General features: G+C 42.4%; 2 protein-coding genes and 1 pseudogene across 2 annotated transcripts; 2 read left to right on the top strand and 1 right to left on the bottom strand.

The window, feature by feature from the left end:
- Positions 1-13,761: 13,761 nt before the first annotated feature.
- On the bottom strand, positions 13,762-14,667 carry LRRC30 (leucine rich repeat containing 30). Its single transcript, XM_028123920.2, has one exon. It carries the CDS (start codon positions 14,665-14,667, stop codon positions 13,762-13,764), a length of 906 nt encoding a protein of 301 aa, XP_027979721.1.
- Positions 14,668-112,198: 97,531 nt separating this feature from the next.
- Positions 112,199-257,288, top strand: LAMA1 (laminin subunit alpha 1). Its single transcript, XM_088019397.1, has 64 exons — positions 112,199-112,348; positions 118,206-118,458; positions 132,076-132,246; positions 132,440-132,552; positions 157,239-157,481; positions 158,685-158,864; positions 161,278-161,367; positions 164,527-164,644; positions 165,757-165,935; positions 166,623-166,728; positions 168,710-168,870; positions 169,811-169,951; positions 171,133-171,306; positions 172,999-173,100; positions 174,295-174,506; positions 175,295-175,406; positions 178,069-178,179; positions 184,196-184,323; positions 185,750-185,836; positions 186,544-186,755; positions 191,813-191,919; positions 192,232-192,412; positions 193,031-193,167; positions 193,820-194,056; positions 195,401-195,544; positions 196,073-196,252; positions 197,657-197,842; positions 198,333-198,460; positions 199,116-199,236; positions 201,583-201,720; positions 206,056-206,177; positions 208,190-208,276; positions 208,572-208,765; positions 209,264-209,406; positions 211,267-211,356; positions 213,028-213,139; positions 214,609-214,771; positions 219,573-219,783; positions 219,983-220,099; positions 220,203-220,366; positions 222,224-222,359; positions 223,085-223,178; positions 224,785-224,901; positions 226,613-226,795; positions 227,441-227,595; positions 229,068-229,211; positions 230,128-230,261; positions 231,111-231,261; positions 232,012-232,136; positions 237,099-237,249; positions 237,874-238,016; positions 238,736-238,879; positions 241,606-241,720; positions 241,919-242,089; positions 244,071-244,234; positions 244,958-245,140; positions 246,560-246,695; positions 247,829-247,941; positions 251,111-251,300; positions 251,702-251,860; positions 252,402-252,555; positions 253,776-253,909; positions 256,277-256,499; positions 257,075-257,288. Exons 1-64 carry the CDS (start codon positions 112,199-112,201, stop codon positions 257,233-257,235), a joined length of 9,585 nt encoding a protein of 3,194 aa, XP_087875523.1. The 3' UTR covers positions 257,236-257,288.
- Positions 257,289-268,125: 10,837 nt separating this feature from the next.
- Positions 268,126-274,321, top strand: LOC114224714 (NADH dehydrogenase [ubiquinone] 1 alpha subcomplex subunit 13 pseudogene; annotated as a pseudogene).
- Positions 274,322-288,358: the final 14,037 nt, after the last annotated feature.

Genomic DNA, 288,358 nt, shown 5'->3' with positions numbered 1-288,358 from the left:
ACTCATACCCACCACTGTGCTGAGGCGATGCTGTGATGTCAGCCCTGGAGGCTATGGACACCCCCTGGGTGATGTCCCAGTACAGTAGAGGGATTAGCCTTGTCTAAAAATATGGATTAATATGGTGGAGGACAGGTGGCTCTACCTCATGACTCTTAAAATTAGAAGCACAGCAAGAGGTTAAGTGACACTAGTCCCCTTCAACCACTAACAAGGAATTACAGAACAGCATTTCAAATGTGCAGTGTGTGGGGCTATATCATCCTAGACCTATGGGTACAGCTCAGAAAGGGGTAAGAGGGATCCCATGGAGCATCCTGGGATCAGAGAAGCCAGTGGCTTACTTGGACCTCAACAAAAAAGGCATCCAGCAGAGTGAAGTAAGAAGAACCTGAATGGAAAGCAGAGGCAGATAGGAACTGGAAGAGCCTGCAGTGGGCAGAGAAGTGAAGCCCTAACACATGGAGACCTTTAGGAAACATGAGGAGCCCGAGCTCTGGGGGAAAGTGCCTTGGGCTTTAGGAGGCAGGAAGGGGCTGAGAGTTGGGGTGGGCTCATGGGATTCCCAGCAGTTCATGCCCTCCCCAGGGGCCCTGGCAAAGCCCTTGACCTCTTTCTTGTTCACTGTTGCTCTCTCTCAGAGAGGGGCAAACTGTGGAATAGCATGCCTGGATTTGCACCTCTCACAAGAATATCTCGGGCCATGGAAGTTCCCATGGGATGACACTAAACCGTGCCCTACATTTTTTTTTTCTTTTGACTTAGAACACATAGTGCAAAAAGCATGCTCTCTGTCAGCAGCCAAAGCAACTCATCTGGGACGTGCAAGCGTCATCCATCATATTCGGCATTTTGATCCAGTGTTCTGTCTGAGGCTTGAAATGACAGAGCTGCCACCATATGTGAAATCTGCCTTCGCTCTGTTTACTGTTTCATTTCATCCTTGATTTGCTGTCACTTTTAGAGGTATTGAAGGCATTATTGAAGGGCTGAGTTGATGTCTAAAACACTCCTTAAACTGTCTTCGATTTTCACAAATATTTTAAGAGTTGCTACAACTGAGACCAGAGTGTAAAAATATTTGTATTCATTTATCAGAAAAAGTCATCAGTAAAATACTTTCTATAATGTTTGAAGATATGTTTGAATTGGAAATGATAGACTTAGTATATCAAGACAGATGGGCGTGTTTGGAGCTCTGGAGTTGGGGATGCAGTTAACCACACTGTCCAGCCTGGAGTGTGGTCTGGAAGCATGTCAGGGATGGCATTCAGCCCAGAGTCACCTGGAAAGTGCCTGTTGGGGGGGGAAGGGGACAAGGAGAGGACAGGCTGCCTGGACAATGACAGCATGCATCCCATGGGAGAATCTCCTTCCCAGCAAATACCGAGGAAGTCTGAGAATGTGCCCACAAGAGTCGTGGTGCACTGGAGCCTGGAGTGGAAGACACACGTCAGAATCACCCTGACTTCCGCGTGGTACCAGTGTGGGCATCAACCGCTAGAACTCAAAGATCATCGCTGGGAGAAATGTGACCGTGGGGGACGCGCTCCATACAGCTAACGCGCGAAGTCCATCTGCGGAGGACTTAACAGCTGGCCATGATGGCTCAAATGCGCACTGGTTTTGTTACAGCCTGGGGCTGCTCTAACAGGGACAGCAGATGAGAAGGGAAGAAGCAGAATGTCAGAGGAGGAGGACTTCCCAGAAGCAGGACCGAGACTGCCCCACAGGCTCCTGGCTTCGCAACTGGGGGAACAAGAACGGACAGCGGTCAGCCCACCTGCCCCAGCTCCTTAGAGACCCTTATCCCCCCACACCCCCCGCAGCACCTGTTCTGGAAGCTTGTGAAATCCAGCCTGAGTCTGGTTTTCTCTGCTCCCCCCACCCCTCCCTTCTCTTATTTTCTCTAGCTTCAACTTGTACTGACTTCCAATTCTCCCCACAAGGATCCCTGCCTCAATGGCCTTAAATGACGCCTCCTGACATTTCCCTGTGCTATCGTTCACGAGCCATAGCCCAGGCTAGGTGAGGCATCAGCTTCCTCCAGGTTTGCTGCCCCTGAAGACATGACTGTGGGCACGCACGGCACCCCACTTTCCTCATTTATGGAAAATAACCCATTAACAGGATTGTTATGGAAATTATTTAGGGGAGATGCATCACTACATAGTGACTCAACGTAGATTAGTTTCTGGATGAGGATTCCCTGGTACCCATATTGGGGGAATTGGTAGTAATACCAAAAACTGTCATGGACACGCTAGAATATTAATGAAATCTTTCTTAAATACGTACTCAGGTAACAAAATAAATGTAATCGTGAGTAAACTGCAGAGCTCCCTTGAATATCCCTTTTCTTATCAAGGTGTGAGTTAACTCTTTTGTGTGCTAGTAAGGGGAGATATCCAAGCACAAAGGAAGGGGGTCCCCTGCCGGCACGATCCTGATGCTCTGTGGGCAGATCAGGGGCAACATAGCTGGGAGACAGCACAGTACAATAGTTTTGAGCAAGGAGACTGGCGTCAGACACACCTGGAGTCAATGCCCCACTCCTTTGATGACTAGACAGACGAGCAAATTATGCTTCCCAAGTCTCGGTCCCCCAACCTGTAAAATGGGGTAATGAGAGTACCTACATAATAGAGAGACATCTTTTCAGAATTAAAGAGACCTGACTTGTGGCAAGTACTCCATAAACGTTACTTATGCTGTTATGATCATATTTAATCTTTATTATTTTTCATTCCATGTACCACCAAGAAACCTATGTAGCTAAACCGTAGCAACTGGATAATGTCCTCTGTCAAACAAACAGTGAAAGAGATGATACTGCCGATGGTGGCCATTCTGTCCCCAAGCTCATCATTTATTTATTTAACTCATGACTGAGAGTTTAATTATGCATGCACTGTTCATGTTAAAGTTAACCTAAATAAGTGATAAGCACTTCGTATATTTATTTTTTACTCCCCAAGTACAGTGTTTTTTAATATTTTATATGAAAAGGCACTTCTTAATCAGGGATGCACATACGTCCTTTGGTTGATTAACAAATTTCAACTAAGACACAATTTCTAAATTAATGATTTCTAATAATTAGGTGTGAATATATTCTGGACAATGTACTAAGTGCTTAAGGTGGGCCAGGAAGAAAGTTATAGGTGGGGTAATTCATCAGTGAAATAAGGCAGATCTGCTGCCCACTGTCCCGGGGTGGGAGATATAATATATATCACGCATCAGTGCATGTATATGTGTAATTACATATACACGTTACTTGTGCACACAATCACACACGCACTTGCATATCTTTTTGATTGTGGTGAGGACTATGAAGAACAAGTGATGAAGGAAAGTGTCAGGGAAAGCTTTGCTGAGAAAGTATATGTGAGCTAAAATCTGAAGGGTGAGCAGCCGGGCAAGACCATTCCCAGGGGAAAGAACAATATGTTTGAAAACTCTAAGATAGGGCGGTGTTTGGCCTCTTTGAGAACTAAAGAAGGCCAGCATGGGTGCACATTTGTGAGAGAACAGAGGGGTAGGCCATGAGTCTGAAGAAATAGCTGGAGTTAGAGTTTGCAGGGCCTTGTAGATCATATTGAAGCATTTGGATTTTATTGCAAATACATACTGAAGGACTTCAAGCAGCAGCCTATCATGATCTTGTTTATATTTTTAAATATCCCTCTTAGTGCTTGAGTGGAGGATGCATGAAAAGGAGGCCGAGAGAAGGAAAAAGGGAGATCAGAATGAGGCACGATGATGGCATGGACAGAAGGACAGCAGCAGAGACTGGGCGAAGGGTTTGGGGTGAACTCTCAGGACTGGGAGGTAGATTAGTTAAGAGGATTAAGAGAGTCAGATGCTGGCAGATGGAGGCACCATTCACTGGGATGGAGAACAAGGCACGAGGATCATATTTAAGAGAAAAATATCAAGAAATCAATAGACTGGACTGTTTACATATGGGTGAGCCCCCAGTTCCTAGATGTGTTTGAGCACAAATGTTTCTTAAAAAGATGTGTGGGAAAGAAGTTCAGATTAGATGAATTTTAAGTTTTGTTTGTTCTACATCTAGAGTTTGCAACTACTGGATAGATGTCAGCCTGGGAAGATTAAGACGAGAATATAGACGAAGGTTTGGCCATCCCTTGAACTATGGAATTGGATACAATGTACAATTTCTATTGCCTTTGATATCAAACTAACTGACACTTCTCTGCATTGTACGATATTGTTACATTATATGAAAATGTGAATTTTAAAGATTTGAAATAATGTGGTAACATTCTTAAGAAAGGCTTACTTTTGTACAAAAGTCAAAATAATGTCAATCCTTTAAGTTAAAAAAATCAAGAACTACGATTTCAAAGGTGACAAATCCTGTGAATTTTGAAGTGTGTTTATGTTGCTTTCCTATGGCTGGTAAACAGAAACACTGATCCTTCTTTTCTAGAATTAGTGATGAACTATGAAGTTTTGAATTAAGATACAGAGGAAAGCAACTTCACCTGCAGTTAGACTTTCTATGTAGCAGAATTACAGGATTTTAGCTTAGAGATGATCTTCCCTACAGCCCACATAGATGCAGTTTTATACAATACTATGCATTCAGTAGAATTAGTGAACCATCTTTCCTTCCAAATATTTCACACGTATTCTCAAATGTATTCTTTTAAAAAGGGTCTTTCTTCTCTTCCCCTTTGTTTCTCATTTTCCCAGAGTATAGATTTAAAGTAGGTTGTTAGCAAGTTTGTAGACAGTGTTTAAACCTCGGTGATACGTGGGGAGAACAGCAAGTATCAAATCAGAAGTTATTCCTTACATTTCTATTCCCCCGAGGAAGAGGAACTGCGAGATGGAAAAAGGCCTGTCATCTTCAAAACACATTGGAGAAAATAATTTCCCAGTGAGAAGATAAAATTCTGTGGGCTGTCTCTGCAGTTTGAGCTAGGAGGGTAGGATCTGTTCAAAAGACCTTGTATTAGCAAGATATAAATGACAATCAGATTATTTAACCAACATGTGGGGAAAATCGCGCATCCATGCCAGGAGAACTTCTTCTTTGTTTTTCAAAATTGTTCAGCCACTTTATTTTCTTTTAATATCCTGGTGATATACCTAATATCTTGTCAAAAGATTGAGGAGTAAGCATGTTTAAAAATTACATGGGGTGGGGGGTACGCCTGGGTGGCTCAGTCAATAAAGCATCAGGCTCTTGATTTTGGCTCAGGTCACGATCTCAGCGTCGTGGGATCGAGACCCACACCCTCTGCGCTGAGCATGGAGTCTGCTTGGGATTTTCTCTCTCTCCCTCTGCCCCTCCCCCACTTGTTCTCTCTCCAAAAAAAAAAAAAAAAAAAAAAATGTGGAAGCTCCCCCTGGCTGGCCTGGATAGTGAGTTAGTGGGACGAGGGCTCCACCTTTTTTCCAGCAAAGGAAATGGTACTCTAGATTGTCTTCTCTGGGACCAGTAAGGTCCATCCTTGTGGCAAATCCACGATGGCCAAGGATTTCTGGTGCTCTGTTGCTGGTTTTCTTAGACAACTCCTAGCATCGAAACCAGAGAGACAGGACCAAAGGGTCTGATTATTGTGCTCAAGATTTCCCTATAAAAAGGGAGAACAATTAGGGAGGTGAGTTCTCTCCCAGAAAGGCATACCAGCCACAGGTGGCCGGCATGCAGGTGGCATCTGAGGGCCTGTGGCTTCTCTTCTCTTGCTTTCCTCATAAAAATCTGCTCTCTAACCCTTGCTTTGTGGGCATCCCCAAGACCGCCTTCAGGTTCAACGATTTGCTAGAAGGACTGACAAACTTCAAAAAATCTGTTATGTTCATGGCTATGGTTTATTAGAGCAGAGACACAAGTCAAAATCGGCAAAGATTAGAGAGCATATGGCAGAACCCAGGAGAGACCGACCCAAGGTCCCCACTGTCCTCTCCGATTGCAGTAGTGTGACAGTGCTGAATTCTCCCAGCAAAAATGTGTGACGCATCCAGAGTATCTGCAACCTGGGGAGCTCACCTGAGCCTTGGGGATTGGCTGATTTTTAGTGGCAGTTTTCCTGTAGGCACGGAGCTCCCATGTAGCTGACTTAGCTCCTCTGTCTCTGGCCTCTCCAGAGGTCACAGTGACACTGTGTTGCCAAGGGCCACACCATAAATCACCCTGTGAGCATAGACTATCTGGTGTGGCCCAGGTATATATACAAAGACACTGGTCAGACAGGGTCCTCCGAGGGTTTAGAGGTTATTTCCCAGGAATTGGTCAAAGGCCAGGCTTTTCTTTGAAATGTGCAGAGTTTGGCCACTCTAGCCCTGCTGAGTGGACACTTTACTGCACACATGCCAGGTGCCTTTGTCGAATTCATCCTTGGCCTTTGCACAATGGGTGACGACCATGAAGCAACTGGCCTCACAGGGCATAAAACAATGCATCTGTTCATCTTGACCTATCAGACACAGAGTGGGTCTCCTCCTTCAGCCATAGGAGAGAGTCCACTAAAATGCTCTTTGTAGTAGTGAATTAATAATAAGAGCCTGCCAAGTTCATTTACAAACCAGGTGATTAAACTCAAATTTTCTAGAGCCAACATCCTACCTGGTCAGATGAACAACGGAAGTTTTCTGTAACAAACATGTTATATACATTTCTGGGAGGTTAAACAGATTTCTAGATTATTTACAATAGGCATTTAAATCATGATAATAAGAAAATATAAAATATGAAAACATAAAGAAGACTTGTATCCTCCTTGGCTAGATTCTTTGTTTAGACTACTTCTGTGATTTCCAGAATGAAAACATTCCCTAACCTTGTCCTCTGTATCTCGGCCTGGGAGGTTAAAACCAAAACTGCCCTTTGAATTCTCTAAGTACCTGATGACAACAAAATTATTCAAGAATTCTTACCGGGGGGTGCCTGGGCGGCTCAGAGGGATAGCATCTGACTCTGGCTCAGGGCGTGATCCTGGGATCGACTCCCTCATTGGGCTCCCTGCTCAGTGGGGAGCCTACTTCTCCCTCTCCACTTCCCCCTGCCTGTGCTCTCTCTCGCTCTCTCTCTGTCAAATAAATAAATAAAATCTTAAAAGAAAAATTCTTATCGAACACAACCATAACTTACCCTCTTATAAGGAAGGTTATTCAAAAACAAATTCAGGTTGTTAATTTCCAGTTTCCACAGTGTAGATGTTATCCATATTTGATTTTGACTAAAGCAGTGGAGGCAGAGAGAGGACTACTATGAAGAATCAGAGAAACTAAGGGGAGAGCTATTTTACAGCCTTATGTGGGTTCATTTGCAGAAGTCGCTTTTGAAAATTTATAACAAAATTCAAGTTTGACTCATCTGCGTATGTGGACAGAGAAGTGCTGTGGAGGAGGCATGAATTTTATCATAAGAGTTCAATTCACACTTTGGAACACATAATGCTTTTTTTTTAAAGAGGAAAGATTTCCACTCTGAAGTGCCCAAATCATGTTATTGAACCAAATCCAATGAGCTTTTTGTTTTTCATGGAAAACAGATAATTATGAATCTTTTATCTTCCAGAAAAACAGGAGGGGTTTTGAATCAACCAATCAACAAAGCCAAGCAGGACTATCTCTTTTGAGCCTCCAATCCAATAAAAAGTTAGAGGTGGATTCCAGACAATTTGGAGGTCTGCAAACTTGCTTCAAAATTAAATGATATTTTCTATGGTGCCGCAAGGAGATATTAAAACACTCATACTGATCTTGACCAAGCTCCTCAATGTTTTTTTGCTTTTCTTGAGTAATCACAATGATTATAAGCTCAGCTGTCTATTCACTGAGACATTTGATAAGGGGAAGACAAAGCAAAAAAACAAACAAAATACAATCAGAATTTTAAAACTGAAGGAAGCTTGAAGTGAGTTCATGTCAAAATAAGTTTAATTACCTCACTTCATAGAAAACTGAGGCCTGGAGAGGGTAAATCATCTGTGTGTATGTGTTCACTTCCTTATTTGCTATTCATTCATTCAATACATTATCATTGCGTATCTTCTGTATCTTGGGTGCAAAGGTAAGAATCAGCAAAGAATTCAAAGTCTGATGGCCCAACCAGTCAGCAAAATCAGGAGCACCTAGGTCGTAGCTGAGGCTGGAATACAGGGTCTTTCTCATTTTCCAGTGGGACACATTCTGCTAGCCCACGTCTTCTCCAGTCTGCCATGTGATAGGAATCATGTGGAGTGCTTGTCAAACCTACCCATGCCAAGCCCTGCCCCGGACCTCCTGAATCTAAAGGTGCACCAACTGGACCTGGGATTCTAGATGTTGAACAAGTGCCCAGATGAACCCCATCACAATGCACCAACAGGGTTTCCCTGTGCCAACCAAGGTCAAGGATCTCTCACCTCTTACTGCCCTATCTCAGTGGGTAGCTTCCACCATTGGCTTAACAGTCCCACATCACACCGTTCAGGGAAGAGCCTACATCAGCATTGCTCAGCATAGAGTCAGTCACACAATTACTGACTGAGCTTTAAAAAAAAAAAACAAAAACAAAAAAAACAAACCTAAAAATAAGAAGCCCTGGCCCCACTGAATCCGGCTGTATCAGAATCTCTGAAATTGAGGGTTTCTTTTTTCAAGTTCCTCAGGGGATTCTGATGAGCAGTCAGTGTTGAGGACCACTGCCAACCTGGGTCCTTTCAGAACCCTCCTCGCCTGTAATGAGGTGAGGGAGAGGCTTGGGAGTATCTCTGGAACCCATGGTGCATGGTGCCGCTATTATCACGCTATGCCCTCTCTCCGGCCATGTGCACACCCTACATCTTAGATTCAGGTAGAAAAAAAATGCCACAAAGGTGTTACAAAGCAGACTGCTCTGAGACAGTGAGATTCACAAATTTTCCAAAAGACAAAGCAAAACAAAGCTCAACAACTGTCATGTCAGATTTTATGTACCTCATACTGTTGTAATCACATCACATTTCTACCCCTCCTATAATCTCACCAGCATGCCTTTGTATTCACTTACACATCTACTAAGGCAGTTTTCCTCCCATTTAGCTGTTTAGCCGAGCCTCATCTTCTTGGCTCCGGATATGGGAGTCCCTGGAGGGTGGTGATCTTGTTCCTTTGTCATGTCCCCAACACCTGCATAGTCTTCGGACAGAGCAATGCTCAGTTAGTGCCATGCAACTGACATGTCTGGCTGTCAGCGCAGAGCTCTCCCTACCTCCTGCAGCGTCTCTCCCCCTGTGCATGCACAAGAGTGATCGGCGTGACATTCAGGAGACAGAAGAACACAGGCTTCTCCTAAGTGGCATGTCCTGGCACACTGGCTTCTGGGGAACTCCAGAAACCAAAGAACATGGGTGATGATGCAATGTTCCATTGGCAGCCACTAGTCCTGTAGCTTTCACAATGTATGTTTCTCTCCAGAGCATCAGGAAATACTTTGACACTTTGGGGATGGATGCCAGTTCATCTTTTATTTTCTATCTTGTGCTGAGATAAGGAGTGAGTCTAGAAGCAGCAGAAAATAAGCCCTCTCCTTGCAAGTAGATTCCCCTGACACTACTTTAAAAATCTGCATAGCAAGCTTCATGCTAATCGCTTTCAGTGATGTTTGCCTAATGACGCCCAAGCTCTTACAAATTCATTATGAGCCCTCTCTGCTTCCCTTTTATTACTATGCTGTCCTTTTCTCTTTAATTAGTAATGCTCTGGAGTCAACGCATAACTTGACAGGTAACTTAAAAGGAACATTTGTAAAAAGTTCTTTTTCTGCAAGGTCAAGATTGTTCCCGTTATTGTTTATAGTAGCTTTCGTGTTCTCTGAATTTTATTATGTTTCCTTAAAATATTTGAAGGTGTTGTATTTTGGTGTTCTTGGATGAATTATAATTATTGGGTACTGGTATTTAGTTGCACATTTCATCCAGGCCGGGTATTTTGTGTTTCTCAAGTATATCTCACACAGTACTGAAAATAATTCCTGGGTGGAGTAATAAGATAGAGCACACATAGGTACTTAAATAGTTATCGATGGAACAATTGAGTAGGACCTTCACTTTAGCTAAATCTAACAGGTTGAATTTCTGCCTTTTTTGGTTTTTTACAACATTTTCTGAACTCCTATCTTTCATCATTTGTAACAGCACTTCAGTGACTCTGTCCAGACTCTCCCTAGCCCATCTGTCTTACTGAAGAGAAGCACCCCAGGCCAGCCTCACTCACCCAGTAATCTTGGGATGCTGATACCTGCCTGTATCTTCCAGCGACCAAGCCCAGGGTCCTTTAATCTTCCTCTGTTTGTAATGTATAGCTACCAAAATGCATATTCAGTATGTGCTTTGAGGCTTATGAAATGGAATCTTAAAAAGCAATAATCCATCACCACAAGAAAAAGGTTTAGTTTAATGTGTCCCTGAAAATAATAACAGCATTCCCTCTTTCCCTTTCCAGCACCAGCATGACTCCATTGTGAGATACAGGTGCACAGCTCCGAAGTCACTCTATCTTAGTTAACTACAGACAGGCAGTCTATTAACTAAAGCCCGAGAATGGAGCGCAATTCTTCTATTAACTATTTATTAAGTCAACAAGCTGAGAAATGACTTCATTTTTCCTTCTTATGTGCAGCAGTTTTATGCATTTAGCAGTATTATTCCTCGAACAGATGTGTCTTTTCAAAGTCCTCTTACTTTCCCATGAACCTAAGATTTTTTCTTAATTGTATGCTTCTAGTTCACAACAGCTTCAAAAGGTGTTTCTGAACACACCACTGAGATTGCTCCGTACTGAGAGCCAAGTGACGTGAAAACCACAATATCATCCGGAATGCGGGCCACCAGCTCCCCACATCAAGCACCCAATTAGTGCGTATTCTTTGGCTAAATACACTTGACAGCCAGTGCAGCCATCCTCAGCACTTTGATTTCCAAAGCCTTAGAAATACCTGGGAGTTATTTGAATGGGGCAGTATTAGAACTACAAAAGAGAAGCAAGAAGCATTCACAGTCAGTCAGCAAACTGCAGAATTTGACAGCAAAGACACTGAAGGTTGTATCAAATTCCCTCCACATCAGTGTTTTGAATAACTAAGCACGTTTACCTTTTTTTTTTTTTTTTTGCTCAGCTCTTCCCTTTATCAATAAAAAGGAGCATTCACAACGAATCAATATCTAAAGCATATTGAGCAACTACAATTACTTTTATGATTTCCTCCACACCAAGCATTAACAAAGCAAACCGTGCCACTATACTTTTGAAAGGTACCAGTGGCAGCATGACAGCGGGCAACCAAATCGACACCAATTTTTTTCCTATAAGAAGGTACAATCAGCTCTTGGGTCACCTTCAAAATACGGTCCTGTGCTTTCCCTGGAGTTGAATTACTGTGGGAGCAAGTGACTGAAAAAGCGAGGAGGGGAAATAAAAGGATGGTTCAGCGGAAAAGCTTGGTGCTGCTGTCCTGGTCCGCCTCTCTGCCCGGTGCAAGGTCATGGAAATTCAGTGTGAGTCCAAGTGGTTCTTCAGCGGCAGACAGCAACAGGCGTGATCCTGGCACAAGCCGTCGTTTGTCTGACAGCTGCATGTGCTCCAGCCAAAAAGCTGCAGTAAGTGATCTGCCCAGTTCTGCTCTGCTGAGGAAGGCTCACCCTATAATGTCCCACTGAGTCATGAGGTCAAGGAAGAATTCCACTGAAGTCTTTAAATAGCCTTGGCTCCAGCAAGCTAACGGGGGTGAGGCTACTGGAGTGTGCCTGTGTGTGCCTGGCAGGGACACGCACATCTCGGTGCTGTAGGAGGGGGCGTTTAGAGGGGACTTCTTCAGCTGCCTCCCAGCGACGCTGGTAAGATCTGTTTGCAGTGGTTCAACAGAAGAGCTCATGCACGAACGTGCTAATGGAACTCTGGTATCTGATGCTAACAGCAGGAATTGGCTTCCTTCTTTTAGGGATGGGAAAATTGACTTGGGGGTCCATTGGGAAAATCACTTTTCCTATGGATAAGTTATATGGACCCCTTTGAGCAGCTCCACGCTGAAGTTGCCTAAGCTCGGAACCTGAGAGTGTGCTACCCGCCACCCCAGCGCTTTGCCACTCTTTGCCGAGTGGGGTTGGGGGTGGGGGATTGGGACAAGATGGCTGGAGTGAACTGAGAGGTGACTGGCTCACCCCAGTCGTGTCCTTCAGTCACTGTTCTTTGGTTACTGAGGCTTCGGGGCTCAATCTAGTCTACGCTGTCCAGTGTGGCCTTTACTTACATTTCCCTTCAGCAGGGATCACGACCTGCCATATATTGTAGAAACTCACGTGGGTCTGTCTCTTTCACCAGACCATGAGTTCCTTGGTAGAAGCAGCAGGGCATTATTCCTCTTGAGCTCCTAGCCCAGTGTCCAGCCCACAGAAGAGAAGGGTCTAAGAAAGATAAGTTTAAATTAAACTAAGGGTATTAAGAAATTAAGCAAGTCTTGATATCGTTTGCTATATTCTGTAGACAAATCAGCCCCCAAACCTAAGCAGTTGGCTCTCCATTGATCTGAAGGGACCGTACTTTCTTCACTGCCATCTTTTCTTTGGAATTTCTTTACCTCTGAATAAATGGTTATGTCTTAGGGGCTCTTGGCTCTTGGCTACTGTGACAGCAGTAAGATCCAATGACCCCGGTGGCAAGAATTCTATAATTGCTCATCCTAATGTCCTTGTTTAACTAACAGCTGTGTACTCTTAGAATTAAAAGCAAAACAAACAATATTTTTACAGAGCCTTTTGTCCAAAGAGCTTTTAAATGTCGCCAAACTCATTTTTAAAATGTCCGCATGTAAAAGCCAAGTGGCAGATACTAGCCCCCATTGAATGTGAAAAGGGTAATTACTTTTTTGTGTGTGACTTGCCTGTGCCTTACCTCCTCCTTCCTGCCATTTGGCCATTTTCTCCCCCAATGATTAGCTCACCCCTGAGAGGGCAAATCTAGTAAGGGAGGAGAAGAGAAAATAGAATCAGATGATTTAACCATCGGCTGGTGTCTCTAGAAAAGCTCAGGGATATGACGGTGGGTGCCAGGGGTTTGGGAAAGAAGGTTGAAACTGTGCATTAAAATTGGTTTGTATTTATTATCCGAAAGCCCTCATGCTATTCCCGTCACTCACCAGCAGACGTAAACATGAACAGCTGGAGGGTTACTCTACAATCATTTTAGAGACAGATTTGTTATGATTGTTTCCCCCAGAACTCGGGGGAGGGGGAAGCTCTGCCCAACCCGGTCATTGCCAGCAGAGCAGTCCTCCAGTCTGCTCTTTGGTCCCCAGTAACGCTTGATTGAGGCTGATGTGGAAGCATGTCTCGCTGCTGCTCCCTGACTGCAGGCTGCCAGTTCAAGGGCTGAAACCAGATGGTGTCAGTGGCCCGTACCATACTTGGCCCACAGCACATCCTTAGCAAGTATCTGACTTCTTGAATCAGACCTGCTGCCTCCTATTCCAAGGGCTGAATCCCACTGCTCCTCGGAAGAGTCAGAAGAGTTTCTCTTTGGAGAAAACCCAAGACCTATTTCCATTTATGTTTGGGATGAGACGAACATCACATCAGGGGGCTTCTCAGGCACATACAGAGGTAAAAGCAAACACTTCCATAGAATGGGCGTTCGATACCATTCGGCAAATACGAACACAAGCGCTAACTGACAAGAACAGTAAGAGCAGAGAGCTGAGACTGGAGCAGTACCCAGCTGACAGGTGTCCACGAGTTGGCGACTGGCCCTGCCTCCAGGGCCCAGTCAGTTGCGCTTTTTGTCCTTCAGGTAACTGAAGAGCATCTCCAGGCCCCCCTCTACCAGCTCTGGCAGAGGCTTGGATAACGGGTTATGGGAAATGTGGAGCCCTTTGTCCATGGGGTTCCAAGCAATCCGCCCCAGTCTCCACAGCAGGTAGAGCTCATCTGGGAGGGTCTGGATGTCATTGTTGTTCAAGTTCAGCAGCTCCAGGCCGGTGAGCAGGCAGAGCGACCGCGGGAAGGAGTGGATGTTGTTGCTCTCCGCAATGAAGATCTGCAGGCTGACCAGGCACTGGATGCTCTCGGCGATGTTTTCCAGGCGATTGGAACCCACATGCAGGAAATCCAGCTCCTTCAGCGCAAACACACAGATGGGGATGTGAGTAAAGTAATTGTTGCTGAGGTTCAGCTTCCGCAGTCTGGAGAGGTCAGCGAGGCTGGCGGGAAGCTGGGAGAGGCAATTGTGGGACAAGCTCAGGACCTCCAGGCTCCTGCAAGCACTCAGCTCGGCCGGCAGCTCCGTCAGGCAGTTCATGTTCACGAACAGAACCTTGAGGCTCTTGAGGAGGCTGATTTCTCGGGGCAGGCTCCGCAGGCGGTTCCCGCATAGATTCAGGACCACCAGCCGACTCAGCTTCCCCACGTCGGCGGGGAGAGCCCTGAGCTGGTTGTGAGACAGATTGAGCTTCTGGACCTCAGACAAGCCCCACAAAAAGTCGGGGATGTCCGTCATTCCCTTGGTGACCAGGCTGAAGCTGACGTGCCGCATGCCCCGCTTCAGCAGAGCCCGGGGGTCCTTTCCCGAGAGCAGGCTGTCATCCCACGGGGAGAAGGGCTGCCTCCCACACAGGAGAACCATCCTTCTAGGGCCCTTGTCCCTGCAGTGAGCGCTTGACTGCTTGGCCCCCATCTTCCTTCCTTTTCACCCACTGGCCTCTGGGGAGGCTGGGAGGGGGTCCCCCAGCTGCTGAAAGCTGAGCTGTCGCCCGCAGGGAGCTCACAGAGGGGTCTCAGCGGGGCCTTGCAGAGGCCCGAGCCACCCCGCCGTGGTCCGGCCCCGAGGGTGGGTTTAGGTGGCTTCTCTCGGAGCAGCCAGGCTGTAATGGTATACTTGTCCCTGAGACGGCGGAACTGAACTGCTCGAGTCCCTCTGAATGCCACAAGGCAGCTGTCACTGTCATTCGGCCCTTGTTTTATTGGCCCTGGTGTGTGCAAAGAGGTCACAGGGAGGCTGCATCTAACTTTCCCTTCTCAGCTTTTCTTGGGTATCGGAGCTGAGCAGGTGATAAGCCAGCCCATCTCCAAAAAGCAGCAAAGTGGAAAAATAAAGCCGACTGTACAAGTGCCAAACTGTGTGCGTGGTCACGGGAACTCATCCAGACCCCTTCAGAGTGACCGTGAGCTTCATGAACGCTAGTGACAGAGTACGTTTCCAATGGCGGGGATGGTCAGATGATATGGTGCACACCTGTTTCAAACTTTGATGAGTTGCGTGGTTGTAAAAAAGTCATGGGAGGAGCCTGGACACCTGCAATCCTCTGGGCCAAAGTTTTCTGCACGGTGCTTGTCACAGGTGACTCAGTGAGGAGAGAGTGAAGGGGCCCAGACCCCCCCCATTCATTTCAACCAGAGACGCTCTGCAGTCATCTGTTTCACTCTGGGCCTCTGGGTGGAGTAAGGTATGCTTTAAATGTTTGAACAGCCACTTGAGTGGCTGTCTTAGTAAGGTTAGCATGGGGTGCCCACTGTCCTTGAAGAGCTCAACTGATCAGTCTCTCTTCCCTCCCCTCTATCTCTCCTTCAACACACTCTTTCTTGAATTAAAACAGTTAATTTATACCCCTAGGTATGTAGAGTTAATTATTGGCATCATGGGCTGAAAACTGTGTCCCCCAAATTTCAAATGTTGCCGTCCTAACCCCACCCCCCCACCCGTACCTCAGATGTGACTGTATTTGGAGATAGGGCCATGTGAGGACACAGGGAAGAGATGGCCATCTGTGAGCCAGGGACAAAGGCCTCAGAAGCAACCAATCCTGCTGACACCTTGGTCTGGGCCTTATAGCCTCCAGAAGGATGAGAAAATAAACTTGTGTTGTTTAAGCCGCTCACTCTGTGGGGCTTAGTTACGGCAGCCCTGGCAAATGGTGGAGAAGGAGGCAGACGCATTTGCATAGGTGAAAAATCCTCAAACTAGGTAGAGATTAAGGCGAAAAGAGATAGCAAGGGTGAGGGTCCAGGCTCTGGAAAAGGGCTTGCGGTCTGGAGCGAAGGCTGGTTGGTCCAGAAGCGTGTGGCTTTTGCCAGAAGCCCTCGGCACAGTAGTTGGGGGTCCTGGAGAGTGACGCTGGTCCTATGGCCGTGCTCTCAGAGCTGTGACCACAAAGCCAGGAGCTGGAGCTGAGCCCCGGCTGGGCGCCTCCTGGGGAACCTGCAGGTCCATCCACACAGCGGCCAACCTCTGGGTGGGAGGATCAGCAGGAGGTGCAAAACAGTGCAAGGCCATTTCTCCTTCTGCTTGGCATTGACCCACCCAGCAAGCCCCTGGGATTCTTAGACAAAGGTGGATACTTTGGACTTTTTTTTTAATGGAGTACTTGAGTGTTCTAGCTATTACCTGGGGTGGAGTGGGGGTGGGGGAGGTAATGTGCTAAATTTGTACACTGTTTTAGGAGTGTACTATGCCTAATATATGTAAATTTTATCTGACAACAGGGTTCTGCTGTTAAAAAAAAAAGAGGTATTCATCCTCTTTACCTCTTTCCTTCTACGAGCATGAGAAATTATGTTAGGGTTTCCAAACTATGGGAGCTGAGATGGCCTAAGCAAGAATCAACAGCTTTCATTCTAGCAACTTCAAGGCTTTAATATAGTCATTCTTTTTATAAGGGAAATACTAAGATTGATTTTTATCAAGTGTTTTAATATTTTTATCATACCACAAATGTGACAAGTGTATATTCAAAATGAGTAGGTAAAAGGAGGTATATGTTAAAACCAGATTTGCAACTCAAAAAAAAAGAAAACAGAATCAACAGCTTTCTTCTTTGTGGTAATTCCTCTCTTTCCTCTTAACACGTTCTTTTCCGATAAATACTATTTAAGCACTTATCAATAGCCAACAATTTATCAAATGTTTACTATGTGAAAGGCATGACACTAGGGGGGCACCCAGGTGGCTCAGTCAGTTAAGCATCTGCCTTCGGCTCAGGTCATGATCCCAGGGTCCTGGGATCGAGTCCCACATCGGGCTCCCTGCTCAGCAGAGAGCCTGCTTCTCCCTTTCCCTCTGCCTGCCGCTCTGCCTACTTGTGCTCTCCATCTCTCTGTCAAATAAATAAATAAAATCTTTTTTTTTTAAAGGTACAACACTAGGCACTGTGCAAGCAGAATCGGTATTAAAATCATCCCAATTTTACAGATGAGGAAGGGAGGATAGAGAGGCTACTTAGGCACAATCAAGTCACTTGCCCAAATTCAAGTATCTGGGTCAATGGCAGAACCAGAATTCAAACCCAGTTAGTTGGACTCCATAGCCCAAGCTGGAACCATAATAAGACAGCTTATGGTTAAACTTGTAGAAAGATGGAATCAATATGGCCAGGATATGGATTTTTGTTTTCAAGTTGCTAGGGGGTAGGACTGGAAGGAACACAGGTAAAGAAATGACTATGTAATTACATGCCTAGAAATAACTACATAAATTGGTGTTAACCCTTCCCACTCTACCCCCAGCACAAGTAGGAAAAGCAAAGTTAAAATGTCATTCCAGAAGTCTTTGGCATAAGGGATTTAATCCCTTCCAAAAATAGGTCGGTTCTTCTCTAGCAGAATTCTTTTTTTTTTTTTTAGAAAAGATTTTATTTATTTATTTGACAGAGAGAGACACAGTGAGAGAGGGAGCACAAGCAGGGGGAGTGGGAGAGGGAGAAGCAGGCTTCCTGCAGAGCAGGGAGCCCGATGTGGGGCTCGATCCCAGGACCCTGGGACCATGACCTGAGCCGAAGGCAGACGCTTAATGACTGAGCCACCCAGGCGCCCCTAGCAGAATTCTTATTTATCAAATGAATGAGCTATGTGAATATCTGACTGTTCCTAACAAGTTTTTGAAATGTAGATACTGCCCACATAGTTAACCATGGTACCCAGTCTGAGAATGGTTCATCTCGAGGATGGTCATTGTGTCTGAGTAGTGTCCTCATCTGTGAAATGGGCCACAGGGCGGGAGGGTAGAGATTTCCCAGAGCTCCTTCTCACAAGACCAGTAGGATTCTCACTGCAAAGCAGACCACCCTAGGGAAATGAAAGATGTTTAACCTCTTTTCTGGAGAAAGCATTCAAAATCCAAGGCAACTTTTTTTTTTGCTTGCATTAATGTTGGTCCCTGGAGAATAAACAGTAATGGGGAATGTGTTGGCTTTAGGATTCGATATGCAGCACGCATATCAGACTTGGGTCAAAAAGAGACTTCCCAAGGCTCTCTGAATGACATTCAGGTTGGAATAAGTCTCAAAATGAACCTTTGTTGAACAGATTTTTGAAATTACAAATCATGGTAAGTCATGTGATTGTCTTTAACACCTAAGGAAGTTATGGAATAATTGAAATGTATTTAGTACACTCAATGTGTTTACTACATTTTTGTATATTCTAATTGATTCCTCTTCCAACATATGAAAATCAACATTTATGATGTCTTTAAATTTAAATAAAATAAAATTAAAATGTTGAGAGTATAAAATAGTAGGTTATGAAAGCGCCTATTAACTCCCCTTGAATTCCTACTAGTGGAGTATCTCCTGAGGACAATTCTTTTTATTCTCACTGTGGCTTTTCAGCTTATGTCTACACATCATGTCTGTTAATTTGGAAGAAACTAATGTGTATGTTTAAATAGTATATTAAAAACAACCATTTTGCTAATTTAAAATTTTAAAAATAGAAACTATAGAAGAGTGTAGACAATCGGATTAGCCTCTTGCATATGGAAATGTAGCTCTTTCTCCCATGAATATTTACTTCCATGTATTTTCTTTTACCAAAAAAAGAAAAAAAAATCTGTCTTAGTTCAGGTTTCCTCAGAAGCGGTGCTTGAAGCCAAAGCTATGGACTAATGTTTTATTGAGGAGCACACCCCAGGCAAGCGAAAGTAAGGAGGAGCCTGGGAAGTAGGGCAGGGAGGGAGAGCAAAGTCAAGCGGTGCATTCTGAGCCCATCACGTGCAGCCCGTTGCTGGGTTTTGCAGCTGTCAGCGGAGAGGCTGTGTCTCAGAACAATCTGTGGGTAAGCATCTGTAAAATGCATGCAATGGGGAAACCCGACGTACATAACACAGTTCCCTAGTTCATGGTTATTAATGGTCTATGACCCACAGGACGGTGATGGTCCATGGCACGACCTCCGTGTAAACGGCCCCAACACACACATTCACACACAAGCCTCTAGATCCATTTACTGAACATTCTCCATGTCTTTGATTTTTATTATGCCCTCGTTCATGAACTTTACACTTTCTTCGAGGCTAATCGAACCTGTATTCATGAAGCACACCTCTTTCATCTTTCACTCACCTTATATTTGCACCTCGTGTCAGGAGCTGTTTTAGACACTGTTATATAGTCCATCTGATATTTAAATGAGATGGCTGAGCTTTGGTGGGGTTAGAGGATGCTCCAGGTTACAAAACTAGTTAGTATCAGTTGCCGTCAACACCTGGGTTGTCTGAGCTAAATTCTGTTCTCTTCCTACCATGTGGCTGCCCTGCTTGCTTCCGCATGGTTTTTCAGTAAAGCAACCTATTACTATTCTGATTAGAACATTCCCCAGACTTCCAGCCCACAGCCAGCTCAGCGGGAGGCAGACAGCCTGGCAGTCAATGTCGTAGGTCCTGGTTGCTGTGGCTGATGGCCTTGGGTTATAATCCTAAATTTATTACTGAAAGGCCATCTGACCGTGGGCAAACTACTTAGCTTGTCTGTATTCCCATGTCTTCATATGTGAAGAGGAGAGAGTCGTAGTACCTATAAGGTTGCTATGGGAATTAAATGCCTGTATACACAAAAGGTGCATAGAACACAGCTCCATGCATAGCCTGAGAACAGAGGCTCAGCGGAGCATGAGGAAGATGGCCAATTCCACTGCCTCCTCCAGGGATTCAGGAGTGAGGAACTTCACCGGGACATGGTGAGCCTGGTCCTTTTCCTCTCCTGGAAACTTCTCTTGGCCAAACTTTTCAGCCATCGGCTCTTCCTGGAGGAAAACAGGCTTTCCTGGGAGATCGAGAAGTTCAGGGGCAGGTTCTCAGGCACATCCAAATTGAGCTGCTTTTCTTTTGAAGTCAAGCTCCTCTTGAAAAAAGTCCTTAGGTTTCCAGCTCCTTGTCTCCCCCAGGGTCCTGGAACAATTCTGAGGGTATAGTAAGTACCCAATAATGTTCACTGAAATGAACAAACATCTGGGGCCTGATGGACGTTTGATGTGAGAAAAAAGCAATGCAGAGGGCACTTGGCTGTCCTGCTGTTTTAAGCTGCTTCTCTGTGACTATATATTGACCTGTGTCTGCCTAACAAGTCCCTAGGAGGCCTTCCCCCACCTCCTGTGTGCATGGGCTGATCACAGAAGCCCTAATGTCACCTCCATCACAGCAGGTGCCAAACAAAGCTCTGTCAGACAAGCCAGGCCTATTTCATCTTGCAGAAGAGGCCCGCATACCTGCTCACGGAAGGTCCTGGTCCTGCTCGCCCATGAGACGCGCAGCATGGAGTGGAGAGGCCTGGCCCTTCTATGTCCTTGTCTATAAATGGGATTATTGTGCTTTCTTCTCCCAGGCCTGTTGTGAGGACTGACTAGAGTAAGTGAAGTGAGTAGCACAGCACCTGGTACATTCTAGAGCCCACTGTAATCCATCCTCGGCACCATGGCCAGAATGTTCCAGAAGTCTGTTCCTACCAACTGGCAGCTTACAGGCCCGGCAGTGGTGCACCTGGGCCCTTGGATGCTCCTCACAGCCCACGGTCACAAGTGTGCCCCGTCGCAGTCTCATGTCCTACCATCCACCCCCAACACACACATCCTCGACTTGCCAGCAATACCGAGGTAGCCACTGATGGCCCCTACCCTCTGCAGGTTCGTGATGAGGTTCCTCTGTTACACGGGTAACCTTATCTCACGTGCTAGCACCACTCATGCTTCACAGGAGACACAGTGTCACCGCCTCAAGGGAGCTTTCGTGACCACCCCATTTGACTTCAAAGATGCCCGGGGAATGCTTCCTCCCCTCCTGGAGTCTTCCCTTGCCACACACAGTGCTCACCACCCCCTACAGCGGTGGTTCTCAAATGGAGCAAGTTTGCCCCTCGGGGGACACTTGGCAATGTCTGGGCTAGGTTTGGCTGTCGGCCGTGGGGTTGGTGGGGTTCCACCAGTATCTCATGGGTAGAGGCCAGGGAGGCTGCCAACATCCCACAGTGTAGAGAACAGCCCCACCGTGAGGAGTTATCTGGCCCCAAATCTCAATAATGCTGAGGCTTAGAAACCTGACCACATGGGGATCATCAGCTTCTACACCAGTCTCCTCTACAGGACTATAAATATGTTTGCCAGCGCTGGAGCTAAATCTTATTCCTCAGTTTGTTACCCTTGAGGGCAGGAGATTGGCCAATGGAAGACACTTATTCCATGAATCCTGCTAAGTCTTCTTACTCATGAATTGAGCCCACTCTATTTTGAGAGGGTTACTTCCCCCTACTACTATGCAACCCACGTGACCAGAAACACAAATAAAACCCACCTTGTTTATCAACTGGTCTCCAGCTTCTATTTCTACAGAATTACACTGCTCACATTATCCACTCAGGAACAGAGAGCCCACAGCAAGGCCACTTCACTCCGGAATCTGAACGCCCACAGCCTGTCACAGAAATCAAGCACTGTGCAATTCTCAGAAAACACTGAGTCTACCCTTGCTGGCCAGTTACATTTTATTAAATCATCCCAACAAATTAAAATAAGTTTTTAAAAAAAGTTGCTTGCAGAAAGAGATATATTTTGTTATTGCACACTTTTTCATCTCAGGAAATCCCACCACAGGGCTAACTAACCCTAGTTCTCCCGACTCAGTCTTCCCAGCGTCTTCCTGTCTGTCCTCACGGAGCTGAGTGACAGTGAAGGCTTTTATAGTCCTGCTCGCTTGGGCCTGATCACCAAAGCATGCTTAAATGGCACTGAAGGAAAGAGGAAATAAAAAGATGTTTTGATTAAAAGTCGAGGGAGTAATCAAACACCAAATCAGCATTCTGCACGTTAAGTTTGTATCAGAAAGCAAGGTCACGAATTTCAGAGCAATGAGATTCTATATAATATCCTCGGTCAAGAGTAGCAGAGCTCATTAAAGATCAAGTCTCCTTTTAAGAAGTTTCAAATTTTGGGGGTATTTTAGGATAATAAATTTAAAAATGGCTAAAAAAAAAAATAGAACGAGAGAGACTAAGTTCAGGGAAGGGAACCATTCAGTCCCAATCTCAGATGCAAACTTCTCCGATAGGAAGTTTAAAGTATGCATGGGTGTGTATTTAACTTATGTGTTTGATAAAGTAAAAGTTTAAAATCTTGTTTAAAAACTCCTTCAACAGGGTGCCCGGATGGCTCAGTCAGTTAAGCATCTGTCTTTTGCTCGGGTCATGACCCCATGTCTTGGGATTGAGCCCCGCGTCAGGGTCCCCGCTCAGTGGGGAGTCTGCTTCTCCCTCTCTCTCTGCCCCTCCTCCCCGCTCATGCTCTCGCTCTCTCTCTCTTTCTCAAACAAATAAATAAAATCTTAAAAAATATACAAATATACAAATATATATATGTACGTGTGTGTGTATATATACACACACACACATATTTACACTGTTTTCAGTTCAGATTTTCAACCCCCTCCCTGTCAAGGCAATAAGGTAGAGTATAAAGGGGTGGAAGCCCTGTGTCTGAGAGAGTCATAACCAGTTTCACTTGGTTGCAAGTTGGGCTTTGCAGTCCGAGAGCTGAATCAATTCTTAGCTCTGCTATTTCTAGTGGTGTGACGTAGGCTGATTACTTAGGCTCTCTAAACCTCAGTTTCCTCCTCTGGGGGATGGGAGTATAATAATGTGGCATTACTATGAGGATTAAATGGGATGAAGCAGGTAAACTGCCCAGCTGGGGTCCTGGCATAGAGTAGAGTAACTGGTATGTATTAGGGATGACAAGTATTATTTTTCTTCTACTGGTTTTGTGACTTTAGACAAGTTTTCAGCCTCACTGAGTTTGTTCTGGGGATTAGAAATAGACTGTGAATGGCAGTAGCCCAGAGTTGGAGCTCCATTAGGTGATAGTCATTACCATCATCATCACAGACATCATTGTCTCATAGTTACCTGACTTCTAAGTGATTGCATGGAAGCATACGATAAGATACCTATATGCTTAGAAACATCTACATAAATGATTGCAACTGCATAAAAATTATATATGCACAGGGGCAAGAATTTAAAGAAAGCAGAGAAGAATAGAAACTGATTGGTTGCGGTGTCAGTCATGTGGATGAAGGTTTTTCCTTTTTCTTGAATTTCTACTAACGTTATAACTGTGTAATAAAAATGCTTTAAAAAAGTTTATTATATAATAGCACAATAAACCCCCATATCTATCAGCCACTTTCAACAATTAATAATGCCTTTTTAAATCATGAAGGAAAATCCAAGTCAGTACTGTTGCCAATTGTAACAACTTTCATAAATAAATGAGACAATACATTGTTCTAGAATAAGCAGGTGAGGGATAGAGAACAGAAAATAAAAGGGTCTGGCTCAACGGAAAACTTCACTCCAGCTGGCTCAAAGTAATCAGGATCAAGCTCAAGTGTGTTCATGCCACATCGTCCCCTGCATTCATTTGACAAGCATTAATGAAGTGCTCGCTGTCTACCAAGCGGGGTACAAGGTCCTAAGAATGCCAAGAAGAGAAAGCCACTGGGGAAACAGCAAAATGAAGCCAACTCCACTGAGTTCCTACTGAATTCCTGCTCTCGATCTAACACAGTACTTTGATGCCTGGTTACAAGGGCTGTAACAAATCTGTCTAAGGTGCAATAGGAAGAGACAGAGGGAGGAAGAAGCTGTGTGAGGGATGGGGAAGGTGTGGGAAGGTCAGGGAAGGCAGGAGCCTGGTTTGGCCACGTGTGGGCTGGGCTGAGCTAGAAGAAGAGGAACTAGCAGGAGCAGAAGGTGCAGGCACTTTGCAATGGAGGCTCCGAAACAAACAGGTGAGAAGAGCAGCAGTGGATGGGGCAGAAAAGGTAGGGAGATGACTAGCACAGAAAAGAAATGACTTAAGAGTTAAAGACCTGTCTTTAGCAGAATGATTATGCTGCTCAATGTAAGTTTGAAGAGAGTTTCATTGTTCTGGTGTCATACTTTTAAAAAAATACATGGCTTTGGCTATAGGTCTCAAGGGTCCAATAAGCAAGCATTTGGGTATTTGCAAGATTTAATGATTTAATATTGTAATGATTTTAAGTATCTCTTAAAATAATTAAAAAGAATAGAAAGAAGTCTTTTTATTTTTTAAATTTTATTTAAATTCAATTAGCCAACATTAGTAGTACATCATTAGTTTCAGAGGTAGAGTTCAGTTATTCATCAGTTGCATATAACACCCAATACTCATCACATTATGTGCCCTCCTTAAGTGCCCATCACCCAGTTACCCCATCCCTCCCAACTCCCTCCCCTCCAGCAACCCTCAGTTTATTTCCTAGAGTTAAGAGTCTCTCATGGTTTATCTCTGTCTCTGATTTCTTCCCATTCAGTTTTCCCTCCCTTCCCCTATGATCCTCTGCACTGTTTCTTATATTCCACATGTGAGTAAAATCATGATAATTGTCTTTCTCTGATTGACTTATTTTGCTCAGCATAATACCTTCCAGTTCCATCCACGTCGATGTAAATGGTAAGATTTCATCTTTTTATGGCTGAGTAATATTCCATTGTGTGTACATATCACATCTTTATCCATTCATCTGTCGATGGACATCTGGGCTCTTTCCACAGTTTGGCTGTTGTGGACATTCCTGCTATCAACACTGGGGTACAGGTGACCCTTCATATCATTACATTTGTATCTTTGGGGTAAATACCCAGTAGTGCAACTGCTGGGTCATAGGGTAGCTCTATTTTTAACTTCTTGAGGAACCTCCATTCTGTTTTCCAGAGTGGGTGCACCAGCTTGCATTCCCACCAACAGTGTAAGAGGGTTCCCCTTTCTCTACATCCTCTCCAACACTTGTTGTTTCCTGACTTCTTAATTTTAGCCATTCCGACTGGTGGGAGGTGGTATCTCATTGAGGTTTTGATTTGGATTTCCCTGATGCTGAGTGATGTTGAGCATTTTTTCGTGTGTCTGTTGGCCATTTGTATGTCTTCTTTGTAGAAATGTCTGTTCATGTCTTCTGCCCATTGAAAGAAGTCTCTTTTTTTAAAGATTTATTTATCTGAGAGAAAGAGAGACAGAGTGTGCAAGTGGGGGGAGGCAGGGGGAAAGAATCTCACACAGACTCCTCCCAGAACACAGAGCCTAACCTGGCTCTTGATCTCAAGACCCTGACATCATGACCAGAGCCAAAATCAAGAGTTGGCCACCCAACTGACTGAACCACCCAGGTGCCCCACAAAAACAAGTCTTAGGTATACTATAAACGCTTCAACAAGTTTTGCAGTTATATATCATGTCCAACTAAGTAAACTATTTCTACATTAACACCTTTCCCGTGGTGGCATAGTCTTGACTCCCGTGCCTGTCCCCTTGCAAGCTCCATTCAGGCATGCAGGCTCATGCTCTCACAGTCCCCAGGCTGGCCCCACACCCAGGCCCATGGAGCACTGATTGGAGCCCGCATCTTTGCAAATCCCTGTGCAATGCCTGCCGCCCCAGCTCAGTTCCTAAGCATGGAGTTCGCTTGGGGTGTTGAGAATTGATGGAATCACCACCCAGTCCAGATGCTGGAAGTACAGAAAGTGGGTGGTCCAGCTTCCAGTCTGGTTGCCCCACGAGGTGGTTAGGTGGTAAGTCCAACAGCCAGCTCAAAACCAACCAAAGGGTGGGGAAGGAGAAATTTTAAAATTTAATTGAGTTTAAACCAAAACTTACTACAAAATCACAGACTTTAATTGCATTTATGTGGATGGGTTTGTGTGAGTTTTCAGTTTCCAGGTAGCTATGAGAGCTTGGGATAGATTTAAGTTTAGTTATAAGAAAACAAGGAATTTACCTTTTTTTTTTTCCTTGCACAGCTCTGTTTGGCTGAAAATCATGCAGACTATACCTACAGAACTTTTTAAAATTCAAAAACAAAATTAATGAAAACATTATAGGAAAGAAAGCAAAACATGTTTTTTTGAAAGGGAAAGAAATCAGCCTTTGCTGTGGTTCGTGGCTCCACAAAAATTTGTGTATTTGGATTCAGTCTGTTCTGCAGTTCGGTAAATTGGAGCAGTTTAGTTTGGCTTTTGGTTCAGGTCACATCCCTGTAAATATATTTGCCTTTTGAGAAGCAAATATGCTCCAAAAGAGTAAGTCTAGAATGGTTCCTCATGCCTCTCAAAATCTTCTCTGTAAGCATGTGAAATACCCAGGTATAGAGTCTAATGGTCTTTCAGAGACTTCAGGCTGCTTGTGCATGAACCTGTGGTTGGAAGAGCCTTGTTTCCATCCTCCCTGAGGTGTTCTGGTGAACTCTCTGGCCAAAGGGGATTTACTATGAAGTTGGCACAGCTTTGCCTTTCCTCACTTGCCCGGCGTGCCTCCAAGGCACTACTTGAGACCTAGTGATGTGTTAACACTGTGGCTTTTTAAAAATAAAATGTATCAAAGTAAGGCCTTTTTGCTACAGTCCATTGACTTCCCCTCCATTGTACTTCCTCCCCACTTCAAGTGGCACTAAAGTGGTAAAACATTTTTGGGATCCAGAAGGGGGATTTGGAGAAGGAATGCACCTTGCCGGGTTGAGTGAGATGTATTTATGTTATTGTTAAAGCCATTAAGTTTTGGAGTAGTTTGTTACACAGCAACAGATTGCTGATACACACATGAGAGTTATACCCAGTGGATTTGGTTCCCGGCAGGAATGTACTCAGTAATGCAGTACCTTATTAAATTATAAATGAGTCATACATTTTCCTTTATTATTTTCCTTCCTCCCTTCTTTCCTGTTTTCCTTCCTTCCTTCCTTCCTTCTTTCTTTCTCCCTTTTGTTTCATGGGAATTACATATTTGATAAAATTCAAATAAGTCTTTTAAAATGCAATTTGGAAAGCTGTTTTAGAAAGTTTCAGTAACAAGTAAGTAAGAATAACAAGTAAGAAATCACAGACTCATGATTTTAATGTACAGGAAGAGTACCTTCTTTTTTTCATATTTTAACTTTATTTCCTAGAGAACACAGAGAAAATTCTGATAAATGTAAATGGAATACTGAACGCTAATTCAGCACCATTCTACAGTGTAGATAGCCTATACTCTTAAAAAATGTCAAGATCATGAAAGTTACAATAAAAAAAGTGGAAAGTGAGTAAAGAATTGTTCCAGATAAAAGGATCCTAAAGAGAAATGATGACTAATTGCTGTGTGTGTGATCCTTGACTGGATCTTGGAACAGAAAAAATTAATTTCCTTATTTTAATATAAAGACATTAACAGGATAAATCTGGAATTTGAATAAGGTTGTAGATTAGCTAAAATAGTATTTCACCAATGTTAATTTTATGCTTTGAAATTTATACTGTGGTTATATAAGAGAATGTCATGTGTTTTGTTTTGTTTTTAAGATTTAGTTAATCATTTTAGAGGGAGAGCGTGTGTGCACACAGGGAAGGGGAAGAAGGAGAGGGAGAGAGAGAGGGAAAGAATCTGAAGTAGACTCCCACTGAGCATGGAGTTGGATGTGGGGCTCGATCCCATGACCCTGAGATCATGACATGAACTGAAATCAAGAGTTGAACACAACTGACTGAGCCACCCAGGTGCCCAAGAGAATGTCATGTGTTCTGGGTTTTTAAAAAAGATTTTATTTATTTATTTGAGAGAGAGAGTGAAAGAGAGAAGGACAGAGCATGGGGGGGGCAGGTCAGAGGGAGAAGCAGACTCCCACTGAGCAGGGAGCCCAATGTGGGGCTCAATCCCAGGACCCGAGATCATGACCTGAGCCGAAGGCAGACACAACCGAATGAGCCACCCAGGTGCCCCGAGAATGTCACATTTTTAAAAGAAATACACACCAACATATTTCAGAGTAAAGGGATATTATGTCTACAATCTACTCTGAAATAGTTAAGAAAATGTGTGTAAATATATGTATTAAATAGTTTATATATATGACAGAATAATATGGCAAATAAAGTAAAATATTATCATTTGGAGATCTGGGTTAAGGATATGTAAGAACTCTATGATTTTGCACCTTTTCTCTAAGTCTGAAATTATTTCAATTAAAGTGTTTAAAGGTTTTCTTTTAAAGTAATGGAGGGGCGTATGGGTGTCTCAGTTGGTTAAGCATCTGACTCTTGATTTCTGTTCAGGTCATGATCTCAGGGTCGTGGGATCGAGCCCTTCATCAGGCTCCACACTCAGTGTGGAGTCTGATTGAGATTCTCTCTCTCCCTTTCCCTGTGCCCCTCCCTCACCCCACTTGTGGGCTCTCTCTCACTCTCTCTCTCTAAAATAAATTAATAAAATCTTTTTAAAATTTTTAAAGTAATGGAATGTGAAACAAAAATGATCAAAGATATGAATAATTTGGTAAGTCAAATTATTCTGTCTATGAGAAGAAAATTTTAAGAATCACACAGTGACTAGAGGCAAGAGGATAGGAAATTTAAGCTTTAAGTTGGAGTGGACATTTTTTAATGCCTAAACTGAATAAAAGAGCTAAGGAATTCACCCAACATGTGTTTAAGTGACAGGAAAGGGGAAATACCATTGAAGGCAGCAGTAAGAGAAAATTAAACCATTTCACTTTTTTTTTAAGATTTTATTTATTTATTTGACACAGAGAGAGACACAGCAAGAGAGGGAACACAAGCAGGGGGAGTGGGAGAGAGAGAAGCAGGCTTCCCGCTGAGCAGGGAGCCCGATGTGGGGCTCGATCCAGGACCCTGGGATCATGACCTGAGCCAAAGGCAGATGCTTAATGACTGAGCCACCCAGGCGTCCCAACACATTTCACTTTTGTACCAAGCTCAGATTGTTCAACACACGAATCTCACTTCTGTGACCCAAAGAGACCAAGAATTAGGCCTCTAGAGGCACTAGGAAAGCAGAGAGGCTAATGAGAAAGAGTACAATGAAACTGTCTCCTCATGGCATGAAAATTTGCCTTTCTCTCCTTTCATTGAATGGCCTTTGTTAGTGTTTTTAATTTTCTTCTTTTTGAAGAACCTCTTTCTTTAGAGTGCTATAACCCCCTTTTCTAGGAAATGCACACTCAGCCACAGGGAAGTTTGCTGCCAATTCCTCTCCTGTCCATTATTTTATTTGACTAATCAACCTTTGGCAAGAGAGCACTTGGTTTGCCTGATGTCTCCAGGATTCAGTCAGAGACCCCAGATGAGGAGGACTCTAAGGACCATCCATCTAAACTGAGGAACCTCGAGGATTAGAGAAATTACATGACTTGCTCAAGGTCAAACAGGTCAGTAGAGATCAAAACCTTGGGGCTCCAGACACCTCATCTGGTGCATTTTGCCCTTGAGTACCTGATATTCAAAATCTCACAAGAGCTACCTTCTCCCCATGGGCTGAGAGAAAAGTTTGAAAGGCAGTGTGTAAGGGTGAGGGAGAAGGTGCCAGGGGTGAACCTGTCATCAGAGCCCTGGACAATGTCCTAGAGCCGAGGGCCTCCTCTGTGCACCTAACATTTGTGTTCTTCCAAGTGCATTTCAAGCCAAACACCCGTCTATAAAGGACTTCTATAAGTTTGTTTCCTCCGCTTTTATTTGATCATTTTCTTTAAAACACAGCATTTTACATAGAGAACCATAAAACAAGAAAGAAAGGAAAGATAAAACCTAGAGAAAAGATTTGAAAAGTGAGTCCACAGAGCCCAGAGAAGAAGGAGGACATGGGAGGAGGGGGGAGGAAGCTGTTGTATGAGCTTCAAACTCGGGGCCATACATTTCCTCTGTAATTTGGAAGGACTAATTTGCTAAGTGGGGGAACCATACTGCTAAGTAGAAAAGTTTCCAGGTAAAATCTCAGGGAGGAAGTGAAGGTTCAGTAGCAGACTCAGAGACTACCACCCCCACGGGAAGATGTTGGAGCCCCAACAGGAAGGGAGGCTTCTCCTCCAGTTATCATGTGAAGGATGTTGGTTCACCAGGACAACATCTTGCATCATTTCTTCACTCTGGTCCCAGACAAATTCTGATATGTCCTGCTAGGAAACAGCGCTGCTATGGACAGCAACTTGCCATGACTTTGTGAGCCTCTCCTTTCTCGTTTACCCTGCCACCCCCCACTTCCCCTACCTAGCCACCATGTTTGTCCTCAAAACGTTGTGCTGATTTTTATGAGAGGGTGTCAGAGGGATGGAAGCGGGAGGGCTAGGGATGATAGCAGGGGAATGTTCTTCACATATAATTTGAAAAGTGTTCTTTCCAGTCTGGGGAGTCTAGTGTTTTTCTTGCAGTAGCTTGGGAATTACATTTCTGTTTCTTTTACGCTCTTTCTAAGACCCTGGTTCTTGTGAAACATGTACAAATGCGTGTGTTTTCTTCCTTACCTTTGAGAATGACTTCCCTATAAATTGATTCCCAATTTTTAAAAATTACTTCTTTTCCAAAAAAGTAGAAGTGAAGCGACTTGGCCCTTGAGGGACTGGCCCTGCATCTGGGGGCCTTGGGTTCTCTCTGCAAATTCGAGAATTTCTGTAAGGACTGGGTATACCTCGGATCCGAGTCTGTCTCACAGGATGTACCCGTAAATAACAGCTGCTGTCATTTTCAGCACCTTGCTTCTCCCTTCCCATATACAAATACAGAGGTGGCTTATCTAAATGAAATCAGGGCAGGTGTAATGGACAACAGGAAGCACGTTAGGAAAATCAGGAAGTCAGCATCAAAGAAAGTGAATCCGGAATCACTGTCTTGTTCACCTGAAACTAAGATACCACTGTATGTTAAGTATCCTGGAATTAAAATAAAAAGCTTAATAAAAAAAGAGAGAGAGAGAAAATGAATCTGCTTCACCTTCCCTTACTCTTCCCTTTCCAATCTGTTTGTGTATATTTACATGAAAAACATGTGTTTCTGCTTCTCTGTCTCTTATTCAATCCAGCATTACTGCTACATGTAGACACTTTGGCATCTGCTATGGGGAAGGCACCAAGGCATCAAGACACTGTCCTTGAGCTGCGGCCAGGAGAAAGAGGGGGTGATGGGGAAGGGCTTTTGCAGCTGGAAGGTTGAATAGACATTCTGCAGTGTAGTGATTTTTTATTAACTAATTACAAGGTTTACCATAATCCCAAGAATGACATTTTGCAGGTTTAACAGAGTCAGCAGATCTATTACCCAGTTAGATTAGCCCCAATTACACCATAAAACTCTTCTATTTACTGAAAGTCTATAAGACATTGAGCTCTAGGCATTTTTTCAAAGAGAAGAATAGATAGCGAGAGTGAATGGAATAGAAAATAGAGAAAAGAAATGGAAAGAAGAAAGAACATGCATGGAGAAAATACGAAAAGAACATAAGGTTTAGTGACTATTGAGGAGAAGAGCTGGGAGGGGTTTGGGAAGGTTACCCCTTCTGAACATTACTGTAGGAGAGTGACAGCTCTCAGGATCAAGTTGCCGTGGTGTCACCTTTTTCTAAAAGAGTATTCAAGGAAGATTTTGTTTTCAGCAACTTCAACACATATCATCTGAAATGGGCTAACCACAGTCAGGCCCTTCCACATAAAGTCCTGCCAGAAAGTTGCACAACTATCTTTTTAGAGCCAAGCAAAGTATTTTTAACCAGTCGACACTAAAGACTCCCTAAAGTATGTCATCAACAGGAGTCTGTACTCTTCCACTGTTGATTCTAATCTCATACTTCAAAACAGTTGAAAGGTCTAAACATCAACAAAGGACACACAACAAAAGTTAAAAATCTACCATGCTAAAACTGGGGGGAATCCAAGGTCTCTGGTCTCCTGCCTCTAAATTTGTAGATAATTGGACTGAGATCTGGTGCCGTTGAGGGATCCCCCCTGATCCCCACTAATGGCAAAGCCTGGGCTGAACTTGGACCTCAGTGTCTTGACTCCAGGTTCAGTGACATCTCACTCTCCTACATGGTCCTTTCCTGAAAACATCTTGAAGTACTACCTTTCCTGGGGACATTGTATTTTAAGCCAGAATCGAATAAAAGAACTGAGACTGTAATTGGTTGACTTCCAGCCTTTAGTCGGTAGGTAGACTCATTCTGGTCACCAGTGTGGCCTGCCTTGTGCCATGAAGAGAATAGTTGCCTGTTCAGTCTGTCATTTAGGCATCTGCCTTGTGATTTTGGCTCAGGTCATGATCCTAGGATCCTGAGATTGAGCCTCGAGTCAGGTTCCGTGCCCAGTGGGGAGTCTGCTTGGGATTCTCTCTCCCTCTTCCTCTGCCCCTTCCCCTACTTGCTCTCACTCTCTTTCTCTCTCTGTCTCTCTCTCTAAAATAAATAGATAAATGTTAAGGGGGAAAAATGAGCTTTGGGGGAGGAAAAGGAGAATTTGTGTGGCATACACAACAGCAGGTATCAATGTGGAGCCCTGCAACCTCCCTGCCCCTCACAGAAAACACTGGAGGAAATGTGTCATCATGACATCAGGGGCTGGATGGAAAATTCAGTTCGTAGTAGGGAAACTTGGCTTTCAGAACCAGCTCTTCTATCGATTGCCCCAGGGAACTTGCCTTCTCGCTCAGCCTCTGAACCTCAGGTAGAAATGCCATCTACATTAGAAGATTAGGGAAGTGATTCAGTGGGATAACAGGTGTGACTACTCATTGTAAACCAGACTTCACTGCACAGATTTAAGTTATTATTACTATCATTAATTAGTGCACTTTTTTCAAAAATTCATCACTCTGATCCTTGCTACTTAGCCAGTTAGGAAATGGTTAGATGGACCTATTCAGTTTGCCCGGGTTAGTCCAAATAAGAGAAAGGACTTTGGCGTTTGACAAATCTGAATTTTAATACTGGTCCTACCATCTTTTGTCCTATAGCACATTGGACAAGCTGTTTACTCTTTCTCAGCCATGGCTTTCTCCTGTGTGAAATGGAGATGGCAAAGCCACCTATCTCTCAGGTCAGTGTGACGGGTAAATGAGTGAGCGCATGCACCGTGCTTCATACAAAGCCTGCCATATGCTTAACTGCCCTCAAAACGCTAACTAAATTTATTAGCAAAAGAAGTTAAGATTTCTCTTCCCCCTGGAACTAATAGAGAGAATTTCATCCTGAGGATTAAAATACAAAGGAGATGCTTGCCTGGGCTGGTCATAGGGCCAAGCAGATGGGAGTCTGGAGATGCTCATGGGCAGTGCGTTGGGCTACTCCAAGGCGTCTAGAATAGGATGCTATTCCAGTGCACACAGTAAAATTTGCAAGATTGGAGACACAACCCACCCACGTGTACTGTTCACTCTAGAATCTTCCCTCTCAATCTCACTTCTCAACACAGAGCAGGGTCTCGTGGACCTCTGTACAGTACAATAGGGAATTCATAAAATGAAGTTAGGAATATAAAGCCGTGTTCATATCATTTGATTGGATATATTTTTTAGCTTGGAGATTTATTACCTGGTGGTATTAATTTAAAAGGGAAGACCTCCTTATTTTCTTAGACTAGGCAGTATTTAAAGATGAAGCATTATTCAATGGTTTTCTATAAATTGATGCAGTCTTAAAGGGGAAAAGATGGGGATGCAGAAACGGACATGTCAATCCTTGTTTATAAGCTGGATATTTTAATCTGAATATTTGGTACCACGTTGAGAATGGAATTTTTTGAGATATATTAACAAGTTGGCACTCTGTAATTTTCTGGGCCACACGTGTATGTGTGTGCATGCACATACGCATGCATACTCTTTTGCTTCATATAGAAAAGATGCTAGCACTTTGCTGAGGGAGCCTGGGAACAATGGTCGGAATGTGCTGGAGCACCTGGAATAGAATGTGAAGGTGCATAGGCAGCTCAGACATGCTCATCAAAAGCTGCTCCTGCCTCCTGAAAATCAAGACAAAAATCCTCCACCAGGCCCAGCATGAGCTGGTCCTTGCATGTCCCTCCACCCTGTCCCCCAGCTCTCTCTAACGTGTCATCCAGTTCCTTCTGTGACCATGCCCTTCCCAACCCCAGACACCCAGAATGTTCTCCTCACTATGCCTCCTCATAGGCTACTCTCACCAAACCTGCAGGTCTTCCCCTGAACAAGAATGTTGGCATTTTCAGTTGGTTCCTCTCGAATTTGTAGTCTTTTGAAGACCCAAGCAGCCAATTCAGGTTATCTGTATTTTAGAAATTACCCGCCATGATCTGGTTTGGGTTTGGCTCTAAAGTTGTTTGGCTTTCAGTATTTGTATTACATTTCATGTCATTCTTTGGGAATGTTATTTTTTTTTTTAATACTCTTCACTGGCTTTCTAAAAAAACCAGTTAAGGCCTTTGGGGGTATGAAACAAAGGTCAGATGTCAAAGCCAGTATTTTAAAAATTTATGAAATGGAAATGAGGAAGGAAGAGCATTAAATAAATAGTGGCTAATGGTGCAAGGCTGGAAATCAGAATGATGGACAAGAGGGCAAAGCAGCGCCAAGCAAGGAGAAGAGCATCTGCGTGGACTTCCGAATATTAAGTGGATGAATTCACTGGAGCATCGGCAATAAATAAAACAATGGAGGCTAGATGTCCTCAGACAAACATCATCAGCCATCAGGGAAATGCAAATCAAAGCCACAAGGAGCTATCACCTCATACCTGTCAAAAAAAAAAGACAAGAGGTAACAAGTGTTGGTGAGGATGCAGAAAAGGGACCGCTCCTGTTGGTGGGGATGTAAGCTGGTGCAGCCACTGTGGAAAACAGTATAGAGGTTCCTCAAAAATTAAAAATAGAAATACCCTATGATCCAGCAATTCCCCTTCTGGGTGTTTCTCTGAAGAAAATGAGAAAAGATCTCAACGAGATAGCAGCATACCCATGTTCACAGCAGCATTATTCACAATAGCCCAAATATGGAAACAGTCTAAGTGTCCATTGACAGATGAATGGATAAAGAAGATCGTGCCATGACAAAGAAGGAAATCCTGCCATTTACAACAACATGGATGGACTTTGAAGGCATTTATGATAAGTGAACTAAGTCAGACACAGAAAAGCAAATACTGTATGAGAGCACTTATATGTGAAATCTGAAAAAGCCAAACTCATAGAAACAGACTGCAGTGTTGGTTACTAGGAGCTGGGGTGGGGGAAATTGGAAGAGGTTGGTCAAAGGATATACAAATTTCCGGTTGTAAGACAAATAAGTTCTGGGGCTCTTTTGTAAAGCATGATGATTATAGTCAACAATACTCTATTATATACTTAAAATTTGCTGAGAGAGTACACCTTAAATGTTCTCACCACAAAAAAGAAATGCTAATTAGGTGACATGATGTAGGTTTTAGTTAACTCTATGATGGTAATCTTTTTGCAATATATAGGTGTATCTAATCAATACACTGCACACCTTAAATTTATACAGTGTTATATGTCAATTATATCTCAATAAAGCTGAGAAAACGAATCATTTGAACAATGGTCTAATCCGTACTGTTTGTTTACAAGATGGGCGGCATCATGAGATCTGAGTGGCCTTAGGTGACTAAGGTCCTCCCATTTTTTACCTCTTTTGCCCTGACAATCCCCAAGAAGCAAACTTTTTTTTTTCAATGTGAAACTACTTGTGATAAAAGAAATGGGAGGGGAAGGGCAAAGCAGCAGTATAGGAGAGCATGAAAAGTGACATATCTCTCTGGATAGGTAGCGTGTTAGAGCAATCTTTGTTTTTATGGCTTCCATGTTTTGAATCCTTTTTTTTTTTTTTTTTTTTGATATGACTTCCTTCTCCTTGTGGAGACCATAAAATTTTTTGACGTATTTTCTTCTAAAAAATTAGCACATTTGTGTTTCAGTTTTAACTTTTTAAACCTTAAATTTTGGACCACACTGCAAGTTATTTTTTTTAGGTGTGAGTTAAGGATCCAACTTAGTATTTTTTTTTTCCCAAATAGCTATCTGGTATCCCAATACAATTTAATGAACAGAAAACAATTTCCTCCTGATTCAAAATGATCTGGGGTTTTTGTATCTCTTGGTGTTCTCCATGGGAGAAGTCCATTAAACAGATATTTCAGATCCCCTGGCCTCATGTGCCTGGTTGATGGGTTAAGTTGAAGTGGGGTAGGAGATGTTTGTCTAACTAGACCTGAATGCTCTGACATAAATTGCAGGATACCTGTGCCACCAGAAAGGAGAGTAAGGCATGGTAACTAGCTGGCCCCCATGCTTTGAACTCATGTGTTTGATTTCTGCCTTCTGACATTGCTATACCAAAGCTGCAGGAAAAATTAGGCACATTTAGGGTACCTTATTAAAGTGTGTGTTTGTGTGTGTGTCTGAGTAAGTGCAAGTATGTGAGTATGTGAGTGTGTGTATATGTAATTTTACATGTTATTTGGCTACACTTGTGTGATTTTTGCCTTGCAGCCTAGCTTTATAATTTGATTCCCATATATGATGTGATTCTACGATATGGTAGGAGAAGTAACAGGTATGTTTAACTTGGTTTCATGAGGCTAAGGGAGGCTTCTGTTGGAAGTGGCAGTGAAGCTGATATGAGGAATTGAGCTAGATGAGGGGCTGAGGCAGAACTTTCCTGACAAAGCCATGTAAGAACTTGAAATGAGAGAATATGCCATGTTCCTGAAAGGTCTGGGATGGTTGAAATATTTGAATGATAACAATGATTAGTAACAGAATAACTAACATGTATTTGTTGTTTACTGTGAGCCAAGACCTTTACGTTTTTACCTCTTTTAATCACCACAAACCCTTTCTTTAAATACAACTGTCTCTATTTGACCACCAAGGAGACCAAGACTTAGAGAAATTAAATAGTTTGTCTTAGGTGGCATAGATATTTATTGCAGGACATTTACTTTTTAAAGGTGAAATTAAGAATAATTTCATCAAACTCTAAAAGAAAATGTGACTTGGTTGTTTGCTCTGTTTTTTTCCACGGATTTCTTTATGGCCAGGTTACTTCCGTTCTCTGGGGTCTCCTCCTGTGTGGAACAGGTGTTTGACAAAGGTCAGATCCTCTCTCTGTAAGCCTAATGCCTATAGCCTGTTCTAATCATGCGAAGCAGAGAGCTCTGCCAGCTACTTCAAGAACGTTCCCTTTCTTTCTGACTCACATCTCCTCCTGGCACATTTCCTGTTTTTTTGGCTTGGTCTTCTGCTACTCCAGGTACCATCTTACTTTTTACCTTCCTTTCCCTACTAAACCACTGGACCATTTGGCCTCTAAGGCTGGATCCAGTTTGTATCACTGGCTTAAAACTCACTTTTACCCCACCTATTACTGAGCAGAGCAGATATGTGGTCAGACACCTCTGGGCTCTCTCAATTCAATGGCCCTTTCTTGAGGCTCATTTTCTTTTGTATCTATACTATAAATTCTTCCTTCTCCCTGACTCTTAGCTTCCTTTGGCTTCCACAACTATACTGGTTGTCCTCGCTCTCCCAGGAACTCATTTTTCAATGGGTTCTTGCTTTTCTCCCACACCAAGATGTGGGCCTGGTAGAGTTCTCAATCCCCAGGTAAGAGCGCTTCTCTCCATCTCTCTCTTGGTGTCACATGCATGACTCCGAAAAGGCAGCCCTCTTCCTGGCCACTTTCTACAAGTTCAAGACCACATTTTCAGCTCTCAGTTCTGGATGTCCACTTGGACTTCACAGAAGCATTTCGAGATGAATATAGTTAATATTGAACTTATTTTCCCCTCCTCTCTCTAAACCCAGATTTCTTTATTTTTTAATCATTTTTAATCATCTTACTGGGAATAGAAGCTGAAGCTGGCAAACTATGAACCATTCTTATGTTTCCCATCTTCTGCACCCTTCATTAAGCAATCACTGGAACCTCCTTTCTGTGGATTGTTCCTTCCTTCCCTCTTCCCTCCTTTCTTCTTTTCACTCTCCCATTATCTCTTCTTTCTGTCTCTCTTTTGGTCTTACTTGTCATTCCCTCAACAAATTGGTTCCAAAATTCTCATTATCTCATACCTGGGCCTTAGCTATAGTCACCTATCTAATTTCCTTGCCACTAATACATGAGCTGTTCAATCCATCCTTCGAAGAGCTGCCAAATTAACATGGATGAATCCCAAAAGCGTTACATTAAGTGGCAGAAGGCACCAAAGACTACATACTGTATGATTCCACTTATTCAGAAGGCAAGACCGTGGTGATAGAAAACAGATCAGTGATCGTTGCCCAGAGTATGCAGGAAGAAGATGGACTGTAAGGGAGCACAAAGGAACATCCTTGGGTTCTGGCACTATTTTATATCATGATCACAGTGGTGGTTACATGACCATATACATTTATCCAAATTCGTTGACAACTGGTGACTTTTATTTTATGAAATTTATACCTGATTTATAAATGTAAATATATATCTCAGCTCAGGACTCTGTGCCTTACACCCCAGGCGATATTAATTCACGTTTGCCTATGTTACACGCACATGAGTACGACTGTCTTTACTGCAGTGACCACTATCACATGACACACAGCCATGCCTCTATGTCTTCTCCCCCATGTTCTGTTGTGGGTCCAGATTTGACATCTTCCTAAATGACTTAGAAATCATCATAACCAACTTCTGTGTAGAATGTGATGAGAATATCCTGCTCTTTCTGCCATGCTTTTATTTAGGAAGAGTTAACATATGAATAGTTTGGAAGTTCAGAAAATAGGTTGCAATCTCCACGCTAAGTCTACTCTTGTGTCAAGGTCCAACTCCATTTCTACCTTCTCTTTATAACCTCCTCTGATTGTTCCATCTCTTAGTGATCTGCCCTGGTACTTTGAACTCTGATGTAAAGTGATGGAGATTTATTCCATCAGAATTCTGTTGGGGAAAATCACCATATGTGTTTGAAAAGAATACTTTGAAAATCTTGATTAAAAGTGAGACTCAAAGAGAAACAATAAGTCACAAAGAGTGACCACCAAAATGCCTTCTGAAGAAGCTGGAATCTGTCTGGAGAGCTCATAGTTTGGGACAGCAATAGTAATAAGTTTGCGTGTGCAAATTTGGAAAGCAGTTGCTGGTACAGTGCCGAAGTCCTTTCCATAATAGAAGAGAAATGCATTTGAAACTCCCTCTGAGAAGAGCTCTCAGAATGAGGGGAGAGAAGCCAGAGAGGCTGATATGGGTTGGTGGGAAGATGAGAGACAACTCTGCAGCCAGCTCTACCACTGAGAGATCAACTTTGGAAAACAACAGTGTGTAAGCAGGACTTTCAAGATGTTTGCTGAGGAGCATGTGATCCAACCTGCCTCCTACATCTCCACCACCCAATGTTCACCCAGTGTGTTCTACCTGCCTCCTACATCTCCACCACCCAGTGCTCGCTAGTGCTTGCACCTGAACTCGAAGAAGAGCTGAAATGGGTGTCCGGGTTGGCTCAGGGGATGGAGACAGCATGTGCAAACGGATGTCTGGAAAATGAGAGGATGCCATTTGGGTTACCCTTGAACAATGCTGTGTGTGTGAGCCACTGCTCTGGCACCTCACCAGTCACCTCAAGCCCCATAGTCTTGTCTCAGCCTCAAGGAAGAGACAGACAAGATACATTAAAAAAAAGGAATGCAATTAAAGAGGAAGTCCTAACTGTAGCCCAATGTGAACTACCTCTCCCAGGGACAGTGAAGGAAAAAACTGTCTTCTTTGTATCTTTGGTCCACACACTTACTAACAGATGGTTAGGTTCTTACTAATAGATGGTTGCCTCTACTCCTTCTAAACAAATTCCTGGGTTTCCCTTTCACATAAGATGGCATGATTGGGCATAGCTTACCCCTCCAGGGAATATATAGCCCTTTCTTTGGCTAGACTTCTATTAAGAAGAAGTTGCTATTTGATTCCATTGGCAGTTCAAAAAATAAGCAAAAGTCTAAGAATTAACTCACATCAGACTTGGAGTCTGCAGAGATCATCAGTGTCCTGGTAAAAGCTGGTAGCACCTTCTAATGAAATATTTATTAGGATTGTGGTTTTGCAAATGACAAATCAATTTAAAGTAATGTTTCTTCCAGAAGATGGAAGAGCACAGCAGAGCTTCACACCACCCATCACAGGCTGACATTTCCTTGAAACTCCTAGCTTCAGCCTTTCATTGTGTAGCAAATGTGTGACACAAATGTAGCAGAATGGAGTGCTCCTGCAAGGGCACAAACTGCTCTAACAAGGCCAGTGCAGCCGCCCGTGTGCCCAACATAAATAAAGCTTCAGCAAATTCAGGAAAACAGGACACATAATTGAGCCGAGATGAGGACAAGAGTCAGGTTTTGTAAGATCATCCCTAAGTGGATGCAGCTAATGGCTTTATCATTTCTTCTCAAATCAGGGTTGAATGGATGAGTAGGCAGCCTTAGGAAGCCCATAGCAACAGGGAAGGATCACAGATATCCACAACTTCCAAGCAGCAAACACAGACTGTCTGATTGGGGAAATACTTCTATGAGAGGCTTGGGAAATGAATGGAGGGAGAAGCAAAGAACAAAAGCAATGAATAGGAGTATTCTCTGTTTCAAAGAAAAATCCTGAAGTCTTTCTGAAATTCCCTAAGAGGGACTGTGGCTTATGCAAATGTCTAATACCTGATTGACAGCAAGCACAGTACTTCACGGGTAGAAGGAACACAGTGAAGGTGTGCTGCACTATTTTTGTGTTTGAATTTATTAAAACCCTGTTCCTTCTTTCCTCCAAATCCTGGATTCCCATTTAACATGGCTTTGGTTTCATGAAATCCTGACATAGAGCTGGAAAGATAAGCAAAAAGGACAGAATCATGGAAATCAAAATAAATAGTAAATTTGAGATTTTCACTTCTGGTCAAGATGAGATATCTGAAAAACAGGACAAAATACATAAACGATGGTTTTTGGACGTTGGTCATTAAGGCAGGACTACGAGTGCTGAGATAGGAGAAGTGGTAGCCCACCATTGTCTGCTCACTTCCTAGAGAGGAGGGCAACCAGGGGCAGCTAGGTAGTCTCCCTGAGCTCAGGAGACAATGCTGGGAGCATGAGGAGACCAAAGGGGCTGGAGTGTGCAGAGCAGAAAAACAGACAGGTGGGAGCTATATACAGAGAGAGTTCTGGAGGACTGCAAAGGGCCCCCTCCAGTCTGCAGCTGTGTACATGATAAATCCACCCAAGGCCAGGAAAAGAACCACCCCAGAAGGATTAAGAGAACAACTGCATCAACTCACACAAGACCAGCAAGAATTTGTGTTCCAGAGTGGAAAAACCTTGTAACTTATACAATGGCAAGTCGAGTGCTCATAAGGTATTGCCTCAGTAGTGAAAAACACTTTAAAATGAGATCTGCTTATTTGGGGTTTTTTTTGCGGGGAGGCGTTGAGTTGTTTAAGTTCTTTATATATTTTGGATACTAACCCTTTATTGGATATGTCATTTGCAAATACCTTCTCTCATTCAGTAGGTTGTCTTTTAGTTTTGTTGACTGTTTCTTTTAAAAAATGGGCCGAAGACATGAACAGACATTTCCCCAAAAAAGATATACAGCTGGCCAACAGACACATGAAAAAATGCTGAACATGACTCATCATCAGGAAAATGCAAATCAAACCTACAATGAGATATTACCTCACACCTGTCAGAATGGCTAAAATCTAAAATACAAGAAACAAATGTTGGTGAGGATGTGGAGAAAAAGGAACCCTCTTGCACTGTTGGTGGGAATGCAAACTGGTAAGCGGTACAGATGTTCCTCAAAAGATTAAAAATTGAACTACCCTACAATCCAGTAATTGCAACTGGGTATTTACCCAAGGAATAGGAAAATGCTAATTCGAAAGGATATATGCACCCTTGTGTTTATAGCAGCATTATTTGCAATAGTCAAATTATGGAAGCAGTCCAACTGTCCTTTGATAGACTAATGGATAAAGAAGATGTGATATATATAGATATATATATATATGAATATTTTTAGCAGCAAAAAAAGAATGAAATCTTGCCATTTGCAACATGGATGAATCTAGATAGTACAATGCTGAGAAAAATAAATCAGAGAAAGACAAATAGCATATGATTTTACTCATATGTAAAATTTAAGAAACAAAACTGATGATCAAAGGAAAAAAAAAATGAGACAAACCAAGAAGCTGACTCTTAACTCTAGAGAACGTTAGAGATGGTTAGCAGAGGGGAGGTGCGTCGGGGGATGGGTGAAATAGGTGAGGGGATTAACAGAACACTTGTCTTGATGAGTACTGGATATACATGGAATTGTTGTATCACTATATTGTGTGCCTGAAACTCACATTATACTTTATGTTAACTATACTGGAATTGAATTTTTTTAATAAAAGAGATCCTCTTAGATCGAATCAACAAAGATTAAAAGCAATCCACAAAAGGATCCAACTCTTTTCAAGGAAATAAATGGCATTCCAAAGTTCAAAAAATTTGTAGTAACACAAAATATCCAGACTCTAAGAAGGTAAAATACACAATGGTTTTTTGTTTGTTTGTCTGTTTTGTTTTGTTTTTGTTTTTGTTTCAGAGGTAGAATTTAGTGATTCATCAGTTGCATATAACACCCAATACTCATTACATCAAGTGCCCTCCTTAATGCCAATTTCCCCATTATCCCTTTCCCCACCCACCTCCCCTCCAGCAACCCTCAGTTTGTTTCCTAGAGTTCAGCCTGTTATCCAATCAGAAAATGTTACGCAGGAGAAGAAGCAAGAAAATATGATTCAGCTGCGGGCCAGACGGGCCCCTTTGCAGCTCTCGAGGGCTCTCTCTATGCAGCACTTACCTCTCATTAAAACCTATCAAATTTTTAAGGAAGAAATCATCCCAGTTCTATACAAACTCTTCAATGACATTGTAGAGGAGGGAATACTTAACTTGTTCTGTGAGGCCAGCATTACTCAGATACGAAAAACAGAAAAAAGTATTACAGGAAAGAAAACTATTGACCAATATCTTTCAAGAATATAAATGTAAAAATCCTAGGGACGCCTGGGTGGCTCAACTGGTTAAGCGTCTGCCTTCGGCTTAGGTCATGATCTCAGGTCCTGGGATTGAGTCCTGCATCAGACTCCCTGCTCAGCAGGGAGCCTGCTTCTCCTTCTGTCTGCTGCTCCCCCTGCTTATACTCTCTCTCTCTCTCTGACTCTCAATCTCAACAAATAAATAAATAAAATCTTTTTAAAAAAAGAATATAAATTTAAAAATCCTTAACAAATTTGTAATAAATTTAACCAAGCAATATATTAAATAAGATAATGCATCATGTATGAGTGGGGTTTATTCTAGAAATGCAAATTGATTTCACTTCTGAAAATATGTTTACATATTTTTACATAGGTAACATATGTATCATATTTACATGTTGATACATATATTAACAAACTGAAAAGGAAAATCTACACTGTCATCTCAATAGATGCAGAAAAAAGTCATTTGACAAAATTCAACATTCATTCCTGATTTAAAAAAAAAAAACTTTCTACAAACTAGAAACGGAAGGAAACTTCCTTGATCTGATAAAGAATATTTACAAAATACCTACAGCTAACATCAAACTTAATACTAAATCTAAATCCTTTTCCCCTAAGATCAGAGACAAGGAAAAGATGCCCACTCTCACCACTTCTACTTAACATTGTACTAGAGGTTCTAGACAATGCAATAAGACAGGGAAAAGAAAGACAAATCTTCTAGATCAGAAAGAAAGAAGGGAAAGAGTTTTATTCACAAAGAACACGTAGAAAAGTCTACAAAAATATAAGAATCTAAAATAACAAATGAGTGAGTTTAGCAAGGTTCCAGGATACAATGTCAATGTACAAAAATTGGTTTATTTCTATAGCCTATCAACTAACAAATATACATTTAAGTTAAGCAGAAAACACCATTTACAATGGCATTAAGATTATGAAATACTTAAGGATAAATTTGACAAAAAACATACAAAAATTATATGTTGAAAACCACAAAACATTACTACAGATGTGACATTTTTTAAATGTCAATTGTCTCCAAAATGCTCTGTGATTTGATACATCTCAACAAGCATCTCAGAAAGCTTATTTTATTGAAACTGACCAGTTAATTCTTACATTTGTATGGAAATGCAAAGGACCAAAACATCTCTGAAGAAAAGGAAAAAAGTTGGAGGACTTAAACTGATTTTGAGACTTGTTATAAAGTTACAATAAACAAGTCAGTGTAGTCTTGGCATAAAAATAAACAGAGTCCAAAAGTATTCCAAATATGTACACATATACCCAACTGATTTTTGACAAAGGTGCAATTTAATGGTGAAAGGATAATCTTTTCAACTGATTATGCAAAAGAAGAACAAGAACAAGAAGTTGAGTGAGAAGAGGAGGAAGAAGAAGAAAAGAGAGGGAAAAAAGAACAACCCTCTATCCTTACCTCACACCATATATAAAAAAAGCACCAGATTCAAATGTTAAAAGTAGTACTGTAAAACTTTTAGGAGAAAACGTAAAAGAAAATCTCTGTGATCTTGTGTTAGACAAAGACTTCTTAGATAACACCAAAAACACAACTTGTAAAAGAAAAAACTGATAAAATGGACTCCATAAAAATGAAGAATACCTACTCTTTGAAAGACACTATTAAAAGAATAAAGAGACAAACTACAAACTGGGAGAAAATATTTGCAAATCAGACATCCAATAAAGGACTTGCATCCAGATTATGTAAGGATTCTTAGAATTCAATAATAAGAAAACAAACAACCCAGTAAAAGATGGGCAAAATATTCTGACATTTCACCAAAAAGATATGTGCATAGTAAATCAGCATGTCAAAATATGTGTAACATCATTAGTCATTAGGTAAAGGCAAATCAAAGCCACAATGAGGTACTATACAACCCCTGGAATAGCTGAATTTCAGAAGACTAACTACGCTAAGTGTTGGTGTGCACATGCACCAACTTTAACTTGTATACACTGTTGGTGGGGCTGTAAAATGGTGTAACCATTTTGTAAAACACCCAGTTTCTTAAAAACGTAAACATACACTTACCATGTAATCCAGTCGTTCCACTCCTAGGTATTTACTCAAGATAAATGAGTGCATATGTCTACAACAAGATTTATATTTGAATATTCAGGGCAGATTTATTCATAGTAGCCCAACACTGGAAAACTAAATGTCCACCGATAAGTGAACAGAGAAGCAAATTGTAGTATATGCATACAGTGGAATAATACACAGCAATAAAAATAATTCTCAGCAATAAAAAGTAACAAACTATGGATACCCATAACAAGAGGGAGGCATCTGAAAATACTTATGCTGAGCAAAAGAAGTCACACACACACAGGAGTGCATAATTTTATGATCCCATGTACATAAATTATATATACAATTGAATATGCAAATTAATCTATAGTGACAGAAGGTACATAGTTGATGACCCAGAGATGTGATGGCAGAGAGGAAGAGCAAGATAGATTACCAAGGGGTATGAAGAAAGCTCGGGGGATGTCTACATGAGGTGTATGTGTAGGTATATAAATATAATGCAAAAATTTATCAAATTGTCTTTTAAACACACACTTTTATTTCCTATCAATTTACCTCAATAAAATGAAAAAGTTCATTCACTTTCTAAATTGTTTAATTAGGAAAAAATATTTACATTTTTTTGTGAGACCTTTTAGCTTTCAAACAAATAATACGACTTTCATTTTCTGATTTTCACAAGAGCCTTGTGGAATTGGGAGCCGAAGTGGTGCTATTTCCATTATTTAGAACATGATTCTGACCTGGAAGAGGTGAGGTGTTCTGTTTAAGTTCCCAGGCCAAAGCAGTGTTGGATCCAAAGTTACAATTCAGGTTGTCTGACTACTGGACCAATCACAATACCAGCTCTGTTTAGTATCCAAGTCTTGTGGGAAGCACTGCAATTGGCCTATTAGAGATTCTGTTTCTATCAGCCCAAATTCGACCAAAAAATCCCCCAAATTATGGCACTTTAATAGGTTACTAGAATTAGAATAAAACCAAAGTTACAAGTGACAGTTTGAAAGGATTTTCAATCACAAAATGCAAAATACATCGCACTCCAGCCAACCCGGGTGAGTTATGGGCCAGTTTACTGATCATGCTGGGTAGTCCGTGGAAATCCCCGGAAACCCCAGGACTGAGAACTGCCTCTGGAGCACATGTGGTTCCAATAGAAGACGGAGTCCTTCAGAGAGTTTTCTTTGTAAATGACACACTCTCCTTCAACCCTCAGATTCCTAGTGACAATCTCATTGTTACTAGGGATATGTTTTCTTGCCATACTTATCTTTGACTTTTTCTTTTATCTGAAATACATCTGATAACCAGTGAAGGGCATGGGCGGCTCTGCAGTGCAAAGGTCTATGCTGTGAGGTTGGAAAGCATACAGAAAACAACATTCCATGTCCTCACCAGCCACAGGTCTTGGGTGAGACTTTCACCTGAGCACCAGCTTTCAAGTTGTAGCTAAAGGCAGGTTACTTGCCCCATGGGGATGTGTAAGGATGCAACAGTGTTGGCCTTCCAGTAGAGTCTTGCTAAGAAATAAAGAAATGTGGGGGCGCCTGGGTGGCTCAGTCGGTTGAGCGTCTGCCTTCGGCTCAGGTCATGATCCCAGGGTCCTGGGATCGAGCCCTGCATCGGGCTCCCCGCTCAGCGGGAAGCCTGCTTCTCCCTCTCCCACTGCCTGCCGCTCCCCCCTGCTTGTGTTTGCTCCCTTCCTCCTTCTCCTTCTCCCTCTCTCTGTGTCAAATAAACAAATAAAATCTTTTTAAAAAAGAAATAAAGAAATGTGTGTGAATTACCGTTCACAATTGGTACTTTTATTTTCAATTTCCTACCCTAAACCCTTACAGTCAAAATTTGAGAACTAGACAAAATGTCCATCCCTTCCACGTGTTTTCAGCTGGAATCCTGTCTCCAGTGATTGCTGCCTGTCCACTCCCCGTGACTTCTGGTCCCAGGGCTGACCCATCCCGGCTCTGCTCACCAGGACTCATGGGCAGTCACCATGCCTTCTTCCTCCAAGGTCCACCTCCAGTGCCACTCCTTCTACAAACCTTTTCTGACCATTGAATGCACCCATTTAGCTCTCTTGTCCTCATGGTATTTGATATGCAAGATTCCTATGTCCTTTTCAATCTCTGCTTTGTACCATAATCATCTAAGGACACGTCTATTTCCCTCACGAGACTGCAAGCACCTTGAGGGCATTACTGTATTTTACTCAACTTTCTAGGTCACATAAAACCTCCCACCTGGGTAATTCAATATTGAGCAGATACAAAGACGGGTCAGGGAAAAGAATAGGGAGATAATTCTAATTGTGTGCTCAAGGCTTAAACTTAGAAATGGCTCATTACTATGACCTTGGAAGCTTCACATGTGTCCCATTGCCTTCCCTCTTCACTTTGAGGGAGCGGTGATTTTTCATTTTCAACTGATAATTCCCATGCTTTTCTACATAATTTTATAATCTATGTTCACATTACCAAATATCCTTTTATAATGTATTATATATAGAGAGAGAGTACATAAATATTATTTATATATATATTATACATATAAAAACTGTTTTTAAGCTTCATGTAACATTGGAATCACACTGCTTGTATTTTGTAGTGACTTCCTTTTTTTTGTTCAAAGTTGTGTCCTTGAGGATTATGCATGTTGCTCCTTGTGTAAACATGCACACCGGGGGACAGAACAGGGGTCCCCTTGAACTGTGAGTCAGATCTGCTGCAGGACACTTCGGGCTCCCTGTGCCTGGGGACAAGCAGGCAGGCAGAGGAACCACCTGATTGCCTGGTGGAGGAGCTAGAGCCGATCTTAGCGGGTGGGGCGGGAAGGAGACTGTGTGGAACTCGGGGGATCCACGAGTCCTGTCTGCCCATCAGGACTGTGGCTAGATGGTGCAGCACCCTCAAGCTGAGGCCGGGTGATGGCCAAGGGTGCAGTCTCCTTCAGGAGCAAAGTTGGGCTCACACCACCAGGTAAGCCACCAGGTCATAGGTGCTGGGGTAGACGGGTAACACAAGGAAGGAGAGAAGATTCCTACCCTTCCGGATCTTATATTTCAGTGTGTGTGAGAGAGAACTCGAGGGAGAAACGATAAGCAGTAGATGCAATAAATAAGCAAATTAAACAATATGCTAGTGAGGAGTAGGAGGGAAATAAGAACAACGGAGCCGGGTAATGAGGTCGGGAGTGAGAGATGGCAGGAGTGGGGAGAGATGTGCAATATCAAACAGGGTGGGTCTCATAGACAAGGGAACATGTGAGCAAATCTTGAAGACCACGAGGGCTTAGTCCCGTAGCTGTCTGAGAGAAGAGCGTTCAAGGCAGAGGAAACTACGAGCGCATTGCAGGAGGCAGGAGTGTGCCTGGAACTCCAGGAAGAGGAAGGAGCCCGGTGGGGAGGACGGGAGATGAAGTCAGAGCAGCGGGAGAAGAGAGGAGCAGGGGGAGCGGGTCATGGGGACCTTTGTAAGGACGGTTGTGAAGCCCTGGGCTCTTACTCCAGGTCGAAATGGGAAGCCATTTCAGGTTTTTCAGCAGAGGACTGTTATGATCGGACTTAACATTTTGAAATGATTACCCTGACACTGTAGGAGAAACAGAATTTAAATGCTAGTGGTAGAAGTGGGGAGACAGGAGCCTACTGCAGTAATCCAGGTGAGAAGCAATGCGGGCTCAGAGCAGGATGTTAGTGGTGGGAAGTAGAGAAGGTGGTCTGAAAACAGCTTTGAGAGACAGTCACCTAGTCTTCATGATAAACTGAAGAAGGGGTGTTTGTATTAAGCAAGTGACAGGATGGAGTTGTAATCACAGGAGATGGGAAAGCTTGCAAGCAGAATCGGGGCTGTTTGGGGGCCTTGGGGGGATGCAGATGACGAATTACCTTTTGGACACAGTAAATTTGGGTTATCTAGTAGACATCCAAGAAGAGATGTCAAATAAGCAAATAAGCAGTTTTTCCAGTCTGCCCTGGAGTGCTGGGCAGACCAAATATTGGAGCCTTTGGCCTATGGGTGGCATATAGTAGTCATGTCAGAAATTTTGATATATTATCTAACTTCACCAAGTTTAAAGTCAGTGGATATCTTTATGTTTTTTTTAAAAATGATACAAGGAATTTGAAACACTATGATTTTGCTTACTCCTTTTGTAGTGCATTTTTTCCTTCTTTTTGTTTAATCCTACAGCATTTATTACGATTATTTTATACAGCTTATGTAGATGTATCTTTTCTCAGCATCCATTCTTTACATCTCAGATCTATACCTGGGGTCGCTTGCCTTTTCCTGAAATACATCCTTCAGAATCTCCTTAACAAAGGTTGGTTTATATCAGCCTGAAAACAATTTTATTTTACATTCATTTCTGATAGATAATTTTTGCCAAGAATACAATTCTAAGTTGGCATCTATTTTCTCTGAACATGGTAAAAATACCATTTCATGTGCCGGGCCTCCCGCTGTTGCCTGTGGAAAAATCAAATCTCGGACGAAATGTCATTCAATTGTAGTTGGTCCGTGTTTTCTCTCTAGCTTTCCCAAAGAAGTGTTCTTCTCACCATGATACAACTAAATGTGCATGCCTTTTTCTTCCTCTCTTAATTGTACTTGGAAATTGTTGGGTTTAGTCTGTGAATTGAAGGTTTTTATTAGCTCTGGAGAAATCCACAGCTATTCGCTCATCAAATATTGCCTGGGACGCGTTCCTACAGTGGACCTTGACCTTCTAGCCACCAGGTCTCTCTTAACCTCTCCGTCAGACGTGGCAGCAGGTGCTGGTCCCAGGAGCTGAACTCTGAATAATGTCTTCAGAATTAGCTTCCATTTTGCTGTCTCTTTAGAGATACACTGCTGCTAACCCAGTCAACTGTTTTCATGTCAATTATTATACATATCTTGTCTAGAAATTATTCAGTTACTTTTAAAACTGCTTTATTATTATTATTTTAAGCTCTCACTTGTATTTCTTTAGAACATGTTAAACATTCTTATGTTACATTCTGTAGCTGATAATTCCAATACTTGCTCTCTGGCGGGTCTGGTTCCGCTGTCTTTGTTTTTGCTGGCTCTCGATCATGCCACAGTGACACCTTGTGTGTTTGGTGATTTTTAATGTTGAGTCATATTTTCTGGAATCTTCTTTGAGGGAATTCTTGGAGGCCTCACTTAAAGGTAAATGCTTCCAGAGATCACTTCAGTCTGCTTTTGCCCATTATCTCAGGCCATCAACCGCCCTGGATGACTATAAACTAAATTATGGTTCAAAAAATTCTGGACCACTGAAACGGAGTGAATCCAAGGTGCAAGCCAGCGTAAGGCAACCTGGTAGTGATCAGTTTTCAGGAAGATTTGTTCCCCTCTCTAGCTCCAGATTCAAGCTAGTCAGTTGGCCTTGCCATCCCCTGGGAGTTGGTGGGTCAGTACTTTTAGTCCATACTAACATCACGTGGGTTATTGTTTGAGGATCCAGCTTAGTACAAGGGGTTCTCCTGTTACATTTTTCTTCTTGGACCAGCCATGAAAACCAAAGACCAAAGCACCAGGTTTGGGAAATGTACTCGGGGCTAAAACCTGACTCCTGTCTACTTTCTGTTTCAGGGTCCACTTTCACTTCGTTTTTGGCCTGTTTGCCTGAGCTGCTTGTGGGTCTATCAGTACATTATAGTTACCTCATAGCCTAGCGTTTTCAGCATACGTGAGCAGAAAAATTGGTCAGGGTATCTGCTCCCAGACTGTTGGAATCCCAAAATCACAAACTCTCTACTGTCTTCTTGCCCTATTCTTAACAATTGTCGTATTATGTCAACATAGTCTCATTTACAATGATTGAAAAGATGCTAGCTTTGCAAAACACACTTCTTTTTATCATTATTATGATTATTATTTTGTCCTCATAGCTAAGTTTTGGAGAGCATATATGGAGGGAGGAGGAAAAAAAAACCAGAATCAGAAAGACAAGGTCACTAAGGAGACACAGAAGGTTTTAAAAACAGGCAAATGGGAGTTAGGATCTCCTGCTTCCTAAGCTGGAGTGAGCTCAGCTCCTGTCTATGCGGTTCTGTGGATGGGACAGGTGCACTTGAAGAGGCCTGAGTGGGATAGATCGTTCCGAATAACGCTGCTGGACAAAACCAGGCCTTTACATTTAGATCCCATTCCAGAAATTATACACATGAAGACATGTTGGGTTTTGACCCATCAGGTTCTGTTAATGAAAACTGATTTCTCTGAAACTCATTTTTCTCTTATATCAGAAGCTCTGTAACTGACCATGAACTATTAGATTTGGATTTTCTGTCTGAAAACCCAAACAAATTTGAGTGTTTCACTTCCTGGTTCAAAGCTTGATCTTCTCTTTGTTCATTTTATTAAATACAAAAAAAAAAGATGGGTTTATATTAAATGTTAACCAACTCTATGTGGCTTACATTTTATTTTATTAAGATTTTATTTTTTTGTTTGACAGAGAGAGAGACAGTGAGAGAGGGAACACAAGCAGGGGGAGCGGGAGAGGGAGAAGCAGGCTTCCCGCTGAGTGGGGAGCCCGATGCGGGGCTCGATCCCAGGACCCCGGGATCATGACCTGAGCCGAAGGCAGATGCCTAACGACTGAGCCACCCAGGCGCCCCTGGCTTACATTTTAAAACTTAAGTTGATATTGCTTGCCTCTAACCGTAAGTGAATGCAATTAGACTGTGAATGAATATCACCAAAACGTGTTCATATTCAATGACCAGGAGAGTCTGAAAGAAGTGATTTCTTCTGAAAGAAGATTTCTCTTCTGTCAAGCCTTTTCCATTAGATTATCAAATCTTATTGATTTGATTTCTCTATGCAGTTTGTGGTTCTGTGTAACTTTGGCCTTTGGGTCTCTTTCATTTAATTTTCAAAATCTTCTGGGAATCTCTTCTCTCTCAGTGTACATTAACTTAAAATTATGCAGAATAATTCTCCATTTAGCTGAATGAGGGAACTAGAAATGACAGTAATAAATGTCACCAATCTCTGCTAAGTATTGTTCACACTTGGAGAAAATTCTGAAAAGAAAAATTAAATAGATATTTCTTTCTTGGCAGTTTAGAATTTCCCCCAAATTCTAAATTAACCATATTTGTTAATTTCTCACAAAATAGGACCATATTTGTTCATTTCTCACAAAAATCCAGTCAAAATATTACGGTCTTACCAATAGTAATGCAATATCTGCTCCTTTTAATAAATCCTTATGATTATGTTTTGATAAGCTTAGATGAATGATTGTTCTGAGATAATCAGATTCACTTTTATCTGTGGTTTCCCAGCTTTAAGAGTATTTAAACAAATCCATGGTATCATAAAGTCGAGTGACAGAAAGAATAATTGATATATTGTTTAACTTACTCCTAACTGATAATTAGGATTTTCTTTTTCTTAAGATTTTATTTATTTATTTTGAGAGAGAGAGAGGCATGAACAGGGGGAGGGGCAGAGGGAGAAGCCGACTGCCTGCTGGGCAGGGAGCCGGATGCGGGACTCGATTCCAGGACCCCGGAATCATGACCTAAGCCAAAGGCAGACGCTTAACCAAGCGAGCCACCCAAGCGCCCTGATAATTACAATTTTCACTTACAGTTTTTGATTCACCTTGTGAAAATCTGCAACAAAATGAGGCTTACACCTGCATTTGGGCTGACTGACTGGCGTTCCGGTTAGCAGGCATAAACATTCAGTAGCCATATTATTTCTCTAGGGGGAGCTGTTGGTCCTTCCTTACTCAGGAAACCAGCAATGGCATCTCCTGTGTCTGTAGAGCTCCTTTCTGATTAGGAGTGTTTCATTATCACTTCAAGCTCGGCACAATTTTGAAAGAACTCTCTAATCATTCAGAGAAGCAGTAAAGAAGCTATGAAAGAGAAGCTGATAAACTCAATCAGATACCTTGAAAACTTCTAAAGAATGTTCAGCTGGCTTCGGCCTCAACATCAAATACTGACAACTACTCTTAATACAGAAAGTAAAATTATAAAAATTCCACACTAAGAAACACATTTCATTAAAGTTGAAAGGGACTGTAGGTCAAAAGTTACATGATAAGTGGTCTCAAAACTACTTATTTAAGAACAAACGGCCATGAAAATGTTGTCAATTAACCAGGACTTCCTTCCTTCCTTTCTTTTTTTTTTTAACTTTTTTTCTTTTTCAATCCAATTCCAAGAATCTGGGTATTCCTAGCCCTCATGGCTTGAGGGTACAAAAGAGGTCCTATTATCACCAAGATCTAAATGTTTGTTAGCTTGCTAAACCCACTTTGTCACTGTAAAATCTTGGCCCCGTTTAGAAGTCTTCCCTTTGTTCTGGAATTTCAGAGCCCCAGGGAGGCTCTCCAGTGGGGAAAAGGCTCCTTCTCTTATGGTTCTGGCTTTTACTGGGGTCTGAATGGTTGGAAAGGTAGGGAGCAAACTCTCTCAGATGGTACAGGGTCTTTCTTCCCCAAGATGTAAAGGTTGAGGACACAGTCTCATGGCATCCCTGGGCCCTGGTCAGCCCGTTGTACACACACCCTTCCTTTCTGGAGGCATCCGGGCTCACAGGTGCCTTCATGGTCCTTCTGCAAGTCAATTTTTTCAACCTCCTTTCCTCAACCAGTTTGCCAGCCTTAGCCATAACCTCCACATAAAGTTAAGGAAGATGATACTTTGAAAATATTAAACTAATGGATTTCTCCTTTCTTTGCCTTGGAAACTGTGTCCCATAGTAGGATTTTTGCCGTTTCAGAAGGGGAGAAGGTAGACAAGAAAGGGAAAACAGGAAAATCCCCATCTGGAAAGGAAAAGGAAGTGAACAGCTGGGACTTCTGGCCCCTGGGAATTGCACAAAGAACAGAATGGAGCAGGTGGGACACAGCAGCGAAGAGCCTTGGGATGGACTGAACTGTGTCCCCGCACCTCCCTGTGGCCCCAAATTTCCTATGCGGAAGTCCTAACCCCCGATGCCTTGGACTGTGGCTGTCTTTAGAGATCAGGCCTCTAAAAAAGTAATTAAGGTGAAATGAGGTCATATGGGTGGGCTCTAATCCAATGTGAGTGGTGTTTTTACAAGAAGAAGAGTTTAGTATACAGACTGGCACAGAAGGAAGACCGTGTAGAAGTCATCTGCAAGCTAAATGGAGAGGCCTCCAAAGAAACCAACCCTACTGACAACCTTGAGCTTCAACTTCCAGCCCTCTAGAACTACGAGACAAGATACTTCTGTTGGCCAAGTCTTCCAGTCTGTGGTGTTTGGTTACAGCAGCCCTGCCTCTCTGGGCTCACTGATGCTTTGGAGAAGGGTTGATGTGTGAAGGGGTTGAAGGGACACGGAAAGCAGATCTTCAGCCCTATAGCCCATGCAGGATTCCGGGCAGAAAACATTGCAGAGTCCTTGATCCAACATGGGGTGTCCTGTCTGTGTGCAACGAGTAGCAAAGTTGGGCACAGAAGGACAAATACCTGGGAGGTCATTCACACCTGTGTGGACCTCAGGGATGGCGCAAAAGGTCACTCACATGTCAGAGGGCTCCCTGGGTGGACAGCGGCTGCTGTGGAGGAGAACTCTGGACCTGGCAGGTAAGCCGGCACACTGTGCTCCCTGCCGGGGAGCGAGTGCGGGTCACAGTCAGACCCTGTCCTTTGGAGAGAGAGATGAGGCAAAGCCAGCAGGGAGCATCACCAGGCCCAGCTGAAGTGGCCAGTAAGTGGGGAGTTAGCCCTTGCTGAGAGGCCACAGGTACCCTGAATGCTGCCCGAGGGCTCAGTGTTGTCTCACCTAGACACCATCTTGGGAAGGGAATGACAGTGAATCTGAAACACTGAACCTTTTCCTGAAAGGACAGTGAAACTGAAACACCATTCTTTAGCAAATGTAACCTTCCCTTCAACCGGGGGTTGGGAACCAAGTTTACAACCTGCGTAGGCATGAGAGCAGGGGATTTAACCCCAGCAGGACACATAGCTGGCCACTATTTCTCCCATTGTACGCGCAAGTCTCATGTACCATGTGGGTGCTAGGTCCTGAAATTCCCTACTGCCGCATGATGACATTACTTGTCCCCAGTGAATGTCTCTTCTCTTTCATCTCTTTTTTTTCTGTTATCAAATTCCAGGTCCCTGAAAGTACCACCCAAACAATCTGCTGATTTACAAATGAAGCTTGTGTTTACCCTGTGCTGAGGGGGGAGACTCCGAGGGAGGAGGCCAAAGCCAGGAATCTTCACCGGGATTCTGAAGTCTGGCTTAAGGTTGGTTTTTCAAGTGCAGGGACCTTGATTAGGACGGAGTAACATCAATAAGGCAACGGTTAGGACTGGTGGGCATCGCAAGGCAATGATTTTGAAGCAGAAGTATAAACCGTCTATGATGCCTTCTATTGGAAAAGCTGATGGATCCTTCAGGAAGATTCTGGAATGACAAAGTAATTTGCAACTTTCTGGGCAAGAGTTTTCTGGAAGAGCACAGTTACCTCGAGGAAGACAGTGGAGTGGCAAAGTCACGATAAGGCAGACACTGAGCTGTGCTGCCGTGTGTAGGCGATCCGGCGGTAGTCTGGGGAGGCCTCTGCAGGGAACAGCACACACACCGGCAAGGCCCCGCGGTACCGAGCATGCGCCCTGGCACCCTGCCGCCAGTATAAGGGATTTGGGGCGAGAACCAGGGAGATAGAAAGTTTTCTCTTCACGTTATCAGAATCTCTCCTCAGCCCTCAGCATTCATAGGCCTGTCAGATATGCACACAAATGGGCGTTAACCCCTCAAATAGAAGCCAGGGTGGGGCGTAGGGATTTCTAGCAGCTCTAGGAAGCAATGGCCAGTGAGCTGAGCTATACAGAAAGAGGAGAAGGCGGGACATGGTGGGGCGTGTCTTCGCGTGTTTTGGAATTCACCGCTGCCCGCCCCACTCTGCCTTCTTTCTTCAATGGCCTGTCATGTTAAGCTCCAACTAAGCCCCCGATGGACACATATTTGCAACCCTGCTCCTTCCCAAATGCAGTCACCTGATAAAATAGGAAAAGCAGCAGATGCGGAGCAAGGAGCCCTGGGCTCGCCTCCCGGCAAGTCCTGGCATCACAGCTGAGAGCACGTGCCCTGGGGCAAGCGGGTCGTTGACCCTCCAGCCTCTCCTTTCTCAGCTGTGCCCGCTCTTCTGGGCACTTCTGACACAACATTCAGTCAGTTCTAGCACTCTGCTCATGAGAGCATTCGGTGGGGGCCTCCCCTGCAATTCGCCCCCTCTCCTCTCCCCACATCCCTCAAGCGCCCCCTGCAAAATGCATTCTCCTTTCCTCCGCCAGCCCCTTACCCCGCCACTCCCACACCCACCCGGACTGTTTACCCCTTCCTGTAGCTCTGGCTTCTGTCCAGGCTAAAATCTTTGTCTCGGGCCTACATGTGTCCAGTTTCAGCTCTAGTTCCAGCAAATACTAAATATGCTTCGCATATATACAGAAACCCCAAGGGGCCATGGGAAGATCTTTGCTTTGGAAGGGAGGGGAGTGGGGCGCTCAACTTGGGCACAAAATTTAAGGGGGCATCAAAAAACTCACCAATCAAGATAAATCATATTTTGATGCAGTATTTTTTCAAAAATCGTTATCAGCAGACTATGGCCACCCAGGCTGGCCGCTTTGTTCTGTAAATAATGTTTTATTACAGAGCTGAGATCAGGGTGAGGTGAGTGAGGCCAGGTGGTATAAGGACAGGGTCCTTTGTCTTTATTGACAAAATTTTAATATTTTTGTCCATCCTGAATTTGTATGCTCATTTTTTATTTTGGCAAGATTGCATGAAGACGCAGGCTGTCTTGATGATTAAGTGTTTGGGGCGCTCCCTTTCATGTTGTACCCAGATGAGTGCTCACTTGCCCCATCCTGGTCCTGGTCCCAGCCCTGCCACCACTTCTGCGCTGTGTGGTCTCTGCAAAGTCGCTTGCATTCTCTGCATCTCAGTTTCCGCCTGCCTCAAATGGGGGCGGCAGTCACAGCACCTATCTCACAGAGTTATTGGGAAGATCAAATACGTTGTAAGTGTGAAGCATTTATACAAGTGGCCGAGTACTCACTAAGAGTATTTTCCTCCGGGGTGTCCTGCGCATGATGTGACCTCTTCCCACTGCCTTGCATCAATCCCTTGCTTCACTCACTCACCTACTCAACCAGCATCCCTTCAGCATCTAATCTGTAAACGACAGTCCATCAGGTGCTGTGCAGAACTGAATAATGTGCAAGACATGGCTCTACACATTTATAATCTAGTCCACTGATACAGTTAGGCTGATTTCAGCTGCAAATCGCAGAACACATGATGAAAACATTGCTTAGGAAATAGGGATTTATTTTTTTACAGAACAGGGAGTCTGGAGACAGGGAGGGATAGAAGATCGGCAGCATCGGGGCTCAGGGGGCAGCTTCCTGAGGGCTGCACCATGGTAGCGAAGCCTCCCAAAGCAGGAGGAAGGGGGCGGTGTGCATGCACATCAGTGTATGTGTGATCTGTGTGCTGTGAATTGTGTGTGGACATATATATGTTCTGTGTGGTCTGTGTGGTATACATTGTGCTGTTGTATGTGCGTGTTTGTGTGCGGTGTGTTTTGTGTGTGGCACGTGGTGTGTGTTCTGTGTAGACGTGAGCATGTGTGGTGTGTGGTATGTGCTGTATACATGTGTGCTGCATGTGTAGTGTGTTGTGTGTATGTGCTGTGTCGGGTATGTGTTGTATGGGTGTTGTATTTGGTGTGTGTGGTGTGTGTGCATGTGTTGTGTAGATGTGTCGTGCGTGTGGTGTGGGTTATGTCTGTGGTATGTGTGTTGTATATGGTGTGTGTGGTCTGTGTCGTATGGATTGTGTTGCTGTGTGTACGTGTGTGCGTTGGGGATGGGTTAGACTGCCTTCTCTGAGTGTCCCTCTTACTGGGGAACACGGCCATACTCCAAGAGCTTCCATCAGCTTCCACCCCTGCCCCCACTTCCCTGCCCACCACTGCAGTCCTTTGCCAGAACTACCCTGAGGGGGTAGGTGGGGGGACGGGGTCCCTCCCTGCCCTTTGCCAGGGCACATTGGCATCCTGCTACAGCAAAGGAGGGGACAGGCTGTCAGGTGGGCCAGCAACAGTTCCTCCTACCATAAGAAATGTTTCCCAGGCAGATTTTTATAATCTTCCAAAAGTGTTTTTTTTTTTAAGGTTTTATTTATTTATTTGACAGAGAGACACAGCGAGAGAGGGAACACAAGCAGGGGGAGTGGGAGAGGGAGACGCAGGCTTCCTGCCGAGCAGGGAGCCCGATGTGGGGCTCGATCCCAGGACCCCGGGATCATGACCTGAGCCGAAGGCAGACGCTTAACGACTGAGCCACCCAGGCGCCCCTAGTAGGGACGTTTTAGGAAAGGATTGCCCGAAGCAGAGAGAAGATTCATTAGTTCAGCATCTTTAGTTCACTGATTGATACCATCAGTGTCTCCCGAGCTCGGTTCCCACCTGGGTTAAACGCAGCCAGCAAGGCCCCGCTCAGTAGGGAGTGAGGAGGAATACAGGCAGCTCTGGTAAGAGGTCAGAGCTCGGAGAGTCTCTGTCTTTGCTGTGGGCAGCCTTCCTCCACACTGGCTATCCTTCTTTAAGGCAGCAGCTGTGACCCACGGGAGGTACTGGTGAGCACTCCCTGCAAAGGAATAAAGGAAAGGGGACTTTCAGCAGACGGGACCAAAGGGGGCCTGGTGGGAGGGCCTGTGGTCTGGGTGGGCTTCAGAGGGGCAGGATGTGGACCTGGGAGGGGTGGGGAGGGGAGATACGGAGTGGGGAGGAGTAAGAGGGGGCATATGAATCTGGGTGAGCTTAAATCCAGTCTAGGAGTCAGAGTCGTAAGCATCTTTGCTGTATGATTTAAAGATCCTCAGTTCAGCTACAGAAAATAAGAGAAACAAGCAAAGACGGATGAGGCTGAACGTGGGAGCAAGCGGCTTAGGAGGCATGGGTAGACATGAAGCATTGCAGGCCTGTGTGTTCAAAGCAGGGAGAGGCCGAGAGCCAGGTGGGCACTGTCATTCCCAAGGCTCCTTTTGCATCAGGAGGCTCCGTGGTCAGGAGGTGTATTGGGCCCACAGGTCTCCACGGCCCTCTGCCCAAGCGGCTTTGCCTGTGTCTCCGTCAAGCAGCAAGTGCGGCTTGGCTCCGTGGTCAGGAGGTGTATTGGGCCCACAGGTCTCCACGGCCCTCTGCCCAAGCGGCTTTGCCTGTGTCTCCGTCAAGCAGCAAGTGCGGCTTGGCTCCCAACTCTGCTCCGGCCCCAGAACCACACGACCCACAACGCCCCCCCCCCCAGAAAAGGGAGCAGTGGGGTGATGGGAGCAAGGGGGCAGGGGTTGGGTGGTTGGCTCTCCACCCCACTTGCGCCCAGCCTCGGGGTGCTCCCCTACCCCTCTCTGTTTTCTCCCTGCTCTTTGTCCTGGGTGTAAAACCGGTGTTAGCCCCGTGTAGCCAGGGAGACTTTCTGTTCCTTGGTCTCTGTAACGGCTGCCTGGTGATGAACTTGGAAGTCATTTCCCATAGGAGAGGGGTTTTCACTTTATTCAGCAGGATTTGGTTGATCCGGGACCTTCCTTGTTTTAGCTCTGCCTGGATACACGGACCGTCAGGAAAGGCCAAAGAATGTATTGATTCAGTGCTAAAATATAGCAACAGATCTTAAAACAAAACATTGCTCTTCTTCCTTTCCTCCTCCTCCTCCCCCATCGCATTCAAGATTATAAACCATTGCTGTAAGCCCTGCCCTTCCTTCTGTCCCCCTCTCCCCTGGTGGTGCAGGGGTGAGGTGGGGAGGGTAGACCCCCAAATATATACCGACCCCTAAGTTTCCTCCTTTATTATTAGGAAGCAGAAAAACCCAAACTGGCACCACGAATAAGAACATGCTTGCATTTCCTCTCTTTCCTTATTTTTACAACATCCCACCAATTGCCAAGAGCTTTTGTTTGTACAGAAACTTTAATCGTATGAATCATTTTCATAACAACTTCTACCCTGCTTTGGTTTCAAAACGTCCCTTTCATGTGAGAGATCAGTATTGCCATTGTCATTTAACTGCTGATGAAAAATAAGTCTCTGAAATGCGAAGTGATTTGTATCCTATCATGTGAGAGGGTAGCAGATCAGAAATTTGCATCCAGGCTGCAAACCCCTCATGGGTGGCCTAAACAGATTTTTAGATCTCTCATTTTTCTCACCTGAAAAAAACATTTTTCTAAAGGAAAAAATTCAAGACAGAGAACACACGTATAGGAGCCAGGCCGTAGTCAGTAAGGGGGCCACACGGAGGTTTGGGGTCACGGGCTCAGGTTGGGACCCATGTGTTTTAGCCCAACTGGCTCATTTGAGTTTACCAAGCCTTCAGATCACACTGCCAGTGTGGAAACGCCGAGGGTGGGGAGCGAAGTATCTCCGTGAGTGACCTCCCCCAGACACATCCTGTTGAATAACAGGACCCCTGACAGAGCCACTCCATATTCTAAGTTAAAAGAGAGCTAAGGAACATCAGAACCGGGTGCAGTGAGCATGCTCAGATCGGGCCTGGGTCAGGAGAAATTGGCTATGAGGGACATTTAGGTTTACTTGGGAAGTTGGCATACAGAAAGGTAGTGGACAAGGTGAAAGTCCCTGGAGAGGTAGTGACTGTTCATTGAAAAGAGCAGTTCACAAAATGGCATGGACAGAACCAGCTCATGTGGGTAAAAAAATCAATGTCCGTAGAAAGGATACACTCTAGAGCATTAACAGTAGGAACCTGGATTGGTGTAAACTTGGCATTTTATTTCCTTATTTCTGCCTATTTATTCCTTATTTCTGTGTTTTCTAATATATATATATATGTATTAGAAATATATATAAACATTCTAATACATATATATATAAATAATAACACGTGTGTGTGTGTGTATCTTTGTAACAGTAAAAGGCTATCTTATTTAAAAAAATAATAATAATTTCCTGGGACACCTGGGTGGCTCAGTCGGTTAAGCATCAGCCTTCAGCTCAGGTCATGATCCCAGGGTCTGGGATCGAGCCCCGCATCGGGCTCCCTGCTCAGTGGGGAGCCTGCTTCTCCCTCTCCCTCTGCCCCACCCCCCCAACTCGTGCTCTCTCTCTCAAATAAAATCTTTAATAATAATAATAATAATAATTTCCCTTAAGAGAATGAGGGAGTTTCTTGCACCAGTGCACCCATCGGCACGGGTGCCCCCTCCCAGGCTCCCCGCTCCTGCCCCCCCCCCCGCCCCAGGACTCTGTATGGCAGCAGTTCACTCAGCCCACATTCCCCAAATCTGAAGTCACCTCACAGGGCCACCTACAAAGCTGCCCTTCTCCAGGCCTCAGGCTGCCAATGGTCTAATAAGTACCCTGAAGGGCCCCTGTTGTGTTACCATTTCATTTTCTTTTTGACCCAAAGAGTGAAACTTTAGTGGTAAAAACTCAGCCATCTCACACACACACACACACACACACACACACACACACACACACACACAATCCACTGTCAGTTGTTCCAAGAAGCTAAGTGTCAGGGAGGGTCCCAGGATCCTGCCTCCCGGGCATTGCACACCTAAGCCCCCCTCTCGTTTGGGGCCAGTGGTGGGATGCCGATCTCAATATTGCATGTTAGTTGAATGATTTCTAAGAGCCCTCCCCCCCTTAACCAGAGTATCAAAGAACTCAGAGCCTGATTAGCTACAGTAGTATGTCAACAGGATTCGCCCAAAACTGATCGGGGTTCCAAAAGATTTTATCCTTTAAAATAATGCAATATTCCAAAAGGCAACTTGGCTTTATCTTTTCCCCCAAAGCTTTCTGAACCTGGGAAATATTAAGCTGATGCTTTAATTTCCCCCAAGAACTTATATGCACCTTCCCTTCCCACCCACAAAGTCTCTAGAGGGTGGGTCTCATTCTCCAGCAAAATTAGAGGCTTGAAAGCCAGACTACTGTCTTGAGAGAGGAGTTTCCAAATTCCTCAGCTCTGTCTTAGCACAGAACCAGGAGGGAGCCTGCACCACTTAGAGCAGTCCCCTGGGTTTGTGAGTCGGGAGGACAGTGGGAGGTGGGCTGGGCTACTGTGCCTGGGTTTCTTCATCCACAGAAAGGGGATGATATTAAATCACCTGATAAAATATCTGTGAAGGTTAAATGAGTTAATATACATTGTCCAGTGAGCACTTAATAAATGTCAGCCCTCATTACATGAGGTAGGGGGAGAGCTACACTTTATTCCAAGGGGAGCTGGTAGAGAGACATCTAGAAAGAAGCAAAAAGACATCTAATTTCCTCTGTCAGGGAAGCTCAGAAAGCAAAGAAAGGCACTGTTGCTCTCTACCCACCACCCACCCCTGCCCCTCTGAGGGAGAGTTCCAGAAAAGCATGTACAGGAAAGCATTAACGGGGGTAATCTCCAGATTAGTATGGCTGTGGTGGCAGTTCCAGACAAGGATCCAGGCAGTCTGCCCAAGAGGCTTGTCAAGGGCTTGGTGCAGAGCAATGAGATGTCCCATCGGGGTCTGGAGGAGGTGTGCCTAGGAGACGTGCTGGTGGAGAGAGGCTTGACTTTGTGTGTGTGTGTGTGTGTGTGTGTGTGTGTGTGTGTGTGTGTGTGTGTAGGAGGTGGGGGCTGACGATGCCAGGGCACTGGGGCATCCCCCAAGCTCAACAAGGCAGGCTGTGTGGGCATCAGGCACCCCAGCACTCAGGGACAGTGCCTGAGGGGCGGTGCCTACCAAGAACCAGCCTGAGGCAGAGGTTCTTCCAATACCTCACACTTACATCCGCTGAACCCAGAACAGCTCCACTCTGCCTTAGTTGGGTCCCAAAATGCTCACAGCCTCCCCAGTACCACCTGACCCAAAGAAAGTTCTGGAAAGGACAAGTTGGAATGAAAAGATAAGATGCTTTGACCCACTGCATCTTAATCCTGTCCACCAGCTATGCCATTTATGGCCATGTGGAGATATTGTAGAGTCCCTCTGCGGCCTTACAAGGGGCCTGAGTGAGGAACCTGAGTTCCATTCATCTCCAGGGACGTCCTTCTATGTTGGAAGGCACAAAGGCATAAAGGGAAGCTGGGGAAATGATGAATTTCCTCCCAATTACATCTCGGCTCAATTCTATTAGACTCGAGATACAGTTTCTGTGTAGAGGAAGGATTAACCACTTTCTTTGAAATATAAAGCAGATAGTAAAAAGCCACATATTGATGAATTAAAGCTCACTTATAAAATCCTCATCATCAACAATTAGATTTGAAGCATGTTAAAAAAATACAATTTATCTTCAAACATTAAATTGGAAATGATGTGTGCCGAATATGAACGTTAATCTCTGCAACCTTGGAGCTTTACATTCTTAATCTAGTTGTCGCCTGTTTTCTTAATCTTTCTGACCTTTCATCAATGAGCAGTTTATTGCTATAGGTTTTTTGCTTTATGGTGTAATTTTTTTGTTGTTGCTGTTGTTTTTAACTATTCTGGGATTGCATTGTGGAGTATACCTCCTAATGGTTTTAAAGCACAATCTCCGGCAAAATAAAGTCACTGCAGGTTAATTAAGAAATTTAGAAAATTCTTCCACAGACAAGTCTGTGTTCCTGAGCGGAAAGTTTATAATTAAGATAGATGCGGTGTCATTAGGATCATTTAAAATGCCAGCTCTTCAAAAACTGAAGATAATCAAATCAGTAGGGAGAGAACACTCTATGTGTTTACCTGGTTTATTGGATGAGCTGACCTTGTGAGGAACAAGGTATTTTTCGCCCCCCACCGTCTCTACACCTGTACAGTTTGATCTCTATTTCCAAGGCCCGAAAGATGCCTTAAGCCTTCACTTAAGCCTATCACTTTCAAGGATTAGAACCGTCTCATTTTCAGACCTTGCAAAGTCCAGACCCTCATGACTCAAAAGGCACTTCACGCGTCCAGTCGGAGCTTCCCAGGGCTCAGGCCTGACGCAGGTTCCGTAATGCCCCGGGGCAGGTGCGAGGAGTTAGGATGGAGACGGAAGGCTGAAAGGAGCTGCTTGTGCGGTATCAAGGGCCTCCCCGGCTTGTGGGTTCTTCAGGTACATGCCCGCCCAGCCAGGGACATCCCACACCACTGCTCTCTGGAGGGGGCAATGACGAGGTAGGCTTTGAGTCAGTCCTTGAAGCATGGGTGGCAAGGGCCCAACAAGGGGAGGGCCAGGGTGTACCTTCCAGGCCAGGCTCAGGTGGCTCCAGCGGGACAAGGCAGGGGCAGGGAAGGACCTCGTATTACTTTCCTAGGGCTCCTGTAACAAAGCACCACAGACTGGGGGGCTTAAAACAACGGAAATGGATTGTCTCATAGTTCTGGAGGCCAGAAGTCCAAAATCAAGGTGTTGGAAGGTTTGTGTAGGAGGCCCTAGTCTTGAAGCTCCAGTAGTTGAGGCTGACATCTTTGGTGTCCCTTGGCTCTCGGCTACATAACTCTAGTCTCTGCCTCTGTGGTCACATGGCATTCTCCTGTGCGCCCGTCTCTTCTCTTATGAGGACACCAACCATGTTGCCTTAGGGGCTGCGCTGCCTCAGTATGACCTCATTTTACCGTAACCAATCACACCTGCAATGACCTTTGTTCCCAATAAGGTCGCATTCACTGAGGTTCAGACTTCGTTTCTTTTTGGGGAGACACAGTTCAACCCATTACAGACCTGGAAAACCTTTGCTGGCTCCTCACAGCTTCATGTTTCAAGTCTAAGTATCAGTGGGGCATCCATGGTCCCTCACGGTCTACGCTCAGCTCTCCCTTCCAGGCTTATGGTCGGCCAGTGTCCCACTCACTCTATGCTCAAGCTTTGTGAACTTCTCAGTCGGGGGCACATGATGGTCTCTGTGGGCCTCTCCGTGCCTCCCTACCCCCTCAGCTGAGTAAACTCTTTGTATTTCAAGCTCAAAATCACTTCCTCTGTAGGACCTCCTTCAGCCTTAGGCTATCAGGAAGAAGGAACCGCCTCTGCTCCACTGTATTTTCTCCAGAGCTCCATTGTAGCACTCAACATGTAATCCTCCTTAACTAGGTGTGGTCCCTTTGTAACTGTTAATCATTCCCTATAGATTTGGGGCTCCTTAGATGAGAGGATTATTGGGATTGGTGGCTGTAGTCTCCACAAGCTCCTCAAAACCCATTTAATCCCTGGTCTAGTTGTAAAACACTGCATTTGGCAACTGGCCAAACAATGTTTTCTGAAAGAAGGTTTGAGAGGGTAGGAACACCTTCCTCCAATGTGGTAAAGAGAAGGTGCTGAACTCCAGCACCAGGCCTCTGATGATGGCTTCCAGAGTTAGGACAGGGGTTAGCAAGTATGGTCTGGCAGGTAGCCAAAGAAAAGGAGAGGTCCCTGAAATGAGAGATCAAGGGTTCTGGCTACTTTAGAACAATAGGGCTGTGAGGAAGAAGGAGGTAGATGGGAAAGAAGGCAGAGAAGGAAATTCTAGGTGTCTGCTATTGGAGGGAAGAGGAGCCCTTTTGTTCCTACTGTTTTCCTGGAATCCTTAGAAGGACTCAAGGAAGGGATGGAATTTGATGGATGGTTGAGCATGTTCTAAGCGTGCTACACATAATCCAGAGATAGTGTTGTTTGGTTAGTGATAGTCAGAGTATTTACAAAGACAAATGAAATGGCAGAATCACTGTATGATTCCCTATAGGAATTCACACTTGTCACTTTTGAATAGGATGTTTGGAAACCAGCGCATCCAAGAACAGATAGTCCCGCTGTATGGATAAGCAGCGCCATCTAGTGGCACTCTGAGCAAACAGTTGGTGGTCTGGAACACGAAGAGCCAAGTCCTGGTTCACATCAAAAACTCCATTTTGTAGGTGTTTGATATAATTTATTCCAGGCTAGGATAAAATTTGAATGAGAAAATACTTTTTGCACGGCTATAATGCCTTCAATTTAAAACTTTGAATGAGTGAAAGGAGGAAACAATATCTTTAGCTCCAACAACATTTTATCATTTGACAAATATTACCAGTTGCCTACCATGGCACTGGGCCCTGGACACACCCGGGGGTCAGTGTGGGCACAACCCTGCCCTCATGGGATGCAGTATGGGACGTTCAGAGTCATTTGTGCACACTCCGATATTTTAGAGAACCTGTTTCACACATGGGTACTCTAAGAAATTTCAGGGAGGGAAGCTTGAGTTTATACAACTGTCGAGAACATTCAAAAATCTGTTTTTTGGTAGGTGAGAAACTTCTTACTTTTGATTTTTAAATGTTGAGGTATTGGTAAACATTACCTCTGCCATCGCAATGGCAGGCTCACTCCTGTTCCTCCCTCGTCTCCTTGACTACAGGTACCCCCTTGGGGACTTTCCTCAGTCCTTGCCCCTCAAGCCCCATGACTAACTGTTGGGTCTAGCTTGACGACATATATCTGCATCTCCTCCCCGATCTCACGTCTTACTTGCAAATCCACATTTCCAGATGCCTATCATTCATCCCCTAGATGACCTGCAGGCACCTAAAACTCAACATGCCCAAACCAAATTCATTTTCTTCTTAAATCTGTTCCTCCTCCATTTTCTCCTTTGGTTTATTTATTTTTTTAAATGTTCATTGGATGGTCAGGTAAAAATATATACTTGCTCCTTCCTAGGAGCTAACAGTTGTAGAAGGTAGGCAGACATGCAAAGAACAACAAAGAGTTTCCACCTTTCCCCAATCCCAGGTGTGTGTATGGGCTGCTGCCGTATTTATTTCAAGCCTGGTTGGGAGGCATGGCATTCAAGGCAGGGACAAACGATCCCCAAGTCTTAGTGACATACCACAATAAGGGTTTGTTTCCATCCACACTGCCTGTCCAGAACAGGTCACCTGGGGCTCGGCTCACTGCCATCTCTCAGGGTTCTGGCTGCTGGAGTTTCCATCTCAACACATAGGTTCACAATCACCACAGCGGGGATGAGCAGATCTAGCAACTCATGCATGGCCTCTTCAAACATCCACCTGGAAGTGAGACAGTAAATTCTGCCATGTTTCATTGCCCACATCAAGGATATAAGGAATCATAATCCTACCGTACCCCTGAAGAAGAAGAAATGGAATATGGGTGAACTGCCCTTAATGACTCCCGTGGTTAGAGACTGAAAATGTGTTCCCCTAGGATGGGGAACACATGACTGGTGTCAGACACATGACTGGTGTCTGACACAGGCCTGAAAACCTAGGCACCTTGGCAGCAGGACTGAGTGTGTGGTGAGGTTGGTGTGCCTTCCCACCGTGTCCAGATAAGGAATGATGATGGTAGACAACAGTAAGCAGCACTGAGCTCACTCTTACCATGCGCCCGTCACTGTGCCAAGTGCTGTCCATACATGAACTCATGTCAGCCCAGACCAATCGCCCTAATCACTGGAGAGCTACAGGCTCCTTCAGAAGAAACCTGCTTGGATGATTTCTAGTATCTATGCCTTTCCAGAATGTTGTGCAAGTTGTTGAAATGCTGAATGCCCCCAGCAAGATTCATAGACCGAGTAACCACATTCTTTTGTAACAGAGCATCTTAGATGAGTAGGACCTTCCTCTACTCCCATTTTCCTCCGATTTCCAATTTTGTAGTACAGCTTCTAAAAGAGTGAGGTTGGCCAGCATTCTGTCTCCAGGAAAAACATTTGCACCCCCGTATTTGCAAAGTGGCCACAGAGCCACCTGGCCAAAGTACTTGAACTTACCCATCATTGGAGCTCAAACTGGGACAAAATTGTCTGATGGGCTGAGTGGGCTTTGATGGAGACTAGAGTGTAGAAGGAACACATACTCAGCACCTGAGTGTGGTGGTGGAGAGCAGTGGTGTAGGGGGCCAGGTAGCTAGCCTGATGGATAAGGCTTATATGTGGGGGTTGAAATGCTGTAACTCTTTGGAGCCACAGCGAGGGTTTCAGAGCTCCAGTTAGGGAGCAGCATCTTCATGGAAGTCTTTCAGCGTGGCCTCTCAAAGCTAAGAGAGGCCTGTACCATCATCATCATGATTAACATGTAGAGAGCTTTGCACAGCTCTAAATCCTTTATGTACACTCACCACCACCACCATGTGAAGCAGGTACTGTTATTATATTCATTTTCTGGTTGAAGACCCCAAGGCACAGAAAAATAAAATGATTTGCAGAGCTCACACAGACAAGTGGGAGAGTCACATTCCAACCCAGTCAGTCTGGTTCCAGACAGTGGAGAACTATAAATATAAAAGACAAAATGAATGGAACTACGTTCTAAAGAGCAAAGAACCCCATCTGTGTAGGCTGAGATTGTCACATTTTCTTAACAGGGTGCATTGTTAAGTCTGGGCACAGGATTGGCCAAGGCAGAGGGACTTACTGAGGGAAAGGAAATGAAGCAGTGTTTATGGCCCTTTGAGTTGGCTTGACAGATGTAGACCTGGAGAGAACACAATGAATGGCAGATTTTCCATTTCCTGAGTGTGAGGGTGGCATGTGAGGCTAGAGGGCTGAGCAGGAAAGGCAGAGCAAACTCTCCCACGGTCTCACTTTGCCTGGGAGACAGGTTCCACTGGGAGGGAGAGCCCTGCAAGGAACGTGCAACATATCTCAACCTGGAAACATCTGAAACCAGAGGTGCCTAGAGTCTAATACAGGTAAATACATTTCTTCTAAACAGAGACAATTATGGTCAAAATTGAAAATCCTCAACAGAGAATCCAGATTTATAAAAAATTAAGTGGGCATTTTAGAACTAAAAAAACTGCAATGAATAACTCATTGGGTAAGATTAATAAGCAACTGGACATAACAAATGATAGGAGTCTTCAAACTTGCAGAAAGGTAAGCAGAAAATATCTAAACTGAAACATAACAAGAAACAAGAGTAGAAATAACAGAATAAAGCATGAGAAACATGGGGACATAGTCAAGTGATCTAAAATAATGTGTAATTAGATTTCTAGATGGAGAAGAGAGAGACTGGGAGAGAAGAAATATTCAAGGAAATAACATCTGAGAATTTTCTAAAACTAAGGAAAATATCAATCAAGAGTCAAGTAACTCAATGGACCACATAAGGAAATACACAGATAGCAAATAAGCATACGAAAGGATGCTCAACATCACTCATCATTAGGGACACAAAACAACAACGAGCTATCACAACATTCCTATTAGAATGGCTAAAATCCACAAAACTGCCAAAGATGCAGAGCAACAAGAACTCTGAATCCTTCCTTAGGGAAGGCAAAATGGCACGATCACTATGGAAGACAGTTTGGCAGTTTCTTCAAATGCTAGACATGCTCAGGGCGCCTGGGTGGCTCAGTTGGTTAAGCATCTGACTCTTGGTTTTGGCTCAGGTCACAATCTCAGGGTCCTCAGGTCCTGAGATCAAACCCTGTGTTGGGTTCTCCGCCTCAGCGGGGAGTCGGCTTCCCCTCTCGCTCCCTCTGCCCCTCCCCCACTTGTATATGCTCTCTCACTCTCTCTCTCTCTCTCTAAAATAAATAAAAAAATCTTTTAAAAAAAATGCTAGACATGCTCCTCCCATACAACTCAACCGTCATGGGCCCAGGCATTTACCCAACTCATTTGAAAGTGAATGTTCACCCAAAAACTAGAACCAAATACCCAGTGAAGAAAAAGCACACTCAGAACAGCAGGAAACTCTGTGGGATTTTTTTTGATTGCCCCTGCCCAATTCCCTGCCCAGCAGAGGGCAACACACTTGGAGGGGAGCTTCCTGGTTCCTGTGTCCTTCCTCCCTCAGGAAAGAAGGAAGAGAGTTGTACTTGTTTGCAAAGTTCAGGCTTCTCAGGGAGCCTCTGGGGGAACTGCTTTCTACTTACACTGACTCTGAGAAGAAAGGGCAACAGTGGCATTGTTCAGATATAGTTTGGAGGCCACTAAAAGTACGGTGAGCACCGGGGCACCTGAAAACCACAGGAGCGCTGCAGACGCACGGGCCCTTGGGGGCAAGAGATTGCAGGCAGAGGGACGGAAGGACACAGGGGAGGCCCTGAGAAGAAACAAGGGCAAGCCTTCCCTTCCTTCCTCCTCCAGCCCCTAGGAACCTCCATTCAACTTTCTGCCTCTATGAATCTGACTCCTCAACGTACTTGGTAGAAATAGATCCATGTAATATTTGTCCTTCTGTGTCTGGCTGGGACTTCCCTTAGCATAGTATCTTCGAGGTTCATCCATGTTGTGGCATGTGTCAGGATTTCCTTCCTTTTTAAGTCTCAGAAAGGTCCCCCTGTATGTAGAGACCACATATTGTTTATGCATCCATCCATCAGTGGACATTTGGGTTGTTTTCAAACTTGAGGAACCTGGCGGGTATGGGGAGTGAGGGCAGTCTTATGGAGGATGGTGCCCTTAAGCTCTAAAGTTTGGCCTACTTCTGGGTACCACTGCACTTTATTATTTAATGCAGTCATTTTACTGTCTTTTAGTTTTATTTTTAGTAAGCAGTTAGGTATCTGGTATTGACATATAATGAGAAATATTAGAATAATGAGAAATTTGTTCCTGGTTAGCATTTCCTTGCAAACATTTAAATTTCAGGTATAGATTACCCCTGAGTAACTTGTATTTGGAAAAGTCTGTAAATACAGTGTTTAGGGATGTTCATCATAGACTCTTCTAAGATGTAAGTCTTGGAAACAATCTACACGTCCATTCGTGGGAGCATAGACAAACAATGGCTTTTGAAGAAATGCAAATTGCAAGCCCATTTCTAGAGGATCCTGAACATAAAGATACATTTCCAGGTGAAAAGGACTACAGAAGAAGCTCCTTTATTTTCTAAAGTTTGGGTTCCTCCCTTAAGGGAAAAGGAGCATTTTTTCCTCTCCATCCACCTGTCTGTCTACCCCTTTCCTCGAAGAACAGGAAATGCTAATCCCATAGGTGAAGGCGTTGGTGAGGTCACATTTGTTGGTCAGTAGAGACAATGGGCATTAAAAGGGCCTATACTTATGTGGGATTGAGCTGTCAAAATTATTTAGGGAAGACCCAGCTAGCTCTTGCTCTCTCTCCTCTCTCTCACTCTCTCTTTTACTTGGCCTTCTCTTCTGCTAATTCTCCTCTATAATCTCTCTGCTTATTCCATCAGCAAGCTAATCCAAACCTAGGTGTCCTCAAGTACTGGTCAATTCTCTCTTCCTCTTTCTCATCCCAATCTGAGTGTGCTCATCCTTGTGGCAGGCAGAGTTCTAAGAATAATCCTCAATGACCGTTGTTCCTGCTGGTGGAAAAATAAATATGATGAAATATTATTCCTGTGATAATAATGTCATATCACCATAGAGAGATTACCTGCATGAGCCTAATCTAATCACACAAGTTCTTGAAAGTAGAGTTTCAGGGCGTCTGTGTGACTCGGTCAGTTGAGCCTCTGACTCTTGATTATGGCTCAGGTCATGATCTCAGGGTCGTGGGATCGAGCCCCATGACGGGTTCCTGGCTCAGCAAGGAGTTTGCTGGTGATTATCTCCCTCCCTCTCCCTCTGCCCTTCCCCATCTCTCTCTTTCTCTCTCTCGCAAATAAATAAAAAATAAATCTTTAAAAAAATTAAAAATAAAGTAGAGTTTCCTCAAGCTGGACATAGAAGGGGAAATCAGAGGGCTCTGCAGCATGAAAACAGTGCACAGTTGCTGGCTTGAAAATGGAAGAGACTATGTGTGAATACCAGAGAGCAGCTCCTGGCCCTGAAAGCGACCCCAAGCCAATGTCCAGCATGGAAAAGGGTACCTCAACCCTGCAGCCACATAAACCTGAATTCTGCCAATGACTGAATGAGCCTGGGAGTGGATTCCACCCCCTGCCCAGAGTTTCCAAAGAGTAGCCCAGCCTGGCCAGCACCTCAATTACAGCCTTTGGGACCCTAAGCAGAGAATCCACTGGAACCCGTTAAGACTTCTGACCTACAGAACTGTGACTTAAATGAGTGTTGTTTTAAGCTGTGAAGTTTATGATAATGAGTTACACAGCAATAGAAAACTAATACAATGATCTTACCGTCCAAAGAGCATACACTGGTGGGATTCCACTAAGACTCTGCTTTCTCATCTACCAAATAAAGACGATGATGTCAAATGGGTTTGTTGTGGCTTCAAAGAGATAGTGCGTATGGGGAAAACTTTGTAATTTGCAAAGCACTACATAAAAATGTGAATATCTTTGTTGACATTACTGAGCACGTACTTGAACTGGGCTCAGATGGCCTGGTGTTGACACTTTTCCAAGGAAGAATAGGGCAGTGTGAAGACTGTAGAAGTGAGGGACGACCGATCCTGCATTTTCATTCCTCTTTGCTGTTTCCAAAGGCAGACCGTCCTTCTAGGTATTTGGAATGTAAATCATATCAGAGAATGAGAGCATCTTTGGCAAGTACACTGTTGTCAACTGTTTGTCTTCTCCCCTCAAAAAAAAAAAAAAAAAACAAAATGTAGGACAGAGATTGTCCCGCTCCTTGCAGTTTACTTGTCTGTGTGTCGGAGATGATCTTTCAAGGCCATCTACTTCCGTGTGCCCTGTGGCATTACTGCCCGAATCGCCCCTTTTGGCCAGGACCAGGCCTTCTTGTGTCTCAATCCAGGGCCCCCTGGGTTTCATGGCTATTAGTTACTCTTTCTCCTTGCCCTGAGGTGTTCAGAGATAGTCCCATTTAGCTTTTGACTCTGCTTATTTTCCTGTCACATTCTCCACATCATCTAACACACATCCATAGACATGTTTTGACTGGTTGTACACATAAGTGGGACAAAAAGCAGCATTGTTACACATAGGTTCTCTGGATAAGCAAAGTCCAGCTCCTGCATATTTGTTAAGCAGATTTTTTTCCAAAAAAAGAATTCATTACATGCTTGACCATACCTAATTTAGGAAACAATAGGGTAACAGTAATATCTTCTGAAATAAAGATGTGTATACTTGCTTCCAAAAAGTGAAGGATCTCTTGAGGATTTTTCCATCAATTGAAAAAAAAAAAGGACCAGCAGAAGGAAACATATTTGAACCAGATCTCTCTCTCTCTTTCCCTCTCTCCCTCCCTTTCTTTCTCTCTGTATATAGATAGAGAGATAGATGATAGATGATAGCTAGATATCCACCTTTATCTATATAGATATTTCAATCTATTATTAAGCAAATATTTGAAGTGAAAATATATTATTATTATGACTATACTTATTACTTGAGGAGACTTTGCTCTTTTGTTTCATTTTGTTCCCTCATTAAATTTAAATATGCACAGTATTTAATAGAATGTGCCAGATAACACAGGAGGAGCCTTGTTAGAAGTTAGGTCAATTAATGTCACCTAACATTTTGATCCATGCAGACAATCCTGAAAACTCAACTGGATTCGTTTAACTATTCACTCAAAAGGTTTATGAACCACTTCCTTTATTTTTTTTTCTCCTTTTATGACATGTATTCTGTTCCTTTAGTGTTCCTTTAGTGTAGATCCTACTTTTTACTTTACTTTTTCCTGTACAAGGAAATAAATGCCTTGAAGGTGGGGATCAGGTCATAATTATTTCTGCACCTCTTGCAATTCTTGGCACAGTGTCTCACTCAGTAGATCCTTATTCGGTTCAGTATTAAAAAAAAAAATCAAAATCACCAAACCACCTAAAGGAACCAGGCTGGTAAAAATCTAGCAATACATATATTTAAAAGAACGTGTCAATCAGGATGGTTTTGACTGCATGTAACAGAAAAGACAACTAAAATTTGTTTCAATGATTTTCAGAAATGGATCTCACAGGACAAGCGATCTGGAAGTAGCTGGCTCCAGGTCGTTTAATTCAGTAACCCAGCAACATCATCAAGGACCCAGACTCTGCCTATTTCTATTTGCTTTCCTCAGTGGGTCAGCCCTGGTGGCCACAGAATGGCTATGCAATTCGAGGTACCGTATTCTCACACAGTAATGTCTAAAGGCCTTCCTTCTGTCCCTTTTTTGAAACCTGAGGAAAACCAGGTTAAACTTATGGCAGATCTTTCCTTGTGTCTCGGCCAGAATTCAGGATTTCTGTTTCTGGCCATGAACTAGTAAGAGAGACTAGATGTAACTTCCCACATCAAGCACGTGGGAAACTGGTCAAAATATGTGAAATGACATTTTTAGACATTAAACAACAGGCAATGAGGAGCTGGAATCCTTGAGGGGAGGGAGATGAATGAAGTGAGCCCTCCGTATGCTCAAGATTAGTGCATGGAGATAGGTTCCAGGACAAGGCACAGGAAGACGACTGGAACGGGGTCTGCTGGCCTCGCTGACTTGAGGAGACTGACATTGGGGTGTAGATGCCAGGCCTGCCAGGATTTGTGGGATAGGGTTCTAGACAGGAGGAGGCGAGCATTTCTCCAATGCCACAACCATAAAAATCCTCTACAGTCAAAGAACACTACCCGCTGATGTCCTTTGAAAGTATAGATACAAAAGTCCTCAGCAAATTTCAGCAAACTAAATCCAGTAATAGATAAAATGTGACGCATTAGCTAAGACGTTGTAACTACATGGAGTTTCTCCCAGGAATGCAAGGTCAGTTTAATGCAGTGGAAGATTAAAAAAAAAAAGAAAAGAAAGAAAATCCATATGAACACCTCAATAGTTACAGTAAAAGTATTTCAGAATAATCAACATCTATATGATCAAAACTCTCAACACACTAGGAAGAGAAAGAAACTTCCTCAACGTGACAAAGTACTTCTACAAAAATCACTCTCAATGGTGAAAGATGCATTGCTTTCCCAATCTGATTATGAAGAAGGCAAAGATGTCCACTCTCATCACTTCTATTAAACATCATACTAGAGCTTTTAACCTGGGCAACAAGATAAGAAAAAGAAATGAAAGGCTTTAAGATGGAAACAGAGAAGCAAAACTCTTTTTTTTTTTTTAAGATGACATGACAGTTTATGTAGAAAATCCTATGGAATCTGCAAAAAGCTACTAATATTAATAAGTGAGTTTAGAAAAGTCATGAGATACAAGGTTAATAGATAAAAATCATATGTGCTCCTAGTAATAAATAGTTTGAAATTAAAAAAAATTTACAATAGCATTGAAAAACCATGGCATAGTTGGTGATAAATTCAACCAAAAACAGTGTGTGCAAAACTTATACTTTGAAACTATAAAACGTTGCTCCAAGAAATCACTGAAGACCTTTGTAAATAGAGAGAGATAGGCTGCTTCATGCATTGAAAGACTTAATTTTATGTTAATTGTCTTACAACTAATCTATAGATCCATGCATTCCCAATTAAAATCCCTGTAGACTTTTGTGTGTGGTAATTGACAAACACGTTCTAAAATGTATATGGAAGGAGCAAGACAGCGGAGGAGTAGGAGACCTGGATTTCGTCTGGTCTCAGGAATTCAGCTGGGTAGGGATCAAACCATTCTGGACACCTACGAACACAACAGGAGATTGAAGAAAAGAATAGCAACAACTCTCTGAACAGAAAAGCCACCGCTTTCTGGAAGGTAGGACGTGTGGAGAAATGAATCGGATATTCGGGAGGATAGACGGCGGGGGAAGAGGGTGCTTCTGGCAAGTGACAGAGCCACGGAGCACAAAATCGGAACTTTTAGAAGTCGGCTCCGCTGAGGGACATCGCTCCAGTGGCTAAGCGGGGGTGGAACCCTCACAGGACAGTGTGGTCTCAGGACCCTCGGGGTCACAGAATGACGGGGATGCCTGAGTGCGGCAGAGCTCCCAGGTATCGGAGCGGGGAAGCCAGCTGCAGAGACAGAGCCGAGGAGCGGGCTCTCAGCTCAGGGTTGCCATAAACTGTGATCCGCGGCCCAGTCGGGCCACTGCTCCTCCAGCAGGGACCCAACAAGCAGCAGAGCTGGGGAGACTCCCCTTCCTCCCTGGGGAGGAGCGGCGCTGGACCGCACCTCAGGAATCTGCTGGATTTGGAGATTCCAAACGGGGTTGTGTGCCAAAGATAGAAAAGCTCTGTCACAGGCCGGGTGAGCACGGAGTGCGGCCGGAGACCGGGGAGACGGGAGTAACTGACCGCTTTTCTCTGGGGGTGCACTGAGGAGCGGGACCCCGAGTTCCGGCTCCTCTGGGGCAGAGATTGGGAGGCCGCCATTTTCACTCTCGTCCTCCAAAGCCGTATGGAAAGCTTGCAGGGAACAAAAGCTCCCAAGAGCAAACCCGAGCAGATTACTTGGCCCGGACCCAGCAAGGGCGGGGCATTTCCGCCTCCGGCAAAGGCATTTGGGAACCACGGCAACAGGCCCCTCCCCCAGAAGATCAGCAAGAACCGCCATCCAAGACCAAGTTTAATGATCAATGAGAACGGCAGAACTCCAAAGCTAGGGGAATACTGCACATAGAATCCATGGCTTTTTTTACCATGATTCTTTAGTCTTTCAAAGTTAATTTTTTTTTAACTGTCTTTTTTTTGTTGTTGAATTTTTCTATTTCCCTTTTTCAACCAACATCTTATCAATCCCTTTTTTAAAAAAACATTTTTATTTTTCATTTTTAGAGTCATATGCTATCCCTTCATAGTACTTACCCTTATTTTTGGCATATATATATAAGTTGTCTTTCTTTAAAATTTTGAGATACTGTTTCTTCTAACAGATCAAAATACACCCTAAATCTCTAGTGTATGGCTTGGTTCTAGTCTCCGGCCTGATCACATTCTCTCCTTTTTATTTTTTTAAATCCTCTTCCTTCTTTTTCAAACAACTTATTATCTTATCAATTCCTTTTATAAAATTTTTTATAATTTTCATCTTTACAGTCATATTCCATCCCTTCATCGTATCAACCCTTATTTTGTACATATATAAGTTTTTCATTCCTTAAAATTTTGGGAGGCACTTTCTTCTAACAGACCAAAATACACCCAAAATCTAGTGTGTGACACTGATCTAAACACCAGCCTGATCATATTTGATCATATTCTGTTTTTTTGTTTTGTTTTGTTCTGTTTTTGTTTGTTTTTATTTTTTTCTTTTTCTTTTTTCTTTCTTTCCCTTTCTTTTCCCCTGGCTTCAGGTCTTTTCTGATTTGTTCAGAGTACATTTTCTGGGGACGTTGTTACCCTGTTCGCATTTTGTTCTCTCATTCATCTTTTCTCCTCTGGACAAAATGACAAGACAAAAAAAATCACCTCAACAAAAAGAACAAGAGGTACTACCGTCTGCCAGGGACCTACTCAATATGGACATTAGTACGATGTCGGACCTAGGGTTCAGAATCATGATTTTAAAGATACTAGCTGGGCTTGAAAAAAGCATGGAAGTTATTAGAGAAACCCTTTCTGGGGAAATAAAAGAACTAAAATCTAACCAAGTCGAAATCAAAAAGGCTATTAATGAGGTGCAATCAAAAATGGGGGTGCTAACTGCTAGGATAAATGAGGCAGAAGAGAGAATCAGCGATATAGAAGACCAAATGATGGAAAATAAAGAAGCTGAGAAAAAGAGAGATAAACAACTACTGGATCACGAGGGCAAAATTCGAGAGATAAGCGATACCATAAGATGAAACAACATTAGAATAATTGAGATCCCAGAAGAAGAAGAAAGAGAGAGGGGGGCAGAAGGTATATAGGAGCAAATTATAGCAGAGAACTTCCCTAATGTGGGGAAGGAAACAGGCATCAAAATCCAGGAGGCACAGAGAACCCCTCTCAAAATCAATAATAATAGGTCAACACCCCGACATCTAATAGTCAAACGTACGAGTCTCAGAGACAAAGAGAAAATCCCGAAAGCAGCTCGGGAGAAGAGATATGTAACCTACAATGGTAGAAACATTAGATTGGCAACAGACCTATCCACAGAGACCTGGCAGGCCAGAAAGGATGGGCATGATATATTCAGAGCACTAAACGAGAAAAATATGCAGCCAAGAATACTATATCCAGCTAGGCTGTCATTGAAAATTGAAGGAGAAATAAAAAGCTTCCAGAACAAACAAAAACTAAAGGAATTTGCAAACACGAAACCAGCCCTCCAAGAAATATTGAAAGGGGTCCTCTAAACAAAGAGAGAGCCTAAAAGCAACATAGACCAGAAAGGAACACAGAAAATATACAGTTAAAGTCACCTTACAGGCAATACAATGGCACTAAATTCATATCTTTCAATAGTTACCCTGAATGTGAATGCGCTAAATGCCCCCATCAAAAGACACAGGCTATCAGATTGGATTAAAAAACAAGACCCATCAATATGCTGTCTGCAAGAGACTCATTTTAAACCCAAAGACACGCCCAGATTGAAAGTGAAGGGGTGGAAAACGATTTACCATGCTAATGGACACCAAAAGAAAGCTGGGGTGGCAATCCTTCTATCAGACAAATTAGATTTTAAACCAAAGACTGTAATAAGAGATGAGGAAGGACAGTATATCCTACTGAAAGGGTCTATCCAACAAGAAGATCTAACAATTGTCAATATCTATGCCCGTAACATCAGAGCAACCAATTATATAAGGCAATTAATAACAAAAGCAAAGAAACAGATTGACAACAATACAATAATAGTGGGGGACTTTAACACCCCCTGACTGAAATAGGCAGATCATCTAAGCAAAAGATCAACAAGGAAATAAAGAATTTAAATGACACACTGGACCAAATGGACTTCACAGACATATTCAGAACATTCCATCCCAAAGAAACGGAATACACATTCTTCTCTAGTGCCCATGGAACATTCTCCAGAATAGATCACATCCTAGGTCACAAATCAGGTCTCAACCAGTACCAAAAGATTGGGATTATTCCCTGCATATTTTCAGACCACAATACTTTGAAACTAGAACTCAATCACAAGAGTAAATTCGGAAAGAACTCAAATACATGGAGGCTAAAGAGCATCCTACTAAGGAATGAATGGGTCAACCAGGAAATTAAAGAAGAATTAAAAAAAATTCATGGAAACCAATGAACATGAAAACACAACTGTTCAAAATCTTTGGAATGTGGCAAAGGCAGTCCTAAGAGGAAAGTATATAGCAATACAAGCCTTTCTCAAGAAACAAGAAAGGTCTCAAGTACACAACCTAACCCTACCCCTAAAGGAGCTAGAGAAAAAACAGCGAATAAAGCCTAAACCCAGTAGGAGAAGAGAAATAATCAAGATCAGAGCAGAAATCAATGAAATAGAAACCAAAAGAACAGTAGAACAGATCCACGAAACTAGGAGCTGGTTCTTTGAAACAATTAACAAGATTGATAAACCCCTGGCCAAACTTATCAAAAAGAAAAGAGAAATGACCTAAATCAACAAAATCATGAATGAAAGAGGAGAGATCACAACCAACACCAAAGAAATACAATTATAAGAACATATTATGAGCACCTCTAGGCCAGCAAATTAGATAACCTGGAAGAAATGGATGCATTCCTAGAGATGTATCAACTACCAAAACTGAACCAGGAAGAAACAGAAAACCTGAACAGACCTATAACCACTAAGGAAATTGAAGCAGTCATCAAAAATCTCCCAACAAACAAAAGCCCAGGGCCAGATGGCTTCCCAGGGGAATGCTACCAAACATTTAAAGAAGACTGAATACCTATTCTTCTGAAACTGTTCCAAAAAATAGAAATGGAAGGAAAACTTCCAAACCTGTTTTATGAGGTCACTATTACCTTGATCCCCAAACCAGACAAAGACCCCATCAAAAAGGAGAATTACAGACCAATATCCTTGATGAACACGTATGCAAAAATTCTCACCAAAATACCAGCCAATAGGATCCAACAGTACATTAAAAGGATTATTCACCACAACCAAGTGGGATTTATCCCTGGGCTGCAAGGCTGGTTCAACATCTGCAAATCAATCAACGTGATACAATACATTAACAAAAGAAAGAACAAGAATCATATGATCCTCTCAATAGATGCAGAAAAAGCATTTGACAAAGTACAGCATCCTTTCTTGATCAAAACTCTTCAGAGTATAGGGATAGAGGGTACATACCTCAATAGCATAAAAGCCAACTATGAAAAACCTACAGTGAATATCATTCTCAATGGGGAAAAGCTGAGAGCTTTCCCCCTAACGTCAGGAACACAGCAGGGATGTCCACTCTCACCACTGCTATTCAACATAGTATTAGAAGTCCTAGACACAGCAATCAGAAAACAAAAAGAAATCAAAGGCATCCGAATTGGCGAAGAAGAAGTCAAACTCTCACTCTTTGCAGATGATATGATACATTGTGTGGAAAACCCAAAAGACTCCACCCCAAAACTGCTAGAACTCATACAGGAATTCAGTCTAGTGGCAGGATATAAAATCAATACACAGAAATCAGTGGCATTCCTATACACCAACAACAAGACAGAAGAAAGAGAAATTAAGGAGTCGATCCCATTTATAATTGAACCCAAAACCATAAGATACCTAGGAATAAATCTAACCAAACAGGCAAAGGATCTGTACTCAGAAAACTATAAAATACTCATGAAAGAAATTGAGGAAGACACAAAGAAATGGAAAAACGGTCCATGCTCATGGATTGGAAGAACAAATATTGTGAAGATGTCAATGCTACCTAGAGCAATCTACACATTCAATGCAATCCCCATCAAAATACCATCAATTTTTTTCAAAGAAATGGAACAAATAATCCTAAAATTTGTATGGAACCAGAAAGGACCCCGAATAGCCAGAGGAATGTTGAAAAAGAAAAGCAAAGCTGGTGGCATCACTATTCTGGGCTTCCAGCTCTATTACAAAGCTGTCATCATCAAGACAGTATGGTACTGGCACAAAAACAGACACATCGATGAATGGAACAGAATAGAGAGCCCAAAAATGGACCCTCAACTCTATGGTCAACTCATCTTCGACAAAGCAGGAAAGAATGTCCAATGGAAAAAAGACAGTCTGTTCAACAAATGATGATGGGAAAATTGGACAGCCACATGTAGAGGAATGAAACAGGACCATTTCCTTACACCACAACTTCAAATGGTTGAAAGACCTAAACGTGAGACAGGAGTCCATCAAAATACTAAAGGAGAACACAGGTAGCAACCTCTTTGACCTCAGCTGCAGCCACTTCTTCCTAGAAACATCGCCGAAGGCAAGGGAAGCAAGGGAAAAAATGAACTATTGGGATTTCATCAAGATAAAAAGCTTTTGCACAGCAAAAGAAATAGTCCGCAAAACCAAAAGACAACTGACAGAATGGGAGAAACTATTTGCAAATGACATATCAGATAAAGGGCTATACCCAAAATCTCTAAAGAACTTATCAAACTCAACACCCAAAGAACAAATAATCCAATCAAGAAATGCGCAGAAGACATGAACAGACATTTTTCCAAAGAAGACATCCAAATGGCCAACAGACACATGAAAAAGTGTTCAACATCGCTCGGCATCAGGGAAATCCAAATCAAAACCTCAATGAGATACCACTTCACACCAGTCAGAATGGCTAAAATTAACAAGTCAGGAAACGACAGATGTTGGCGGGGATGTGGAGAAAGGGGAACCCTCCTATACTGTTGGTGGGAATGCAATCTGGTGCAACCACTCTGGAAAACAGTATGGAGGTTCCTCAAAAAGTTGAAAATAGAGCTACCACACGATTCAGCAATTGCACTACTGGGTATGTACCCCAAAGATACAAATGTAGGGATCCAAAGGGGTATGTGCACCCCGATGTTCATAGCAGCAATGTCCACAATAGCCAAACTGTGGAAAGAACCAAGATGTCCATCAACAGATGAATGGATAAAGAAGATGTGGTATATATGTACAATGGAATATTATGCAGCCATCAAAATGAATGAGATCTTGCCATTTGCAATGACATGGATGGAACTGGAGGGTGTTATGCTGAGCGAAATAAGTCAATCAGAGAAAGACATGTATCATATGACCTCACTGATATGAGGAATTCTTAATCTCAGGGAAGAAACTGAGGTTTGCTGGAGTGGGGCTGGGGTGGGAGGGCTGGGGTGGCTGGGTGATAGACATTGGGGAGGGTATGTGCTATGGTGAGCGGTGGGAATTGTGCAAGACTGTTGAATCACAGATCTGTACCTCTGAAACAAATAATGCAATGTACGTTAAGAAAAAAAAAAGAAGAAGAAGATAGCAGGAGGAGAAAATGAAGGGGGGGAAATCGGAGGGGGAGATGAACCAGGAGAGACAATGGACTCTGAAAAACAAACTGAGGGTTCTAGAGGGGAGGGGGGTGTGGGGATGGGTTAACCTATTAAAGAGGGCGTGTTCAGCATGGAGCACTGTGTGTTATGCACAAACAATGGCTCATGGAACACTACATCAAAAACTAATGATGTAATATATGGTGATTAACATAACAATAAAAAATTAAAAAAGGAAAAAAATGTATATGGAAATGTAAAGGACTTAGAATGGTCAAAACAAATTTGAAAATGGAGAATAAATTCACAAAATATATTCCATCTGATGGCAAAATTTAATATAAAGCTATGGTAATCAAGACAGTGTGAGATTTGCATAAGGATAGAGATATGGACCAATGGAACAAGATAAAATATCCATAAATAGGCTCATCCATATATGACCAATTGATTTTCAAAAAGGTTCCAAGGTAATTCAATGAAGAAAGAATATTCTCTTCAACAAACAGTGCTAGAACAATTAAACATCCAGATTTTTAAAAATGCACCTCAACTCTTACCTCATAAAATACACAAGATGTAACTTTAAATGGGTCACAAACCCCAATTCAGGAAATAAAACTATTAAACTAAAAACAAAGCATAGGAAAACTTTGTGACCTTGGGTTAAGCATGATGTCATAGGCAGGGCACAAAAAGCTCAAACTGTAAGAGAAAAAAAATTGACAATTTGAACTTTGTTGGAAGTTAGAACTTTTGCTCTTCAAAAGTCGCTATTATGATAAAAGTATTCTGTATTATATAGTAATGATGGATTTGTGAAAACCCATTAGGCATTTATGAAAACCCATGTAATTGTATAACACAAGGAGCGAACCTTAGTTTATAAAAATTTTAAATAATTCTTTAGTAAGGTTGGGGGATTCCGAGAAAGAATAGAGACTGTGTGTGACAAGAGAATCAAATGAACTATATAGGTATGGAACAACCTCACTGAGGGGGTGGAGACAAAGGTGCTGACCTAAGTAACTTTGGACAGGAATGTCGTCTAAGACAAGGTTGAAAGGAGATTCACACAAACTCTAGTTGGTACAATTATTTCCCATGGAGGTAGGACTTAACAGTTCTAATACTGCTGATACACGAATACATTCTGACACAGGCATACTGGAGTTGGACAATGAAGCAAAGAAATGGTAAATGGTGGTAGCCAGGCTTCTAACTGTTGGAGTATGAATTTGGGGAGAATCAAGGGGAGAAAGCTAGAATGATCCATCTGGTAACGGATTAAAATTGGGCACATTGGTAAGAACTCATATTTAACCTGACATAAATATAAATGGTTGCACATAGAAATATTTATAGATTTGTGTATATACACAGGTTAGTATCTTGGTTTCTAATACCATTCTCCAATAAAAGGAACTAGGGCTCCTTGGAGAAATTGTTCATGTTAGGTCTGGGTCAGGAAATCTATGAGATGAGCCCTGAGCACCTTGTACTGCCAGAAAGTAAGCAAATGCTCAAAGAACAAAACAAAACAAAACTGTTAAGGTCATCAAAAACAAGGAAATTCTTTCACAGCCTAAGGAGACATGATAACTAAGTATAATGTGTCATACTGAATAGGATCATAGAATAGAAAAAAAGACATTAGGTAAAAACTAGAGAAATCTGAATAAAGTATGGACTGTAGTTAATAATAATATGTTAATATTGGTTAATTAATTTCAACAAATATGCCACACTAATGTAAGATGTTAAGATGAAAAAGCAACCTACCAAGTGGGAGAAAATATTTACAAATCAAGTATCTGATAAGTTATTAATATCTAAAATATATAAAGAGCTCTTAAAACTCAATAGCAAAAAAAAAATACAATTTGAAAAGTGAGCAGATGATCTGAATAGACATTTTTCCAGAGAAAACATGCAGATGGCCTACAGTACATGAAAAGGTGTTCAGGGAAATGCAAATCGAAATATGTACAATGAAATATTATTCAGCTGTAAAAATAAGGAAATCCTGCCATTTGTGACAACATGGATGGACTTTGAGGGTATTATGCTGAGTGAAATAAGTCAAACCAGAGAAACACAAATACCATATGATTTCACATATATGTGGAATCTAAAAAAACAACAAAACAAATAAAAATCAAAACAAACAAAAAACCAAGTTCAGAGATACAGAAAACAGATTGGTGGTTGCCAGAAGAAGGGGGACAGAGAGTGAGTAAAATGAGTGAAGGGGGTCAAAGGGTACAAATTTCCAGTTACAAAATAAGTCATAGGACGTAATGTACAGCATGGCAACTATAGTTAATGATAATATAGTGCATATTTGAAAGTAGCTAAGACAGTGGATCTTGAAAGTTCTCACCACAAGAAAAAAAATTATTGTAAATGTGTATGGTGATGGATGTTAACAAGACTTATTGTGGTGATCATTTTGCAATCTATACAAATGTTGAATCATTATGTTGTGCACCTGAAACTAATGAAATGTTATATGACAATTCTACCTCAGTTTTTTTAAAAAAAGAAAAGAAAATGAAAAGGCAAGCATAAGCTGGTAAAAATATTTTTAAAACATATCTGATAAAGGATTTATATCCAGAATATAGAAAGGGCTGATACAACTCAATATTAAGAAGACAAAAACTGAAATTAAAAAAAAGGCAAGAGAACAAACATATTTGGCCAAAGAAGATATAAAAATGGCAAATAAACACATAAAAAGATGCTCATTATCGTATCCGATCATTTGTTATCATTGGTAAATATAAATTAAACTACACAGAGATACCACTACTAGAAGTGTTGGTATTAAGCAGGATGACAATACCAGATGTAAGTGAGGAGGGTGGAGCATCTAGAAAGCTTGAAAATCTTACATATTATTGATGAGAATGCTGCTTTGAAAAGCACTTTTGCAGCTTCTAAAAGCTTATATATACTTATATATACTTACCGTATGACTCAGAAACCCCACTCCTAGGTGTTTATTTAAGAAAAAGACAACACCGTAAGAGACTCTTAATCATAGGAAACAAACTGAGGGCTGCTGGAAGGGAGTGGGGTGGGGGGATGGGGTAACTGGGTGATGGGCATGAAGGAGGACACGTGATGGAATGAGCCCTGGGTGTTATAGAAGACTGATGAATCACTGACCTCTACCTCTGAAACTAGTAATGCACTATATGCTAATTAATTGAATTTAAACAAATTTAAAAAGAAGAAAAAAGAAAACGGCAACACAGAGATTTTTACTTGAATGTTCAGCAACTTTATGCATAGGTCATCCAAATGGATACATTGGTTGTGCTGTACCCACACGATGGAAAGCCATTGGGCTAAAAAGGCCCAGACTGCTGAATTACTCAACAACATAGACGAATCTCAAGCGTGTTATGTTAAATGAAAGAAGATAAACACAAAATCTACACACTGTATAATTTAATTTATATGAAAACTTAGAAAAGGTTGATCTGTAGTGAAAGAAAGCAGAACAGTTGTTTCCAGAAAGTAGGGGAAGGAAATAATGGCAAAAAAACAGCAGCAAACTTTTGGGGGTGAGGAAACGTTTTCTGTCATGAGTGTGGTGGAGGTTACGTGGCTGTTTGCATCTGTCCGTCTTACCAGGTTGTACACTTAAAATTGCTGGATTTTATTTCTCAGTTAAATATACTTCAGTAATGCTGATGAAGAAAAAACAGATTCAAGAGCCTGAGTCTAAGCCAATCTCTGGCAATCAGAATAGAATTAACCTGCTCAATCTGTATTTATCAAAGTTCACCTTTGGGTGGGAAAGAGCCACCTTCTGTCAAGCACGGACCATCTTAAGCCTGGATGACATGGGGGTTGGTTAGCAAGAAGAAAGGTGGCATTACATCTAGCAGCTTCTCCTACCCAGGGTCATATATACAGGCTTTGGAGAACACTAACGTCCTTATTTAAATTAATCATAAATAATCCTCATTCTGTGATTAAAATCCAGCCTTCCATGAATAGTAATTACCTGTTGAACCATTCCTGACGACCAAAACTGTGTAGAATGTTCCTGAAAAATAGTTATTCAATTAAAAGACATATATCAAACAAAACTTCCAAGCTCCATGAGCCGGTGATTTAGGGACGAGTAGATGGAGCTGTCCCTTGAACGCTCTGTGACATTGTGACCAGCACATGTGGTATGTGACCTTCTTTCAACTCCTCTTTTCCGTCCCTTCATATGGGCTATTTTGTTTTCGCTTGTCCTTCTGGCTTTGAAGGGAGGACGTTTTTGGCCGAACCCTCAGAGAGGGAAGACGGGTGCTGCACTGCTCTTGAAATCTGTTTATTTTTCCCCCTACACATGTTTGGCTTCCTTCTCTAATGTCTGTGCTGAAATGTAAGACATCTGCCTTGCACCCGTGGTTCTCATTAAAATAGGCCTGGGCTGGTGTCCCTGTTTCTATCTCGATTTCAGGACCATAGCTTTTTATGGGTGAGTTAGAGAGCCCTGCACAACTCATCTTCTGCTATTTGTGATGTGTTGCCAATAGTTGTGAAAGAGTTCAGGCAGAAATTGACATGTCAGGTACAAGCTCTCTTGAAACATCTGATACTTAAGTAAGACAATCAAGTAGAAAATAAATCAGTGCCTTCGTTGGGATTCTTTAGGTCCTAAATACCTTAGGGATGTAGGTAATCAAAAAGCAAACAAACTCGAGCTCGTTATCTCCATAACCCTTCACTTCAAAACAGCCCTGCCTCAGTTACAGATGGGAGGCTGTGCCCTGAGCTCTCAAGAAGGTTAATAGAAGACTTCGTTGGAATAGCACTGGCTTTTAAAAAACTGTAAGTAAATATATTGTCCATTATGTTCACAAACAATCCATCAATGCTTTCTTTATACTTAAATGTCCATCTCTGCAGATTTCTTTTGTTAGAAGACAAAAACTATGTAGCCGTTGGCACTTTCCCTTTTGTCTTAGGAAACGTAAAAGCTGCACTTTCGGAAGAACTGTAATGATGAGCCTAATTTAGATGCCTATTAACAGCTGGGATACTTGGCTTTTTGAAGGGTGGCGGTCAGAGCCACCGCCCAGAGCCTATGCTCAGCTACAGACAGCCCGGCCCTGGGGACAACTCCACCCCGGTCTCTGCTGTTACTTAAGGCCTTTCCTGCCTCCAGTGAAGTTCTCATTCTACCCCTTGAATCGGTAGTGCTGTGTCCCAGGACAGACTCGGACAAAGTCCAGGCCAGAAAAAAAAGAGCCTCCCCATCCTAGCATGGAATGAATGGAGTTTCCTGGATTGGCGGGGGAGGGTGTCTCACAATAAGCTTCCCTATTTACAGCATCCTCCATCTGCACAAACCCCTTCTGGGGAGCAATCCTAGCTGTGCTTTAGACCCTAACCTGGCCTCACCACCCATCTCTGGCTCTTGCTTTCCATTTCATTTATGCACTCAGCTGGGATCCCTATACCCGTGTTCTTGTTTCTAGGTGTCTGCCCACCGTGTCTTAGAATACTACATAAGAATTTCTCTGTGGTTGTCGTTAGCACTATTTCTCCCCAATTTTCTGGTTCTCCTCCACTTATAGGCACACTATAGGATCCCACTGAAGTGAGGCATGGCCAGATGACTTGCCTTGGTCAATGGAATGTAAAGGGAAAATGTAAGCATCAGTGTGTGGTTTACTTCTTTTGCTGCCTCAGTGAGTGTGGGAGCGTGTGTTGAAGTGAGCCTCCATCAGCTCCGGCCCCTGAGTTACAAAAATGAACAGAGCCCACTGCTAACCCATAATGATCAAGAAAGACACCTCTGTTGTTTGAAGCTTCTGAGGTTTGGGAGTTGTTTGTTATTGCAACATAACCTAGCGTATCCTGATGCTATGTGACTGTGTTTTATTTCTTTGTTTTAGTATTGTACAACCTTTTTACGTCCTGTGTTTCACTGGAGCTTTTAGGACTCGGTTTACATTCTCTTTTTATTTTATGCCTTATTATCCCCTATTATTCTCACTGACTTCAACACCCGTGTTTATGACCTGTAGTGCCTGCCCTCCTGGTCTTTAGAGATTTTTTCTTTATAATAGTCAGCATCCCGCAGGATTGTATCCTGGAGTTCGTTACTATAAGGTATCCACACCAAGGCCGAGATCGCTAAATCCAGCCTTTCTCCCAAATTCCAAACCCCTAATCCCTCTACCTGGATATATCTTGGTCAAGCTACTTAAGTATTTTGTGTTTATTTCTTCATTGAAAAATAAAGCTAAGAGCCATCCCTATCTCACAGGGTTGTTGTGGAGATTAGGTGAGATAATGCACAAAAGGCCTCAGTACCCAGCCCGTTGGAAAGCCCTGTGGCAATTAGCTCTAACAATAGCCATTGTGATGTGCTGTGGGCAAGTGCTCTCTACCACTCATTAGATTTGCCTTCCAATCCTGTTATTTTAAGTATTTTGTTCTAATTCTGATTTCGTTCTAATTCCTAATGCACTGACTCCAATAGCATCCTTTGACACCGGTGAACTCCTGTGTTTTAACGCCATACCTCCCAGCTGTGGCACCTCCTACACCCCCCCACTTTCTTGCCCTGAAGTTGACTACAGACACATGAATGTGCCCGGGGAGGGCCCGCAGAAAAAGCACTGAGCTGAGCCAGCCAAACTTCCAGCCCACAGAATCACCTCACGGGAAAGAATGATTAGTGCTCTAAGCCATTAAGTTTGGGTGATTTATGACATAGCAAAAACTGATTCATCTTCTAGCTGTGTGATTTTGAGCAAGTCACTTAATCTCTCTGAGTCTCTATCGTTTTACTGGTAAAATGGAGATACTATTTTTTTTTCATAAGGCATTGTTTTTATTAAAGAAGTCATTTATTATTAGAACATGTATTTCTTCCATGGTACTCCTTTCTTTAGTGGTTCACTAAAAAAGTAGTCTTTATGTATTTCATTATTGAGATACTATTTATTTTGCAGATGAGGATTAAGCAGCCAGCATAGTAAATGCTCAGTAAAGTGAGTGTGGCTCCCTATAACTTCCTGGAGTTGTCACCATTATTTCACTCTTTGACCTTACTCACTCTTACTATCAATGGATCAGTTGTGCACCTCCTCTTCACAGAAGGCTTCCCCCACCTGCCAGGAGCTCTTTCCTTGCCTGGTTTTCTCTCTGAGCTGTAGCACTTATGTCTGGGACTTTGTGATCAAGCAGAGAAGACTCGGCTCTCTGTCTGTCTTGCATTCCCTGCTGTTTCTCTCACATCTCCACTTGACTATTTAGTAAAGTCTGAACTCCAAAAATCCACTGCCCTCATTATTTCCTCTCCCATTGGCTCACCTTCCCATCTAATCTGTGGTTTGTTTTCATTCTCACAAATTTTTAAGTCCTCAATTGCCTTTATTGTCTGTATCCAATTAGTTACTAAGTCATGTTTCTTCCTTTGAAATCTCATTTTATTCTTTCTTCTCCATTCCCACTGCCAGTCCTCTGTTTTATGTTCTCCCCACCTCGACCCCCATTACTATCGAAGTCACCTCCTTCCACGTCCCTTGATTCCACTCTTTCTGCTAACTGCCAGCAGATAGATTTTTCTGAGATTTTGGTTTTGCTGTTTTGTTTCTCTGCTTAAGAACCTATAATTCAGGGACACCTGGGTGGCTCAGTCAATTAAGCGTCTACCTTCAGCTCAGGTCATGATCTCAGGGTCCTGGAATCAAGCCCGGCGTCGGGCTCCCTGCTCCACGGGAAGCCTCCTTCTCCCTCTGCCTCTGTGCTCTGTCTCTCTCTCAAATAAACAAATAAAATCTTCAAAACACACACACACACACACTTAAAAAAAAAAAAGAACCTATAATTCATATCACCTGTGCCTCAAGGTCAGATTCCTGCACATTGTGCCCTCACTGTAGTATCTAAACCTGTTTTCCACCCCCATTAATGGCTCCATCCAAGAGTGGCTGGTATGAGCACCATCTCCCACAAACGGACACTGGCAAAGGTGAAAATGCTGATGCTTTATTTGAAAAGTGAAATCCATGGATGGCAAGAGAGAAGAGGATGCGGAAAGAAGGAGGGGAGAGACAAGCAAAGCAGAGTGAGGCATTAGGTGCGGGTTCTGTTTCATGATGAACCAAAGGGAACTCACAAGGGGCTTGGCAGGTGTATCTGCACACTGGACTCCTCTGGACCAGCATTGAGGAGGGGCCGGGCCTTCAAGCAGCGCATGGGAGAAACAGGAGGAATTTCAGTCTGGCTCCTTTGTCTTCTATTTCTCATCCATCAGAATTGCCCCCACAGGGAGTAAAGTGCCCCCCACTTCCGGGTTTCATCTTCTGTCCCATTCATGAGCTGCTTGGGGGCCAGATCCGGCACAGTGCCGTACGGTTTCTGCCAAGGCCAGGTCTGAGGAGGAGCCAGAACTCTACCAGAGTGGAGGGTCCAAAGCCATGATCAGGGCCCGGCTGGTCCAGCATGGAGGGGATCTGAGGGGACCCACCAGCTTGTGTCCCCTACAGTCTGCCGTTGGCCCCACCCATCCAAACATATCCAACCCCGACACCATCTCCTCACTTAGGCTACTCTCCACCATCTTTTACTTTCTGTTCTGCCTCTCTGAGTCATACTGTTTCTTCTGCAACTGATTAAGTACCACTTTCTCCATAAAGCTCTTCCAGACTGCCTGTAGAAGACATTTGCTATTTTGTTTTTTGTCTATTTTCTTCAGTCTCGGTTCTCTCCTTAGGTGGGGGTGATTTCCTATTGTGTAAGATGTTCTTCCCCCTTCCTCACTCCCAATTCCTACCATGGAATGGAAGAGAAGGGGTCGATGCCTCTTCTACCCCCACTTTGGACACACAACTTAAGCTCAGTCCATCAGTTACCGGCTCCCCAGGCTTTGGACTTGGAGCTAGTGAAACAAAGATGAAGTGAATATCTCAGAATCAGATGGCTCCCTGTGCTGTAGTCTGCTTCAGCTCTACTGTTTGGGTGGATGACCTTGGCTGCAGTTCTGCTGCCTAGCATCTGGAGCTCTCTTGGTTGCTGTGTGTTCTCCAAGCCTTGTTTTCCACGTTCCTGTGGATTCTGTGAATCCCATTCTCCCAGCCCAACTGATATCTCTCCAATTTCCTTGCCTGTTTTAAAGGTGGCCAATGTCAACTTTTGTTGCTTATAACTCAGAACCTTGTTTATACCTAGTAGCTGATGTTAACTTCTGCCACCTTGGGATGTTTACAGCACTTGAGATAATTTATGTCATACGTTTAGCATATACACAAGAACGGCAACCATGTTATTACATATGTTGACTACAACATTATTACATACTGTTGAATACCACATTCTTGTCGTATTCAACAAATATTTGTCAAGTTTCAGGCACTGTGGGAAGTGTTAAGACAGAAGAAAATGAAACGGGCCATGAGTTCCTTGTTTATTTATTTATTTTTAAAGATTTTATTTATTTGACAGAGAGAGACACAGCGAGAGAAGGAACACAAGCAAGGGGAGTGGGAGAGGGAGAAGCAGGCTCTCCATTGAGCAAGGAGCCCCATGTGTGGGGCTCGATCCCAGGACCCCAAGATCATGACCTGAGCTGAAGGCAGACGCTTACCTGACTGAGCCACCCAGGCACCTGAGTTCCTTGTTTAGTGTGAAAAATATGTTAATAAAATCAATGGAACAGTTACAACAGAGATTGTAGTGCAAAGTACATTCATAGCACAAAGGAGTGAGCAGCCCAAGTACTGGAACAATCACGGAAGGCCACCTAGGGAACAAGATGTTTGAACTGGGTCTTGAAGGAGGACCAGGAATTCAACAGGTGGGAAGAGGGAGGGACGGGCATCCTTGGCGGAAGGAGCTATAGCTGCACTTTGAAATGGTGGGCTGCTCCGTGGAGAGTGGACAGTTTGGAGCAGGTAGTGGGACTGCCAGGCAATTCAAAAGGCCAACTTTAATGAGTGTGGGCATGAGTTGAAGAAAGACTGATCAGCATGGTTCTCCAGCCTCATTCGGATGCCATGATGCAGGCCCGGGAGAGGGGGAGCTGGAGATTTAAGTAGAATAAATGTGATAATGGTTGTACAGTATACTTTCAAGATTCAATACATAGCAGCTGTTACTATTATTACTGTCATCACCACTTCTAGTAAGAGATGCTCTTATTCAGATTTTATAGAGGAGAAACGCAGAGGCTCAGAGAATTGATCCATCCTGAGAGTCAGGTAGATGATATTTTCTAGAAACACAATTTTAATCTCAGGTCTTCTAATTTCCTGATATTCAACGTCACCTTCCAGGACTAACTACTGTATCCCTGAAAGGGTCTTTTGATAAAAGAATGCTGTCCATTCCTACACCAAATCCTATTTCTTAGTAATGTCTTCTTCCTTAAATTTGAATATTATCTCTACCACTAAACCATAGTCAGGTTTGCAAGTTATTTGATTATAAATTGGCTTCTTGTTGAAAAGTCTGGAGAAGGTGTCAAAATGACAACAGATGGGAATCTGGAGGCAGACATGGAGAAAAAAAAGGTGTGGAAAACTGAAAATGCAGACTAGTGTAAAATGTTTGCCTCTATCCAAAGTGAAGAGAAGGAGAACTTAAAAAAAAAAAAAAAACAGAAGGAAGCATCATTAACAGTGTTGGATTCTAAGTATCTTCTTCCAAGCCAGGCAGATGAAAATGACACAGTGACAAGTCTGTTTATAAACATCTATTTCTTACTTTTCAGATAATTAATGTCCAGCTATAGATTTCCTGTGTGCTGCTATCAGTGAAAACCCTGATTTCAAAGTCTAACCTTCCTGTTGAAGGGTTTTATTGTTACAGATACCCAGCAGGCAAGGACATCCTGCGGGGTCCCAGGGACAAATGCTGCTTATTTGTCCTTGTGAACAGCTGTCTTCCAGACTCTCCCCAATTTGGCTTCCTCTTACACTTGCCAAGTTCCCTAATACCTGATTCCCTGCCAAAATATTTTTTTTTTTACTCTTTTTGGGTTTTGCTACATCTTTTGGGGTTTGGGGCTGCTACTTTATTTTAAGCTCTATCTACTACTTGGGTTTCAGGAAGATGTCCTCTTCTGGTTTGCATTTCCCCTCAGGGTCTGCTGTGCTTCTTCCATAGAAATAAGGAGGTGAATGATGGTATATCTCTTTGTATGTGTCTAGCTGCCTTTTATAAACATGTGCTGACAAATCTGCTCATCTTTATTATGCTCTCACAGTAGCTGTACAATATTGCTTCCTAATCCATGCGTGACGATGATCATCATCATCGAAGAAAATAATTACTGGATACTTACTTGATGCCAGGCACTATGATAAGAATCTTGATTCTCACTTTTTGGTGTAGGTCTTATATTTTTTTTCCCCATTTTGCAAATGAGGACAGTGAGGACAGGAAAGTTGAGTCATTTTCCAAAGATCACCCCGTGAGTAAAGGTGAGAGCTGGTATTCGGTCCCACTCTGATTCCTTCATTGTTTTGCCACTACTTTTTCTTCTGTGAAATGCTTGTTAAATTCTACTTAAGTGTATTTTTTTGAGTAATGCTCTGGAAACGTAGACTTGCGAATATAAAATACTCTTAAGTCCTTTAAGAAACCATTAAGCATCAGAAAGCAGATGCTACCCAACATTCTTTGTGACCAGTAATGGGAAGTATATCAATATAAAAAGTGTGGATTAAGACTCAGTTTTTTCTTAAAGATTTTATTTATTTATTTGACAGAGAGAGTGAGAGAGCACAAGCAGGGAGAGCAGGAGAAGGAGAGGGAGAAGCAGGCTCCCCACTGAGCAGGGAGCCCAATGTGGGACTCAATCCCAGGATCCTGGGATCATGACCTGAGCTGAAGGCAGATGCTTAACCATCAGAGCCACCCAGGCACTCCAAGACTCAGTTTTAAGTGGCAAAACCTCAACTTAAAATGATTAAAGAAAGAAGAAAGTTAATTGGCAGGTGGATGTAAGGAAGGTTGAAAAGCCAAGATGGTGGCAAGTGTCAGGTGCACCACCTACACAGGGTCTTAGATAATGACCGTGATGAGCCAACCCACAGAGGGTGGTGGCCTGGGTGTGGGTGGGGTAGGATGAGGTCACCTGGTGCAAACTGGGTCTTCTTGTGGTAGCCACAGAGCCACTGAAAGGTAATTCTCAGAAAGTATGTGGGATATAGATGTCCTGTACAATGGAGAAGCTAAGGAGTTTCCTTAAGAAATGATTTCTAAGAAATGTTGTCAAAGGTAAGGCCTGAACTGAATGGTGAGAAATGTTCTCATTTGACAAGGCAGTTCTGGTCAAGGCATGCTAGGCTCCTGCCATCAGTCATCATTTTACTTGTGTGGGTTTGTGCTCTTACAAACAAATAGTAGCAATAGGATTTTGAATAGTAAAAATTTCCCTGACATGCAAGCAGATATAAGACAGAATGTTTGAGGCCAAAAAAAAAAAAAAAAGAAAAGGAAAAAACCATGTTTAACAAAAAAAAAAAGAGAGAAAAGAAAAGAAAAGAAAAACTCTTGTGAGAAATATTGAAGCGAGGACATAACACGTGAACCAAAATTAATAAAAAGTTAAATTCAAAATGAGTTAGAAAGACGTGTTCTACTCAGGCCTGGAGGACTCTCAGGGTAAGAGTCAACTCTGAGGCAGTATTTATTTGATTTTATTTTGACATCGACTTTTGTGGAGAATCTACTTCATTAATCAGCTAAGCCATCTTAATAAGTTTCTATTTTTAATTTCAAAATAATCTGGTGTGAGTCATGATAATCTACTTCTATTAACTGCACAGAGGAGAGCCTGGTTATTCAGGTTATAGGATATATTAGGGGAAGACTAAGTTGCCTTTATTTACAAAGGACTCCAAAATAGAATGGCTTGACTTAGACAATATTGTATTTCTTTCTCCCATAATGCAGTCCAGGCACCAAAGTGGCTCTGTTTCATAAAATACTCACTTAGCCTCTGTCTCATTGCTTTGCCATCCTCCATGAGTGGTTCACACCTATGGGATTTAAGCTGCATGGTGGAACATGTGAGCTGAAGCTGGCCAAAAGGAGACAGACCCAGCATGCAGGGCAGCAGGTCTTCTTCCATGGGAAAAGGCCTGAAGTTGCACACTTCACCTCTGTTCACATCCTGTTGGCCTGGACTTCTCAGAGTCTGTTGTGGATGGAATGTTTCTGTCCCCTCAAAATTCATATGTTGAGCCTCTAACCCTAAAGTGTGACTGTATTTGGAGGTGAGACCTCTAAAAAAGTAATTAAGGTTCACTGAGTCCTAAGGGTGAGGCCCTGACCTAATAGAAGTAGTGTCCTTATAAAAGATACCACAGAGCTTTCTCTCTGTCTCTGTGTACACACAGAAGAAAGGCCATCACTGGGAAGGCAGCTTTCTGAAAGTCAGGAAGAGAACTGAATAGGTGGGAACCTTGATCTTGGACTTCCAGCCTCCAGAACCATGAGAAAATAAATTTCTCTTTCTTAAGCCACCTAGTCTATTTTGTCATAGCGGCTCACACAGACTAATACAGATTCATGCCTTGCTGCAAGAAAGACCAGAAATGCAGGCCCCAGCTGGGGGATCAAGTGCTCAGAAGGAAAGAAGCCTGGATTCCAGAAGGCAACTAGCCATGTGTCTCCTAGAGCCATAAAAATAGTCCTGCCTCTCTCTTTATAGCTGCTTTGCCCAGTTGGTTACAGGGTTTAGAGCACACCAATCCTCGCAGGAAGACCAAAGCTTAGAAACCTCTCAGTCCTTCAGAATCCCAATCCTGTCCTACCCCAGGCCCCAGGTTCTCCTCTACCACTGCTCTCTGAGCCCTTCTGTTCTTCTTCTCCTTAATAATTCACATCATTTCTTCAAATTCTTTCTTTTCCTGACCTTTCCTTTACCACTAACACAAGGTGAATATTCAGTATCTACTTAGACTATAATATAGCTACTTATTATTTTCCCCCCAACACCATCTCCACTTGATTTTTGGGAGACGGTTGTTAATCTAATATACTAGTTCCCTATTGCTGTTCCTCAAACCTACTGGCTTTAAACAACACGCATTTATTATCCGACAGTTCTGGAGGTCAGAATTCCACCATGGCCTTTTGTTGGCTGAAATCAAGATCGTTTCACTGCTGGTTTTTTCTGGAGGCTCTAGGGGAGTATCTGTCTCCCTGCCTTTCCATATCTAGAAGCCTCCACATTCCTTGACCAACGGTCCTCATCCCTGTCTTCAAAACCAGCAATGGCAGTTTGAGTCCTTCTCAAACCAAATGCCTTAGGCTCTCCGGCTTTCTTACTTTGTTTATAAGGGTCTCTGGGATTACGTTGCACCCACCCAGATAATCCAGAAAAATTGCCTCACCTCCAGGTCCTAGGGGCGCCTGGGTGGCTCAGTCAGTTAAGCGTCTGACCTTCAGCTCAGGTCATGATCCTGGGGTCCTGGGATTGAGCCCTGCATGGGGCTCCCTGCTCCGCGGGTGGTCTGCCTCTCCCACTCCCCCTGCCACTCTCTTGTGCGCTTGCTCTCAAATAAATAAATAAAATCTTAAAGAGAAATACAGAAAGGTCCTAAATCTATATAATTGAATGAATCTTGGTAAATGTTTTTTTTTTTTAAAGATTTTATTTTTTGACACAGAGAGAGAGAGACGGTGAGAGAGGGGACACAAACAGGGGGCATGGGGGAGGGAGAAGCAGGCTTCCCGCAGAGCAGGGAGCCCAATGTGGGGCTCGATCCCAGGACCCTGGGATCATGACCTGAGCCGAAGGCAGATGCTTAACGATGGAGCCACCCAGGCGCCCCTTGGTAAATGTTTAAACTCATGCAGCCAACACCCCATTCAGGACACAAAACATTTCCTTTACCCCAGCTTCCCTTCTGTCCCCTTCCAGTCAACGTTCACGCTCTCCTTAGGCAGCCACTGTTTTCCTTTGACTAGTTTTGCCTGTTGCTACACTTCACATGAATGGAATTATACAATACCCTCTTGTGTCTGACTCCTTTCACTTAACATAATGTTTTTGAAATTCATTCCTGTTGTGTGAGTCAGTGGTTCATTCTGTTTTATTGCCAAGTAATATTCCATTGTAAAATATACCACAGTTTTGAAATCCATTCTCCTATTGATGGACACATCACATGGCTTGGTTCTAGTTTGGGGCTATGAATGAAGAAATATACATAGTTATGAAAAAAATCCTTATTTAATCACATCTATGAAGTCCATTTTGTCATATAATGTAACATATTCCCAGGTTCCCACCATTAGCATGTGCACATCTTTGGGGTGCCACTATTCTGCCTACTACTCCTAATTTGCCTCCTTTGTCTCCTTGTCCAGCCACTTCTCAACCGTGCCTAAGGCTGAGTCTTCTGATTACCTTATCTCTTGCCATGGGCCCTTAAGGAGCTTAGCTTGTACTCAGCCTCTTTAGCTTTGTCCTGGATCAGACTCTGACACCATAACCCAATTTTAGCAACTGACCTCTCACCTCTTTCCTTGGAACCAAGCCCCCAGCTTTGTACTCCAGGCCTACTTCCTGGATCCTGGCATGATGCTCCTGGGCCCAAGTCCCTGCCTGGAACCTCAATTCCTTTAGAGCTAAAGGACAGTCGGGCTTATAGCAAGCCGCCTGAGAAACAGTCCTGCCCCATATTCTGGGCATCATGGCTGGGTCTCTGCTATGTGGATATCAGGCCAAGCAGGAAAAACGCTTGCCAGGCTGGGCTTCCTCCTCTTGCCTGGGACCATCCTCCAGTGGGCCCAGCCACCAATAATCAGACCGGTATTGCCTTTCATGCAGAAGTGGGTCAAATCTAGCTCAGGGTTTCTCAAATTTTGTTGCAGGAGATTAGGATTACCTGCAGAGCCTTAAAATATCTAGATATCAAGACTGCACCAATTGAATCAGAATCTCTGGGGAGTATGAACCAGCATATTTTTAAAAACTTCATCGATTCCATTTTGCAGGCAAGATCAAGGACAAGTGAACCAGCAATTTACTGCTCAAAGTGTGCTCTGCCTACCAGCAGATCAACATCACCTGGGAGCTTTCAGGAATACAGAAACTAAAATCTCCAACTTCAGACCTACTGCATGAGTATCTGCATTTCAACAGTATTCCTCAAGTGATTTTGAAAAGCTCTGATCTAGCCCATCCCACTCTGTCTGAGCTCTCATTCTGAAAATGTTCATAATTGAGCTTGTTTTTTCATTTTAATTGAAAAATACAATAGTATTAGAAAAAAATTGAAATAATTCATCTTTATTGGGCATTTAACATGAGCTAGGCAAATGCTGGTGATTTAAGTACATTGGCCCGTTCAATCTTTTTTTTTAAAGATTTTTTATCTATCTGTCTATTTATTTATTTATTTATTTGACAGAGAGACAGAAAGAGGGAGAGAGAGCACACAAGCAGGCAAAGAGGCAGGTAGAGGGAGAGGGAGAAGCAGACTCCCCGTTGAGCACGAGCCCTGACAGGGGGCTCCACAGGGGGCTCAATCCCAAGACCCTGAGATCAGGACTCGGTGGCTGAACCCACTGTGCCACCCAGGCACCCTAGCCCATTCAAACTTTGGGACGAACCTCAGTAAAATCTTCCCAAGTTGCTCAGTCAATGCGTGATTCCCCATTCTATCTCTGCAATTTGATGTTTCTTTATATAACTTTTATTTTATGTATTTTTTTCTTTACTTTTTTCTGTCTTAACTGCCAGGCTGAATGTTCCACAAACAAAGATGAGGACCGTAATATGTCTCTCTTCTATTATCTCTACTTTGCAGATGAGGGAACTTGACTAAGATGTTGCTTCCAATAAGTGAGGGGGAAGAATGGTGAGCCTCCTCTGAGCCTGGTCCAAACCCTCTATCACCTCTAACCCCACACCACCACGCATGCTCTTGTCAGCTGAACACAACTGTGGTTCTGTATGCTGCCTTCCAGGTTCTTGTTTCCATGAGTGCTTATTTTATATAATGGCAGTTAGGATGCCCATATTGTCTAGAATTTCGCTTTCCTCGCTTAACATATCACAACCCTTTTTGCAAACTTTAAGTCTTATATTTTTAAAATGCCTATGCAATAGCCTACCACGTTGATTTGCTATAAACTACTTACCACTTAACTATTGCTTAGCACTTAGGCATTTTCACCGGTCATCTTTTATAAGTGACTTTGAACCACACATCTTCGTGTGCCTACTTGAACTGAATTTCTACTTTCTCACAAAACATAAACATTCTTATCTCATTTTCACCTTGAACGGGCCACCCCTGAACTTTGATGGTGTTGTAGCTAATTTATCTAAGCATGCTAAAGAATGGGAAAATTTGTCCTACAGTTGTTTTTTATTTTTATGAGACACATAGAATTGTGACATTTCTACTGTTCCATCCTATCTAAGCTTGTTCATTCAATCGGCTTTGGAAATTCTTCTTTCCCTTAATTACTTCTGCTTAATTTTGAGGAATGACCAATTGTGCCAACTTGCAAATTTTGACGTCTCCTATTCTGTCCCTAGGTGTGCTGACCCTTTGCTTCCTCAAGTCACAAGTGAGTTCTTTGTCTGCAGTTCAAAGATAAGTCTGGCTGGAGTCTGAACTGAATTTCTAGGAACCCAGGACATTAGGGAGACAGACGACCCCTTATGATTCCTCCTGCTACGTTTGACCTCATCCTCCGTGGTCTCAGTGCAGTGATGTAGAGAAGTCTAGACCAGAAAGCAGACCTGGGGTCTTGCTCTCGACTGGGACATTTGCTCACATTGGGACCTTAACCCCCTGAGCTCATTTCCTCAGCTCACAGGTGGTAGACCCTTCGGCCCCACTGCGACTCTACAGAATCTCACAAAATTGGTATCACATGGGAGTGTGTAATATATATTACCAATATCATTGGGAATGTGCTTGAGACACTCTAAAAGACATACATGTATGTGTGTAATGTCTGTGTGCACGAAGTTGTTTCAGTGCAGAAATACTTACAATTTTTATTTAATATTTAAAGGTTTGACACTTGATTATTAGATACTGATTTACTGAATCAGTTGATAATACTTTGATACTTAAATATTCTAATAGTTAAAAAACTGTATTTTAAATTTGACACTGTGATGAACATTTTCTCACTCAACCATATTGCATCCTTTAAAAAAATGTTTTTTTTTAAAGTAATCTCCATATCCAACACAGGGATCAAACTCATAACCCCAAGATCAAGAGTCACAAGCTCTACCAACTGAGCCAACCAGGCACCCCACAGCAAATCCTTTTGAAAGGCCCCAATTCTACCTTTTTGTTCTTCTATGATTTTTTAAAAAATAATTGCTAACATAATATTTTATTCATTAAGTGTTTAAGGAAGTGTCTTTAGAAAAACTGGAATTGATAGAGTTGTCAAGTTGATTGACACAATGAGATAAAATTATCTCCCTACCAAGCAAAAAAATATACAAAATGAGGACGTATGTCGGTACTAAGTGGCTTTTAGTATGTCTTGTGTTTACATTGTGAGAAAATGAGATCTACAAAGTGTTATGAATACTTTTAATAGAAAAAAATCAGAGGAAATTAAAAATTCTTTAACAGGGACCAGATGTAGTTTAAAAAAAAAAGAACAAAGCAGTTGAACTCTCGTGTTAAGGCTAACTTCCAAAAAAAAAAAAAGGGACCTCTTCCTCCAGCTGTAAGCTAATAATTAAGTCCAAGTGACCCTTCTTGCCTTCCTTAGATAAAGTGAGAAACAAGTTGCAACTCATTTTCAGAAGAAAAATCTTTACAAAATCCTCTGCCAACAGCCAAGGGGGAGAAGCTGGTCAGCTAAGCCCCGAGGCCCGTCCTGAGACGGGAGGCTGGCTGCCAAGAGGCAGGAGGCCCGGCCACCTTCCGAGGGAGAGGGACCCGGGTCAGCTACACCTTGGTCCCATTCCGAAGGCGGAGGCCAGCGGCCGGCCCGGGAGCGCCAGGGGTGCAAGGGGCGCGGGCTGGGAACTGCCGCGGGTGTCGGCAGCCGTGGGTCCTCCAGGCTCCCGGGGCCCGGCGGGGGGCGCAGAGCTGCCGTGGGGCCTGAAGGGTCAACAGGGCAAATGCTTTCTCGGAATTCACCAGCTCGGGGCCAACTTCAGCAGATTTTCTCCTTCCCAGACGCTTTCTCCGCCCACCCCCGCCCCCGCCGCCCCGGCTCGGAGCGGGTCACCCCCGCCACAGCCCCCCCCGAGTCGGGGACGCTCTGAGCACCGGCTGGGCGGGCGGCCAGCTGGAGCGGCGGGTCCCCGCGGGTCGCAGGGGCCGAGCGAGGGGCCCCGCGGGGGAGGGGTCTGCGCGGGGCGGGGAGGGGCTGGCGCAGCGGAGGTGGGGGGGGGGGTGTGTCCGAGGGGCCGGCTGGCTAGAGACCAGCGCCCGGCGGGGAAGCGTCGACTCGCGTTCTGCGGAGAGGCCCCGCGCGTGGCCGTGCCTTTCTTCCCAGAGCCCGAGCGGCGGCGGCGAAATGCGTGGCGGCGGCGGCGCGGGGGTCGCGCTCCTGGCCTCGCTGCTCTGGGTCGCCGCGCGGTGCCAGCAGAGAGGTGAGCCCCGGTCCCCAGTACCCCCGGCGGGCGGCGGCAGCTGCGGGACAAAGCCGGCCACTTTGCCGCTTCTTCGGTCGGGGCGCGCATCCTAGTTCACCTCGGACTGGGGGGAATCACACACGTGGGGCTCCCGCGCGGCCCCTGGGAAGCGTCTCCCGGGCCAGGCGGGAGAGGACTGGGGACGCCACCCGAGACGGACGCCGCCCACTCATCCGACCCTTGGGCTTGAAACTACTCGGGCTCGGGGGTGGGGGGTTGTGGGGTGGGGGTGGGGGGTTCCACTCCGTTTTTGGCGATCCCGAGCGCGAGCGGCGCGGGGTGGGGGTGGGAGCGGGGGGGTCGGGGGTTGCGGGAGGGGGGTTGCGACCCCGCAGCGGTCCCCAGCTTGCAGTCCCCCGGCTGCGGCGGGTGGGGGTGCGGGCTGCTGACCCGGCGCGGGGAATGAATGGGAAAGGCGTCTTCCCGAGTCGCTCTCATTGTCCTGCGGTGGAAAGCCCGCTCATCTGCGGCGGGGAAAGGGCGGGCTCCTCGGGGCCGCTCGCGGCCCAGGGGTCTAGTGGGGACAGACCATGGTGAGAAGCGCGCCTCTGCCCGACTGTCCTGAGCCGTGGGTACTCGCCCGCGCGGCCCCCCGGAGGCGGCGTCCCGGCCACGGATGCGCCTTTCTGAAAGGGCACTCTTTGTGCAGCCCCCGAAGTGGCCAAACCGGCTCATTCCCGGTGCAGGTTTAGACCGCGGTCACCCCGGGGTGACAGAGCCGGCGGCGAAGGGACGACTTTGCACGCTCGCTCGCTGCACGGGTACAGTGGTTCTCCTGGCAAGGTCTGGGGAGAACGGAAACCCCAAGCGAATTCTCAAGGCTTCTATCAATGCTAGGAGAAAAGGCTCCTTTCTGCGGAGCACTCCATTCCCCACTCGACTAATTGGAGACTCGGTGAGGTCTTGCCGCCGTCGCTTCTAGTTGGCTAGGGGGTCACAGTACTTGTTGACTGCATCGTCATGTGTGCAATATATGACCATGGGCACCTTCCCACAAATACACATTTGATTAAAAAAAAATTCAGGTCAAAAGTAGGTAGGCGGAATGCGAAATACTCTCGTGGGAAAAATATGTGTTTGGGCATTGTGCTGAGTTGTGAACTCTACAGCGACGTGTCCGTCTCATTCATGCAGGCATTCGTGATGAACGCACTGGACCGCAGCTGGCCACACAGCTTTGAACACCGGGCGCCGGCTCAGCGCGGACTAGGGCTGGGACGTAGAGGGAATTTACATAGTTATGCGTGCGAGAAAGTAGCCGGCCTTTCCGAGGCGAGGCTTTGGCGCTGCACGCCCAACTCCTTTCTCTCGGGTTGCTGAAAGTGAACAAGTCCCAGTTTCCCACAGGGTGGGGAGAGAGCCGCTTGGCTTAGCTTTATTGTTCTAAGAAATTAAAAGTCCTAGATGGAGGAGATGCCCCGAATGTTTTTCTTGCCCCTAGGAGCTGAGCACTTGGCGTGGGAGGTTATGAATGGTGTTTGGAGAAAGTGGGACCACATGGGGCTTTCCTGCTTAAGATGCTGTGGAAAACCACCCACCGCGGGAGTCTTTGAATCTTACACACCGCCTTCCATATTTGCCGGTCCCCACCCCATCAGCCAACACCAGGCTTCCTAAGGAGCACTTTTGAGGGAGTTTTCATTTTAAAAAATAATTTGTGTTCTACATGTATAGCATAAATGATTAGTGAAATGGTATGATATGGTCATAATAAAATCCTGACCCGTAGCACCGCTGAGTTGGCTATCTGGTGCCTACATTTTTGAAAAAGATCGTCATCTAACAGCACTCAGCTTATTAGCAGTTCTCTTTACTATCCGTGTCTCGCTGGATTACCTTACAATTACTGTATAGGACCCAGTGGCTCACTAACCTTGAAATGTAACCCGTTTAAAGTGAGTTATTCCTAGGTTAGAGTAAGAGGTGGTATGTTTCTTAAACTAGTGCTAAGTCCACAGCTAGCCATTACATAGAATTATAATTGCTTCACAGGTTGGCTCATCAGCTTTTCTGTTTTAAATCGTCCTTTTTTAAAAAGTAAAAATAGATAGTTCCAAGTATAGAGAAAACAAATCTATTGTATGAACAGAAGAACATTTACTTCGTTTTCAACATGGCATAGTATTCAAATTTAGCCTGTCTGTACTCCACAGTAGAGTATGTGTGCCTCAAGGAATTTCAAAGGCACATTTTTCTCTTCTGTAAGCTGTACTGCCAGGTAAGGGCCAATAAAAAATATTGATCTTAGCAGTTGGAAACAAGGATAAGTGTAATAAAAACATCGCTGCCTGCCTTCTGCATATCCTGGACTTTGGCCCACTCCTTTTCCCTTCTTCTTTTCCAGGCATTAAATATGAAGTCTACCACTGTAGTTAATAGAACGTCATAAAGAATTCAGATGCCACAAAGATATGAAGTAAACATGCATACTGTTTGTAATGTCTTGTGCCACTCTTAGAATTGCACTGCTCTATAAGCAAGTATCATAAAATGTTTATATACCCACTTATTTCAAGGTAATCCTCCTTGAAACACTTTACCGCTTTATAAAAATCGTTCATAAAGCCCTGTGGATATTCATTATCATCCCTGGTAAATTTGGGGGAGGGGTGACAAGCTATATCTTTAAGCTTTAGATGTTTTATTCTCTGGCCTTACTATAGCTGGGGGAAATTGGGCAAGTTAATTTTCCTGTGCTTTGGTGTCAGCAGCAGCAAACTGGGAATAATAATGGGGCTTCCCTGGAGAGGCTGTTAACGATGAGATGAAACAATGCAAGAAAAGTGTCAGAACAGTGTCTAGTACAGGGTTAGCCCTCAAAATATATTATCTAGGAGCATCACTGTTACTATTTTACACAGAACTTTGGGGGAGGCCCTCTTCTGAGCTATAGTCTCTGGAATGCATAATTGTTTCAAAATTTGGAGTCTGGACTTGGAATCAAATAGCCTTGGACTTAAATACCAGGCCTGTCCCTCTGATGAGCCATGACATTGGTTAACACCTTAACAGCTCTGAATGTCAGTCTTCCTGTCTATGAAATGGGTAGGATTCACATGGCATGGTGTCGGGCAGGACATAGCGCCACAGGCATAGGATCCGTGGCGATGGCCCTTACTGTTACGCCTGTTATGTGCGCTCACCATCCTGGGTACCCCTCCCCCTCTCATTGCCCACATACATTCTGTCATTAAGGCTTAATGATTTTACCTCCTGGAAATCTGTGTGATCTCTCTCCACTTTTTTGTCCCCACTGCTCACTAGGCTCAGGAATTGTTTTGTTTTTCCCATGAAATATTGTGATGGTTCTCTCACCAAACCTCCCTCCTCCCCTGTTCTCCCTTCTCAGCACTGCCGCCTCTGTGATTTTTCTAGAAACGCCACTGTATGGGCTCGGACTGGTGCCACCCACACCCCTCACTGTTTCACATGCATTCACAAAATAACAGTGACGTGCATCACACTGGGGGTAAACCAAGAGGCTATCCCAGAGCTGAGGGGCATTATTTTAGGCACACGTGTACCTACTCATAGGCAACCAGTATTTCATTGCACACAGGCTGTGAAGTGCCAGACAAGTCTGCTGTTTAGGTTCTAAGGCCCTTGGAAACCTTCCTGGTCCCCTGATGCTGAAGTATTTATTAGGTATTTATTAGGTCCTCTTCCCTAAACCCCCGGAGGCCTCTCCACTTAATGCTGTTGTCCTACGTACCCACTTATCATGGTGGCGTGAACAATTGGCTGGCCAATCTGTCTCGCCCACTGACTTGGGCAGGGACCGTTTTATCCATATCTGCATGGTCATTGTTTTGCAATGTTCCCAGCAGTGAATAGCCACCTATCTTTGTTGAGTCAAATTGAAATGAATCTCTTTGGTTATGAATCAAGTAACTTCAAAACATTTTGTTGTATAGGTAACCCATGCCCGTGGTACAAAAGTCAAAGGGTACTACTAAAGGGTCTGTAGAAAAAGGTTAAGTCTTGACTTTTGTCACCTTCTTTTGAGGCAACCACTACTTTCGGTTTCTTGTGTATTCTTCCTTAGATGTCTCTTTGTGGAACTCTTAAAAGCAAGCTACTTTATGGAACCGACTTCTTCTTTAACAGTATAAAGGAGGCCCCAGTTGTTTCCTGACAAAACATGGAACAATATTCCTCTCTCCACTGCCTCCTCCCCATTCTAACACTTCAGTGGACCTGTTGCAGGGAATTAATACATCATTTAATGAACGTACATACTTGTAAACTTGTCACCTTCAACTTGTCCCTTCCAACATGGTCTTTGACAGAAAGGTATTAGAGCAGTGTTTCCTAGATTTTATGGAATTTAAGAACTAGGTCATCAATTGATTTCATGACATTGTACTCATTCTGAAAGTCTTGTTTACCGTGCATTCACAAGCTATTCTTTATGCAGTAAATACTTTTTAAAAATATATTTTAGGAGATTTATGATATACAGAAGTCAAGTTTGAGAATAATTCTGTTAGAAGGTTAGGATAGTGTGTTATTTATTTTACCAACTAAGTATGATTTGTTACTTAGAACACCTGTGGCAGACACAGAAAAATTTAATTATTAAAAATAATTCCCAATGAATAAAGTTAAGCTTACACTTCAAATACAGAGATTAACTGGAGACAGAGAGAACGCTCCATCTTAAACCTTAGATGACGTTTTTAGTTCAATTCCTTAGAAATGTTTGGACAACCAAGAGAAACTATAGTTTCCTAAGAAAGATGTCTGTAACTTATTTACATGCTTGCAGATAGTTCTTTTGCTTGCTTTGTTTTCCCAATACTAATATGTCTCCATGGACAATTGGGTAAATAAATAAAGGCATTTCAAAATTAATGAGAGAAAAAAAATCCTTTATAAGAAGTAATTGAGTTAAGGCCATGAACTTGGGCTCTGTTGGAACATGCCAGCCAGGGAGCTGTTTCGGCCCGAAGCCCCCCGTGTGACAGCGACAGCTGGGTTCACTGCATTTTCTTGTCCTTGATGCTGGGGGTGACAGTCGGTGCCCAGAATAACCATTTCCTAGCACGGAATCCCTCCACTTGAGTCTTTGTGTTTTCAAGTCTGAATCAGGAGAGTTTTCTTTGGGTTAACTTGTTCCCAGAGATTGTGTGTCTTGCTCGGGGGCAGGAGACAGACAATGGAGGCAGTGAGAATCCCAATCAGCCCGATGGATGACATTCTTGCCTAGGTAAGCATTTATCTCAGAGTGTTCATCCAGAAACTGCGGTGTGTGGAAATACATTAAGATCCTGGCTTCAGCTTGTATGCACTTTTTTTTTTTCCTTTTCTGAATTTGCTATTTGAAGTTTGCATCTCTTCATTCCTGAAGTATCTTTGAAGTCTGAGCGGTCGGCCTTTGCCGGCAGAGTGGCTGAAATTCTTGTGCCCAAGAGCCTCCTGCACGGCTGGTGGGAATGTCAAATTTAGATCCATGAGCATGTATAGAAAATGCCCTCGTTCCCCATTCCCTGAAGCATTTCCTGCATTTTGTTCCATTGCTCCTTAACTTCCTGCCAGAACCTCAGGAAATTCTCTATGACAATAAAGAAGATGCTGCAGTGTAGCAGATTATTTGTAGTTTAAAGAGAACATGTAGGGGGAAAAAAACCCTCACATAACAATGCTGATTATTATATAGCACACATTTAAATGTCTTCCAGCCTTTTTGTAGTGACAGAATTTTACTAACAAAAGTGATTATCTTGTTACCTGGGGGCCCAGCACTGGAACCAGCTCCAATAATGTCTTCCCTCCCGATTTCCCCCAGTTCATGACATTCTTTCCGTTCCCTTGGTTTCATCTTCCTTTACTTTTTTTGTCCCCTTATCCAAATTGTCCCCCTGAATTTTTGTTCCTTCCTTTAAAAAGATACCCTGATTTTTAAAAATTTTTGTTTCTCCCTATTACCATGCAAATAGTCACCTGCTGTCTGAATTGACTATAACCAGCCACTTTTTTGTTTGTTTTTAGAGAGAGAAAGGGGGAGGAGCAGAAGGAGAGGGAGAGAGAGAATCTTACTTAAGCAGGCTCCATGCCCAGCGCAGAGCCCTCTGCAGGGCTTGATCCCAGGACCCCGAGATCATGACCTGAGCTGAAACCAAGAGTCGGACACTTAACCGACTGAGCCACCCAGGCGCCCATATAACCGGCCACTTGTAATAAGTGTCTGATGCTCACACGCTTTCTCCTAATCTGGTCTAACACTGCAGTTAGGCTCATGCTGCTGGAGCCCTGCCTTCATCATGTGCTGCCTGCTTCATCCAGTTCCACTCCTGCCCCAGCCCAGTGGCCCTCCACAATCCCTCCGGTCAGTCAGGACTACGGAGGCTTAGCCACACCTTTCTCCATCCGGAGCGCCTCCTTCCTCTCTGACTGCAAGTGGTATATGGACTTCCAGCTGCATGTTTTGTCCCTGTTACTCCTTATTTGGATTGCACCCCCATTTCTTACCTAAAACCTAGCCTGACCACCCATGCACGGCCTGCAGCGAGCGTACTGCCCTAGTTATTATAGCCTCAACCAACTGTCCTGTTTCTGTATTTGCACTGTTTTTTATGATAAGTCGGGGATTGACGTTTGCATCTCTTCATTCCTGAAGTATCTTTGAAGTCTGAACTGTCAGCCTAGCAGGCAGAGTGGCTCAAATTCTTGTGCCCGAGAGCCTCCTGCACATTTGAGAATGTCAAATTTAGATCCATGAACATGTATAGAAAATGCCCTCGTTCCCCATTCCCTGAAGTATTTCCTGCATTTTGTTCCATTGCTCCTTAACTGCCAGCCAGAAAAATTCTCAGGAAAATTCTCTATAACAATAAAAAAGATGCTGTCTGGTCCTGTTTTGGATGGCTTGTCTAGAGTTCTGTAAGTCAAGGTCCAAAAGAAGGGTTTTTTTTCCTGCAAAGATCAAATCCTTAGCTACCAGCATTTCTTTCAATATACAGATAACTTAAGGATAGAAGGTTCTTGTGCTCAGACCTGAGCCATTGGCAGTGGGAGGGTGGCGCCGCCCACAAATGCTCCAGAGCTTAACAACCATAAAACCCTTACCCAGCCCCTGGATTGCCACCCCAGCCCTGAGTCCTGGCCCTGTTCTGGGCATGAGTTCCCCTAGCCCCCTATATTTCATTTCACCCGAGGGGACTAGCACTTGCAGGGCAGCAGGGCATCTGGAATCTGTTTCAATAAAACCTTATTCCCATTTTGGCATCCAAAGGCACAAGGACTTGAAAGGTCCACTTTCCAGTTGGTCTTCAAGCCGACTCTTTTGGGTTTCTAGTTTAAATAGTTACTTCCACAACTCTCTCCGCCACTTGGCTTTCCTTCTGTCCCAATTACTGTCTCCTATGGTGGGCTAGCACTCTTTTCCTACCCTCAAAATTCCCCTGTCTAGCCTTCCAGCCCCTTTATTCTGAATCTTTAATTCTGGCATTTTTTTTCAACTGAGGTATAACTGACATATTACATTATATTAGTTTCTGGTGTACAACATAATGATTCGATATTTGTATATATTGCAAAATGATCACCATGATAAGTGTAGTTAACATCCATTCCCATACATAGTTACAAATTTTTTTCTTGTGATGAGAACTTTTAAGATTTACTCTTTAAGCACCTTTCAAATATGCAACACGGTATTATTAACTGTGGTCACCATGCTGCACATTACCTCCCCAGGACTTGTGTATATAATTATAATACTAAATATATGATACTTATATAAATAGAGCTGGAAGTTTGTGCCTTCTGACCTCCTTCACCCAAACACTATCTTTGTCTTTGTGCACCATCTAGTTTTCCCAATTCTTTACAACCACACTTGAGGATTCATGGGCATTCTTTTGTTCTGGAAGTGTGGGGTAGAGAGAGTTCGAGATAGGCACTAACATGTGAAATGCCTTTGGAAGCTTCCATTGCTTTTCTTAAAGGCAGGTGGCATTTTAAATAGTTAATACCTTCTTGGAGTAGGGAATAATATTTTCTTGTGAGACTGTTTCTATTTCATGTTTCTAATTTTTGTTCTGTGTTTGCTCATTCATTCATTCATTCACGCAGGGAACAAATCCTGGGACCCTGAGTCAGGGATGTACAAAGGCTAGAGTATCTTGAGGACCCCATTCTCACCTGCATTCCTTGCTATGATTCCAGGCATTTCTTGACATCCTTGGTGGACCTGTTTTTGAAATCCACAGAATTGAAAAGTGCATATAAAAACAAAACAAAACAAAAACCCCCAAAACCCAAAATGTCCTCCATGAGAAATAATGGGCAGAGCAGAAATAGAAGGATCAAAGTCTCAATCATGGATATTACCATCTATATTTTGTTTACTTAGAGTCATGTAAGTTCACATTGACCCGACTAGGCCGAGTCGTGGGGCAGGGAAAGGCGGGAGATGGGGAGGCCAAGAGGTGGTTAGCATTAGCGGGAGTGACAGGAGCAGCTTCTACACCAAACACCCTGTTAGCTGATGTCTGTTTCCCTGGGCTTCCTTTCGTTTCTGGGAAACTCGGATCTCACCTGCTGGACTAGCGTGCTCCAGGTGAAGAGGCACAAGTAGTACAGAAGTTCTTCTCTCCAGGCTGCACTTTAGATTTTAATAACATCAATGCCCAGGTCCCACCCCGAAGGAGTATAATTTATGTGGTCTGTGGTGGTGCCCAGTCATCTGTACTTTAAAAATGCTCCACAGGAGGACGCCTGGGTGGCGCAGTCGGCTGAGCGTCTGACTCTTGGTTTTGGCTCAGGTCATGATCTCAGGGTCCTATGATCAAGCCCCTCGTCGGACTCCAGGCTTGGTGCAGAATCTGCCTGGGTTTCTCTCTCCTTCTCCCTCTGCCCTTACCCCCTATATGCGCTCTCTCCCTCTCTAAAATAAATAAATCTTCAAAAAAAAAGTTTATAAAAATGCTCCATAGGTGATTCCGCTGTGCAGCCAGGGTTGAGAGCCATTAAATTAACTTTGTAAATTTTGCTGTGCCAGTGAATGCGATCAAACAGCAATGCAGGCTTGGAAAAGGGATGCAGTACCTGGTAGTATCCCCTACCTTATCCATGGGGGCAGATCAGGGGCACTGACCCCACTGAGCCTGCCATCGCCTGGAGGCTAATGCCTTGTGCAGATACCAAGTGCTCAGACCCAAGCATCCTCCTTGCTTGCCTCATGTCTGCTTCATGCGATTCCCACTCCTCTGGGAAGCGGGGATGATACTAAGCACCTGAAAGTTGTGAGGGATCCCTGTACTCACAGCCTGTGTCATTAACATTTGAAATATGAAATATGAATGAAATATGACATTTAGAGTCCTTCCCATCTGGGGATAAGTTCTGGCCTAGTAGGGCTGGGTAGTGGATTGACTGGATTACTTTTTCATTCTTTAAATAATTCATCCAGGGGTGCCTGGGTGGCTCAGTCAGTTAAGCGGCTGCCTTCGGCTCACGTCATGATCCTGGGGTCCTGGGATCGAGCCCCACGTCCAGCTCCCTGCTCAGTGGAGAGCCTGCTTCTCCCACTCCCTCTGCCTGCCGCTCTGCCTACTTGTGCTCTCTCTCTCTCTGTCAAATAAATAAATAAAATCTTAAAAAAATAATTCATCCAAAATTTAGTCAATCCATTCCATATATAGGCATTATCTGGTGCCATATCCCTCCCTCCCAACCCCATTAAATGGACAAGCCACAGGTACCTTTTTCTCTGGGTTTACCTGGGCCACCTCCGCTCTGGATCCAATCTTCACTTTCTCCTGTTGGGTGGCTATGAAGTCTAGCTGTCCTTATCCTCCGGCTTCTCCTGTCATCCTCCAATCTTGTCTTTGAGGATCCATTTTACACTTGCTTTTCCTGCCTTCCTTCAGAAGTTGTTCCCCCTGCAATGTTTGGCTTATTATTTCCCTTCTAGCTCCACCCCCCAAAATAAGAGTCATTCTGCCTTCTACATCCCCACCCCCCCCCACCACACACCACACTCCCTCCACACGTATCCCACATATACTGCATGGCAAACCCACACCCCTGTACTGACCTCGCATACCAGCTCCCAGCTCAGGGTACCTGGAGAGGGACTGTACTAACTAACCCCAGACTGCCAGAACCAGAGTCTGCACCTGGGCCCATCTCCGGGGGGGTGGGGGGGAGGGCAAATTCTGCTGGAAGCACCAGCCCAGCTGCAGGTGCTGAGTTGAAGTCTCACGAGGCCAATAAGAGCCCAGAAACTGTTGGTATCCAGAGTCCCGGTGAATTTAGGGACCATGAAGTTGACCGTGTCACCCACCCCTGTTGAATGTCTTCTCACTCTCTGTGAGGAGGACTTCCAGGGCCCCCTGTGCTCAGACCCCTCAGTGGCTTATTCTCCCACTGCCAACCCTATTGTGGCCATTCTGAGATATCCGGTTCCCACAGTGTGACGTGCGTGGTGGCTCGCATCAGTGACCTTGAACACACTGTCCATGGAAAGTCGTTTCTTTCACCTGTGGCCCTCTGGCATGCTCTGCCCCACCCCATCATTCAGGCTTTCCACCTGCTTGTTGCCATAGCAATTTGTTTCTACACCTGCAGCATGGTGTTTTGTAACTGTTAACTTGCCTGTCTCTCCTGGAGGGCAGAGAGTTTTGTTCTTATTTCTGTTCGCCAGCACAGTGCCTGGCATTTCATGTCAATTCTGTGAATACTAGTTGGGTCCGTGAATGGAAGGCCCAGCGCAGACAAGCAACAGGAGCAGAAGGGAATCCAGTGGGCATTGTTTAGGGATCCGGCGGTCGGGCAGTTGGGATCAGGGAGGTCACGAAGCAGAGTGATCATCTCCTGGGAAACAGAGGCAGGGAAAGGACAGGGGCCAGCTCAAGAAGGCTGGGCAACAGGATTCCAGGACCAGGAATGAGTAAGAATTCAGGTAATTAAACAAGGGTAGAGGGTGGACCAACATTTTGGGGACCAAAACCTTAGCTCACCTTCTGAACCAGAACACGTGATCAGGGACCACCTAGCGGCGGAAATGAGAAGTCCAGATGCTTTCGTGCTCACAGAGAGCATCCAAATATGGAGAGAGAAGAGCCACAGAGTCTGGTAATCAGGAGGGGCTGAATAACTTGAGGGGATTGTTGATCTGTTTTTTTTTTTTTCCCCATCTACAATTCAGCACAAAGAAAACATGGATTACATTTTTGTAATTAAAATAATGGCTGATGATGAATATTCAATACAGATTTAAAACCCTGATTTTATTTAACATGATCTTATTTCTAGATTTGGAGCCAGTAACGTCTAAGCATCTCAAGGCAGCAATGTATTCACGCACCCAGTCAACAAGTACTTACATTTCTAGAATGTTCCACACACTGGTTACCAGTGGTTTTTGCATCCCCAGTGCTTGTAGTCAAATGAGCTTGAGAAATACTCAAAGAATCCTACTGAGTGTGTTCACAGTTCCGATCTGGGAGAGATTTTTGCTTCTGAAGGCCTCAACACCAATACAAGTCCACTTGCTGCTTTAGAATAATATCACTGGAAACAGAAGGAAAACTCTGATTCACCTCTACATTTCTACTGCAATAGGGTTTCCTTATAAAGTGTGTGACTTCAGGACACTCGATGGTGCATGACTTTACCCTTGTTGGCATTTGTTAACTAGCTCTTGTAGTTATATTTTCATAGTTGAGGTGTTTTTTAAAGGAACTCTACCTGTCTGCCGTTGGAGCACTTTGTTTAAGTGGAAGAATAGCTGTTCTCCTCCGGGCATTCTGAGCTAAGCCATCCTTCTCTTCTCAGGAACAGAACAAAGGCATACAGAATTTATGTCACAGACGGATTTTTGTTTGGTAAAAATCACTTATTACTGAATGAAAGAATGGCCTATTCTCCTTAGAAATATGAGCATAACATCTCCCGTGTCTTTAGTGGTTTCCAACTTTGTTAGTTTTTTTTCATTTTTAGAATTGACTGAATTAAGATACACCTCATTTAGGTGCTCAAACTTCCCTGAAAATTTGCACATAAGACAGTCCTCTGTAAATGAAATAATTTCAGATTGAATAGGAAAATATTTCCAAAATGATATTTGAAGGAATCTGCTAGTAAAGAAAATAAACATCACTTTGGTTTCTGTTACCAACTGACCTAAGCCAATTTTGTTATACAAAATGCTTAGGTTCTTTTTCGGTGAATGATGCTACCCACTGAGAGGTTTGAGGTGCATGAGGATTCACTGGTCCCTTACAACCTAACCCACTAGATGATGTCAAGTGCATAGCTTACACATTACACATTATTAACATACCTTAATTAGCAATCAGGTCCAAAAAAAGGTCATAGGCCATATGCAATGAGTTTGGTAGAATTGTAGTTTTGTCCTTTCAGGTGTGCAGACTTCTCCCTTGAATCAGCGTCAAGCAATATGCGCCCTTCCTTAAACACTGTCTGGATCCAGGACATCTGCGGGATCAACCCTCGGGTGGCATCCCCATCCTTCAGAATGAAGGCTACAGACTGCATGATTTTATACCCTGTACTTTGCAAGGATGAGGAGAAACTCTGACATGTTTTAACAGTTTTATCGGGGTATAATTTACATGCCACAAAATCCTACCAATTGGATGTGTACTGCACAATGGTTTTTAATAAATTTAGAGTGTTGTACAGTTGTCCCCACAGTCTGGTGTGGAATATTTCCAAGACCTCAAAAGGCTTCCTCATGCTCATTTGCGCCCAGGCCTCACCTCCACCCTCCCCTCAGCCCCAACCAATCATCTGCTTTCTGTACTTTAAGATTTGCCCTTTCTGGAAATTTCATAGGCATGGAGTCATGCAGTATGTATTCTTTTGCATCTATCTTTTTTCTCTTAACATAATATTTTCTAGGTGCATCTAGGTCGTGGCATGTATCTGGAGTTTGTTATACTTTATTGCTGAATATTATTCCATTGTGTAGATAGCCATTTTTTTTTTAGCCAGTCACCAGTTGATGGACATTTTGATTGTTTCCATCCTGGGGCTATTAGGAATAATGCTATCAACACTTGCATTCAGGTCTTCCTGTTTCATTACTCTTGAGTGAAATTCCTAAGATTGGAATAGAGGGCATATAGTAAATTTGTATTAATTTTCTTTTTTTTAGATTTTATTTATTTATTTATTTATTTTAGAGAGCTAGAGGGAGAGAGCCGGGAGAGAGGAGGGACAGAGGCACAGGGATAGAATCTGAAGCAGACTCTGCCCTGAGCACAGAGCCCGACACGTGGCTCAATCTCATGACCCTGAGATCATGACCTGAGCTGAAATCAAGAGTGAGATGCGTAACCCACTGAGCCACCCAGGAACCCCTTATGTTAATTTTTTTAAAGAGACTTTGAGATTCTTTTCCAAAGTGGCTGTACAATTTTACATTCCTACCCGCAGCCTATGACCATTCCAGTCACCCCACATCTTTACCAACACTATATACTGTCGTTCTGATTGTAGTCACAGTGGCTGTGAAGTGGCGTTTTGTGTTTTAACTTGAATTTCCCTGATAATTTATTGAACGTACTTCATGTGCTTACTAGCTATTCATATATCTTCTGTGGTGAAAATATCTATTCCAGGGGCACCTGGGTAGTTCAGTCAGTTAAGTGTCCAACTCTTGGTTTCGGCTCAGCTCATGATCTCATGTGTCCTGGGATAGAGCCTGGTGTCAGGTTCCCTGCTCAGTGGGGAGCCTGCTTCTTCCTCTCCCCTGCCCCGCCCTCTACCCCTCCCCCCCCACTCGTGCACTCTCTCTCTGAAATCAGTAAATAAATCTTTAAAAAAAAATCTATTCCAATATTTTGCCTGGTTTTTATTGGGTTTTCTGTCTTTTGAGTATTGGGTTATAAGAGTTCTTCATATTTTCTTGATATAAATCTTTTATCAGAAATATGATATGAAAGTATTTTCTCTCAGTTTAATGGCTTGTCTTTAGATTTTCTTTTCTTTTTATTTTTAAGATTTTATTTTTAAGTAATCTCTACACCCAATATGGGGCTCAAACTTATAACCCCAAATCAAGAGTCACACGGTGTACCAGCTAAGCCAGCCAGGCTTAGTTTGTTTTTTGTGTGTGCGTATACAGTGGTCCCAAACATTTGCTGGAAAGACAAAACTGCCTCGGCATTTTGCAAGAAATCAATTTGCCGTAAATGTAAGTGTATATTTCTGGATTCTATTTTGTTCCATTGATTCATATGTATTCTCTCATGCAAACACCATGCTGTCTGGAATCCTTTGGTTTTATAGTAAGTTTTAAAATCTGTAGTTTAAGACATTCAATTTTGTTTACTTTTTTCTAAATTGGTTTGACAGTTCCAAGTCCTTTGCATTTCCATTAGTATCAGCTTGTCAATTTCTACAAAAGATGCCAACTGAGATTTTGATAGGACAGAGACTGAATCCTAAAACAGTGCAGGGAGAATTGCTGTCTATTAGTACTGGGTCTTCCTTCCCATGAAAAAATACATCTCTTCATTCATGTAGGTCTTCTTTCTCTCAGAAGCGTTTTGTAGTTTTCAGTGTGTTGGTCTTAATTCTTCTGCTAAATTCTTTTCTGAAATGTTTTCTTCTTTTCCAATAAAAAAAACCGGGGACCTAGGAGAGCTGATCAAGCCCTTCTTTGGCATGCATGTTTCCAGGACATCGCTGTTATGTGTTTGGCTGGTCAGCTGTCTGTAGCTTGCCCCTCTGGGACTGCAACCTCAGGCCAGCAGAGCCTTAAGCGATCCCCATTCATTTATTCATTTATTCGTTTTCTACTGAATTTACTACTTTTACAACAACATCATTGTGTTCCCGCTCTCTGCTCCAAATGGAGCCAGTGGTCAGGCCCCAGCGCTGAAGCTGCTGATGCCCATGCTTGCACCGCCTTGGTAATCCACTGCGGTGGCGAGGAGCTGGGTGAGGGTGGGGCAGCCCAGACGGCAGGCGGATCTCACCCACTGGTCTTACGTGAAACCCTGGTAGCTTTGCCTAAGGAAGAGCGTCTCAATTTGTTGTTGGTCTCTGGTTGATTTCAGAGTCCTGAAATGGTTATTTTTAAGCATTTTGTCCAATTATGTAATTTTTTTTCAGGGGAGGATTTGTCAACCTCTTTTCTGTGCTATGGCCAGAAGTCTCTCTAAGAGATTTTAACGTATATGGGTACCTTGACCACCATGAATTTCTCTAGTGAGGGTCTAGTTGTATTACCTATTATGCCATTAACAGCCCACTAATTTTCCTAATAACCCATTTCTGATACTCACCCTGCTAATTAGCAAAATGCCAGTGTTGATGGAGACAGGTAACAGACAGCATGGTGGGCACGTCTGGAATATGAGCAGTCTTCCTGACTGGAGTACCAGCTGACTCCCCCTCGGAGGTACCTCACCAGTTTTAACACTAGCCTAGTGGCATCTGGGTAGTTTAATCTAAGATACAGACACACACACAACTATCATACCTTATACTCAAGTATCTTAAAGTAGATTTCAGATATTATACTAGTTACCATTTATACTTAAGTAGATGTTCATCGTGAGTCAAACCTCAGTGGACATCCTCAGTGTGACTGATTGTCAGCACAGGCAAGCGAAAGGGAACTCTGTGGGAAATGCAGTCCCCGTGAGGAAATGAACACATTTAAAGGAGTACTGTGTTGGCAGCCTGGGAGCGTGGTCCCAGAAGTTGGAAGAAGGGCTGACATTCTCCTGGAAACAAATGAGGCCCCTAAACTTGCCAACTTCTTCAGGGCGAGAGCCAGAGGAGTGGGGGAAACACAGAGGGAGGTCTGTGCTAAGGTGCGGGAAGGGGAGGGAAGGGCAGGCGAGGGAGGGCTCAGGAAGGGGAAAATAATCTGAGTGGAACCTGCAACCTGAAGTCGAACCAAAAATCTTAGAATGGGCAATGTGTGCAAACTCTAGTGGAGAATGTAGTAAAGACGGGCCGTCGGGTTTTTACTGGTTTGTTCTAAACAAAAATGTACTATGGAAGATTTATGTCAGTGTGCTTTATTGGAGAGTAATCTGTTAATGTGGTTCAGTCTGGGTTCTGATTTCTTCATTACTAACATGTGGAAATCAAATAAACTTCCCTTGCCTAGATTATCATAATAAAATACAATATAGAGAAGAACTTAAAAAAAGTAAAAGGATAATAATATTAAAAATCTTATTTTAATAAGACAAAAAAGAGAGAGCATCAGGGGTACTGCTGTGGTGATGAACTGTGTCTCCTCGCCCTTCCCCACCTCTCTCCAGCTCTTTTCTTCACCAGGCTGGGGAGCTGGCCCCACCTTCTGTGAACGGCCCTGCTTTTGCCTTTAGAGGCGCTCTGCAAACTCTTTCTTCTCCTTCTATCACCTACACCCTCTCCTGGAAGTTCAAATGCAAGGTTCTGAGGAAGCCAGGGAAGAGATGTCAGACTGTGCTCTCCAACCCACCTCTCCCCACTCTGAGCAAAGTCCCCCGGGCCTCTGTGAAGACACCTGGTCAGAATGCCAGCCGCCTGCGGGACTCAGGCTTAAAGGGTGACTGTCAGAATTAGCCCGTGCTACGTAAATATCCTTCTCTTAAACTTTAACATTATGTTGTAAGAATTTCACCGTGTCTTCAAGAACATCATTTTCACCGTGAGTGAACCAGGCCGACGGCAGCATCATTCAGGTATAACAGGGCTAAGGAATCAAACCACTGGTTTGCTTTAATAGATTTCCCTGGTTGAGGCTCAATTAACCTTGTTCCTCTAGTATGTCTTTAATTTTGGAACTCTTAAAGGTTTTCCCCCACTTTCCAGTAAGCCCAAAGCCTCTGTTTCACTGAAGCACCCCATTCCCTCTGGAAATAGTTGCCCAGTGTCTCTAAGACTTGAATGCAGGAGAGGAGTCTGGAGTTCTGGTTAAATAGTGACAGAAAAGTGCTGGGGGAGATGTGATCTTACTAATAAGCCTGCTGATCTTTGTGCCAAGGCTTGGCTGAATTAGCCAACTCCAGGGTATTTGAGCTAGAAACAACTCAAGAGATCATTTAATCTTTCAAATCCAAAATGGCAGCCCCTTAGGAGATGCTCCGCCAAAGCATCCCAGCCCCACCTCAGACCTGCAGTCAGAATCTGCATTTTTAACAAGATCTCCAGGTGATCTGTGCATGGAAAAGTTGGAGAAGTACTGTTGTGATTCTCAACAGTTGGGTGCAGAATGACTTTTGAATATCTTGTGCAGAGCTCAATAATAATGATCAAATTTGTGGTTGCTAAATGTCATCTTCTTTCTTGGATAACATGGCATTATTAATTCAACCTTAGATCAGGATAGCTTTTTTTCATAGTACTGTTTTCATATTGTGTATACCTATCACAAGGGACCTTAATATCTTTTCTACCTTCACCAAGATTAGGCTGTAATTTGCCGATGTATTTGGGGGGGCAAGTGGAGGGTCCCCCATCTATCCCTGTTAAACTTCTGCTGGTTTCATTTTGGCCATGCTGGGATTCCACTAATTCCATGACCCCATGTATTCATTCCCCATACATGTGATACCTTTTTATATCATATCTAAGTTAGGATTAATAATATTGAACAAGGAAGCATTGAACACACGAGGTAGGAAACCCAAGTGCCTGTCCTCAGTTCAATATACTTCAGGTTGCTTCTCTTGTTTTTCAAGATAACTTTTTGGGAAAGTACACTGCTTCCCCCTTTTCCCCAACAGAATGCACCGGGGCCATCTTGGGCTTTCCATAGGAAATCAGTGCCTATGGGGACATCTAGGATAACCAGCAGAGAGGGACCCAGTTACTGTGACAGAGGGAGCACTGAGGGTCTGTAGGAGGATGGAGGCCAAAAGAAGGTAGGATTTAAGGAAACGAGAAAGGTCAGTTTTGATAAAAACTCCTGCAAGGTCAAGTAAACTGAAGGCGGGCTGGGTTGGGCAACATGGAAGTTGATGCCCTTGAAAAGGGCATTTTTAGTGACTTAAAGGATCAGAATCCTGGTTGAAGTTGAGTGAAGAGCAGATGTAAGGCAAGGAACTGGAAAGACAATGAATGAAATTCTCATATACATCCTTGACGTAGTAACAGCTTTTTGGGAAAAAAAATAGAGAAATGATTGCATTAAATGTATATATCTATTGAAAGAGGTAGCCTGATTTCAGAAGCAAACAATGGTACTGAAACCGAGAAAATACGGTATTATCAATCCCAGTGAGAATGCTACCAAGATAATTTAAGTCTGTGTACTCTTGATTGGAGTGTTTACTCTAGTTGTTAAATGTATTTGTCTACGGTTGGTCTCCAAGGTGAGAGATATCTCAAATGATTTCTTTGTTAGTAAGATGTTCATGTAGGAATGTATTGGAATAAAAGGAGCTGTAATCTGGTGGATCCAGCCACTATGGAGTGATCGTACTAGTGTTCAGTTACAGGTGGTAACTTGAATGCCAAGTAATTTGATCAGAGGTACGTGGACACTTGGGAGGACAGTCCTCGATTGGAGCTACTACTAGGCGCATGAAGAACTAATGCAAAATGAAAATAGGGAGCCCTCTGTTCAAATTATGAAAACTTTGAGGACAGTTTCAACAGAGCATTAAACCAAGGGTGAGGCCAGTGGTCTGACACCCTTGAAGTGACCATGGGCACATTCTTCAACAGGGATGCCAAACTTTTAAAGCAGAAGCAAGTAAAATCTATATAATAGAGCACAGGCAGAAGAAAGAGAAAGAAATAATTAAGATCTTGAAGGGCTTGTAGAAAAGTTGATGGTTTTTGGAAGTGTTTGGCCAGTTAGAGAAATGTTGAATTAATTGACATTTTTAGGTATTTAAACAAATGATATAAGCATTGTACGCATTATTCATGATATAAGCAAGATATAATATGACTGCATTTTAATTCAACAGGCTGTCAATATTCAACTTAAAGGCCGTACTTGCTTTTTTGACTTTCCTTTAAGTTAGTTCACTCCTGTAAGGATGTGGAAGGAGGGAGGAGGGGTAGTGCATTTCCAGGGCAGTGGGAATGATACAAAATTTTCAAAATTTGTGCCTATGTTGAGGAGCTTTTGTGTTTGCCTAAATGCAATAATGTTTTCTTTTTTTTTTAAATTTTTTATTGTTATGTTAATCACCATATATTACATCATTAGTTTTTGATGCAGTGTTCCATGATTCATTGTTTGTTCATAACACCCAGTGCTCCATGCAGAACGTGCCCTCCTCAATACCCATCACCAGGCTAACCCATCCCCCTACCCCCCTCCCCTCTAGAACCCTCAGTTTGTTTTTCAGAGTCCATCATCTCTCATGGGTCGTCTCCCCCTCTGACATACTCCCCTTTTCTTCCTCTCCTGTTATCTTCTTCTTTTTCTTTTTTCTTAAAATATGTTGCATTATTTGTTTCAGAAGTACAGATCTGTGATTCAACAGTCTTGCACAATTCACAGCGCTCACCGTAGCACATACCCTCCCCAATGTCTATCACCCAGCCACTCCATCCCTCCCACCCCCAACCACTCCAGTAACACTCAGTTTGTTTCCTGAGATTAAGAATTCCTCATATCAGTGAGGTCATGTGATACATGTCTTTCTCTGATTGACTTATTTCACTCAGCATAACACCCTCCAGTTCCATCCACGTCGTTGCAAATGGCAAGATCTCATTCCTTTTGATGGCTGCATAATATTCCATTGTGTATATATACCACATCTTCTTTATCCATTCATCTGTCGATGGGCATCTTGGCTCTTTCCACAGTTTGGCTATGGTGGACATTGCTGCTATAAACATTGGGGTACACGTACCCCTTCGGGTCCCTACATTTGTATCTTTGTGGTAAATACCCAGTAGTGCAATTGCTGGATCGAACGGTAGCTCTAATTTCAACTGTTTGAGGAACCTCCATACTGTTTTCCAGAGTGGTTGCACCAGCTTGCATTCCCACCAACAGTGTAGGAGGGTTCCCCTTTCTCCACATCCCCGCCAACATCTGTCGTTCCCTGACTTGTTAATTTTAGCCATTCTGACGGGTGTGAGGTGGTATCTCATTGAGGTTTTGATTTGGATTTCCCTGATGCCGAGCGATGTTGAGCACTTTTTCATGTGCCTGTTGGCCATTTGGATGTCTTCTTTGGAGAAATGTCTGTTCATGTCTTCTGCCCATTTCTTGATTGGATTATTTGTTCTTTGGGTGTTGAGTTTGATAAGTTCTTTATAGATTTTGGATACTAGCCCTTTATCTGATATGTCGTTTGCAAATATTTTCTCCCATTCCGTCGGTTGTCTTTGGTTTTGTGGACTGTTTCTTTTGCTGTGCAAAAGCTTTTTATCTTGATGAAATCCCAATAGTTCATTTTTGCCCTGGCTTCCCGTGCCTTTGGCGATGTTTCTAGGAGCAATAATGTTTTCGATAGGTATTTAAATTGTTGCCCTTGGCAACAAAAGAGAAAAATACTTCCTGATGAATGAATTACAGTTTTTGTCTCTGCAACTAAACTTTTATGCTGAATCGAAACCCAGGATGTCATGGAATATAAGCATTAAACAAGCCTTTGTGGGAGGAGTAGGTGGATCCCGACGAGGTGCTGTTTTCTGCTGACAATATTTGTGGCTAGCTGGTTCGTTCTGCTTATTCATCTTACAGTGAAAACCTCTGTCTTTGTCAAGGGCACCTTGGGTCCATTGCTATGCAAATGGAACTCAGCAAAACCCTGTGAAGGTCTTTTGCTCACCACCCCCTCTGGTTTTTCTGAGATTGAACTTCTCTTCATCTTCCCACATGAGACAAAAAAAAAAAAAAAAGTCAACTGTGTTAAATGTCAAACTCCTGGGAGTTTGGATTTGACTTTTCCTTCACTGATTATGTGGGATCTTTCTTTCTCTCTCCTTCTCCCCACTCCTCGCCCCCCCCACTTTTTCCCCCATTGTGCTGGAAAGGGCCTTGGAATCTCTAGAATATCTTAAAGCTTTTCTTTTACTAACAGCCATCAATGATTAAATTGGTTTAGTCCAAAAATCAAGTATTTGCTTTTGAGGGAGGAGGAGTGGTGGGCGGGGAGCCTTTCTTCTCCCTGGTGCTGGGCTTCTGCCTTGAGCTAAAAGGGCTCCAAGCTAGAGAGGACCCCAAGTTGTCTGAATTTAAAAACGCTCCCAAGTGTTAGATTTTTGAGAAATAAAAATAACTCACTGGTAACTTTTGATTCGTTCTCACTGGAAACAAAAGCCCTCTTTAACACTAAGCAAGCAAGCCTTTTGCATATTTCAACATTCGCGTTGATCGTATATTATTTAAACATTCTGAGAATGATGGTATTTGCTATATAAAACAAGTTCACTTGCTAGTGATTAAAATGATTTTTAGGTTATGACAAATGACTTGAAATAGGATTGCTTTAAATGGCGCGCTCCTGTTAGGATAACATGGTTGCAGGTTTCTCCCGAGAAAGGAACAGAAGAAGGTTGTTGCAAGGAGCCTCTGTCAATTGCTGGTCAGTCAGAAGTAAACGTGGGAAAATGGTTTCTTTTGTGCTTATTTTTCACGTACACCTAATTCATAATATGCAGGTATGTTTGTGTTGTTTTCTAGAAGAAAAAAAACAAACAACATTTGAGGTAAGATCCATTTTGCCACAACTTGTAAGCAGCCTCCTGAACAAATTTTAGGGATTGGGGATATGCCCCTGTAAGTACTTTCACCTTAGTCTTTCCCCCTGTCTTTCACCTATGCCCACAGTCCTCCGCATTTATGAATGTGTTCCTGAAGAGCAGCCCTGATGTGAGCTCCAAAAAGCAGCTCCAAATGTAAGAAATCCCATGATAACTCCATGAGGGTGATTTTCTTCCCTTGGAGAGAGGAGATAAAGATGTCATGGAAGTTTGCCTTAGGTTCCTCAGGGCATCTCATCTTCTGGCCCAGGCAACCTGGCTGACATTAAGGGCTTTTCACTCGGGGCCCCTGAGCTGGAGGCAGCGATGCCCACCCCCCCCCCCCAGTCAGGTCACTTGAGACTGCACCTGAGCAGGACATTAACTCTTGGCTTGGCCGGCGCCCCTCTCACTCACCTTCACGACCCGCCTGGATCAGAAGGTCAGGGCCCTCCTGGCTTTCTTTGTCCAGGGATGAACTAGATTCCTGGAAGTGGAGGTGGGGGGGAAGGAGACCAACAGTCCCCTGTGCCATCAGCTCCCAATTCACAATACTTTAGATGGAGCACTTTCTCTTCCTGGGTTCTTGACCTTTTGGTACCAATGGGCCCCTTTGGCAAAGCTCACAGACCCATTCTTAGCATGTTTTTAAGTGCATAAAAAGTATGTTACAAAGAAAACCGAATATATTAAAATATAGAGCTGCCCCTGCATGGCTAACTCTTCGTTTTTTGTGTAACTATTCAAATGTCACCTCCTCCGAGATGTCTTCCCTTGTCACCTCATAGGACGATGGGAGAAGATTGTGATTTACAAATGGGCACCTAACTTACAGGGATTTATAAGCACACAGTGTTGCAAAGGCAACATCAAAAAGAACACTCAGAGAAGAAGAGAGGGAGGAGGCAGGGCAGGAGGGAAGGGGGTCAGGTGTGAATAAAGTGAGCAGTCCTGCTTAGCTTTCTGCTCACTGAGTCCCTGCCTTGGAGGGTTTCCTCCATGCCTCTTTCCTGATGCACATCACTCTGGGTGGAGGGTGTCTCTTCTGTTGAAAGGTAGATACTTTCCAGACTCAGTGTCCCTTAAATGCAAATGTGCTACTTCATCTAAAATTTAATCAGAGAGACAGAGACTCAAATACATGAAATATAACCATCTAAGTCTAATTATATTTGAGGAAATTGATATTAGTTGTATCCACTTATGATACGAAGGTAATAATAACTGTTTACTGAGCTCTTAATACATTATATTAAGCCTTTTACGCATTATCTCATGTAATGCTCACAAAAGTGCCTAGGCACTGTTCTCATGGTGTAAATAAGGAGACTAAGAAGTAAAGCCATTCAGCCATGGCCACACAGCTGGCAACTGGTAGACTGGTAATTCACATCTACAGCTTGTATGACTCATGTTCTTACTCCTCACCCAACCTTGCCTTTCTTAAGCAGTGGTGATTGTAGTAGACTTGACATTCTAATAGAATTCATAGAAAACACTTGATTAGAACGTTTATTTCCATCTTAAGCCTGGAACTGTATGGGTTCGACATTAAATATGCCATACATTTTTTTAAAGATTTATTTATTTATTTTTAGAGAGAGGGGGAGAGAGCACACAGTGGGTGGGGAGGGGCAGAGGGAGAGGGAGAGAATCCTTAAACAGATTCCCTGCTGAATGTGGAGCCCCCCGTGGGGTTTGATCCCAGGACACTGAGATCATGACCTGAGCTAAAATCAAGAGTTGAGGCTTAACCAACTGAGCCACCTAGGCGTCCCATCCTTCTTTATTTCTTTATTTCTTTATTTATTTCTAGAAAGAGAGCAGGGGGAGGGGCAGAGAGAATCTTAAGCAGGCTCCACACTCAGCTCAGAGCCTGAAATGGGGCTCAATCCCATGACTCCAAGACCATGATCTGAGCCAAAATCAAGAGTCAGATGCTTAACTGCCCCATTAAATATGCCATATTAAATAGAACTTATTGTTTTGGAAGAATCCCAGTGATGTAGATTTATACACTGGGGAGTAGGCAACAATCAAGGAAGTTCTGTTGCCATTGGCATAGATCAGAAGCAAAGCCAACCTCTGAGGGTTCTCTGGCTTCTGATAAATGTATGAAACATCATTTTTTTCTCTTCTGCTCCTCTCAAGAGCCAGAAACTCTGAGGAGTGACTCCCAAAGAAACAAAAGAATGAAGAAAAGAGGAAAGAAACAAAAGAAAGAGAAAGAAAGAGGGAGGGAGGGAAGGAAGGAAGGAAGTTACTTTATATTTCTATGTGGTTCTCTTAGCCAGAAAGATAAAAGAGTTACCAAATTACTTCTCTTTGCCTTTCTGTACATTCCATGGAGAAGAGTTTTTCTTACTTCATTTTCCAAATAGTGGGAGAGAGAATGGTGGACAAATTTACCTGATAGTCTATTAAGGTAAAATTTCAGAATTACAGTAATTTAGAAAAAAGGGCTCTTAAAAATACTCATTTAATAGTTGAAGAAATAGAGGCTCTGAGAGGTTGATTTGCTTGAAGACATATAGTTAGAGGTGGAACCAGGAGAAGAGTTGAGATTTAGGATCCTGGTTCTGTGCACTTCGTAGTAATCCAGGAGTGAGAAAACATTCCTTCTTTCATTTATCTTTTCTTCCATTCAGGTTTTATTGGGCATTCACATGAGCCAGATGCTAACTTAGGGCAAGTAGGATCTGGTTCTGCCCCAAAGTAATTCACAGACTGGTCAGAGTTGTTTTTATTTTTCAGAGAAGGATACTGAGGGGAGAAAAATGGGAGGGGGCGGGGAGCTGGTATAAATGCAAAGTGCAGATGGGGCATGCTGATTAAGGGTAGGACAAAAAAAAGAACATTTATCTTAGCCTGGGATTCAGGAAAGATCAGGGCTTAACTTGAAGGGTGAGTAGGGCATGATAGATTACATGAAATGTGCAAAGGGAAGGAAATTGAAATTGATTTGAAGACCAACCAGGGGAGCCCTGAAAGGATTTCAGACCAGCCTTTGCCTGAGTACACACCCTCATCCCTCTGCCTGGGTTCTCTCTAACTGCATGTCTTGTTCCAGACTGTCTCCCCGAATATGTCTTAAAATACTGCTGCATTTTAAATATTATGCTTACTAGAATCTGTGAGTAGATGCTTCTCTTTCCCTTCTGACTGTGAGAGCCCTAGGGTTAGGAACAGCCCAGCTCATGCATCCTGGTGTCTCAGGGAGGTGCCTGGCCTAGTGCTTTGCACCGAAGAGATTCTCACTGAAAGTTTATTGAACTTAGACATTCTCATCTGCTTTTTCGGACTCATGTGGATACATTACTGAGCATGAATTCATGTTATCTTCCTAAAATTCAAGTCATTAAGAATACTTTAATACTATTAACTTAGAATTTTAAGTTATTTTATGTTACTATCCCGGAATAGTGTCAAATGCTTCCAGGGTTTTTCTCTGAATAACGCCATTTGTAGTTGTTAGAGGTGCTGTTTTTATTGTTCGCCCAGGGAACCACCGTGCTTCAAAGAGTGCTGGCAAACAGTGTAGTTTATTTCTAATACTGGCCTTCTCTAATCAACTTAATAGATGTTTAGTTGGGTAAATGGGTGAGGTTAGAGAAGTGAGAGGTGGGTAAGTGGAGAACAAAATAGATTTGAATGTTTCTTAAAAATCACAAATCTCTTAATTCGGAAATCCAGGCCCTTCTCTGCACACCCATTTGCCAAATCCAGCTGAGCTCTTCCCGTTCCCAGGCTTGCATGCCATTTTGAGATGAGCCACCAAGGATGTGCAGTAAGGGATATGGAGCCTAGCTACCTTTTTAAAAAGTATTTTTAATATCTCCTTTGCCCAAGCTCCCTGGGTGTTTCACTTTTCTTGACCCAGATTAGACTTTGGCTAAGTCTGGAACATCCTCCGTGGCTCCCTAATTTTAACCACATTAGTTGGTTGCAATTGATAGATCTGTGGACTCATTTCTACAAAGAGCACACCCAGCATCGTCAGGACTTGACATGCCAACATGGATTTATTTAACTATTGACTTGGAAGGGTATGATGTATGACTGTGTAATATTTCTAATAAGTATATTTTGTTTTGGTCTGATTGTGAAAAAAAATTTTTTTTTCCAAATTTCTCCATGACTGAATAAGTGACTTTGATTCTTTTTCAAAATAAAACCTCCTGACAGCAGAAGCCACTTTGATTATTCAACCCTACAGAGTAGTCATCATTTTTTTAAATTCTATTTGGGGGAATAAAATGATTATTGATCTGAAAATATTGCCACAGATCCCTTAGCTAAGAATTGCAAATCATTTTCTTTTCAGAATATCACATTGATTTTGAGTATGGATTAGTATAACATTATATGCTAACATTTTATAAAAAGCAAAAATTTCTTTTCCCTCAAAACAGAAACAAAACAAAACAAAACACTTCATTAGAAGAACTCATGCTTCTCTTACACACAAATGCATTATGGAGCTGGACCATTGACCCCGAATCATTTGAGAAATATTAATGAAAAAGTTGTTGCAATTGGCTTTAGTCCACATTTTAGATACTTCAGTTTTAAGACAGCAAAAATATTTTCTGCTGAGAAAAAAAAAATCTAGAGCCCTCTAAAAATGAATTCTTGAACAATCTGGAAGTCTCTCAGATGAAACCTTTGGGAATTATGTGTAGTAGCATTGTTGGCTGCTAGCTTTGTGGCAGTTTTTCATCTCATATTAAGAAGGGAATTTCTAGTAGATTAACATGGTCCTGAAATGCATTTAAGAAGGCCAAATGTACTCAGGCTGTGAAGAAAGGGGATTAAAAAAAACTACTGGTGAATGAGAAGGAATTTATTTCATGCTCAATGGAGTTTGGCCTCATGAAGTCTTTAGCTACTGGCTAAATACGCGCCTAGAGAAATGATTCCATTGTGGGTCCTGAGTGAGGGAAAAATACAGATTAGTATTATAGTAGGCACTAACTTCAGTAAATAATACCTCTCAACAAAAATGTATAGTCTGATTTACTAAGCGCATGGCCAGGCAGTGGGAAAACTGTGCCACATATGTATCCTGATGGAGCCCTCATTCTGCCTTTGATTTTTATGCATAAAATCAAACGTTTGTTCTTGCTGGGTTCTTGATCCCGATCCTTTCTTACCCTTTGATTTCCTAGCCCTCCTCCAACTTGGAGCTCCCTTTATTGAAATATTTCAGGGGTCTTTGAAATGATTCAGCAACCTGAGGGGCTTTTTTAAAAAAAATTATTTTTAACACATGCTTTTTTTCTGGTGTGCCTTTCTACCTTTCTTTCATCTTCTAGTAGATATGGTCCATATGCAACAGGGAATTGTGATTATTCTATAACCGTGAAGTGAGATAAATGTATTATGTAAGGAAGAATGTTTAGTGAATAGTTTTTTTCAAACACTGGCTTATCTGAGAAGAAAGATTCAGTTTTAGTGAAAGACAACCAGGATATTTTTATGACATTAGCTATTTAAAGGTTTTCCTACTCAGCCATGCTAATGAAGGAATTTATTTTTCTTTTTATTAAAAGTATATTTAAGGTACCAGCAAGGTAAGGAAATATAGAAGTCCTTTAAAGCCTATCTAGTACAAAGATCTGCCTGATGCTGATTACTATAATTGAGATATTATTCAACCAAATTATTTTAGGTTTATGTTGAGTTTTGAGCTGCTTTTTCTCAGTGACTCAGGGTCGAGACTTCTGAGCACAGAGAGCAGGCGCCCTCACCGCTCCCAGTTGCCCCCAGTAACTCAAGGCCACCGAGGTTCTCCAGACTGGGAAGGACCCCTGGGCAGGAAGTGGGGAGTTGCCTTGACGGGGAGCACCTGGAGGGGGAGAGTAAAGAAGAAGTGGGAACATTTGTTAGGTTACCATGTAAAGTATTTGTTGAAAGAGAAATGTGTTGCTAAATCAATTCCCGTGACCTTGGTTTCTTTTTCTTGTTTGACTAATCTGTGCAAAGGGAATGGATAGAGTTGGTTGTACTAAAATGTAAATACATACATGTGCTATAGAGCCAGAAAAACATCATTTTAGCTATAGGGATAAAACACCAAAGTTTAAACCCATACTGTATTTTAAATGATTGGCTCATAAGACACATTTGAACCAGGTTACTAGAATAGTGTGATCCCAAAAGATGGAGAAGATTAGTATTCACCTCAGTACCAAACAGAATAAATATCAGCTCCTCCTGTCATCTAAGTACCGCTTTCAAGAATTACATGTCACTTTAGGAACTAGATTGGTATAGAAAATATAAGTGTCTAACTACTGATTGATAAAAATAATCCTTTAGGGAAATGCATAATTACACATAATGATTCATCTCTCTCTTCATGAAGCCTTTTTAATTAAAAAAGAAGTTCCTTTAAAGGAATATGATAAAAATAATCAACTTTAAGTTCAAAGTGAAAATATATATAATACATTAAATATTGTATATGATGTTAAGTGTGCTGTGTTTCCAGTTAGGAATAATGCTCTAGAACACAAATATTCAGTAACTATTTTCTATTGAGAGGCTAAGGGTCATTCTCCTAGGATAGAACACTACTAATAGGTGGTTCTGTTTTATGTGGCAAGTGTTTGGGAAACTACCTAAAATGTTGTTTTTTAAATAGATACATAGGAAGTTTTTTTAAATGCAGTAAAATAACATTACACAAATAATCATTTTTATTTTGTAATTTCAATCATTAAAATATTTATAATAGAAAAGATCATTGAAAACATTAAACAGTACCTAAAAAATAAAAATTGACATGAATTCCTTTTATATTACTAAGATTACATTGTGCATTTTCAGATTTCACTGGAAAAGAAATATTGCAGAGATACTATTGACTCTATGTTCTTTTTTTTATTTTAAAACTTTTTATTTATTTATTCATGAGAGACAGAGAGAGAGAGAGAGAGAGGCAGAGGGAGAAGCAGGCTCCCAAGGAGCAGGGAGCCCGATGTGGGACTCGATTCCAGGACCCTGGGATCATGACCTGAGCCGAAGGCAGACGCTTAACCATCTGAGCCACCCAGGCGCCCGACTCTGTGTTCTTTATAAAGAAAAGATTATCTTCTGTGATCTTAGAAGATCAAATTCGAGTCAATTATTGAAAGCCCACTTAGCTAAGACCCCCCCCTTTCATTGCTCTCTCTCAGTCCACAATGTCCATTTAGGTAGAATCCTTCTCCAGTGTCATGTACACCATCATTTCTAGATTTTATGGAACCGTCACAGCTATTATCTTCTTTTACCAAGATAAAGCCAAGTTCTAAAGAACCTAAAGGAGTTACGCTTCTCACAGTCATCCAAAAATTGTTTTCTGAATAGTTTGGACCAGTTGCTTAAAGATAAAAATCACTCGAGACAAAAAGGAATGTACAAAGGCAAAGATTAATACTGAATTGAAGAGAATTTTGAAACCTAGATTATTGTGTTCTAAAGTTTTATTCACCAACAAAAACAGGCAGTAAAGAAAGAGGAGAGGGAGGAAAAAAATCCTAGATAATTATAAGAAAGACCTTGTGAGTCCTAGCAGGAGCAACTGGAACAAAGCGAGCAGAGAATGGATGCCTTTCTTTTAAATGAAAGGTGTTTGAATTTCATTGGCAGATACATGCATTGGATCATTTGAAACTTGTCTTAAAACCTATGTTACCAACATTTTTTTATTTTAAAGATTTTTGTTTATTTATTTGAGAGAGAGAGAGAGCATGAGTGGGGTGAGGGGCAGAAGGAGAGGGAGAAACAGGCTCCCCACTGAGCAGGGAGCCTGATGCGGAGCTTGATCCCAGGACCCTGAGATCTTGAACTGAGCCAAAGTCAGACCTCAACCAACTGAGCCACCTAGGCGCCACCCCCAACATTTTATTATGAAGATTTTTCAATCAGAAAAGTGGGAAGAATTGTACAATGAACATCTCTCTTCCCGACCCTACAATGAACATTTTATTCTTCCTCTACCGCCTATGTATCCATGTTCCATCGCTGTCCATCAACCTGGTTATTTTTTGATGCATTTCAAAGTGAGTTTAGACATCAGTGTGCTTTGCTTCTAAACTTTTAAGCATTTATGTGAGTATTTATTTATAATTCTTTTTTGTTTTCGAGGTAAAATGCACATACGGTGAAATACTCAAATCTACCCAAATTGTAGACTTGTGCCTTCTATGATTTTTCATAACAGCACGTCAGTGTAATCCAAACCTTCATCGAGCCATAGAATGTAACATCACCCCAAAAAGTCCCCTCATGTCCCCTCACAGGCAATCCCCACCCCTGAAGCCATTGTTCTGAGTATTTCCTGGTAGATGGGTTTTGCTTGTCCTAGAGTTTCATAGACATGAAACCACTCTATGAGTTTCTTCTGTGTAAGACGCCCTTCACTTGGCGCATAGACTTAAAAATCTTTTTGATTCACCTGCAAAGGGAGATTCTCTTGATTCCAAGTGGCTGAGCTGATCTGGTGAATCCTGACTTTCAGGGCTGTTTCCTGCCATCCTCAATATTGCCAGCAACGCGCACATCAGCACCAACGCGACCTGTGGGGAGCGAGGGCCTGAGATGTCCTGCAAGCTTGTGGAGCATGTGCCTGGTCGACCCGTGCGCAATGCCCAGTGCCGGATCTGTGATGCCAACAGCGCCAACCCCAAAGGCAAGTGTCCCTCCCATTCCAAAGGACCCTTGGGAATTGATACTTCTTGAAATGATGACTAAAGATTTCTTTTAGGAGTTGTGAAGTTTGTGTTCACCTTCCCTGCTCTTCATTGTCACTAGCCTTGCAGTTGGGAAGTCAAAAACTTGAAACCAAGAGCTAAGAGAAACCCATGTATGTTTTCTTTTCACAGAACGCCATCCAATATCAAATGCAATCGACGGGACCAATAACTGGTGGCAAAGTCCCAGTATTCAAAACGGTAGAGAATATCACTGGGTTACAATCACTCTGGACCTAAGACAGGTAGGTCAGGCCAGAACCATTGAAGAATATCTCTGGGTTGCTGAATTGTATACTCTTCTGATGACCTTCGGAAAGTCTGGCTTGTTTCTAAACATGTTTCCATTCTGTTCAGACTGTTTTTCCACCAGGTGAATTCAAGTGATGCACAGAAGTAGTCCATGTTATCAGTTCTTGTCACATTTATCATTCCCAGGTATCTGTGAGGAGATGAGTGACATTGTTTGCATATGGTTTGATGTTCTGGGAAGCTGTCAGCAGAGCATGCTCAGCGGTTCAGGATTCTCTGTCAGGCTGTGTGTCACATGTCATCAGACACCCCGGGGGTGGGGGACCACACACGAAATTCCTTTTGAGGTTATTGTCTTGCTGTTATCACTGTACAAAGTTATTGCAGAAGGGTTGTATATAGGTAATAAGGCTAGGAAATAAAGGGATAACGTCAAGCCTGTTGGCCGTGCTTCTGCCCTGTCATGGTGTCTGTGAGGCCGAGAATAAAGCTGGAATGTTCCAGTACTTCTGTGAGCAAGCCTTCAATAGCAGCTGGCAAAGGCAAGGTATAATTGGCTCCAGCCATACCAGTATCCACTTGCTTTGCTTCCAGACCACATAGGAGAATGGAGAAAAATATGATCTGGGTCCCCGTGGTTCCAATACTTTTGGGAAAGGGAAGTAAAAGGAAAGAAATCTGAGTGGATGGAATGAAAAGAGAGGTGGCAGGTATTTGGGAGCTATTGTCAACATTTCTCATTTGAGTTCTCCAGAAAAGCTGTTGCATGACCTTCTTATTTATTTCCATTCAATTTCTCTTACATTTGAACTCATCAATATCATGCTAAATATAAGCTTAAAGAGACAAATAGTTGAAATATGCCCTGTAGGATTGAAATAGGAATCGTGGAAACTTAATGGCAAATAATTAAAATTCTTTGAATAAGCAATAGTTTTAAAAATGTGAAGGATTTTAAGTAGAAGACAGAGCAATACTGTGTATATTCACATAAAAGGAACTTCTGATCTCTAATAATAACAGTAAACCAGGTAGCAGAATGCAAAGCTCAGGAGATTTTTTCCCATGTTTAGGTTCATAGTATTTATTTAAGTAAAATAACACTTTTCAATGTTTTCAGCCATATGTCTTGACGTAATAGGTCGTATCTTCATATTTTTAAACCTCCCTAAAGAAAAAGAGAAAAAATCTCCCCCTTTGGCCTGGCTTTTGTTTTTATTTCAATGGTGAGAATGTGTCTGCTGGAGATTTTGGTTTTCCCATCACTTTTTCTATTTATTTTCTTTTTTTAAGGGAAAAAAAATATAGCCATTTTCACTATCAGGAATGTGATTTTATATGAGTTTAGAGCCAAACTACCAGCTGGACATTTTCCATATAGATTTCAGATTCATGTTAGGCTATCATTTATCTTGCAGTGTGTCACGTTTGACTTCACTCTGAAGGGAAGGAACTCTTTTGCTTTAGGTTGAGTTGAGCCAGCTTGAGGAGTTCCAGGGTCATGTCAGTTTTAGGTCTTTAAGGCATATTTCAAAAGTAGGCATGTAATGCATAAAGACCTCTAGCATTTTTAGATATGCTTCCAAATTAAGATTACATAAACTAATTTGTAGTCTGAAATGTCTTTACTTTTTATATGGTGTAAAATTTGTCATGCTTTCAGTTTTTAAAAAATGTGCATTATGCTTATATCTGAGCAGATCTCTCAGATTTGTTTATTTATTGAGCCTTTCTATTATGGACATTTTTTAATATGTAGAAAGCAAATTCCAGGGGGCATACATATGCCCACCCCCAAGATTCAGAGATTGTTAAGCATTTTGCAATGTTTCATCTTCCCAAAGTTTCCTGGTGAGTGGCAGTCACTGTGATATTGTACCAATACAGTATATTTTGAATCTTCAAAAAATAGAGATTTGTCCTGAATAGGTGCCATGCCATTAGCAGCCCTGACAAAATTAACAGCAATTTCCTAATAACTATTTCACCATCTGTATCGAATTTTCCCAGTTTATCCACCAATGTCTTCTGTAGCTTTTTTTCTTTTTTAAACCAGGATCCATAAAAACCTGATCGTTAGACTTCTTAAATCTCTTCTAATTTGAATTGCTCTCTACTTTTTTTAAAGAACATTGACTTTTTAAATAGACTAGGTCACTTGTCTAATAGAATATCTGACGGTCTAGATTTGTTGGATTGTTTCACTGTGGTCTTGTTAACATGTTCTTTCATGCTATTACTCTGTTTCCTATAACCTAAACGCAGCTCTAAAGACTTCATTCAATTTCAGTTAAATAATTTTGGCCAGAACACATGATCTGCAATCCTGGCTACTTCTGTTGCTCCCAAGGCTGGTTGTCCCACTAGTAAGGAGGCTAATCCGTTAGGTATTGGTGGTCAATCTCTCCCTTGTAAAGTTATCTCGCCTTTCCCCCCACATTTCACCCTTGTTTCCTGGGTCTTATCGACACTCAGATCTAGAGCTTGGCTACACATTCCGATGACTTTTTCCCGTGTCAGAATCTGTGTGTTTCCCTGTCAAGCCAGCCATTATCCAGCTCCTCGTTAATTTCTAGATAATACACTCCCTGAGAGCAGGGACCCCAGCTGTATTCTTCTTCCTCCTCTTCTTCTCTTTCACTGTCCTCGCCAGTTAATGTTCACTGGAGCTTGCCTTGTTCACTCTTGCGCACTCAGGCCTTGGCAGAGTTGAGGCTCTGACTGAATCCATGCTTTGTTCCTAAACATTCCCCTCCGCTTTTTTGTTCACATTCTGATTAAAAGATGATAGTCAGCAAACAAGCCTTTTGACTGCTTTGTTTCACTTCAGTAAAAATGTAAGTTCTATAGTATGGATTTCTTTTTTTTTTTTTTAAAGAATTTATTTATCCGACAGTGAGACACAGCGAGAGAGGGAACACAAGCAGGGGGAGTGGGAGAGGGAGAAGCAGGCTTCCCGCAGAGCGGGGAGCCCGATGCGGGGCTCAATCCCAGGACCCCGGGATCATGACCTGAGCCAAAGGCAGACGCTTAACGACTGAGCCACCCAGGCGCCCCTATAGTATGGATTTTTAAGTATAATTGTAGACAGACCTTAGTATCATCAGGAGTCATAACCACGTCATATTGTAAGTGTGTTCATGTAACTTAATAAATATGTCAGCACCCCCAAGGTTTTACGACCAAATGACCAGTTTCATTCTGTGTTGGCAAAAGCTAAAGACTTCGATCCCTCTCTTGATTCTCTAGTTGATGACCCTGCTGAAATTTTGCCATTTGTAGCCTCCGTGTTTCGTGTTTGGTTTTACATGAAAGATAAATTAAAGAAATGAGAAAAAGTGGTGTTAGCAGAAAGTCCACAAACGTTGTCTAGTTTGCAGAAGGTTTTAGCAGCACAGTGTTTGCTTTAGTAACACATTACCAGGGGGACGATTAGATTCATTTTTTACTTCTTTAAAATAATGCCTGCTATTCATTCTGGCATTGATTCACAAAATTTTTGAATTTATACTGTTAGATATTTAGCAATATCTTACTTTAAAAAACATTGTGTGGGAATTAAATGAGGTGGTATTTTTGTTTTAAGAAAAATAAGACTTAAGAGTCATCCTAACACATGTAACGCTAACACATTATATGGGTAGTCTACATAACAAACTGCTGCTCACTGTCAAGTGAGTTAGGAGCTTGCTCTGCAGCACTACACCCCGGAAGTGAGCCAGGGATCTTTCGTGACAACTTAAAATTTTGAAGAAATCATTCTGTGTGAGGGATAGCATGCACTTTTGATGGATCTTGACTTTAGTGATTGTCACCATTCTTTTGTTTTTTAAAGATTTTTTATTTATTTTTTTGAGAGAGAGAGAGAATGAGAGATAGAGAGCACGAGAGGGAAGAGGGTCAGAGGGAGAAGCAGACTCCCTGCTGAGCAGGGAGCCCGATGTGGGACTCGATCCCGGGACTCCAGGATCATGACCTGAGCCGAAGGCAGTTGCTTAACCAACTGAGCCACTCAGGCGCCCGATTGTCACCATTCTTTTAGTCCCTGCTAATTATATGAAAATGTACTCCTTATGATAGAGGTTCTCAATAGAAGAACCTACGGGTTTCCAGTTTGAGGCAGAGGACTTTCAAATTTAAGACACCAGGCAGAATCTTTAATCATTAGGGAAATTTGAAAATCAAAACCATAGGGCGGTACCACTTCACACCCATTAACATGGCTATTACTAAAACAAAAACAAAAACAAAAACAAAAAAATGGCAAATAACAAGGTTGGTAAGGGTATGGAGAAATTGAAATCATTGTGCCTCGCGGGTGGGAACGTAAAATGGTACAGTCCTGTGGAAAGCAGTATGGTGGTTCCTCAAGAAGTTAAACCGAGAGTTTCCACATGATCCAACGATGCCACTTCTAGCTGTATATCCCCAAAGGAACCAAAAGCAGGAATTCAAGGAGATCTCTGCATACCCATGTTCAGAGCAGCATTATTCACGGGAGCCAAAAGATGGAAGCAACCCATGTCTGCTAATAGTGAATGGATAGGGTGCCTCTGTGGCTCAGTTGGTTAAGCGACTGTCTCCAGCTCAGGTCATGATCCTGGAGTCCCAGATCGATGCCTGCCTGGGGCTCCCTGCTCAGCAGGGAGTCTGCTTCTCCCTCTGACCCTCCCCCCTCTCATGCTCTCTCTCTCATTCTATCCGTCAAATAAATAAAATCTTTAAAAAAAATAGTGAATGGATAAATGAAGGATAGGTACATAAATAGAATGGAAGATAATCCTGCCTTCAAAAGAAAGCAAATTCTGACACCTGCAACAACACGGACGAACCTTGAAAACATGCTACTTGAAATAAACCAAACACAGAAGGACAAATACTGCATGATTCCACTTACATGAAGTACCTAGAATAGTCCTGTCTAAAGAGACAGAAAGTAGAATGCTGGTTGCCGGGGCTGAGGGGAGGAGGGAACGAGGAGTTCGTGCTTAGTGGGGGCAGAACTTCAGTTTGGGAAGATGAAAAAGTTCTTGAGGCGGATGGTGGTGATGCTTGCACAACAGTGTGAATGGACTTAATGCCACTGAACTGCGCACTTAGAATGGCGAAAATGGTTATTTTTTATGTTTATGTAATTTTACCACAATTTTTAAAAGTTGGCTACTGTGACATACATGCTGTTTTATATCAGCCCAGATTCATCCACTCAGGAAAACAGAAGCCACACCAATTATTTAGAGGGATGGATCCAGCACGAGGAACAGGTTAAATGGTGGTGGAGAACAGGGGAAGGGAGTACCAAGAGAACTCAGGTGGGGCACCTGGGTGGCTCAGTCGGTTAAGCATCTGCTTTTGGCTCAGGGCATGATCCCAGGGTCCTGGGATGGAGTCAAGCATCGGGACCCTTGCTCAGCAGGGAGCCTGCTTCTCCCTCTCCCTCTGCTGCTCCCCCTGCTTGTGCTCTCTCACTCTCTCTCTCTCTGACAAAAAAAAAAAAAAAAAAAAATCCTTTAAGAAAAAGAGAACTCAGGGATGCTGACAGCTGACAGGGAACCTCGGGACATACTGGGTTTTTTGCACCCGGAGGTGTGGAGGAGGCTGCCTCATCTCCCTGCCTCCCTCCTCCAGCCTTCCAGCCTCCTGCTCAAAGCCCCACAAAGCAGAGTATAGAAAGGTGGGTTTGCAGTTGCTCCTCAACAAGCACAAACTCTGTCTTCTCAGTAGGTGATCCCTTTGTCAGTGTGACCATGTAAACACAGAGACGTGCCCTTGAAATCCTGGAACAGAATTGTCTTATACCGTGGTTGGCCAGATCCTGAATATGCTTATAGTAAGCTTTTAGATCAACTTTGGAATGAAGATGCAAAATTTAGAATTTTCGAGTTGAAACCATGGACTGCCTTCTGATAACATCGACAGACTAGGTGTGTCCGTAGATCTCGGCCGAGAGACCATCTAGGGTGACACCTTGGTGCTGTGACTTTAAGAAGTACAGTGGTGGAGGAAAGGGGGAGGCAGTTCTGTTTATTTATGTATGTATTTATTGTTACTTTTTGATTGTGTGGCGTGGTGGAGATATATAAAGTGTAGTTGGGTGATATGAATTCATAATCTATAAAGTAGAAGGCCATAGCATTAAGAATGAAGGATGTGGGTGCCTGGGTGGCTCAGTTGGTTAAGCGACTGCCTTCGGCTCAGGTCATGATCCTGGAGTCCCGGGATCGAGTCCCACATCGGGCTCCCTGCTCAGCAGGGAGTCTGCTTCTCCCTCTGACCTTCCTTCTTCTCATGCTCTCTCTCTACCATTCTCTCTCTCAATAAATAAAAATCTTTAAATAAAACAAAAAGAATGAAGGATGTTCCTAGTCAAGCCCCTGACAAATTCCACACACTAAATAAATGTGAACTCCCTATCCTTCTGTCATATTTATGTCATATATCCACAAATGACTTTGAAGTCCCAAAGATCTTTAGATAGCACCGAGGGAAACTTTAACCAAGACCTTGATATAATCTAATTGGAGTTAGCTAGTAAGATTAGGTTAAGAGATGCAATTAAGTAGATGTTGAAAAATAAATTCACAAGTCAACAATTCTATTTTTTTTTTCTGGCTAGGAAAGTAATATGGGCTCATGGTAGAAAAATTAGAAGGATCAGATAAATGTAAAGAGGTGGCAAAACTTACAATCACTTCACTCCGAAGCAACCATGAAATTATGAGCATATTGCTTTTAGACTTTTGTATGCATTTCTGTGTATTTAATAATGCTGCAATAATGCTATCATGTATTACATATTTATTATGGGTGTTACATCATCAAATCCTCATACGCTATGAGTTTGGTCCTATTATTATCTCCTTTTGACAAATGACAAAACCAAGACTCAGGGAAGTCAGGTAACTCGCTCAAGGGTAGGACTCCCTGAGGTTCAAGAGCCTGGGCTCTGTCTGCATCACTGGGCAATCCCATCCCTTCAGCTGAGATTTTTGATGTATATGGTAGTGTCCTGATATTTTATTTAACTTTGTAGCATGAGTATTTCCAAACGTGACTAAAACTCACTATTATATAATTTTTAAAGTTGCAGTAATATTCTTCTACACAGCCTACCCATCACTTGCATAGAATTTCCATGCCTGACACCTTAGTTGTTTTCTGTTATGGGTAATAACTTGAGCTTTCAGTAAAAAGGGATTGATCTCATATGTATGCCAATGAAGTAATGCAGTGAATGCGTTATCAGTTTCAAGGTTCATACTGAAAGTTTGTGTTTAGTTTTATTTTGATTTTCCCATTAAAAAGGAACATTTATCCCCTGAATATATACAGGAATCTATACATATACTTCATATACGAATATGTATATATAATGTGTATGTATAGGACTTATATAGTTGACCTTTGGACAACATGGGACTTAGGGGTACTTATCACCTATGCAGCTGAAAATTTGTGTATAATTTTTGACCCCCCAAAACTCAACTGCCAACGTGCTGTTTACTGGAAGCCTTATAGTCAATTAGCACATATTTTTTTATGTTATATGTATTATATACTGTATTCTTACAATCAAATAAGCTAGAGAAAAAGAAAATATTATTAAGAAAATCAAAAGGAAGGAGCACCTGGGTGGCTCTGTCAGTTAAGTGTCTGCCTTCAGCTCAGGTCATGATCCAGGGTCCTGGGATCGAGCCCCACGTCAGGCTCTCTGTTAAGCCAGGAGCCTGCTTCTCCCTCTGCCTCTGCCCACCACTCCCCCTGCTTGTGCTCTCTCTCTCTGTCAAATAAATAAATACAATCTTTTTAAAAAACAAAAAGAAAATCATAAGGAAGAGAAAATACATTTACAATACTGTACTGTATTGCAAAAAAATCTGTGTATAAGTGGACCCATGCAAGTCAAACCCATGTTATTTGAGGGTCAACTGTATGTAGTATATAGATTATATACAGTATACATATATAATGTATATATTATATATAATGTATATATAATGTATGCATGTAATATATAGAATTGAATATAGAGAGGCACCTGGGTGGCTCAGTCGTTAAGCGTCTGCCTTCGGCTTAGATCATGATCCCGGGGTCCTGGGATCGAGCCCCACATCGGGCTCCCTGCTCGGCAGGAAGCCTGCTTCTCCCTCTCCCACTCCCCCTGCTTGTGTTCCCTCTCTCGCTGTGTCTCTCTGCCAAATAAATAAAATCTTAAAAAAAAAAAAGAATTGAATATAGAATTTAGTAAGATAGTGTTGTAGCATTATATATAGTAGGCATAGACTCTATATATAGCATATTGAATCTATGTATGTGAATATACAATCTACATATTGTATATTCATATACAATGAACACATATAGGAATCTCTCTATATATACACATATATACACCAGTACATAAGTATAGGCTGTAGTCTACACAGCAGTTTTTCCTCATCCATATGATTTTATCTGCTCTCCCCAGCAGTCCTGGAATACAGATGTTCTCCTCTTCAGAGGTAAGCACATTGCGGCACAGGGTGGTTGAGTGGCTTGCCCAGGGTTCATGTGGCTCTAGGTGCTGAAGCTGGGATTGGAAACCAGGACTTCTGGTTCCTTCCACACTGTGCTACACAGTCTTCACCTCTCTTGTTCTTGGTCTCTATTGCTGTTGTCCTCTGCATTATGGGGAGACTGGCCGGATCTCTTACAATTTCCTCCTGATTTGGGATAGTTCACGTTCTTCCTAATCCCTCCCCCTGTTCTCTTTGCTCACGTTGCTGCTAGGCGGGCCCTTTCCCTGGGGTGACTGGTAGATTTGGGTGCTATCTGCCATGTGCTTTTTGGCCAAGAAGCAGGAAAATGAATCCATGTTTTGTATTCTCCTTTGAAAATGTTGAAACCTGGGCAAACAGTTTCTCTGGGGGTGGTCAGATTTGTGAGTAAAAATTGGTAATGTTCCTTTAGAAGATAAAATATGTTTTGTAAAAAAGGAAGTGTTTCTTATGGCACTGAAAATAAAGCTGCCTTTTGAAGCAGTGCTTTATTTTCTGTGTAGGTTTAATTAGGAAGTAGCACTTTGTTGTGGGAACATAATCACAGAAGGGCCTTTGTTTTATACAAAACTTGAGACAATAGCTGCTTGTTTGCTGGGTTTTCTAAAACCTCATTAATTTGGATATCTGCTGTTTTTTTCCCTAAAATTTCTGAAAAGTGGACCAGAACAAGATTGAGATTTATTATTGTGTCATCCAAATAGAAAGTGTTTGCTAAGCACACTGACGGGGTAAGTAAGAAAAGAACAGGCAGATTTCACAGTCTTAAGACAGAAAATCTTGAAAGATTTTTAGAACAAGAATTGCATGTAAATTGGAGCTTCTCATTATAAGTGAGTCTTGGCTGTTCATTAAAAGAGGTCAGGCAGAGACCCTTCTTGGACACTGGTAGGAATTACTGTTACCGTTTCCTTGTATGTATTCAAAGTGATTCATTCTGTTTCAGTTTTCTGTCACTTTATACTGGTCTCAACCAATTTCAGATATTAAGTTTTTCTTGAATATGTTTGGCGAAAAGAATAGATTGGAAGAAATCTTAAGCTGTTCATTGTGATTTGGAAGTAAGCCACGCTAAATTCTTGTCCTTCAGACGTTTTTACCCGTTTCGTCCTATTCTCTGCAAAGCTGCTATTCTCATAGATATGTCTTTCTTTTGTTTTCACACTTTTATCTCATTCTATTGTTTCATACACAACTTCTCCAGTTATCTCTTGCATATCTATTATGTAAGAAAGCACAGCAAACCTCTATGACTTAAAACAACAGCATTCATTTTATATCTGTCCCGGTTTCGATGGGTCAAAATTTCAGGAGGGGTTTGATTGAGTGAGTGTATGCCTGAGGTTGCAGTCCATGGGGGGTGGAGGTGGGGCAGCCGGGGAAGGAAGCCCAAGTAGCTAGGGAGGGTGCTGGGTAGCTGGGGAAGGAAGTCTGGGCAGCTAAGGAGGGTGCTGGGCAGTTGGGTAGGGGGGGTCTGGGCAGCTGGGGAGGGGGTACTGAGGCAGCCAGGGGCTGGTCATGTCATGTGGCCTCAAGACTTCTCTGGATGGTCTCTCCACGTGGGCTGGTGTGGGCTTCCTCATAGCATGGCAGCCTTAAGGCAGAGTGCCTATATGGCAGTTCAAAGCTCCAGCACAGGTGTTCCAGAGGAAGTGGCAGAAGTTATGTCCCCATGTAGACCTGACCTCCGAGTCATACAGCATCACTTCCCTGTGCTCTATGGGTCACTGAGTCACTGAGGTCAGCAGTGATTCAAGTAGAGGAAACGGGAAGCAACTGCGGCCTGTCAGGAGGGGAGGGGTAAACAATTGGACACCTGTTGTAAAACCACCACTGCCTCATCCTTCTGAAAACGGCTCTCTGAGGGGCTTCTCCTGCCAGCATCCCACAGCTTAGCCTTAGGTGCCGCACCTTTATCTTTAGGAATCCTAAAGAGCTAGAGGATCAAATGGGGATACAAATATTGTACCTTAAATTGTCCGATGTTCGTGACTGGTGAGCTGAATAAATTCAAATAACTGAGGCCAGGCTTTAGGAACTATGTGGAGTTTTGTTTCTTGGCAAGATTTACTTTTAAGCTTTAAGTGATAAAGCTTACTATCAGTAGTTTGCCAAATAGTCAAGCATGAACATTTTTCCAGTTAGCACAGTTTTGTGTTCCATCCCTCTCCCCCTTTTTCTGTTTTGAATGGCAGAGTACTGGCCTTACGATGACACTGTACTTCTCACTAAACAGGGCCCTTTAGACTGGGCCTTGGGAAGGATTCTGGGAAATCAGCGAAGATAGTCTCAAGACCTTGTCAAAATATACTTTTCTTGTCCCCAACTGTTTTGTCTTCAAAATAAAGTTGTCTTGTATATGTATGGAAAGAAAGGAGAGTCTGTTCTGAAATCATTATTTCTTTGTTATATTGAAGCTAAAAAGAGATCAGTTTTAATTCCTGAAGAAATATTTCTTTGAAAAATACAGTGCAGTTGGAATCCATTGTAACATTTGCTTTTTGCTTAGCATTCTGCTCAAATTGCAACATCTTTATCTCTAAAAGTTGTAACAAAAAAGCAAAGTAGCTCATGAATACCTTAGCTATACCTCAAAATAGCTCTTGTGTTTTTAAGGTCTTCACTTGGCCTTTTCTCTAGGCAGAAGTGTCCTTTATTTTGATATAGAAGCAGAGATTTTTTAAATACAGGAAAAACAAGAAAAAAGTTTTTATTTAAAAAAAATTTTTTTTTTAAGTAGACTCCCACATCCAGCGTGGAGCCCAATGTGAGGCTTGAAATCACAGCCCCAAGATAAGACCTGAGCTGAGATCAAGAGTCGGACACTCAACTAACTGAGGCACCCAGGCGCCCCATAAGAGAAAAAAGTTTTTAAAAAAAACATTTGTGATTCTAATTACCAGGAATTACCTTTTGACCTATTCCATCATATCTGAGAACACTGTATATGTTTAATAATTCATATCTCTGCTTATTGGGCACCAGGGTCTCAGGATTCCTTGATGAACAAGACAATGATGACATCTGGGGAAAGCTCGTACCCAGAAAAGTGTACATCAAACAGTAGCTTCCTTATATATGTTGGTTATTATCACCGCCACTTCAATTGTTACGGAAAGCTGAGCCTGGCCGTCCAGCCTTCAGGTCTAGTGGGGGAAATAGGCAAGTAAGCAGACCTCTTTGGTCCAGTGGTGTAGGTTGTGCAGGGGATAAGGATGTTGGTGAACACATAGGAAATGCAGCTTAGGGAAATCAGGGAGACAACCCAAAAGGAAGGGAGTGAAGGAAGGGAGCAGGTGATGAGGAAAGGTACATAGCAGAACAGCTAAGGGAAGGCGTGTTTATGGAGCTAAAATAGTACATCCAGTCCTATAATAAATGTCTTCTTTCCTTTTTCCTGTTGATTGAGATACAGTTTACACACCATGAAATGCACCCATCATAAGGGTATAGTTGGATGGGTTTTGACAAATATAGACACATGGGTAAGCCACAGCCTTACCGAGATACAGACCAGTTCCAGAACCTCCCCTGTGCCTTTCCCAGTCAGTGCTCCCCCAGCTCCCCCACCGCCTGCCGCCAGAGGAACCACTGTCCTGAATGTTTCTCACTTGAGATTAGCTCGGCCTGTTACATAATATATAAATGGAGTAAACGGTGTGTCCTTTTGTGTCTGGCTTCTTTTAGCCTTGCCGCTGTGCCATTCAGCCCCTGCTGCTCGTATTAGTGGTTTGGTCTTTGATTTCTGGGTATTTTATTTCACAAATGTACCAACATTTATTTATCCATCCTCTCGTTATGTTGTTTGGGTTATTCCAGTTCTTTTTCTCAATGCCTATTTTATTTAATTTATTGAGATGTAATGAGAGAGAACATTGTGTAAGTTTGAGATGCACAACTTGTTGGTTTGAGACATTTATGTATTGCAATATGATTACTATAGTGGCATTAGCTAACATTTCTATCATGTCCTGTAATTATGTTGAGAACAATTAAGATCTAGTCTCTTAGCAACTTTGAAGTTTACTATACACTATTGTGGACTATAATCACTGTGTTATGCATTAGATCCAAGAACTTATTTATCTACTAGTTGCTATCATTTTTGACTGTTGTAAATAAAGCTGCCATGAACATTCTTATGAAAATCTTCTTTTGGACATATGTTTTTATTTCTCTAGGGTTGGAATTGCATAGCCAAAGGGTATGTCAATATATAACTTTACCAGACACTGACGAACCACTGTCCAGAAAGTGTCTCTAGGCGAAAAGCTTTTCTCCCCGGAATCACCGTCCTGTGCCGCCTGCTGTCCAATATTTTAGAAGCCCTCTTTTATATCTTCATCCAGTTTTCTAGTTGTTTACTCCAGGAGGACCAGGCAGTACCAATTTCTTCTTCATGCCAGCATCTACGTTCCTGTAACAGTTTTTAATGGCAGAATAATAGGTCACCATCTGGGTACATGATAATTTATTCATCCTGTTCCCATTGTTGGACATGTAAGGTGTTTCCAATTTTATAAAATCAGGCTGCAACAAATATTTAAATATTTTCGTGACTGCAGTGCTGTTTGTATTTTCGTGTAAATTCCAAGAAATGGGATTATTGGGTCAAAGAGCTTAAACATCTTTCCAACGTGACCTGTACTGCCTTATTTTTTCCAAAATATTGTTCCCTTTGTAGACTCACTGACAGTGAATGAAAGTGTGTGTCTCAAACCCCTCAGGAACACAGAGATTAACATTTCCTTTCAGTTTTTGTTCCCTGCTAATTGAATAGCAGAGCATCTATTATTATTTATTTATTCATTTGTTCATGCACTTATTCAGATGTAACATATATTTATTGACTTATGTCACTGTATTGGACATATATTTGGGAGTGCTGGGTTGAATTCAGATGCTTAAACAATATTTATTTGTTCTTGTCTATTATCTTCACATGGATAAATTATGTCATGATTATTAATCTCTACGGGAATGATCAAATTGCTTGTAACATGGTGGTGACATTTTTAGATATTTGCATATCAATGCAAGAGGCAGGATAGAATTTTTATATTGTAACAAAAGAGAAAAAAATGAATTAACCCTAAATATCATTGTTTTGAGAGGTGCCAAGAATAATTACAGCACTTGAGGAAAATCACTAAAAATCTGATACTGGTACCTTACATCAGTTTATAAAACTGAGCATTTTATAAAGTGTTCTCCCCCAAATATTATTTCACACTAGACTTATAATGCAAGTTAAGTGAAGAACATATCGATTCAGATTCACATTATTCATTGTGAGTAATGCAGTGGAATGTAGAGAAAACATTCTCTGGATTTGTCATTTTAAGCCCGAATTGGGGAAAACATCAAATTTAGTTTATAATTCTCTAGATGGTAAGAAATTAAAAGTTTGTTAACTGGGTGGAGTGATTCTGGAAGTCTTACTCGATAAATATTAGTTTCGGTGAGATGACAAAGCTGCCACAGTGATAAAGGTGGAAACTCTCTAGTGACCGGGACGACAGTCCCTCTGCCTGTACATTTCCTCAGACCTGGGAGCCCTTTGAAATATTTTCGCAGAGACTCGGAGGGCACTGACCCGCTCTGGCTTGCCCTTTATGTGCCATAAGTTACGGAAATGAAGTCTGGGAAAGCTGTGAGATCAAATTAAAACCTGCAGATTATTAGCCGGGGAGTCACAGCTGTCCAAACCAAGACATCCTGAGAAGTTTGGTGAAGTCTTAAAACCACTCATTAGCTAACGGGGGTGGTGTAAGCTTTCTTTGAGTAACTGATAACTGCGATAATAATGTGTAAATAGCTTTGTTCATTGCTGAAAAACCTAATCGACTTTATTTTGTTGAGAAGTTTAAGATTTACAGAAAAATTGAGTGGGAAGTACCAGAGTTCCCATACACCCCCTCTAGAATAGCTTTTGATCAAATGTGGGCATTCGTCATATTTTTTTTTAAAGTAAATCATCAAATGACTGGTCTAGTGCAGATTTAATCGTTCCTGAGAACTTTCCCTCTCAGATTTGGAAGGTGACTGAGAATTGTCAGACTTAAAAATTAACATTTTCTCTAATATCTTATGGCATGTTATCAGAGTGCATTTCCCTTTGTTCTTCGTAGGATAGAAGCACAAGAAAGCTAGAGAGATGACCATGTGGAAGGCCTCCATTATGATGGCCACCATTGAGGGTTATTTCTTGCTTTACACCAGAATGACCCAGGGCCAGCAGGAAGCGGCTGCCCAGGCGTCAGCTCGTGGTTTAGGAAGTAGCCCCAAGGAGGAAAGCATTCCGTCTGAACTATGAATCTCCAGACAAGGGCCTTCTCCTTTTCAAACCCTAACAGTTTGGGGCTCGGGTTTTGTATTTGGTGAAATACCATCATGCCTTACTGGAGCTCCGTGAGAACAGGACAGAAATAGGGTCGTGGGGAAGGTAAGAGTCCAGACATGCCCTCTGTGCTGTTTGCTTGACCTCCACACGGCTTCTTTGGTTTCTCCAGAGTTCCCTGACTGGAAATACAGTGCTCCCACTCACATTCTATTAAGAAATCTCCATCTTCCATGAAAAGTTGAATCTTCATGCCCTTTACTTTTCTCTCCCTATTTTCACATCTTTTTATTTCTTGAGGAAAATATCCATACAGTTGCCATTTTAACCATTTTTTAAGGGTACAGTTCAGTGGCATTCAATACCCTCATATTGTTGTACAACCTTCACCACTGTTCATCTCTAGAAGTTTCTCATCATCCCAAAATGAAACTTTGTACACTAACTCCCTATTCCTCCTGCCCCTCCCCAGCCCCAATTAACCATACCTCTAATTTCAGTCTCTATGAACTTGACAACTTTAGGTAACCCATGTGGGTGGAAACATACAGTTATTTGTCCTTTGTGTCTGGCTTATTTCACTTAGCATCGTGTCTGGAAGGTTCATCCATGTTGTAGAATGTATTAGAATTTCATTCCTTTTTAAGGCTGAATAATATTCCATTATAGGGATAGCCAAAGTTTGTTTACCCATTTATCCACTGATGGATATTTGGGTTATTTCCATCTCTTGGGTATTGTGAATAGTGCCCCTGTAAACATTGGTGTACTAGTATCTGTTTGAGTCCCTGCTTTCAGGTTTTTTTTTTAAGATTTTATTTATTTATTAGACAGAGAGAGAGAGAGCAAAAGCAGGGGGAGTGGAAGAGGGAGAAGCAGGCTTCCCGCCCAGCAGGGAGCCCGACCTGGGGCTCCATCCCAGGACCCTGGGATCATGACCTGAGCCAAAGGCAGATGCTTAACTGACTGAGCCACCCAGGCGTCCCAACCTGCTTTCAGTTTTTGTGGGCATATACTCAGAAGTGGAATTGCTGGCTCAAAAAGGAATTCTATAATTAGTTTTTTGTGGATCCACCATACTGTTTTCCATAATGGCTGCACGATTTTACATTTCCACCACATCTTTTTAAGTAAACAAAAGCCTTCCTACATAAGACACTTATTTAGATACTCTTTTTTTAAAAAAAGCTTTAAATGAGATGACTTAAATGTGATAACCATCACTTCAATGCCTGACAAGTGATAGATGCTCAAGGAAGTTAGATGTATCTAAAGAAAAATGAGAATCTTTAAATAGGACATAGACCAACTTTCTACATAAAGAACAAAGTCTTGCAAAAACAAAAAATGTGCTCTAATCTCTCCAGTGCTAAAACTATAAATGATTTGGCTAGATTTCGTGACCAAAGGAAAGAAACACATAATTATTGTTTCTAGGAGTTGTAAATGTATAACGAATAGGCTAATGTTTAATGGAATTAGTCAAGTACAGGTTCGCACAGCTTTTCTGGATGATATCGCCAGTTGGATTTGTGAGGCTTAATGATTAGGGGCCCCTTTGACTTTCATAGAGTGAGATAAGGGAGAAGGAGAAGGGATATGAAGCTATAGGCACCTGACTATCGCGAGAGCGACTGGGGTATCATGGGCCAACAGCAGTTCTAACAGATGAAATAAAAAGAAGTTGAGTTGAGAAGCTGAGAAATTGAGAGCTCTGCTTCGCCTCTTTGTGTTTTCTTTCTCACTCACATACGACCTTTTAGAAAACTCTTGAAGACCCACTTGACCTTCTCTCTGCTTAGGTCTTGGTCTTCAGTGCGTCAGCATCACCGTCTTTCCTGATTGCCCGGCACCCGCATCCAATTGCATGATCTTTTCATCCCTGCTGACCCTGCAGCTTCCTGGTTTAAGGTCCTCTAATGGTCTAAAAGTTTGAACATGGTGCAAGGACCCACGCCCTGCCCAGTCTCCCTCTTGCTATCTACACTCAAGCGAGCCTGGCTTCCTGCCATTTCTGTACTGCTCTGTGCTCTGGCCCTGCGGGGTCTTCACTACCCGTCCCTCTGTCCCTTCTCTCCACTTCGCTGCTGTATTGGTTGCACCTGCCACAGTCCCTGTTACAAAGCAGATGCTCAATCAATGTTTATTGAATGAATGAACCTTAAGTGGAAAATGGTTAGGGAACATTCCTTGCTCCCGTCCTCATGTGTCTTTATGGGGTGCATCACTGAGAATAACATCTCTGCTTCTCTGCCCATCCCTCCTGCACCCCAGGAGAGGAGCAGTCATTTTTCTAGCTGGCTAAAGAGCTGACCCCGCTGAGCTCCCTGAGGTCCCATCTCTGTTCTTCTTTTACTGAGCAGATTAGTCTCAGGACACAGGTCCCTGACCCACAGGCCAAGGTCACTGAGCAGGTGTGCACAGGTGTGCACACAGAGGCAGTATGTCAGGCAGACCACTCACTGAAGCCACGATCTCCATTTTTCCTTTTCTCTGGAATATTGTTAACTTCTTTCTTCAATCTCCATGACAGATTTCTGAGCCTACCTCCACAATCAGTAGGAGAAGAAAGGAAAACTATTTATTGTCACCTCTGCTCCAAGCTGACAAAGGGGAGACTGCATTTTGGGAAGAAGTCTAATGTAATTTCAAAGGCTAAGATATTCATAAGTGAAAAACTGGTAGAGGTTGCAGCATCAGGGGATAGGAAAGGTGCCTTTTGTATTTCTCAGATCCGAGAATGACCTTAAATACATTTTACAAGCGGGTTTATCTCATTCTAGGGGTGCTGCGCTGTCACGTGACACATGATGGGGAAAAAAAAGGTGAAGATCCCCACAAAGGGCATTCGGTGACATGCCTGCTGTGCTTTTGAGGTGGTTCCAATTAATCTTCCACAAAACTTAGCCAAATCATTCCAGAGCACTCAGGGAAATTGAGCCCTGGGAACAATTATGTGAAGACATACATGGAGACAGGGAATGAAAACCAACCCCTTCCATTTCAGTTCTGACCTCGTAAAGTGGTTCCACACTTTTCCTTTGAAATACTGCTAGTCATCCTTAAATGGAAACTGGGACATGTGGCCCATGGGACAGCTTACGAGTGGGTCCTTTTGAAAATAGCTTTTCTAGTTGACGAAAAACAGAACTGCTTCTGACAGATGTTTTGAATATCCCTTTCCCATCTTCAGATTGCTGGTTCTTGGTGACCATTTACTGTTTGGACAGGCTTGTGTGGCTCCATTTGTCAGTGATCATCTTTAGTACTTTTGCTTTTCCTCAATGTCTACTTGAAGTATCTGAGCTTGCTTCCAAAGTGGCCATTCCTGATTTTCTGAGATGCAAATCTCAAAAAAATTAAGGAAAGAAACTGACTTGATCTAAATTTGTCACTATTGGTGGCCAGTTTTTCCTCTCTCCAATAAAAAGTTAAAAAGAAAAGAAAGGGGGGTGGGGAAGATTGGATTTTGACATGTTTATTTTGCACTTCTAATGACAGCACCGAATTTAAAGAAAAACAAATCTAGTTTTATTCCAAAGTTCTCTCATTCACAAAGCTGTTTCCTTCTGTCTGTTAATATTGTATCCTGGTCCTAAAATGAGGAGAGAACAGTAAAAGAGCCAATTAAAATATGGTAGAAACGACATTTTCCGTCACGTAAGAGAGAAAACATTCCTCTGGTCACTGTTTAGTGATGGCCACAGAGGCAGTAAGTGCTTGTATGGAGAATTTCCGGGGGCCGGAGGGGAGGGTCCTGTGTGGTATCTGGGTCCCCTGCAGATTATGCGCCGAGGTCCAGCAGAGAGGAACCAAGCTTTCTGTGGAGAGGAGAGACTTGACTTCTCCACGTATGTTGGAAATTAACCTCCACTGTTGGAGAGTTAGACTATCTGTATTTTTCAGATGCCTGTGCCTGAGGTGGATTTAATATATTTAAGTTAAGACAGCAGCCCACATGGAAATTCCTGTCTGGATTCCTCTGTAGAAAGTGGTGTTTGATGTACGTCTACTTTATGTGACACTCTTTATGTGCATTCCAGTGATCATTAACAAAGGCCACTTGGTGGAAAACCGTGATGAAGGTGGATTTTGAAATGGCTGTATCAGCTGCAGTTTTGGCAAGACCACAGTGACTCTGAGTCTAGTGAAAACTCTGCATCATCAGCTTGTGTTCAGCCAACCTTACATGAAGAGAAAAGGCAGTTTAGTCAGCTATGTACAAAAAAAACAAAGCAACAGAAATATGGATTTCATTTGGGCAAACGTTTAAGAGTCTATATACTAACATAGAATCTCTCACTTTTTCTGTGTTATGTGCTAATGCCTGCCTATGAATGCACACTTGGTGAAGCAGAGCTTGTATTAATTTGCTAGGCCTGCCATAGCAAATACCGAAGACTGGGTGGCTTACACAAGAGAAATTTATATGCTTGGAGTTCTGGAGGCTAGAAGTCCAAGGTCAACATGTCGGCAGGGTTGATTTCTTCTGGAACTTATCTTGTTGGCTTGCAGATGGCGTCTCACTGTGTCCCCATGGTCACCCTTAAGTCTGTGTGCATCTGTGTCCTAATCTTCTTCTGAAGTTCTCGGTCATACTAGATTGGGGCTCACCTGCATTGCCTCATTTAACTTGAATTACCTCTTGACACTGTCTGCAGATAGAGTCACATTCTGAGGTAGTAGGGGTTAGGACTTCAGCATATGAATTTTGGGGAGACACAATTTGGTCAATAACATGGCTTCAGTGAGGACAAACTGTGTTTAGATGCTTCATACATTCCTCTTCCTCTTTCATAGATTTACAGCCCACAGTCCCTTTCTTGGTTTGTGTTTTGGTCTCCAATTTGGGGACCTTGAGGACTATTGAGAGATTGTGAGAACAATGCCCAGCTTCACAGCCCAAGGCCTTGATCAAGATAAGAGTTAAACATTTCCTTCCTTGAGGGACTGTCCTGAAGTTTCTCCCTGTTCTTCCATTTGGTGTTATTTTCTTGTAGATGGCTAAGCTTTCAGTATGAAAGCTGACAAGAGTTTGAGGAAAATACAAGAACATGGTATTGCAATAATGGAAAAACTGGGTTAGTACCCACCAGTTGCCCCAGCCTGGAACTTAGCCCTTCCTTTTCCTTGCCATCTGTACCAGCATGGTATAGTGATTTGAGTACAGACTGCTGGGCTCAAAGCCCTATAGTATACTATTTTTTAAAAAAGATTTTATTTGTTTATTTGACAGAGAGAGAGAGGGCGCGTGTGTGCGCCCAAGCAGGGGGAGCAGCAGGCAGAGGGAAAGGGAGAAGCAGGCTCCCCGTAGAGCAGGGAGCCCAATGTGGAGCTCCATCCCAGGACTCTGGGATCATGACCTGAGCTGAAGGCAGACACTTAACCGACTGAGCCATCCTGGCATCCCTGTGGTATACATTTTAGTACCTGTGAGATCCTGGGATTACATAACCTTTCCACGCCTCGGTTTTCTCATCTGTAAAGTGGCAGAAATAACAATAATGTACTTCATAAGAATAATTTAGTGGTAGAATTAGAAAAGCCAATAATTCTAATGAAGCATTAATAATTCTAATGAAGCACTTGGCATTGTCCCTGGCCACAGTAAGTATTCCATAAGCATTAGCTGTCATTCATCCTTGTTTCTTACACACCGTCCCATCCGCACCCCCCCGGCTCATCCCAGGCTCTCGCAATAGAAACTCCAGAGTTAGCTGTCACTGCATTTCTTTAGATACGAGCCCAGTGTTCAAGTGAACATAGGAGTCTTTTATTTGGGTATCACAAAAAGGAAGTTCAGCAACCTTAGGTGTGTGTGGACATTTGGGGGCCAGTGCTCTTATTGGGACCTGTGACTCAGTAGCTTTTCTCTTAATATCTCTATACATCAGTTTCCAAATGTGTAAAATGGGCACAACAATCATTGGAACTCAAGGAGTTGTTTGGGATTAAATGAGATGATACACATAAAGTTCTTAACATGCATGAAGTCATCCTATTAGTTCTTTCCATTTTAAATGTGAAACTGGAAAACAGAAGGTAAATACAGTTCATTTCAGCTGTCTTTGTGAATTTCCTTTCCTTCTATCCCTCTCTAATTGGCTGCCCCCTCGCGTGGTCTCACTGGGCACCTCCCTTTTTTTTTTAAAGATTTATTTATTTATTTGAGAGACAGAGCACAAGTGGGGGAGGGGTAGAAGGAGAGACTCTCAAGCAAACTCCCTGCTGAGCTTGGAGAGACCCACATGGGGCTCAATCCCGTGACCCTAAGATCATGACCAGAGCTGAAATCAAGACTCAGATGCATAACCGACTGAGCCACCCAGGCACCCCTGGGCACCTTCATTTTTTAGAGTCAAGTTTAACATCTTCCATCAATGATGAATGATCAAGGTTCCATGATCATGGAGTTCTACTTCTCTGATGAAAATATTTGTAAAGCATTTGGACGAGCAATGAGTAAAGATGAGATGTTCTCTCTTCGCTGTGAAAACCAGTGGAAAACTATGAAGGAGGGAGTCTGTCAGCATGCTTCAGGACAGCACAAGATCTCTGTGAAGGTGGAAGTGTCGCACCAAGCTGTATAACAAACTCTGGATATACTTTGGGACTGGTTCTAGTGGAGACAGTAAGATTAATTGCCAAGTACTTCTCAGAAGTTTTCAGTACTTCAGTAACATCAAAATTTAGTAAATCAGGGAAACATATAAATTATGAAATATATGAATTATAAAATTGGGGGACAAGGCTCTTTAAAATAAACACTCAAAAATAAAACTCATGTAATTGTGTTCATGGGAGAATTTTCTGGAGATGTTTATGCCAGGACAAAATAGTCTTTTTATTATTTTGGGTTTTTTTTAAAGATTTTATTTATTTATCTAACAGAGAACCAGCACAAGCAGGGGGAGCAGCAGGCAGAGGGAGAAGCAGGCTCCCTGCTGAGCAAGGAGCCTGATGTGGGGGACTCAGACTTGATCCCAGGACCCCGGGATCATGACCTGAGCCAAAGGCAGACACTTACCCAGCTGAGCCACCCAGGCGCCCTACATTATTTTAATTTTTAAAGGTGGTCTTAATTGATAAAAATGGTTCTAGATTTTTAAACATGGCCCTATTCAGTTCTACTTTAGCAGATATGCAGTTGCTCGTTTTCCTCATATTGAAACCTGAGAACATTGTTTTACTTCTAATGTGCTTTAGAAACAGTGGTTGCATTTTAAAGGAAAATAGCACACGAATGTGGGTCGTCAAAATATCAGACACACTTCTATCGCTTGCAGACTAAGTTTGGTTGGAGGCTGTTTCTTGTAGGTGAATAGAGTTACAATAATGAAAATAATTGTCTCCCCCAGAGAACAATTCAGTAGGTGAATATAAAATTATTTGGCTTATGGTGGGTTAACATTAAGGTACTCTTGTGTTCCTGGAATTGGAGAGGACTAAGATGGAAGAACCTAACAACAAAGACTACAAAAACAAAAAACCCAGAAGCAATAAGACTCAGAATAAGTGAATAATAACTTCCATCCCAACATATACACATATATATGTATACAGACACACACATACATACACTAAACACATGTGTATGTACCCACTTATATACATATACTACATATGTATTTTAAAAATAAAAAAAAAATATTTGACTTTGGTTTAAAAGAATCACTTCTATTAATTTGGGTTATGGGAAATCTGGAGTAAATAGCAGTTCACATGGAAAAAGACATTTTTTTGTATTATTGTTGCTTGCAACCCTAACCCTAATCTAGGTTTACTAACAGAAAAGTGAATGCTTGCTAAGGCTGAATTACTGAAACAGAGGACATAATATTTTTAGTATGTTTTTCCCAATTCAGAAAAACATTTGGAGTTTTATATTCAGCTCATTTTAAAGTTAGGTTGTGTCCAGAGCATCATGACAAGGCAATGAGGTCTCTCTCTCTCTCTCTCTCTTTTTTTTTTTTAAGATTTTATTTACTTATTTGAGAGAGAGAGGCCAAGAGGAGGTAGGGTCAGAGGGAGAAGGAGACTCCTTGCTGAGCAGGGAGCCCGATGCGGAACTCAATCCCAGGACTCCAGGATCATGACCTGAGCCGAAGGCCGTTGCTTAACCAACTGAGCCACCCAAGCACCCAAGGCAATGAGGTCTTGTGAAATGATAAATATTTTCAGGTAAACAGAAAGTTGAAGCTGAGAACTTTGGGTTCTGGAGATGATATATGATTGTTGTATTTAAATGTTTGCAGGAGAGTTAAATGAAATGGAATCAGCATCTTTTCTGCAGCTCCAGAGAATGAAATTTATGAGGCACCTTGAGAATCAATTCAGGGAAAGATCCCCTAACGGAGGAAATTTCCATAAAACAAAAGAACTATCTTAGGAGCAAACGAATTTCCTGTCACTGGAGTGTTCCAAGAGGGGCTGGCTGGTGGACAGATGATTCCTTCTTAGTGCTGAATTTGGGGCTGCATAGCGACAAGAGTCCCTTCCAAATCCAAGATTTACCTGGCTGGTCTCCTCATACCGTTAGTGGTCATCTACATCCCATTTTCCCCTGTATGCCAGCTCTACACTTTCTTTTTATTTCTTTCTAAATCAATAGTTTTTAATCTTTCAGAACAGTTTTTAATGCTTACAGAAAAACAAGTGTAAAATACAGAGTCCCATATCCCCCTTGCTCTTCTGCATCCATTCCCCTTCTTACTCACAACTTGCATTAGTGTAAAACATTTGTTTCAACGGATGAGCTGATGTGGATATATTGTTACTAATTTAGTCTCTCATTTACATTGTTTCACTCTTTGTGTTGCACATTCTATGGGTTTTAACAAATGTATAATGACAGGTGTCTGCAATTACATATCCTACAGAATAGCTTCACTGCCCTAAGAATCCTCTGTGGTCCCTTAGTCCACTCTCCTTCCCCCCACATTTGGCGACTACTGATCTTTTTACTGTCTCTATATTTTTGCCTTATCCAGAATGCCATATTTGTGAAATTATATAGTATGTAGCCTTTTCAGATTGGCTCTTTCACTTAGCAACATGCATCTAAGATTCCTCTGTATCTTTTTGTAGTGTGAGAGCTTATTTCTTTTTATCACTGAATAACATTTTAGTGTACAGATGTATCCCACTTTGTTCATCCATTTGCCTTTGGACATTTTCCATTCATTTAGGTAAATACCAAGGAGTGCAGCTGCTGGGTTGTATGGTTAAGAATAGGGTTGGCTTTTAAAGAAACTGACAAACTGTATTCTAAAGTGGCTTTACCATTTTGCCTTCCTATCAGCAATTCACTGGAGTTCCTGTTTTTCCACATCCTTGTCAGCTTTCCGTATTGTTCATGCTTTGGATTTACATCATTCAAACAGGCACACACGAAGTGGACTGACTTTTTTCCCTCATATTCAGATGAGTTATTTCCAAATTATTATAAGAAATACACTTAAGCTACCACTGGTGTAATGTAATATCACTATGATCATTCAGGATCCAGAGGGAAAGACACTGGAAATAAGAGAACAAGCACTTATGTTAATATCCAAATTATTAATGATGATTGTAATAATACACATTTATTTGTGAGTACTTATTTGAGTTTATTTTGAAAAGCAATGCCACCAGGAGAACATTCACAAGACCTATTTCTGATCAACATTTATATGGAATTACACTCAAAAGCATGAGGAGGCATTGGTGGTTATCAGACAATCCTTCTCTCAAGAGGCACTTTATTTTTGAGCAGTGGCTACTGCTTCTTGATTGAGATTTCTCAGTGTCTTTGTTTCAGGTCTTTCAAGTTGCCTACGTCATCATCAAAGCTGCTAACGCCCCTCGACCTGGAAACTGGATTTTGGAGCGTTCTCTGGACGGCACCACGTTCAGCCCCTGGCAGTATTATGCAGTTAGTGACACAGAGTGTTTGACGCGTTACAATATCACTCCAAGACGGGGGCCTCCCACCTACAGGGCGGATGACGAAGTGATCTGCACCTCCTACTATTCTAGACTGGTGCCGCTTGAGCATGGAGAGGTACTGTGCCCACCGCCATGATGTCTGTTTTTTCTCCAGATGTAAAGATAGCCATTGTAAGAGCCAACATTGAACACTCCAAGTCAATCTTAGTACAGATTACAGAGATCTTTAATCTAACTATCTAGCTGTGTTCAAGATATTGACGGGAGTCTCCTGATGATTGATGTCATAACCCATACATTTCACCTTACTGATTTCTTCCTTTCAAGAAGAGCCTTCAGTCTTCTGTCTCCCGTGACTCAGTAACTCTATCAGATCCTCTTAAAGCATTCTTTCCCATGACACCAGGGCAAGAACATTTGTTGAAATATTAGAGGGAGCGCTAAAATGCCTCTAAAAGAAGTAGTTTCTAGTTTTCTCTGTGAAGTTCTCCTCTTTGGAGATGTTGAGGTTTGGAGATAGCTTGTGAAGTATTCCAGCTCAGTGCTCACCATGCCCAGAGGGGCATACACACTTCATTAAAGTCAGAGTATGATCAAAAACAAGCCATTCTTTTTTTTTTCTTTCTTTTTCATTTTCTTCTTCTTCTTCTTTTCTTTATAGAGGAAGCAGGGTAGGGGGGTGCGGGGAAGGGCAGAGGGAGAGAGAGAATCTTAAGTAGGCTCCACACCAGTGCAGAGCCCGGTGAGGGGCTCGATCTCACAATCCTGAGATCATGATTTGAACCAAAATCAAGAGTCAAACACTTAACTAACTGAGCTACCCAGGCGCCGCCAAAGAACAAGCCATTCTTTAGTAGCGCCTGGCTTGATGAGATAAAACTGCAAAACCTCTCTTGACGACTCTTCACAGCAGGAATTCTGCAGCAAGCCTGCATTGTTTCAAGAGCAGAGACTAAGAGAGTGGGTATACAAAACTTTCTGGCACCTTCTCTCACTCTCCCCTGTTCTGGACATTAAGAATTTGTTTCAGCAGAGTCATAGCCTAATGATGCATGTTAAAATACCCTTAACACTGGGAGAAGTGGTCCCATTAAGTTTTCCAGCAATCTCTGAGATGCCAGAATGCATAACTTTAAATTCATTGAAGATACTTTGGGATCATGGTGTTCACAAGTAGTAATTAACAAATGTTGGGTAGTTGTTTGGTTTGATTTTAGATAGTATCAGTAAAAGATTATGTCCTGAAGTTAAACAATCAGGGCTATATTTTTGCATGCTTAAAATTGACATTTGTTCGTTTTGATGTCTTTATCTTTAGATTCATACATCACTAATCAATGGCAGACCAAGCGCTGACGATCTTTCACCCAAGTTGTTGGAGTTTACTTCCGCACGATACATTCGCCTTCGCTTACAGCGCATTAGAACCCTCAACGCCGATCTCATGACCCTCAGCCACCGTGACCCTAAAGACCTTGATCCTATTGTTACAAGACGAGTAAGTCTATGGCAGAGCTCCCCCATTGTGAAAAGTTTATTTTGTTTAAGGAAAATAGACTTTTCTTTTTGATTGGCTTTGTCCTGCCAGGTTGGCCTTTTTTTTCTTATTTCATTGAAGATCATTACATATGCTTTGTTTAATGTGCCACCTTTCTAAACTAGGGGATGGTTCTGACATCGTGTCCTTGGGCCCTCTCCCCCCATCCCATAATGTCATTCTGTAGTGAATGTTGTGGTATTGCTCTTCACACTCTGGTCTGACTCCACATCTGATCTTCAGCAAGTAAGCTGTTGTTTTTTCACTTAAAAGGAAATTTTAAAGTTTGAGTTGTAATTTATAGTTAAGAAGATGTACAGATTTTAAGTGTATAGTAAATGTACAAGGCTTGTGTGGACAAATATTTTCAAATCCCTTGGATAAACTAGGAGTGGAATTACTGAGTTATGGGGTAACTGTGTGTTTAATATTTAAGAATTTGTGAAGCCTTATGGAAAGTTGTACCATTTTGCAGACCAGCAACATGTGAGAGTGCTATTGTATGACACACCGTCACAGATTTGTGTTGTCAACCCATTTTCACATCAGCCATTCTGATGTGCATATGGTGACAGCTCCTTATGATGTTAATTTGCATTTCCCTGATGACACATGTGAGCAGGTGCTTATTGGTATCTGATCGAATATTTTTGTCCATTTTTCATTTGGGTCATTTTGTCTCCTTATTACAGAGCTATAAAAGACTTACATATTTTGTGTACAAGTCCTTTGTCAGATATCCACATTGCAAATATCTTCTCTGCCTGGAGCTTGCTTATTCACTTTCCCATGACATTTGAGAGGTTTTAATTTTAATGAAGTCCAATGTATTATTTTCTCTTTAATACTTAAAGCTTTCTGTGCCTTTCTGAAAACTACTTTTTAAATTCCAGGTTTGCAAAGATGTTATCCTATGCTTCTGTCTAGTAGCTTTATAGTTTTAGCTTTTACATCTATTGTCTTTCAAATTAATTTTTGTGTTTGGTGTGAAGTAGAGGTCAAGGCTCTTTGTTTCCCTGTATACGCATGCAACTGTTCTGGCACCATTTGTCTTTATGCCAATAACAAACTTTCCCAATTGCTGTGGTTTTTTAGACTTAAGTCTTGAAGTCAGGTACTAAAATAGTCCAAATGAGTTCTTCTTCAATATCTCTGGCTATTCTAGATTCATTTTGTCTCCTTATAAATTTTAGAATGGGTTTGTTACTTTCTGCACCCCCCCCGCCCCCCACCAAATCCTGCTAAGATTTTCATTGGGATTCCACTGGATTGATAGATCAGTTTGGGAAGGATTTTGGAAGACACTTTGATAATATTGGATCATCTAATCCATGAACATGCTGTATCTCTCCACCTGTCTGGGTCCTCTGAGTTTCTCTTGGCAATGTTTCATTATTTATTAGTACATCTATTATTCAATTTATTCTTAATATACATTTTTGCCTGTTAGCCTTAATAGATTGCTTTCTAAATTTTATTTTCCATTTCTTCATTGCTAGTGTATAGAAATACAGTCCATTTTTAATTTATTTTACATACTAAAACATTGCTAAAGTCACAGATTATTTCTAGTGGGTTTTGTTTTTTGGTTTTTTTTTTTTTTTTTAGGTTTTCCCAAATACACAATAATATCATCTACAAATAATGAGAGTTTGGCCTTACTGTGCACTTTTTGTGTCTTTGATTTCTTTTTCCTTGCATTATTGAACTGGCTGGCACCTCCCCATAGATGTGGCATGGAAATGGTGAGAACAGATTATAAGAGGAAAACACTTAATCTTTCACTGCTAGCTCTCAGGTTTTCATGGATTCCCTTTGTTATGCCTGAGCAGATTCTCTTCTACTGGCTTGCCAAGTTTTTTTAATGAATGGTGGTAAATTCTGTAACATGTTTTTTGTGACTCTACTGAAATGATCAAATGATATTTTTCTCCTTTATTCTGTTAATGTGGTGATTTACATTTACTAATTTTTGTGTGTTGAACTAACTTTACATTTTGGGGGAAAATTCTACTTGGCCATGAGTGAGTTATTATCCTTTGTATAAAGTACTATATTCAATTCTATAGTGCTGTATTCAGTGTTTTTTAGGGTTATCAGTTACGGGTTTTGAATATGACTACCTGGTATAAGGTTCAGACAAGTTAAGAATTTCTTTTAGACTCATTTGTTTTCTGTTGATGAGTTCATTTGGGCATTATTTGTTTTAAATCAACACAAGGATTTTTGTGCATGAAATATAATTTAAAATGTGTCTCTAATTATTTTTTAGGTTACCAATAACTGCTGAGCTATATGTTGGAGAGCCCAACATTTTCTTTGAACTGAAATAGAAGAGGCCTTAATTTTTATTTGTCACTTTCTTTTTCCTTAGTATTATTATTCAGTCAAAGACATTTCTATTGGAGGAATGTGTATTTGTTATGGCCATGCTAGTAGCTGTCCATGGGATGAAACTACAAAGGTGAGTTCTAGTATTTTACAGTTTATTAAAACTTTAAAATAGGAGTTATAGCTCTAGTGTTTGCCTTACTGTTTTTTTACTCAAGTCAGATGTTGAAAGGTATAAAATCATGCTGTAAAAAATATTTTTCAGATAATTTAACTGGTTTCATTTTTTTGAACAATTTTATTCCACTTTCTTTGGAGGATATATTTCTTTTTTTGTTTTGTTTTGTTTTGTTTTCCTAGTATGTCCAGCACAAAGAAGATTTTTTTCATCATGATAAGCATACTCTTTAATCTCTATCACCTATTTCCTATTTCACCCATTACTTCACACCCCTTCCCTCTGATAACCATTGGTTTGTTATCTATAATTAAGAGTCTGTTTCTTGGTTTGCCTCTGTCTCTCTTTTTTTACCTTTGCTCATTTGCTTTTTTTCTTAAATTCTACATGAGCATATGGTATTTGTTTTTCTCTGGCTGACTTATTTCACTTGGCATTATACTCCCTAGCTCTATCCACGTTGCAAATGGCAAGACTTCATTCTTTTTTATGGCTGAATAATATTCCATTGTAGAGATACATACTACTTCTTCTTTATTCATTCATCTATTGATGGACACTTGAGCTGCTTCCATAGTTCGGCTATTGTAAATAATGCTGCAGTAAACATATGGTGCAAGTCTCCCTTTCAATTAACATTTTTGTATTTATTAGGTAAATACCCAGTAGTGCAATTACTGGATCATAGGGTAGTTCTATTTTTAATTTTTCAAGGAACCTCCATACTGTTTTCCAGAGTGGCTGCACCAGTTTGCATTCCTACCAAGAGTGGATGAGGGTTCCCCTTTCTCTGGATCCTTGCCAACACTTGTTGTTTCTTGTGTTGTTGATTTTTGCCATTCTGACCGGTGTGAGGTGGTATCTCATTGTAGCTTTGATTTGCATTTCCCTGATGATGAGTAATGTTGAGCATCTTTTCATGTGTCTATTAGTCATCTGGATGTCTTCTTTGGAAAAATATCTGTTCATATCTTCTGCCCATTTTTTAATTGGATTATTTGTTTTTTGGGTGTTGAATTGTATCAGTTCTTTATATAGTTTGGATACTAATTCTTTATTGGATATGTCATTGCAAATGTCTTCTCCCATTCAGTAGGTTGCCTTTTAGTTTTACTAATTATTTGATTTGCTGTGCAGAAACTTTTTATTTTGATGTAGTCCCAATAGTTTATTTTTGCTTTTATTTCCCTTGCCTCAGGAGACATATCTAGGAAATTGTTACTATGGTCTATGTCAGAGAAATTACTGCCTGTGCTCTCTTCAAGGATTTTTATGGTTTCAGGTCTCACATTTAGGTCGTTAATCCATTTTGACTTTATTTTTGTGTATGGTAAAAGAAAGTGGTCCAGTTTCATTCTTTTGCATGTAGCTGACCAATTTTCCCAACACCCATTTGTTGAAGATACTGTCTTTTTCCCATTGTATATTCCTTCCTCCTTTGTCAAAGATTAATTGACCATATAATTGTGGGTTTTATTTCTTGGTTTTCTATTCGAGTCCATTGATCTATATGTCTGTTTTTTATGCCAGTACCATACTATTTTAATTACTACCACTTGGTCATATAACTTGAAATCTGGAATTGTGATACCTCCTGTTTTATTTTTAATTTTCAAGATTGCTTTGGCTGTTTGAGATCTTTTATGGTTCCATACAAATTGCAGGATTGTTCTAATTCTGTGAAAAATGCTGTTGGTATCTTGATAGGGGTTGCATTAAATCTGTAGATTTCTTTGGGTAGTATAGACATTGTAACAACATTCGTTCTTCCAATCCATGAGTGTGGAATTTCATTCCATTTTTTGTGTTGTCTTGAATTTCTTTCATCGGTGTTTTATTGTTTTCAGAGTACAGATCTTTCACCTTTTTGGTTAAATTTACTCCTAGATGTTTTATTGTTTTTGGTGTAATTGTAAATGGGATTGCTTTTTTAATTTCCTTTTCTTTGGCTTCATTATTAGTGTATAGCAATGCAACAGATTTGTGTACATTAATTTTGTATCCTGCAACTTTGCTGAATTCATTTATTAGTTCTAGTGGTTTTTTGGTGGAGTCTTTGGGGTTTTCCATATATACTAACATGCCATCTGCAAATAGTGAGAGCGTTACTTCTTCCTTACCAATTTGGATGCCTTTTATTTCTTTTATTTATTTTTTGTTTGGAAGATGTATTTCTGATTAAGTATTTACTATGAAATTTTTGTGATAAAATACACATAACATAAAATTTACCATTTTAACCATTTTCAAGTATACAATTCAGTGGCCTAATGATCTTTGAAGATCTTTTCTCTATAAGACTGTCAAGCTAAAACCAAACACAGTTATAAATTATGCCTATATTTTTTAAAAGAATGGTTCCCCTCCTCTCATTTTCTCCCTCTTCCATGTTTGTGGTACTAAATCAAGAGAAAAACAAGTTTACCCATTTTAACATAATACTAAGTGAATAATATGAGGCCCTGTCTCCTCTTAAACAATTTATATGAAGCAACTTGTTATTTTTTCCCCCAGTCTTTGTAATTCTCTGACTCTTGAATAGGATTATCCTCTTTTGAGGCTGAAACCTAGGAAGATCAAGAAAGTTATTAATAAGAGCTTATAAACCCTGAATATCAGTGCATCTTATTTGGAAAACTTTTTGTCCATGAACCCATTTTATTTTTAGTTTTGTTTTATTCCTCCTCATTTCTGTTTGTAACCAGGTCATGTGTATATATTTTTCTCTAAAAATGAATGTCTCTATGCTTTGATGGAGCCATATGTCCTCAGGTATACTGTCATGCAGGATATGTGACCATGATCAGTTCTTTTAAAAATAAAGTTATGCGGGGCGCCTGGGGGCTCAGCTGGTTAAGCGGCTGCCTTCGGCTCAGGTCATGATCCCAGGGTCCTGGGATCCAGCCCCGCATCCGGCTCCGCATCCGGCTCCCTGCTCAGTGGGGAGTCTGTTTCTTCCTCCCCTTCTGCCCCTCTGCCTACTTGTGCACGCGCTCGCTCGCATGCGCTCTCTCTCTTTTTCTCTCTCTCTCAAATAAAATTAAAAAAAAAAATAAAGTTACGAAAAATATACAGGTTAATTTCCAGATGTCATTTTGTATTCTCCATTTCTAGAAACTACAGTGTCAGTGTGAGCATAACACCTGCGGAGAGGGCTGCAGTAGGTGTTGTCCGGGCTACCACCAGCAGCCCTGGCGGCCCGGCACCATTTCTGCTGGGAACACATGTGAAAGTAGGTCTACTGAGAATGGAAGGATGTAGTGTTTTTCCTTCTTAACATGCTTACTTTGATGATGACTTAACATTGGGACTAGGACGTAACTTGTTTTCTTAAATATTCAAATAGTTCCCAAAGTTGCGTATTACCTGAATACGAGTTAAAGTACTGAGACCTACCTGTATCTTTAGGGATTTGCTATTTTATCTCGGGTTCCTCTTCCCATATATGGATGTATTCTTTACCTAATTTGGATTTAATTTTTAAGTAGGCAATACATTCACACGATTCCAACATCCACCAATATATACAAAATACGTAGTGAAAAGTATTCCTTGCACTCTGTCTCCATCCTATGTTCTTCCTGAAATTTTATGCAAATAAAACATACATCAACATATCCCTACCCCCAACGTAGTTCATCCATGGGGCCTGACATGCTTGCATGTCATCCTACACATGGCTTTTATGTTTAACAGTGTGTCTTGAAAATCTTTCTGTGTTAGCAATATGAAATGCTGTTCTTTTTTATTTTATTAATTTTTTTATTTCAATTCCAGTATAATTAACACACAATGTTATGTTAGTTTCAGGTGTACAGTAGAGTGATTCAACAGTTCTATACATTCATTACTCAGCACTCATCATGACGAGTGCATCTTCATCCCCTTCACCTACTTCACCCATCCCCCGACCCAACTCCCTTCTGGTAACCACTAGTTTGTTCTCTATTGGAGTGTTGTTTTTAAAAACATTACCACTGAATTCCATTAAATGGATGCAATATAATTAAAATAGCTACCTATCCGTGGATAGTTCATGTGTTCCCAGTCTTTTTTTAACACAAACAGTGATGTGGGGAGTAAGCCTGTACATATCACTCATAAGTGCAGGTACTTCTGCGGGATTGTGATCCCAGAAGATAGGTTGAGGGGTCAAATGGGTGTGCATGTGTATAATTTTGATGACTACTCCCAATCGTCCTCAATAAGATTGCCCATATCCTATTAAATTTACTTATTCTGGAATTTTAATTTAATTTACGGTCATAGAAACTTAGAGAAGGAAGGGTTTTCTTTATATAGGACATAATAAATATATTAATTGAGATGTTAAAATTCCTCCAGAATGTAATTGTCACAATAAAACTCAAGACTGTTACTATGATGAAAGTGTTGCAAATCAGAGGAGAAGTTTGAATACTGCTGGACAGTTCCGAGGAGGAGGGGTTTGCATCAATTGCGGGCAGAACACCATGGGTATCAATTGCGAAACCTGTATTGATGGATATTATAGACCATACAAGGTGAGAGTGTTTCTTCACCATAGCTGAATTTCATTGCCTTTTCAAGGTGGAAGAGAGATTTCGCCAATGGTCAATTTCAATATTGGAAACTCCTTCCCTTCTGTAATATTTCCTTTATATTCTTATTCTGCTAGTAGCATTTTTCAGATATCGGTTTCCTGCTCTGTCTGTCCTGTGTTCTTGCTCAGAGTAGGATGTTCACTTGTTATTTAACTTGGATTTGGGGCCCTACTGGCTGTGTAATCTTGGTTTTGTAATACTAACTGTGAATGGGAAGAGTCAGCCAAAAACTATTGCACCTGTATCTTGCCTGTAGGAAGTGCTCAGTCCATCCTCAGCTGACCTAATATGTAGTTACCACCTGGCTCCCTGTGGAGGTCTGGGCTAGGTGATGCTTATACATGGCTGTGAGAGATAGCGGAGGGGAGCCCCATGACAGTGGTCATGAGAAAGGATGGCACTCTGCTAATGATACTTGCCACTGTCCCATCAAAAAATGTTTGGGGCTTTCTGGCTTGAGCTCACATTATTTTCCTGAGACCTACATTCCCTGGGGATACAAAATCATTATAATAGTCACATCTTGAGTGAAAAGCCAGTACCTTGTCATTGATATTGTTGTTGATGTTATTGCTAATATTGCTGATAATTCTAGTAAGGTAATCCAGGACAAATGCTGCCTTTCAGGTGTCTCCTTATGAGGACAACCCTTGTCATCCCTGTGACTGTGACCCTTTCGGGTCCCTCAGTTCTGTCTGTATTAAAGATGAGCTCCAATCTGGCTTACACATAGGTAAGTCCTTGACTGGTTTTTGTGCTTGAATTGATTTTTTTTTTTTTTGGTGGAAGATTTGTACCTGGTAGAACTATCATAATTGGATAGAAATTGAGTGATATGATTCTCTATTGATTCTTTTGTTTACAAAATACTTATCACGCAGTTACTCTGTGTCAGGCAATTCTTTAGGGCCCAGGAATATGTACTTGAACAAGATGATCAAAATTCCTGCTCACAGACAGACACTCAACAAACAAGTACACGCATAATATCAGTCTGGGTAGGGAGGAGTCCTGTGGGCATGAAGCAAAATTGGGAGTCGTGATTGGAGGGAGATGGGGTGTAAAGAGGGCAATGTTGGGGTGATGAAATGACATTTGAGCAGATAATTGAGCATTTGATGAGAGAAGAAATAAGGCTCAGGTTAAGGCCATGTGGGAAACACAGTAAATAACAATCCCTCTATTTAGCTCTTAGAAGACACTCACAAGGCTTTTGCATACAACATCTCGCAAAGCAAACAAATTCTCCTGCTAACTTTGTAAATGTCAGTGTTCTTTCTGTTAGAAAAACTGGCAAAGGGCTTGCAAATAACCAGAATCTTCTGAAAAGGTTGCATCTGTTCAAAGACTTCTGTGACCTCATCAAATTCTCAGTCACTAGCAGTTAAAATAGATATTGATCAGCCGGGAAGGATGTGCCAACCAGGGGGCCCACCCACAATGCAGAGGGTAATTTACATAATTGAATTAATCCTTACACTGGACTGGTAATGGGATGCTAATGATAATGAGGATGATGTTGATTGTAGTCACAATTACCCTTGACTGGGTTCATTTTAGGAAATACATCATTTAAACATTCAGCCATAGCAGATATAAATTCTTTAATGCATTTTATAGGCAAGGAAGCTGTAGCTCAGAGCAGTTAAGAAACTTGGCTGACGTTACACAACTGAAAGTTTCAGAGCTGCCATTAAAATCAGAGATAGTGCTCATTGCCCTTTACCATTTCCCTTGTGCTTTCAAAAACAACAACAACAACAAACCAACAACAGCTTTATTTTGTGATACAGTTCACTACCATACAATTCACCCCTTTAAAGTGTATGATTCAGTGTTTTTTTGGTATTTGTGGGTGCAACCATCAACACAGCCCACTATAGACCATTTTCATCACCCCATAAAGAAACCCCTTCCCTGTTGGTAATCACTCCCCACTTCCCTCCATGCCCTCCGCCCCAGCCCTAGGCAACCACTGATCTTTCTCTCCACAGATTGGCTTATTCTGGACATTTCATATAAACAGAACCGTCCAATGTATGGTTTTTTGAGACTGGCTTCTTTTACTTAGCATCATTTTTTCAAGGTTTATCCATGCTGTAGCCTCCATTAGTACTTTGGTCCTTTTTTTTTTTTTCTTTTTCTTTTCTGAATACTACTCTATCGTATGTATGTACCACATTTTATATAGCCATCCATCAGATCATGAGTATTTCATTTATTTCCACTTTTTGGTTATTATGAATAATGCTGCTATAAACATTCATGTCTAACTTTTTTGTGGATGTATGTTTTCATTGTTCTTAGGTAAGTGGTTAGGAGTGGAATTGCTGGGTCATAGAGTAACTCTGTGTTTCATATTTTGAAAAAGTGCCAAACTGTTTTCCAAAGTCACGGTACAATTTGACATTCCCACCAGACTCTGTTTTTCATCTCTGTTTTCTTTTTCTAAACTAAGGGTTGACAAACTGTGGTCCATGGGCCATATCTGGCAAACCACCAGTTTTTGTAAGTAAAGTTGTATTGGAACAGAGCTATGCCCATCTGTTGACTGCTCCCAAGCACTTAGGGCAAAGTTGAGTAATTGCAACAGAGATTCTTTGGCCAAAAAGCTTGAAATATTTCGTTTCTGGACCTTTGTAGAAATAGTTTGCCAACCCCTGCTTTAACCTTTTTACCCTCCTGTTGGGCCATTGCCATCCTTTTCTTCCCAGGGAAGCAGCCAGGTCAATGTCCATGCAAGGAAGGCTATGCAGGAGAAAAATGTGATCGCTGCCAATTTGGTTACAAGGCTTACCCAGCCTGCGTCCGCTGTGAGTGCAGTCGGGCTGGGAGTGTGAACGAGGACCCATGCTCAGAGCCTTGTCTCTGTAAGGTATGCGTGGGGGTTAAAGTTGACCCTGAGTTTCTTTTGAGGTGTCCTGAGAAAGCAACACATTCCATAGGCTCAGGAGATCAGTTCTTGAGCAAAGCAGCAAGGTTTAAATAGAATTCTGCTTACCCACACCTTCCTGAGAAGCATGACATTCTGTCACAGTCTATGTCCTTGGCCTTAGATGGGCACCCAGTTTGCTTTTTTGGTGCCTTCTGGGCAATGGCCATCTCTTCTGGAGGTATTTCTGTGACTTCCAAGATGAAACCAAATATTGCATTTCTTAGGCCTGGGCCATGATCTCTTCTGACATTCTGTTCCAGCCTAATGTTTAGAGGAGAACCAGGTAAATACTAAATTTGTAAAAATGTCAAATAAGGCAGATATGTTATTTTGGATTTCTCTTAAAAAAATTGGACAATGATAAAAAACACAGTCATTGGGTACCACAGAGGTGGGGGTTTTTTGCAATCTGATATTAATATCCATTTCCCCATGATAACCATAATTTGTGGAACTTCCCATTATATCTTCTGTGCTTCTTCCCATGTAAGCAGAGTCTTAAGCACATTTTATAAGTGACTGAAAATAATCTTGAGTATTTGTTAATAAGACAAACAATTATATAGCCCTCCTCGGGTTTTAAAATTCTTGAAAGATCAGCAAAAATGGAAGGTTTCAAACAAAACAATATGAAAAATGTTATTTCAATATAAATGACCGAGCTCTAGGATCCTGACCCTCATTCTCGCCTACAAAATTAAGTGGTCATAATTTCAAAATATCTGTTCTGGAAATAATGACTTCATGAGGCTTTACATCTCCTCAGAGTATCTATTTATTTACCTGTTTCTCTGGATCACCAAACACCTTTCTTGTTAATGTCACTTTATTCTATCTACCTAGACACACTGGTTTCAAATCTTTTCTCTACTCCATGCAGGAAAATGTTGAGGGAGACAATTGTGACCTCTGCAAGCCAGGATTCTATAACTTGAAGGAGAGAAACCCCGAGGGCTGCTCAGAGTGCTTCTGCTTTGGCGTTTCTGACGTCTGTGACAGCCTTTCTTGGTCCATCAGTCAGGTGCGGGTACCTTCCCCGAGCCCGAATTTAAGACATGTGCCACCTCAAAGGAGCTCTCTGGGAGCTGTGTTCTAAAGCAAGGGGGCTGCCTTTCCCTGTACCACCACTCCCGGCCGTTTGGAATGATATTGGCATGGATCAGAGGCAGCCGGCTACTAAAGTGTCACAGAAGTTTCTTTCTTGGTCACGTGTTTGTTCCTACATATATTTCCCTATCCAAACAATAGGATGTTATGGTATTGTAGAATGTATCATGTTTCAATTTCTTCTATGGGAAAATGCATCTGGTTGTGGGGTCAGAGGTGAGTTCTGGGACCCACTGCTCCACACTGGTCTCAGGCCAGGAAGCACATCAGGACATGGGTTAATGCAGAATTTTCTAGCTCAGAGAACCTGGTGAGGGTAGGAATAACAACAGGTGACATAGGGATTATGAGGGCAGGCAACTGATTCCTCAGTTGTTCTGGGAATGGGGAGTCCTAGGGGGATGTCAAATGGTGCCTGGGAGGACAGTGTGATGGCTTGAGGTTAGGGAGGACCGCAGGGCACAGGGCTCATCCGTGGTAACCACCTGGCCTCCCCATGGCCATCTTGGGAAAGCTGTATTCAGCGTAGGGGGGTTGCTAGTCCCTGACTCTCCTTTCCCTCCCTCCCTCCCTCCCTCCATCCCTGGCAGGTTGGTGAGGAGTGGGAGCAACATGGGGGAGGGAGTGGGAATCCCAATCAGTATCTAAGAATGAAGGTGAATCCCTGTGGCTACCATGCTGGGGTGATGGCTTGTCATCTCTTTGTAGATGATAAATCAGGAGAATAGGATCTGGAGGTTATTTTTATACATTTTTCAGCTTTTTGGTAAAGCTGTTCAATGCATCTATTAAGGTCCTTGCTATTTTTTTTTTAATCTAAAACATATATCCATGTCTGCCATAGTTTTGCTCACCAACTTGCTTATAATTGATCTGGGGATCTGGAGAGTGTTTGACTCATTCTCAGATTTTCTTGATCCTTTGACAAGTAGAAGGGTCATGAGTCATGTGGTTCTGTGGCCACAATGTGTTAACTCTGTCCTTAGCTAAGCTCTCTGAGTCTGTTTCTTCATTGTAGGGATATTAGTACTGGCCTGGGTGAAATCTCAGGGGACTTCAATTTCATATTCTGAAATTCTGAATCTTTTTTTTAAGGTGAAAGATATGTCTGGGTGGCTGGTCACCGACCTGATCAGTCCAAGCAAGATCCTGTCTCAGCAAGATGCGCTGGGTGGGCGTCATCGGATTAGCATCAACAACACGGTGGTCCTGCAGAGGCTGACTTCCAAGTATTACTGGTTGGCCCCAGAGGCCTACCTTGGAAATAAGGTAGGGCCATCGCCAGAAGTGACATCTCGGGCAAAGATCTCAGAGCACATTAGGAAAGAACTTCTTGTTGGCAATTTAAGTCGTCTCAGGCTCACTAGAGGGTTTGACAGATAATTATACAGCATTTACTTACACCTGACTCACATGGTCTTGCTTAGCCTTGGGTGACTTTATTACATCATTAGACTATGAACTTTGTTCTTGGCCACGTCAGTCATAGGCAGGCTGTTGTAGGAAGCCTTGTCCCCTCCTCCCATGACAGGCTCTCCACTTTCCTCTGCGTTCCTGTATCACCTGGGCCTCTGTGAAGTGTTGGGCAAATTCCTGCTTTGTTTAGTTAGCCCTGTACTTTCCTTAGGCCCAGGGCTCAGTAGAGAGCCTGGCACAGAAGGCACTTGGGCGGGACAGGCTGGGCATTGGGGCCGGTGTCCTGCCAGTTTCATTATCAAGACAGACTCTTTCTCACCTAACATTCACATTTAGCAAAGATAGAATACTTCCCATTTTAAGAAAATGCAAAGTGGTGATTCTACCAAGTAGAAATTTGGTTAATATGATTTAACCTGCCGTTGTTCCCTTCCTCCTTACCAATCATGCCACTTCTTTTTTTTTTTTTGAGACAGAGAGGGAGGGAGTGAGAGAGAGCACAAGCAGGGGCGAGGGGCAGACAGAGAGAGAAGCAGACTCTCCGCTGAGCAGGGAACCCCATATGGGGCTCCATTGCAGGACTCCAGAATCATGACCTGAACCAAAGGCAGTTTGGTTCAAAGGTTAGTTTACCTGAATGAGCCACCCAGACGCCCCCAATATTGCCACTTCTCTCCAGATTCTGATGATCCAAAAATACACCCTGTGGAATCTATCTCAGTGGCTCGAGTTCCGTGCTTACCTTCCCTGTGCATTTGGTTTGTTTTGAAGTAATAGTATATGTTTCATCGTAGTGCAGGTCTTATAGCCTGGGAAGTTTCTATTTCATTTACTGGCTATATTTTAATTCTATAACTTATTTTATTTAGACTTAGGTTTAAGTAGTGTTTACTTTGAAAATGATTCTTCTTTCCCATCAAATTATAATCCTAGAAGATGTGCTCTCTTTATAATGTGGTCTTATCACCAAAGGTCAATGATCTTTTTTTTTTCTGTTAAGATCACTTTTCTAATTTTATGGTGCAAAGACTGGATTCTGAACCTGATATTGGGTCACACACCTGTCACAAAGAAAATCTCCATTTTATATTAAAGGCTATGACCAGGAGGAAAAACCTTTAGTCCTTCTTTTAGCTGATGAGTCCTGTACCTTATTGTTCTTCTACGAGCAGTGCAAGGAGATCAGAATGTTGGGATTATCATCATGGATCTGCCTCCTAAATCCTAAAAAATTTAAGTGAAATACACATCTCCTATGTGACTCACAGAAGTTGGTGCTTGTTCACCTTGGGCTTTCTCTAAGAAGGAGCACATCTTTCTCCTGTACATTTAAATCACATCCTGCATTTTGGTAATATTGGTTAAACAACATATTCGTATAATATGCTTTCTTTTCACTGCCTTACTGTGGACTCCCTTACGTACCGTAGCCACTCGGCTACCTTGCAGCCGGGTTGTCTCCCGACGGATCATGGCCACCACTTCCTCTTACAGAGGGGCTGTGGTCATGTGCCCTCCGTGTTCACTCTCGCTTACCTCTTTCAGCTGACTGCGTTTGGTGGCTTCCTCAAGTACACGGTGTCTTACGATGTTCCCGTGGAGATGGTGGATGGGGACCTCATGTCTCACGCTGATGTCATCATTAAGGTAGTTGCTTTCACGTTGCTTTGCCGTAGAGTGGAAGGGCTTAGCTGGGGGACAGTTTATGACTCTGAGTGGCTAAGAGAGACCATAGTAGCAGGGAGCACAGGGCCAGGTGGCCGTTCAGCAAGGCTTTGCCTCATCCGGACACCACCAAGACTGAGTGTGACAGTTCTCTTTGGGCCCATTCCTGGAATTGCCTCAGGACAGCACATGGGGCTCTTCCCTCAATCCCCGAAGCTGACCCATCTTTTCACATTGAGAAGGGAGACGGGGGTTTGCTCTGACGTTGGAAGTACCCTGTCAGCCCTTTGAGTCCCTCTGTCTCCTCCTGCCACGTTGCCTCCCACATGAAGGCTTAGGCAGCAGTGCTTGGCGGTGTGGGGACAGAAGATGGGTTGCCATTTTTGTCCTCAGCCACTGTACCCTCACTCCCCCTCCACCCCCATCGCTCAAAGACCCAGCTCAGCCTCACTGGAAATTTTCCCAAAGGTAAGAAACCACCTCGGGTTCTAGTCTGCAGTGTCTGCCCCCTCTCCTGGTACCTTTATTTTTTATTTTTCTTTAAAGATTTTACTTATTTATTTGAGAGAGAGAGAGAACAAGTGGGGGTGGGGGGAGGGCAGGAGGAGAGGGAGAAGCAGGCTCCCTGCTGAGCAGGGAACCCAGCGTGGGATTGGATCCCAGGACCCTGGGATCATGACCTGAGCCGAAGGCAGACGCTTAACTGACTGAGCCACCCAGACGTCCCTTTCTCCCAGCACCTTTAATGATGTGCACCGCCCCCATCCAGCCTGCGGTGAGTGGGATCGGGATGACATAAAGCATTTTGGGGAATGGCAGTTTTGTGGAAAGCTAGAGGTATCTTTATATACTTTTCTACTTTTGCTCTTCAGTTAAAGATGACGGGTGTCAGATTCATTGCTTTGAGGAAAGCTATGTGCACATACATGCTGTTTCTCTTCTGAGATCCCAGCGCAGGACCCAGCCTATAGATTTATTCTCTGAATCCCTCTGAGGGGAATACAAGGAAACAGCTCTCCTCCTATCGTTCCGAACCAAGAGTTGTGGACACGATCACATGTTTGCCCCGAGAACCTAAGCACAAATGAAAAGCCACATTGCTGAATAGAAATTTGCTTTTATTTTTTGATCATGAAGTTGAATTACAAAGGTATTTCCTCTTGGTTTAAATATTAGGGAAATGGACTCACTTTAAGCACCCAGGCTGAGGGCCTGGCATTACAACCATATGAAGAGTACTTGAACGTGGTCAGACTTGTGCCGGAGAACTTTCGAGATTTTAATAACAAAAGGGAGATAGATCGCGACCAGCTGATGACTGTCCTTGCCAACGTGACACATCTCTTGATCAGAGCCAACTACAATTCTGCAAAAATGGCTCTTTACAGGTGTGTATTGAAAGAGAGGGAAAGCTCATGGGAAGGGTCCTCAATCTCGTCTTCATCTATTAATAATGATGTATTTTCAGTGTAATATATTTTCCTTGATTATTTTAAGGGTACAACTAATGGAACTGGCTGCCTTCAAAATACTTTTATTACTATAATATTAGTGACGATGTAAGGACAGTGGTCCATGATAAGTGTGTCTCAGTAGGAGATCATTTTGACATCAGGATCAGAAACTTTCAAGGTGGTTTTCTGAGAAATGCCTGACAAGTTCACAAGTGTCTGGACCGCCTTGTATCTTGTTTTTACCCTCCTGATGTTAACGGTCTTAAATTTTACTGTCTATTTAAGCTAATGTTCCCATCCTCGGTCATGTTATTCCTTCCAGGAGGTCAATTTCTGGCAATGCCAGGCTATGGCTACGCATGCACATTGGACACAGCTAAAGCAAACACGGAATTATACATTTAAGAACAATCTCTGTATTTGAGATAGGATGATTGAATGGGTTAGTTTTTCGGAAGTGTTTCAACTCAGACTGGGCAACGTCAGACCCTTCCCACAGCTGTCTGGGCAACTACTCTTCTTTGCACCAAATGTTGCAAAGGCCTTCCAGAGAATACTGACAGCTTTCAGAAATCATATTGGTGGGAAAATCTGTAGTTACTTACAAAAGTCACATCACCTTTTTGTTTGAACAAAACTTTAAGAATCCACCTTCATCAAGATGTTAGCTGTCATTTGCAGGTAGGCGTCTGAGTCACGGGATGACTTCTGTCTATTGGTAGGTTGGATTCTGTCTCTTTGGATACAGCCAGCCCTAATGTTATAGACCTGGCGCTGGCCACTGAGGTGGAGCACTGCGAATGTCCCCAAGGCTACGCAGGGATCTCCTGTGAGGTAAGGCTCCTCTTCCGTTCCTATCTCCTTTTGTTCTTTCCTAAGGAGAAAAAAAGCACATTAAAGGTGATACAATAACCCGCACTTGAATTTTAATTTTAGAAACCTAACATTTGGCTCAGACTTGGGCGGCTTTAGGAATACTGGAAGTCACAATGTTTAAGGCAGTCTGGTGCCCCTTCCAGCGGGGTCCTGGGACACGTGGAAATGGCCCGATTTCAGTCTACCCTCTTGCCTTAGTCAACCAGAAAGTTGCACTGCCCATGCCGTAGTCTGCATTTCTAAGGAGGATTGAACTTGATTGTGTCTGGATATTTACAAATCACCAGCGTGCCACCTAGAAAGCCAGGCCCGTTTTGAGACTTTTTATGGCCCCCAGCTAGGTTAACTTGGGTGAGCTCTACTTCACAATGAAGTGTGTGAGAATGCACTTGCGATCACCAGTAAAAGTAATCTGTCACTAAAAAAATTTTCTGAAATATATTTTGAAATTATTTGGACTTGAATATTGATAATAACTCTCTCCTGCTGAGGACTTTCTATGTATTTGGCACGATCCTAACCTCTTTCTGTAGGAAAGAGCTAGGAAGTAGTTATATCAGGTTCCAAGTGTCATGTGCACCGTTAACCGCCACACGGTCCTGCCTCTCCCGTGTTTAAGACTGACTTGACATTGGCTGTGAGTTCTAGGCCATTAACTTACAATTTGTTTTACAAATCTTTATCAGTTATACACTTTGCAGTTAATAAAGTTGGCCTGTGCTTCATGATATAGATTTTTAATTAAATATTTCTATTTCTATTTTAAATATTTTACAGGGTTTTTTTCTTTTATGACCCCATGAACTTTTTTTTTTAGATCTAAAGACATGTATTTTTAGGCCAAGGAAGTATCTGTAGGACCTAAGTCCTGTGAGCTTACCAGAGAAATGACCTTGAGCCTACCTCATAGTATGTGGGATGTGAGAGTGGGTGGGCTGGCAGATAAAGTAGGAGCCCAGGCCAGCTAGACCAGGAGGGGGCAGCAGTGAGCAGGTGCTGCAGGGGAACTCCAGGTCCCCTGGGTTCAGAGGAAAATGTGCTGATATACAGGGGATGATGGCTCAAGGAAGCACACGAAGCTTAACATAAGTGTTTTTATCAGCCAGAAGAACTCATTCTTTCATTAGGAGCTGACATAAGGAATCAGGCAGCTATAGGTGGGGACTGGAATTCTTGAGATCCCTGTGGCCACCCCACAGACCCCCAGGCAGCTCCCCCTCAGTGCCCATCTGTAGACTAGCCCATTGTCCTTGACGGGAACGTGGTGCATGGAGGTGTTAAGGGGACTTTCACAAGGTCAGTGTGAATGAATGCATATATATATTACTCATATAACGAAAATGCAATTTTAATATTTTTTACAAGAGTAAAAACCAGATCCACACCCCTCCTCCCATGACCCCATGGGAGCATGCTGGCCTCCCAAAAAATCACTCCCCCATCTGCACTTGAAACACGTTTTATGTCTGGTGCAGCCCCAAGCAGCCCTGTAACCACAGGTCTGGGAGGTGTGTCTCCCCGACTTTGAATCTTTCCATTGGCACAGTGGGCACGGGGTCTAACTGTTCCATGTTCCAGATTCCATGTCTATAAAATAGAGAGAATGGTTCTCAGGGTCATCTTGAGAATGACATGAGTGACTGTCTGGGATGGCCCCCTGCTCCTCCCAGGCAGGGGACAGCATCCATGAATACCATGAAAGCACGCCTGTGATGTTTGCTCAATTCACCTGATGCAGTTTGACACAGACCTACCCTTGAACACTTTGATGGTAGTATTTAGTGACTCTTACCCAAAAGAAAACAAAATCAGGTTGAGAGAAAAATGTCCACTTGATTGAACACTGGTGAAGTGGCTGAGTGTTACATGATTTCTCAGTAATATCGTGGCAGGTACCTCGAAGGTGGATGCTGACCCATTGTATCGCCGCTAGGTTTTGGTGTGCGTGTTTCTACCTATAAAAAGAAAGGAGGGGGGCGCCTGGGTGGCTCTTGGTTAAGCAACTGCCTTCGGCTCAGGTCGTGATCCTGGAGTCCTGGGATCGAATCCCGCATCGGGCTCCCTGCTCAGCGGGGAGTCTGCTTCTCCCTCTGACCCTCTTCCCTCTCGTGCTCTCTCTGTCCCTCATTCTCTCTCTCTCAAATAAATAAATAAAATCTTTAAAAAAAAAAAAAAGAAAGGAGGAAGGGGGCCTGGGTGGCTCAGTCAGTTGGGTATCTGACTTTTGATTTCAGCTCAGGTCATGAGATCGAGCCCCATGTAGGTCTCCAAGCTCAGCAGGGAGTCTGCTTAGGATTCTTTCCCTCTGCCTCGGCCCCTCCCCCTGCTCGTGCACGCTCTCTCCCTCAAATAAATCTTTAAAAAAAATGAACTGGATTGTGGCAATGTTGCACAATTCAGTAAGTTTACTAAAAAATCAGTGAACTGTATCCTTAAAATGGGTGCGTTTTATGACATATAAATGATACCTCAATAAAGAAGTTGCGGGGGGGAAGGAAGTATGTTTCTCTACTTATGGAAATTGGAGCAGTTGATGTTCCTAACCTATTGACGAGAAGATGATTTGCATGATGTACAAGGTTGCCTTCCCCTGCGTGTGTCACCTGTTCCTCTCTTGCAGTCCTGCCTCCCTGGCTATTACCGCGTGGATGGAATACTCTTTGGAGGAATTTGTCAACCCTGTGAATGCCACGGCCATGCAGCTGAATGTGATATTCATGGCGTTTGCTTTGTGAGTCTGTTGCCAAAACCTCGAGTGCCCCCCCCCCCCGACCCATCCCAAAGCCATCTGCTGTGCAGAGTAATTAAAAAAAAGTGCTTCCTCCATAGGAGATTATCCCGGGCTTTGTAGACCCCAAAGGAAATTCGCAGACTTAAGTTCATGTCATAATATGTTTCCTGCTTTTTCCTCTGCTCTTTTTTGAAAAAAAGTTACTTTGGTGAAAACGGAAGAGGGATATATAATGTCATTGCAGGTTTTTTATTAGAACAACGAATTTACTCCATAAGATTAGAAAGCCATATAAAGGTAGAAAATATTGCCCACTGATTAAAAAGGATAAGGGCTTTTAAAGGAAAGTGCTAGAATTCCTTTAACATATTACACAGTATGTCCTAAAAGGAATAATAAAACTTCTAATAATTACACTCGTTTGTGCAACATATAATGCTTTATAGTTGTTAGCTCGGGTAAACTCTTCAAACAAGTACTTCTTTCATGCAACAGGAGTTGAAACATGGCTTGACAAATATGCAGTTAATCTTGAGAATGAACTTTGGGGCAGATACAGGGCAAGACTTGTTTTTTAACTTCAATCAGGAATTCTTTTAGGCTCTTTTTGCCTGGAAGCCAGGCCATACTCCTGGGTTCTAACGGATTTACTGCACAGAGATGGAGTGAATGCCTATATCAATCAGCCGAGTTCTATTCACCATACAGGGGAATGTTCATGCTGTTTCCAAAAGAGATTGATTGAGTCCCAAGGCTAGGGAAAATTAATTATCAGAGCCATGGAGAAGATCTCCTCATGATGCCATGGATTGCTTAATCTTTCTAGAGCCTAGTTTTTCTTGATTCTGTAAGTAAAGCTTTCATTTTGTTCTTTGTTCATTTCATCGTTCTGGAAAGCAAGTGTCTATAGGAATTACATGAAGTGATGTTTTACACACACACTCAATCCTTCAGGATCAGTTTCCCAGAGCTTGGTGAGGTTGTTGCTTTTTTTAAACGCCTCTGCCTTTCCACTTGGGTTTGTAAGGCCAGCCTTCCGGGGCATCTGCCAACAGTTGGGGGTGTCAGCAGGTTGTGATTTCGGCACCCATGGCTTTAGGTACAGGTAAGCCAAAAGGGTATTTGCACGTGCTTCTATTACTATATCTTTACAAAAATATATACTCACACTAAAGTGAAAATGCTAAGTAGCGACTGGCCTTTAAGTTCTAATTATAATAAGTGATAGTAATTTTTATAATTGAAAAATTGGGGGAAATAATGTTAGATTTACAGTAAGCCTACAAAAATAGCACGGCGAGATCCTGTTCAGCCTTTACCCTGCTTCCCCTGGTGCTCACATCTTGCCTTACCAGAGTACAGTGATCAAAATTAAGAAATTCACGTGGGCACAATCTCATCAACAGAACTGTGGACTTCACTCAGATTTCATCAGATTTCCCACTCATGTCCCCTTTCCAGCCTCAAATCCAGAACCACTTTGCACTTGCTGCCTTCATTCTGTGACAGTGCCTCAGTTTTCCCTTGTCTTTCATGACTGTGGCACTTTTGAGGAGCCCTGGACATTCTCTGGAATGTCCTCTGCTAGAGTGTGTCTGTTTTCTTGTGATTAGCTTGAGGTTTTGCATTTTAGGCAGGAAGACGTGAAGGTGATGTGCCCCCTCGGCGCACACTGTTAGCCTGGAATACTCGGATGAGGTGCTGTCTGCCAGCCTTTTGCACTGTCAAGTTATTATTTTTACCTTTTTAAGTCATTCATGTTTGAAGGGGCAAAAATAATAAAAATTTAGATTGGACTTTAAAGAAACATAAAAACTTGGTAGCATCATTTATCTGTTTCATCTAACTTTGCTTTTTTTTTTTTTTTTTTTTTCTATTCTATTTTACAAAGAAACCTTTGAATTCTCCCCTTTGGATAGCCATTTCTAGCCCTGGGCCTTGCGTGTAGCCATCCAGCTTCCAGGAGTCAACTCCTGATATGCAGGTTATCAGAGAGAAGGTTCCAATTGTTCGTATTGCCCTATCTTTTTTTTTTCTTTTTTTAAAGTGTGGTTTTAGGTTTACAGCAAAACTGAGAGGAAGGTGTAGGAATTTCTCATATACCTCCTGCCCCCACGCACACACAGCCTCCCACATTATCAACAGCCCCCTCCCCCCGCCAGAGGGACACATTGGTGCGGTTGATGAACCCACACTGACACATCATAACCCCCCACCCCCGGAAAGTCCACGACTTACATTAGCTCCTGTTCTCTGAGCTCTTTCTGCTGCTCTCCCAAGGAGAAACCAGTTTGCTTTCTTCTGGAAGAGAAGAGCCTAAAAGGCAGTTGTGTATCTTGGACCCTCATGTTTTTTTCTTTTCCATTCAAGAGAAGATGTTTTTCCTTCCTGAGGAGATGAGCATTCTCCTCCCTCACATTCCAGCTCCACCAACAGGGCTGGTCCCTTAAAGGGATGGTGACCTGAGAAAGTGTCAAAACAGATTTGGTAGGCTTTTTTTTTTTTTAGCAGAACTACGTAATGGCTTTCCCAAAGAGAAAGAAAACCCTATCTGGCCCTTTGAGCAAAGAAATCCTATCATAGATATTTTGCAAGTGGACATGATTAAATGTATTTTAATGAAACTAGTTATTTTGCATAATACTTTTAGCTCAACCATGTAGCCATTTATCAAAGCCAGTTGCATTTTGAATTAATTTGGGTTAATTATCAAAATCAAGGTCACATAGGGGATGGGGAGGGAAAAAAGAGTCTAAGACATTCCTACCAAAATGTCACCCGAGGACCAGCAGTCTGTGTGTTACCCTAGAGTTTTTTAGAAATGCAGAACTCAGGCCCTGTGTCAGACCTCCTGAATCAGAATTGACGTTGAACCCAGGTGATTTGTAAACAATTCAAGTTTAGAAGCCCTGGTCTAGGATAACTCTACATAAAACTGGTGAAGGCCTGGGGTGCCTGGGTGGTGCCATCGGTTAAGCCTCTGACTCTCGGTTTCGGCTCAGGTGGGGATCTCAGGGTCCTGGGATCAAGCCTCACATGGTCAGACTCTGCACTCAGCAGGGAGTCTGCTTGTGATTCTCTCGCCCTCTCCCTCTGCCCCTCCCACTCGTGCTCGCACTCTCTCTCTCTCCCTAAAATAAATCAGTAAATCTTAAAAAAAAAAAAAAAATGGTGAAGACCTATTTAAAAGGATGTAATACAAATATTTATAGTCCCAAATTAAATTTAACCTATGGGAATACTTTTATCAACCTCAGGAATGGTAGAAAAGTATGCAAGTTTAGAAACTAGACACATTATTTAAACTGTTGAATGAAAAACGGCCTACAAGGTCTATAAAATGAGTGGCTCTCAGAAAAGGGGGTAAAAGGAAGTGGGTGGCAAGGTGAACCCACAGGTGGGAGCTGTGGCAAGTGAGTACAGGCTGGGGTGGGTAGAGATCACAGGAGAAAACTCTGGGTGACATCAGCATGGGGGTGGGGGTTATGGGAGGACCTGGGGAGACCGAGTCACTGGCAGAGCAGAACTTGGGAAAGAATGTGGAGAACAGGCTCAGCTTTCCCTTGAGCTCTGCCGCTGCCCTCGTGCTCAGCGTCGCTTCCTACAGGGGCCAGCTCTGCCCATCCTGTTTCTCCTGCATACCTCCTATACGCCTGATGTGGCGTCATTCTGCTTTCTTAAAGACATGTTTTCAAGAAGGAAATAAGTCTTTCATATTTTCCCTGTATTTATCGTTTCTAATACTCTTCAATCCTTGGTATAAATCCAAGATTTCATCTGGTTCCATGTTCCTACCTCCCGAAGAACTGTTTTTAGCATTTGTTTGGTGCAGGTCTGACGGCCGACAAATTCTCTCACCTTTTCTTGACCTGAAAAAGGCTTTCTTTCGTCTTTGAGTTGGAAATAGATTTTTGCAGATTTTTTTTTTCAGGACTTGAAAATTGTTGTTTGCGTATGGCCTGCATTGTTTCAAATGAAAAGTCATTAGTCATTCTTATCCATGTAATTCTCTGGGTTGTCTTTTTTTTTTCTCTGCCTACTTTTTAGATTTTTCTCCTTATGAATCACATTTGCTTTTTGTTTGTTTGCTTCTCCTCAGATCCAGTAGTTGTTATCCTGCGTTTAAGAAAAAAAAGAACAAAACCCTTATTTGGAAATCATTTTAAATGTATGCAAAAGTTGTAGGAAGAAAAATAGTACTTAGGGCACCCACCTTTTACCCGGATTCACCTTGTTGTTAACATTTTCCCCATGTGCTGTATTTTTTTTCTAAACCACTTGAGAATAAGCTGCATACACTATGCTCATTTGTCCCTAAATACTTCGGTGTGTATGTCCTGAGAGTAAGGACTTCCTCTTATATAACCATAGTACATTATCAACCTCAATCAATACAACTGTGGTACCCTACTTTTTCTAATCTACCGTCCATTTTTCCATTTGACCAGTTGACTCTCTTATGTCCTTTATAGCATTTTTCCCACCGTGACAGGCCCCACCTAGTTTAGGTATTGCATTTTATTGTCATGTCCCTCTGGTCTTCTTTAATCTGAAGTACAGCATTTGACAGCATTTCTTTGTCTTTATAATAATGGCACCTTGAAGAACACGATCATCTTTCAAAAAATAAAATGCCCCTTATTTGGGGTCCTTCTCTTGTTTTTTCATGAATTGATTTCAGGTTATACCTTTCAGGCCAGAACACTTCATTAGTGATGCTGTGGCCTTCTCAGAGAACCACACGTGGAAGCCCACAGCGTCCACTGCCCCTCGCTGGTGAATTCTGATTACACATGCCAGCTCTTGGTCAATTACTACATATCTACCATTCTTTTCTTTTGCAATTAATAAGCAGTGTGACGGAGACACTTTAAGACCATGCAAGTATCATATTCATCATCAAAATTCCCCCTTAGATTTAGTAGTCTCTGATGATTCTTGCCCCACCAACACTTATATGGTGTTCTCCATGCTTCTAGATTGGTACACAGCATTCTACTGTAAGCAAGAACCCTCCTTTCTTATGTTTATTTATTTACCTACTTCTTATCTGCCTGGACTCATGGATTCCAAATTCTCCCAGATGTGACTAGAGGAAGCATACTCAGTGGTTTCCGATTGCCTGAGGAATATCGTTCATTGTTAAGTCTCTGGATTTTGTTACTTTCCTTGAAAGAACATCAGAGTTTGTTTTGGCAAGTAGTTAAATTATCATGGGTCAGCTGGATTGTTTCAAGGTTTGTTTTTAAGCTTTGTTAGGGTGGGTCTAGTATAACCTCTACTCTAGGGCAGGTGTAGCCCTACTGCAGAAGAGTTTTTCTTCTGGGGTCTCTACTGGGTGCTCTGGGCATTTAACAGAGATTCCCCACACTGGCTGGCTACAATTCTAGTGTCCCTGGCCTCTGCGTGAGTTCTTAATTTTTCGGCTGGCTGCATGGAAATGCACTCTATACATGAGAAGCTTGTATTCAGTAGCTATTTGAAGGGGTCTCCTATGCAGATTTCTGGAGTTCTTATTCTGTGAAGCTCCGATTCTCTGCCCAAATTCCTGCAGTCCCGGTCTCCCCAAACTCAGACCTCTGTCTCCTCAACTCAGCAAGACCCCCCACATTCTGCTTGGGTCTCCTCCCTCCCCCACCCGCTTAGCAAGTGTCTCCAGGAGAAAGACCTATGATCCCAGGGTTTCATCCTGTCACCTCCCTTCTCTCACCTTTGTTGTCTAGAGTCTGAAGGAAGTTGTTCAATTTTGTTCCAGTTTTCTAGTTCTTTCCTACAGAAGGGCAAGTCTGGTAGTAGCTACTCTGACATGGGCAGAAGTGAAAGCTTCCCATGTATACAGATGATACAAATTAAAATTTTGTATTAATCTGGAAATAGGCAACCCCTCCTCATGTAACAGAGTTTGGTGACTTGTTTGAGCATTTTTTTTTTCACCCTGACTTCAAGTTATTTTTCGATGAATCAGAGAATCATTTAAGGAAACCTGAACTGAGTCTCGTCCATGCGTGTGTTCTAGGCTTGCGAGCATAACACCATCGGGGACCACTGTGAGCAGTGTGCACCCGGCTTCTATGGGCTGCCTTCCCGAGGGACCCCGGAGGACTGCCAGCGGTGTGCCTGCCCCCTCTCCACAGCCTCCAACAAGTAAGCGTGGCACCCCCACCTGTGGAGCCAGCCTAGTGTGGCCAGACTTTGTGTGTGAAGAGAGTGTGCTTACCCAGTGGTAATTAGGATTAAAGATGGAGGGGTGAATTCTCTCTTTTTAAAAAGAACAAGTTGGGTGTATTAAATTATATAAGAAAGGTTATGTGATGGCAAGAAAATGTGCATGCTTTGGTTCCTCATGGTCTAATGTTGCTCATTAGTTCTTTCAATGTATATCTGGTGTGCCTACCAGTAGGCTAGGAGGTATAGGGTACACAGAAATGAACAAAACTTTGTTCCTGGCCTTAAGGTGTTTTTAATATAATGACCAAAATATGTAAATATGAGGCTCATTGAAAATGGGCTGAATTCATTTCATGATTCAGCCAGTGTTCATTGAGTGCCTACTATACACGGAGTATCATGGTAGGTGCTTGAGTATCAGAGTGTTCATCCATGGCTGCTGGTCCCATGGGACCCACCATGTGGTCATGACTGTAGTGGAGGTATGTCCACTGTCAGGAGAGTAGGAATCTGCCTGGAGTGACTCTGAGGAAGCCCCTGATCTGAGGCGTGAAGGTTGAAGGCCACAGAGATGGGCGTTCTGGGCAGAAGGAACTGAGTGTGCCAACACCCTTCTCTGTGGCCTTCATCCTTCAAGGATGAAGTTTGTGAAATTGCAGATGGTCCTTGAGCACAAGGCAGGAGTGGGTGGGAGGAACCAGTGATGCACAAGGCCTCGTTTGCCGTGCTGGGGCCTGTGCGTCCCACTGGCCCGGATTTGAAAACCTATTTCTCTCTCACTGGCCTACACTTTAGGACTCTTCCCCCCTGCAGCCCAGAGAACTCCCCCATGGGGATTTTCATTTGAAACTCCACTGTGTAAAACAGACAACCAGGGCTGCTCTGATGTAATCATAGAGGCCCCCCCCCCCGTTGCCCGCATACCTCCCTTCACAGCCCCCCTAGACCCAGGAATAGAGGTGAGGGGACCTCATTGAGCAGTGGGGATCCTTTGGGGAATGTTGATGGGCTGTCACATGTAAGTTAGAGCTCACTCTTGGCCACTGTGGTTGGGGCTCTGAGGCAGCGCCAGGGAACCCATAGACGGGGGCTCAGCTTGGCCAGGAAGAGTGTCGGAGAAGGCCTCCTGGAGGAGATGGTGGCTGAGTTGGGCACAGGGGACAAGGTGAACCCAGGCAGAGAGGGGACAAAGTGGCTTCTGGGCTGAGGGACAAGCAGGAGCAGGGAGCGTCCAGTGCCTAGGAGAGAGGCTCATGAAGTGGGCTGCATGGTCGGGGGCCGGGCTTCTGAAGTGAAGAACCATGGAAAGTTTGTAAGGAGTGGTAAAAGACAAGGATTTTAAATGTTTAGAAATGCTGCACCACCCAATGGAAAATTGTGTTCATTTGTAATGTTTTGACAGTTTCAGCCCCACGTGCCACCTAGAGGGTAGGGAGGAAGTGGTCTGCGACCAGTGCGCCCCGGGATACTCAGGAGCTTGGTGCGAGAGGTACTCTGTCTGCATCACTCAACTGATTTCCAAAAGTTGCATCAAACTTTTTTTTTAATTAAATAACAATGATATGTGTTTCTTTTTAAATGTATAGGTAAGTATGATTTTAGAGTTTTGGTGTGTAATTACGATTTCCCATAATTATAAAGAAAAAATCAGTATGCCGATTAAAAAGCTAGTGTGAAAACTCCCCGGGGAATTTTTCAAGAACAGTATTTGGGCTCCTCGAGCTCATGTGAGTTCTCATCGATGACAATAGAAAACAACAAGGAGCCAGCGTGAACTGTTCCCACACTGAAATATCCCACCATCTGGATAGTTCCATAGTAGGGATGGTTTGATTTAATCGCTGTCTTCTGGCACCTGAAAGCCAACACTGTCTTTTCCCAGGTGTTAAGTCTCAGGTGCCCAGCTCTGGCCTAAGTCCCTGAGGGAGCCAGTCACACCCGCGGCATGCAGGTCGAGTTGGCCGGAGCTGAGGGCACATCCACTGGGATTTATGGCTCATTTAGGATACATTCTCTGTCTTCACAATGAGTGAAGGAAATCTGAATGTCTGAACTTGGTGTTGCATTGCTTCCCAATAAATCTTATGGAAAAAGAGTCCGTCTGATTTATTAACCATTCAGAGAATCCCTGGTTGGTGGGGGTAGTGTCTAGAGGAAGTGCATTCATTTGGGTCCCTCTTTCAATCTTTTGTGCAGATGCGCAGACGGTTACTATGGAAACCCAACAGTGCCCGGGGAATCCTGTGTTCTGTGCAACTGCAGTGGCAACGTGGACCCCTCTGAGGAGGGTCACTGTGACTCCGTCACCGGAGAGTGCCTGAAATGCATTGGGAACACAGATGGCGCCCACTGCGAGAGGTGTGCTGATGGCTTCTACGGGGACGCCGTGACTGCCAAAAATTGCCGCGGTGAGTGTGGGGGCTGTGAAGTCAGAGCCCTTACTCATGGCCACGTAAAGTCTCTATCTACTTACATGTGTCAGAAAGGACTCAGCCTATGGGGTAACTTTATCTTGGTTGGCGCTTGTGTTAATACCAGTGTAGACCCAAGACCTCACTCTTCCCGGTGTGCCCTGCCTTAGCTTGATCCACTACCTACAGAGCAGGTCAGGTGGCCTGGAAAATTTAGGTGCCCTTCCACTGGTGCAGGAAGTGGTGCTTGATGGGACCGGGTGAAGGCAGTCTGGGGTCAGAGCCTGCAGTGTTAATGAGGGACGGGTTCAGGGGTCTCATGAGTCAAATGGGATTTCAAGATATGGGGTGGGGAATGGGAAGGCTCTATCCCTGGAGTCTCACAGATCTGTTCCTGAACTACTGACTCTCACGTTGCTCCAGAGCTCTGCTTCCTTCCTTCCTGACATTACGGATCACTTAGAACCACTCGCTAAAGAAAGCAGGCTTTCCTATGCCTGAGATGACAGACTTGTAGCCTCAGGGCTGATACAGCCCTCAGATTTTTATGCACAGCTCTTGAAGGTGTGAAAGAGTAAAAATGTCAATTTTACATTATTTTTTAAAAAAGATTTTATTTATTTATTCATGAGAGACAGAGAGAGAGAGAGAGAGAGAGGCAGAAGGAGAAGCAGGCTCCCAAGGAGCAGGGAGCCCGATGCGGGACTCGATCCCAGGATTCTGGGATCATGACCCGAGCCAAAGGCAGGCATCCAACCATCTGAGCCACCCAGGCGCCCAATTTTACATTATTTTAATAATTTCCTATAAATGCGAAGCCCTGCTATGCTATTACAACATGGCGACACAAGAGGGTGCTAGCGATACAGGAAAGTTATTTTCCCAGGCACACCTCCAGAGAGGGAAAAGGCTTTGTAGCCTTGGGCCAGTCAACTTGATCTTGGCAGCACAGCCACCTTGATTGGTTATCATAGGAGGATAATTATGATAACTGGTATTTGTGTAAAGCTTCAAAGTCTACAGAATGCTTTCACTATATTCATGTCATTCCTTTTCATCTTTCCTGCAACCTTGATGATTCATCACTTTGTTCATTGGTCGTCTATTAACCATTTGTTACTTCCCAAGCACTGTCCTAAGTATCATCAGAGGAGTTGGAAAAAGTTTGGCCCAGGTCTACTGGGGAGCTACATGTGATGGTGTGGAGGCAAAGCACACATGTGGATCTCAGGCTTTGGAGTCTGACTAATGTGGGTTAGAGCTGAGGGTTGATCACAACCAACTGTGTGACATTAGGCAAATTTATTAACCTCTCCGAGCCACTATTTCCTCATACATAAAATGGACATAGTTTTATATATACATATATATATTATGTATACACACACATTTATATATATATCGAGGCCTTTGTGAGAAGTAATTGGGATAAAACTTAAAGTTCTGGAAATGAAAGAAATGATAGCTATTTTAAATGCTAATAATAAAAAAGTGCTTTTTATTATTTTTCTATATTAATGCTGTCCAGTAGAAATGTAAACGACACATGTAATTTTAAATTTTCTAGTCACCACATAAATAAAATGATAGAGATGAAATGTATTGCAGTAATACATCTTATTTTACCCACTTATAAAAGCAATATCATTTTGTCACAGAATCAAATTTTTAAAGTATTAATGAGATATTTGCTTTCCTTGTTAAGGTTGAGTCTTCAAAATTCAGTGCATGCTGATATGAGGAATTTGAGAAACAAGAGAGACGATCATAGGGGAAAGGAGGGAAAAATGAAACAAGACAAAACCGGAGAGGGAGACAAACCATTAGAGACTCTTAATCTCAGGAAACAAACTGAGGGTTGCTGGAGTGGAAGGGGGGGGCGGGAGGGATGGGGTGGCTGGCTGTGGCACTGGGGAGGGTATGTACTATGGTGAGTGCTGTGTAAGGCTGATGAACCCCAGACCGGTACCCCCGAGACAAATAATATATTATATGTTAATAAAAAAAAATCAGTGCATGTTTTATAGCCTATTTCAATTAGGATGCTAAATTTTCATAAGAAACACTTGATCTGTATTTAGATTTCATAAAATTCATAGTTGCAAAAGGAAATTTACATATCCAAGTTGTTCAAATGTGTTTAAGTTTTTCATCATGACCAAAAAATTCATTTTCCTTTACATTTGCATCTACATTGACAAAACTGCTTCAGTATTTTGTGTGGAAAGTAGATCTTGGTGATGAACAGAGGTGGGGAGGAGGGTCAGAACAGACAGGATTTGGGTCTGGGTCCGAGTTGTTGGCTGAGGACTTAGTTTAAGTGATATTAGAGCTCGTGTTTGTCTGTTGCATCAGCCACATCTGCAGGGGTCCGGAGACCCATGCGCACAGTGTCGATCTGATAGGGACAGGCAGCTCTGCAGGGCGACGAGTGACCATCCCTGGGGTTTGCACAAAGCTCCATAAAGGCCCGGGATGGTGTGGGGCTGCCTCTGGAGGAAATGGCACTTGATGTGAGTCTTGAAGGATGGGTAGGAGATGCCCGGTGGGCTGACAAGTGGTGGGAAAGTGTCGTCCAGGCCTGAGGTGCAGAGTCTAGAAAGAGGGTGCTGGACAGTGGAAAGGCAGGGGCAGGGTCAGGCCAGGGCAGGAGCCATGGCTGATGGGTGTGGACAGCGCTGGCCTGTGGAGGTTGTGCCGTCTGTCCCCGACTCCCGGTCACTTGAACAGGGACGGGGTCTGACCAGATCTCTGTTGAACAGTCAGTCTGGAACCGCTGCGGTGGACAGAGTGGACATGAGAGAAAAGGCCAGAAAAGAAACTTGCTGGGAAAGTTAATGAGGGCTTCCAGTAGAGCCTTTGTCATGGGGGTAAAGGTGAAGATAGAAACTAGAAACTGTCGGGACCCCTGGGTGGCTCAGTCCGTTGAGCATCCAGCTCTTGACTTCAGCTCAGGTCACGATCTCAGGGTTATGAGATCTAGCCCCACATTGAGCCCCGAGTTGAGCCCGGTATCGAGCCCCGTGCTGGGCTCTGTACTCAGTAGGAACCTGCTTGAGATTCTCTCTCTCCCTCTCCCTCTGCTCCTCCCCACCTTTCTCTCTCTCTAATAAATAAATCTTAAGAAAAAAAGAAAAAGAAAAACTAGAAACCAGAGGTTGTCCCTTACCTCAGTGAGAGCGAAGTTTAAAAGGGAGGGAGTGGCCATGGGGCCCATCTCACAGGAGGACACAGCGAGATGAAGACCCAGAATGTGCTCTTTGAATTTGCTCCTGGGAAGTCCTGGGAGACTTTTCAGAGGAGCGGGTTCAGCAGCCAAAAGGCAGGAGGGGCAAGTTGAATGGGAAGCGACGGCGACAGGGAGATGGGACCTCAGATAGACAGTTAAGTTTGTGTGTGTGTGTGTGTGCACGTGAGTAAACTGTGTGTGTGCACGTGAGTAAACGTGTGTGTGCGTGCACGTGAGTAAACTGTGTGTGTGTGTGCACGTGAGTAAACGTGTGTGTGTGTGTGTGTGTGTGTGTGTGACGTTTTCTACAGGAGACAACTGAGAATACTTGGATGCTGAGGAGTGTTTGAAAATACAGGTTTCATTATTTAGGTATGGCAAGGCCAGCAGTGACCAGGAGGAGGGGACACACCAAGGCATAGGAGGGGGTATTCGGGAAGCACCCAGGTTGGTCAGGAGGGGAAATGTGGGCTAGAGCCTTTGTTGTGGTTTCCTCAGGAAGGAAAGGGCAAGGCAGGGTAAGCAGGTTTAGGATTGGCTATTTTGAATAACTTCAGCAGGCCCTGGGGCAGGGCAGCTGTCCCTAATCGTCTGATGCATGGCCCTGGGGTGAGAGGTCAGAGGGATAGTGGAAGTGAAGCCCAAATGAAGGAGAGGGCCCTGTAAGGAGGCCCTTGTGGGTGTGTGCTCTGGATGGGATTGTTTGCGTATGAAAGGCGTTCTGGCAGGCCAGCTCTTCACTTGCTCTGGGAACTGACTGGCCTTGGGAAGGGCAGTCTGTCCAGGGTCAGCAAGGCCCCCCCAGGAGGCGTGTTTAATACAAAAGTGAGTTGAGTGTTCAAAAGTAAGTCACAGGAACCTGCAGTGGTGCGTGGGGCCCCTAGCCCTTCCCCAGCCTCCCACGGGGGGCGTCCTAGATGGTCCACCTACACCGGGCAACACCTGCACAGGTGTCTTGGCCACAGTCCATTATGGAGGCAGAATTCTACTGCCTGTCCTCTGATCCTCAGCCTTCCAGCATCTACCACGGCTCTGGCCTCCCCTGCCGATCACTGCCACACAAAGTGTGCTTGGCTTGAGAGAATTTGTGGAGTTTTCCTTTTCTTACATCATTATCACATATGACAGAGAGTGCACATTTCCTGAGTCCAAACATTCAAAGATAGTGCACATTTCTGGGGTATTTGGCCAAGAGCTGATTAGATATTTTCAATGAAGTGCATTTGACAGCTGTGCTATAAGTATCAATTAAACATTTCAGGAGCCATTAAATTGTATCACTTCGCAAAGGTGGGGGGCTTTGTAGTTTTGAACATCAGTCTTATGACTGTAGATAAAACTGAAATGTTTGACCTGAAGGTAAGTATATTGGAACTACAGGTGACTCGCAACTTAGAACAGGGAAATGTTTTACATTAAACTATGAAATGTGATATTACCTATTTAGATTGTTATAACTGAGTTTTAAAATATTAAATACATATAAGATCAGAATAAGAACAGATGGCTAAATTGATTTTTAAATCTCCATTGCATGTTTTTTATGAGGATTCGTTGATAAACATTGGTGGCTCATTTTTATGATTTCAAGGAATTCATGCAATTGGTTAAGATCGTTTGCTAATTGTTATCTTAACAGCTTCAGTGGTTTTTCTGTGTGATGGCTCCTTCCAACAACCCTGTAAAAGTTATTGCAAAGTAATTTTTTCTTTTAGTTTTATGATTTGAAACATGAATGTTTAAAATTTTTCCTTTGGGGATTAAGAGATCTTACTACAACCATACCCAGAAATGGGCACAAATATGTCTCTTGTGTATGTGTTAGCCTGTGAGTGCCATGGAAAAGGCTCCCTCTCTGATGTCTGCCATCTTGAGACCGGACTCTGTGCCTGCAAACCCCATGTGACTGGACAGCAGTGTGACCAGTGCTTGGTAAGACGCCTGTGGCCGTTGCAGACATGAAAGTGTTTCGGTGATGTCTATAGTTGATACCTTGACCTCGGCCCGAATGAAATGCACTTCATGACTGCCAGAAAGAGCTACTGCCCCAAACACGGCTGGTGAATGCTGGGTGTCCTGACCTACAGAGTCTGTATTCGGTTTACAAAGAACTGGAGTGATGTCATGACCACTTTATGATTCTATGAAACATCCGATGTTTGATTTGGGAAACATGCTTGTAAGTATTAGTGGCTAACTAAAATGTACTTTGGCTTCCATGCTCCGGGTCCTCCTCTGCAACAGCCTGGCTATTACGGGCTGGATGCGGGGCCTGGGTGCCTGCCCTGTAACTGCAGCACGTCAGGCTCCTTGTCAAATGACTGCACCGAGGAAGGCCGGTGTCACTGCGTCCCGGGCGTAGCTGGGGAGAAGTGCGACAGGTGTGCACGCGGCTTCCACGCCTACCAGGATGGTGGCTGTACACGTAAGCTCCAGAACTCAGTATTTGAGGCTTTTTAGTAATTCCCAGACTTTTCTTTGCACTCTCCTTTGACTTCTAATTCTGTTACGTTCCTTCACTTGTTCTCTTTTTAACATGTAGGATTTCATACCTTTTGTTCTGTTTCCTGATCCCTATGCCTAATTCGTCTGTCATCTCTGGTCAGGCTTTACTAGTTGTGGGGACTTAATCACTTCACTTAGCTCTAGTTTCCTCATCTGTAAAATAGAGAAGGTAATTATAATTTTCATCCAGAAGTTACTTTTCATGTTGGACGTAGAGTCCTTAACATGGCATTTGGCACACAATAAATGTTCCAGAAATACTAGCTGCATCTGTTCTTCCCACCTATTTCTATTTCTCTGTCCTGATTACCCCTTTTCTAACAATGTCTCTCAACAAGGAGGAACCTGTCCCGAGAGACATGGACAGGTCTTGGGAATCACGAGGTCTCTGTTAGGAACTAGAACAGTTTAGATAATTAATCAAAGGGAGAGAACCTTAGATAATTAGTCAAAGGGAGAGAACCTATGGCATCAGCTGTGACCCCTTTGATTGCACGGGGGTCCTGAGGCGTAACAACACCGTGTGTCTCTGTTGCAGCCTGTGACTGCGCTCACACACAGCACACTTGTCACCCGGAATCGGGGGAGTGTATCTGCCCTCCTCATACTCGGGGCGCCACCTGTGATGAATGTGAGGACGGATACTGGGGCCACGACCTAGAGCTTGGATGCCAGGTATGCACCGCCATCTGCATCTTCTTAACTGGGAAGCACTTTGTTGGAGCAAGTTTCACTCCTTCTCTTTCATCCATGCACTTGACCTTGACCTGCTGAATGGCTCCATGGTTTATATTTAAAACTCAGTACGGGTTCAGGCCTCCAGGTGGAAGAAGCAGCTGCCTTAAAGTACATTATTCTAAGTTTTTTTTTAAGAACCCAGCCGTGAAATGGATGGTTTGGAAATTTTAGTGCTCTTTAAACCTACGCTGCCGTGTACTTGATCTTCTAGGAGGAGGGCAGAAGTCACTTTATTGGGGGGTTACAGCCCAGCTTCAACGGTTCTATTTTCAATGTAGCTTTCCTCAGTTGAACTTGGATATGGTTTGCGTTTTAAAACCAGACTTGCCTTTGATGTGTAAGATGCTGCTGCTGGGTTGGCGTCAGGTCACAGGGTCAGCCCAGTGCGCATGGGCCCCAGCGAGGCACAGCTGTCCAGCCTGGCAGCCGCTGCCTCCTGATTGACAAAGTGAATCCTTGCAGCCGTAGTGAAGGATTCTCACGTATTTGTATGATGTCCCCACAGTTAGTGTTTTCTCCTGTAATCCCAACACGTGTGCATTATGCGAATGTATAAGCCACCATTTTATTTGTGAGTTTATTTTCCCAGGCCTGCAACTGCAGTGGTGCTGGGTCTGCCGGTCATGGATGCGATGTGCTCACTGGCCACTGCCGATGCAAGCCTGCCTTCAGTGGCCCAGGCTGTCATCAGTGCTCCCTGGGGTACAGACACTTTCCAGACTGTGTGGCCTGTGACTGTGACCCGCGAGGGACATTGGCAGACACCTGTGATGAGGAACAGGGTCTGTGCAGCTGTGCAGAGGAAACCGGCAGCTGCTCTTGCAAGGTAACGGCATTCCGCTCTCTCCCCCTCACTCATCACTATGACTTTGGGGCTTTTAACTATTTAAATCAGGGGTGCCGGTTAAATGTCTTTGGCTCAGGTCATGATCCCGGGGTCCTGAGATCGAGTCCCGCGTCGGGCTCCCTGCTCAGCGGGGAGTCTGCTTCTCCCTCTCCCTGTCTAATAAATAAATGAAATCTTTAACCATTTAGATCAGCAGCTAGGTTTTAGACACTTTTCATAGTGAGTCCGCACTCCCTTCTAGGTTTAAATTCCATGTAGGCTCTTCGAGAACAATGGATGATTCTTTAAATGGAATTTTTACTGGTTATTATGAGTGTCAGATGATAGAACTGAATCGAAACACACTCTGAGTTTTCTGTCAGGTGTTCCAGTGGGCTGAGCAGCCGGTCTGTCCTGAGTAAACAGCTGAAACAGGTAACACAGGGCTTCAAGAAGATGTGTGAATCGGGGTGCCTGGGTTAAGTGTCCGACTCTTGATTTCAGCTCAGGTCATGATCTCAGGACAGCGTGGAGCGTGCTTGGGATTCTCTCTCTCCCTCTGCCCCCCTTAAAAGAATTTTTAAAATATAAATAAATAAATAGAAGATTTGTGATTTTCTAACTGGTAAGTAATTATTCTTTTGTATGTGCTGGCTAGAATGAAGGAAATTTGTGTGTTTTATTTTCCTGACAGGTAAGATGTCAACATCATGTTTAATTCCATGTGTTTCCACTGATTTCCCCATTGTGCTTTGTTATTAGGAGGTAATTGGCTACCTCCTCTGGTCCTTTTCCAGGTGCTGGTGATACAGAAGAGAGAGAAAGTAGTGGGCTGATCAGTGACTAGGGATGAGGAAGGGAAAGCTCATCAGATACTATGGCCTGGGAGTAATGGAAACATCAGTGAATGTATTTTTGGCTTACCCCATTGGCGATAGCAGCTTTCATTATAGACGGTCAGAACAGGAGGGGCCTGCCTTAGTGATCACCTGGTCCGTGGCCCGCCACCTCGCCAGTCATCAGAGTCACCTGGGGCCTCAGGGAGGTGTCTCAGGGAGGTTCACTCCAGGAGAGGCTCATCAGGGAATCTATATTCCCAAAGCTTCTGAGATGATTCTGCTGATCAGCCGCATCTGGGAATCACTGGCAGTGCCTGAGAGGGTGGATGTTCCTTGAGGTTAGGGAGCTTGCCTAGTGAAACAGCTGCTTCGGGGATGTTTGTGGGTCCCAAATTATTTGTGTTTTATTTCATTTCTGCTCAGAAGTCATGTCTCTCTCTCTCTCTCTCTCTCTCTCTATTTTTCCAGGTAAAAATAAACGAGTCTATTGCTTTCTCTCCTTTAGGAAAATGTGTTCGGTCTTCATTGCAGCGAGTGTCGAGCTGGTACCTATGCCCTCCGCGCGGATGACCCTCTGGGATGTAGCCCCTGCTTCTGCTTTGGGCTGTCACAAGTCTGCTCAGAGCTGGAGGGTTATGTGAGGACGCCGGTAAGTTACACATGCGGGAAAACGTGCTCATGTGCTGTTTTAAAACCCTGCCTCCCTCCCTACCCCCCCATGGAAGTTGGGTGACCATAGGGGAGATAGTCAAGAACTTACTTTAAATTTTGCTCTTATGGCATCAGAAATTCCAGGAAGCTAATCTGGGTTCATTATGAATCCGAGCTTTGTGTCTGCCATCCGAGGAAATAAATGAAGCTGGAACTAAAGTGCTCAGGGTTGCTTCTGAGCTAATCTATCAAAAGCTTTCATTGCAGATAAAACTGCAACACACAACAGCTTCCTTCCTATAACTGAATCCTGCCCCAATAGAGCAATAGTTTGGCCCTAAATGCAATAGTGTAAAATACACGCAGTTTTCCTATTAACCCAGATGTTGGAGTTTGAAGGAAATGTCTCTGTTACTCCTGTTTTAATACTGAAGCTGTCTGGTCTGTAAAACAGCAGTAGAAGCTGACGAATCGAAGGTGAGGAGTGAATTTGTGCTCTCAGGTTTTCCTCCCCTTCCATGACCAGGTAACGCTGGGCTCAGGGCAGCCCCTCCTGCGTGTGGTTTCTCAGAGCAACCTCCAGGGTACGGCTGAGGGGGTGTATTACCAGGCCCCTGACATCCTCCTGGACGCTGTGACCGTCAGGCAACATGTCCACGCAGAGCCGTTTTACTGGCGGCTGCCAGAGCAGTTCCAGGGAGACCAGGTGAGGCCCCCACCTGGCCTAGAGCCAGTCCACGTTTCCCGGAGGAGACAGGTGTCACTTGAAATCATGATGGACTGTTAGCTGACCCTTAACCGAGGTGCTTATCCCCTCTGGGTGGAGATGGAGAAGTTTAACACTTATAAAAATACCCCCAGATGTATATGGCTCTCAAGTAATTTTCATGCGAAAGACTTTTAGGGGCACCTGGCTAGCTTAGTCAAAAGAGCATGCGACTCCGGATCTTGGGGTCGTGAGTTAGAGCCCTGCGTTGTGTGTAGAGATTACTTAAAAATAAAATCTTAAAGTCTTTTAAAAATCATGTTATTTTCCTCCTTCCTCAAGCAGTCCTTCAATAAACACTTTTCATTTTTATTAACATAAGCTCAGGTGCTGTGGTTCTTCTCAACAGATCGATACTCATTTAGGGGGAAAGTAATACCCTACTATAACAGGGTATTTAGGGCATCACTTGCATTTTTGTTTAAATAAACATTGGAATCTTTGTGTGAAATCACCCAGATCTTTAAATTTGCCAATGTGTATCCAGTGTTCCCATAGTTCTAGGTCCTTTTTAATTCAAAGGAGCCTGAAAATAATCAGGGCAATTACCACACTGATTTGTTACCTTTACTTCCTTTGGTGCCAAGGAGAGGAAGCTGAGGGAGGTGACGTCTGTGGCCTTGATGGGGGTGGGGGCTTCACGGGTGTATGCTCCTCCCCAGACTCATTGAGTTGTGCACCTTAAATATGTACAGCTTTTTATATGCCAGACATGCCTCAATAAAAGTTTTTTTAAAACATCACTTAAAAAGCTGTGGCTTGAGTTAACTTAATAATCCCTAATTAGAATTAAAAAGAGACAAATTCGGGGCACCTGGGTGGCTCAGTTGTTACGCGTCTGCCTTCGGCTCAGGTCATGATCCAGGGTCCTGGGATCAAGCCCCGCATCGGGCTCCCTGCTCCATGGGAAGCCTGCTTCTCCCTCTCCCACTCCTCCTGCTTGTGTTCTGTCTCTCGCTGTGTCTCTCTCTCTCAAATAAATAAAATCTTTAAAACAAAAACAAAAACAAAACAAATTCCAGGGTGCCTGGGTGGTTCCGTTGGTTAAGCAACTGCCTTCAGCTCAGGTCATGATCCTGGAGTCCCAGGATCGAGTCCGGCATCAGGCTCCTAGCTCAGCAGGGAGTCTGCTTCTCCCTCTGACCTCTCCCCTTTCATGTTCTCTCTCTTTCTCTCTCTCTAATAAAATCTTCTCTTTTTTTAAAGACAAATTCCAGACAATGGATTCCACCCTTGTGATGTATTTTTAAGACCCAGGATTTCTTGCAAATGGCAGCAGGCTTGTAATGAAATAGTTTTAAGCCAGGGCTATGTCAGAGAAGTAAATCGTTTATGATCCCCTAGCTCCTGGCCTACGGTGGCAGTCTGAAATACAGCGTGGCCTTCTATTCTTCCGACGGCATCGGCACCTTCAACCTTGAGCCCCAAGTGTTCATCAAAGGGGGCCGGACCAGAAAGCAGGTCATTTATGTGGACATGCCCTCCCCAGAGAATGGAGTACGACAAGAGCAGGAAGTGGGAATGAAAGAGGTGACGATGTCCTCCTTTCCTACGCGCCCCTTAACGGTGTGGAGTTAGCTCTGGATGCAGTGGAATCCCAAAGCTGCTAATAGAGTGAGCTAGAAGACCTGGGAGTCAGAATTCCAGTGGGCTTAGCAAGATTTGTAAAAACAATTCAAATTCCATATGTTCAAGAACCGTACACTAGGCTTATGTTACCTTGGTTCGAATTGCATCCTAAATCCTTTATGTGTGAAATCGTGGTGCACACGTCTCCATCTGTGTGGATGTAATGGTGCAAAGTCTCTGGACTTGCTGGGCTCTGCGGACGGTCGACCGCCCGGCGGGCAGTGCACAGGTGACACATGTCTGCTGCTCCATGCAGGGGGCACCGCGGCTGCTGCCCCAGGAGCTGACAGAGCGGGCTCCCTTCCGGAGACATTTATAAGAGAATTACTAAGTTCATAAGCCTCTGAGGATTTGTAATCGGAATGTAATTGAGGGTGTTTCTCATCCACAGACTTTTTGGAAGTATTTTAACTCCGTTTCTGAAAAACCTGTCACACGCTCCGATTTTATGTCTGTTCTTAGCAACATTGAGTACATCCTCATCAAAGCATCTTATGGTCAAGGATTACAGCAAAGCAGGTACTCGGAACCTTCTAGAATGAAAAAAACTTTTTTTATTTGAAATCAAACTGAAGAGATTTGATTCACCCTTATTACTTCATATCTTTATTAGTGTGTGTATATGTGTGTATTTGTGTTCCTCACCAAAACTTTATTAAATATTATATATTTATTAAATATGAAATATGTGGAAAATGACCTAGATTATCCACCCCCCAATTAATGTGGATATAAAATATAAGTACATAATGGTGATAGCTTAGATGAGGTTAAAATATAAATGAAACAAAACAAAAAAGTTCTATTTTCTGCCCTTAAATTTCAATGACATTTCTTTGTCATGACACATCAAGAATGCTGTCAGTTGCTCATTTAGTACTTATCCCATAAATGGAAGCGACTGGGTTATGGCCAAACTAGTGCTGCAGGAGTTGTTACTTTGTGTAATATTATTTTTAAGTTCTAACATGTTGGCAGGGGCCCGTCACTGTGTAATGACAGGACTAATGTGCTCTTACACATTCCCTTTATAATCGGGTTGGAGCTACTCCCAAACTTGCAGGAAAGCTCTGGCTTAATATATGTGCCAATTCATTATATAATGTGCTAGATTTCTAGAAGGTGTCTTTCTCAGTATTAATGTTCCCTCTCACACTTCTTAACGGTTTCACAGAATCTCAAATATTTCAATGGAGGTTGGCAGGAAGTCTGGAGAATTGCACCCAGGACAGGAGGTGGCATCCCTCCTAGAGAAGTGTCTCTGTCCTCCTGGCACAGCTGGATTCTCATGTCAGGTAGGCAGACTATGGTTAAAATCCACTACCTGTAATGATGTACTACATGTTGGCTAATTGAATTTATTTTTTTTTAATTTTTTTTAAAGATTTTATTTATTCATTTGACAGAGAGACAGCGAGAGAGGGAACACAAGCAGGGGGAGTGGGAGAGGGAGAAGCAGGCTTCCCGCAGAGCAAGGAGCCCGATGTGGGGCTCAATCCCAAGACCCTGGGATCATGACCTGAGCCGAAGGCGGATGCTTAAGGACTGAGCCACCCCGGCACCCCAAGGCTAATTCAATTTAAATAAAAAAGAAAAAGAGGGCGCCTGGGTGGCTCAGTTGGTTAAGCGACTGCCTTTGGCTCAGGTCATGATCCTGGAGGCCCAGGATCGAGTCCCACATTGGGCTCCCTGCTCAGCAGGGAGTCTGCTTCTCCCTCTGACCCTTTGCCTCTCGTGCTCTCTATCTCTCATTCCCTCTTTCTCAAATAAATAAATAAAATCTTTAAAAAATAAATTAATAAAATCAGTCCATTTAAAAAAAAAGAAAAAGAAAAGAAAAAAAATAAAATCCATTACCTGGTTCTGAGCTGAAATAGGCTTGTTACAGCAACTCCTAAGTGATGATCAGAATTTGTATGAATTATGTAAGTTTTCTCTTTGAAAAAACTTAATTATGGTTAAATACTGCATAAACATAAACTTTACTGTCCTAACCACTTTTAAGTGTATCGTTCAGTAGTGCTAACTGATTCACACTGTTGTACAACCAATCTCCGGGATTCTTCATCTTGCAAAACTAAAACTCTGTACCCATTAAACACTAACTCGCCGGTCTCCTTCCCCATAGCCCCTGATAATCACCATTCTACTTTCTGTCTTAGTGAATTCAACTACTCTAGGACCTTCATTTAAGTGGAATCATGTAGTATTTCTCATTTATGACTAGCCTAATGCTGTCAAGGTTCATCCATGTTGTAGCATGTATCAGAATTTGCTTCCTTAAGGCTGAATAATCCAATTGTATGTATATATCGCATTTTTTTTTTTTTTGTTAATGCATCCGTCAATGGACACTTCGGTTAACCTTTTGCCTGTCATGAATAATGCTGCCAAGAATATGGCTATACAGTATCTCTCCAAGACCTTGATTTCAGTTCTTTGGGGTTTACGCTCAAAAGAATTGCTAGGTCATGTGGTAATTCTGTTTTTAACTTTTTGAGTAGCTGCCATACTGCTTCCCAAAGCACGGTCCCATTTTATATTCCTACTGGCAATGCACAAGTGTTCCATTTTTTTTCTATATCCTTGACAACTCTGATTATTTTCTGTTTTTGGTAGTAGTTATCTTGGTGTGAGGTGGTATCTCATTGTAGTCTTGATTTGCAGTTCCCTAATGATTGATGTTGAGCATCTTTTCAGGTGCTTATCAGCCAATTGTATCTTCTTTGGAGAAATGTTTATTCAAGTTGCAACACTGTGATTTATAAGAAGAAATAGGTATTTGGTCTTCATCCCCCGTTTCCTAGCACAGAGTTCTTAAATGCTTAGAGTTTCCTAAGAGATGAGATCTATAAAAATGTCTTTTGTTATATTCATGAGGTAACTTTTGAAAAGCTCCTAGATCATCTAAGGATGGAGGCTGGTCACCAAAAGAACCAACCATGTGGTTGGAGAACTTTTAGTCCTATCCCCAGACCTCAGGGGAGAGGAAAGGGGCTGGTGCTTGAATCAGTTGCCAGGAGCCAATGATCGCCTCACTCATACCCATGTAAGGAAGAGTCCATAAAAGCCAAAAGGATAGAGTTCAGAGAGCTTCCTGGTTGGTGAGCACGTGTATTGCCTAGAGAGGGCCTGGAAGCCCCAAGGCCCCTTCTCCGCACCTTGCCCTGTGCCTCTCTTCCATCTGGTTATTCCTGAGTTACATCCTTTCATAATAAACCAGTGACCTTGTAACTAGAATGGTTCTCTGAGTTCTGAGCTCCACTCTAGCAAATTAATCAAACCCGAGGAGGGGGTCGTTTTAACCTCCAATCTGTAGCCTGTTAGAAGCACAGGTGACAACCTGGACTTGTGACTGGCATCTGTAGGTGGGGGGCAGGGCCGATCTTCTAGAACTGAGCCCTTAACCAGTGAGATTGGATGCTATCTCCAGGTAGGTAGTGTCAGAATTAAATTGTGGGACACCCAGCTGGTGTCCAAACATTGCTTGGTGTGGGGAAGAAACACCCGCACAACAGAACTGGTCACAGAATATATTGATCATACCTGGTGATCAGAAGTAGAATTGGTGTCAGAATCGTTACAAGTCTTCTGTCCATTGTTTTAATCATGTTTGTTCATTTCCTTTTGCATGCGCTCAGGACTGTGCACCTGGTTACCGCAGGGGGAAGCTCCTACAAGGCGCGAGCCGAGGACGCCGTCCTCTGCTTGCCCCTTGTGTGCCCTGCAATTGCAACAACCACAGTGATGTCTGTGACCCCGAAACTGGGAAGTGTCTGGTAGGTTTGTTTGTGCGGGTTCTCAGAGGAGGCACTGAGCCTTTGAATTTCTGCTCCAGAGTCCTATCAAGTTCCTGGTTTAGAGAGAGCCTAAATTTAACTGTAACATACATGTAAATTTCCTTCAGAAAGGCTCAGAAGTCAGACATTGTTAGTGCAAAATCTTTTATAAGTCTTAGTTTCATGAATTTGTTTGTGGGCATCAGTTTGGGAGTTAGTTAAGTGTACTTGCAGTATTGGTGGTTGTAGTCAAACTAGATGAGACCTCTATGTCATAGAATTGGGAGGGCCACCTGGGGGTCTTAAAATATGTTAATGCCCATGTTGCAAATTTGTTTCTCTCCTTGCATTTTTTTGAAAAAATACTTTCTTGATGTCTTAGTATGCTTTTGCTTCTCAGTCACCTCTCCCTTGTTAAACAAAATTCAAAATTTGAGGATATAACTGGCTTTATTGAGTGATTCATGAATTAGGCAGCATCCCACCTATTAAGGTAGAGGGGAGCTCCGAGGAGTAGAATTTTTTCTACTAAAAACTTTTTTTAGGGAGGAGGGTGGGGCAAGGAAGTTATCAGCAAAAAGAAAGGATTGTTCCAGACAAGGTCACTTTCCCTTAGATGGGAGGGCAGGGGTCTTATTAGGTGGATGACTTCATCTTCCTTTCTGGAGATGAAGGGCCCACGTGACAGGTTACCTCAGTGATGCCGATCAGAAAATTCCTGACTGGGCTACACAGGTTGTGTTCTTTCTTGGGGTGGTTGAAACTGTAGTTAGGCTCTGTATTAGCCCCAGTTTGGTGTCTTGGCCTAAGTGATGCCATGTTGGGCCTGTGGTTTTCTTTTTAACACCCTAGACCAAGATTGGTCTCAGAAACGTAAGGAGAACTCTGATCACTGCAAAGAAATGGCCCAGATGGAAGTCTTGTGGCCTTGACCAAAGACAAACTCTTGTGTCTGTGATTTACGTAATCTGACAAGGCCTTACTGATAACCTAGAATCATCTGATATTCTTTCCCTACTCTGGAAATCTTTTTTTATAATAACTCTTGTAGAAACATTGGTTACTTGTATAAATTGCGCCAAGACCACCTCACCTCAGGTAAAATAACTCAATGAAAGGAAATGAGCTGCTCGCCAAGAAAGACCCACCTGAAGCCTTAGAGCTCCTGGATGTGGCCTAGTCACAAGGAATGGGTTGAAGGAATTAGGCAGGCTCCCAGCTGGACTGCAGCCCCTCTAGATCTGTCTTCTTCTATTTGGATGCATTTTTTATCTGTGGAATCGAAAGGTCATTTCCATCGGGGACACTGCTGAACTATGGCAGTGCACAGGTGAATTTGGAAACTGAAGTACAGCATGATTTTCCTCCATTAAAAAGATACGTGTTAACCTTTGCTGACTCCATTATATACGTGGAATTAAAGGATCATTCCCCAGGTAAAACGGCCTTACTGGAGATGCAGACAGCTACAACACTATTAAAAAAAAAAAAAAAAAGTATTCACTTTAATCAGCTCATGCTCCAGGCAAAAGTCCTAATAGAGAAAATGAGAAAATCTCATTTAAGGATTTAAGGAGAATTGATTTCAGGCAACTTAAATCGAGATGCAATTAGCTGGGAAGGTCCCTTGGCGAGTCCTGGGGACAGAGGTCTCATGGACACTTAAAGAAGTTGATCAGTTCTTTCACACTGCATCCTTCCTTGGTGCACTGTTTTAACAAGATTAAGTACTCCTAGGACATTAAATTACTACCCTGCCTTCCCTGGCCGGAATCCACCAGAACAAAGTCTAAGATCAGCAGCTGACCTGTCAATTCATAACCAAGAAAGAACACAGCCTACGTATCTCAGTCCAGGAAAGACTGTCCCAGGCAAGAAGTCTCCCTAGCTTCAACAGAGAGCTCTGGGACAGCTCCCTGCTCTGGGAGGAGAGGCTGGCCAGATGTTACCTGGAACCCATAAGAGCTCTCAGCTGGATCTGTTCATTTTTACAGTACACAACAATGGATACACCTGCTGCAAAGCGGCTTAAGTCTGAACTACAGCATTCAAGCCAAGCAGTTATTTAATGAATGTTTACACACCTCCAGCCATGGGAAGCTCACTCCCACAGCAGCTCAGCTCATCTTGGGGCAGCCCTGATCATTCCTGGAATTGGTGCACTTGAATCTTTGGAGCCACTAGGACAAACCACTAGGTCAAGTTTGTGCATGAAAAATGGCAGTATCTCATCTAGTAACCCGTGAAACGGGTTAGATTCCTCTTTCACATATCCATGGGCCCTGAATCTTTAGCCCTCCTGGTCAGATAGCCTCAGTTTATATACCTGATGGTTCTGTGGAATGGTTGAGTCCATGCACCATCCTGTGGTTAAAGTATCCTGCCCAGAGCCCAGCGCCTTTACCCTAGGTGTGGAAGGAGCATCTCTCTCTGATGCTAGGCATGCCGTGAATGCAGCCCACGGGTTTTGCCAGCCTGGTCACTGCTGCCTCTGCTGAGCTGACTAGACATGAAGATGCTTACGTACTTTCCACATGTTTAGCACCTGAGTCCTTGCGCTTTGAACTTGGGACCTTATCTATTCTCTCCAGTCTTCATCTGGTGAGGTCTCTGTGGTTTAGTGCCAACAGTGTACTTCCATATGACAAAATCCCTTAAGCACTGCCTATGGATTATTACATAGGTGGGCATCAAGACCATTTTGGATCTGATTTTGTCATTCAGTATATAGGGCATTCCCCCCCGCCCCGACCTCATGTCACTGCGACTTGGTATTATTGTAAAAATGATTGGTCAGAAGTGTGACCTGGAAAGGAGGTGGGGGGTGACTCAGCACCACCAAGATAGACTGGGAGTTCCTATCCCTGGGGACCCTGTCCCAGGAGATACCACTTAATGGTTTTACAGTTGAACAACTGACAAGCCTTTGCTGTGCACTTCCCACAGCAAGGAACTCCTCCTACAGGTTGGTTGACATTAACGGGTTCTCATAGCCCTGCCATTCTCGGGCAGCTTGTCTTCAGTTCTCTGGAATCGTGAGAACCAGCAAGTCCACAATCCGTTGTGTATTTGGGGAGTTTTTGATGCTGGAGTTGGTGTTAGCAATCACAGCCAGAAAAATCTCAATCCTCGCTCATCTAATATTTATTCTTCATCAGATTTATATTGTATCATTAAAACAAGTATTTAACACATTCTTTTTAAGAGCGGTTGCAAATTGTACTTCCAAAGAGATAGCACTTTTAGGGACCACGTGGATCCTAATAAAATCTACTTCCATCAGGTGAGATAGGAATATAATTTTAAAACAGAAAATACTGGAATATTTTTTAATCAAAAGGAACTTGAAAATAGTGTTTGAAACATATAAAAGCGGGCGCCTGGGTGGCTCAGATGGTTAAGCATCTGCCTTCGGCTCAGGTCATGATCCCAGGGTCCTGGGATCGAGTCCCGCATCAGGCTCCTTGCTCGGCAGGGAGCCTACTTCTCCCTCTGCCTCTCTCTCTCTCTCTCTCTGTCTCTCATGAATAAATAAATAAAATCTTAAAAAAAAGAAGAAACATATAAAAGGGTGTCTTTCTATAGCCTCTCTCGCTGCCAGGGATAGAGTCTGCTTCAGTTTGCCAGTGTTACCCGTCTTTCTATCCCTCCATCCGGCACAGAATCCAGTGCCCAGGGACTGAATGGACAGTGATCCAACTGGGCCAAAGCACATTTCACCTTGGAAATAGATGTCAACAAAAACTTGCTCTTTTAGCTTCAAAAACTTTTTTAATGGCAGGATGGGAGGTCCTGTCATGGAAACGATGACATCAAATGTAACTAGAAATGATTTGGTTATTGCAAGAATCTATTGGTGGTGCTATAACACCTGGCATTTTCTTCCCTGTTTCCTAAATCATCATATCTGTTCGCTTCTTTCAGCACCCCACATGTGATCAATGAACCCCAACCATGTGCAAAACCAATGTGCTTCAAATCAAATGTATTTTAAATCCCTCTTTTAAGGAACTGAAAGTTGACTGCTTTTAGGAGCCCTGTGTGTGTGTGTGTGTGTGTGTGTGTGTGTGTGTAAAATATGTATTTTAGCCCTGTGTATATTTTCCATAAGAAAAATGTATTAATAATTTATAGGTTGTATTATAATGAATGAAGGTCAGAGTTGGCAGTGTTTACAGGATTTAACAAAGATGAAGAAAAAAAACGTTCTCCCTTCTCTATTAAAAAAAAAAAAGTACTACCTGACATTAACAGTGGCTTGCTTGAGTATTAGCAGGTAAAGATGATTTCTAACCATTTCCCATTCTTCTCTCCTCTTGAAACCCCGGGCTCCAGAACTGTAGGCACAGCACCGCCGGGGACCACTGCGATGTGTGTGCCCCTGGGTACTACGGGAAGGTGACTGGCTCCACCGGGGACTGCTCTCCATGTGCCTGTCCCCGCAGCGGCCCCGCCAGGTGAGCCTGTGCAGGTGTGCCTGCTCGGCCATGCCAACGAAGCTGGGCTGCTTCCTTCTCGGCCTGTTTTAACTAATCTCCATGTGTTGAGAAAGGCCAAGTTTAAGAGAAAGTGTTCATTATCCCAGTATTTGAAGAGAATCTTTTCAAAAGCAAAGTCTCTGTGTTGATATTGGGGTGTTCAAATGGACCCAAGTCAAGAAAGGACATTCAGGTTTTGTTTCTCAGAGAATAATTTTAACCTCCAACCTCTGTATCCAGCATACCTGAAGACGGATTGTTATTGAGTTTATGAACAATGATACAAAGAATTCAGTTCCTGTTTAATGTAAGAGAGTGGGTTAGAATTTGTATAGGCCAATGACTGATGAAGTGCAGAAATGCTCCATACTGATGACATCAGGGCCAGGCTCTGCCTTGAACTTGTGATGCTCAGATAGAATTATCTCAACACAAAAAAGAAGCGGAGATTTTATGTGGAAATTGGAATATCTGTGAGTCCTCTTTGGTTTAAATGAACTTGTAATTCATAAATAACGTTTCATTATCGCCGAGACGGTTTGACAAGGCATTGAACATGTACAGATAAAATACCAACTTTTGGTATACTAAAATGAAGTTTTCTTTGAAATCATTTGCTTGAATCTTCTTTTATTGTCTCCAAGTAAGTGATGCTTGATGGTGAGTGCTAAATGAGAGGCACTGTTAACTTCCTTCTAAACTATCAAGCCTCCTAAAATTTATAGTCACTACTATTTAACTTTTTGTGTTAAATATGTATTATAAATTTTGACTCATCAATTCCATTCCTGTCATCTAAGTTATAGAAATATTTGCATTTGTGTGTAAAGATGGATATATTTTGGTATTGCTTATTCTCACCAGCAATTGCGAGGGAAACCGAAATACCTATATACAGGGAATTGGTTGATATATATCGTGGTGCACACCTACAGTGAAAGATTGTACAAACACTGAGACAGGTATATCTGTATGTGCAGAATTGGAGAAAATATGCTATTTTGGTGAAAATTCTTATTTCCACGTGTATCCATATCCATAGTTCCATGGCTATATGAGCCCAGAGAAATGTTTGAAAGGATATTCCACCTCCTACTTCACACATTTGTGTACTGTTTGAATATTTTACTTCAATCAAAAAGTTCTAACCAACCCCAGAGTGCACACTAATAAATTTTACACGTTAGGAAGCGACTGTGAGGGTCAGAAACCTCTATGTGAGCTCTGCATCTGAGAGACCATAGCAGACGTGCTTTACTTTCTACATATCTCGTGCTTCCACTAAGCCTGCCTCTTTATTTTTTAAAGAGGAAAAAAAAAGTCCACCGAAGTGGGGCTGATAGAGAACCCTGTCGTTCTGGAAACTCAGCACAGGTCAAAACACGAGGCAACCCCCGCGGTTTTTCTCAGCAGCTTGCAGGTACCCATCTGAGCCTCTAGATGGCGCAAGGCTCCTTGATAATTTTAAAATGCGGAGGGAGAGGTTGTGGAGAGGAAGGAGACAAAAGCTGAATCCCTGAGGGAGGGGATCTGAGAGGATTATTACATTTTGAGTGGCTCTGTCATTTTGCTTCTAATGGCGTATCACATGGCTCCTCCATCTCATGAGCCAGGTGATAATGCCCTGCAGTCACAGAACAAGACCCTTTCCACCTGGAAAGCTTGCTTGTTTCGTGACTAATTCGTTGTCAGGTGTGGGATGGTACTGATTCGTGGCAATGTGTCATTCTTCCCCTCCGCGCGCACACGGTTGTCACTGGACGGGTGTGCAGTGAGTACCTTTTGGATATGAGAGATGCACGTGCTTGTGTTGATCACGTGTTTGTTTTCCTTCTTTTTGCCCCCACTAGATTTTCAGCCCTGAAAATGTCTGGTGTAATCCCTTCACTTTCAGAGCAGTATCGTGTATCCTAAGAGTAATGAATAAGTCGCATAAGGAAGGTTTGACGTTGTAGATCTGATAATTCAAAACACGATTCTTTTCCTTCTAGTTTTAGCCCCACTTGCGTCCTGGAAGGCCATGCCGATTTCCGCTGTGACGCCTGCGTTCTGGGCTACGAAGGACAGTACTGCGAAAGGTACGCTAGGGGGCGCCCCGCGGAAGTCGCTAGGCAAGTCGGCCCCGTTCCGAAGGACAGGACATATTTACTGATGTGATTTGGGAGACGTTATTAGTTTGGATGTACGTGACTGATATGGGATCTTATTACTCTTCGGAGCCAGTATCTACATAAAATGTAGACTGAGGTCAGTGGGCCCGTGTTCCTTGTATTTCATTTGGCAGAAAGTGTCGCTGTCCTTGGCGGAGAGCTGGTGTATCTGTTGGCTGGTGTTGATACTACTGTGCACACCTGTGCCTCTTCCTTTCTGTAGGTGCTCCTCAGGCTATCACGGGAACCCTCGAGCGCTGGGTGGCACCTGCCAGAGGTGTGACTGCAGCCCGCGTGGCTCTGTGCACGGGGACTGTGACCGCAGGTCTGGTCAGTGCATCTGCAGGCCGGGTGCCACGGGGCTCCGATGCGAGGAATGCGAACCAAGGCACATTCTGCTGGAAGGCGATTGTGTTTGTGGGTATTCTCCTCTCAATGTTTAAAGAGCTTTCTCTCTCTCCATTGTGTTCCTGCTATGGCACCAGCAGGATTAAGTAGATGTGTCTGCGAACTCTCTGAGGAAAGGACAGACCAGGCTCTGAAAGGAAATGCATTTGGAATTCATTGCCGTTGGTCCCAAAGATCCAGAGCGAATGCACTGTGAAGGTCGGAGCGGTAGAAGAAAACATGCACCAGGCCTGGGATCTGCACTGGGCATCAGTTGTTTCTTTCTGTGGGACCCCGGGGAAGTCACTGATCTGATTTGAGGCTCATTGGCATCGTCTGAGAATAGGTTCAGTACTTGCTGCTTACCTCCCGGCACACAGGTGGTGGGGGAATGAGACTGGATGTGGTTTGTGCAAGCCTTGTCCTGTACTCTGCTCGTGGATGTTATTCTTGCAAAATGGCTTGTGCAAATCCAAGCAAAAATGTGCACACCACCTTGCATTGACTTCAGCTTGCTTTTTCTTCTAGCTTGTGATGATGAGTGTGTAGGTGTGCTGCTGAATGGCTTAGGGGATGTTGGTGACACCATCCTTTCTGTGAACCTCTCCGGTGTTATCCCTATTCCGTATGGAATTTTGTCAACCCTGGAAAATACAACGAAATCTCTCCGGGTAGGTACTGGGAATACAGAGATTGGTAGAAACCTGTGTCCCCTAGTAAGAGAGTTGGTGAGGACAGTGTTCTGTCATTCTGTCTGTCCTGTCACCAGTGTGGGAGCCTCATTCCTGGCGTCTAGGCTTCTCGGCAGTGTGACCGGGGACTGCACCAACCCCATGCTAACCTATTCTCCTATGGGACCACTCTAATTGTTGAAGCGTTGTTCCATAGATTTCTCCATATCAATTTCTCCCCAACCGCCCTTCTGCCTTTTGGGATAAGACAGAGTACACTCACTCCTCTGTGGATATATGAAAGCAGATGTCTTAATACAAATACAGGAGAAGAAAAAAAAAACATGGATGGTATCTTCTTTAATGCTGGAATATGCTGAAGATCAATTGTTTTCTGTAAACGTATTATTCTTAACTGGATTTGTAAGCCACAAAATTTCTCTTCCCTAGAAGTCTATCTAAAAATCTCTGGGGGTTAAATCACAGTTTTATGTTTAGTCAAACAGGATCTGGGTCCAAAAAAAGAGGTGGGAAGTTAAGAAATTGGCTTAGAAGACAACATTCTACTGTAAGCATTTTTACTTTTAATTGGAAAAAAATGAGATTCTTAATTTTGTTTAAAACTTTGCATGAGAATTTGAGATAATCGATTCACTGTGTCATGTAGTAATAAGAAGATAGTCATTCCTGAATGCCTTTTTTTTTTTTCCCGATAAAAGCTTTTCTTAGACTTACATTTCCTTAGGTGTGTGTGTGAATCTGGCTGCTCCAGCCATCCGTTCCTGTCTATAGTGGTCTTTTCTCTATAGACATAATGGCCATAGAGTAAGGTTAGGGAACTCTAAGAGATGTTTTTCAAATTATTTTTCCTCAAATGGAAAAAAATGTTTTTGAAAGACAAAAAAATTCTCAAAAAAAGTTTAATTTCCACTCACTATAGACACAATCAATCAATACTATTTTGTCAGTATGGACCCTAGCAATATAACTATTTTAAATTTATCCAGTAAGATAAATACTTGATTTAAATTTTAACTGTTTTTGAATGACTTGCTCTTATTTAAACCACTTTGTCAATTTTTTAAAAGATTTATTTATTTGAGGAAGAGAGAGAGAAAGAGCCAGGGGAGAGGCAGAGGGAGACGGAGAGAGAGAGAGAGAGAATCCTAAGCGGGCTCCACACCCAGCATGGAGCCCAATGTGGGGCTCAATCTCACGACCCCGAGATGATGACCTGAGCCAAAATCAAGAGTCAGACACCCAACCGACTGAGCTACCCAGGCGCCCCGACTTTGTCCATTTTTTAAGCAACTTTTTTTGTTTATGTAAAGTATGCAGGTGAACTCTTAAACTTCGTGGGCAACTTACTTAACTCCCCTGACCCTTCACGATAGTACAGCCCCTTCCCACGCTTGTTATAAGGCTTAAATAAAATCATACAAGTAACAAAATTAGAGGAGTGTTAGCATAAATTAAGCACTGAATTGTTAGGAATCATAAAGACTTTATATAATACTTTTGTATTTCAGCATTTTTAAGATGTTAGCAATTATAGTGAAAACTTATGTGACTCTGATATTGAAATTAAATCAGACTTACCCCAGAACTGTGACAATATTTGATTCTGCATAACACACCAGACTTGGAGTTCATATCTATATAGGAAATGTAATGCAAAAAATGGCAGTACAGAGACATGTTACTATAATCAACACTTAAGTAAATGTGATTCATTTTATTTCTTAATGCAATTTCAAGGGAAGAAGAATTTCTTTCTGTGAACAACAACAAAAGTGATTTAGTCAAGAGCCAGCAAATTTATTTTGAAGCACTGTAATTTGTTTACTTTGTTCTTTTTAGGAAGCTTTATTAAAAGAAAATCCACAGAAGGAACTGGCAAAAGATCAGCTTGAAGGTGTTGCAGAACAAACAGACAATCTGCTAGGGGAGGTAAATTCTTCACATAGAGGGCCCACTTCCCACCCAGCCCTTGAAAGCAATTGCATTGGGGCGGTCTGGAAGGTTCTATTAAATCAGGGCAGCCTCTTCCTCCCAGGAGCTGTGCTCCAGGTACTTTGTCATCAAATTGGTTTTAACCCTGCCAGTTTCTGTGCTTTAATGGAAAGGGACTCCTGACTTAATTTCTGCCGTCACCTCTGCCGAGGGAAGAATTGGCAGTCTCTGAGCCATCAGCCTCTCATTTCCTCCTGTGAACCGAGGGGCGAGCGGGTGTGTGGTCTCTGAGCAACACTCAGGACCTAGGCCGCGTGCTGCTGATTTGTGCAGTTTGAATGTCAAGTGAACCTGTTTGGATGTCAGCAGAGAATTATTTATTCTGTTCAGCCCAGGCCAGATGAATGGTTTTTAGCCACCCAAAAAGAATCTCCTCATTCGCAGATGGTGAGGGAGGCCTATTGTCAAATTTATAATTTTCACTTTTGAATTTCATGTGTGTGTGTTTGCACACCCACACCTATGTGTGTGTATATAGATATGCATATGATAGTATATGTATATTCATATATATGTATCTAGTTTTTGTCTCTCAATACACACACACACACACACACACACACACACACACACACACACACACTCATGCACCCTAAAGTATTAGGTTGGCTCCTCTTAATTTAGAATTAAGGATGATTTGGGAAGAGTTGAAGGGTTTAAATGTGGCTTTAAAGTACCTCAGTGAGAGAACATTTGGTAGGAAATGATAAGCTGATTAAAATAATTCTCTCTATCCATTAAAAAAGATTCTCTTTGGATTTTGACTAGAAAACACTTTTAGAACCAGACTAGTTACTTTATGCTCCCGAAAATTACAAACAACCTTTCCTTTTACAAATTATAACATTCCTAATGAAAATAACAGCAGAGGACAGCTAAGTCTCTACCCTTGGGCTGCTGGCCTTACACAATTCATGGCATGCTAGCCTCATAAAGCCTCAGGAGGGTTGACATTACTCCATGTTATCAATGAGGCTTGGGCGCTGCTGGGTCTCCAGCCTGGATGAATCAGGCCCAGTTTTCCTGACTCTGTGTTCTTTTTTTAAGATTTTATTTATTTATTTGACAGAGAGAGATAGCAAGAGCAGGAACACAAGCAGGGGGAGTGGGAGAGGGAAAAACAGGCTTCCTGCTGAGCAGGGAGCCCGATGCAGGGCTCGATTCCAGGACCCCGGGATCACGACCTGAGCCGAAGGCAGGCGCTTAATGACTGAGCCACCCAGGTGCCCCCTGACTCTGTGTTCTTAACTCCTCAACTGAATTCTCATGGTCAATACAAATTAGCAAGATTGTATTGCCATATTCTGTCTCCTTGGGTCCTAAGATGAATATAAGGTCTTCACAATGGACATTGTGTGAGTTTGTGGTTTGATAGCCAATTAGGCTCTTTAAAAAAAATATACCATCTTTTCTCACATAGAGTGAGTACTAAATTATTTCATTAGCCTCTTAGTTTCCACCCTGAAATATTCACCTTGGCTTACATGAGGCAGTGTACAGCTTTACTCCAGACTCTGGGACATATTTTGTTGCTTAAAAGAGACTGGAACACCAAAGCTCGCATATTAGTCCAAGTCAAACTAACTTGGGACCTTTATTTTCTGTCAGCTCACCAGAGTGTTAACGAGTAGCCAAAATGTAACCAGGGCGACTGAAAGAATCCTCAACAAGAGTCAAGACCTCATGACATTTACTGAGAGGCTGCAGATAAATATTCAAGGTAGTGTGCTCAGTGTCTGGTTTGGGGTCAGTGTCTAGCTTGTGCTTATTTGGTAGGAAATGCTCCATTCACTATATTAAACATATGAATAGATGTGTGTGACTTGCATGCACTAGGCTTCCCAGAGCCAAAGGCCTGGAATATTCCACAGTTGGGGATCCTGAACTGTCTGGATCATAGTCTTTCACTGAGAGTTTTGCCTTAAAAAAAAAAAAAAAAAAAGGATGCTTTCTTTTTTATTTTCTTTCTAATGCCTTATATTTAGTTCCTAAGGATGAAGTAGACATGGTGCCTCCCCATCTGTTATGAATTTGTCAAATTAACACTTATTAAGTGGAGTACAGGGTGCTGGATGGTGAGCCAAACTCCCACAACAGACCACAAGAGAAAATGAAATCAGAAGTTTATTACAGGTCCAGGAGGAAGTACCCGCCATGTCTTGAGGGGCCATACAGGAGAGGTCAAGGCAGGGGGCAGGCAATGAAAGAGAGAGATAGGACCTGGGCACATGCCTTTAGCAAGGTTCTTTGGTGGAGTCTTTTGGGGTCCCAGGCTAAGTCTAGGTTGGTCAGTCAAACCAAAACAGGGGATTGGGTAAGCCCCACAGAGGTCTTACTGAAGAGGCCAATAAGTAGAAGGCCCTGGGGGGCAGGGGAGGCTGTTGGTCACAAGTGCCATTGGGGAGGTCATAACAAGAACTGACATTTGCTCGTGACCCTGCCGGGGCTGTCTAGGGCACAGGCTTGCATGAGGGACTACTGTCTGTTTAAGGTCATGGCAGGCTGCTTGGCCAAACAAATGGATGCCAAGGCAGCGACACCATGGAGTGTAGCTGAGCTAAACTCTCAACACCCACCCCTTTGCCCAGAATAGATGCTGACAGGATTTGGGGCTTCAGTGTGGTCCCAACGGATACCCACAATATTAGAGTACTGTGATGTCTCACCTGATCTGGCTGTTAGAGTGCCATTTTCAGTTTTCTGGCTACCAGAAACATATCCTTGCATTTCTTATTGGATTAGTTTAAGGATATAAAAGGTACAAAATCCAATACAAATCAGACTTTATAGAGCCAGAGGTAAGGAAATTATTAGAACAAATAATGTGTTTATTAAAAAGAGTAGTATTGAGTATTGGTGGTTCATTCACGCAGTAAATATTTAGCAAGTGCTTCTATGTGCAGATGTTTGTGCCAGGTGCAGGAAATGCTGAGGTAAACATGGCAACCCCAGCCCTTATGAGTTTACGGACACTGGGGCAGACCAACATTAAATCTACCAGTAACCTCAAGTCCATGAGTATTTTGGTAAGGGACGACCAGAGCACTTTGGGATATATGGCCTGGCCTGAGGTTCAACCCAATTTGGGTGAATGAAGCCGGCCTCAGTGAAGGAGTTTCTAAGTTTTTTCATTTTAGTGCTGTCCACTTTTGAGAGACCTGTTAAATGATTGATGACTTGTCTCCATAGAAATTATTGAAAAAGCAGCAACTCTAAATCAGACCTTGGATGAAGACTTCCAGCTACCCAGTTCTACTCTTCAGAATGTGCAAAAGAATATTACATCTTTGCTGGAAATCATACAGAAAAGGCATTTCATGCAGTTGCACCAAAATGCTATACTAGAACTCAAGTAAGTTTCTAAATACCATTCATGACACAATCAATTAGAGGTAGGAGCTTGAATGCTGAGGGGAGGGAGAAGTGTGCAAGGAGGGGAAGGAAAGAACACTCTCATGGGGGGGCAGAATGTCATAAAGAGAGGGGCACCGTTGTCAAAGAAATGAAACAATGGGTGCCAGCCACTCTCAACAGAGAAAAGTATAGTCAGTGCCAATATCTCTCTTTGTGCCATAGGCTTGGTTTTTCCCCGTGACTCCGGAACAATATTTCCACCTAGCACAAACAAAAAAACCTCACAGTACTATATTTATTGAAGATCAAGTATAATGCCATAAATTCTCATGGAAGAAAATACAGTTTAGTGGCTATTCCCTGGGTTGTAAACTCCAAGACAGATGGACATTATGCCGAAATGATTTAGCTCAGTTTTTCAAACTCTCGTGGAAAACCACCATGTGGAGTGACAGATCAGAGAATTGTGAGACATGCTCATGAGGAGCTTGTATTTCCTTTCAGGCTTTTTTTCTTAGTATTTTCACAGTTATTACTTGATGTAATGTAGCACAAGCTGTCTTTCTTCCGGGTTCTGATAAATATCTTCAGTAGGGTTTAAACAGTTACACAATATGCCATCATTGCGCCATTCCCTGAAGTATGATATTTAACCTATATTAATATATTTTGCTATTTTAAATAATGTGATGGACATCTTAGACAAAAATATTCTCCTCTATTTTACACTATCATCTTATTAGGGTAGATAATAAGAAGTGAAATCATGGAATTCGCATTTTGAAGACTATTGACTTGTGTTTGCAAATTATTTTCTAAAGATTTAAAACAATTCCATTACACTTCCACCGGCAACACACTGCAAAGTTGAGCTTACGTCTTTCTTCATCATTGAATATGATTTCTGACACTGTTGTTGATTTGTTAGGTGAAAAACAAGTGTCAGATGGCATTTGGAGAGAGAACTAGTAAAATAGTCACTAGAACATTGGTGAGGGCCCAGAACTAATAATAAATGCCCCAAGGGGAAATGAGAGGAGGGCAAGTTCCCAGGAAATGAGGAAGAAGGCTGCCATCTTGGAGCACTTGCTCTGGGCTGGGGAGGGCGCAGGGTTCACTACTCTCATCTTGTCACATAATCTGCTCAGCTGCTCTGTGAGGTTGGGGAGGAGCTAGCTGGGGAAACAGGCCCAGAGACTCTAAGTACCTTGCCCGATGTTAAGCCTCCCGGATAATATGAAACCAGACCACACACTTAAATCTGTGTCACTCTAAACCCTATGATTTTCCAACCTGACACAGAAGGAAGAACCGCTTGAGACCCAGTCTGGAAAAGATGGGTGGGTAGAGTTTTAGTGGCCAGGTCAGAGACCTCTGCTGCATTATGACCATGTTCCCCTGACCGCTCATGTGCATCCTCCCTTCCCCTGAAATGCATGGCAGAAGTAGGCAGTGGAGGGAAAGGGGCTCACACTTCCATGCAGGTCTTACCAGGAACCCACCATTCTTCAGGCTCAGCACTGCAATACTCTGCTTCCCAACCATTCTTAGCTCCCCGCTGCCTCCAGGATTACATATAACTGTCATGTATTTGATTCCAGCTCCATCCCTCTCCAGCTTGCCCAGGCTCCCTGGCTGGTCGCACTGTTTCCTGACACTCCCCCACGTATGGTGTGTCCTTTCATTGTTCCTTCCCTTGGCTGTGCGTCAGAGTCTTATTAAAGATGCAAGAGTTTATTAAAGATGAAGATCCCCTGGAGATTCCTGGGAATCATTTGTGGGGATGTCTTCTTCCACCATTACCCCTCCACAGTCAGTTCATTCATTTGTTCATCAAATAGATTGAATCCCCAGGTGACAGGCATTGTGCTAGGAGTTGGGGACACCAAGGGGTACAGAGCCTTCCTGCCCACTTGGAGCTCATAGCCCGATTTGGAGGAGTTCATTTTCTAAGTAGCATTTGCAAAGAAGGGGAGAAGGCAGGGTGGCCCCTCTCCCACACTATTTCCTCCACACACCCCCGACCTGCCTCGCCTGCTAAGCCCTCCACCACCCTTTCTCTGTTGTAGCTCTTTTGTTTCTATTTGGAATAAAGTTATCCAGAAGATTGCTGATCTCTCTGTTTCACTTTTGAGTGAAATCATTACTAAAGATACCTTTTATTTTTTTTTAATTTAAGAGTTCATCTATAATTTTAACCATTTATCCAAGATTCTGCATATGTATGAAATTACTTAATGTCTATTAAAGTGATTTTTACATCCTGCATCCTATACCATGTCAACACATGATATAGAAAAGAAACACATCAATTTTTTTAGTAAGTTTGACAGATTGAAAGACAATGTCATTGGTTTTTTTATTAGGGGACAGTATTTACCATACATGTGAATAAAAACATTTAAATTTAATCATTGTTCGCTTTGTTATAAATTCCTAAGTTAACATGTCCTTTATTAATCATACAAGCTTGGGAAATTTTTTCTTTGAATATATAATATGGCTTTTTTTATCCTAAAGAATTATTATAGTGTCCAAATTTTAAAGAAAAGCCTTAAAAATCTGAATGTACTAAATATATTAAGTTGATTATATTATTTGTAAAAAAAAAAAATTTAAGGGTTTAAAATGTGTTCTCTGGCCTCTTTCCTATTTTTCATAGATAATCCCTGTGTATTCATGCCATTTCAAATTTCATGGATTATTTTAGGAATTATGTATCTGCTTTTTTATTATAACTCTTAGAAAACTGGTCATTTACCCTGAAGTATGGCGTCCTTATAGGTGAGAATATTTATCACACCTTGCAATTGCTTATCATGCTTGTATTGGTGTCCCCAAGACCATGCCCACATTCAGAGTTTCCCTGGGACCTTCAGGACTCCTGGCCAAGATTTCTTAGGTGATGTATTAAGGATGCACAGCTGGATACACAGGGAAGAAGACACAGCAGAGCCTGGAAGAATCCATGCAGCATTCCCTAAGCTCTCTCGCCCTCATGAGGGGGTCACATCACACTCTGCCCCCAGCAAGGAAAATGAAGCACCGCACGTGTAATGTTTCTGCCCAGGGAAGGCCATTAGAAGTTCAGCATCCAAGGTTTTTATTGGGGGCTAGCCCCATATTGCACCCTCTACCTAGCACATACCAAATTCCAGACTCTGCGAAGGAAAGCAGGTGTTCAGCATAAACCACCCTGCTTGCACAAATGGTCAAGGCAATGAGCCACTGTTATCAGCTAGGGAACAGTGGTACCACTTGCAGACACCAGCCACGGGCTGGCAAAGGAGGGCAGAATCTGGCTTGCTGTTTCCCTGCTGCACACTGTACCCCTGATGGCACACTTTACCTTATCATCCGTAGCTGTGTTTCCCAGCTGTTTTCCACGCTGGGGTTCCTCAGAGCTATCCAAAGCTACTTCATTAAAGAAATGTGCCCTGGGGTCCTTGGGGGACTCAGTCAGTTAAGCGTCTGTCTTCGGCTCAGGTCATGATCTCAGGGTCCTGGGAACAAGCCCCGTGTGGTCTGAGGTCCCCAAGTGCTGCTAAGGTTTTTTGTTTTTAATCTTCATCAAGTCATTGATGATTCTATCATTGCCTGTGATCACAGGTTAGGTGATAAAGCCACTTCATAGATGAAAAGTTGACCTCTGTTTTAAAATTTCTCAGATTCGGGGCACCTGGGTGGGTTAGTAGTTAGGTATCTGCCTTCGGCTCAGGTCATGATCCCAGGGTTTTAGGATCGAGCCCCGCATTGGGCTCCCTGCTCCGCGGGAAGCCTGCTTCTCCCTCTCCCACTCCCCCCGCTTGTGTTCCCTCTCTCGCTGTGTCTCTCTCTGTCAAATAAAATCTTTAAAAAATATAAAATTTCTCAGATTCTTTGTTTAACGGTATGAAGGGATCCATGGTCAGACATAAGAAATATATTGGATTTACTTGTGTGTTTCCCATGTACTTTTAGTTCTTGTTGCCTGTATCCTAATTATGAGAAATTGTAAGAATGTTTGAATAATTCCTGGTGATGTTCCAATGATGTCAGAGTTTAAGTATGTACCTTTGGAAAATGTTTTCTGTCTTAGGCCAGCGTTATGATGTCTATGGAAGCTGAGGGTGACTTACAAGGCATCTTTCATGAAATTTTTCAAAGTTTTCCTGACAAATTGAAGCAGGAAGTTAATTGGATATATTCAACCCCTGTGAAGGTTTATAGTGTGAATATTGTATTCTGTGTAACTTTAAATTCAAAAGTGATTTAAATAAGCAATTTGATAGCATATTTGCAAAAGAATAGGATGACATCTTTTGATTTCCTAAAGCTTGCTCTTTCCAGTGGTACAAATTAGATCTTTCTGGCATTTGAATTTTCAGTTTTTATAAAATCTATTTTTTAACTAGCTGCAGAAAAACCTTTGTGTCCTCTAAATACATTTATAACTTCATAGCAAATGAATCAAATTACTGAATAGCCTCTCTTCAATTTCTTGCTGCACTAAAAAGCAAGATGGCAGTCGTCATCATCCACAGACTGGTCCCAATTTTCTGCATCCTGACCCACAGAAATGATTTAATTCCATTACTAAAATATGTTAGGACGTTTGTGAATAAAGATTGCTTGTGAAGGATAAAGTGTAAATACACCAGGCCTGTAGCTGTCTTAGAGAAATTACTTCCTTTAAGAGGTAACGATGTGCCACTTACGGTGGCAAGAAGACATGAGAGAGGGAAATGCAGTCTTTCGCTGTCCGTTCACCATAGGAGCGTTGTTCAGCACATACTATCTACACCATCTATATTTAACAGGGCTGCTGAAGCTTTATTGTCACAAATTCAGAAGAATTACCAGAAGCCACAGAGAGAGTTGGAGGTCTTAAAAGCAGCAGCAAGCAGCCTCCTCTCAGAACACACCAGTGAGCTGCAGACAGCGGGCGACCTCGTGAGGGAAGCCGAGGTGAAGGCCCGGGAGAGCGACCACCTGGTGCGCACTGCCCGGGCCAACCTGCAAGAATTCCGCGTGAGTCTTCAGAAGGATGGTCTCCTTCCTTCTCAGGGCTGAGAGCCCAGCTCCCCTATGTCAATAATACCATTTTTAGCTTCTTTTAAGTTGAGCCCCAAGTTCTAACGGCAGCATGTAGTGTCAGGCACTAACGTTCAGAAACTGGCTCGCTTTTTTTTGAAGCATCCTCAAAGGTGATTTTTTTTTTTTGTCCCAGGAAAAGAAGCTACGTGTTCAAGAAGAACAAAACTTGACCTCGACGCTAATTGCCAGAGGGAGAAGATTGCTAGAGGCTGTCCGTGCCCGTGCAGCGGCGGCACAGAATGCTCTGGCAGTAAGTTACAGCTCCGAGCATCTTCACACACCTCATACACATGCACACAGGTACATTGTTCAGTAGATGCATATATACTCACAATCTGAATTTCTCTACGTAGCAGTTAGAGCGTCACCGGGATGAGCTGCTTCTATGGACTGCCAAAATCAGGCACCACGTAGATGATCTGGTCATGCAGATGTCCAAAAGAAAAGCACTTGACCTTGTCTACAGAGCAGAGGACCATGCAGCTAAGCTCCAGAGACTGGCAGGTGCTCTGGACAGGTGAGGGCAGAACTTGCAGGAATCCCAGGGTGGGTGATCTGTGGAGCAAAGAGAGTAAGAATGGCTACTTTGATCACAGTGTTGAGTCACTCTTCTTTTGTCTACAAACGAAGACTCCTATTTTATCCATGGGGGAAGGAGGATTTCCTCCCATGTCTGGTAATGTAGTTATCCTTCCGTGTATGATGGGGAAAATGCACACTGACCTGGATAGGAGTAAGATAAATATTATGATATCAAGACACTAAGGCCTTGTTAAGTAACTACTAAGTGCTCGGGGCTTTGTTAGGTTGGACAGAATGAAGACATTGATTTCTTTACAACTCTTGTCCTTCTGGAGCTTATGATTTGGCTGGCTTTATGCGTGGACGGAGGTTGTTGTTGCCCCAGCTGGAAGACACCATCCCCTTTATTTTCTACTTCTTGAAGGTCTACTATTGTCTTATAGTTACCTTAACATATGTTTTTAGCATTTGTTAAATATGTCCTCAACTTGTGACAAAGCGCTTCTAAATGAGAAGCATGACTTGAGGACAGTGGTTCTCAAACTTGTCTGCACTTTGGAATAAACTGGGGAACTTCAAATATACTGCTTTTGTCACCTTGTCCTCCTCTTGCTCAAAGATTGTGACCCGGGCTTTGTCACATTTTTAAAGATCCCCATGTTATCTAATGTACAGCAAATGAAGGAACTAGTGTTTTGGCCTTATCAGAGATTCACACAATATTGGGAGTTAATTGGTAAATTTATTTCTTAAAAACTTACAGGTAGAAAAAGTCTGGACTCACTGGGTATCCGTGTGCTGCTCTGTGTTGTGTGTGTTTCGTGGGAGGGGAAAAATAAATATCTTTCCAATTTGAGGAATGCTGCCATAAAAGATTAGTTCACACAAGGAAAGCAATTAAAAACGATATAGGATAGAATGTTGCATAAATTGTGTTGCATGGAGCATTACCACCTACACATGCCATAGGAATCTGTAATAGAAAATGGAATTAGATACTCAGCTTCTCTCTTTTCATCAGCTTTCATTATTTCCCAAAAGAGAAAAAAAAATATTCTGCCTACATACATAGCTAAGACAAAACCCATATTACCTAGTACGAATAGTAAGAGCAATGTGGTATGCTACACAAAGTTAAATAACATTATTATCTTTTATTTATAAATCGCCAAATTTTGCCAATCAAGTAGTAACTGCTGGTGCCTGGTTTGGGAATCACTCAACTCGATAACCTTGGGGAGAAAATTGAGTGAGTTACTCAGCAGGCAAAGATGTGTCAATTGTCAGATTTCATTTTCAAGATAGAGTGAGCTGGATGAAATTGCACCATTACCAGTTAGCAAGTTCATAAGTGATTTGCCCACTTGTAAAAGTTGAAATTCAGATGATTGAAATATTATCTGATCTTCCTCCCAAACCTTTAGTGAATTTCATCAAATGGGTATATATCTTTTGAAGAAGAAGATTCAGCATCCTTATATATGCTTAAGGAAGCTTTTTGAAAATTAGCAGGTGCGCAGCAGGAGAGATTACAGCCAAGGCAAACATGCAGTGGTACCCCAGACACACGCGGGGGTCTGAAAGAAATGAAAGAATGTTGGGGGCAGCTGGTGGAAACTGATGGATGGTTAAAACCATAGGAAACAGCAGTAGCCCCTTCTTCGGGTATTAATTAAACAGTGCTTCTGAGTGTTCTCGTGACAATGTAGCTACTGCTTTCAAGGATGACGGAGTCCCTATGTTGTTACTCCTTGAACTTTTCTAAGGGTGAGAAACCAGGAAGCTTTCAGGGATAGTGAGCAAGTTCCATTTAATTTGTGCTATAACGTCTGTAAATATGCTGCTTACACAGTGGCCTTGGCGGCGTTAGACACGTGTCCCTGAATGCCACCAGCGCAACCCACGTCCATTCCAACATTCGGAGCCTGATTGAAGAATCAGAGAAAGTGGCAAAAGATGCTCTCAAGACAGTGTCTATGGCGAGCCTGGTGAGAGCTGCCCCGGGGGCCACAGTGTATGCCTGCCTTTTCTAGGCACTGTGGGAGATTGTTCCAGAAGGTGCTGAGCAAAGACTCAGTGGCTTAAATTCATGCTTGTCAACATTCTCGTCTGGTGAGAGCTGTTTGGCTCTGTCATCATGTGATACAAGTTTTAATTTCTTAGGGTCATAGACACTTTTTTTTTTTTTTAAGATTTTACTTATTTATTAGAGCGCATGAGCTGGGTGAGGAGCAGAGGGAAAGGGAGACCCCTATCACAGGGCTTGACCTGGGATCATGACCTGAGCCAAAGTCAGCCACTGAACCCACTGAGCCACCCAGGCGCCCCTTAAGGTCATAAACACTTCTTTACGGAGACTAGGGACTGGTGATGTGGTCATGAGGAATATCTCACAGTTTCTTATAATGAAAGGATAATGCTTCTTGATATCTACTTGAGACATCTTCTCTTTGGAGAAATCTTCACTTAATGTCTGGGTTTTGTCTTTATGTATTTAAAAATGGTTTGTGTTCTTTCTCCTCAGCCATGAATTAGGACAATTTAAATTGTCCCTACCCATTACCTAGTGGACTCCCATGTTTGGAACTAGACCAGAGACTATTCTGATAGAATTGCTGCCCCTATCTCCAGCAGGAGTCCACCTGCCCCTCCTCCCACATCTGCTCCCCCCATCCCCCCACCATTGTCATGTTTAAAGTGTCCTGTTTTCCAGTTCTCAGAATCCCTCGTTTCTAATGGGAAAGTGGCTCTCCAGCGCAGTTCCAGATTTCTAAAAGAAGGCAAGAGCCTGAGCAGAAAGCATCAAGGTAAGTAAGTTTCTAGCTTGGACTGTATTGATAAGCAGAGTGAATAAGACTCTCAGAGCATACTGCTGGAACATTCTCCTTTCCTAGGGAAATCTGAACATGAACACTTCTTTGTCACAATGACATTCCAATTTCCTGTCATAGAAACATCATATTTAAATTTTTATTTTTGAATTTTTATTTTAGTGTCCTCTCTTAATGTGCGGGCACCTCTAATCTTCCAAAGACTCATTAAGCCTTCTTTGGTAACTGAATCCTCCACACATGGCTTTAGCTCATGGGCTGTCAGTGTTTCACAGTGTGTGTCAAGTTCTCTTTGGTTTCACATGCTCCCCTATTCGTATCACACTGTTTCACAGTTTCTTGAAGAGTTGTATTATATGTGATGCATTTCTTTTGCCAGTGTTGCCAAACAGGGCTAATATAATGTTAAACTCATGGTAACTTCTCATTAAATCGTTATTGACTTAAATCATAATAGATCTATCATTTTTTCAAGAAATCCCAATGCAGTGAGTTCTTCCTGAAGGGTTCAGTAAGCAGTGATTTCACATATGTAAGGGCTGTACGGTAAACACAACACAAAATGGCAGTAGGAATCTGTTGTGTGAGAAAAACATACACTTTTCACCTTAATGTATTCTAATCAAAAATATCAAGTCCCTTTCTGTAGGAGTAGACAGGCCTATAAACCAAGCCCCCACCCCTCCAAGAACACTTCCTTGCCTGTACTGGATCCTCCCATAGCTGTTTGAGCCAAGGGCCCATATGTGTGCATAGTTTTTGTTTCTCTGTGAGTGACACAATTTAAATTTTATGTCATCATCTTACGGAATAGAAAGTCCCTCACACTTGATCGTAAAGCAGATGAAACACAAACTCTAGCATCGGTGTTGATGGGCTGTGGTTTCAGCTTACACGGCGAAAGGTGTGTCAGAGGCCACCAAATAGTGAACTTTCTGGCAATTAAAATTTTAGAACCGTCGTGTTCATTAGGTATTTTATCCATAATTCATTTTTAACCATGTGTCCAGCATTGAGATGTGTGTATTATGAACAGAAATATTAAAAGTAAAAGCTTTGATCCCACAGCTTTGATCAGACTTGAAGGAGGCTGAGTTGAGCACGTGTCCTGCCATGAGAGGATGGGGGAGGGGAGGGGCCCTGGCTGGGGAAGCCCGGGGTGGGGGAGCAGGGCGCACGGGGGAAGATTCCTGGGCAGGACAACCTTTGGGGTTTTACAACCCAGAGAAGAGAGGTGGACAAGATTTAGGTGTAGGCAGGACGTTAGAGAATGATTAAGACTGAGGGATTTAAACACAAGTCTTCACCTGAGCTCTAAATTAAATTGGACATGCAATTCAAGAAGAGATATTTGGGAGAAGGGCAACAAGTGAAATAGGAAAAATGATCAAGCAAGCTAAAAACATTCTTCATTTCTATAATGAGTGGTGCTAAGTCTTATTGGAAAAATTTCAATATTGGGGGGGTGTCTGTAGAAAGCTGTTGATTCTGTAGATGGGTCAGAGTGATGAAGGAACCTGTTGCCTAAGCAACTTTTGAGTAGGTTATCCTCAAAGAGGACAATTTCCCCCCCTTTAAATAGGTATCACATTGAAACTGAGTGAATTGAAAAATACAGCAAACAGATTTCAAGAGAATGCTGATACAATTACTAGGCGGACCAATGAATCACTCTTAATACTCAGAACAATTCCTGGAGGTAAGTGGAAAGGGGGTTCTTGATTTAATTAATGTTTGCTCATTGTAAAGCCATTACACAGGAGTGGAAGGAAGTCCTGCTGCGAGTCTGATTAACAGCCCTCGCTCAAAATCGAGACCAAGATGGATAGAGTCTTTACTCACAGAGGAGTATGATTTGGAAGTAAAGATAACTATTTTTTAAGTAACTCCAGAACACCTGCATTGGAATGCTAGAATCATACTCTGAAAAGCAGAACCTTGGGAGACTTGATGCTACCCCATGAATTACTTTCTTTTAAAATGCCTTGACACATCCCTTCAATGAAAGGGTCATTCGAAGATGTCAGCAAGAAGCTGAATGTTCCTGTCTTAAGGGAAAATGCTAGATTCATTATAAATGGGGGCAATTAAAGAACTCTTGCTTGGTGATCTTCCTTCATGAGGCAATATAAAGCATTCTAAAATAAGTTCAGAAATCACTTTAATATTGATGGGTTGGAAATGTGCTATTCATTACAATCTGAAATAGGATAATTATTTTAAAGTATAATACAAATGAGTCCAGCCGCACTGCATCATTTACATCCCCTCGACCTTCTCTTCTTTTCTTAATAAGCCTTATAAGATGCCCTAACAACTCCAAAGTTCTTTCTGTGGATTCACCGGTGAACATGTAAACCACGTAGGGGAGCTGGGCTTGGGGCACTTTGTACTGACTTCTAACCTTAAATCATGGGCACATTTTCTGACCTGGAAGTTTCTTTTCTTTCTTTCTTTTTTTTTTTTTTTTTAAGGACACATGATGTATGTTGGTTAAATAGTTAAAAGTACCTTTTTAGGGGCGCCTGGGTGGCTCAGTCAGTTAAGCATCCAACTCTTGATTTCAGCTCAGGTCATGATCTCAGGATTGTGAGATCGAGCCCCGTGTCAGGCTCCTTACTGGGCATAGAGCCTGCTTAAGATTCTCTCCACCCCTCCCCACACAACCTCCCCCCTTAAAAAAAACAACAACAACAACAAAAAACACCTTTTTATTTGGAAGTAATTTCAAACTCGCAGAAAAGTTGCTCCAAGAGTAAAAAGAAACCTGTAGACTCTTTATCCAGCTTCTTCTAGTGTTTGTTTTTGTCCTGTTTGTGATTGGATATTTTGAACATGAATACTGGTGCCTTTAAAAAAAAAATCATCACCCAGATTTTTTAAAATAACTGAATTCCACTTTATCCATAGTGGCCATTTAGTCTTTATTCTGTTCCGTCTAGCAGTCAGCTGACGTTGTGGGCAAATACCACTTCCTCTAGCCTATGACATGCTCATCTTTCCTACAAATTTAAATTCCCCAACCTTCTTACCCACACACGGACTGATTTGAATAAGGTATTTAATGAATATGAGAAGGGAGTGATAGAAGGAAGACCAAATAAAGAAGTTTAGCTTATTAACATCTAAGACCCTGAGAACATGGCGATTAGCAGTTGATCTCACTGAGTATTGAAATTTCAATACAGAGGATTGTTACCAAAACTATTTCATTTGTCCCTAAGAGGGAGCAGTAAGGCATAGGACATGCAGTGTTACTACTGCCATTAAAAACCAGAAGCCCCATTTTGTGCTCAGCAGCCCATAAGAAATACTGTACATGTTTCCATGAGAAGTTACATTTATTGTGGTTTATGGTTTTCCCCATATATGATCACACGGGTGCATGCTTGCATTTAAATTTATTTCAGGTGTCAGAGACAGAGGAACCAAAGTCAAAGAGCTGGCCACATCTGCAAATCAGAGCGCAGCAAGCACTCTAAAGAATGTCGTGGGATTGAGCCAGAAGCTGCTGAATACATCCACTGACCTGTCCAGGGTTAACGCCACCTTACGAGAAACCAACAGACTTCTCCAGGACTCCTCAATGACCGGTACGTCCCAGTCTCCCTTCCCAGTGGGGAAGTCCGTGTTGTGAGATTTTCAACTGACCCAGTGTACCATGGAGTCTTGTTGACAAACAGCATCCCTAAGGAATAAAAATGCACTGATGTCGAGATTTGCATTTATAAAGCAAGAGAAGGGCCTTGGGTAGGGCTTGCTGCTGGCGCATTTTTCATATACAGTCGACCCTTGAACAACATCGGTTTCGATGGCACAGGTCCACTATACAGATTTTTTTTTGATAAATTTAATACAGAAAATGTATTTTCTTTATGATTTTCTTAATAGCATTTTCTTTTCTCTAGCTTTCTTCATTGTAAGAATACAGTATATAATGCATGTCACTTACAAACCGTGTTAATTGACTATTTACGTTGCTGGTAATGCTTGCAGCCAACAGTAGGCTATTCCTAGTGAAGTTTTGGGGGAGTCAGAAGTTACATGCAGCTTTGCAACTGCATGGGGGTTGAGTACCCCCACCCCTGAGTAGTACAAGAGTCAACTGTATTTACCAAAATTTCAAGGATCTGATCATTAGGATATTCTATTTTATTCAGTGCCTTGGTAATAATAAGTAATTCACTTCTCTTGTTTCCTCCCTGCCACCATCTTTCTTACCACCTGATACTTGGTAGCTCTGCTAGCTGGAAGAAGAGTGAAAGATGCAGAAATACAAGCCAGCCTTTTATTTGATCGGTTGAAGCCTCTGAAGATATTAGAAGAGAACCTGAACAGAAACCTATCAGAAATCAAACTGCTCATCAGCCAGGCGCGCAAGCAAGCAGCTTCTGTGAGTGTGGGCTCCTGTGGCTCTTGGGAGCTCGGCCCTCCCACAGTGGGGCCCTCAGTAACTCCCAGTCTCAGGGGGTTCCTACAGAGGGGACTGTCACGCCAGCCCCTGGACTTCTACTGAGTCAGCTCTTATCTCCCACATTTCTCACAGCCTTGTCTATAGTACTTTTAAATCTGTGTCAAGTATATTTACTTTGTGTGTGTGTGTGCGTGTGTATAGCCACTTATGACTTTTATTTATGGTGCCTATGCTTTGTCTAGAAAATACCTTCTCTCCTGCCCCAGAGAGTATATTTAAGTATACTTAAGTAGTCTCATTTTCTTTGTTTTTTGCTTCATTCAACCTGTTTCCAAACGTTAGCAAAGAGATCTCATGTCTTTATGGAGATTTATAATTGTAGCCTAGACTCACCAGTCCACAGCTATTAGCTCAGCCTCTGTAGAGCCCGTGGTCTAAGTGTTTCCATCCAAGGCTCGTTGGCCGAGTACGGCATTATCGCCATCATTTTACCAGCCCGGTGTCAGCAGTCCAAGTGTTCGTCAGAATGTGTGCGCACTATGAGCCTCGTCGTCCAGGAGTCTGGAGACACAGCCTATACACACACAAATGCTCACAAATCCAGGTCACTAAATGCATCGAACACTTGCCAGCTGGAAAAGTACAAGCTTGAGAAAATGTTTACGACCATCCATAGCACATGGCATTGGTCATGCTCTAAAGGGGAGGCATTTCGGGGAAATAATACTTTCAAGAGAATATGCCGTTGACACGCTGCTGGGGATTTATAGAGGACAGATGTGACCTCTGGTCTCATGTTCATCTGCTTGAACCCTGCTAGCTAAGAAAAAGCAGTTCTGGAGCCTTCCACTCCCCCTCCCCCGAGTGGCCTCAATATTGGAAAATGGCTGTCGGTTGACATGAGTTTGGTTTCAATGAAAGTCACTAAATAAACTTTAGTAAGCCCCACAGACGTTTCTAAATGCTCTGATTAATACAAATGTATAATCTTTATAGCTAATATAAGAAATATATGCAACTACTTAGAGAAACGTGTAGTAAGTGCAAAAGTTGCTCTATAAATATTTTCTGGATGTATAAATAGATTATCCCTTCATGTATTTGACACATGATCATCAAATATCCTTCCTGTGTCAGATGTAAAGATTCCAAGGTGATCTGGATAAGCTCCTGGTCTTAAGGAATTAAGTTTCACATGAGCGAGACCGTTTCCTATGTAAAATACTCTTAAAACTTCAAGACGGACTTTTCCGTATTTAAGTAGTTCACCAAATAAAATAATTTTCATCACCGCCTGATCTCATGTTATGAGACACAAAGCATTATGCTTCCTCAGGAGAGGAAACCTGCCTACCAGTGAAAATTGGTTCTGGAACAGTACTTTTGACCTCCTGGCGTGCTGCCAACGTGTGTCACTGAGTGATTAGGACACTTCCTCTTTCCTTTCACAGATTAAAGTCGCCGTGTCTGCAGACAGAGACTGTATCCGGGCCTACCAGCCTCCGATTTCTTCTGCTAACTATAACACCTTAAGGCTAAATGTTAAGACAAATGAACCCGATAACCTTCTCTTCTACCTCGGGAGCAGCACCAATGTGCGTATGGACTGTAGAAAGCAACAATGACTCTCTCCTGAGCATGTTATAGTTTCTGAATTGGCAGGGGTTTTTTGATGGAAAAAAAGCAGAGGGCCTTGGTGAAATCACTAATACTTCTAAGGGAACTAAGCTTTTGCTAAACTAGTGGCATTAGATTAGAAATGAGGACCATGCTATTGAGGAGAGGGTCGTCCCTCTGCCATCGCAATTGCTAGCTGTGGGGTAGCCTTTCCTAATGTCTTCTGTAGCCTCTTCAGCCACCAAGAGTAGCCATGGGTGTGTAAAGTGGATCTCGGTGGTTGTTATCAGGAGTGGAGGTGTGCACTCTGACGGGCGTATCAGAATTATCCAGCTTCACCCAGGCTCCTCCACCCAGTGAGATTCTGGTGGTTCCCAGAGGGGCAAGTCCCCTGTGGAAACCACTGATTCCTTTGGCTGCCAGTGGGAATGGGTCAGAACCCCTGGGGGTGTGAGAGCAGAAAATATTACCAAGCACAAATTCTGAAACGTCTTCGTGGGAGCTAAGGCGCAGAACACATGCCTTATGTGTGTTATCCCTGATGTGGGATCTCATGGCTCCTGCCTTATTACGTATTTCACGTTCACTCACTGCCTTCTCAGACTGGGCAAACAAGTTGAGTGCCTTCCCTCATATTCCCTGTAGGCTACTGGTGACCCCCAGTAAGTGTTCCTGGGGAACTTTCTGGAAGGCACTAATATCCAACAATGGCTTAATGGTCTCCAGTACTGAGGCATGCTCCAGTTCCAGGGAGGGGAGCATTTAAAGACAAAAGACAATTTTTTGTTTTTTAAGAATAGAGAAAATGCTCCAGGAGCTCATTCTTTAACATGTTTTGGTAGTCGTGCAAACAGTCGGCACGTAAACTCATCCCAGCTCATGCCCGCACCCCAGTCTGATTTCTTGGCAGTGGAGATGCGGCGAGGGAAGGTGGCCTTTCTCTGGGATATGGGCTCCGGGTCAACGCGGTTGGAATTTCCAGACTTCCCGATTGACAACAACAAATGGCACAGTATCTATGTAACCAGGTAGTAGAGAAAGTTCTCTCCAAGTGTCTCTTTTTTTAAAGCTGTATCTTATAAGTTTGCAACATGTTTGTCACATCATATAATAGTCTTTGAAACTTTGGGGAAGTCAGATTATAGTAAAAGGGTAGTTGGTTTAGATTAACTCTAGAAATAAGGGCTTTTTTTTTTCCTTATTACAGAAGAAATAAACTTTGTCACCAAAATCAACAATCAAAAGAAGAAAAAAGATAAAAATTTGTTACCTTTAGAATGTTAGGTCTAAAGCTGAGGCGGCCATCCCAGTAAATTGTGTTCTCCCCAGTAGAGGGGAATGAGAAGCAACACAGTAGAAATCCCACATGGCAGGTGTGGTATGTGCATAGAAGAGAAAGAAGGCAAGGATCCAAAATTCAGACACAAAGCAAAATTCTTCCTTGTAAAGCCTCTCTCTAGTGGTAACTCCTTTTAAGCAGGTTTAGGTATATCTTTTTACTTTTCCATAACACTATGGTTTGTTGTTGCTGGAAATTCTTGTCTTTTGCTTCGTTATTTATGGAAATGAAGTAATACTGAAGGCAGTAGACTGCTTCAAATAGAGTTAACTCATTATTTGTAACTGGTTTAAGCAAGGAGGTAGCACGATGCAATTTATGATTTAGAAGACCTTCTCCACAAGGCTTTGCGAGTAAACTGGGGGCGGGGTGGGCAAGATTGGAAGAGGGCGATCAGTGGCGGGGGGGGGGGGGCGGGTGCCCACCGCAGGGAACATGGGCAGAAGCAGCTGGAGGCTGCCTAGAAACAGATGTGTACATACACTGACAGACTCGGAATTCTGAAAGTGTTCTTTTTGCAATTCTTTGTGACCCTTAGATTTGGAAACATCGGTTCATTGAGTGTAAAGGAAATGAGCGCAACTCAAAAGCCACCAACAAAAACAAGTAAATCCCCTGGAACAGCGAATGTTCTGGATATAAACAACTCAACGCTCATGTTTGTTGGAGGGCTTGGAGGACAGATCAAGGTAACTTTCCAGATGTTCATCTGAACAGGACTGACAGGCTGCTTTTACCTAAAACTAGTGCGCTTAAATTATTGAACATATCCCAGGTAGATGAATATTTCTGGTTCCTATCATTTTGCTTAATGACAGTAAATTTGCAGAGTTGGGCTGGTTTTATAAAGCAAAGGATCCTGTCAAATAAAGATCGTAAATGGAAAAGAAGCCAATGGTCCATTTTGCTATTTGAGTTTCTTTTCTAGGACTGAAACAGGAAATTCAGTATTCTACATTCATTTCTGTAATTTCTCTTATTGCTATTCTGACTCCAGCGGTAGGATAATGGTAATTAGTGTTTAGCACCAGAGCCGGTGGGATTTATTTTATTATACCCATTATCCCCTTGCCGGATCAAGTTGAGTTACCTGGATTTGGTTTGGTGCTCTGAGAGTAAGGGTGTCAGTCCCAGCCAGGCCCTCACCACTGACCAACATGCTCTGAGCCTGTTTCCTCACCTGTAAAAGGGGCTTCTCTCCAGGGACCCTGGTAACCCAGGTGATCTTTCAGATCCTGTCTGGTTATCACTCGTTCTACGATTCCACTTAATAATTGGGAGGAAATCCAGTGATCACAACCCGGACATTTTTCTGGATGTTGTTTTCTCAGACTTTGGATGTTAAATTTGAGCTCCCAGGAAGGAGTTTTGTGTGCATGGAGAATGTATTCCTTTCCCTGATCCATGTGGGTTGTGTTTGTTTTGTTTGTTTGTATTAGAAGTCTCCCGCTGTGAAGGTTACTCATTTTAAAGGCTGCATGGGAGAGGCCTTCCTGAACGGACAGTCCATCGGCCTGTGGAACTATATTGAACGGGAGGGCAAGTGCCATGGCTGCTTTGGAAGGTAACGGGCCCCACAATTTACTACATGGTGTCATTCACATCCAAGAGCTGCTTAGAGAATTCACATGCCCATCACGGTGGCGCAGAGTTTGTCATGTCGGTCATGATAGGTCATTTACTAATAGGAGCATGGGCATCATTTTTAACCTTAATTTAAGAAGTAGTTTTCACTGTGTCTCGTATGCTTTCATCATGGATCATGCCACTGAGAAGCATCACACATCCTCTCAAACCACCTTCTGTCTCAGAGAGCCGCAGGGAAGTCTTGGGTAAATCACTGTACATCTTTATTTTGAAAATATCTCCAAGGATGAGGATGTTGTTTGTGCTGCTAGTTTTTATAGATAAGTACTTTCCCATTCTTAAATTCTAGAATCCTAGAAATTAAATGCCTTTGGCAATGGAGAACAACCACCTGACATCGTTTGGCAGATATTGATATATAATAGCAGGCATTTAATAATCTCACCAAGCTCAACAGCCCCCGTTTTACTTTCTAAAAAAATAACTGCAACCCCAGAAGTATACAAGACTCGTTTTCTAGCACTTTCATAATTAAGACAATAGATTGCCTCTGCCATTAGAGAAATGTAACATCTGATATAATTCTGTCATCTAATGGGCTGCTCTGTCCAGATAGATATCTGCAATTAACAGTGAGCTGTGTCAAGATCAGTTGAAAGGAATTCCCATTACATTTAGAAACGTGGGCAAGTTTTCATTTTGTTACTGTCAGATCTGTTTTCTCTTAGGGCTCATAGCTTGGGATTTTGTGGTTTGAGCCTTTTATTTGCTTCTTTACCTTGACTTTGCTTGCTTTCAAAGTCATGACTAGAAGCTTGGTTATTGGAGTCTTATGACTGAAAAAAACATTAGCTTTGGGGTCTCAGTTTCTCAGGCTCCCTCTCCTACCAAATCCCTCTCAGTGACTTTGTAATACGTCACTTCACCTCATGGAGACTTGGCTGCTTCTTCCAGAAAAGGAAAATGAAAATCCTGTTGTCCTACCTCCCAACACTGGTGATGAGCACATATCATGATATATGTGAAAATACTCGATAAATTTGAGACACTGCACCAGTGTTCACCTCCGATCTTCCTGCAGTCACAGTCCGTTGCTTTTTAGGTGGACGTCTCAGAATTATTTGCTTGACAATAAGCGTGTGAAACCCAAGGTTTTGTAATTGGCAAGTGAGATCAAAAATGATAATGACACCAGCTCTAGAACTCTAGGAGCAGAAAACTCCCCATCACTTTTTCCTCTAGCTGTTTTTTTAGCGGGGAAGTTTCCCCAGCAATTTAGTGATTCTAACTTGAAAACTGTCCCAACCCCTGGACTCTGGGCCCCACATTGACCCCAGATCATGAATCTTACTTGTAGAAAGGAAAGTCTTAATAGAACTTGAAAATTTCTAATACGGAAAATGCCCCCCTACTTAACTGTTACAGTATCCCCAATTTCACCCATCATTTTCAGGGTTATTTTAAAACCTCTGGCCTTGAACCACAGCAATGAGGGAATTTAATGACTGCTAGCTCTTCTCCTCTTTTGTTGGAATGAGGAAGTCAATTGTCCATGTGGCCTTTCTTCTTCAAAGAGAAGAAAAACCTCCCACCACATGTCCAACCCCCAGGACCCCCGGTGGAACGTGAAGGTTGCTACAGACCGAGAGGAGAGAATAGCAGGTGCTTCCATCCTCCTGACCCTATTCCTGGAACTGGCTTTTTTGGTAGAGGGCTGACCACCCAGCTGAACCTTAGGGCCAGACTGACTCCTTAGCTCAATCAAAAGTTTAATTAAATGTTTTTCTGGGTACTGAACAAATCAGCTGGCTATCCTTACATTGACTACTGTATCTAAAGTATGTTTTTTAAAAGAACACTAGTTTGATAGGATATTAAGGATACTTTTTTCTTTAAAAAAAAGATTTTATTTATTTATTTGACACAGAGAGAGCACAAGCAGGGGAGCAGCAGAGGGAGAGGGAGAAGCAGTCTCCCCGCCGAGCGGGGAGCCCGATGCAGGGCTCGATCCCAGGACCCTGAGGTCATGACCTGAGCTGAAGGCAGACGCTGAACACCCTGAGCCACCCAGGCGCCCCTAGATACTTTTTACTAAGTGGGGTAGAAGGTGTGTCCTGACCATAAATGGTTGGGAAGCCCTGAGTTAAACAGTTAAGTACACTTCCTTATTGTGAGGCCGTCAGAGCCTCTAATATGCTAACACGCACTAGCCGTGTCCTCAGGACAGGTGGAGCTGCAGCATGCCCAAACTCACCGGGTCCCCACCTTTTTAAAAAGCAGCATTTCAGAGCTGCTTATGTTCCATAGACCATACAGTGGCAGGTGCAGAGACAGACAAGCTGGTGCTCTCTGTCCGTGTTTGTAAATCGATTTGTCTTCATTTTAGGCAACCTCCCCTACTTATTAGACAAAGACTTTAGCTTAGAATTAACAAACTAATTCTAGGAAATGAATCCCTTTTAGCAGACTGGGGATTAGAATTCAGTGTGCTTTTGACCTTTTTGTGTAATCTGCCATTATTTAAATCATTAGTGTGGTCCATTGATGTCCTTTAGATTTAAAAAATGATTTTCTCAGTATGAACATTTACCTTTGACTTATATTACCAAGTAAATGAAATTTTTTTTTGCTTTTTTTATTCCTTTTTGAATATATGTTTATAATTACGAAGGATCTCTTAAATTCTTAGAGGATATTATATGGTAAGCAATGGATTCTAACAGTTTTCATCTAAATATGGAAAAAGCCTTTTTATTAACAGGCCTTTATTCTCGTATTAGTTATGAGTGGCTCTTGTGACAGGCTGTGTCGGGACCTTGGGGACAGACCAGTCACCTGTGTTCCGGGCCCCCTGCTAGCTGCTGGCGATGTCAGCGTTAGTCACGGGAGGTGACCTCCTCCAACGGGTCCTGGTCTCTAGGAGAGACAACTGTGGAAGCACAGAGGCGGGTGTCTGCGCTGCGGCGAGTGGAGGCACGGGTGGAACGGCTCCGGAGGCCCGGGGCCCAGGCAGCACCCCGCTCACTGTCGTGCAGCGGCCCCGAGTGCTGATGGGTAGTGTGGCAGGTGTGACGCCCCGGCGTGGCAGCCGGCGTCAGAGGCTTGGTGATTCTTGACGGCTCACTGGGTTGAGAGCTGGGGAGGGAGGGTTGCTTTGGCAGTGCCGCTTTCATCTGTCCCCGGGTCCCTTGCCTGGGCAGGGGCCGGGAACCGCCTTCCTGTGGCCCACCTGGGAACAGGCACCTGGGCTGACTGGTGAGGCTTGTGGCCTTGTGGTTATAGAACGGAAGCATGGCCACAAGGGGACAAGCCCCAGAAAAGTGTCATTGACCAGGGAGCAAAACCTTCTCAGGAGACGCGCATTCAAACATGGTTTCATTTGAATGTGTCCCTCTTTGTGGCCGCCTCATGTGGCCAGGCCCTGCTGCTGGAGAGAAGCCAGAAGCAGAGCATTCCCATTCTCGAGAACAAAGAACTCACGAGCTCTGGAGAGGGACAGGGCATGCACAGCAGGACAAGACAGATTTCTGGAGTTTTGTTTGAAACCTGGTTTCACCATTATCTTGGGTGTGGCCTTGGCCAAGATACTTAATCTTCGAGGCTCAGCTTTTAATAGGCAAAATGGCGACCCTTCAGGGACCTTTGAACAAAGCAGAATAATCAAGAGCTAACTGGAGTGAACATTTAAGTGCCAAGCACTGTTTAATTAAGAACTGTACATGTCTTAGATCACGTATAGCCCTTCCTGAGAGCTTCTAGTAGTTTCCTTATTTTATAGATGAAGGCAATGAAGCACAGAGACGTTAGGTAACTTTCCTGAGTTCACACAGCTAGTAAGTGGGGAGACAGGGATTTGAACCCCAGCAGTCTGGTTCTAGAGTCTGTGTGCTTAGCTGCATGAAACTGTGACCAGCCAAGAGACAGAGCAATGGAACATGCCTGCAGGAAGTCACAGGTTTCAGAATGAAATAATAGAGAATTCAGCCATAGTTTCTTCATGCGGAGTGCATTTCCTTTAAGTTATACTTCTAAGAGATGTCAAAAGACCGAAATCTTTGGAAAAAGCGGGACTTCGGGAAGCTATCAATTTGAAACCTCAGGTTTCACAAACCACTGCTATTTTTGTTAATGGAAACAGTGTCACCGTTTGGTTACGTGTCCTGCTTGGAGATGTGGCACTGAGTTTGGGTATTATACCTTCAACTGGGAAAAGTGCAAATTCATATCCCGCCCCCGCAAAACACCCAAAGCCAGGTTTCACTATGAAGCCCAGAAATGTATTTTTAAAATGTATTAGGATATATTCCAGATAAACTTACTTTGTACTTGAAGAATGAATAAAGTCAGCCTTTTGAGGTATGGGGGCAGCCAGAAAACACACTGACCTGAGAAGTACTGAGGTCTACTCTAAATAACTTTGTTGTAAGCTCATCCTGCAGACTTTTGAGATTTTCATTGTTGCCTTTTTTTTTTTTTTTTGGTAAAATGGTCCTTCTGCTATATTAGTACATATTTGTTTTCCATCATTACTCCAGGTTAGCTGAAGTATTGCTTAAAACCAGCAGAAGGTGATAAAAAATTGCTCTGAAAGCTTTGGAATTAAAAAAGGACAGGGACATTAAAGGAAATCAGAATAAATGAAAATCTACTTGCGAAGTAGAAATATTTATAGCAGTTATCCATCCTTTGAAGACCTTTCTTTTTACTACAGTGAACACTGCCTACCTCAACTTTCTTTTCCTTAGAGAGCAACTGGCATTTGTCTTGCATACTCTCGTGGCAACATATTTTAAGATATGACTTACACTCGTTATCAAATTATGGAAATAATAGCTCTAACCACAATGTTTGTGAGGGGAAGCCCTCAGGAAAGGTATCCTTTCTTCTCTTTAACCACCTTCCTGAGAACAGATTGTGTTTCATCTGCTCTGCTTTGCAGCACCCAGAATGAAGACTCTTCCTTCCATTTTGATGGGAGTGGGTATTCGGTCGTGGAGAGAATGCTCCGGGCTACGGGGACTCATATAATTATGCTTTTTAGTACCTTTTCACCCAATGGTCTTCTTCTCTACCTCACTTCAAACGGCACTGTAAGTATATACAGTGAAATTGCTATGAGGATATTTACATTTAGTGACTGCTTTATGAGCATATACGAATGTAAGATATACATATGTATGCCATACTCTTTCCCCATTTTAAATATTTATTATGTTATAAATTCACCAGAGAACCATTGCATAATACAGGAGAGCACCAAGTAGAAAAGAGGCATCCTATCATTTATAGATATCAATGATACTTGTTATTAAATTTTGACTTTATCTTGTTCCAGGTTCACTCTGATCACTGTGGCCTTCTTTGAATTCCATCTACAGGAATTTAATGTTATTTTTATCCTATTGTGGGGGTGATTTCTCTCAATCTGCTAGTTTTATTTGTAGGACTGGCCCATTTGTCGATCTAAATGAAGAAGATACAAAGATTGCACTTCTCTTACTGTAGATTTTGGCAACAGTGTGTTTCTCTCCTTTATATCTGTGTAGTATTCTAGAAAGTCTTCCCAGATACTTCAGTTTCCAACAGAGACCTCTGACTTTTGGGCCAGATCCAGTTTTTGGAGTTTGACTTTGGAAGGTTTCTACCATCCGCAACTTGAAAGGGCATCTGTGAGAATGATAGAGCCCTGGGTAACTCTTTTCTCTTCTTCACAGAAAGACTTTTTATCCATCGAGCTGGTGCATGGCAGAGTCAGAGTTACAGTTGACCTGGGGTCAGGGCCTCTTGCCCTTATTACAGACAGACGCTATAACAACGGAACCTGGTACAAAATCGCCTTCCAGAGAAACCGAAAGCAAGTTAAGTACACAGAAGGGCAATGAGATGTTACAGATCACCCTTGTCGGAGCAGAAATCCTTCCAAAAGCAGGGACACCTGAGTGGCTCAGTAGGTTAAATGTCTGACTCTTGATTTTGGCTCAGGTCATGGTCTCGGGGTTGCGAGATTGAGCCCTGCATTGGGCTCTCCACTGGGCATGTAGCCTGCTTGGGATTCTCTCTCTCCCTCTCCCCCTCCTCTCTTGTCTCTAAAAACTTAAAAAAAAGAAAAGAAAGAAGGGAGGGAGGGAGGAAGGAAGGAAGGAAGAAAGAAATCCTTCCAAAATCAGCAGTCTTTATTTATTTTAGCTTCTTGAGTACTCTTGAATGATACTCTGATAGAAAGCCATTGTTTTCTTTGAAATACTAAATGCCAGGATTCACATTTTGCTGGGGGAATATTAGAATTCTATTTTTTTATAGTTTCCCAGTGTATTACCTAATATTAAATACTGAATTGGAATCAAAGATCAAATCCATTCTCTTTCCTGCCACATACATACTGCTGTCATTCAGTGATCTGTATTCTGGATTCATTGACTTTTGTACAGAGGATTTTCATGTGTCCTTTAATAGTTAAGAATACTCCCTGGTCAAGTGTGCAGAATGTGAAAGAATTTATAAAGAAAGAACTTACAAATGAACTTTGTTTTTACCTTAAGGTAGAAAATGATTTTCATTTTCCTGTCTCTTCTTTTTAGGAATCCTAGCAGTTATTGATGCATATAACACCAGTTATAGAGAAACCAAGCAAGGTGAAACTCCAGGAGCATCTTCTGACCTCAATCGTCTAGATAAAGATCCAATTTATGTGGGTGGATTACCTAGGTCAAGAGTTGTAAGGTATATCACATGCCATAATTATGCCCGTGATTGCCAGATGTGTTAACTTCCTAGGGCTGCCATAAACAAGGCACCACAAGCCAGGGGACAGACAACAGAAGTGTGCTCTCTCACAGCCCTGGTGGCTACAGGTCCAAAATCAGGGTGTCAGCAAAGCTGTTTCCTTCGGAGGGCTGTGAGAAAGAATCTGTTCCATGCCTCTCTCCTAGCTTCTGGCAACTTCAGGCATTCCTCAACTTAGAGATAACATTCTCCGTGTCTTATTACATTGTCTTCCCTCTGTGTGTGTCTCTCTGTGTCCAAATTTCCCCTTTTTGTAAGGATACCGGTCCTATTGGAACCACCCTAATGCCCTCATCTTAACTTGATTACATCTGTAACGACCTTATTTCCAAATCAGGTCACACAGGTACTGGGGGTTAGGACTTCATCATCTTTTGTGGGGGACAAATTTTAACCCACAACATCTGCCTTGATTCAAACTGCTACGTGTCATATTAATTGGGAGGTAAAGAAACCCTTCTGCAGTAAAATTAATGATTTTTCTATTTGTTGCCTTTAGAACATCTGGAAATCATTACTAATTGTTACTAATATTATACAGTATTTGGCGACCCCATTTTCCATCACAAGTCGTTCTCCTCTCTAGAGATTTTAGTAGAATCTTTTTCAGGGCAAACAAATCATGCTCTCTGCAGACTTGTCTGGATTTCCCCTTTGTGTGATGAGAATGAATAATGTACGTGAAAGTTGAAAGACCAGCATCAGGAAGGTGGAAGAAAGATGCAGAGGAGGCAATGAAATCGTTTTGTAACACTGATTCATGTTTTAGCTTTGTGACTTGACTTTAATAATTGACATAAGCTTTCTGTGGGTCATTGTCCTCAGTTTTATAATTTTGGATTGGACAAATTAAGCCCTAAGTTTCTTTCACACCATTAAAAAAAATAATGTCCTCTATGAAAGGCCAGCAGTCAAGGCACGATGGATTCCAGGGAGGGGGATTATCAAATGTCCGGTGGTCTTCAGGTCAGTTAGTAGCACTGGCCCGGTCTTCTAGCCAAGTTCTGGCACGGAACCCCAATAAGCCGCGTGCAAGGGCAGCTGCTCTGGGTGCTGCAAGTTGAGCAGCCCAGATCCACTCCTCACCCCTCTCTTTGCCAGAAAGTTCCAAGGAACACAGTTTACCACCACAGTCACCACGCCCCTAGCCCATCTTGGAAATAAGTTATACTTAAACTTCAGGGGAGTTGGTCCCTTGCCCCAGGTCTTACCCCTCTGCCAAGACGGAGCCAGGACTGGAAGCCCGTCTCCTAATCCCAGATTCCAGATAACGTTTCCTCACCTGGTGGCGGCAGGGGTGGATGCTCGTGTAGCAACAAGCTGGCTCATCAACTACATTTCACTGCAGGTTTTTTTTTTTTTTTTTTTTTTTTTTTTAACCCAACAGTACTGTGCTATTTCTTCTGTAGTGGGACATACGGATCTAAGATACTTTTCAGGCTGGCATAGTATTCTATAGGCTGAATCTGTGATCAGTACTCTAAGTACCGGACCTATATGGATACCATGTAGTCACTGGAGAAAAGGTCCCATTTTCTAGGAGGATATCCCAAATCACAGACTTCTATGCTAGAAGGAACTTTGGGTATCTATCAAGGCCAGCCTCCTCATTTACAAAGGAAGAAACGGAGATCCAGAAAGGTCAAAATCTGTCCTAAATCAAGTAGTTGCCTACTGGTCTGCAGCTCATTGCTCAACACGGAGGGAGAGAAACATGAGATGAGACCCTAACTGGAAACCATGTGACTTCCAAGGTCTCCTGTGACTAGTTGATGTTTCAGAGTCTAGCTTGGAGATGTTCAGTCATCTCCATATTTGGGAAGTGAGAGCTTGATTACATGACAGCCTCACCCCAGCCAGCAGTGTGGCAACTTCTGTTAAGAAAGATATGGTACTGATTTGGAGTCGAAGAAATGGGGATTTGGATAATCCTAGACTTCACCAAATGCAATTAATTCCTTCAGGACAAAGCTCACAACTATGTAGTTGGACAACGGCCAGTGACTTCTGTAGCCATGTGATCCTAGGAAATAACTGCCCACACCTGCTTCCATGGGAGGCTTATGTCCATGTTCTACCCTACATGAAACCTGGATTTCAGTCTGTGTGCCATTTTTTTCTTTATGACTGTGTACTGTCTTTCATAATTGGCCTGTTTTTTTTTAAAGATTTTATTTATTTATTTGACAGAGAGAGACACAGCGAGAGAGGGAACACAAGCAGGGGGAGTGGGAGAGGGAGAAGCAGGCTTCCCGCGGAGCAGGGAGCCCGATGTGGGGCTCGATCCCAGGACCCCGGGATCATGACCTGAGCCGAAGGCAGATGCTTAACCAACTGAGCCACCCAGGCGCCCCTAATTGGCCTGTGTTTTAATGAGTATATTTAAATTGCAGTGACTATAATACTTTTCCTTAAAATAGTAAACATTTTATCTAGGTAGCCATTTAGTCTCACTGAATTCAACCCCCTTCTTTGGTCCTAAGGAGAGTATTCATTTGACCTGAAGCCTTCACCATCAGTATCCTTCTTAGAGACCTAGACTTTTCTGCAGAATGAGATATAGAAGCAGCTCTCCTTTACTTGTAGATCTATTTTTATTTTTATTCCTTCTTCCAAAAATGGAGTTATAAAAGGCAAATTTTGTTCTCATGCCTTCCCCACAGGAAAGGCATCACCAGCAAAAGCTATGTGGGCTGTATAAAAAACCTGGAAATATCCAGATCAACCTTTGATTTACACAGAAATTCCTATGGAGTGAGAAAAGGCTGTACACTGGAGGTGGGAAGCATTTTATTAATATTGGAATGAGTTTCTATAAATGTCCACTGATTTACCAATATAGTGAGGTAACAAAATCTAAGTCGGGGGTGGGGGGAGGTTGGGAAAGGGATGATGGGGAGACCTGCACTAACCCCCACTACGGGCGATACAGCATTCAGGTGGGCCTGACGGTGTGCCTTCCTCTTTTGTGACCAGCCTATCCGAAGTGTTAGCTTCTTGAAAGGCGGCTACGTTGAACTGTCACCCAAGTCTTTGTCACCAGAATCGGAATTGTTGGTCACATTTGCCACCAAGAACAGCAGTGGTATCATCCTGGCTGCCCTGGGCAGGCAGCGGGAGAAGCAGGGTCATCTGCAGGCCCATGGGGTGAGTAGCTCAAATGCTACTGCTATTCAGCCAGGAGCTAAGGAAGGAAATGATTTCGAGAAACACTAGGTGGAAAATGACTTAGTCATGAACACTTATTGTAGCTGTGTGGCCAGTTTGAGTGTGCATCTCAGTAAGTAGGAGTTACACTGCTGACTGTCTTTTCGCTATGAATCAGGGGTTTCTCTGTGACACAGTCTATTCTCCTTGTCTAGCTACTGAGAAGGAGGATACTTGCTGTCTACCTCTAATCCTTTCCAAGCACATTCAGGTAGCACAAACTGAGCTTTGTTCCACGGTGCGGTTGTTACTCTTTACCCTTAAGTCCTGTAGAGGTTTTTAGTACACTGCTCCAGGAAGCACAATTTTCCTTATCTACAAATAGGATTGAAAGAGAAATGTGGCCTGTGATAAATACAGTGGACCAGCAGAAGAGAGTTGATGGTTTTCCACATTTGTGTTCCGTTTTAAGAGCATAGATGATATTTACCCTTTCCTGCGCTCAAACTTGCCTATATCATGTAATCTGAAGGGGCTTGACCCGGCGCTAATTAAGGAAGCAGAGGTCACGTCAGCGCCACCCGCAGCGCGCTGTCCTCTGCCGCGCACGAGACCGCGCAGATACTGCTGCGTGATTATCACACCCACACACGGCGAACGCTGCTTCCTACATTTTGCTGAGGAAGAAACGGGTTCAGAGAACCTTGTTAACCTGCCCAAGGTCACGCAACTGATCTAGGTCAGAGCCAGGACTGGAACACCAGTCTGCAGACCCCTCATGCCTCCCAAGCCACTTGGTGAAGATCTAACAATGACATAGTGGTGTATGGACTCCACCCATCTTTTCCTTTTTTCCCTAGTTGAGATGAAATTCATAGAACATAAAAGTAACCATTTCAAAGTGAACAATTTAGTAGCATTCAGTGCTTTCACAATGTTGTGAGGCCACCTCTGTCTAGTTCTAAAACATTTTTATCACCCAAAATAGAAGCCTGTGCCATGAAGCAGTCACTCCCCATCCCTGGTGACCACCGGTCTTCTTTCTGTATCTATGAGTGAATTCCCCTGTTCTCTAGATTTCATAGAAATGGGTGCACACAGCACGTGATCTTCCATGTCTTCCACTTAGCGTGTTTTGGAGCTTCCTCCACATTGTGGCAGGTGTCAGCACTTCATTTTTATGGTTGAATTGATACTCCACTGTGTGTACACAGCATAATGTATTCACTGATGGACATTTGTGGTTTTATCTATGTTTTGGCTATTATGAATAATGCTGCTACGAACAAGTACTCACATACAAGTATTCGTTTGAGCACCTTGAGTTCTTTTGAGTATATATACCTAGGAGTGGAATTGCTAGGTCACATGATAATTCTACGGTTCACTTTTTGAAGAACTGACAGACTGTTTTCCTCCACCATTCTCAACAGAACCATTTGCTAATGAGTTTGCTGCTATGTCAGTAACATGGTGTGTGGTCATCCAAGGCTCACAGAGATATTGTGAGACACTCTTATTCCCGTTCTGGTGGAGCTATTTTCAATGTGGCAAAATAGTTCTCAGAGCTTTAATAATTTCCAAACTTCAACCTTTTAATCCTACTTTTAGAAATGTTAGAAACAATTTCACGGGCAAAAAGTGTTATGAATGGTAACAAAAAATTGGAAACTAAATTTTTAACAATAAAAAATTGATCAATACTTATAATGTATCTATTTGTTGGCACACAGTGTGGCAATAAAAAGTATGAAGGCTATGTAGAAGTGGAAATCTTTGATATGGTTAGTGATATGAGCATAATGCCGAATGTAAGTTATATGAGCAAAGATTAGAAAGTCATATACAAAATATAAAAGAGTTGTGTTAGATGGAGATGGTGATATTCTTAATAAATTGCTTATTAATATTCCATTATCTTCATAAGATAATAATTTTAAAAATCACATAGTAACGTTTTTTTCTATCTGAAATCTCTTAGCAACCTTCCCAGCCATTCTTTTCCATCATGCTGATTGAAGGCCACATTGAAGTGCATGTTAACTCTGGCGATGGAACAAGCCTGAGAAGAGCTCTCCTGCGTGCTCCCAAGGGCACATATGGCGATGGACAAGAGCATTCCATTTCCTTGATAAGGACCGGGAGGTATTTGTGTACAAGGGCATGGTGACCTCACCAATAGGAACCTTGTTAGGATACTCTTTGCAGTGAAATGATTGGGATGATTAGTATGAGGTCATGAGCATTCAGAGATTTTATAGCTCCATAATAATTCTGGAACCTTGCTAGAATACCTCCCTGGAAATTAATTTCATCTGCTTTGAAATAAGATATTTGTGGAATTTTCAAAATTGAAAAACCTTAACCCTGCTCTTTTCTGGGGCCTAGTCTACATTGTCTTAGAATCATTCTGTGGCAAATGGTACCATAGTGTTAGTAAATAACATTACATTAATACTAAAAAAGCAAATGGAAAAAATAGTAAATAGTAACATAGTAAACAGTAAAATACAAATAGTAAAATAGTGTTATATCAACATCCCTATGTATTTCCCTCCAAAACTATAGACCAAATATTTTAAAAGCATGTTGGACATTTCATCACAGATAAAGTAAAAGAACAATACCCTCCAAAAAGCAACTGAACTCAACAGTGTTTAATAACATGTATTCATTTGGGGAGAATGTTCAATTTTAAGTTTTCATTTTCAAGATTCACCTTTTTATTCATATAGTGTCATGTTAAAAATTTATATTTCAGTATGAACTTTTTTCATTCAGTATGAAATTGTGGAATTATATATTAAAATAGACAGTTATGTTTCATTATATTTAAAAGCTTTTTTTCCCCCTCCTTTGACCTTTTAGAGTTATCACTGTCCAAATGGATGAGATGAATCCTGTAGAAATGAAGTTGGGCCCCTCAGCAGAAAGGACAATAAATGTATCCAAGCTGTACATAGGGGGGATTCCAGAGGGGGAGGGGACATCAGTGCTTAAGATGAGAAGATCGTTGCATGGCTGTATCAAAAACCTGATCTTTGACATGGAGTAAGTATAACTGCTCTCAACACGTTTTTGCACTTCCTAGAAATCTTTTATTGCTGAGTACTGACACTGATCTGCTATCTAATTTTGTTGTTTGAGATTGCCTAAAATCCTACGTTTCTGAATAACAAGTGAACCCCATTGTTCTATCACAACAGTCACCCAAATGGATTTTATTGGATTAGAATGATGGATAGATCTGGTAATCCTAGAATTAAAAAAAAAAAAAAAAAAAAAACACTGAACATTAGTTCGATAGGACCATCAATAAACATCAGAGGTCAAATACACTTTTGACCTGCATTTCAGGGAATACAGAGATTTTGTGATGCAGGTTTCTTGCTGCCTTGAGCTCACTGCTTTAAGGAGCCTTTACAGCTGGGCTACTTGCAGCTTCAGATTATTAATGGTTCCTCCTAAAACACGGACTGTCTAATTAAGAACTGTTAGTCTGTGTCCTCTGGGGGGCTCACGATGAGGAAGAGAATGGACATGTGCCCATGGGTGGTTACTTCTTCCTCACTCAGCCTCTGCCTAGGTAAGAGTGCTGGTGGGACAAAGGCCGTGCTATGAGCTGGAGGTGGGGGGTGCGGAGCCAGAGTCTGCCCGGGAGAAACTGAGCATGCGCTGAGCGTCAGGAGACCGAGGTTCTCCTCCTAGCTGGGCTGCTGATTTTGCCTTGAGACCACGAATAAGGACCTGGATCTTTGATGGTCACCGTGTCCTCTATAAAAGAATCTCTTAAGAGTCCTTGAAATTTAAAAGAATAAAACAGTGTATTGGGTTTCAGCACAATTCTAATGTCAGAGCCTTGGTTTACGTATTTGTACAGTTGATTTATTTATTCACCCAGTTCTGTTTATAAATGTACCAAGTGATTTGGCATCTTCTTCTTCCTGAAAACCATGAGGCTGGGAATTCCATAGGGCAGAAACGTTTCTGTGCTGTTCACAGCCATGTCCCCAGAAAGTGCCAAGAGGGTAGAGGCAGATGGGACATGTTGCAAGGGCTACAGAGTAAAGGGAATTAGGAGAAGTGTACTTCATGACTTCCTGGCAGCTGTAAACCTGTAAGAAGGAAAGAAATGAGTGTTTAAGTGAGGCCAGTGTGCGCACTACTGTGAGGGCCAGAGCCAGTCTTTCCCTTGGCCCAGGCCCAGGCTGCAGGAGGCGCTGGTGGCACCTGAGCCGGTTCTGGAGGGGTGGTGGCCAGGTGGACGACGTGGGGAGGGGCTGGAGGGGCGGGGGCGGCAAGAATCAAATGGGAGGATACCAGTCGCCGTGGAAGATGGTCAGCTTGGTTCCCGTAACGTAAGAGTAAGAGATGAGCGGTTCCGCATGGATGTTAGTGCTCAAGAGTCAAATGACATTGGTTTATGTGTTGACTTGTAGCATCTTAATTTTGTAAACACTTTGTATCTAGACATTTGGATTTCACGAGCGCGGCTGGCAATGAACAGGTGGACTTGGATGCCTGCTTGCTTTCAGAAAGGCCAAAGCCGGCTCTTGACAGAGAAGACAGTGAGCTCCTGCCACAGCCCCAGCCTTTACCAAGTCTGGTAAGAGGGGCTTTCCTTACTCTTTTTTTTTTTTTTTTTTTTTTAATTCAGTTAGCCAACATATAGTACATCATTAGTCTCAGATGTAGAGTTCAGCAATTTATCAGTTGCATGTAACACCCAGTGCTCATCACATCCCATGCCCTCCTTAATGCCCATCCCCCATCTAGCCCATCCCCCACAAACCTCCCCTCCAGCAACTCTGTTCTCTTTCATTAAGAGTCTCTCTCTTTTTTTCTCCCTTCCCATATGTTCATCAGTTTTGTTTCTTAAATTCCACATATAAGGGAAATCATATAGTATTTGTCTTTCTCTGACTTACTTCACTTAGCATCACTCTGTAGCTCCACCCAAGTCCTTGCCAATGGCAAGATTTCATTCTTTTTGACGGCTGAGCAATATTCCATTGCATATGTATTGACCAAATATTTTTAATGGCAGTTATTAGTTTTCATTTTCTTCTCCCTTTTCTGATTTCTCCATTTCCTTGGTTAAAAGCATGCACTCTAAGTATGTGGTGGTGCAGTCACGCAAAGAGCAGTACCTTCCAAGCAGAGCCAATCGTTGAGTTCAAGCCAGCTCTCTTGGTAGCACCACCACATGCCCCCCTCACCGCTTGCAAGCCAGAATTGTGAGTCTGAGGCCTCATGTGGTTCGGACTCACTATGTGGAGGGTGCTGTCAGGACGCAGGTTTCCAAGCAGACCCCCCTCCCACACGGGCTCCTCTCTGCTGTACCTTGCTACTGCCCAGGAGGAATTAGAGATGTCACCCTCAGAGACCCTGCCAGGCAAGGGGCCTGTGGGCACTTCCAGTTTCCTGGTGCACGTGCTGGAGCTGCTCCTGCAGCCGCTGATACCCTCTGGCCCTTCTCCGGATGAAAACTCAGGGGAATTTTAAGCAAACTTGAGTGGGACTAAGGTGAAAGACAGAAGCTCCAATTGCCTTCTCAGAGATAAAGAGATAGCAAGTTAATTATTTAAAGCAAAGATTAAGTCTGTGCCAACACATATTTGTAGCTGTTGGTATTCTGATTCAGTTGCTTCAGAGAGGTCTTCTTCATGGAAAAACTTGTGTACATGTTAGTGGCGGCCCTGGCTCTGTGTGGTGAGGGTCCGTCTGCATCTCTTACAGGAACGGTGTGCTGTGGACAGAGCCCCAGAGTATATCCCCAGTGCTCACCAGTTTGGTCTCATGCAAAGCAGCCATTTCGTGTTGCCTTTCAATCAGCTGGCTGTCAGAAAGAGGTGGGTATTGTTCTAAAGTCCCTATTAGGTGTCTCACTGAGAGATGAACCCGGGAGGTATTCTTCAGCAGCAAGAAGGCGGAGGACAGGAATGCAGCCTTTGTGCACAGTAGACGCTTCAAATGTGCTTCATTGGGGTTCCTGTGGTTTGTCCTTACCCCTTCTGGTGAAGGCCGGTTGCTGCCTCTCTGTGTGAATGTAGGAAAGTACATAGGTAGGTTCTCTCTCTAAAGCACTCTTGTTCTAGAATCTCAAGTCCTCTCAAAACCTCAAATCCTCATCTGGACTTTCAACCCTACTGTATTGTAAGCACTTACGAATCTGATCAAATTGTCCCCCCAAACTCTCTCACTGTGCCCCTCAAACTCCCTGGTGCCACACCAGTGCGCCCCCGACCCTTCTCGCCCTCATACCTCCTTGTCCCCAAGGACCTTCCCTCAGCTAAGCCAGTCCACATCCCTCGGAGAAGGCCTGGGACTGGTCAAGGTTCCTCCAGATTCCACATTCCTCCTCTTCTCCAAGTGCTTCAGGCTGCACCCGTCACTACTGCCCCTTGTGGTCACTGACCCCATCCCGCTGGCTTCAGACCTTGACTCAGTGTCTTTGTTCCACAGCTGGGGCCATCATTCTCCAGGACTTCAACCAGCCCGCATCTGACCTTCCAAGTCCTCTGGCTCCTGTCTTTCAGGGGGCTTTCCTCAGCCACCCATTCCCCATGATCAAACCCTGGGCCACTTTGTCAATACCCATCCCACCTCCAAAATCTCTGTCTGAAGCATCCTCTTAATCAGTCCCTCCTCCTTCTCGCTACTGTTGCTTCCCATCCCAGCAGCTCCTCAACTGCACCAAGACCTCAAAGCCCTCATGCTTTCTCACCACCACCTCCCTCTGCACCCCACACAGCACAGTTTATCCCCAAACCAGATGGGCCTAGGCCATTAATGCCCATGTTCCTTTGTTCACTGGCCCTGGGGAGAACTCCTACTTGGCTAATCCGTGCCAGAACCCAAACTGGGGGTCAAGGCTGTAGAAGTGTGTATCTCTTTCCTCCCTGGTTTGACCTGAAGCCAGTGATTTCAGATGGAACCTCCAGATTACACGGGGAGCCAATACGGTTCTCTCATACGTTCACGCTTTTTTACTTCTCATAGCTTCTCTTATCTCAAAACTCTGTACATCCCCACAGCCTCTCTCCATGCCCCAGCCCATGACCGCCTCAGGGAACAGAGAGAACTCCCTCATCTGTCCACTACCAAAAAGAGCAACCCCCCTCCCTGCCTCTGTCCCCACCCTTGTACCTCTTCCCCTGCTACCACAGAGGAGGGGTGCTACTGGCCCCTCTCGCTTGCCCTCTGGAGCCCATCACCTCTCTCAGAGCCATCGCCCTCATCAGCATCAGTGTTAACAAGAGGAGCAAACACTTGTGCCCAGACTGCCTCAGTATTTCATACATACACCCCGACTCCGTCCCATAATTATCCTATGAGGAAGGTATGCTCTTTATTTTATAGATGAGGAAACTGAGGTACAGGGAAGTGAAGTCGCCTGCTCAGGGCACACAGCAGAACTAGGATTCAAACCCAGGCACTGTGTTTACGCTGGTAACCATTCCCTGTCTGGTAGTTCCTAACTTAAACTCTAAGAGACTCCACATCCCACCCTACCCCCACAGTATCCTGGCTGTATTTCAAGACTCCTTGAAAGAGTTGCTTTAAAAACAACAACAACAAAAAAGGCTGCCTTCTGTGGCAGACTGCCTCCCCCTGCCCCCTTTCCTCCCCCCACACCCAGTCAGCCCCCCCCTCACTTCTTGACTGCTCTTGCCACAGTTACCGCAGCCCCGCTGTGGCCACATCCCCGTGAGGCCTTCCTTGCTGGGCCCTCAGCATTATCACATGCACTGGGCTGTCTTAGCCCCACACGCTCCTGATTTCCTGCTCTCCCTGTGCCCCCCTGGTCAGTCTCCTTTGCTGGCTCCTCTTCCCCCCGAGAAGGCCCAGGCCCTCTTCTGTGTATTCTCCTAGGTGAACTTCCATATTTCAGTGGCTTTAAAATACCATTTATTTGCACCAGCACCCACATGTCTAGCCCTGACGTCTGCTTCAGACTCAGGAGGCGTACACCCGGCCGGCTCCTCCACGCCTCCTTGTGCATTGGCATGGGCCCCTCCACATCGACATACCAAGGAGAGTTCAGTCTTCCCCCAGACCTGCTGTCCTCGTCTTTGCCATTTCTGTAGCCATCAGCACCGCTCCCCTGGGTGCCTGGGGCCCTAACCTAGAGATGGTTACTCTCGTTCCCTGCCTCTCCAAATTCAGTCCGTCCGCAAGTACTATTGCTTCTTCCTCTGGAACATTTTGTGAATTAGCTCACCCCCTCTAGATCCCCCACATCGCCCTGGCTGGAGCCACCACGACCTGGCCTCTGGACTCTTGCAACAGCTCCCTGCCTCATGCCTGCTGCCACCCCGGCCTCACCGGTGGCTTCTTCCCAGCACAGCTTCCTTCGAAAATGTAAACCAAGCCCCGCGCGCTCCCCTCTGCACCTCAGATCTAAGTACTGCCTCTCAGAGCCCCTCATCTGCGAGGGCAGGGCCACACCCTCCTGTCCCCATCCCTGAGCACTGTGGTGATGCTGTGTGTCCAACTGTGGGCGGCCGCCCAGATGCCAGCCCCCATCGGCGGCCGTGTGCCGCCATCGGCCGTGGAGCCCTGCTAGGGGGTTCCTGGCTGTCCCGCCAAATCAGGCCATTGTTTTCACATACTCCGTGCTGTCCGAAAACAAAATGCCGGTCTATCCTGCTGAGCTTTGTGGGGCTTGCTCCTGTCGTTCAGAGCTTCCTGCCTGACTACTTAATAGAAATAACCACCAGTTTGCCTTTCATGACCCAATTTGATTGAATAGATTTCTAGTATTAGTTTTGTGGGAGAAAGGACATTCCTCTTTGTTCACTGCTTCAGCCTCACCATCTAGAACAGTTCCTGGCAGATATACATATGGGGTAACTCTTAATTGGATGAATGGATGGATGAATGAATAATGAATGACTGCCGAGATGTTCAATATAAAGGTTGAAACAACTACTGGGTTCTCTCTCTGAGGTTATTTTTAAAAGTAAAAGTGAAAGTTTATTCCTTTCTGAGGGCTGAGCTCTTGTTTTTTTTTTCCAGGCTCTCAGTTCAGCTAAGTATCCGAACATTTGCCTCCAGCGGTCTGATTTACTACATGGCTCATCAGAACCAAGTTGATTATGCCACGCTCCAGCTACATGGGGGCCACCTTCACTTCCTGTTTGATCTTGGGAAAGGCAGAACGAAGGTCTCCCACCCTGCACTGATCAGTGATGGCAGGTGGCACACGGTATGTTCTCAGGAAGCTTGTGATCACTCATGCTAAGTTTTATTCCATCCACTTCACGGTCATGAAATGACCTCGCTTGCTTTGTGTCTAGTATCTCCCCTGTAGACTATAAGCTCCTTGCAGGCCGGGACCTTTGCGACGTCCTGAAGTATCACCAGGGCTTAGCTCAGTGCCTGACACCTAACAGGCACTGAGCAGACGTTGGTAGAATGAATGAAAAGGTACCAGAAATGTTCTCGACTTGATGAGAAGCTCCTCAACACCAACTGTGTAAAATTTGGAGCCATCCTTTAGGATCTCATTCAGGTTATTTACAGCTATAATGAATGGATGTTGCAAACAAACATCTGTTAATGTTTTCTCAGATTCCTTAAAAACTGGATATTCTCATTTTGTTCTAGGTCAAGACAGAGCACTTTAAAAGAAAGGGCTTCATAACGGTCGACGGCCAGGAATCCCCCATGGTGACTGCTGTGGGAGATGGGACCATGTTGGATGTGGAAGGAAAGCTGTATCTCGGGGGCCTTCCCCCTGAGCACAGGGCCAGGAACGTTGGGAATGTAAGCAGCGTTTTCTGTTCAGAGCCCATTTTACCTTTATTGTAGCTGTGTTTTTATCTTGTTTCTTTTGTAAAGGAAAATGTTTATGTTAAATTATCTTGTTTGAGCCTGCGGCTTGGCTGCATGATACAAACCTTTTAAACCTCATCCCCATATTGGGTGTTTGGGCTTCCCCTTGGAAGCCCTTGAAGCTCAGCCAGTCTTTCCTACCTGTTAGTTAATGAACATTTCCCTTTCCACAGCCATTTGGCCTTGGTACGAGTCAGGGAAGTCCAGTGGATTTGTATTTGCAGATTAGAAAACCCAGCATTCTTGATTTCCACACTACTTAATCCAAATAATAGAGAACACTTTTACTGCATTATTAGCCAAGATACTACTAGCTAGTAGCTTTCAATTAAACATTTATGTAAACTATTGTGAAAATTCGATTTTAAAAACCAAAAGCTCATATTTTAATGTTTTGTTGAAGTATAGGAAAGACTGACCCTGGCCCTTCTCATTAAACTTAGAGCATCTATTGTCCTTTCATTTGGTTTAGGTCACCCACAGTGTCCCCGCCTGCATTGGGGAGGTGACAGTGAATGGCAGACAGCTGGACAAGGACAGCCCAGTGTCTGCATTTGCAGTAACCAGGTGCTATACAGTGGCCCAGGAAGGAACCTTCTTTGAAGGAAGGGGATATGCAGCTCTTGGTATGTATTATCAACACGAAGGGAACCTTTGGGGTTAGGCTGCACTTAGATAGGGACCCGAGAATGATATGCTAGGGCAGGACTCCCAGACAAGGCTGCGCCAAGACCACAGTTAATTTAGTGTTCCAGTTTATCAGGATTTCTCAACGCTAATACAAAGCCTGCTCCCCGCAGCAGTGCTGTACCTCCTGGCAGAGGGCACACATGTGGCACCGGTTTCATCTGCATTTCCCCTAAATTTATGTAACGCATATTGTCTCTGCTTAAGTTAATAAAGGCCTTTGACAAAGTCAGCATAAAATATCTAGACCACCCAGCCAAATGCAAGTCAGGTTTGGTGAAGAAACTGACTCCATTGAGACTGTTGAAAATATTGATCCTAAGTAGAGGAATTTAAATGTCTAAAGTGCCTTAGAATGTAAATTCCTCAAGGTTTAGAACTAGCCTTTGTAACGTATCTGGCGTTCCCTCTCCATTTGGTGTCGCGATTTGCTGTTAACCTCCTATCTGCACTCAGGACGGTGCTCCTCTTGGCCTCTGTTCCGCCTTCTTCGCAGGGAGCCGCATTTATCTGGCTTCCAGGGAGGCCCTGGTGGGAGTCAGGGGGAGTCAGGGGCAGGTGGACAGGGGGCAGAGCTAGCATGCACCCCTCACTCAGTGCTTCCCAGCTCTGGTCACCCCACCTGCTCCCAGTTCCCCTTTAACCCTGGACTGAACGACTGCCTGCTACATAGCCCCAGTTTGCTTTTTCAGCTTTCCCATCGCCTAAATAAAATATCCATTTCATTAAATCCCCACTTTAGAAACACCTAGTATGGATGCTAGTATATGATGACATACCCAGTATTGGGAAAATAGAGTGGACTACTCCCTGCTGGATGATGATGGGATTATATGGATCAAATCCTTCTGGTTTTTCCCCCTCTGTGGCTCTAGATGAAAGGATGGGCCTGCCTCGACTCTAGTCTGGCTTAGCCCTGATGATGGCGTAGGTCTTCTTTAATAGCATCACTTCATCTTACAGATGAGGAAGCTGAGGCTCAGAGGGTGGAAGTGACTTGCTGGTGAGGATGGAGCTGGATCAGAGAAAGAGCTAGAGCCAGGCCTCCTGAGCCAGGAGCCAAAATGCACAGCCAGACAGCCAGCCCATGACCTCTTTGACCCTGAGCCTTCTTGGGCCAGGCTCACTCCCAACTGGGGGTTATCTTTGTATTTTTCAGTCAAGGAAGGCTACAAAGTCCGATCAGATGTAAACATCACACTGGAATTTCGTACCACCTCTGAGAACGGTGTCCTCCTGGGGATCAGCAGCGCCAAAGTAGATGCCATTGGATTAGAGATTGTAAATGGCAAGGTAGGTGCTTGATCTCGATGGGGTTCCTGCTTACCCCAGTGTCAGAAACAGAGCAACTGAGAAACAAGCCGAAATACCTAGATCCAAATTTCCAATGATCCATTTCAATGGAGTGGAGAAAAGGTTCAATTAATCCTAAAAAGATTACAAATGACAAAAAAAAATTGAAATTAAATTTAAAGCAAAATTACAACTATAATACACCATTTGAAAGTTGCCAACCTGATGCTCTTACCCTCCCTAATATTTGTCAACTTGTTATTTGGAAATATAGACTGAGAGCAAGTTATAGTAACATGTACAGGGAGGTCTTCTTGCACCCTTCCCCCAGGCTCCTCCAGTGTTAGCAGCTTACATAACTCTTATCCAACATCAAATCCAGGGAACTGACATTGGCAGGATCCAGACTTTTTTCAGTTACACTAGTTGTATATGTACACATGTGTGTGTGTGTGTCTGTGTGGGTGGGTGTAGCTTTATATAATATTATCATATGTATCTTGTTCAGCTTTATGTATCCACCCTCACAATCAAGACACTTAATTGTACCATTACCACAATGCTCTGTGGAGCTACCCCTTCATATCCACACCAGCTCTCTCCCTAGCCCTGGGCAACCATGAATCTGTTCTGCTGCTGTTATTTCATGATTGTTATATAAACCATATGTTGCAGTCTATATCCTCTTGAGATTGGCTTTTTACACTTAGCCTCATTTCCTGGTAGTTGACCGGGTTGTGTGTATCAACAGTTCATTGCTTTTTATGGCACAGAATTCCACGTGATGGATATACCATCATCTAATTTTTTTTTAATGCAAAAACCAAATTTTTTCTGTAACTATTCCACCCTTTTCAGCCTTCAGTCCTTCTCATTTTTGGGAACAAAATAAATCCAACAATTAGGAGTACCTTAGTCTCTTTCGCTTCAGAACTGCTTCCAGAGTTTCTCCTGGTTCTCATTTTCCTTCCTCGCCCCACTGGGGCCGTCTGGCCACAGGCAAGGTGGGAAGGAAGAGTGCTTCTTGTCCTTTTTCTTTTCTGCAAGCTCTCTCCTGACAGTAGTCGAGGTATGGCTTGAGTCTCCTGGTTTTCGGGCACAACCTCTGTCTTTTGCGCCAGAGGCCCATTGTCCCTGGCCAGTTGTAATGAGTAGTCTGAGGTCTCAGCATCACCAGTGTGTGGGGGCTGAGCCTGGAGACGTGGCCAACATCCTCGGCAGATGAGGCTTCCCTCCGGTCAGGGGCATTGCTGCCTCTTTGGCCACATTCTGTGCCCCCCCGAGGGCCATCTGAGAACTGGGGAGTTTCTGCCAGCCCCCTCCTAGGCCGTGGGGGAATGGAAGAGGTCTTTCAAGTCCTCTCTCTACTTAGCTGCACTTTGCACCATTTCTCTTGCACTGGGGTCAACTTGTGTTGCTCTGGGACTAATGCTTGAATCTTCTTAAGCTACTGTCACCTGTAAAGGAAGGAACAAGTCTTTTTGCACTAGATTTCTCCCAATCTTATTTGCTTGTTTCTAGTAATTCGGCTTATTCCCTGCGGGGTTTCTGGCTCCTAGGACATCCTAGCTTGGGGGTGAGGAGGCTATAAGAAAGCATCTCTTACGCTTCAGCTCTTCACCCCCTGTCTACACAAAGCTGCCTCTCCAGCACACTGCTTGCCTCTCTGCGCTGTGGCTTACACCAAATGCTTCCTAATCTGCACTTCAAAAGAATTTTGAAAAAATGTGACATCTGAAAATGTCATCAGAAGTGTAACAGTTGCCAAAAGTGTAATTTCTGATGTATATTTTACCTCTATTATTAGCTTATTTTTCCTTTAAAACTTTGCTTAGCTGTTGCCCAAGGGTTTATAATCTACATCTATAATTTGTTACAGTCTACCTCGAAATACACTGGGCCCCCTCCCATATAGCATAAGCACCTTACAACGGTGTACTTGCAAGTCTTCCCTGCCATCTTTTGTTGCACATCGTAGATTTTTTTGTGTTACCACGTGCTGTGGTAGAGCATCTACAGTCTGTCAGAAGACAGTGAGTAAATGTCTCTTCATAGGTGCTAGTCACCTGCTATTAACTGACCCTCAGTCAACCCAACAGCTCCTGCTATCCTGAAAATGAGCCACTGATTGGAGGACATAATGCAAAAAAGCAGTGGCTCAGGCTGATTCCCATGGAGGTGGTCATTGGTCTTTTCTGTAATTTGGGGAGTAATAAAATCTGAATCCTTTCAGTTTTTCATAGTTTGCCTTCCTTTTTAGCAGAATTTTGAGATTTTTATCTATTTCAAGAGCATTATATAAATGGATTGTGTTCCTTAAATATGGAAGAATTCACCAAGATATCTGCCTGTGTTTTGCTGGTTTAGATCTTGTTTCATGTTAACAATGGTGCCGGTAGGATAACAGCCACATACAAGCCCAAAGCTACCAATACTGTCTGCGATGGAAAATGGCACACACTTCAAGCTCAGAAAAGCAAACACCGCTTGGTTCTAATTGTTGATGGGAATGTAGTTCGTGCTGAGAGTCCACACACCCAGTCCACCTCAGCAGACACCAACAATCCCATTTATGTCGGTGGCTATCCTGGTACGTATGGATGTCTGCTTGGCCCATTCACTTTTAAGTGGCATTGTCACTAAGGGAAGTTTTAGATCAGGTGGATATAGAATAGAGACTAAGAAAAATACATGGTTTGGATAACAAATCCTTTACATTTTTAGAAAGGTTATTTCAAATACCTAGGAATTCTTGGAAAAATTAAAATATCTACACACATAAATTCACCCTTAGTTAAGACTCTGGGAATATTGGATGCCTTGTAAAGTAAGCTATATGACTTAACCAAGGTGACTCATCTTAGGTGACCCCCAGAGTAGGAAATCATTTTAGGGGACAAACAGGTCTTATCTTCTCACAGTGATGCTGGATTTGAATTAGGCATTTCAGATGTTCCAAGTAATTATTACAAATAATAAATAAGTTGTGACTCAGTTAAGGCACAGTTGTGACTTAAATTGTTTTCATTGCATTATCCCCGAATAACATATGTGGGAGAATATTCTAATTTTGATAGAGAAACCACTTGATATTATTTTTGTTCCTATTGTGCTATCCATGTCATTTAACAAAATTAAACAAGACTCTGCTTTCTTCTTTAACAGCTGATGTAAAGCAAAACTGCCTGAACAGCCAGACCTCCTTCCGGGGGTGTTTGAGAAAGCTCACTCTGATTAAGGGCCCACAAGTACAATCCTATGACTTCAGCAGAGCTTTTGACCTACAGGGAGTTTTCCCTCACTCTTGTCCTGGGCCTGAACCCTGAACTTCAGAGAAACTCCCCAGTTGGGAATCATTGCTTATATTTTGAGAATTGTTTTTGTGCATTAAAATCTCTTCAGTTCTGATTTCATTTTCCACTGAGGTTAACTAAAACCATGTATACAATAAATATATTAAATAGTTTAAAATGTAAATTGAATTCATTGGCTTTCTTTTTCTTCATAAACATTGAGTCTTCTGTTGATTACTTGACAGTTTTTCATGTTTTGCATTTGAGTTTCATAAAAATAAAGTATTGAGTCTGGTCCAGGATGGCAATGTAGAAAGACCCTGAACTCACCTTCTCCACGGACACACCAAATCTACACCTATTTATAAAGCGATTCCTCCTGAAGAACTGAGGGCTGACGGAATGGCTTCTGTACAACAGAGCACATAAAAAATGGCAAGGGAGATGAATACATGGTAATGAAAGGAAGGCCCATCCCTGTGAACTGCAGTGGGGAGGGACAGCACTGAGGGACCATGAGCAGATTTGTCTGCCCTAGGGCACAGAAAAAAAGCCGTGGTTTAAAAGAGCAACTAGTATATAAAAGATCCAGCCTTAGAACTCCACCAAATGGGAGAGCTGCTGGAACTCTCTCTGGGTCGGAGGGGCTGGCAAGTGCCATGGTTTACGCTCCTCTGAACACCCTGATAGCACAGACAGGAGCAGGGTCCAGGTGCTGTAGTTGACCTGCCGCCTCAGCACTGGGTCCCTAGCTCACAGTAGCCCTGGGTGTCCTGGAGCACAGAAAAAAAGCCCCATGGCTTTTTTTTTTTTTCTAGCCTAGAAAAGAGCCAGCCCTAAAACCCCAGCAAACAGTGAGGCAGCTGCTGGATTTCTCTCTAGGTTGGAGGGGCTGGCGAGCACCATGGTTTATGTTCCCCATCTACCTTAATAGTGTAGATGGGAGAAAGGTACAGGCACCATTGCTGGCCTACTGCCTCACTGAGCTAGCCCACTAGCCCACACCACTCCAGCCATCCCACCAAGGTGGCCCCAGCACAGCGTACACTGGAACACCCCCGGTCAGTGCTCACTATAGCTCCAGCCATCCCAACAAGGTGACCCAGGCACAAAGCACCCTGGAACATGCCATGTCTGTACCACTTCAGCTCCAGACTGCTTGCTAGAGCACCCTGGTGCAGAGCACACTGGGCCCTCTTGGTTCATGTCACATTGGCTCCAGCCACCCCACCGAGGTGCCCAATGCGCAGAATGACCAAGAATCCCCAGCCCATACCTGCCTTGGTTCCGGCCACAGCACCAGGGCAGCCCCTGTGCAGAGTGTCCCAGGACAGCCTGACCTGTGCCAGCCTTAGCTCTAGCTGCCCACTAGGTCGCCCCTGTGCTGAGCACGCTGGGACACCCAGACTTGCACCCACTTTGACTTCAGCTGTTTTCCAAGGATGCCTTCTGGCCAAAGAGATCTGGAACTGCCTGAGCCAATACCCACATCAGCTACAGCTCTCCTGCCAAGGTGCCCCATGCACGGAGCACCCCAGGTCCCCCTGGCCTACCTCTGCCTCAGCTATAGCCACCCCACCAGATTGTGCACTGCACAGAGAGCCCTGAAACCACCCCCCCCACCAGCCCACATCCACTTCAGCTTCAGCTATCCTGCCCCGGGTGCCCTCTACCTGAAGCACTTTGGGACAGCCCTGCCCATGCCCATATCAGCTCTGGCCATCACACTGGGGCAACCCTAGCCCGGAGTGTCACATGATCCCCCGCCCACACCAGACACAGCTCCAGTCAGCCAGCCAAAGTCACCAGGCACACACAGTCTACACAGATGACCATACACAAGACCATTCTTTCAAGTTTAGAAGTGCTATTCCACCTAATTCAGAGGATCAAACACAGAAATTCAAGCAAAATGAAAAGACAGGGGCATATGCTCTCAACAAAACAAGACAAAAACTCAGAGAAAGAACTAAATGAAATGGAGATAAATATGTCTAACAGAATTTAAAATAATGATCCTAAAGATGCTCACCAGACTGGAGAGAAGAGTGGAAGAACTCAGGATTTCAATAGAGAGGCAGAAAATATAAAAAAGAACCAATCAAAATAGAAATTAATAACTAAAAAAATACACTCAGGGAATCAATAGTAGATGAACAGATGCAGAACAGATCAGTGATAAAGACAGGGTAATGGAAAGCGCCCCAGCTGAAGAGCAAAAAGAAAATAGCATTTAAGAAAATGAGGATAGGTTAAGGGCTCTCTTGGACAACATCAAGTGAACATTTACATTATAGGGGTCCTCAAAGATGACGACAACAGAGAGAAAGGAGCAGAAAACTTATTTGTAGACATAATAGCTACTGGGGAAGTAAAAGTATCCAGATTTCAGAAGTACAGAGAGTTCCAAACAAAATGAACACAAGGAACACACATGAACACAAAATTAAAATGTCAAAGGTTAAAGATAAAGTGACAATTTTATTTTTTTTATTTTTTATTTTTTTTTAAAGATTTTATTCATTTATTTGGCAGAGAGATAGAGAGAGAGAACAAGTAGGCAGCGAGGCAGGCAGAGGGAGAGGGAGAAGCAGGCTCCCCGCCGAGCAGGGAGCCCGATGCGGGGCTCGATCCCAGGATCCTGGGATCATGACCTGAGCCGAAGGCAGCTGCTTAACCGACTGAGCCACCCAGGCGCCCCAAAGTGACAATTTTAAAGCAGCAAGAGAAAGCAAAATGTTATGTACAAGGGAAACCCTATAAGGCTATCAGCTGAGTTTTCAGCAACTAATTTGCAGTCCTTAAGGGAGTGGCATGTCGTATTCAAATAGCTGAAAGGCAGAAACCTACAACCGAGAATACTCTAGCCAGCAAGGTCATCATTCAGAATTTAGAGAGAGAGAATTTCCCAAACTCACTAAACCGCCTTATAAGAACTGTTAAAGGGACTACTTTAAATGGAAACCAAAAGGTCTTAATTAGAAGATTATGACTAAAAAGATGTAAAATATGAGCATACACATAAAAGGAGGAGAGACCAAAAGAGTTCTTCTGGAATGTATTCACACTTAAGTAACCATCAACTTAATATACACTGCTGTATACTTAGGATCCTACATATGAGCCTCATGGCAACCCAAATCCCAAAACATATGATATATAAGGAGAAAGAAAGTCAAACACGACAAAGTCCTCAACTGCAAAAAAAGAGAACAAGAGTAGAAGGGACAGAGAAGAGCTACAAAAACCACTAAAAACAATGAACAAAATAGCAATAACTACTTTAAATGTAAATGGACTAAACGCTCTAATCAAAAGACATATGGAGGCAGAATGGATAAAAAACAAGACCCATTTATATGATCCCAACAGGAGACTCACTTCAAAACTAAAAACACATCAGACTGAAAGTGAAGGGATGGAAAAAGATATACCATGCAAATATAGTGGGGGGACAAAGCAACACTTAGACAAGATAGACTTTAAAACAAAAACTGACAAGAGACAGGAGAAAGGCAATACATGATGATAAGGGGTCAATCCAAGAAGAGGATATAACAATTGTAAATATCTACGCACCATCACTGAAACACCTAAATACATAACACAAATATTAACAGATATAAAAGGAGAAATTGACAGTAATACAATAATAGTAGGGGACTTCAATACCCCACTTACATCAAAGGATAGAATATCCAGGTAGAAAGTAAGGAAACAGTGTCTTTGACATATTAAACCAGATAAACCAGACATGTACAGAACATTCCATCCAAAACCACAGAATACACATTCTTTTCAAGTGTACGTGGAACATTATCTAGACTAGATCACATGATAGGCCACAAAACAAGTCCCAATAAATTTAAGATTGGAACTGTATTGTGTATCCTTTCCAGAATGGTATGAAACAGGAAATCAACCACACACACACACACACACACACACACACACACACACACAAGCGAAAAACACAAACACATAGAGGCTAACCAACATGCTACTAAATAGTAAATGGGTCAAGAAGAGAATTCAAAGAGGAAATTAAAAAATTCAGAGACAAATGAAAATGCAAACACAGTAATTCAAAATCTTTAGGACAGAAAAAAACAGTTCTAGGAAAGAAATGTATGCTGGTACACACCTACCTCAAGAATCAAGAAAACTCTCAAATAAACAATCCAACCTTACATCTAAAGAAACTAGGGAAAGAAGAAAGCCCAAGGTGAGCAGAAGAAAGGAAATAAAAAATATCAGAGCAGAAATAAATGACATAGAGATCCCCCCCCCAAAAAAAACTACACACACAATAGAAAAGATCGATGAAACCAAGAGCCGGTTCTTTGAAAAGATCAACAAAATTGATAAACCTTTATCCAGACTCATCAAGAAGAGAGAGGACACAAAGAAATAAAATCAGAAACAAAAGAGAAGTAACAACACTACAAAAATAGGATTATAAGAGAATACTACAAAAAAATTATGTCAACAAACTAAACAACTGAGAACAAATGGATAAATTCTTAGGAACATACAATCTTCCAAAATTGAATAAGAAAATATTGGAAATCTGAATAGACAAATTACTAGTAACAAAACTGATTCAGTAATCAAAAAACTCCCCAAAAAACAAAGTCTAGAACCAGATGGATTCACAGGTGAATTCTACCAAACATTTAAAGAGTTAATACCTATTCTCCTCAAACTATTTCACAACATGGGAGAGGAAGAAAAACAGCATTGCCCTGATACCAAATCAGACAAAGACACTATAGAAAAAGAAAACTACAGGCCAATATCCCTGATGAACACAGGTGCAAAAATTCTCAACAAAACATTAGCAAATCATATCCAACAATACATTTAAAAACTCATTCACCACAGTCACATGGGATTTATTCCAGGGATGCAAGGATGGTTCAGTATTCCTAAGTCAATCAATGTGATACACCACATCAACAAAATGAAAGATGAAAATCAAATGATCATTTCAATAGATGCAGAAAAAGTATTTCACAAATTTCAACATCCATTCATGACAAAAACTGTCAAGAAAGTGGGTTTGGAGAAAGAACATACCTCAACATAATAAAGGCCATATATGAAAAACCAACAATTAACATCACACTCTATAGGGGAAAAACGGTCAATATCAGGAACAAGACAAGGATGTCCACTGTCACCGCTTTTATTCAACACAGCACTGGAAACCCTTGCCACAGCAATCAGACAAGAAAAAGAAATAAAAGACTTCCAAATTCATAACGAAGAAATTAAACTGTCACTATCTGCAGATGACATAATACTATACAAAGAAAACCCTAAAGACTCCGCCAAAAAACTATTAGAAGTAATAAATGAATTCAGTAAAGTTGCAGTATACAAAATTAACACCCAGAAATCAGAAATCCATACACGAATAATGAAGTAGCGGAAAGAGAAATTATGAGAACAATTCCATTTACAATTGCACCAAAAAGAATAAAATACCTAGGTATAAACTTAATCAAGGAAGTGAAAGAAAACTATACAACACTGATGGAAGAAACGGAAACAAACAGAAAGCTATTTCAGGTTCATGTACTGGAGGAATATTGTGAATATGTCCATACTAATGATCTATAAATTCAATGTAATCCCTATCAAAATATCAATGGCATTCTTCACAGAAGTAGAAGAAATAATCTTAAAAAATTTGTAAGGAACTACAAAGATCCTGAATAGCCAAAGCAATCTTGAGAAAGAACAACAAAGCTGGAGGTATTACAGTCCCAGATTCCAAGATACACTACAAAGCTGTAGTAATCAAAACAGTATGATACTAGCACAAAAACATACACATCAATGAAACATAATAGAGAACCAGAAATAAACTCATGTTTATATGATCAATTAATCTATAACAAAGGAGGCAACAATACACAATGGGTAAAGACAGTCTCTTTAACAAATAGTGCTGTTAAAACTGGACAGCAAAAGAATGAAACTAGGCCACTTTCTTACACCATACACAAAAATAAACTCAAAATGGACTAAAGACCTAAAGTGAGACTTGAAACTATGAAACTCCTAGAAAAGAACATAAGCAGCAATTTCTTTGACATCAACCATGGAAACATTTTTCTACATACATCTCCTTAGGTAACGGGAAAAAAAGCAAAAATAAACTATTGGGACTACACCAAAATAAAAAGCTTTTGCACAGTGAAGGAAACCATCAACAAAACAAAAAGGTAACCTACTGACTGGGAGAAGATATTTGCAAATGATATATATGATAAGGAGTTAATATCCAAAATACATAAATAACTTACACAACTCAACACCAAAAAACCCAAATAATCAGATTAAAAAATGGGCAGGGGACCTGAACATTTTCCCAAAGAAGACACACAGATGGCCAACAGACACATGAAAAGATGCTCAACATCACTAGTCACCAGGGAAATGCAAATCAAAACATCAATGAGATATCACCTTATACATGTCAGAATGGCTAATATCAAAAATACAAGAAATAATATGTGTTGGTAAGGATGTGGAGAAAAAGGAACCCTTGTGCACCACTGGTAGGAATGTAAATTGGTGCAGCCACTGTGGAAAACAGTATGGAGATTCCTCAAAAAATTAAAAATAGAAATAACACACAATCCACTAATTCCACTACTGGGTATTTACCCAAGGAAAACAAAAACACTAATTCAAAAATATATATGCACCCCTTTGTTTACTACAGCATTATTTACAATAGCCAAGATATGGAAGCAACCCCAGTGTCCATCAATAAATGAATGGATAAAAAGAGTGAAAAGTATACATATAAAATGGACAAAAAGCAGGAAAAGACCCATAAATACAGAGAACAAACTGATGCTGGCTAGAGGGGAGTGGGGTAGGGGGATGGGCAAAATGGGTGAAGGGCAGTGGGAGGTACAGACTTCCACTTACGGAATAAAGAACTAATGGGGACGAGAAGTAATAGCACAGATAAAACAGTCAGTGGTACTGTACCAACGTTATGTGGGGACAGATGGTAGCTACGGGTGTAGTGAGCGCAGCGCCACCTACTGACTTATCCAGTAATCATGGTGTTGTACACCTGAAAATAATGTAACACTGTGTATCAACTGTACTTCAATTTAAAAAAAAAATTTCCCCTTAAAGACTGAATAGTAAAAGAAAGGACTGTCAACCACATCAATCTTAATTTGAAGAGCTGAGAAAAAAAATCATTTTCAAACAATCATATAAGATCCTATTTCTAAGACAAAAAAAAAATAAGAACCCTTCTCTATTTTATACAAAGTGTCTAAAGTCTAAAGAGGCCAATATAAATGTCTGAACAGACTAGTATTCTGGCACATCCTTTCTAGAAAGTTAATTTCAACCCTAGAAAATAAAGAATGATTTTTTTAAGTCAGTAAAAAAAATTAAATTAAAAAAATAAAATATCACTACAGCCTATAATAACTTAGAATGGAGAATGAACATTTTTATTTTTTTAACCAAAATTTTTAAGCTCTGATTTCTACAACAAACCACCAATGCTATTAGTTACATTTCAGCAAAGGGCACCAGCTGTTTGCCACAGAAGACTTTAAACAAACTCCAGACAGCCACAGGGGACAAAGAGGGCAAAGGAAAGAGATGGAACCTCCTTTAGATATATTGTTTAATCAGGACTGACCTAAAAGAGCATTTTTCAGAACAAAATTATATATATTATATATATATAATTTTTTCCCTTAATCAGCTACTTTTTCTAGGACAATATGTATAATTTCAAAAGGAAAAATCTTAAAGTCACACATGTATATTCTTTTAATGAACTAAGCAGAATTAAACCCAAATTTTTGATGTCTCATTTGGTTCCCCACAAATGTATTTTAGTTCTGCTCTGTGTCCATGGCTGTGGTCAAAATGGCTGCTATGGCACACACTTCAGGAAAATGATTTCATTATTCAAATTCTTACTTGAAAAGAGGTCTCTAGCAGCGCCTGGGAAGCTCAGTTGGTAAGTGTCTGCCTTCTCCTGGAATCAAACCCCATATTAGGCTCCCTGCTCAGCGGGGAGCCTGCTTCTCCCTCCCCCTCTGCTGCTCCCCGTGCTTGTACTTTCTCTCTGGCTCTCTCTCTCAAATAAATAAATAAAATCTTAAAAGAAAAGAAGAGAAGAGAAAAGAAAAGAAAAGAAAAAGAAAAAGAAAAGGAAGTCTCTACTTCACTTAGCAATGATCTACTTTTCCAACATGGGAAGTGATAGCTTCAACTTCCACTTCTGTGAGAGGTTTTTTTTGTTTTTTTTTTTAAGATTTTTTTTTTTTTTAAGATTTTATTTATTTATTTGAGAGAGAAAATGAGAGATAGAGAGCACGAGAGGGAAGAGGGTCAGAGGGAGAAGCAGACTCCCTGCTGAGCAGGGAGCCCGATGCAGGACTCGATCCCGGGACTCCAGGATCATGACCTGAGCCGAAGGCAGTCGCTCAACCAACTGAGCCACCCAGGCGCCCTCTGTGAGAGGTTTTAATTTGATTAACAAGGAAGGCAATTGTGGTCCTGGTCCCTGTCTCTCTTTTGTGCCTTGCTCATGTTTCTGAACCCTGGCAGCTATCTGTACCTCCTGGCAGATGTCTCTGAAATTGGTAATTCCTTCCCAATTCAATGTCTGCTTGAAGATACTAGAGAAAGGTAACGGCCAATTGTTACCTTTGTTGTTCTCTAGCAACCGGCAATTTAAGGAATGCAGACAAGTGCAGTCTCAAGGCAGCTGGATTGGACAGCTGGATTAGGAAAGGAGCATTAACCATCTCAGCATGAAAATACACGAGGGTCCCCTCACCGTGCAGGGGGTGGCCTTACTGTTCATGTTTCTGTGGAAACCCTCTGCAGTGGAGATGAAGGCGTGGACATTCTAGAAGCTGGTCCACCAAGCTGTGGGAGGAAGTGATCCAAACCTCATCAGAGAGCAGACTATAGACATGCATAGAGGTTGTTCCCTTTCCCGCCTCTCCTCTCTCTCTACCTCCTTTTCATTCACCCTCACCACTTATTACTGGAGCTGAAACAGACTTTGGGCCTTTCATAGTTACAAGTATTCCCAAGGCCTCTCCTAAAAGATCCCCTCAGGGGACAATCCATTTCTCTCCCCTTAGGCCTTTCACTGAGTGCAGAGCAGAGCAACCTGGGTTTAGATGTCTCCCCTTGATGGTAAAGAACCTGAGTTCCAGGTCAGATACCTGGCTCTGACTCACTGCAGGGCCTTACACTGGTTCCTTAACCTCTCTCAGTAAGGCAGGATTCAGCTCTTTATTTTTTATTTGTTTGTTTTTACTAAATATTCATTTATTGTGAAATTTCATACTTGAACACAATTACATTTTATTTTTAAATCCTTAGATCATTGTTATCAATAAAACGTAAACTATGTTAACACATAATTATGTAAAAATCTCAATTATAACGTAATTTGTAATTTTGCCGATTATAAAGATAATAAAAGTTAATATTATACAGTAAATAGGTAGATTATGAATTATGTATGTATTTATAACATTGTTGACCCATCAACAGATACCAAGATAGATGAAAAGTAAATAAATTTCAGTATTTTGTCAATTTGTAACTTTAAGTTATATTGTCTTAGCTTGACCTGACATAAAACAATCCTCTAGATTGTGACTTAAACAAGGGAAATTTACTTATCACAATTCTAGAGGCTGGAAGTCTAAGATTGGGACGCTGCTTGGGTTGGGTTTTGGTTAGGATTCTTTCCCTGGCTTGCAGGCAGCCACCTTCTTGCTGGGTCCTCACATGGCAGAGAGAGGGAGCTCTGGTGTCTGCTCTTATATGGGCACTACTCCGGAGCATCATGAGGTCTCCACCCTCGTGATCTAATGTAAGGATTCAGTTCTTTAGAGTTAGGTTGCCAGATAAAATACAGGAGGACACCCAGTTAAATTGAATTTCAGATAAACAATGAACCACATTTAGTAAGAGTATGTCCTAACTATTGCATGACATCATATATGTTTTATTGTTAAATTTGGCAACCCCACTTATAGGACCCAAGAACCTAAAAAGATTGACACTCTTTCCCTCACTGTCAAATGATTCAAAATTAAAAAAAAAAAAATCTACAGCTTAAAAGACATGCAACAAAGTTCACTGAAGTTGGTATTTTTCCCACAATACTTATTGAAACAGATTTTTTCAAAACCTATCTTTGGGGACCCAAATGTTTGCTTAGTCTGCCTGTTAATCCATCACTGGTATTTCCTTCATTGTAGGAAAATATGTTATCATTATAACAATTTTTAAGTGTATAGGTCTGTGGTATTAAGTACAGTCACAGTGTTGTGCAACCATCACCACCATCTGGCTCCAGGACTCATTTCATCTTGCAAAACAAACTCTGTATTCATTAAACATTAACTCCCCATTCTCTCTTTCCCCAGCCCCTGGCAACCACCATCCTACTTTCTGTCTGTATGAGTTTGACTACTCTAGTTACCTCATACAACTGGAATCATTCAGTATTTGTCATTCTGGGACTAGCTTATTTCACTTTAGCATACCATCCTACAGGTTCATCTATGTTGTGCCACGGATCAGAACTTCTTTCCTTTTTAATGCTGAGTCGTATTCCATTGTGTATATACCACATTTGTTTATCCATTCATCCATCAGTGGGTGCTGCGGTTGCTTCCACCTTTTGGCTCTTGTGAATAATGCTACTATGAACATGAGTGTATAAATATTTGTCCAAGTCCCCACTTTCAATTCTTTTGGTTATATTTTCAGAAGTGGAATTACTGGATCATATGGCAAATCTACTTTTAATTTTTTGAGGAATCATCATACTTTTTTCCACAGCATCCAGCACTGTTTTTAAGCCTCAATTTTTTTCACCTGTAAAGTGGGGTTATGGTACCAAAATCAAAAAGGTGCGTACTTAGGAAATATTAAAACTGGCTCAAAAGGAAAGAGAACATCTGGGCAAGCCAATAACACTGACCTTAGTGAAATTTAATCCTCAGTCACACCTGCTCACAAAAAAGTCCCAAAACCAGTAGTTAAGTTTAAAGGCAAGTTTTATCAAAATCAAGAAAAAGAAAACTAACCAATTCATTTAATACAGCTGGTATAACCTTAGAAGGTCCATTCATATAATACTCTATTGATTTTCTTATACTGTCTGTCTCTACAACAATCTCTAAAATGATGCATTATAGTTAGGATTATACACACATAGCTGAATATGGAACATATATCAGCACAGTTTATGAATTAAGTAATAATTTAGTGTTCAAACTAGAAATTGAGAGGAAAATACATAAAATGCTCTATTAGAATTGCTGGGCCAAGAAGGCATGTGTATATGCACTTTAGAGTCCTAGAAATCAAAGGCTAAATTGTCGTACCATAGGATAGACTGGAAGTACCATGGGTAATCTGGGAAGGTTTAAAGAGCAAGCTTCACAGAGTGTACAATATGGGCATTGATGTGCACCAAAAACATAAGATACCTAGGAATAAAACTAACCAAAGAGGTAAAAGATCTGTACTCTGAAAACTATAGAATACTTATGAAAGAAACCAAAGAGAACACAAAGGCATGGGAAAAAATTCCATGCTCATGAATTGGAAGAACATACATTGTTAAAATGTCTATACTATTCAATGTAATCTATACATTTAATGCAATCCCTATCAAAATACCACCATCATCTTTCAGAGAGCTAGAACAAAAATCCTAAAATTAATATGGAACCACCAAAGACCATGAATAGCCTAAGCAATCCTGAAAAAGAAAAGCAAAGTGGGAGACATCACAATTCTGGACTTCGAGCTTTATTACAAACCTGTAATCATTAAGACAGTATGGTACTGGCACAAAAACAGACATATACATCAACAGAACAGAACAGAGAACCCAGAAATGGACCCACAACTATATGGTCAACTAATCTTTGACAAAGCAGGAAAGAATATCCAGTGGAAAAAAGACAGTCTCTTCAACAAATCATATTGGGAAAACCGGACAGCCACATGCAGAAGAATGAAACTGGACCACCTTCTTATACCACACATAAAAATAAACTCAAAATGGATGAAAGACCTAAATGTGAGACAGGAATCCATCAAAATCCTAGAGGAGAACACAGGCAGCAACCTCTTTGACTTTGGCCACAGCAACTTCTTACTAGACACATCTCCAGAGGCAAGGGAAACAAAAAGCAAAAATGAACTATTGGGATTTCATCAACATAAAAAGCTTCTGCACAGAAAAGGAAACCATCAACAAAACTAAAAGGCAGCTTATGGGATAGGAGATGATATTTGCAAATGACATATCTGATAAAGGGTTAGTACCCCAAATCTATAAAACTCAACTTATCAAACTCAACACCCAAAAAACAAATAATCCAGTTAAGAAATAGGCAGAAGAACATGAACAGATATTTTTCCAAAGAAGACACCCAGATAGCTAACAGACACATGAAAACAGATGTTCAACATCACTCATCATCAAGGAAAAACAAATCAAAACCATGATGAGATACCACCTCTCACCATTCAGAATGGCTAAAATTAACAACACAGGAAACAACAGATGTGGGCAAGGATGTGGAGAAAGGGGAACCCTGTTACGTTGTTAGTGGGAATGCAAACTGGTGCAGCCACTCTGGAAAACAGTATGGAGGTTCATCAAGAAGTTAAAAATAGAACCACCCTATGATCCAGCAATTGCACTAGTAGGTATTTACCCAAAGGATACAAAAATATAGATTCAAAGGGGCACATGCACCCCAGTGTTTATAGCAGCATTATCAACAATAGCCAAACTATGGAAAGAGCCCAAGTGTCCACTGACTGATGAAGGGATAAAGAAGAGGTGGAATATGTGTATGTGTATGTATATGTGCATATGTATACATATGTTATGTATATGTGTATGTGTGCCTATACACATACACATACACCCACACTGGAATATTACTCAGCCATCGAAAAAGAATGAAATTTTGCCATTTGCAGCAACATGGATTGGGCTAGAGTATATTATGCTAAGCAAAATAAGTCAGTCAAAGACAATATCATTGTATTGCACTCATATGTGCAATTTAGGAAACAAAACAAATGAACATGTGGGAAGGGGAAAAAAAGAGAAAAAGAGAGGGGGAGGCCAACCATAAGAGACTCTTAACGATAGAGAACAAACCGAGGACTGATGGAGGGATATGGGGGATGGGCTAAATGGGTGATGGGTATTAAGGAGGGCATTTGTTACGATGAGCACTGGGTGTTACATATAAGTTACCAATCACTGAATTCTACTCCTGAAACCAATAGTACATTGTATGTTAGCTAACTAAAATTTAAATAAAAATTTGGAAGAAAAAATAGGCTTATTTGTGGGCTAGAGCCCAATTTATGAAGTGCTTTCATATGCATAGTGGTGGTTCAGTGTGGAGCAGGGTGTATGGGAGCTTGACACATAGGTCTAGTGAAGAAAGGGCACCACTTGGAGCACTGGGAGGGGGCATGGAGAGAGAACAGAGTGGATGGGGCCTGATAACGGCCAGCCCACAAGTCAAGCAGGTAAGGAAGGAGACTCCAGGATGCCTTGTGAAGCATCAGAGTTTTCTCTCAGGGGAATGCTGGGACAAGACAGGACATCTGAAATCACAGAGTGGCTGGAGAGTGCAGCCTCTGTCAGCCATGTGAGCAAGACTAAGTGGTGGCTGACAACCAGGACAGTGACAAAGGACAAGAGAAACGTATAGGAATGTTAGAGGCCCCAGCAACATCTTAGTTTTAGGCAGTAAGAGATTATGAGGCTCAGCAGGGAGCTTGGAGCACTGAGAAAGGTGGTTCCATGAACAGGAGATAAAGTGAGAAAAATCATGAGCTTAAGCTTTGAATGTATTGAGTTTGAGAAGATGGTGAGAACATCTGACGTACAAGGTCTTAGCTGGATGGATGAAGAGAAATGAGGACAAGATGAGGAAAGAGCTGGCCAATGAGCAGAGGGCTTAGGCACTGTTGTCTCCAAGGTGTGCCAAGATCACCACGGAGTCATGGTTGAGAAAAAATCAAGACAGACCTCAGAACTGCGATGAAGGAAAACCAGCTAAGAAACTCATTGGGCATTAATGCTCAAATGCATTTTTCTAAGTGTTGCTGGGTTTTGATGGGATTTCTTCCATAAAACAGCTATTCAGAGACTCTTCTGGATTCTGCAAATGGTTTCTCTTACCACATTTTATTTACTAAAGGAATAAGTTTTTTAAAATTAGAAATAAGGAAGTCTTGCTAGATTTTTTTAATAAGGATAGTGCTACTTTGGTGACTCTCATTTCTTCACCAGTAGCAGAAACTCTTTAATGGCTGATTACATATTTTAAAGGTCCACAAAAGCAGGTTTCCTCCTCAGCCATAATAAACTCCCTCCCCACACTGTTCTTTTAAACACCATTTTTTTATTTAAATAAAATTAATTGACATATAGTGCATTATTAGTTTCAGAGATAGAGTTCAGTGATTCATCAGTCTAATATAATACCCATTGCTCATTACATCACGTGCCCTCCTTAATGTCCATCACCCAGTTACCCTATGCCCCCACCCTCTCCCCTCAACCAACCCTCAGTTTGTTTCCTATGATTTAAGAGTCTCTTATGGTTTGTCTCCCTCTGATTTTGCCTTGTTTTATTTTTCCCTCCCTTCCAAGCTGTGATCCTCTGTTTTGTTTCTTAAATTCCACATATGAGTGAGATAATATAATTGTCTTTCTCTGATTGACCTTCACTTAGCATAATACCCTCTGGTTCCATCCACAATGCAAATAGCAAGAATTCTTTTTTTTTTTTTTTGGTGGCTGAGTAGTATTCCATTGTATGTATATACATATGTGTGTGTGTGTGTGTGTGTGTGTGTATACACACACACACACACACACACACCACTTTATCCATTCATCTGTCGATGGACATCTGGGCTCTTTCCATAGTTTGGCTATTGTGGACATTACTGCTATAAATATTGGAGTACAGGTGTCCCTTTGGATCCCTACATTCTTATCTTTGGGGTAAATACCCAGTAGCGCAATTCCTGGGTCATAGGGTAGCTCTATTTTCAGCTTTTTGAGGAACTGCCATACTGTTTTCCAGAGTGGCTGCCCCAGTTTGCATTCCCACCAACAGTGTAAGAGGGTTCCCCTTTCTCCGCATCCTCACCAATATTTGTTGTTTCCTGAGTTGTGAATTTTAGCCATTCTGACTGGTGTGAGGTGGTATTCATTGTGGTTTTGATTTGTATTTCCCTGATGCCAAGTGATGTGGAGCATTTTTTTCATATGTCTATTGGCCATTTGGTTATCTTCTTTGGAGAGATGACTGTTCATGTCTTCTGTCCATTTCTTTACTGGATTATTTGTTTTTTGAGTGAGTTTGATAAGTTCTTTATAGATTTTGGATACTAGCCCTTTATCTGATAAGACACTTGCAAATATTTTCTCCCATTCTGTGGGCTGTTTTGGTTTTGTTGACTGTTTCCTTTGCTGTGTAAAAGCTTTTTATCTTGATGGAAGTCCCAACAGTTCATTTTTGCCTTTGTTTTCCTTGCCTTCGGTGATGTATCTAGCAAGAAGTTGCTGCGGCCAAGGTCACAGAGGTAGCTGCCTGTGTTCTCCTCTAGGAGTTTGATGGATTCCTGTCTCACATTTAGGTTTTTCAACCATTTTGAGTCTATTTTTATGTATGGTGTAAGAAAATGGTCCAGTTTCATTCTTCTGCATGCAGCTGTCCAATTTATCCAAGACCATTTGTTGAAGAGGTTGTCTTTTTTCCATTGGATATTCTTTCCTGCTTTGTCGAAGATTAGTTGACCATAGCAGTGAGTGTTCTTTTATGGGTTCTCTATTCTGTTCCATTGATCTATGTGTCTGTTTTGTGCAAGTACCATACTGTCTTGATGATACAGCTTTGTAATAGAGCTTGAAGTCCAGCATTGTGATGCCACCAGCTTTGGTTTTCTTTTTCAACATTCCTCTGGCTATTCGGGATTTTTTTCTGGTTTCATATAAATTTTAGGATTATTTGTTCCAGCTCTGTGAAAAAAAGTTGATGGTATTTTGATAGGATTGCATTATAAGTACAGATTGCTCTAGGTAGCATAGACATTTTAACAATATTTGTTCTTCCAATCCATGAACATGGAACGTTTTTCCATTTCTTTATCTTCCTCAATTTCTTTCATGAGTGTTCTATAGTTTTCTGAATATAGATCCTTTGCCTCTTTGGTTAGTTTTATTCCTAGGTATCTTACAGTTTGAGGTATAATTGTAAATGGGATCGACTCCTTAATTTCTTAATTTCTCTTTCTTCGGTCTCATTGTTAGTGTACAGAAATGCAACTGATTTCTGTGCACTGATTTTATATCCCGCCATGTTGCTGAATTCCTGTATGAGTTCTAGCAATTTTGGGGTGGAGTCTTTTGGGTTTTCCACGTAGAGTATCATGTCACCTGCGAAGAGTGGGACTTTGTAACATAGTCTAGAAAGGAGCAGAAACAATCTGCAGAAACAATGATTTTACAGGCAATACAATGGCACTAAATTCATATCTTTCAATAGTTACTCTGAATGTAAATGGGCTAAATGCCCCAGTCAAAATACACAGGGTATCAGATTGGATAAAAAAGCAAGACCCACCCGCCGGGGGGTTATAGCCCCATCGACTACAAGCGGAACCTCCCTCGTCGGGGACTGTCGGGCGCTTGCAGATTGAGGACTTTGAGGCCCGCATCGTGCTGATGCCACTGTTGCAGGCAGAGAAGGACCGGAGGGTCTTGCAGATGCTTCGAGAGAACCTGGAGGAGGAGGCCATCATCATGAAGGATGTGCCTGACTGGAAGGTGGGTGAGTCTGTGTTCCACACAACGCGCTGGGTGACTCCCATGATGGGCGAGCTCTATGGGCTGCGCACGAATGAGGAGATTCTCAACACCACCTACGGCTTCATGTGGTACACGTAGGGGTCTGCTCCCCTCGGACCACTTGGACCCCCTACACCGTCCCCACTGGGAAAGAATAAATGCTCTGGAGACATGAAAAAAAAAAAAAGCAAGACCCATCAATATGCTTTCTATAAAAGACTCATTTTGGACCCAAAGGCACCTCTAGATTGAAAGTGAGGGAGTGGAGAACCATTTATCATGCTAATGGACATCGAAAGAAAGCTGGGGTTGCAATCCTTATATCAGACAAATTAGATTTTAAATCAAAGACTATAATAAGAAACAAGGAAGGACATTATATCATACTTAAAGGGTCTATCCAACAAGAATGTCTAACAATTGTAAATATTTATACACCTAACATGGGAGCAGCCAACTGTATAAATCAATTAATAACAAAATTAAAGAAACACACTGATAATAATACAATAATAGTAAGGGACTTTAATACCCCACTCACTGCAATGGACAGATCATCCAAGCAGAAGATCCACAAAGAAACAAGGGCTTTGAATGACACACTGGACCAGATGGACTTCACAGATACATACAGAGCATTCCATCCTAAAGCAACAGAATACACATTCTTCTCGAGTGCACCTGGAACATTCTCCAGCATGGATCACATATTGGGTCACGAATCAGGTCTCAACCAGTACCAAAAGACTGGGATTATTCCCTGCATATTTTCAGACCACAATACTTTCAAACTTGAACTCAATCACAGGAGGAAATTTGGAAGGAACTCAAATAGTTGGAGGTTAAAGAGCACCCTACTAAAGAATGAATGGGTCAACCAAGAAATTAAAGAAGAATTTAAAAAATTCATGGAAACAAATTAAAATGAAAACAAAACTGTTCAAAATCTTGGGGATGCAGCAAAGGTGGTCCTAAGAGGGAAGTAGATAGCAATACAAGCCTTTCTCAAGAAACAAGAAAGGTCTCAAATACACAACTTAACCTTACACCTAAAGGACCTGGAGAAAGAACAGCAAATAAAGCCCAACCCCAGCAGAAGAAGAGAATTAATAAAGAATAGAGCAGAAATCAAGGAAATAGAAACCAAAAGAACAGATCAATGAAAGTAGGAGCTGGCTCTTTGAAATAATAAGATTGATAAACCAACCAACACCTAAGAAATACAAACAACTATAAGAACACGAGGACCCTAAGCAGATTCAACTATATGTCAACAAATGAGGCAATCTGGAAGAAATGGATGCATTTCTAGAGACATATAAACTACAAACTGAAACAGGAAGAAATAGAAAACCTGAACAGGCCCATAACCAGCAAGGAAATTGAAGCAGTCATCAAAAATCTCCCAACAAACAAGAGTCAAGGGCCGGATGGCTTCCCAGGGGAATTCTACCAAACATTTAAAGAAGAATTAATATCTATTCTTCTGAAGCTGTTTCAAAAAATAGAAATGGAAGGAAAACTTCCAAACTCTTTCTATGAGGTCAGTATTACCTTGATTCCAAAACCAGACAAAGACTCCACCAAAAAGGAGAATTACAGACCAATACCCCTAATGAACATTTGATGCAAAAATTCTCACCAAGATACTAGCCAACAGGATCCAACAGTACATTAAAAGGATTATTCACCACGACCAGGTGGGGTTTATTCCTGGGCTGCAAGCGTGGTTCAACATCCACAAGTCAATCAATGTGATACACTACATTAATATAAAGGACAAGAACCATATGATCTTCTCAATAGATGCAGAAAAATCACTTGACAAAATACAGCATCCTTTCTTGATTAAAATTCTTCACAGTGTAGGGATAGAGGGAACATACCTCCATATCATAAAAGCCATATATGAAAAGCCACAGTGAATCTCATTCTGTGAAATGACTTTTCCCCTAAACAGGAACACGGCAGAGATGTCCACTCTCATCACTGTTGTTCAACATAGTACTAGAAGTCCTACCCTCAGCAATCAGACAACAAAAAGAAATAAAAGGCATCCAAATCCCTACACTGTTATCTACTTTTCCCTTCCTTGGAACTGTGGCTGGAAGCATTTCTGCCCTGCCCCCAACCCAGGACTCTTTCACAACTACAACCTTTGTTGTTTATATATCAGCTTCAGAATCACTTGTTCCTAATGGCACAGTACCTCTAGTGCAGTTCCAAATGTCTAAATGCAGCAACACCCTCAGCAGAAAGCATCAGGACGTTTTCTTAGGTTGGACAGCACTGAAATGCAAAGTGAACGTGGTCACATCTAACACCTTCTAGTAGCCATTTTTAATTAAGTATATTTTGAAGCCTTAAGGTTTCTCTATCAAGTTAATATTTCATATAATTTCCAAAATTCCAAAAATACCACATAAATTTCAAGTCTGTGTAGTTCATGTCTCTGTTTTACTGTGTGCAGTTACATATTTATCTTCCAATGTTGCTGATGTCTTCCCTAGGCCGCCCTGTGCAGCACTGACTGCTCTAGTTAGGGACCTGCCATTGTTCTTAATGGCTCTTAGTTACAATTCATTTTCCCCTCAGACCCTATATGCTCCTCAGTGATCCTCTAAGTTGTTTCACAGCTCCTGGAAGGTCTATATTGTGTTGGATATTTCTTAGGCATTTCTCTCAGAGCTAACATAATTAGGGCTTGTGTAAGATAATTAGTAATTACTGAATATTAGTTTATCATTCTTTCTAAAAGTACCTCAGCAGTGTAGTTCTTCCCATAAATATCAAAACTTCTTTATAAATGTAATTCCTCTGAACCATCTAATAAGCATAAAACAAAGAGGCAAATAAGCCTCTTCCACAAGGTATTCTCAAAAGAAGTTCTAGAAGCTTAACAGTTTTCATAATATGTAGCGAAATTTTCAGCTTAATATATCCTGAAATGTTAAAACTATCAGGATTTTTTCAAAGGGTAACAAAAGAAATAGCCCATGTTCCTTTCAAACTTTTTCAATGTTGAGCATTGGGACCCAGAGCAGTTGTCTGAAGGACTTAGATGCGAACATAATGGAAATCACTTTTTTCTAACACAATTCAGAAATATTTTTCTTCTCATAGTAAATGTAGTGCATAAAAAGTATTAAAGTACAAACTCCAGTTTGAATATTGAAGAGCTGTGGTCTCTGTTTACATAATTAGAAGAATTTCATAGCTACATAAGAAGGTTTTTGGCAGTTTGTTTTAGCCAGAACCATTAAAAGCATCAAGCATTTCATGAATAATTTAATTTTAGTGTTCAAAATCCAAATATGATTGTCTTTTATAAACAAAAAGCATCAAAAGGCTTTGATAAAAATTGAAGAATGCATAGCTAATAGAGTTGTGTCTCTATTAGGTGGTCAGAAAAGAACAGTTAGGGAAAGAACATCAGTTGAGGGAGTAGATGGGAACTAGTGGAGGAACAGATACACCAGAGGGTAGATGTGAGGCTCTACAACCAGACTAGAAAGGAGTCAGGATTAGGTGGAGGCAGGAAGTCAGTGAGTCTGATTAATACTGTATGATTTCAATGTAATTCTGTACCCTTGAAGTCTGATTAAATTGAACGTGGAATCTAAGAAGCAGTAGGGGTGAAAAGGACAAAATAAAAAGTAGGAATGATCTGGCGGGAGAAATTCAGTAAGGCTGGCTGGGAAAAAATGTCCAAAATTGGAAGACTCTCTGCAAAGCTTTTGATCTTCTAGGTGAGATCAGAAGTAAACTGAAGAAAGCACTGCTTAGTAGGCTAACCTAAAAGAGAACACTTTCCCCCTTTTATTAAGTGTTATCTTGGAACTGAAATAAATCGGTGGGGGGGCAGAGGAATCCTAAAGTAATAAACTGACTAGGTGAATAAATGAATTATTGCTGAGTCTTAGAGCGATCTCCAATATCAAGTGGAAAGATATGCATATGTGTATTTTTTAAATTGGTTTAACAACAGAAAATGAGATAGAACTTAGGGTCTGAATATAACCTAGTTAATTTCAACATCAATAATTCTTCAGAGGCTTACAACAGGACCCAGAGGCTACAATACATAACATTTGCAATGTCCAGGACACAATTCAAAATCTCTCAACATACACACAACTGGGAAAACAGGATGAACTCTCAAGGGAAAGTTACAGTAAACAAATGCCAATCTGAAGACAGAATTATCAAAGAAATTAAGGTAGCTGTTATATCTATGCTTCACAAGGTCAGGGAAAACACATTTGATGTAAAGGAAAGGATACAAATTCTCAACAGAGAAATGGAAAATAGAAAAAGGAACCAATTGGAACTTACTGAACTGAGAAATACAATACCTGAAGTGAAAAAAAAAAATGACTGGATGGACTTAATATCAGAATACAGATGATAAAGGGTCAGTACACTTGAATATACAATATAAATTATCCAACCTACCAAACAGAGATAAAAGATTGAAAACAAAAAGTCAGAGTGACTGGTGTCTATAGATAGCATCTAAAGATTTAATATAGTATATAATTAGAGTCTCACAGAGAGAAGAGAGATCGAAACAGATAAAAATCTTTAGCAAGAATGGCAAAATACTTCCCCAATTTTGTGAAAGGCATACATTTACAGATTCAAGACACTTAGCAAGTTCCATATAGAATAAACTCAAAGAAAACAATGCCTCAACACAATAACCAAACTTCTAAAATCCAAAGATAAGTAAAGAATTCTTGTGAGCAGCTGAAGAAAAAATAAAAGCACACATTACATATAGGGAAACAATGATTCAAATATCCATGAATTTCTCAAGAGAAACCATGAAGGCCAGAAGAGAGCAGAACCACATATTTAATGCACTACAAGAGTTTATCAACCCAGAATTCTACATCCAGTGAAAATATGAAAATTTCTTTCAAGGATAAAAGTGAAAAAAAAAAAGACATTCTCAGATGAAAGAAAATGAAAAGATTTATCAAGAGCAGTCCTGCTCATACATCCAGAATATATATAAAAAACTCTTATGACTCGGGGCTCCTGGGTGGCTCAGTTGGTTAAGCAGCTGCCTCCGGCTCAGGTCATGATCCCAGGGTCCTGGGATCGAGCCCCAGGTCAGGCTCCCTGCTCAGCAGGGAGCCTGCTTCTCCCACTCTCTCTGCCTGCTTCTCCCTCTCCCTCTGCCTACTTGTGCTCTCTCTCTCTGTATCAAAAAAATAAATAAAATCTTTAAAAAAAAACTTTAAAAAATAAACCTCTTATGACTCAATAATAATATAAATAACTTTATTAAAAATAAGCAAAATATTTGAACAGATATTTCACAAAAAAATACGAATGGCCAACATGCAGAGGAAAAGAAGCCCAACATCATTAGTCATAAGGAATACGCAAATAAAAAACAAAATGTTCCAGTCCAAGATGGTGGTGACACAGCAAGAACCTAAACTCACCTCCTCCACAGACACACCAAATCTATACCTATTTATAGAGCAATTCCCCCTGAAGAAGAACTGAAGACTGACTTAACAACTTCTATACAGCAAAAGATAGAGAAGGGCAAGAGAGACAAAGACAAGGTAACAAAGGGAACCACCACCCCTGACAAAGATATGAACTGCAGTGGGGAAGAATAACACTGAGGACCCTGAGCAGATTCATCTACCCTGGGGCACAGAAAAAACAAACAAAAAACAAAAAAAACCATAGTTTAAAAGAGCAACTAATATATAAAATATCCACCTCTAGGACCCTGCCAAACCACAATGAGATACCACTTTATACCTGTCAGAATGGCTGTAATCAAAAACACAAGAAATAGCATGTGTTGGCAAGGATGTGGAGGAAAAGGAACCCTCATGCACTACTAGTAGGAATGTAAACTGGTGTAGCCACTGTGGAAAACAGTATGGTGTTTCCTCAAAAAATTAAAAATAGAATTAACTGCCATATGATCCAGTAATTCCACTACTGGGTATTTACCCAAAGCAAACAACAACAACAAAAAACTAATTCATAAGATATAGGCACCCATATGTTTATTACAGCATTATTTACAATAGCCAAGACACGGAAATAACCTTAGTGTCCACTGATAAAAGAATGGATCAGAAAGACTTATATATATGTATATATAATGGAATGTTACTCTTCCTTAAAAAAGAATGGGATCTTGCCACTTGTGACAACATGGATGGACCTAGAGAGTTTTATGCTAAGTAAAATAAGTCAGACAGAAAAAGATACCTTATGTTTTTCACTTAAATGTGAAATCTAAGAAACAAAACAAATGAAGAAACAAACAAAAAGCAAAATCAGACCTATAGATACAGAAAACAAACTGATGGTTGTCAGAGGAAAGGGGAGATGGGCAAAATGGATGAAGGGGAATGAGTGGGAGACACAGGTTTCCGAATAGGGAATGAACAAGATATGGGAATAAAAGGTATGGAATAGGGAATACATACACTCAACGGTACTGGAATAGAGTTGTATAGTGACAGATGGTAGCTACACTTGTAGTGAGCATAGCATAACACAGAAACTTGTTGAATCACTATGTTGTACACCACAAACTACAGTAACATTGTGTGTGAACTATAGTCAAAAAACAAAACAAAACAAAAACACAAATTGTCTCATGAGTGCTGTGAATCTAATATATGTATACATCCAGCAAATATTTCTTCATCATATAATGTTAGAATTAAGAAGAATTTTAGAAGTCATTTAGCTTGACCTCTCCTCCAACATAGGCATTTTTTCCATAACTTTTCTGACAAATGTTTGCCAGTCAAGATTTAGTTATCTGTAATAATGAGGAGCACCTCATGGTGTTGGGCAGTCCATTCCCTTGCTGGATAGCTCATCATGACTCCTGCTTCTTGCTATGGTTCTTTTCAGCCTCAGAGAACATGTTTACCCTACTTCCATATGACAATTCCTCACACAGGAGGTGGCTGCTAATCTGTCCCAACTGAACACCACGTCTCATAATGATTTTTCAGATCACACTGACTAATGCATAAACACCCAAAAGTTAACAGTAGTTAACTCTGGAAGGTAAGATTACAGATATGTTTTAATTTTCTTGCTTATACGTAAATTCTAATTTTCACAATAAATATTTTACTTTAACAATAAGAAGAAAAACACAAGATCCAACCACATATCCTCTAGAATGCTAAAAGTGTTGGCAAGAATGTTGAGCAACTGGAGCTCATGTACCTTGCTGGTGGGAATGTAAAATAGTACAACTTCTATGGAAAACAGTTTAGTAATTTCGTTAAAAAATTAAATACAGATACTATAAAAAATTTCTTTAAATAATTAAATATACATACTATCCATACCAGCTATTCTGTTCTTGCTATTTATCAAATAGAAAGAAAAACACATATCTACACAAAGACTTATAGATAAATGTTTTTAGGAGCTTTATTTGCAGTAGCCCAAAACTGGAAACATTCCAGATGTCCATCAGTAGAATAAACTATAGTATATTCATATAATGGACTACATAGAAATAACAAGGAATAAACTACTGATACATCAACAACATGAGTGAATCTCAGAAATATGCTGAAAAAAAAGCCTTAATAAAAATACATACTGTATGATATCATCTATATAAAATTCTAGAAAATGCCTGGGGTCAGAGTGGAGAGAGGAATAGGTTGTATGTGGGCACGAGGAAACTGGGGGGATAGAACTACTGACTATCTTGTTTGTAGCGATGGCTTGATAGGTATGTAGGTAGGTAGACAGATCAATCAAAACTAATCACCTTAACTATCTGGTGTTAAGTTTTACTTAATATATCTCAATACAGCTGTAAAACATAATTAAGAAATGAATTTCTTAATTGATTATTTTGGATCTGGGTGCTGCTGATATGGAATGAATATAAAAAGCACCCTGAAGCCCAGTGATACAGCTGCCCCTTCAAGTTCCTAGAGAAGCCCAGGAGCTGGATAGCTGCCCTTCTGCCTCTTTCCTTGCTCTTTCTGAAGATTCTGCAACTAGCACAGAGCCATCTTTATATTGTGGGGGAAGGGGGTAAGCTCCAATGACTCCATCCTTTTTCCATGACCTTAGGTTTTCTTCTGGAGGTTTTCCAGCTTTAAAATAAGTTCTCACAGGTTCTGGGACAATGGGGAGAGTAGAAAGATCCTGAGGTTATGTAGTACCACGGAAACACTAAGATAACAAACACAGCAGCACAACTAACTCTGAAAATGACCCAAAATTTGGCAGAACAAACTTTCTAAAGTTAATCAGAGAGAGGAGACCACATTGCAAAGGGTAGGAGTGGCAGATACAGTTGGGAATCAAACCTGAAGTAAGAGTAACCACAAACAAGAGGGACACCACAAATATGGAGAAGTGAGAGGATCAGACTCCATACCAGGTACCCCAGGCATGGGGGACTGACACTGGGAAAATGAGTCCGCATAGCATGTGGCTTTGAAAATCAGCAGGGCTTAAATTTGAGAGTTTTTACAATCAGAGGGGCTTAACTCTCAATACTTAAAACTTAAAAAATCACTGGGCTTAGCTGTGGGAGAGCTGGAGGGCTTTAAGGAACTGAGTCCTGCCCTTAAAGAGACAGCATAACAAATAACTCCACTGAGACACATAGAAGTGCAGTTTGAAAAGCTCAGGGGTAAACAGGGAGGAGATTGCTTTACTAATCTCAGAATGTGCACTGGAGGTGCAGGGATCTTTAGAAAACTACTCCAAGAACAAAAGTGCTGGTGAGCACCATTTCTCTCCCCACCTAGATAGCAGACACTTATGGGAATTAGCACAAACCCTCTCCCCCTAGCTTGCCCCTGCATTTACCTGCACATCCACCCCATCCAACACACCCCACTTGGCAGCCATTCTTCTAAAGCAACTCCTGCCTTGAAGAGAGGGGAAAATAACCACACACACCAGTGCGCCCACAGTCCTAGCAGCAGAACCTTATAGCTGGCAGCACAGAAAGAGTGCCCTGCCTATCAGTCCCAAACTGGAAGACAGGAATCTGGTCTGACTGCCATCCTGCCTACCAACGAAAGCCTCTCAGGGAACAATGCAGGTTCTGTAGGTCAGTGCAACTGTAGCCCTGGCAAATAGGCTAAGGGCAGGCTTCTGGTCTGACTTCTCATAATGCCAGACTATAAGCCCAAGGCAGCCCCAGGCTGGCCTGTTAACAGCACGGAGACCAACCCTGCTCAGGGTTCCCCCAACAGGCAAAGTAGGTCATCGGAACCAACTGGACTGAAGGCAAAAGTGGATTAACCAAAACAGTAGGGCACAACAACCCACATCGGGGACACCCCTAAAGCACATGGTTCAAGTGAACAAGGTGCACTGCATCATAAGTCACCACAGGACCTCTTCTTCACAAGATCAGGAGACATAACTGACTTTCCTAATACACAGAAATAAACACAGAGAGTTAGCAAATGAGGAGACAAAAGAATATGTCCCAAATAAAAGAACAGGACAAAAGCTCAACAAAAGAGCTAAAGGAAATGGAAATAAGCAGTATGACTGATTAAAAAATTCAAAATAATGGTCATTAAGATATTCACTGGACTTGAGTGGAAGATTCCCGTGAGATCTTCAACAAAGAAATAGAAAATATAAAAAAGAACTAGTCAGAGATGAAAAATTCAGTAAGTTAAATAAAAAATACACTAGAGGGAATAAATATCAGATTAGAGTAGGCAGAAGAATGGATCAGAGATCTGGAAGACAGAGTAATGGAAAGCAATCAAGATGAACAAAAAAAAGAAAAAGAAAAAATGAGAATAGGCTGCTGGAAAGATGGTAGAATAGGAGGAACCTGGGCTCACCTCTTGCCACGTGGCCACCTAGAGAGCACCCACATCAGCATAAATAACCCAGAAAGCAGCCCGAAAACTGGCAGAACAGACTCTCCACAGCCCAGCATTGACAATATCAGAACAAAATCAGAGCAGGAGACCTAAGCGAAACGGAGATAAGTAATATGTCTGATAGAGAATTTAAAGTAATGCTCATAAAGATACTCATTGGACTTGAGAAAAGAGTGCATAACCTCCATGAGACCCTCCAATCAAGAGATAGGAGACGTAAAAAAGAACCAATTAAAGCTATTGGACTCACTGAATGGAAATAAAAATAGACCATCTAGAATAAATAGCAAACCAGAGGAAGTAGAAGAACGGATCAGCCACCTGGAGGACAGAGTAATGGAAAGTAATCAAGCTGAGCAGATGAGAGGGGGAAAAATATGCAAAATGAGAATAGATCCAGGGAACTCAGCAACACTGTCAAGCATAACAGTCACATGATAGGGATCCCAGAAGGAGAAGAGTGAGAAAAGGGGGCAGAAGATTTGTCTGAAGACATAATAGCTGAAAACTTCCTGAATCTGGGGAAGGGAAGAGAAATCCAGATCCAGGAGGCACAGAGAGCCCCCAACACAACCAACCCAAAGAGGTCTGCACCAAGACACAAAGCAAATAAGATGGCCAAAAATAATGATAAAGAGAGAATTTTAAAAGCAGCAAGAGAAAGGAAAACAGTTATATACAAGGGAAACCCCACAAGACTATCAGTGGGTTTTTCAGCAGAAACTCTGCAGGCCAGAAGGGAGTGGCATGATCGCTTCCAACTGCTAAAAGGAAAAAATCTACAGCCAAGAATACTCTATCCAGCAAGCCTTTCATTTAGAATAGAAGGAGAGATAGAGTTTCCCAGAAAAACAAAAGTTAAAAGCAAAACCAGCCATGTCCCTGTCACACATGATGCCATTGGCCTGTGGGTCCCAAATTCACAGTCCAGCCACCCTCCTGCCCAAGTCAGCATGCACAGCCAGCCACCTGCTCAGTGCCAAGTCAACACACCTTCACCTCAGATTGCCAAGAGCTCAAACTGGCATTCTTCCCCTCAAATTCCAGTCCCTGTCCTCAAGTTTGTGCACAAAAGTGGGCATAATTATAACAGCAGAATGAAGCAACCCAAACAGTGACACTATTTCTGTGGAATATAGAATGGAGAAAAGGAGTGTGGTAGGCTGAGAACATCTCCAACAACCACATCAAAGACCAATACATACAGCATGATTCTTGTTAGTAAAAATAAAACAAACCTGGGAAGAATAAAACAAGATGAAATCAGAGAGGGAGGCAAACCATAAGAGACTCTTAAGCATAGGAAAGAAACTGAGGGTTGCTGGAAGGGAGGTGGGTGGGGGGAATGGGATTACTGTGTGATGGGTATTAAGGAGGGCATGTGATGGAATGAGCAACGGATGAATCACTGAACTCTACCTCTGAAACTAATAATACACAATATGTTAATTGAATTTAAATAAAAAAAAGGACCCCCCCCCCAAAATGAGAATAGGTTAAGGGAACTCAGAGACATCATCAAGAGTAATAACATTCACATTATAGGAATCTTAGGAAGAGATGGGAGAGAGAAGGGGGCAGAACATTTATTTGAAGAAATAATAGCTAAAAATTCCTAATCTGGGGAAGGAATTCAGACATCTAGATCCAGAGTTCACAGAGCTCCCCCGAAAAAATTAACCCAAGGAGGTGTACACCAAGACATAATAATGACAAAAAGTAGTGATAAAGAGAGAATTTTAAAAGCAGCAAGAAAATAGAAAATAGTTATATACAAGAGAGGCCCCATAAGGCTATCAGCTGATTTTTTGGCAGAAACTTTGCAAGCCAGAAGAGAGCGGCATGATATATTCAAAGGGCTGAAAGAAAAAACCTGCAACCAAAAATATTCTGTATTCTATATACTTCTAGCCTTGTTATCATTCAGAATAGAAGAAGAGATAAAGAGTTTCCCAGACAAACAAAAGTTAAAGGAGTTCATCATCACTAAGCGAGGCTTATAAAAAAAAGTTCAAGGGAATTTTGGAGTGAAAACAAAAGGCCATTATCAAGAGAGAAGAAAATTAAAGGTGGCTCATTCAGTTGAGCATCTGACTCTTGATTTCCACTCAGGTCATGATCTCAGGGCCGTGAGATCAAGCCCCACGTTGGGCTCCACACTGCTGAGCACGGAGACTGCTTAAGATTCTGTATCCCTCTCTCCCCCCTTTAAAAAAAAAAAAATAAGAAAACTATGAAAGGAAAAAATTTCATAGGTAAATGTGAATATATAATAAAAGTAGTAATTAATCACTTATAAAACCAGTATGGAGGTTAAAGCACAAAATCAGTAAAATCAATTATATCTACAAAAATCAGTTAAGGGATTCACAAAATAAAAGCATTTAAAATATTATATCATATACATAAAATGGAGAGGCAGTAAAAATTCAGTGCTTTTAGATGGGTTCAAACATAAGCAATTATCAACTTAGTATAGACTGCTATACACATTAGATGTTATATATGCACCTAATGGTAACCACATTTCAAAACCTGTTATTAGACACACAAGAATAAGAGAAAAAAATCCAAGCATAACACTAAAGAAACCCATCAAACCACAAGGTGAGAGAGCAAGGGAAGAAAAAAGAAACAGGAAGAAGTATAAAAACAATTGTCAAACAACTAACAAAATGGCAATAAGTGCATACCTATCTTTCTTTAAATGTAAATGGACTAAATGCTCCAATCAAGACATAGGGTAACTGAATGGATAAAAAAGGAATACCCATCTATATGCTGCCTATAAGAGATTCATTTCAGACTTTAAGTGAAGGGATGGAATAACATTTACCATGCAAATGGAAGTGAAAAGAAAACTTGGGTAGTAACACTTATCAGACAAAACAGGCTTTCAAACAAAGACTACAAGAGAGAAAAGGACATTACATAATGATAAAGGAAGCAATCCAACAAGAAGATGTAACAATTGTAAGTATCTCTGTATCTAACATGGAACACCTAAATACATAAAGCAACTATTAAGAGACATAAAGGAAGAAGTGGACAGTGATAACAATAATAGTAGGGTAATTTAACTACCCACTTACCTCAATGGATAGATCATCCAGACAAAAAATCAACAAGGAAACAGTGGCTTTGAATAACACCTGAGATCAACAGATATATTCAGAACATTCCATCCAAAACCAACAAAATACACATTCTTTTCTAGTTCATATGGAACATTTTCCAGAATAGATCACATATTCAGACACAAAACAAGACTCAGTAAATTGAAAAGGACTGAAATCATGCATCCTTTCCTACCACAATAGTATGAAACTAGAAATCAGTCACAGGAAAAAAACTGCTAAGACCATAAACACATGGAAGCTAAACAACATGCTACTAAACAGCAAATTGGTCAAGAAAGAAATCAAAGAGGAAATAAAAAAATTAATGGAGACAAATTAAAATAAAGACACAATGGTCCAAAATCTTTGAAATGCAGCAAAATGTTGTAAGAGGGAAGATTATAGCAATACAGGCCTACCTCAGGAAGAAAGAAAAATCCCAAATAAAAACCTAACCTTATACTTAAAAGAGCTAAAAAAAGAAGAACAAATGAAGCCCAAAGGCAGTAGAAGGAAGGGAATAATAAATATTAGGACAGAAATAAGTGAGACGACAAAAACAATAAAAAAGATTAATGAAACCAGGAACTGGTTCTCTGAAAAGATCAACAAAATTGGTAATCCAGACTCATTAAAAAAAGAGAGAGAGAGAGAGCTCAAAATCAGAAATGGAGGAGAAATAATTGATATCACAGAAATAACAAAGGATTATAAGAGAATATTATGAAAAATTATATGCCAACAATTGGACAACTTAAAAGAAATGAATAAATTCCTAGAAACATACAATCTTCCAAAACTGAATAAGGAATAGAAAATTTGAAAAGATCGATTACAGCAATGAAATTGAATCAGTAACCAAAAAACTCCCAATAAACCAAAGTCCAAAATGAGATGGATTCACAGGTGAATTCTAACATACATTTAAAGAAGTTAATACTTATACTCCTCAAACTATTCTGCAAAATGGGAGAGAAAGGAACACTTCCAAATTCATTCTACAAGACCAGCATTACTCTGATACCAAGACGAGACAAAAATACTATCAAAAAAAAAAAAAAGAAACTATAGGCCAAAATCTCTGAATATAGATGCAAAAATCCTCAACAAAATATTAGCAAAAAAATCCAAAAATATTTTAAAAATCATTCACCACAATCAATATCTGCATATCAATCACATCAACAAGAGAAAGGATAAAAATCATA

This window comes from Eumetopias jubatus, unplaced genomic scaffold, assembly GCF_037043125.1.
Source record: "Eumetopias jubatus isolate StellerSeaLion01/CBP00866 unplaced genomic scaffold, mEumJub1_p1.0 scaffold_16, whole genome shotgun sequence".
NCBI classification, from domain to species: domain Eukaryota; kingdom Metazoa; phylum Chordata; class Mammalia; order Carnivora; family Otariidae; genus Eumetopias; species Eumetopias jubatus.
The sequence above is the reverse complement of the archived record's forward strand: the minus strand, read 5'-3'. Positions and strand labels throughout refer to the sequence as shown.

Coding starts and splice junctions, on each gene's coding strand:
- LAMA1 (XM_088019397.1), top strand. CDS start 112,199: ATGAAGTTGACCGTGTCACCCACCCCTGTTGAATGTCTTCTCACTCTC. Junction 199,237..201,582: donor CAGCTGGATTCTCATGTCAG/GTAGGCAGACTA, acceptor GCATGCGCTCAG/GACTGTGCACCTGGTTACCG. Junction 245,141..246,559: donor AACCTGATCTTTGACATGGA/GTAAGTATAACT, acceptor CTTTGTATCTAG/ACATTTGGATTTCACGAGCG.
- LRRC30 (XM_028123920.2), bottom strand. CDS start 14,667: ATGGGGGCCAAGCAGTCAAGCGCTCACTGCAGGGACAAGGGCCCTAGA.